Genomic DNA, 243,592 nt, shown 5'->3' on the forward strand with positions numbered 1-243,592 from the left:
CCGCGTTAGCCTCTGTTGGGAGTCTTGGAGCCATCCCTCCTGCCGGGGACCCCCACCGCAGTGGGGCTTCTGTGTCCGGCATCGCCCCGTGCCCGGCCACCGTCTACTGCACCTGCATCGTCCCGCCCTGCGACCCTCTGCTGCGTGCTGCGCTCACCCAGCCGCAGCTGTCACTTCACCTGCCACAGGCCTTAACTCGCTCCGCGTCCCAGCCTTGCATTACACACACCAGCCCTGAGTTTTAACCTGCTCCACTTCCCAGCCTTGCGTTCTCTCCATTCCCCACCTACACACATACCAGCCCTGAGTTTCCACCTGTACCACTTCCCAGCCTCGTCTGTACCCTACCAACGTGCTTTGCGCTTTAACCACCCTCCCCACTCTAACTTGCCTTGGCTATGGTTTACATTAAACCTAAAAGTTGGATGATCTAACCACATTTATTTAGAGGGCAAAAAAAAGAATAGTTCTGCGAAGTTTGATGAAAAGTCTCCAAACTGTTCTCTTATCACAGCTCTTTCAACAGCAACACTGAGTTAAAAAGTTGGCTTTCATCCAACTTTCCTTTGTTCCCCCTAGCTCAAAATCAGTTGGTTATTAATTATCCCTTTTAGTGCATGTAGAGCTCTTTTAAAAATTCACATTACTAGGTCTATTTCAAGGAATAGGATTTAGTTAAGGAAAGGTGTTAAAATTCTGACTGTGAATAGTTTTGAGCCTGAAGCTGATCCCACTGATCTCTGTGGTGTTTATGGGCCCAGTCCTGCTTCTCCTGATATTAATGTGCATCATTTGCCATTGCTTTAAACAGAAATACATTTAATAGCAAACATTACACATTCACAGGTATGAGATAGGCAAGGAATCTTTATGATAACATTTCAGATATGTGAGATTATGTTCTCAGTGTTCTGCTACCTGGTCAGAGACCACAGAAATTTGTACCCTGACCTTCTGCTGATAGACTCGTCTGTTGCCCAATCTTGTCACGGTGTATGCTAGGAATGCCTTGTAGTTGTGCCTTTATCTGGATAGTAACTACACAAGCCACCTCTTCAAGTTGTAGGAGCTGTGCCACCTTTATAACAGGGCCATAGCTCTCTCCTTTTACCTTCAAATTGATGGCTATAGTCCCCAGCTGTGACAGGTCTACCTGGCCCTTCACCTCCCAGTCTGGCTCCACTGATGCAGAGATTTTCTGGGAATAGAGACCAAGTACCACTTCCTGATGGAAAGGATACCATCTTCATGAGGTCATTTGCCTCTGAACCTGGAGCATTTGATTTCATCTTCCATCAATCACCTTGCCAGTCATCTCCACTGTCTTCACTGGTCCTCACCTCATGTCCTGGCCCTGGCCTTTGATACTGCTATACTTCCTGCAGCTGCCCTAGGGGCTGTTGTAATTCTGCTTTGCCTGTCATGCTCAACATCTCTCTGAACTTCATCCCTTATTTTTCAGAGCATTGTGAGAGCACAGATGTCATTATCATATGGGAGCAGTAATTTACATACTATTTCCCCATTTCTGAGCAGTAGTGGTTTTTTAGGGCCTTGTAAGTCAGTTTTTCATTTGGAATGGAAATCAGTGACATTGAGTGGGCTTATTCTTGGTGTCATTTATTTAACTACTACATATACTCGGGTCCTGTTTTCTTGATCAAGGGTAATAAGAAACAGCACACACATACCCTTCATGAAGAAACCTCAGATAAAGTACTTTTCCCCTGTAGCCAGAGACAGCTGACTTGTGCTTTTGTCTTTCTAGGATCTCACATCACTCTCCACACTTTATGAACAGACTCCTCTTTCCAACACAGTCCTTTAGTTTTACACCTGGGAAAGCTGTAACTCAAGTCAATTCACTGGGACCACATGGCCTGGAAAGGTAGTTCTGGTCTCCCTCAGCCCCACACTGAAGGGCCTTCTCCAGTTTACCCAGCTGCAAAATGAGCATCCGATCCATTGGGTTAGGGCAGTCAAAGACAGTCACGTGATGCTGGACGTATTACTTTGTTTACCCTTGACTGTGAAACTGGAGTGCCTTAAATATGACAGACTGAGGCTTGTTGAAACTTTTACACAACTGAAAAGGTGAGCCTTCAAAACTACTTACTTTTACAAAGCTGCTGTGCCACAGAAAGGAAACTCAGAACTTCAACTGCCAAAGGAGAGTATATTAACTGATATACTGAATTCCTCTCTAGTACAATTACTGCAGAGCATCCTTAGCTCTTCCTATGGGGTCTTTCATCCTGAATGCTTACATATCAGTGATCCTTATCAGGTAAGTTCTTAGCATCTTTTGCCACAAAAATATACAGGAGGATCTTAGGGGTCACACACATTTGGGCCTTGGGAAATAAAGAGGTATGTCCATCACAACACATTGACCTTAAGACTTGATCTACAAGTGCTTATGTTGATTTTGCTTTTTCCTGAATGGGAAATGGAATAAAGTGCTTTTATACCAGTAACTACATCCATAATAGAGGGGTTGTAGCACTGTAATTATATTAGTATAGTTAAAGTGGTATAACTTTGCATATGCACACAATTGAAATATATACTATTTTTCAATATAAGAGTGTAAGAGGATACATACTGATCACATTCAAATAGAAGTTTATAGAAAAACAGATGTTCCATGAATTGATGATGCATATTTTTTATATTAAACAGTCCACATAACATTATTTTCAGGTGCCATGGCAGAAATGAGCAAAACAGGTAATCATTAAGTGATCTGCCCACTGTCAACCATTCTCAGCTTCTGAGAGACATAGGCTAGGGACACCAACTGGTTTTTTTCTTTTTTGATTGGTTGGTTGTTTTGTTTTTTTTTTTTTTTGCAAGCCAAGGCTATTTTTGAACTGCTGTCAGGCAGCATGGAAAAAATGCTGCTGTGTCCCATTATTAATACAAACAGGCTGCACCATATATATTGGTAGTTATAGCATGGCATATCTTTGGACGAGCTTGGAGACAGGCGTAGCAATGCCATGTTGATACAGGTCTTCAAGGAAAAAAATGACAATCAGCTTCTGCAAGAAGTTTTCTGGACTAGCTGCCTCATGTGATAGTGGCTTACTATGTTTTGCACAACATGTGTGACAGCAAGAGAGATATCTTCACCAGTGGTTGGGGCACAAAGGTGGAGAGATTTGAAATAAAGCCAGAGATTACGGTGTAGTGGACGGAAAATAATAATGTATTAGATCCAAGGAAATGAATGTAATGCGATTCTCGAAACATCTTTTGTAACTGGTCTTACTGAGGTTCAATGAAATTGCTCAGCCTAGCTTTTTCATAATGAAGATTGATTCACCGTTATCATGCAAAATAATAACCAGTGCAGCTGTAGAAGAACATACCAAAACTGTTGAGTGCTCACATGTGTGTACCCAAAAATCATAAATGTGCATAGATTGGGGTTGACTTCATTCTGCTTGTAGTGGAAGGTAAAGTGACATGGTGATAGAATGACATTTGGGGGAAGCGGGGCAGAAATGGGCTTCCCCTGAAATATGGAGCTTGAAAGAGGGGTTTCAATGTCCTGTGCTCTCCACAATGTCAGGGCATGGCAAGGCCGGGGGCTAGTTGTGAACATAGTGTCACAATCTTCTCCAGCAGAGCTGTTTGTGTCTGCTTCATTTCCAGTCTTTTCTGTGTCCAGTTTCTCCCTGGAAAGCCTCTTTGACTGCTGCAGGAATCTTTCCCTCCATCATTCTGCTTTCTTGAGTCACTCCTGTGATACACGGACAAGTTCAGTGAACATTTTCCCTCACCTTCTTTCCCCTGACAGATTTTTTAAGTTTGTCAGTTGATAAAGACCCTGGCCATAATAGTTGTGATCAAATATGAAAAATAAGTTTGTTCATTAGTTAGCCACGTTATCTTGATTTTGTAATGAATGAGTTTACACCACCAAGCCGATTCTGCTAACCTTAAGGGCTTTTAAAGTCAACTTTGATACTCCATGTTGATGAGAGGAATATTTCCAATCTCAAATTTCTGGGGTCAAATCTGAGGTAGTACAGAGTGATCACTGTTCAATTTTATGTTCTTGGACTCTGGGAGGCATTTGGCAGTGCCCCAATGTGACCACTCTGGCCAGCACTTTCAACTCTGCTGTGCTTCCAGATACACAGGAAAAGCCATGGGAATGTTTGAATTTCATGTTCTGTTTGGCCAGCATGAAAAGCCCAGCGGTATACCTGAGCATGAATGCCCAGGGTCACAAATGAGCACCTGTATCTGCACAGGCAGAACTGTGAAACAGCAGGTGAAACCCTGGTATCTATGCCGAAATCACACATGGCATGGTGGAAAAGGAATACAGCAGGAATACCTAGAAGTGCCACATGAAAATAAAGCTCAGGCAAGTGCACCAGAAGACAAAAGAGGCAAAGAATTGGTCTGGGACATCCTCAGACATGCAGCTTCTATGAGCATCTTCTTGGGGTGAGATACAACTACTGGGATTCTGGGGCGGGGGACACAACTACTCACCCACAACTGCCCATGGGAATCTCCCAAGTGACTCTTCAAGCAGTCTTTGGCAACAATGGGGAGGGCATTGTAGAAGAGGAGGAGAAGGACAGTGCTCAGCAGGCAAGCAGAGGATCTGATCTCACAGACAGCAAGGGCCTTTTTCTAACTTTGGAGCCAGTCTCCTCTGAACACCTGTTGTTGCCAGATCCTGATGGTGGGGAGGGCACCTCTGGTGAGTTCACATTTGTAAACACACTACAGTGGAAAAATATAATTGGGTTTAATCTTTTTAATCAGCCTGGAGCAATTGAAATATAGTGGCGGACAGTCCTACACAGCAGGAGCTCCCTAGGAAAGTTTGTTAGAGTGTCTGGAGCTGGAGTAGGAATCTTCCCTACACACCTCTAAAAAGCTCTCATCAAGATACTCCTTAATCCTTCTAAGAATGTTTCTCGGGAGGGCTGCCTTATCCCATGGTAGGACACCTTACTACTCCAAGCCAGCAGTAGGTGATCTGGCACCACAACAGCACAAAACACTGCAGCATAAAGTCCAGGTTTCTGGACGCATTCATACAGCATCTGCTCCCTATCATGCTCTGTTATACAAAGACTGAGGTCGCACATACTGAACTGGGTGAAATGGAGGAGGTTCTGCAATTGATAGTACTGTGGCAATCCATCTTTGTTTATTCATCACCAACAAATTATGACCCCAGGTTTCCTGCCTTGTTTACAGTGGAGTTGGAGGGATCAACCTGGAGAACGGCCAATGTGGCAAAGTAGGCCTGCAGTCTGCAAGCATGCAGTGCGGTGGCAAGTTGTATGAGGGGGGGCCTTGCAAACGTGATGCCCTTTGCAAATGCAAACACATGAACAAAGAGAGATGTAGTTTGCAAGCACCCTTTCCCACATGTTTTCAAAGCAAAGGAAAAAGAGCCCTCCTAGGATACGTCTCCACTAGGGTGATCTGTCAAAAGAAGTTTTTGTTGGAAGAGATTTTCCCACAAAAAGTCTGTTGAGAGAATATGTCCACGCACAAAAGTGAATTGAAAAAGTGACCCACTCTGTTGACAGAGAGCAGCCACACAGCCCAGCCACTCTCTCAACAGAACAGACCCTGAAACCTTGTCAGACAGGGTCACATAGCCAGCAAGCCCTTCCAGGAGCCCAGGTCAGGCATGCCCTTAAAAGGACTCCCTCGCCCACCCACGTTCCCTTCCCATGCTGAGGCTTGTCTACCTCACTGAGGGACAGCAAAGCTAGTGCAGGGCTTGCACGCTTTCTGTGAGTGTTTGCACTTTCCAGATAGCCATGGTGCCAGAGAAGCCCCCTGGGCACTTCCAGTTGCTCGACCTACTAATCACCCTGATCACATCCATCCTCCACCTCCTCTGGGGGATGCATCTGCCACTGGTATCAAGCAGCACACCCTCAGTGCCCCAGGCCCCTCCCCCACTCACCTCCCTGGGTGACCAGGTGGGTCTGGAGGCACAGCACCAGTTCCAACTGATGGGATCAGCTGGTCATGGGGCAGTGGGACGACCAGCAGTGGCTCCAGAACTTCCACGTGAGGAAGGACACCTTCCTGGAGCTCTGTGCCTGGCCCACTCTCCACAGACCAGACAGCTGAATGTGGCCCACCATCACCCTAGAGAAATGGGTCACCATCGCCCTTTGGAAGCTCGTCACCCCTGACAGCTCCTGCTCCATCGGGAACCAGTTCAGCACCCACAGGGAGGAGGTGACAGTTCAGCAGGACCTCTCTACCATCATTCCCCTCCCGGAGCTCTGTGCCTGGCCCACACTCCACAGACCAGACAGCTGAATGTGGCCCACCATCACCCTAGAGAAATGGGTCACCATCGCCCTTTGGAAGCTCATCACCCCCTCATGCTGTCCTTAAAAAGGAGTTTACCTCCCTGTGGACAAGGATATAAAGAGGACTCTGAGAATCACCATTTTGTCTGAAGTCTCCAGTCTTTATGAACTGAGCCTATGCGAACTGAGGTCCCACCTCTCCTGGGGTGTGCTTTCAGAGACTTTCAAGAAATCAGCATATCACACCACTGGCCTGCATCATAGCTTTAATTGGCATATGTAATGTATCACTTTAACAATTTTTCTCTCTCACCCTGTTCTTTTTTTGTCAATAAACCTTTAGATTTTAGATTCTAAAGAATTGGCACAGTGTGCTGTTTTGGGTAAGATCTAAGTATATATTGACCTGGGACTGTGGCTGGACCCATTAGAGCATGGAAGAATCTGTGTAGATTTGGTGAAATAGTTTTCAAAAACCTCTCACCTGAGTAAAGGGAATTGCTGTCTCTGGGCATTAGGAGCAGCTGTAGAATCTGTGGGTTTTCTTGTGTGGCTTCTGGCTAGCCAGTGGGGACTGGCAGAGGTACTTTTGTGGCTGGTTTGGTTTGCCACAGTGAGAAGGAAATTACAGCCTGGGCTGTAAGTGGCCCAGTTTTAAGCAAATTTACCCAGGATATTCCACAGAGACTTTAACAATCTGCACCCCACCATCAACTTATGCCTAGATTACTCCACATGAGGGATACATTTCCTGGACACTACAGTACAAATCAAGGATGGCCTGATTGGTACTACACTCTACCGGAAACCCACTGATCGTTATACTTACTTACACGCTTCTAGTTTCCATCCTGCACACATAACTAGATCCATTTTTTACAGTCAAGACCTTAGGTACAATTGCATTTGCTCTGATCCCACTGACAGAGACCAAAAACTACAAGATGTTTACCAAATATTCATAAACCTGAATTACCCTCCAGGAGAAATAAAAAAACAAATCAACAGGGCCAGATGAATACCCAGAGACCAGCTACTCCAAGATAGGCCCAAAAAAGCCAAGAACAGACCACCACTGATCATTACCTACAGCCACCAACTCAAACCACTGCAACGCATTATTAAAGACCTACAACCTATCCTCAATCAGGACATCACACTCCAGAAGGCCCTAGGTGACAAGTGTGTTCTCTCCCACACACAACCTCCCAACCTTATGAAGATTCTCACCAACAGCCACAGTCTATACCACAGGAACACCAGTCCTAGGATTTTTCCTTGCAACAAAGCCTGCTGCCAGCTCTGTCCACATATCTATTCTGGGGATACCATCACTGGACCTAACCAGGTTAGTCACAGAATCACAAGCACATTCTCATGTTCCTCAACTAACATCATATGGACCATCATGTGCCAACAATGCCCAGATGCTTTGTATATTGGACAGACTTCAAACTCTCTCAGACAAAGAGTTAATGGGCACAAAACAGACATAAAAACACTCCTGATCCACAAACGGGTCAGCCAACATTTTAATGGAGTGGGCCATTCTGTTAATGATTTAAGAGTCTGAGTCTTACTGAAGAAGAATTTTCACACTACTTTGGAAAGAGAAGCTGCTGAACTTTTTTTGTATTCTAATTCGACACATTAACATGTGGTTTGAACCAGGAGGCAAATTTTCTGGGTCATTATAGGGGCTCTTTTGCATACTTGGCTTAATCTAATTCTTGACTCCCTGCCCCCCCCGGCCCCTCTACACTCTGATTTGCTCACCTTGATAATTTTCTTTTTTCTGATTTGTCAACCTTGATTACTATTTTTGGTTCTCTATGCCTAAAACATTGAGTCTGTTCTGGCATGGCTATGGTCTGAAGAAGTGGGTCTGTCCCATGTAGTAGGCATCCTTCAGTCTGCATAGACTATGGATCGCGCCCTTTATAGTTTCAATTGAGGGCTTCATTTACAGCGTCTACTGTGACTATGAAGACCCACACGAGAGTGACAGTCCTTGCTGCATCTCTTGCAGATGTGGTGGGTGTCTGGCAAGTCCTTAGTGTGCTTTCTGTGCGCTCGCTTCTCCTCTGCTAGCTGTCTGATCCTCATCTCGCCCTTCTGAAGGCCCTTGTGTAACCCCTGCCTCCATCTGCCGCGGTCGTCTGCTAGTTGTTCCCAGTTGTCCAGCTCGATGTCTCTACCTCTCTGAGGTCTCTCTTGCAGACATCTTTGTAGCGCAACTGGGGGCATCCGGGAGGTCTTTTGCCAGACACTAGCTCACCATACAGGATGTCTTTTGGAATCCTTCTGTCATTCATCCTGTGGACGTGGCCAAGCCAGCGGAGCTGACGCTGCCTGAGGAGGGTGTGCATGGTTGGGATTCCAGCTTGCTCGAGGACGGCAGTGTTGGTCACTCTGTCCTTCCATGATATTCCAAGGATGCGCCTGAGGCAGCGCAAGTGGAAGACATTCAGCCTCTTTTCCTGGCGGGCATACAGGGTCCAAGTCTCACTGCCATAAAGGAGGGTGCTGAGGATGCAGGCTCTGTAGACTTGCATTTTGGTGTGAGTGTACAGCTTGTTGTTATTCCACACTCTCTTGCTGAGTCTGGACAGAGTTGTGGCCACTTTTACGATCCTCCTATTTAGCTCAGTGTCCAACGACAGGGTGTCAGTGATGGTGGACCCAAGGTAAACGAACTCGTGGACGACCTCTAACGTATAGTTGTCAATGCTGATTGATGGGGATTCAGCAACATCCTGACCAAGTACGTTTGTCTTCTTTAGGCTGATGGTAAGCCCAAAGTCCTTGCACGCTTTGGAGAACTGATCCAGCAGTTTTTGAAGCTGGTCTTCTGTGTGAGACACTACAGCAGCATCGTCTGCGAACAGCATGTCTCTGATGAGGACTTCCCACACCTTAGACTTAGCTTTCAGCCTTGCAAGATTAAACAGTTTCCAATCAGATCCTGTGTGCAGCAAGATGCCCTCTGTTGAAGATCCAAAGGCATGCTTCAGGAGGAGTGCGAAGATGATCCCGAACAATGTCGGAGCAAGCACGCATCCTTGTTTGATGCCGCTCCTGATTCTGAAAGCATCTGATAAAGCGCCGTCATATTGGATGGTTCCTCTCATGTCTTCGTGGAACGACTGGATCATCTTGAGTAACCGTGGAGGACAGCCTATCTTGTGGAGCAGTTTGAACAGACCATCCCTGCTGACCAAGTCAAAGGCCTTGGTCAGGTCAATGAAGGCTATGTAGAGTGGCTTCCTCTGCTCCCTGCATTTCTCCTGCAGCTGCCTTAGAGAGAAGACCATGTCAACGGTAGACCTCTCTGCGCGGAATCCACACTGCGATTTGGGGTACACCCTCTCAGCAACCTTCTGGAGTCTGCCAAGGATGATGCGAGCGAACAGTTTACCAGTGACGCTTAGGAGGGAGATTCCACAGTAGTTGTTGCAGTCGCTTCTGTCTCCTTTGTTCTTATACAATGTGACAATGTTAGCGTCGCATATATCCTGTGGAACCTCACCCTCTTTCCAGCACAGGCACAGTAGCTCATGTAGGGGTTCCAGGAGTGTGTCCGCGGCACATTTGATTACCTCTGGTGGTATACCATCCTGGCCAGGGGCATTTCCTGCTGCAATGCTGTCGATGGCTCTCTTCAGTTCATCCACAGTCAGTTCCTGATCCAGTTCATCCATTACTGGTAGGAGCTCGACGGCATCGAGGGCTGCGTCAACCACAACGTTCTCACGTTAGTACAGCTCGGAGTAGTGCTCAACCCAGCGCTCCATCTGTTTGGCTTTGTCAGCGATGACTTCACCAGATTTGGATTTCAGAGGTGCCATCTTGTTCTGGGTGGGTCCTAATGCCTTCCTCATACCCTCGTACATTCCTCTGAGATTACCAAAGTCAGCACAGGTCTGGATGCTGCTGCATAGCTGCAGCCAGTGGTTGTTGGCACAGCGCCTGGCTGTCTGCTGTACTGTTCTTCTGGCCACTCTAAGTGCTTGCTGGGTACTCTGGCTCGGTGAGCGTTTGTACTCCAGGAGTGCAGCGCGCTTCTTTTCAATGACTGGAATCATCTCATCAGAGTTAGCTTCGAACCAGTCGTTCGTGTTTCTAGCTCTTCTTCCAAACACCGACAAGGCTGTGTTGTAAACTGTATCCCTCAGATGTTGCCATTTGGATGTCACATCGGCACCCCCAGGGCCTCTGCGCAGATTTTCCTGGAGGGTCTCTCTGAACTTTTCAGCTTTCTCCGAGTTTGCCGTCTTTCTGGTGTCAATGCGGGGCCCTCCAGCAGGTTTAGAGCGGTACAGCTTCTTGGGTCCCAGCTTGAGCTCGGAGCAAACTAGTGAGTGATCTGTATCACAGTCAGCACTATGATAGCTGCGTGTCAGAAGGACGTTTTTGAGGTTATTACGCCTAGTGATGACCACGTCTAGTTGATGCCAGTGCTTCGAGCATGGGTGCCTCCACGACACTCTGTGCTGTGGCTTCGTTTGGCAGAATGTGTTTGTGATGCACAGATTGTGGTACATGCACAGTTCAAGAAGATGCTGTCCATTGTCATTCATTTTTCCCACACCGAAGTGGCCTAAGCAGGAAGGCCATGAGGCCCAATCAGCTCCAACTCTTGCACTGAAGTCACCCAAGATGTACAGTTGTTCACGAGCAGGTATTTGCGCTACAGCAGCACTAAGCACGTCATAGAACTTGTCTTTTACTTCTGGTGTGGCGTACAGGGTTGGAGCATAAGCGCTGATCAGGTGGACGGGACCAGCGCAAGTTTGAAGCGTCATCCGAAGAAGTCTTTCTGATCCGCCCATGACTAATTCCACCATTTGTAGAAGGGTGTTTCTGACAGCAAAGCCAACACCATGCTCTCTGGGTTCTTCTTGGGCTTTACCCTGCCAGAAAAAGGTGTAATCCTTTTCCTTTAGAGATCCCGAATCTGCGAGTCGCGTCTCTTGCAGTGCAGCGATATCAGCTCAGAGCCTCTTCAGTTCCTCGTTGATGACAGAGGTCTTTCGGGTGTCACTGATGGCCTGAAGATCTTCAGTCAAGCTGGTCAGCATGGTCCGCACATTCCAGCAAGCAAGCTTAAATTGTTGATGTTTCTCATGTCTTGTTGATTTTCTTATTGGTTTGCCTGGTGCCCAAATTTCAGTCACTTGTCAGATTCAGGAACCTTAAGCCTCATGCACCCAGTGAGGCAAGTGAACTGTGGCGGGACAGTACCCTATTGGCTGGGGGCTGCCCAGCTTGAGGCGGGCGGTGACTGTCCAGTGAGATGCAAGGATCTCTCCCACCGTTGAAGGCAACCCCTGGCGCTCGCTCTCTACGCCAATCGAGCAAGAGCTTATGACTGGTATCTGTTGCCTCCCGTGTTGATGCAATGCTGTTCAGCGATGCCGGAGTACCTCTCCGGGTGCGAGCCTGGGCACTTATTATGGAGACTCTGGGCTGCCCAGACACCAGTGTCCCCCTCTCAGCTCTACTGATATAGTCCAAAGGAGAGGATAACCTCCACGTCTGGTACCAGCTCAGCTGCAGGAGTTGCCGGGACAGTGCCAGAAGTTGACACCGAACCGCCTTCGGACTCCACTCCAGATTTTCTGTCAGGGTTTACTCCCTTAGCCTTGCTCCTTCCCAGGATAACCCACAAGGCAGTGGGGTGTGGAGTCTGTCCCATGAAAGCTCACCTGATAAATTATTTTGTTAGTCTTTAAAGTGCTACTTTACTGTTTTTTTGTTTTGATAGCATATAGGGTAGCACAGCTCCCTCTCTGTTACCCAGGATTAGTTTTCTCAGCTGTGCCCAGAACCCCCATCATATTACAACACTTCTGCTCCGGAGGAGTCGTCAGAAACACAGATATAGATGCAGTTGTGGCAGGCTTCACTGCCTAAGGGTTCCCCAACTGTTTTGGGGTGATTGACAGAATCCACAGCCCCATTCATGCCCCAGACCATAGCATGGCATGGTACATCAACCACAAGGGATACCACTCCATTGTGCTGCAGGCCCTGGTAGACCACTGGCGACTGTTCCTTGACCTGTACTTCAGCTGGTCAGGCTAGGCACATGACACCCATTTGTTCTGCAACTCTGGCCTGTGCTGGAGGATGGAGGCAGGCACCTATATGCCCCACTGGAAAGCAGAGGTCAGGGATGTGGACATATTGTTGTGCATGGTGGGGGACGCTGCCTCTCCCTCATGCCCCGGCTCGTGAGACCCTACACCAGCTGCCTGGATCAAACCCAGGACCTGCTTAATGCCCACCTGAACGGAGCATGGAACCAGGTGGAGTGTGTCTTTGGCTGTCCAAAGGCACTGTTTAGGTGCCTTCTGACCCGGCTGGAAGTGGGGGAACACAACATCCCTCAAGCTGTGGCTTCATGTAGTGCCCTCCACAACATCGTGGAGGACAAAGGGGGGCTGACGCTGGCCACAGCTAAGAACAGCCAGGCACAGCACCCATCCACCAAGCCTGGGAGGCCCTGATGGAGAGCTTCTCTCCCTCATCCATCCCTGACCCCTCCCCAGTAAAAAGGGATGCAGGGGTGGTGAACATATAACTTTCTACTGAACCACAGAAAATCTGTAAAAGAAACATTGTCACAATAAACCATTTACAAAGTGCATAAAAGGTAAACTATATAGGAGGGCTTGGAACAAGGGGAGAGGGACATCAATCCAAGGAGAGGGTGGGGGGCTGTGACCCCGCAGGAGATCCATTATCTCATAGCTATGTAACTTTGTGGTCCCACTAGTCTGGCATTCCCAGGGTCAGAACTGGCATTCCATTGTGGCAGCATGCCTGATTGCTGACAGCATAAGCCAATTGGTCCATTCAATGGGTTCCTGCACATCTGTGTGCATGGCCACCTCACATTCTTCCTTGTGATGGCTACCCACAATGCCTCACTGTTAGATAGATATTAGCTCTGGTAGCAGGGATGCACTGCATTAACCACATATGCTTAGTGAGGAAATGAGCCTTCAACTTTATAAAATCAGACGCTAAAACTGAACTCAATAAATTCAAACTAATATGCAGACAGCCCGCCAATTGCCACAGGTTGACTGTGTTGTGTGAAGAAGTACTTCCTTTGTGTTAAACCTGCTGCCTACTAATATAATTGGGTGACCCCTAGTTTTGTGTTATGTGAAGGGGTACTTTCTCCACATCATTCACGATTTTATAGATCTCTATGACGTTCCCTCTTATTTGTTTCATTTCTGAGCTGACCTGTCCCAGTTATTTTAATCTTGACTGATTTCCGATGCTTTTCCATACCCCCTAATAATTTTTGCACTTCTCCTCTGTAACTTTTACAATTCTAATATATTGTGTTTGAGATGAAGTGATCAGACCTGCAGAGAGTTTTCAAGGTATGAACATGGTAAATGTTTATATGGTGGTATTACGATATTTTCCACATTATTATCTACTTCCTTCCTAATTGTTACTAACTTTCTAGTAGCTTTTTAAACAGCCACTGCACGATGGGAATGTGCTTTCAGAGAACTCTCTATAGTGACTCCAAGATCTCTCTCTTTTAAATTATAACATTTAATTGAGACCCAATAATTTTGTACAGTAAACCCTCGAGTTACCCAGGGGATGCATTTCTGCAACCCCCCATAACTCAAATTTTTGTGTAAGTTGAGGGGAGAAGCGAACCAGGCTGCAGCCTATTTCCCGGCTCTCCTGGGCTTGCAGGAGCTGTGAAACTGCTGGTCAGTTTGAACCAGAGGGCAGCCTGGTTTCCATCTCCCCACCACTTGTGGGACCCAGGAAACTGACCAGCTTGTCAGTTTCTCAGCTCCTGCAAGCAGAAGGGAGCTGGGAACCAGGCAGCAGCCTAGCTCCTGGCTCCCCTTTGCTTGTAGAGAGGGGAAACTGAGCAGGAAACTGAGAGGGCAAACTCTACTTCTAGGAGCCAGCAAACTAACCAGAGCTGCTTCCCTGCTGAGTTTCCTGTCTCTGCAAAAGGAGGGGACCTGGTAGCCAGGCTGCCACCTGGTTCCCAGCTCCCCACCATTCTGGGGCCTGGGAAACCGTTCCTATCAGGGGTGGCAGCCTGACTTCCAGATGCTGCCCCTGATAGCAGTGGTTTCCTGTCAGGAGCAGCAGTCGTGTTAACTGAGACACGTGCAACTCGATTGTGTATATCGCGAGGATTTACTGTACACAGAGTTAGAATTATGTTTTCCAATGTGCATTACTTTGCATTTATCAGTATGAATTTCACCTGCCATTTTGTTGCAGTCACCCAGTTCTGTGAGATCCCTTTGTAACTCTTTGGTGCCCGTTTGTATTTAACTATCCTGAATAATTTTGTATTGTCTGAAAACTTTGCCATTTCATAGATCATCCCTTTTTTCAAGCTCATATATTCATACATTGAACAGGGGATCAAATAAAAAAAATCTTCTTTATACCTCTTTCCATTATGAAAACTGTCCATTTATTCCTATCCTTTGCTTCCTATCTTTTAATCAGTTACAAATCTTTGAGCAGAGGACTTTCCCTCTTATCCCCTGATTGCTTTCTTTGCCTAAGAGCCCTTGGTGTTAGCATATGTTAGAAGCTTTCTGAAAGTCCAAGTACACCATAACAACCAGATCACATTTGTTCATGTGGGAGCACGAGCACCTTGTGGCCAGGCCTCACTTGCAAGGCAGAATGACCATACACTCCATCCTGGAACGCTACCATATAACGGTGGGGTGGCCTGAAACCAGGCCAGGGAAGAGAAATCAGAAAGTTGATAAGTAGTTGGACAGTCCCAAAGAAAAACATCCTGACAAGTAGATAGTAAGTCCCCAAACAAAACATCTGGGACAAGTAGCTGGAAGCCCCCCAAAGAGAACATCCTGGTTGTGCGATATCAGAGGGTCCCGGGGGGAGGTTCGGAAATTTACCAAGGACAGAGGAAATCTTATAACATGTTCTGACAAGCTGGGAGGACAGAAAGCCCAAATTGGGTAACAAACGCTTTAATTGGCCAGGTATTGAACCCCCAAGTGAGAAACAATATAAAAGGTGATTTAGCAGGGACAAGGGGGTGGGCTCCTGGACAGCAGGTGGAGGCTAGCAACTTCCAGTCCAGACAGAAGACCCCGGCCTGATCACCCAGACGTCACCACCACGAAAGGTCCCAACCAAGCCGTATCTCTGACTTGAAGGGCTGCTGTAACGTAGTTGTTGTTAAGATGTGGGAGCATTGGATGTTATTGGTAAGTCACATGTAATTGTATATAGCTATATGTAACCTAGTGTTTAGCCTATGCTAAATAAATAAATATATTTAAGACAAGCGTTAAGTAGTTGTAGTTACGAATAGATGAATCGGTCATTATCAGTAAATACCACTAGCTGGACTAGCTGGGGCTGTCTAGAGAATTATTGGGACTTAGAACAGCCACAGGGCATTGTGGTGTTCACAATCAGAGTGTTATTGTTCCTGGTACTCATAATACTGTGGAAACCCAGGTTGTAAAGTAGATACACTGTACCACATATTGCTGCTATACTATATAAGGCTGACATAGAGATGGGGTGGTCAGTCCCGGGCCATCCACCCACCCCGCTGTATCAACCCCCATGCGCACCAGCGGGACCTGAAATAGGTCAGCACATCGTCAGTTCACAGGCTCATTGATCCCCTGAAAGAATTTTAGTAGGTTGGTAAAGCATGATTTTGTATCACAAAAGCTGTGAAGACTCTTCTCCAACATGTTGTGTTAACCCATGTCTGATAATTCTGTACTTTGTTATAGATTTAACCAATTTGCCTGGTACTTAAACTAGGCACTGATCAAGCACTGAGTCAAAATACAGAAAGTGGAAAAGCAATATAAAAAGTATCTATTGTTACAATAAACAAGCCTCCTATATATTGTGTTCAATTTTTAACACCAGCAGTTATGTGATCCACTGGTTTGGGGAGGGGGCGGGGAAGGAAGAGAGAGAGAGAGAGAGAGAGAGAGAGAGAGAGAGAAAAGGGAAGAAATGAGCAATACAGGAAGGAGATGAGAAGGGCAGAATATTTGGTCAGTAGCTGAGGGATGCCATTTTGAGCATGCTAATGGTGGGGAGCCAAGGAGGTGATAAAAGTCTGATAGTTCATGTCCAGCCAGTATCCAGACGGAATCCAGAACACAGCTGTTAAAATCTCCTTAGACAGTTGTAATACAGTACAAAACCCTACTAGTAGTGCTCCCTTCTGCAGCATTTTCAGGCTGGCTTGCTGTCTATGTTCCAGAGGCCACGTGAACCTATGGCTTAGAGTGAGGTGTGCTGATGGGATTTTGGCTGCCTGGAAGAATCTTCTCCTGGTTAAGGTTCATGGTCACACTGGTGCCTCCCAGTCTCTCCGTCCCACACTATCTGGAACCCCGTGCCATGTTTCAGTAGTGGTCTCCACCGCAAAAACCTAGTCCAGCTCCCAACAGAAGTGGGAGTATTGAGTGCCTGGGTGTTGCTGTAGTTCTGCTGGAGATACTTTTGATATACCATTAGTCCATCTCCCAGGAGTACCTTTGCTTCTGCGTTTGCTCTTCCAGGTGTTTGTAGATCTTGTCTTTCCAGTGACCACGGTTTGGATGGACATGTTCTTCTCACCAGAGAACAAGGTAATCCAGGATCTCCTGAGAGGTCCACTCAGAAGCAAATGTCATGGCTGCAAAAAAGGTTATGTGATTCTGGATGTGTGAACTTGCCACAAGATGGCATCACAAAGCGATGCATCTGGCAATGCACTACTATTTAAATAGGGAGGTCACTTCTGGTCAAGATGATCCTGAAGCAATACTAGGCACACAGACCAAGCCAGTGCAGATAAGAAGCAATGTATTATGAATAGCAGCAGGAGAACTGCCAGAAGCAGAATAGTTAATCCAAAAGGTGACAACTGCCACATGCATCCACATAAGCTTTATTCTGGAGAAAAAATATTTCAGTTCCATGATGGATTAATTAATATGGAATAAGAAACCAGATAGTTCAAACCGAATATTGGCTATTGTTTTTGATGAGCCTTTTTAAAGAGTTGAAAATACAAGCATTATGTAGTATTTTATTAGTTAAGTACATTATTTATTTTTATAGTCAAAGAAATAATTTTTTCTCCACTGCCCTGTGTTGGCATTCAACAGAATTTAGTACTCCCTCCATATCATCATCATAGTAGCTCTCTTGTAAAAATGCTTCAGATGAAAGGGATCTGCTGGGACTAATTTTAAAGTGCATGGGCTGGGAAAGTGAATTACAGGTTGCATCTCCCTGATCTGGCCTGGTCAGGACCTAACGAATCCCAAGCAAGAGAATTTGCTGGACCAGGGGAGGTCCAGGTCTTCTGCTACCAGGCAGCCCCATGCTCCTGGGGGCTACTGTGGATCCAACCTTACAATCTCTGGGGACTCTGACCCCAACCCAGGCTCCCAGGGCTGCCGTGGGGCTCCAGCCTACCCAGCACTGCCATGGGACAGGCAGGGGTCTTTGGTTCCAGCCCCACACTGCCATGGGTCAGGTGGCAGCTCAAGTTCTGGCCCCTGTGCTGCAGCAGGGTATGCGGGGGGCTCTGGCTCTGGACGGGCTACTGTCTGCAGCTGTGGCCTAGCTGGGCTGCTGGACACCACTTCAGCCGGGGCCTGGTAGGTGCTGGCTCTGGTTGATCTACCAAACACCAGCCTGCAGATGCTGGTATTAGCCCAAGCCCTGGGAGTCTCTGGTCATGGAACATTCTTGGTCCTGCCAGACCACATTTGTTGCTGGATGAGAGACTCCCGGAGTTGAGAGGTGCAACCCGTACTTTGCTCAGTGTTTTGATTCTATAGCCACTGTGGAAATAGAACACTTTGGTTAAACGAGAATTTCCATTAACTCTAAGCATTAAGGCTTATGTTCCCCATGTGAAGAAGTTATGACAATGCATTCACTGAAGGATGGTGATGTACAAATACACTATCAAATATATCACACCACGCAAGCTCCAGATATAATTTGCAATTTTCCAGGCCTAATCTTTTCTTTGGCAGAGAAATGTTAGATAACACAACTGATTTATGCCAGCCAGACTGACAAGGTAAAACAGTAGATTAAATAGAGAGCCAAAGTATTTGTTAAATAGAATGTGAAGATGTTCCGCCAGAGTTGGTAGAAACACATTACAATGAGGACAGATTAGAAAAACTAGAATAATAAGATTAGTCTTGCACGTAGACAGAGCCTTAATCAAAACTCCACGGCATACAAATTTGGTTGTTGTACAAAGGAGCCAAAGCTCTGTACTCTCATATAAGCATTTCCTCCTTTTTACAGCCTGAGTTTGACATGTTGACAGACTCCAGGTTATGTTATGTGCTGCTTTCTGGTCTTGCGACTTTAAAGTCCCTTGGTGTCATTTGGCATTACAGGGGAAGATTGCTACTGAAGGTGTCGGAAGGGCATATATCCAGAGGAGAACAGATGCCAAAGTGAAACCATGATCAACAGGCATTTAAAAGTTTCTGTTCTAGAGGAGGATTTTAAAATATATTAAACAGAGAATCTAATGGAATGTATTATGGGAAAGTGTTTTTGTTCTACAGAATGTTTAAAATATTTACTATGTTATGTGATAAATATAATTTAGTGTGACAGGACCAACTGTATGCTTGAAATGTTGACTAGATCTAATTAATATTACTCTAATTTGAATAAAACATTGACTGAAAACCCTCAGTTATGAATCTAAATAGACAATTTTGAATTGTAGCAGGCCAGTCCACAAGAGAAGGCTGTGTTTTACCAGAGTGTATAATTTGGTTATGAAATGCTGGTGGTTTTTATTTGCATTCTGCAATTTGTTTGTGGCGGTAAGTCATATCTTACAAGCCAAACTCAAATTACTTGTGCAAAATACACACACAATTTTATTATAATCAGATAAATGTTTCAGTTGTAAACAAGGCTGATAACTCATTTCACGATAGCAGCTCTTGCACCACTAAAGTTAAACTTGTGGATCAGCACTTTCATGGTACTGTGTGGCACTTTTCTGAGATGTTGATAAGGGGTTTGTGTGATGCTGGTAGACCACGTACCAACTCCTGCCAAGGAACCTGGTCAATACATAGCTTGAAACCAGTCTGGCTCACCCGTGTGTTAGCATTGTTAAGCTTATAAGGATGTGTTTAGACTACCAAATGCTTATAAGTTCCTATTTGAATTAATATCTATATCCCATGTTATAAGGTAATGTTTAAGTGTTTGCTCTGTAACTATAAATATGTTTGCCCTGAAACTGTGAACCGCCCGGAAAGAGAAAAATATTACCATCCATAAAATACTAGTTTCTCAAAGGAGGTGGATCTCCAGCCCAATAAAACGAGGCCCATAGACACCAGACCAATCATTGTGGAACATGAGTACAACAAATTCACACACCCCAACACAGAAAAGACATGAATGTGAACTTGTTCCATCAGTTTGAACTCTGGAACTCTGGAAGAAGGGAATAAAAATCCTAGACAAGAAGAAGCTATAACTTTCGTACTGCTTGGACTCTTAGGGGCAAGGATTACTAAGCATTAGCAAAGATTCCCTGTGCTTGGCCTAAGTTAGCCCTAAAAGTACATATAGACCCTAGGGTTACCAGATTTGAAATTTCGAAAAAGAGGACACCCCTGAGAGGGAGTGTATCTGTATCAGTATCTATCAACTTGTATTTTATTAATGTGTTACAGTATGTATAGTATGTATGGTAGATACTGATTACAGACACACTCCTTCTCGGGGTGTCCTCTTTTTTGAAAATTCATGTAAGGTAACCCTAATAGCGCTAGCTTATTATAGAAGCTCCTACCACCTTTTGGCACCTGACACCATAATTAATTTGTATACATATGTTTATCTACTTTATTTTTGTAAATAACTCATTTCTTTTTCTTAATTAATAAATATTTAGATAGTTTATTATGAGATTTACTACAAGTATTGTCTTTTGTGGGGGATCTGATGTGCTGTTAACCTGGCATGAGTGACTGGCCTTGAAGCAAGCTGTATGTTGTTGTGATTTTCAGTGTATGAGACCATCTATCACAAAGGCAAGGTTGTCTGAGTGTGACAACAGACCAGACTACCCAAAGGGATTGGCTGCCTGCATGGTGTCATAATGCTTAGAGTTCACACTTGGTGCTTGGTTGGTGAGATCTAAGCATAGAACTCTCATCCAGCCTGGGGTTTGTGCCCTGCCTTGTAGCAGCCTGCCCTGAGGTTGGTACTCACACCTGAGCCACTCTAGGCAGTGTGAGAGTTTGCACAAACTCCATTTGTGCCAGACCTAGGAAAGGTAGTGCACCCTGGCTGATTGTGCAGTAAGTAAGTTTCTATAGCAGAGATTTTTTTTCAATTACACAAATGCCCTTCATCAAGGTTATGTCTACACTACAGAGATCTTTCAAAAGAAGCTCTTCCAGAAGATCTCTTCTGAAAGAACTTCTTTAGAAAGAGAGCATCCACACACAGAAAAGTGGATCAAAAGAGTGATCTGCTCTTTTGAAAGAGAGCGTCCACACAGCCCCCACTCTTTCTAGAGAATAGGCCAGGGATCAAAAGAGAAGACTGTTCTTTTGAAAGAATGGCCCTGCAACGCATCTACGCATTTTCTTTCTAAAGAAGCTTTCGAAAGGGGGCGCTCTTCCTGAAACCGGAAAGGAAGAGCGATTTCGAAAGGAGCACTAACATTCTTTCAATTTACTTTTGAAAGAACGCTTTTTGTGTGTAGATACTCTGTGGGTTCTTTCAAAAGAGCCCCCTTCTTTTGAAAAATCTTTCAAAAGAACTTGCTAGTGTAGACACAACCAATTAGTAAATCAATGTATTTTGTATAACAGCTATAAACCAAAATTTTCCAATGACCATGCCTAATGTGCACATAAAACCTACTTTAGGCACCCAAAAAGAGCCTTATTTTTAAATGTGTGGAACCTCAGCAGCTTCCAGTGATATCAGGGATAGCTCAGAACCTCTGAAATTCATTCCACTTATACAGGTTCCCTACAACAGTGGATGTATGTGCTGAACGTTACGCACCCTCATCCAAAAATTTTGCCTGTAATGTCTAAGTACTGGGATACGAACAATAAACCATGTTATATACATATCTAGTAGCAGTTTAGCATGCTTAATTTTTGTGGTCAAATCAATTTTAGAAATAGTTTAGGTTAAAAAGATCACATTGAGAGAATTCTAGGGAATTTATAAAACCTGCTGAAATAATTAAGTATTAAGAATTAACAAGACAGCAAGATACAAAAGGGGATATGCACCAACAGCTTCTGATGCAGAGAGACTGTTAACAGCTCTGCTCTCCTTCAGAGAAACACAGATGGGTTGTAGTGGGAGATCACTGGGTCTATTCCTCTCCTTGCTATGACCCTGATTCAAAGCCATAGAAATCAATTAAAAGAGCCTTAGGTCTTGCTTTTGCATGGATGAAACCTGTATTCTTACCATGGGCTAGCAAAACCATAGTAGCATGAGATAAAATCCTAGAGAAGGAAGCAAGGTTGGTCATTGGAATCTAACCTCTTAAGCACACGAGTGAAGAAGCTGCCACCAGCAGTCTGCCTTCACTGGAGATGAGCCTGGGTTTTATCTCAACCTGAAAACACATGTGAAAAAGACAACTGAGTCTGGTTCTTAGGATTTACCTTGAGTTAATTACTGTGTGAGGAGAACATACTGAACACTTTGGGATGGTTAGCTAATGAAAACAATCCCATGTTGGTTTCCTTGGGCTTTGGTTTATTTTTCAGGACCGTTAAGCCTTGTTTTCAATTAAATTAGTTAAACTACACTCATCCCTTGTTAAACAAGTACTTTACTTACGAGTACTCGCTAAAACAAGGGACACATAAATGTACTTTTGTTCACTAGATGAGTGAACTACTCCCCCTGCTAATATCAGCCTTACTGCTCCACACCACAGACCCAACCTGCCACAGCCTGAAGCTCCCACTGACCCCGCAGACCCAACCTGCTGTAGCCTGATCCCCCCACCAGCCCTGCAGACCCAACCTGCTGCAGCCTGACCCTCCCACCCTCCCCCTGGACCCAATCCACAGCAGCCTGAACCACCGCCACTGGCTCCACAGCCCCAACCCACTTCAACCTGAACCCCCTACCCTCCCCATGGACCCAACCTGCTGCAGGCTTAACCTCCCTCGCCTGCCCCATGGACCCAACCTTCCACCAGGTTTTTAACCCTCCATCCCGCTCATGGCCCCCTCTCCAACACCCCCCCCGCCCCCGCCCCCCAAACCCAAAATTCACTTACCTTTCAAAAGCAGGACCATATGCTACCACTCATTCACCGCATTAGGAGCAATTGTATTTTAATGGGAATTTAGTGTCCCTCTTACAAGTTTTCACTCATAAGCAGAAAGTTGGGAACCAACTGTGCTCGTATAGTGAGGTATGAGCGTACAGTAATAAATAATAAATAAAAAGATTGTTCTATCAAGTATTTAGGGGAAGTTCTATGGCTTATGGTGTATCAGAGGTCAGACTACATAGTCAGAGTGGTCCATTCTGGCCCTGGAATCAGTGAAGAACTAATACATATAAAAGAAAAATGTTTCTTTTTTCAGGTTTCTCATTCACTGCTGGCTTAAGTGTTCAGATACTATTGCATCAGCCACAGCATAAAGACAGCTGTATATTGCTGCATGAATCTTTTTATTTTCCCGAAAGGTGCAACACCATCAATTGTTCTTCATGAGTCATGTTATTGAAATAGAACCACTGAGAGGGTAACAATGTTTCTGTTACACTATTGTTCAGAGACACAGATGGCTTGATACAGATTTATTATACCTTAAATTATAATTGTTAATGTAAATGAACAGTTAAAAATTAACAAATGTGATTATTTTATGCGTAATTTCTCTCAGAAAGCTCTTCTGTCATATTGTATGTAGTTTGAATAGGAACTTTCCATATTTGATGATTGAGGCACAGAGGTGACATATAACTTTCCTAAGTAGGGACACCTTCTGAAGCTTGTTACTGCATTACATTTGTTTCAACATTTATTGTGCTGATCTGGTAGCATTTTATACCCTCTTTTCAAAAGTATAAGTGACTCTATCAGGGGCAAAGTTATGATGAATCCAACAGCAAAAAACTGGTGACACAGAGTTAAGGTCATATGGTAGTACACCATCCCCTTTGCCGAACACAAAGTTGAATACTCAAACTTCTGAAAGCCAGAAAATGCAGAGTTAAGGTTGCCCATGCAAATTTAACTCCGCTCTATTTCAGTAATACCCCAGTAATGTGCATATCTTTACTCTGCCAACCCCTCAGTTTCAGAAACGTACAAACTCTTCACCTCCTTTTACAACCCATTTACTCTCACCCATGGGCTTCCAAGTAACACCATTAAAGGACCAAAAAAAAAAACAAAAAAGGAGGGAAGAGGGTGATGCAGTCATAGGTAAGTTTAACTGGATGTGTATTTCTCCTCAGTGGTTCAGCAAGGGCCAGGCCTGCCAAAGGAAGGGCAAAGTGGGTAACCGCCCTGAGTCCCAGAAATTCAAAAGGGCCCCTAGCTCCCCATCACCACTAGTGGTACAGCAGCAGCTGGAGCTCCAGGCCCTTTAAACCACAGCGTACCTATAGGGCAGCACACTCCAGGCAGCGCTGAAGAGCTGGCAGTGGGAAGCCAGTCCCAGTCCTCCCCACTTCTGCCCAAGGCCCTGACCCTTCTGGGAGTGCAGAGCAAGAGCAATTCTGTTGGCCCCTGGCAAGAGTACTTGGACTCCAGCTTCCAGCTCTTGACTCTCATGGGCAGGAACATGTACCTCTCTCCTTTCTGACCATGACATTCTTGGGCTGAAAGGTTCCCTGTCTTCACTGTGACATCCCCAGCATAGACAGGCTGCCCTGCTTGCTTGCATTCCAGAGACTGATTACAGTGTAATTTGTACAAATGACAGTTATCACACAATTTTCTAAGAAAGCCTACTTTATTCTTAAGGTACAAAGCATTACAGAAAAAATATTTTAAAAAACAAAAGAACTTAAATGAATGCTCATAATAAATACCCCATCCTAAGGGCAGCCTAGAGGTTACAGGTTCAAATCTTTCCCTCAGAACAAACTCCTTCATAACGTTCAATTTCCTTTTCATAATATTCATGAGTTTTTGAACTGGAGTTTTCAGAAGCAGGCAGTTCATATACGAAGGGTCTCTTGCCCTAGGATGTTGCTTCAGAAGGCTGATTTTGGAAGGGAAGAATCTGTGTTCCCTTCAAGGTATGTCCTTCACATATATTAGTCCAGTCCTTTGAACTCCCCAATACCTTCCAGAGATTGCACTAGTCTGATCTTCCTGCTAAAGGAGTGCCATGCAGTCTCAGAATAGTACATGAACATTTGTGTTTGTCATACAATGAGTTCCAAAGGTGTTAACACAAATTCACTATGGTTTAACTTCATTCAGAAGTTTATCTTTACTACATAAGTTTTGTTCAGGATACTAGATCAAATTACAAAAGATGAATAGAAACAAACACCGCAAATATGTCTGGACAAAATTAGAAAGGCAAGGCACAAAACATGATCAAACTAGTTAAAGACAAAGGCCACGTCTACACTAGCCCCTTCTTTTCGAAACAGGCATGGTAATGAGCAAGGTCAGAAGATGCTAATGAGGCACTGTCATGAATATGCAGCACCTCATTAGCATAATGGCAGCTGCAGCAATTTGAAAGTGCCGCTTTCGAATCGCACACCACCTGTGTAAATGGGGTCCTTTTGAAAGGCAGGATTTAAGTGATTGCAAGTGGAAATAGACAGATCAAAGCAGGTTCATGAGCCAAAATAAATAAAATATGCCTTCTAATTCTAATATATTAAGAAACTTGTGACATGCAAATTCTTACGCTAAACAGTTGTTCTAATAATCTCTTTCAGAAGCCAATCAGCCTTCTGTCTCAGGCATGATCCTTCCCTCTGTTCAGTGTAAAATGCTTCCAGCAGACATTTTAGGTGGTAAGAGGGTGTGGCAATTCCCACTGTTGTTTGGTTGCTTACTTTACATGCCTTTAGCCCAAGGTGGGAATTTGTTATGCTCAGTTCAAATTTTTCTCACCTTGAGTACAACAGTAGCAGATCCAGCGTCTAGTGGTCTGCCCTCATGCCATGATAGGACCAACCGCAGTTCCGGCTTACTGGAAAAACAAAACCATTAGCAGGTCATTGACTTGATCACCAAGCCATCAAGTTCCTAAAGTATCACTAACAGCTTTTAGCAGAGTACCTGGACTAATAAAACAGATTCTACTTAATATTTCTACCTTGATTTACAAGAAAGAGACAGGCTCGGAAATAGAACATATAGATTCAGTGGATTACAACTATTAAAATGACATATTGCATCACTGATTTTGCATAAAACATCTTTGAGTTATCCTATTCATAAACCAATTTCCATAAAGCATGAGGGGTCCCCAGGACAGTGGAGTCCCCATTATTGGAGATTCCAAAGAACATGTTAGACAAACACCTGTCAGGGATGGTGCTTAGTCCTGTTGTCAGGGCAGAGAATGGACATGGTATCCTCTCGAGGTCCCCTTCAGCCCTATGATTCTAGGCTTGACGATCCTTGGCAATTAACAACTTCCTTCAGTTCCCCTGGGTCTGGCAGCAGCCAGTGGGAATTATTTGAATACACCCTAGGTTCAGTCAGCATCTTATGTGTTCAGTGCATTTGCACTAGATGGAGGAGGCAGTAGCTGGGTCTGCTCATAAAGGTATGTTGTGGTATGAGGATGTTCATGGGCTCCTTTGAGGTATGTGACAGAGCTGTGATTACGATATGAGAAGGACTATGCTGTGCTCCCAAAACACCTTCCATTGCAAGGCTTGTGAAGTAAGGCTCCAAAGAGAACCAGGGCCTGTGGCTGTCTCTCTCAGAACTTGCCTCTGGGACTTTCTTCCCTAACTGGATCCAGGGCATGTATAGCCCTTTTACACTGCTCCAGCCCTTTTACCAGCCATCAAGAGGCTGGAGCAAGTCTAAAGATCTCACCCTCAGCACCTAAAGTTAATCCTCCATAGTGGGTCAAAGGCAAGGGAGTTTTAGAGGGTGATTTTACTAAGAAAATTAAAGCTTGAAGACTTAATATTAAAGAAAATCTGTCAAGAGAAAGCACTGTGTTTCCTAGCTCCACTGGTTGACAGAGACATTATTAATAGAATTGAGATTAAAAAAAGTGAGAACATTGCTCTTATTAAAATCATAGGCCAGACCAGCAGCAGTTATTCAAATAAAAATACTAAAATTGAGCCATGACTATTTTAGTGGGAGACAAATAATGTAAGACTAATGGCTACAGTGTATTGGCTAGCAGGTAAAACAGAGCAAGGTGTGACACACTGGAGCACTGATAAAGCCAAAACTGTATTTCCCAGCTTAAAGAACCTGACATGGCTTAAGTTTACAAAAAAGTTAAGTGCCTCTGGCACATGACACATCCATATTTGTTACGCCTAGTGTCAACTGTAACAAGAGTTATCAGAGTTGTAATCCTTAACAGGGACAGAGAGATAGCCGTGCTAGTCTATCAAAACAAAAAAGCAGTCATGTAGCACCTAATAAATTATTTTGTTAGTCTTTAAAGTGCTATATGACTGCTTTTTTGTTTTGATTCCTTAACAGGGTGTTTAATGGGGAGGCACGTGCATATACATCTGAGCACTGCCAGTGGAGGATGAATTAGTCTGGAGATGTGGTTCTCAACTTGTCTGGTGGGGCCTTTTAATTCTGTGTACCAGCAAAAAGCGAAATAGTTAGAAAACCAAAAAATGGGGAATGGAGTTCTTGGAAAGTTCCTTCTGGCATGAGATTGTTCTTGGAAGGAAACCCTGGAAAATCCCCAGAACAGAGATCAGAACATTGTACCCACAGAGCACTGTAACCCAGATAAAGGGCACACACTAAAGGAAACACAAACCCATTCTGACGGCTTAGTCTCCATTCCCCCTCCTTTCCCCAAAGTGGTTGCTCGTTTTGAGTGGGCATAAAGCAAGCCTCATCCCCAATGTAGTACAATGAATCAGTAACTCAAGAATCCCCAAGCTCTACTCCACCCTGGCCTTTAGACTGCACACAGCCCTGTTGTATATTAAATAATGCTAAAACTAGGACACTTAAAAAGCTATGCAAGGATGCAATGAATGAGATCATGTCACTTAGGGACGCAATGCAGTGATGTTCACTGTGTGCTTAGAAAAGTCACGTCAGGCAGCTATTGATTATGCTCTGTAAAGAGAACAGAAAAAGATTTACGATCATCATACTACTGAAGCTGCTGCTATCACAATATTAAAAGATAATTGGTGTGATGTCTCTGTGCAGAGACAGCCCAGGCTTAGAGTGGGTCAAGAGATAATGTATGATTTCTTGAGCTCTGAAACTTTGCTTCTCAAACCACTATTATATATATACATTTGTATTTGTTGTTATCACCACTATAAGATCCCAGAATTGCTTCCCGTGTAAGTTTCATCCTCCTTTTTGCTTTTCCTAAGCTTCATTCTCAATGACATTTATTATTACCTGGGTTGCAGAAGAGCATAGCAGTTCTAATCAGTGATTGGCGTGCCAATGTGCTTGTCACTTTGCAAACATACTTTTTGTGAATATTTTTGTATTAATTTTAATTGAGGAGCAAAATAAAAAATACGAAGGGATAAGTAACTTGTACCTTAAATATATTAACAACACATATTGCACAGGACAGCTAATAATCATAGCAATTATGCAAAATGCAACATGGCAAAGACCAGGACATGAAAAAATATCAAACAATACTGCACACAAAGAACACATTAGCATAGGAAGGAAGGAGAGAGCTGCTGGGGGGCTATGAACAAGTAGTAAAAAAGCAGAGATCGGATGGTATGGCATTATTTGAAGCACTGCAACGTTCTTCGTCCAAATGTATCAAGAAACAGAGTCCACATTTCTTCAAATTCATATAACTGATGAACCATTTCTTCTTTCACCACTAATTTAGATGTATACATTTATCACAGAAAATTCAAGCTTCTTTAATGGCTGATGCTCATTTTATTTTTGAGTTCAGTTTAGTCATCGACTGTTTTCAGGCCCAAATTTTGAGGGCAGAGATTTAGAGTCCCTGAGCCAGCCTGTTTTAGTCTCAAGGTGGGAAGTAGTAGAGAGGGTCACAGTCATGTATTTTGAGCCCCCTAACCAACATTATTCACAGGAGATTTATGAGTTATCAGTGCCAAGCAGCTCAGAAACTTCCACTTTGGAAAAATGTTTTTCCCTACACCATTTATAAGCAGTTCAGCAACTGGATGAGCGTGTACCATAAACTTGAGCCTTCATCACCCAGGCACATTATGTAGTTTAGTGTACTATGTTCTCCACATCTAAAGTGTCACCTCACTAGGAATTATTGAGTCTCAGGCCCTTATGCAGGAATTTCTGTTGGTGTATGTGTGTTTTTTTCCAGTAAATATGGATGGCAATTTTTTTAAAATATAAAGGAGTTCAAAATAGTCATGAGTGTGCATAATAGAGGTTAATGAAAAATCTGAGTGGAAACATTGATTGGTAAAATGATTTTGTTATCACATACAAAAAATTATGCAGTAAAAAAGTTTTATAGAAATTGCTGTTTGTGATCTTGCTGTAATATTATAGGTGATATTATAATTTTTTTATATTTCTATCAAGAGCACTTCATCTCAATACCTTTTCTGTTGCTAATGGCCAAGGGCATGCTGGAAAATGTACTCCTTTTCCTACTCCAGGGCCAGTTTTCTGGGAGCTAGCCAAGGAACTACATCTTCTAGGGTGCCTTAGGTTCCCCCATCGTGCCTTGCAGGTGCTTCCCTGCACACCACAGCAGGGAGGAAGGGAGAGAAACTGGACATGAGTGGGACTGCCTTTGCACCCTTCACACCACCCCTGGGTACAGGCCTGGCTTGGGCTGTGTCTACACGTGCCCCAAACTTCGAAATGTCCATGCAAATGGCCATTTCGAAGTTTACTAATGAAGCGCTGAAATGCATATTCAGCGCTTCATTAGCATGCGGGCGGCAGCAGCGCTTCGAAATTGCCGCGCCTTGCCGCCACGCGGCGCATCCAGACGGGGCTCCTTTTCGAAAGGGCCCCGCCTATTTCGAAGTCCCCTTATTCCCATGAGCTCATGGGAATAAGGGGACTTCGAAGTAGGTGGCTTCCTTTCGAAAAGGAGCCCCGTCTGGATGCGCCGCGCGGCGGCAAGGCGCGGCAATTTCGAAGCGCTGCTGCCGCCCGCATGCTAATGAAGCGCTGAATATGCATTTCAGCGCTTCATTAGTAAACTTCGAAATGGCCATTTGCATGGCCATTTCGAAGTTTGGGGCACGTGTAGACGTAGCCCCGTAGTCTCACCAATACCTCCACTGTAGCTCAGACTGCTTCTTGTTGTTTTTCCATGCATAGACCATGTGACAAGGAAGGAGGGAACTATAACAGATGTGCGGTTTGCAATTCTATGCTTTATTAACTAGATAATGCAGTGTTGTTGTGGTCATGTTGTTAACTGGAGGTCAGACCCTAGAATAGACTGAGCTAGTAGACTTGTCCCATAAGTGGCTAGATTTAGTGCCTGTGTGTCCTTCCAATGATTGCTGCCAAAGCATGACAAAGACCCTTGTGGTCTGTAGACAGCTCCTGGGAAACAGAAATGGAGCATACCTGTAGACAAGCCAGTAGGTGCCAAACATCTATACAGAAACCTACTCCTGCCATTTACAGTTTCCTACTCTTGTACTGTTTGGCTGCATCTGCACTACCCCTCCCTTTCAGAAGGGGCATGTAGATGCCGCTGATCAAAAACACAAACGAGGTGCTACTTTACATATTCAGTGCCTCATTAGCATAATGACAGCCACTCACCAGTCCAGAAGAATTTCTTTTGAAGTGCACAACAGCCATGTAGATGGGGTTCCTTCGAAAGGAAGCCCCACTTTTGAAAGCACCCTTCTTCCTGGAAAAAAAGAGGAAGAAAGGTGCTTTAGGTTATAGGTACTCTTTTTTACACCCCATTACCTTCTCATCATATCCTCAGGACTACTATGCAATCCCCTTACCTTTATGAGGAGTCACAAATCCATTTCACCAAGTGAATAATTTGGAATCAATGAAATTACAAAACATAACTTAGGGCATAGCTTAATCTGCAGAATCTCTATAACCAGTGCAAAATGATATGCAAGACAGAAAGAATCTGGCTCAGCTGTCCCAAGCCAGACTGAGTTTGTGGAGCTGTCAGTGAGAAGAAACATCTACTGCCTGCAAATTAGATATGGAGATTGCTAAACGCAATGGATATTGATAAGGTAGTTAATGTTCTGGCACTGCAACTGATTATACTGAACATAGATTCTAAGGCCAGAAGAAACCATTGTGATAATTTTGTCTGACCTCCTACACAACACAGGCCAGAGAACATCCCTGCAACAGTTCCTACATTATATCTTTTAGAAAAAAACATCCAATCTTATCTTGATTCAAAAATCGTCAGTGATGGTGAAACTACAGCAACTCTTGCTAAGTAGTTCCAGCCACTGCATTGTCTTACATTTTCTCTGCTAGATTGAACAGCTCATTATTAAAACATGCTTCCCATGTTGATATTTATAGATTGTAATAAAGTCACCCCTTATCCTTTTTTGTTAAACTAGAGTGAACTTTTTGTGTCTATCGTGAGCAAGCGTGTTTTTAATCATTGAATCATTCTCCTGACTCTTCTGTGAACCCTTTCCAATTTAGTCAACATTCTTTTTTAATTGTGAGCATGAGAATTAGACATAGGATTCCAGTGGCAGTCACACCAGTACCAAACACAGAGGTGAAATACACCCTACCCCTACTTGAGATTCCAGTTAATGCATCTCATATCAATTAGCTCTTTTGGCCACAGTGTCACATGGCGAGATCATGCTTAGCTATTTTTTTCCAAATCTTTTTAGCATCACTGCTTCCTAGGATAAAGCTCCCCAGCTTGTAAGTATGGCCTAACTTATTTGTTCCTAGATTTGTGCATTTATATTTAGCTATATTAAAACACATCATTTACCTATGCCCAATATACCAACCCATTGAGATTGCTGTGAATCAGAGGCCTATCCTCTTAATTATTTACCTCACTCCCAGTTTTTGGGACATTTGCACATTTTATCCAAGATTTTATGGTTTCTTCCAAGGCACTGAAAAAGCTACTAAATAGCGTAGAACCAAGAAATGATCCTTGCAGACCCACTTAATGAAAATTCCCCATTTGCAGTTAGAAACTTACCAGTTCATAGAACCATAGAATCACAGAGATGGAAGGGAACTCAAGAGATCATCGAGTCCAGCCCCCTACCCCAAGCAGGATCAACTCCAACTAAGTCATCCCAGCTATGACTATGTCAAACCGGGACTTAAAAACTTATAGGGATGGAGATTCCACCACCTCCCTAGGCAACGCTTTCCAGTGCTTCACCACCCTCCTGGTGAAGTAGTTTTTCCTAATATCCAACCTACCCCTCTCTTTCTGTAACTTCAGACCATTACCCTTTGTTCTGCTGTCTGTCACCACTGAAAACAGTTTCTCTCCATCCTCCTTAAAGCTCCCCTTCAGGAAGTTGAAGGCTTCTATTAAATCACCCCTCAGTCTTCTCTTTTGCAAACTAAATAAGCCCAGATCCCTTAGCCTATCCTCATAGGTCATGTGCTCCAGCTTTTTAATCATTTTCATTGCCCTCCGCTGAACCTGCTCCAGCAAATCCACATCCTTTCTATACTGGGGGGCCCAAAACTGGATGCAATACTCCCAATGTGGCCTCAACAGTGCCGAATAGAAGGAAACAAGAACCTCTCTAGATCTCCTCAAAATGCTCCTTCTAACGCTCCCCAATATGTTATTGGCTTTCTTGGCTACAAGAGCACACTGTTTGCTCATATCCAGCCTTTCATCCACTATAATCCCTAGGTACCTTTCAGTTGGTCAGCTTTAATCTATTTTATGTGTGCCATGTTACTTTCATACTCTTCTAGTGTTTTTAATCAAAGTGTTGTGTGGTACAAAGTCAAACACCTTGCAGAAATCTAAGAAATCTAATGTCACTCCACTACATTGCATCTGACGAAGCGGATCTTTGCCCATGAAAGCTTATGCTCCAAAATATCTGTTAGTCTATAAGGTGCCACAGGACTTCTCATTGTTTTTGTGGATACCCACTAAGGCAGATACCCCTCTAATACTATGTCAGTCCTATTACCTTTATCAGACAGACTTGTAATCTCAAAGACAGATACAAGTTAAGGTGCTAGGATATGTTTTCCATAAACCCATGTTGATTTGGATTAATTTTATTGTCCTCTTTTACTTTTTAATGAATCAAAACTCAGATCAGCTGTTTTATTACCTCACTCAGGATAAATGCCAGGCTAACGTAATTATTAAGAAGATATTTAAATGATACTAAATATACTCAGTATCTACAGAAAAAACAAGGAAATGGGAATGCAAGGATGGGCTCAGCTTAAGCTCTCTTCTTTAAAGATCCTGAATTATTCACACAGCCTGTCAAAGAAACCAATTAGCTCTTCATTTATAAAAGTTCCTAATCTCATCTTCCAATTTTAGCTCCAAGAGGACTGTGGAATCATCTGTTACACAGACATCTGCAGTTTGACTTCTGAAAAGTCACACAGAGAATCCTTTTCTTCCACAGTTTGCACCTCTCTAGTCCAGTGTTCTGTGGTCCAGCAACATCTGTGGTCTGGCATGATTTTAGTTAGCTGGATGTCCACTTATCTTGCGTATGGCCAAGCTTCCTGCTGTCTCACAAAGTTTGTCTACAGCCACCAGTCCTGGCTTTCAGTGTTCTCTGCTGTTAATTAGCTCTAATTTGCCCCTAAACACCTTCTAAAAGCCCAGTAAGCAGTGAAGTGTTGGTAATGCTGCTAGACAATATGGACTTCCCATAGTTTGGCAAATTCTCTGTTTCAGCAACAATCACATTCCGAGGGTGACGGACTAGAGAATATCAACCTGTACAACAGTCATGCCAACTTTAGAAGAAAACAAACCAAAGACTAACAAAATAATTTATTTGGTGATGAGCTTTCATGGGGCAGACCCACTTCTTCCAATCTGGAGATATACATTTTCTGCACAGCACTGACGGTTTTATAATACAGAGATCCAAAAAAAAAATCTGAAATAAAAACTGACAAATCAGATACATCGAACAGAAGGGGGGTGGGGGTAAGGGGTGTGAAATACTAAACGTTGGTGCTGTACTGGAAATGTACCTATGGATCTGAAGAAGTGGGTCTGCCCCATGAAATCTCATCACCTAATAAATTATCTTATAGTCTTTAAAGCACTACATAACTGCTGGCTTGTTTTGCTGGAATACAGACTAACATGGCTATATCTCTGTTCCTATTCAACTTTAGAAGGAAGGTCAAGCAGACAAGGCAAAGATTCTCCTTGCTGCTTGCAATATATCACTTTTTCCAAGTCACTTCACCAGGTTCAAGCCTCTGCACAATCCCACTTGTCTACACTTCCTCTCCTTATTCTAAGAGTTACATATTCTAATAAATATGAATTCATGATTGCCAGCTAAAACATACAGCCAAACTTATAGTAGTGGGGAAATTTTGGTATCTTTCTCAATTTACCATTATTTCTTTCCCAGGCTTAACTTATAATGTCCTTGTTATTACCTGCAGCTTAGTAGGCTAGAGTGAAAATTAAAAGCATTTCTGCATTTTAGCAGACAAAGATGGCTTCCTAAAGATATGCTCCTTTAAATAAATACAGTACACTCTTTTAAATAGAATCATAGAATACTAGAACTGGAAGGCACCACAAGAGGCCATCAAGTCTAGTGCTCTGCAGTCATGGCAGGACCAAGCACTATCTAGATCAGTGGTTCCCAACCTTTTCAGTAGCGTGGCACACTCCAATGAGACAAACAATCCCATGTCACACCCAATTTTTTTCAGCTGAATTGATTGCCCATAAATGTCAAATTTACTTATATTAACTGTAGTTACAGTCTTTCTAGAGAGGTTGGCAACCAAGCAGCACATCTGACAAACTAAATAAGGATCAGATGCTTTAATATTGCAAAGCCACCACAGAATACACCCTCTTAGACAGCCAGCACAGACACACCTTCAAAATCTGCTCAATGCTATGTTGAGTAAAAGCAGGGTCTCCTCTCTGCCAGCCCATTAGAGCTGGGATGCAGCATTTAAACCATGTCCCAGCTCCGACAGGCTTCCACCTTCCCTCCCCACCCCTTGCCACAGCAGAAAATGGGGGCAGACTGTCAGCCAGACTGTTCACGCTGAGAAGCACCATTTCAGCTGCCTCCAGGCACAAACACGGTCCTGTGGTGTCAGTATTTACCTTCACGGTGGCTCTGCAAATAGCTACCACAGCAGGGAAATTGATTAACCCTGCACCAGCTGGGATTTAGGCAGCCTTGAGGCTTGAGCTCCAGCTGAGGCAGCATTGTCAATTTCTCCCCCCCCCCATTCTTCCCCTGACTCTGCAAGGAGCCACAGCAAGGTGAAATAGACAGAATTTCACAGCACACTTGGCCAGTTCTCACAGCACACCAGTGTGTCACAGCTCACTGGTTGAAAACCACTGATCTAGATCATCCCTGACAGATGTTTATCTAACCTGCTCTTACATAGGTACAACAGTGGAGATTTCACCACTTCCTTAGGCAACTTATTACAGTATTCAACCACCCTGACACTTAGGAAGCACTTCCTAATGTCCAGCCTCCCTAGCTGCAATTTAAGCCGATTGTTTTTTATCCTGTTGTCAGAACCCAAGGAGAATAATGTTTGTTCCTCCCTTTTGTAATACCCTTGTAGCTACTTGAAAGATATCATGTTCCCTCTCAGTTTTCTCATTTCCAAACTAAACAAACCTAATTCTTTCAATCATCCTTCCTTGATCATGTTTTCTAAACCTTTAATCATTTTTGTTGCAGTTCTCTGGACCTTCTCCAATTTCTTCACATCTTTCCTGAAATGTGGTGTCCAGAACTGGACACAATACTCCAGTTGAGGCCTAATCAGCGCAGAGTAGAGCAGAAGAATTATTCCTTGTCAATTATCTGCTACTTTAAACAATGGAACTGAAGTTGGTTGTGTCAGGGTTGGGACATTATCAGAAGCTGTGTAATTTATGATAGGAACAGGCACCTTGAGAATTGTTCCCACAGATGCTGAGCCCAGTTTAGATGCCTGAGTCCAGTATGGACTAGAGAGATTGATTTCATGTCACTGTGTATCATGTCTGCTAGAGCTGGCCCAGACAAAAACTGACCTCGATTCCTGCAAGATGGATGGGTATTTGGTTGCCACCGTGCAGAAGGTTCCTCGTTTGGCTCACCGTTCCCAGTGACGCCTCCCTGCACTATGTTTTCTGCATCTTCCCTGGAAGTACCATTCCCAAAAGTGCTAAGTGTACATCCATTTCTGCTCTATCAGAGTAGATACATGACAGTCACAGAATGCCCTACATAGTGCAAACTTGCCCCTGCTGGAAAGTTTTGTAATAAAGAGTCTTTCTACAGTGCATGACCAGTAAAGGTCATCAGTGAAGAACTGCAGCCCCCTTCCCAGCTGGATAAAGTTTATCCCTGTGACATTATTGGATTTTAGGATGAATGGGCAAAACATTATTGCAACCACCATGCTACGTTTGCTCCAAATCTTCTGCCAAGTAGGCCAAGTGAGGTGTCTATTGAAAGCTGTTGATTTGCCTAATCTATTTCTACTGCTCATGTTTGTACCATTTTTATATGTGGAGTTACATATATTGGCTCTGTGTTTGTGTTTGAAATTTTAATTTCTGGGAGACCACAATAGGAGGTGTGGCAATCTATTATGAAAGGGTTCCACTTATGTAGCTAAAATTGACTTATCAGTGGTCAACTTCAATGACTGTCTAAACAGAAGAAGGTCAATGGGAGCATTTCTCCTGTTAACTTTCTTTAATCCTTGTTGCTTGCAAGGAGTTCCAGGGTTGACTTTGACACCAGAAAGTGGCATTTCGCACACGCACAAAACAAAACTCTGGAAGATCAACCCTGAGCAGGTCTATCTTCCACAGTAGTATAGACCTACAAAGATACGTGATGGTAGATTGCCTTAAAAGGACATGGACCTGCTCATGTGACAGGCTCCATCTTGGAAGTTCTTTCACGCATGGAGGAAAAATGGAATTCCCTCCACATGGACATGGGTGTAAGAGGACCATGAGAGTTTCTCCGTCTGGTTCTTCAATCTAGCTCATCACTTCAGGAGCATCTCTGCTATGAACTGAGCCTGTCAGGGTTGCTGACCCATCCTAGTAAAGGATGTACTCCAGATACTTTTAAAATAGCAGTTTATTCCACCATTGCTGCAAGCCTGCATCAAGAACATTGTGATTATTGTAAGTAATATGATTGTTTTAACAATTTTACTCTCATCATATTCTTTCTTTCTTTCTTTCTATTAACAAACCTTTAGATTTTATATTCTAAAGGATTGGCACCACATGCTCTTGTGGGTAAGATCTGAGGTCTATATTGACCTGGCAATGTGGCTGGTCCTTTGGGACTGGAAGAATCTGTTTGGATTTGGTGAGATTGGTTTTCATAACCTCTCATCTGTGTAAGGAGGGGACTGGTTGTGGTCCAAGAGAAGCTGGAGTGTCTGAGGTAAGTGCTTGTGTGACTTCTTGCTGGCCAGTGTGGCAACAGAAGAGCTCTGCGTGACTGGTTTTGTGTCTTATAGTGGAGGATCCCCAGTCTTGGGCTGTAAGTAGCTCTGTTTTAAGCAATTTGCCCTGATTTGGCCCTCTCAGCTGTGCTTGGAAAAGCCTCCAATGTTACACTTGTCCAATTCAAAATGTACATTTCTTCACACTTGTCATTCAAACTTGATTCATTCAGGTTCCATCACAGGCCATTAGGACTGGAACAAGAGCAGGGTTTCCTCTAATTTTTTATTTCCATGTGTGGAATGAACCTTGGTATGTGCAACAATAAGGAAATGATGTGAGACTCATCACCTCCATAGTGGTGCACACAACAAAATTCATTTTGCACATGGGCAATCTGTTGAGATGGGGCCTAGGAGTTCAGAGTGTGGAAAGGAGCTCAGGGTTTGGGGGTTGCATTCTCTGGGGTAGGGGCTGAGGATCAGGGGTTTGGGGTACAGGCTCCCCTGGGAAAGAAGTCTCCCTCCACTTTTCTGTCATTGCAGCAGCTCCAGACCATAGGAGAGGGGCCACATCTACACTAGAAGCATCTGTCAGCAGTAATGTCTGGTGGCAGTGTTGCGTTGACAAAACCTCTGTTGACAGAGTGTAGCTACACACAAAAGAAGATTGACAGAGAGTAGCCAGACTGCCCTGCCCTCTATCAACAGAGTGGCTGACGAGAAGCTCTGCAAATGGGGCTGCCCAGTGAACCCGAAGCCCTCTTTGTTGACAGAAGTGTCTACACTTCACCTCTGTCGACAGAAGTATTATTGCTCAAATTTTCAAGGGATAACACTGTTGAGACAAATGCAGAGTTCTGTCAATACTCCATTGACAGAATGCTTTGTGTGTGTAGATGCTCCCTGAGTTATGTTGACAAAAGGGGCCTTCTGTTGACAAAACTCTGCAGTGTAGACACAGCCCGTGTGTGTGGGGGGGAGGCAGCTCTAGAGAGCAGGCTCCTCTTCCCTCCAGCCTGTTGGAACTGGAATGCAGCATGAATAGGCTCCTGCAGTGTCAGCCTTTCACCTCACAGCAGCTCTGCAAATAGCCACAACAGAGGGAGGGAAATTGACCAGCCCTGCAGCAGTTGGGACTCAGGCAGCCTTGCTACTTGAGTCTGAGCTGACAGGGTTGTCAGTTTCCCCTCCAGGCAGCTCTTTGTAGAGCCAGGGCTAGGGGAAATTGGTGAAATTTCATGGCACACTTGGACAGTTCTCATGGTACACCAGCGTGTCACAGTGTATCAGTTGAAAACTATTGCTGTGCCTAATAGTGAAATGAATGCATTCACACACTTTTCTGAAGGCACACAATTCAAGCATATTTTCTCACAGTGATGGCTAAAAAGGGAGGGGTATAATTGAGGGATATATTTTATCCCTCAATTTTTTTCTCCCTTCCTTTGTCAGATCCTGATGAAGGAAGTGCCTTCAATTTAATGTTAATTATGAGAACCGGGAGTTATAAAACATAGAATCTGATTAGATAAACTAGGTAAATGAGGTATTGTAATATGTTTTTCTGGACCAACCTCAGACCTGAAGAAGAGCTTGGTGTAAACTCAAAAGCTTGTCTCTCATATGACCAGAACGTAGTCCAAAAATAGGTATTATCTCATCCACTTACACCGATAGAACAGTATTGAATGCATAGAATTTGACTGCCTCATAAAAATTTCATTTGTGGTCCAGATCCAGGTACATGTGCCTAATTTTATTAGTGAAGAGTCTCATTGAAAAATGTTTTAGTAAAAGTAAAACACAGCATTACAAGGAAACCATTAATCCAAAATATATAATAATAAGGAAACAAGCACAGCAACACTTCCAAATGATTTCTATTATTAAATCTATAATTGTTATAGAACTCACTTCACAGACCATAATATAAATTAAATTGCACATAGTTAATATTTGTTTTTATTACAATTGTGTCATTTTTGTACACATAAACCCCTGGCTTTCGGTAGCCAAACTAGGAATCAGGGGACATTATGTTAGTTTTTCTGCCTGATAGTGATCTGTAACATTGATTGTTGCAATACTGTGTAAATCACCAAACCTTCCTGTTTTGTCACTTTAAAAAGTGTTTTGAGGTAATTGCAAGAAAGATGCAGTCTGTTGTTTTTACATTGTAGTCCAGTTGCTTATTAATATACTTCTTGGTAAAAAACAAAAACAAAAGCAAAAAAATATTTTCTGTTAAAATATAGAGTCAAAATGGTTTAGAGTAGGAAAGGCTGATCAGTGTGAATACTTAAGTAGGTTGTATTAATACAATCTTTGGAAACTGCAGGGTTTTTAAAAGCTAATTTCTTTTGTAAACAGAACAGCATAAAATAACACATTCTTTGCCCATTCAGTAACAGAGAGGAAGCCGTGCTAGTCTATACACTATCAGAACAAAAAGCAGTCAAGTAGCACTTTAAAGACTAGCAAAATATTTATTAGGTGAGCTTTCGTGGGACAGACCCACTTCTTCAGACCATAGCCATACCGGAACAGACTCAATATTTAAGGCACAGAGAACCAAAAAGAGTAAGCAAGGAGGACAAATCAGAAAAAGATAATCAAGGTGAGCAAATCAGAGAGTGGAGGGGTGGAGGGAGGAGGTCAAGAATTTGATTAAGCGAAGTATGCAGATGAGCCCCTATAGTAACTCAGAAAGTTCCCCTTCCAGTTTAAATCACGTGTTAATGTGCTGAATTTGAATATAAAAGCCAGCTCGGCCATTTCTCTTTGAAGAACAGTGTGAAAGGTCTTTTTCAGTAACACACATACCTTTAAGTCATTAATAGAATGCCCCATTCCATTAAAATGTTGACTAACAGGTTTGTGGATCTGGAGTGTTTTGATGTCTGTTTTGTTCCCATTAACCATTTGTCTAAGGGAGTTAGAAGTCTGTCCAATATACAAAGCATCTGGGCATTGTTCGCACATGATGGCATATATGATGTTAGTGGAGGAGCATGAGAAAGTGCCCGTGATTCTGTGAGTAACCTGGTTAGGTCCAGTGATGGTATTTCCAGAGAAGATATGTGGACAAAGCTGGCAGTGGGCTTTGTTGCAAGGAAAGGTTCCAGGACTGGTATTCCTGGGGTATAGACTGTGGTTGTTAGTGAGGATCCTCATAAGGTTGGGAGGTTGTCTGTAGGAGAGAACAGGCATGTCACCCAGGGCCATCTGGAGTGTGGCATCCTGATTAAGGATAGGTTGTAGGTCTTTAATAATTCGTTGCAGTGGTCTGAGTTGGGGACTGTAGGTGATGATCAGTGGTATTCTGTTCTTGGCTTTTTTGGGCCTATCTTGGAGTAGCTGGTCTCTGGGTATTTGTCTGGACCTGTCGATTTGTTTTTTTACTTCTCCTGGTGGGTAAGTCAGGTTTATGAATATTTGGAGAAGATCTTGTAGTTTTTGGTCTCAGTCAGTGGGATCAGAGCAAATGCGATTGTACCTAAGGACTTGACTGTAAAAAATGAATCTAGTTATGTGTGAAGTTGGAAACTAGAAGCATGTAAGTAAGTAAAGCGATCAGTGGGTTTCCGGTAGAGTGTAGTACCGATCAGGCCATCCCTGATTTGTACTGTAGCGTCCAGGAAATGTATCCCTCGTGTGGAGTAATCGAGGCATAAGTTGATGGTGGGGTGCAGATTGTTAAAGTCTCTGTGGAATATCCTGGGTAAATTTGCTTAAAACTGGGCCACTTACAGCCCAGGCTGTAATTTCCTTCTCACTGTGGCAAACCAAACCAGCCACAAAAGTACCTTGATTAGTACTGTAGTGTCCAGGAAATATATCTCCTGCATGTTGTAATTGAGGCATAAATTGATGGTGGGGTGTAGATTGTTAAAGTCTCTGTGGAATTCTTCTAGAGCCTCTGTACCATGGGTCCAAATCATAAAGATCTCATCAATGTATCTTAAGTAGAGGAGGGGTAATAGGGGATGAGAGCTGAGGAATCGTTGTTCCAGGTCATCCATAAACATATTAGCATATTGTGGGGCCATGTGGGTGCCCATAGCAGTTCCACTAATCTGGAGGTATAAATTGTCCCCAAATCGGAAATGATTGTGTGTGAGAACAAAGTTACAGAGGTCAGACACCAGACAGGCTGTGGTGGCATCAGGAATAGTATTCCTGATTGCTTGAAATCTGTCTTTATGTGGAATATTAGTGTACAGAGCCTCTACATCCATTGTGGCAAGGATGGCGTTATCAGGAACTTTTCCAATGTTTTGTAATTTCTTCAGGACTTCGGTGGTATCTCTGATATAGCTGGGAGTGTTGGTGGCACAGGATTTGAGGAGGGAGTCCATGTAACTGGATAGTCCGGTGGTAAGGGTGCCAACACCTGAAATGATAGGGTGTCCAGGGTTTCCAGGTTTGTGGATTTTGGGAAGTAAATAGAATAACCCAGGCTGCGGCTCAGATGGTGTGTTTGAGTGAATGAGGTCCTGAGTAGCAGCAGGGAGTTCCTTCAGTAATTGTTGTAATTTCCTTTGGAATTCCAAAGTGGGATCAGCGGAGAGAGGTCTGTAAAATAAGGTGTTGGAGAGTTGTCTGGCTGCCTCCTGTTCGTAGTCTGACTTATTCAGGATGACAACAGCACCCCCTTTGTCAGCTGGTTTGGTTATAATGTCTGGGTTATTTTTGAGACTGTGGACAGCATGGCATTCAGGATAGTTGAGATTGTATCTCATTTGGCATTGTTTGTGTATAACGTCAGCCTGAGCACAGTTGCGGAAGCATTGTACGTAGAAATCCAGACTTTCACTACGACCCTCAGTTTGCCCATTCAGGTGTGAGTGGATGAAGTTTATACCTGGTGCATAAGCTTTCGTGGGCAAAGACCAGCTTCGGCATCTGACAAAGCGGATCTTTGCCCACGAAAGCTTATGCTCCAAAATTAAATGTTGAATCTGTTCTGGTATGGCTGTGGGCTGAAAAAGAGGGTCTGTCCCTCGAAAGCTCATCACCTAATAAATTATTTTGTTAGTCTTTAAAGTGCTACTTGACTTCTTTTTTGCTCCAAAAGAGGTTAATCTAATAGGTGTCACAGGACTTCTTGATGTTTCTGAAGATACACACTGACTTGGCTACCCCTCTGACACTTAATACCTGTTGCAGCCGTGTGCATGCAGATTTTTAATAGGCTGTGCAATGGTAATGGGGTCACTATTGATATGGTTTTATAATGAGCAAAATAAAGGTCCTGCACACATCCCATTAAGTTTCAACCGGAATAAAGAGCAGAGAAGGGCTACCTGGGAATTTTAGTTCAGTTCTTTGCGTAACTTTCCAGACTTCAGAAATGAACTACAATTCCCAGAATGCATTGCTACCCGCAAAGACCCCAATTTTGCCAGTCAGCCCTGCCTGTCTCAAGGGGCCCCAATACCAGCGGTTGGAGTGAATGTATAATTTATCAATATAATAGGGATCGTCGTACTACGGGTATGCGGGGGAGTAGCGTCCCCTTCAAGTGGAGAGGAAAAGCGGTATTTCTAGGCAGGCAGCGCGTCCGGCGCCTCTAGTTCTTTCTGGGCCTCTCCGCGGAGGCGCCTGTTCATGGATTTCCAAGATGGCGGCGCTGTTGGCGGTAAATTCAGGTAACGGGCCCGAACGCGAGGTCGGTATTAGGGGGTGGCGCGGCACTGTCCCGGCTCGCGCTGCCCCTGCCCCGCCCGGGCCCTGGAGCTGAGGTCAGGGTCGCGGGCGCGATGTGTGGCCCCGTCCAGTCTCCCAGTGGGCCTGGCCGGTAAAGAGGCGGCGCCAGCAGCCCTTCTCCCCCGGCAGTCTAATACATGGGCCGCGGGGGGCAGTCCTTTGCTTTGTGGTTTCTGAGCCTCTACCCCCGGGGGGGGGGCGTTGGTGGGGCCCCCCCCCCCCCGAACCCCTCCCTGATGCGGCCCCCACCTGAGCAGCGCTACCATATTTGACCCTTCGGAAAAGAGGCCACTCTGGAGACGGAGCTTAGGGGTATCGGTCTCCAGCAGCGCACCGTGCGTGAATGGACGCGGGTTGGTGGATACTGATACAGACACACTCGCTCAGGAGTGGTCTCTTATTTTATATGGGAACCCTGTGGCTCAGACACCTCACTTCCCTCCGTGTTTCAGTCCCATGGGCGGGGACGAGGGGTGGTGGCATCGGGATTCACAGCTTTCCCTCAGGCTAGATTAGCTCTTGTGGGAACCTGGGGGCTAGTAGATTTTGGGGTTTCCCTAAGTTATGGGGTGGGACCAAAAATGTGGGGATTCAGTTTGTGGGAGGGGGCTGTTGTGGGGGGTCTGGTGGGAGGAAGGGTTCAGAAGTGGGTTGAGGTTGCAGGGTTTGGGGGCAGGGCAGTGAGTGGGTGGGGTGGGGTGGGGTGGGGGTGCACACACTCCCTTTGCTTGCCCCACTCTGAGGCAGTGTTTTTATGTTGTTTCCATTGGCCAGAATTGTGGCCATTGAGAGCAGCAGATGAAAAGCCTCCAACCAGCATTTCCTTCTGCTGCTCTTCCACAGCTGGGGGTAGGGATAGCTGCAACCCAGGTAACATGAAGAAGCTAATGCTTCATGGGCAGAACCTCCTGCCCTGTAGTTCCATGTGTTTGTGTCCTGCATGATGGGTGCAGGGACTTTCTCTCCAGCCCCTGTATTACCAAGATCTGAATCCAAATCTTTCTGAAAAAGTTGTATTTGTAAATTGGAAATAGTTAAACTAGATTTTGCCCTCACCCTACAAAAATGTGATGCCAGTGGCAGTACTACCACACTTAAATTGAAATGTGCATGTTTTGCAAATTGAACCATACCATGCAGCTTATTCTTCATGAGGAAGAATCTTTGCAATGGGTTGAAATAAATAACTAAAACACTTAGGCAAATTATGGAAGAGGATGATGGGGCTACAGCAGAGCCAAAGGTACTCTTTGTAACGGAACACTACATGCACATGAACATGAATGTACACCACCATCCTCAGTCCAGCTAGGGGGAAGTTCTGTTTTTGAACCCTGCTGGAAGAATCCATACTTAGCTAATACATCATGGAAACGTGCTCTGTCATTTTTTTGTCTCTCTCATCTTTTGGATGAAGTAGAGTGGAAAATGCTTCACTCCCTGAAAGTTTTTTGTTCCTTTTCCTTTTTTTTTGGTCTCCCCTCTTTTTGAACTCTCTTTTTTGTCTTTCCTAGTTTCTTTCCCACCTCTACAAGTTTTGGTGTCTTCCTCCAGCTGTAATGGAGTAAAATAGACATGATTCCACTCTATTTGCTGCTATTTCCAAGACAGTTTAGAAACAGGGAAACAGATCAGAATTGTCAGTTTCACTCTGCTAGTACTTTCACTTGTTGGCTAGGGTGAATTACTAGTTGCCTTAAACTAGGTTGACATAGGCATCATGTAAACTGTTTTGCGAGCTTGTATGTAGTGATTGCATTAGGTTTAACTAAATCTGTGTCTTCACTGCAAAAAAGTTTAACTATCTCTGTGTAAACTAGTAGTGGAAATAAGGGATGGACAGTTTGTTTCTCACGTAGTTTGTTGAGATATATCCCTCATTACTAACATAGAATCATCCGGTTGGAAGAGACTCCAAGAGGTCATGGAGTCCAGCCACCTGCTAAATGCAGGACTAACCCCAAATAAATCATCTTGGACAGGACTTTGTCAAGCTAAGACTTAAAAAAGACCTCTAGGGATAGAGATTTTCCCCACCTCCCTAGGTCACCCATTTCAGTGCTTCACTACCATCCTAGTGAAATCATTTTTCCTAATGTCCAACTTAGAGCTCCCCTTACTGCAACTTCAGACCATTGCTCTTCATTCTGTCATATCAATACAGAGAACAGCTTCTCTCTATCCTTTTTGGAAGCCCCTTTCAGGTTGCTATCATCAAATAAGCTGGACTTCTAGTAGTCACATTGAGGTTAAAAACTATCTGTGCTTTGTCTCTGCCATGAGTTTACACTGACATATTTATTTTTTTGCAATGAAAACTAGCCCAATTCAGTTTTAGTTAAAGTATTTCAAGTTTTGTATGCAGACAAGATTATAAATTGAAAGCTTTTTGGGGAAGCGACCATCTTAGTGATGTGCAATACATAGCTTAGTGGTGCCCTAATCCATGATTTGGTGGCCTCTAAGCATACTGACGTAAAAATAATAATACAGTTGATACTCTTGATGGTGATTTGTTTTGGGAAGAACTTGAAAGTTGTTTCAGGAATATGAACGATATCCAGCAAACAAAAGTTTGGCATTTCATTGTTAAGTTGGTGGATGATTATTTGGAGAGCTTTTTTGGAAACCATCACTCTAGTAGGGAGACAGGAAACCCTCAAACTGTAGGAAGGAATTATTTAATATGCATATCATGCCTTCATACTGTTGCTGGTTTGACTGTCTAGTTTGAAGAATGATTCTGCATTGTGGTATCAATGTTTGTATATTAAGTTTGATGTTGATAGATACTAACATAGGATGCTGCTTTTGTGCATGTGCTGTTGAAAGAAAGTTTTAGTGTAAGCTTCCAACCTTCCTCCCTATGCAAAGAAATTTTAATTCAGGATATCCTTTCTAATGTGGAGAGATCACTCATCCAAATTAAAATTTAGCATTTCCAGCAAAACTTGTGCCATTGGTAACAGGTGAAAGAGGAGAGTAGAATTTGAGATTTGGCCTGACTAACAATTGGTAAGACTTCACAATAACACACATTTTAAAGATACCGTGGCTTCCAAATATAATACTTGGGAAAAGCATATTAGTATGTTAAGATAATGCTACTTCATTAATTTTTTTGGATTGTAAAACAAATTCATACTTTTATAAATATGTTTATTGCTGTAGAGGATAAATGCGTTATTTATATGGAGATACACATCTCATAGAACTGGAAGGGATCTCGGGAGGTCATCGAGTCCAGTCTCCTGCCCCCTGGGCAGGGACAAGCACCATTCTTCCCGCTGCCCCCTGCTTTATTTTTTTTCCTGTTTGCTCCAGATGTCTAAATAGCCTCCTCAATGAGTGAACTCACAACCCTGGGTTATTTACATCTAAGGATCTATCTGTAAAATATTAACAGTCAAAATTTTACACTTCTGTCAGATGTTTATCAGTTCAGTGCTATATTTGGTATTCTTTGTTTTGTTTACTCTATTTCTTACTCTCCTATCATTACATGGTATGACAGCCACAAATGTGGGAAAAATCTTATTAGTATAGTACTATCTGGTGAATCAAAATCCCCTTTCAGACTGTACTTCTGTTAAAATCAGAAAAAGGATGATTGCATTTACGGTATGCAGAACATCGTTCATTTATATTTTCTGATATTGCTAATTGTGCTCCATTTTGGTCAGCCGTCATTTTCATCTCTGTTCCACTCCCTGCCCCCTCCTTACCCAATCCAAGGAGATTTCTACCTCCCAAAATGTCTTTATTCAGTGGCATATTGCCTTCTTGAATGTAAAAAGTCCTTGTGCATAACTTATTAATTTTCATGTTGAGCCATACAGTAAATGTAAATAATAATTTGTTTCTAGAATGTTCTGTGTGGAGAAATAATCTTTCCTCTACTCTTCCCACTTTCAATATGATTGTGTTTTTTCAAACTTTTATTCTTAGCTGCCAGTTTGTGGGGTCCATACAAAGATATTTGGCAAACAGTGGTAAATGCCATCTGGAAAAGGCAACCTGAAGCTATCCATCTCCTGGACCAGGTTTTAAAGAAACATAAACCTGACTTTATCTCACTGTACAGAAATCCGGTAATTAAAATAACTTTATTTTGTTAGGATGTGATTAGAGTACTTTGTTTGTCTTGACTTCAAAAAAAAATTACTCTTTCGGGTGGAAACTATCCAGTGCCTAGCAAAAATAGAGTCCCAGTTCTGGTTGGGACCCACAGGTGCTGTAAGAATAAAAATAACTTGAAAGATTATTATTTATCTCACTTCTTTAGCATTTGAACACTTAAATAATTTCATGTTGAGCATACGTTTTTCTTCATTGGTTTTCAGACTGTTCCAAGAGAAATAATTTATTTATCCACCCCAATCTCCTCAGCTCAGTCAATCAAGCAGCAATGTGTTTTTGTACTTACTCCATGCTTTGAGACTGAGCACACAGTTATTTCTGTGTGGTTTGTTTTCTTCCTTATCATGCAATTACTTCAGTATTCCAGCAGGCAAATCAGGTGCCCATCTGAAAATAATACGTAGGATGCTCCTTTTGAAGATTGTGGCATGAAATGGAGAAACCTATTTAGTTTTTGCCTGATGGAGGAGAATGTATCTGTTTAGAAAAAAAACATTACAGTAGACCCCCCACCAAGTTACACATAGGTTGCACTCCTGGGCAATCATGTGTAACTCAAATTTTGTGCAAGTTGTGAGGAGTTGAGAACAAGGCGGCAGACTGTTTCCCGGCTCTGCAAGTGGAGGGGAGCCAGGAGCCAGGCAGCCCCCTGGTTCCCAGCTCGCCATCACTCATAATTTCGACTCACGTTAATGCAAGTAACGTGTAAGTCGAAATTGTGTATGTTGGGGGTCTACTGTATGGTAAGGAAAAAAAAAAAACTGTCCTGCAACATTTGTAATAGACGCTTAATTTTTATCTGTAAAGCTGATAGCTTGAAGGCTTTAACAATAACACATTACAGGGTCTTGTTTCTCTACATTTTAGCATTTGATCAACATCCAAAAAAGGAATAATATATTATTTGTAAAAATTATTCTTTTTAACAGTTTATCATCAGCATTCACAATGCCTTTCATTGAGGTAAAATTGTTTTCTTACGGGGAAAATATGTCAAAAGCTACTTTGTATGTTCACATAATTCTCAATGAAGTAAGCACTAGAACTTATGCTATAAGATTGTTTTTGCTTATAGCCTCATGAAAATCCATTTTCTACATTATGCTGTGAAGACACCTTTACTCTCTGAATGTAAAAAATGTAGTCAGTGCTTGTGATGAAAGCCTAACCTGTCAGAGTGGTAGTTGTAAAGAAGTATTAATGTAACAATCTCCACTTGCTCTCAGATCAGCTCTGACAGCAATGAATAATTGTTCAGCATATTGCCATTTTGGGAACTTGTTTACTTTTTTTTAAGCCAAAGAATGTGCAACAGCATGAGAAGATTCAGAAAGCAAGTACTGAAGGGGTCGCCATCCAGGGACAGCAGGGTACCAGACTTTTGCCAGAGCAGCTCATCAGAGAAGCCTTTATCCTGAGTGACCTCTTTGATATCGGAGAGCTTGCAGCTGTTGAACTTCTTTTAGCTGGTAAGGAGTCACTGAACTGAGGGGGACAAAAATTTCGTTGAACATTAACTGCATTTTGAGAGTTAGGGAAATTCAGTGCTTGTAGGCTTCTTGCTTAAACTACTTGTTTACTTCAAGAAACACATGCTTAAGTGCACTTTTGGACTAGGCTTTAGCATCCACTCTAAGATGTTCATAAAAATCTAAAATTATTCCTTGCATTGCAATGCAGTAGAAAAATATTTTGAATTTATTGAATTTTTTTATTTAGTCATTGTGAAAGAAGAAATAATCTGTAGAGAGCTGGCAATTCCTTAAGTACAGTTACATTTTTGTTTACTTACACTTGTGCAGACTAAGAGGGTAAGCTGAACAATTGCATGCAAACATAATTTGGACTCAGAACTTGGTTATAGGATTGTTGTACTTCTCTTCTTTTAAATAAGATAATATTTCCTCTGCTAGCCTAATTTGGGTTTTAAGAGCAAAAGCCCAAAATCAGATTTAGAGCAAATGGAATGATGATGCCTAAAATACAGCTGTGTACTTCACTTTTAGGGTAGTTTGCTGGATTTGTAATTTAAATATAGTTACAGATCCAAAGATGTGGTTGCTTACGTAAATTGAGAGGTTTGGATTTTTTTATTTGTTTTGTGGCTCTGTATTTTTCATTCTGCAGGGGAGCACCAGCAACCTCATTTTCCTGGACTTACAAGGGGTTTAGTGGCTGTTCTTTTGTACTGGGATGGAAAGAGATGTATTGCCAATTCATTGCGAGCCCTCATCCAGTCACGACGAGGCAAGACCTGGACATTGGAGCTCAGGTCTGTCTTCTAGTTATATTTGGAGACTTGGCTGTGAGTCACATTAAAAGGCTCTTTGTGTTGGCCACTGGTGATGTCTAGGCTGGTTGGGTTTTGAGGATGTAAGAATTTTCGGATTTGGTCACTTTAATGTGAGGGTAGCAGAAATGTAGCATTATAAAGACTAACAAAATGATTTATTTGATGATGAGCTTTCATGGGAGAGACCCACTTCATCAGATTCATTAGTGGGTCTGTCCCATGAAAGCTCATCACTGAATAAATCATTTTGTTAGTCTTTAAAGTGGTACATCTCTGCTGCTTTGGTTTGTTGGAGTACAGACTAACACAGCTACCTCTCTGTTACTTTAATATGAGGGTGTTGCTCTATCTTTTTCAGCCCAGTATTCTTCTGTAACCAATTAAAAAGTATTTATCTTGGAGAACCCTTTACTTCTGGTCCTATATACTCGTTCACCTCCGGCTCTGTGTTGTGGCAGATGCCATTCCTTGCAAAGCCAGTTATTGCTACTCAAAGCGCTGACAAGTGGTAGTCACTCAAACATGATGTGAAGTGTTTATGTCCACTACAGAGATTGAGTACTTTGCCTTTGGAAGCCTCTTGCCAAATGGGAAGCAGAGAATAATTTTTATTTAAATGTAATTTTTACTGCAGAAATTAATATGTGTATATAAGGTACTCTTGGTAAAATACAAAACACACTCAGACTACGTCTATACTAGAGCGTAAAGTCGATTTTAAGGCACTTTACTCAATTTTACAATGTGACTGTCTCACTGCAAATATGATGAGGTTGATTTTAAGGGGTGCTAAGGTTGACTTTTTTGTGCTGCGCCTCCGACGCGGCATAATGCCAAGTTTGAATTTAAAAGATTGAATTAATGCTAGTGTGGAAACAGCGTTACTTTTAATTGATTTTGTTGTCCTCTGCGGGTGGCCCGCAGGTATCCCACAGTGCCCTACAGGTGTCCGTTCTAGCCACTTTCACCTGTGTTGCTGTCCAAGTGTGCAGGAAGTAGGTAACAGGAAGCTGGGGAATTTGAATTTGTTTTCTTTCTGACCAGTGTGGATAGCACACCTAGGAGCCATCCATTGCATTTAGCCATCACATCAGGCCGCCTAACTATCATGACATCTTAGGGTTCTCCTCAGGATTTGAGTTCTCAGGGTCACAAAAGAGCATGGAGCCGTAATGTGATCCTGGATCTCATTTCTGTGTGGGGTGAAGAATCAGTGATGAGCAGACTGCAAGTCACAAGTGAAATATGGACATTTATGAGAAGATTTTGTGGGTCATGACTGCGAAAAGGTATACCCAAGATGCTCAGCAATGCCGGGTTAAAGTAAAGGAACTCAAGCAGAACTATCTCAAAATGGGAGCAGCCAATGGGTGATCTGGGTCATCTTCCAAGACGTGCTGCTACTATGAGCAGCTGGACACCATTCTTGGGAGGGACTAAACCATGGTCCCCGAAGCTAACAAGGACTCTTCGGGAGACTGCCCTCAGGACTCTGGTGGGAGCAGAGAGCGGGAGCAGGAGACCAGGGAAGAGGATGATGCTGATGTTCAGCAGGCGCCCAAGGAAACTGATCCTGACAGCCCAGAGCTCTTCACGCTCAACCTGGAGCCAGTCCCCTCCTCATCAGCATCTGAAGCTCTGGTGTACAGCAATGGTGCAGAGTACTCTTCTGGTGAGTATTTTTTTAGAATGCTACAAGAGGGTTGGGGTATAGGTTTACTTCCATGGAGCACATTTTATAAACTGCTACAAGTGCGTCATGGCTCAGGCTCAATGGATCTGTTAATATTTCTAGGGATGGTGCACTTTCCTTTTTGGTGATCTCTGTAAAGGTCTCAGTCACGTACTCTCTTTATTTTTTGCACGAGATTTTTGGGGAGACCTGACTTATTGCGGCTTCCACAATAGGACACCTTGCCCCAGCAGGCTACCAGTCTGTAATCTGGTATCATGGCACCACACAGCATTCTGGCAAATTTTCCACAGTGTGAGCATATTTTCTTTTTCACTGTATTATTTTTAGGAGGCCTATGTCTCTTTTTGCAACCTACAAGAAGCATGGGACTTTTGATCAGAATTTTTTACACTGCTCCCCGGCCATTTAAATTTTTAAGGATTGCCCTGCTGCACCACATGGCTGGAAGGCTCTGCGTCTCTCTGCTCTGCATGGCTAGCAGGCTCTCCTGGCCTTCTCCCCTTCCACCACACTGCTGGCTTTTTATCCCTGCACAGGATTTGAAGGGAGCCGCCAAGAAATCTTTTTTCTACACTTTACAGGGATGACCTCCTGCACTCCTCTCCCCTCCTGCAGCCGGCCAAGTGTCCAGTGAACTCAAACCCACCCCCAGCTAGGAGGCTGCTAGGCTCTGCCAATCCTTCTCCTGGACACCAGCATGAGGTTTACCTGCTTTAAATGGGTTTTCCCCAGCACAGGATTGAAGAGGAGCCACTGAGAAACATTTTTTCAGCAGTTTACAGGGATGACAGTCCTCCCCTCCTCTCTCCCAGCCTGCATGGCTGCCGAGCTGTGCTGACCCTGCCCTTCACATCCATGAGCTAACAAGATCCTACCATGTCTGTAGTGAAATGGGCTGGATAACTAATAGCTGCTGTTCTGCTCTGATTGATTCATTGTCATCTTTAAGAAGCCAAAAGTGGCCTTGGACAACAAAAGTTGCAGTAATTGTCAAACAGAGACCCATTAATTCAATGGATAAGGGCTTTGTGTCACATTTTAAAAACTGTATCTACATTTTGACCTTCGCTGTCTTCAAGAGGCCATGCGTGGGGGGGGAGACAGGAGTGCTGCGATGGGGCAAAAAAAAGAGATCCAAAGAGGACATCGTCCTGCAACAACTTGTAAAGGCTGATGGAGCGAGACACAGCCGCTGCTAACCAGAAATGGACACAGCAGTGACAGCAAACTATGTTCCAGTGCAGAAACAAGGACTCAGCAGAGCTCCTGACAGCTGTCAGGGAGCAAACTGAAATCCTACATTCCATGCTGGAGCTGCTGAGGGACACCCGGTTCAACTCATTATGTGACTTCCACACTCTCTTGCCTGGTCTCCCCTCAATATGGCTTGATGACACCCCCCGCCATGGGGGTTCCTGAATGTGTGTGTTTTGTGGGGGGAACGGACAAGAGGGCATGCCCACGCCCTCTCCAATTTGCAAAAGGCTCACGTTCCACTGCACATGATGCCAGGATTCCCTTCACCCTTCCACTTGTAAATAAAAAGAATGTTTTTGTGAAAACCACCGTGGTGGTGGTTGGTTCACAGGGGATGGGGTGCAGTTGGAGGTGCTGTCAGACAGGTCAAGCACACATCATTTTGGGTTGGAGTGGTGTCACAATAGTTAAATGCAGTAGATTCATTTGGCTGTCATTAATAAAGCTATTTTTCAAAGTCTCCCTGATTGCAGTTACTTCTGTATGTGCATTGGTGAATGCCCTTCTGTGTAGCTGTGCATAAGCCCAGCTCATGGCATCTGCCTCTGCAACCTAGGCTGGCATGAAGTTTTTCCCCCCTTTCATTCATTCGCAAATGTTATGGAGAGTACAACACACAGATTGCATTGGCTGCCTGGGTCACAGTGGCCCCCACTGTAGATCTGCCCACCCTGAATTGATTTACCATTGACCAGTAGCTGTTGGGCATTACAAACTTTGACAGAGCAGTTGCTACTTGCTGCAAATCACAAAATTCCGTGAAAGTGGCTTTGCTTAGGAAGAAATTCTGCAGCTAGTGCTGATCATTCCAGACCTCAAAAACAATGCGGTCCCATCAGTTTCTGCTGGTGTCACGTCTCCAGAACTGGCACTCCAGTGTAAGCAACGCATTCAGGGCAGTCAGCAGCTCTGCATTCTTGGTCTCCAGTCCTTCAATGTCATCATCCGAATCATCTGCATCCACCTCATCCTCACACTGGCTTGCTTTCGTAAAATACTTCAGGAAGTGGCCATAACACACTGTGCACCAGCAATAAGCTGTTCAGGATCCATGGTATTGCTGTTCAGTGGTGTGAGCTAGGGGGCAGGCTTTTGGAAAATTCCTAAAAAAATTCCTTGGTCCAGCCCTTTGTTTGACAACAGCAAGGACTTGGGGGCATAATCATTCACCATGTCATGGCTCCTTCCCCACTCTAGCAAGACAAATGCAGAAGTGGGGGGCAGCAAAAGTACCCTCAAAACCTTATCTACCAGGTATTGGTATAAACTTCCCCCCCAAAATCCTAAAAAAAGCTTTAGATTTTGGGGATAAAATTCACTGCCAGCACCCAAGTAATAATAAGGAAACCAGGGAGAGACTACTTGGGAAATCTCAGCCCCAAAAGTAAAAACCAGGACACAAACATTAATCAATACCAGGTTAATAAAAAGAAAAAGAGAGAACTTTTTTATTATTACAACAATATTCGTGTTGCAAGCCTCATGACTAGATGGAAGAGTCACAAAGTAAAACACATGGGGAGTCTCCACCATGGGCCTCGAACTTAGTTACAAGGAGAGTAAAAGAACATTTCTAAAAAGTGCACAGACATCTGATCCCACTTCCTAAACCATAAAACAATAAAGCCTAAGGGATTTATCTAAACTTTGAAGGGCATGCTCTTAGAGGGAGATATTCTGTCTCTCTCTCCCTCATGGCTGGAAAGAAGAAGAAAGACCAGAGGACAGAAAAGGGAGGAGCCAAAAACTTCCTTTGTCCCAGTTTGAAATTCTTACCTACATTCCTATAGGCCAACCCCACCTGGCTAAGGAGGTTAACCCTTTTACTCCCAGGCTGCTGGCTAACCCTCATGATCATGACAACATCAGACACCCACAAGCACTCGTAGCATATTTTTTTCACATAAGACACTGGCATAAAACCCCAGAATGCGGTGCAAGACACTATGGGATAGGTACCCACAATACATTGCTGATACAATGGAGACAAACTATGTTGTCTTTTGGGCATTTATGGACACTCATCTTTATAAAATCCAGTGGTAAAAAGTTGAATTCAATAAAATTGACTTTATTTTGTAGTGTAGACTTAGCCTGAGTATTCAGAAAAGCAGATCTTGGCTGGTTGCTTCTGTGGAGCTAGGTGATACTAATATAGTTTGTACTGAGTTGAGATATAGTGTAATCACAAATACCTTAGTATAAAACAGTTAATCAGTTTATGAATATCCTAGATGGTGTGGTAAGGCTGTGGAAATTCGTTCACTTGCAAGAATTATTGAGGATTATTGTGGCTCTGTCTGCTCTGACCCAGCTGCAACCAGACAGGAAGGGCAAATTGTTTGTTTGATTTAGACTAGGTCTACACTGGTTGTGGAAGACTGAGTGCTTAGGTTCCATCTTTTGGAACGCCATTTTGCGCATGCACGAAACAGCGCGTTCCAGGGTCAATGTTTACCCCAGAACTCCTTGTGAACCGCAAGGATTAAGGAAGGTCGGTGGGAGGAGCACTTCTGCCAACATTCTGCAGTGAGGACAGGGACCAACGTCAATGGCTGCAAAATCGATTTTAGGTACACAATTGGTATATCAAAAATTGCACAGCAGCTGTTGACAGTCCTGGAAAGTATAGTTGTAGCCTCTGTTTTTTAGAAATCTGCTATTTGAGAAGATTGTACTAGTATAGATATATGCGATAATTTTGTGTGTATGTTGTTATTCCTCTAGAGTATACTTCATGCATAGTCTTAGCTACTTTGTGTCTTGGAGTTCTTTGTGTTTCCCGTGCAACAGTGTTCAAAAGCACAGTTTAGATAGTCAAATGGAAGACGTTTCTGATCAAATGATGTTACACTTAGTTGAGCTCTTGATTGAGAAATGGCAAGTAAGATCTTTCTGATGATCTTTCTGGTTTTAACTTGGATTACAAGTTGTTCTGGAGAAAGAATTTGACTAGATACCTGGTATATATCTGTGGTGCTGTACAACTAACAATAATATTGTACCACCCCTTCTCTCTGCTTCACATTTTTATAAATGCTTTTAGACAGGGACCAAATTTTGCACTGCTCCTTTGGTGTTAGTGTAGTTGTGCTTGCTTGCTTATACCAGAGCTGAATTTGTTAATTATCTTCTTAATGACCAAAATAAGTGTTCAATAAGAGTGAGTTTCATCTCAAAAGAATTAGATTATAGTTGTATAAATTATAATTTACAAAGTTTAAAATACACGTGCAAGTACCTTTGCATTGTGTTGTGGTTTGAACATGCATGTTTTAAAAATTACAGTATTGACGTGTTTTTTACAGCCTATAGGTTACTTGTGCTTCTATCTTTTTGCAAAAAACTTCACTAGTTGATCTTTTAAATAGTGTCCTGAATCACACATGCTGGAATTGCATGACCTCAAGAGTTTGTGTCTGTTCATCATAACACTTTGAGATAACTTGGTTTACTGGTTAGTGTTCAGTGCTCTTTTAGTTAGTTTCTGTGCAGAATTTATTGTTTATTTTCTCTCAGGTATGAAGTAATTTTGGTATATTTATATTAATTGCATTTTTTCTACTGTGATCAGGAATAGCATTATTTGTTGTTTCAGTTGCTAATATATTGTCTGTTTGTTATAGCACAGAGTTGGTGTCCATGACAACACGCTTTACAGATGAGCTGATGGAGCAGGGGTTGACTCACAAGATCCTAACTCTGGTATCTCATATCGATGTGAATAATGAGTTTGAGAAGCTACAGAAAGAGCGAGGTCTGGGTAGTGAGAAACATCGCAAAGAGGTAAGGGAATCACTTTGCCAAGTTATTGCAGAGATTAAAGTGCTGAATATTTTGTTTTAAATTTGTGGGTCTTCTCTGGAATAAAATCTTAGTGGTTTATTCATTTCTGTAAGAGGTACTGTGGTTTTAGATCATTTTCTCTTCATCTGCTGTTCATTCCATTTACTGATTGATGGCAGGATCTAGGACAACCAAAATAGTGAGAAGAGCCATTTTTTTTTTCAAATTTAGTTGCAAAATCAATACTTCAGGAGCTGCAGTGCATGTGAATACGAGACAGTCCTTAATAAGTACGGTCAAACTGTACTTTGTCACCCCATTTTAAGAATAGCGTGCACACACAATGATTTGTACCAGTTAGAAATTTGTTTCTTTCACCCTTGGATTGGACAGCATATGAGGAAAAGGAAAATGCTGCACCTGGGGATAGGCTCGTAAGCAGAAAGAAGCAATGTTTGCATCAGCCCTCCACACCACTGTTTTTCTACTCCTCCCCGCCCCTTTTTAAATTAAGTACCCCTTTAAAAAAATACCCTCAGCCCCCCCCTCCTTCTTTAACCCAATCACCCCTCCCCTCCTCCAGAGTCAGGCACGCCCAGCCCCCTCCACACAGCTGTAATCCAGTGCCGTGAATCACTGGAGCTGTTGCCGCCACACTCTTCTCCCTCAGAGTGCTGGGCCCAGGACACGTTCGCACAGCGGCACGCAGCGCTCCCACGGTTCTGAGCATTTTATTGCTGAAAGAGCTGTGTGTACCTCCCAGATTTCTCTCGTGTCCTGGGATTGGTAGCCTGCCAGCGGAGCGGGGAACCCACCTGTGCAAGCTTTGTGGCCAGGTCTTGTCCGGTGGGCTCTTGTTAGGGGCTGTGTAGAGAGCCACATAGGAGTCAGTGGCAGCAGTATCTGGAGCCTCAAATGACTATTTAAAAAGCTGCAGGTTGCTTACCCCGGTCTAGGACATTCTAGAGATCAGATAGTGAGCAGAAATAGATCAGTCAGACTGTTCCAGCTTTTAGCGTAGGGCACTACATCAAGTAAAGGATTCAGTCTGAGGAAGCAGGAACCTGTGCCTATCATAGTTTTTGGATGGTGAGAAGAAAACCAATGAAAATTGTGTGATGCAAAACAAACAAGCAGTCATGTACCACTTTCAAGACTAACAAAATAATTTATTAGGTCATGAGCTTTCATGGGGCAGACCCACTTCATCAGATCTGGAAAAAGCCTGAGAATATGCATCTTAAAACAGAGAGGCTTTAACACCAGATAACAAAGGGAAACATCTGAACTAGAGTTTATGCTCAAATTCTATTCTTTGCTACTTGCCCTCAGTAGAGATAGGAATTACCTTATGCATTACAAAGACAGCATCCCCATCTTTGATATTCGTAGTGATCTCAGGCAAGTCACTCAACAGACACTTACAGTAAGTAATTTACCCCCTTCTGTCCTATATACGTGATTTGTCAGTTCTCATTTCAATTTTTTTGTTTGTGTCTCTGTTATGGAATTGTCATGCCAATTCACTTTTAACATTATTTCCAGTACAGGACTGTCTCCAGATCTGAAGAAGTGGGTCTGCCCTGGGAAAGCTCATCACCTAATAAATTATTTTGTTAGTCTTAAAATTGCTATGTGACTGCTTTTTTGTTTTATTATTTAACAAGTTATTGATGCATGAAAGGACCTTCTCTCCTATTCTGTAATCACTTACTTTGCTTAACAGCTTTTTGTGAGGGGACTGTTGTCTCAAAGGCTTTTTGAAAAGTCCAGGTTCACTATATCCATTGAATCACCCTTGTTCTTATGCTTGTTGACACCTTAATGCCTCACCAGTCCATTAGAATTCTTTAATTTCCCTTCACAAAGCCATGCTTAATACTTCCTTAACATATTGTGTTCATCTATGTATCTGATAATTTCTGTTCTTTATAACTAATTTGCCTGGTATTAAAGCATACCAGCCTGCAATTGCCAGGATTGCCTTTGTACCCTTTTTAAAAAAATCAGTCTGCCAGTCATTTGGTACAGAATCGATGTAAGCACAAAGTTACGCACCATAGTTATTAGTTGTGCAGTTTTGTATTTGAGTTCTGTCAGGACTCTAGGTGAATACAGTCTGGTCCTGGTGACTTTCTACTATTTAATTTATCATTTTTTCCTGGAAGAACCACTTTCGACACTTCAATCTGACACAGTTGCTCAGATTCATTACCAAACAAGAACAGCTCCAGTATAGAAAATTCCCTCACATTATGAGCAATGGAAGTGGTTTACTTATCTTCTCCACAACAGCCTTGAGTTCTTCTTCAGCAGTTTGATTGTCCTGTGGCCATGCTGATGTTTTTGGAAGGATTCCTGCCTTGAATGTGATTTAAAAAAAAGTCTCTTTAGTTTTTGAGTCTTTTACCAGTTGCTCTTCAAATTCCTTTTTGGCCTGCCTGATTATATTTTTACCCTGATGTGCCAAAATTTGCACTATTTTCCTCAGTAGAATTTAAACTCCTGGGGGAATTGTGCATCACTGTGCATGCACAGAATTCATGGTGTCTCTGGGTTTATTTCTTCCCCCAAAAAATTGCTTCCCTGTCAGAAGTCGAGGGAAGTCACAAGAGTATTCAGGCATCCTACCCCAGCAGTGCTGAGAGGTTGATTTTTGTGTGCTCAGAACAGCCCTTACAGATGTAAATAACTGTGGTAGGTGGGGAGGAGCAGTGGGACAGTCGTGCATTTGTGTGTGAGAGAGAGAGATATTTTCACTCTTGCTTGCTATTGTAGACACACTGATTGCATAGGAGCAGGCCTTCGGGGTGTTTCCATAGAGGTAGTGGCTGTGGCCCCTCAAGCAGAGCTGAATGTAGCAGTCTAAACTGTTCCCACTGACTTTGTGAATTCCCTCAGGACCATAAAACAGGTGTAAGAGTTTTAATGTTTCTTTACATTGCCAGAGTGGTGTAACAAACAGTATGGCCTTATAAATGCTTACGATGCTTTAGTGATTAGTCTGCATTTTTGGACTGAAGTATATTCTGGAGACGGTAGCCAATACAAATCATGAGTTTGGTTCCCTAGTCTTCACTTACTCTTCAGTTGCCAATGATGTAACATATAGCATATGACTGCAAATATTTGTTGACTAATAACTAGAAGAAATGTATGAATAGTAGGCACATGGTAGAGTCTCAACATTCGTGAAGGTTCCATGTTCAGAACCCTCATGAATGTTGATTTTTATGAATACAGGGGGCGCTCAGAGCCTCAGTGAAACAGTGGCTGCTGGTGCTCCCCACCCAGAGCCCTGGGGAAGCGGTGGCCGTGGGCGCCCTTCCTCCGGAGCCCAGGGAAGCAGCTATCTCAAGCTGCCACTCATGAATAATTGAATTCACAAATATTAAGTTCTTGAACGTGGGGACCTTACAGCATTACTATTAGAAGGAGTTTGGGGATTTCCTCCAGTGCTCCTCACTTCTATTCTCTCTGTCCATTGTATTGTAGTATATATCAGTTGTCAAAATTATTGAAATTTGCATGATTATTTTGTATTATTATGACAACATGCAGAAATGTGCACAATTTAAAAATATTGTGTGCAGAATTTTGAATTTTTGATGCAGTTAGTTTGGCACAGATTTTCCCCCTGTAATAATAGTATCATTCTGTACGTGCTTTTGGTTAACCTTGATAAAAAAACAAATGATCTGATGCTTGTCAGAAAATAAGTGTAACGAACTACTTTCCAAAAAATGCAAGAAACTGAAAATCATGCCATTGGCATGGAAATGCATGGGCAACCTTTATATAGACCATGCCGCTTCATCTGTAATGTGTTAAAATGGATTTATGACAAATAGCAACCTTTTTAGATATCTTGGGTCAGTGAGCAATCTTATTTAAGTTTAATATTAAATTGAGGCATTAACTTTGTGAGAGAAGTCTTTTTTGTCAGAAATCTTACCAAGGCTTTGAATATTAATACAGATTTAGAACACGCTGAGAGGAAAAAGTGAATTATACATCTTGTACTGTGCATTAGTGAAGACTTAAAAGAAGTACACATTCAGACTGAGTTGTATATGAAGGGCCTCACCAAATTCAAACCGTGAAACATGTTATGGACTGTGCCATCTAATCTTCCCTGTGCAATCTGGTGCCCAGCCAGCGGCTCCTACCCTGCTTGGGATTTCAGCTGCTAGTCCTGGCCAGGGATGGGAAGGGACAAGATTTATTCTTCCCCTGCAGGGGCTGCTTCAGGGGCAAGTCAGACCTACTGCCAAGATCTCCTCCAGCTGCAGGAAGCTCCTCAATGCCATCTGTCACCTTCCTGCATGGGGAGGCTGTGGCACCAGCTGTTAACTCTCTATGCAGGCAAAAAAAAGACTGTTGGGAAAATTGGACATATGGGAACCCATCCCTCATGTGCCATGACCATCGCTTCTGCACTGGTGGTGGTGGTGAGGCTTGCTTTAGAGCTGGGTGCCCAGCCGGAATCCTTCCTCCCTGGCTGCCCAACTGTGAAGACAGAGCCTCTGCCAGTGACAAGGCACAAGTGAGGGTAGTAATCTCCAGCACCTCCCCCCACACAATAGTTTTACAACCCTCCCACGTTGTCTGCCATTTGGGTTGGGACCCCAGTTTCGCAAAATTGAAGGAGTAAAGATCTGAAAACATGAATTTGACTAATTTTAAAACTCCTGGCTATGAAATTGTCCAAATTGGGCCATAAATTTTAGTAGGGTCCTCTCTATGCGCATATATAAACCCCATTCATGTTAAAGGTGATGGTATGTATATATCAAAAGATAAATGCTAATTGATTCAACAATATTTTAAAGAATAGCAATTTCACGAATTCATTTGGGATTCCAAATAAACTTACATAATTGGACCTGAATGTATTGACTGACCAAGCTTGGACAATTTCAAGATAATTATATGAAAATAACTGTAAATTTGAATTTTTTTTTAAATAGGTTTCTGACCTTATCAAAGAGTGCCGACAGTCATTGGCTGAAAGCCTATTTGTCTGGACCTGCCAGTCTCCACTGAGCAAGGATGATACTTTAATCCTTATTAGTTATCTGGAGAAAGTGACAGTAGAAGCTGATGGCTCATTGGATGGTGTGAACTTGTCTCTTTTCATGGCTCTTCTGTACTGCTTTGATGTCAGTTTTCTGGAACAGAGCACAGAGGATCGGGAAGGTAATGGTTTTCTTAGATTGTGGAAATAGGTACTTCATTATTTCACAAAAATTATTAGTGATAGTAACAATGAAAGCTAACATTCTAATAATTATTTACTATAATAAAGTATCATGCTTGAGTGGGGTATGCTTTTTGGCTGGGTCTACACTACAGAGTGTTTTTGACAGAAGTTACTGTTAGGACATATTTCCTGACAGAATCGCTGTGGACAGAACGTGCCCACAACTAATAGGTGCTCCCCTGATGACGGCCTCTGTCGACAGAGAGCAGCCAGACTGCCCAGCCCTCTGTCAACAGAACGACTAACTGGAAGCTCTGCAAACAGGGCTGCCTGGTGAACCGGAAGCCCTTTCTGTTGACAGAGGGCTCCCTGGAGCGTATACACAGTTTTGTTGTCAACAGAGGTGTTATGCCTTGTATTGGAGTGACTTAACTCTCCCAAGAAAACTGCTGCATTCTTTTGACAGTTTCCTCACAGAATGCATTTGTATTGTGGATGCTCCATGAGTTTTGTCCCTGTAGTGTAGATGCAGCCCTGAAGTAGAAATGTAAAGGTTGTCTAGAATCCTAGTTGTAGTCCTGTGCTTGAAACTAGATGCAAAAAAAATGGATTCAATTATGTGAGTAGGAAAGGGAGGGCCTGATCTGAGTATTGTGCTGGAGATTTAATCTTGAACAGTCTTCATTTATAATCCTGAATTTTTACACTCATTTCCTCTGTGGCTTTGGGTAAGTCAATCAAATGATTTATGACTTAATTTGCTCACATAAAATGAGTCTGAGAATGCTCTGATAGGGATGTTGAGGCTTAATTCATTCATATTTAAACGATTTTGAAGATGAACAGCTATAATGTTCTAAGATCCATTGTGTTGTTTACATTTATACCTTTATATGTATACCCAACATGGTGCAGTTACATGAACAACTATTTTGATGTGTTCTTGTAAATTCTAACTTCTAACAGTGCAGAAAAGTAACTTTATGGATTTTTTTTTAAATACAGGAGGAACAAGCAAGTTAAGTAATTTCACATTAATGCAATTGTTTCAATGTGCAATTATGGACAATCCCCTTCTTAGTTGGGGAAAGTGTGACATTCCATTTCCCTTTTGGATTGATGGAGTTCAACCTTTATACCTTTCAGAGTTAGTTGCAAGGCCTATTGATTTTTGTGGGTTTCTGCTTGAGGAACATACATTGTTAGAGTCAAGTTTTGGTTTTTGGGAGTCATTTAGTTTGACTTAGTGTGGTGGTTGTCTTATTTCATAGCTTTGTACATGCATCCACAGACTACCTGTTTTTTCTATTACCTAGAAAGAGAAATATTGTAAAATATATGGTAAAAGTAACAAAACTTTTAAATGAATGCCTATTGTATACTGTTTGGATTTCAGACTGCTTGAAAAACTCAACTAATCGGTTTAAAGAGATGAAAAAAGTAAGAATTATTGTTTTAACTGCTAACTGGAGAATGAAGCTACAATTGTTCTCCAAGGCTCTATGTTTCAAGATTTGCTCATATGTGTTTTAATGGAAATGGGAATTTACTGATTCATTTTTTTAATTTAATGAGTCACTTTGGTTTTCCAGATTTGATGCTCCAGCTCCCCTTATTAACAGAGAGACAGTACATAGCAACAATCCACACTCGTCTTCAGGAATCTCAACCATGGAAGCTACCGGGACTCCAAGCTACTGTTAGATTAGCATGGGCGCTAACACTGAGAGGAATATCCCAACTGTCTGATGTGACAGGTACATGAATCTGTAGTGGAACTGCTGTAGCTAAATCTTCAGAGCCCCTTAATACTACAAGTTAGAGCAGCTGTGACTGCCCTGCATCATAGAACTGTGGCACTGGTATTTGAGATTTTGACTGAAAATTATATTAATCTGAAATATATACAGGTTTGGAAATTCTTACTGGTTTATGATGTAAACTTCATAAAATCTGTTTAATAGCAAATTAATATTGTGAGGAAAATAAAATTTCATAATAGTTGTTGCGCTATATTGGTAACTGTACAAATAAAAAATAAAAATAGATTCCAGTTTGTGTTATAGCCTTTATGAATTAAGGACATCTCCATTGTAGCAGGAAATTGTAACACCCATCATCTGCCAAAAGGATATTTGAGAGCAGTGGATAGTATTTTGTCTAAAAGAAGTGGACTTATTAAATGCTGGAGGAGATCAGAATTTGATCAGTTCCAGAATATCCTTTTTGTGAAGTTGTCATAATTAAATTTCACAATACTCAGGGTCTTTAAAGGATAGTTTTTGATTGTTATAAATAATAGGGTCCTACAGTCCAGCTAAATGAATTTGGTTCCACTTATTCAGAGACCTAAGTGGGTCATTCACTTTTGTCTTTGATCAGAGTTCAAGTATTGGCAGTGACATTGAATTGGCATGACAGTTCACTGTTGTTTTGAACATCCAGAGACTTACATGGTAAACATTTATGTTGATTTGCAAGTTAGCCAGGAACTTTGAAACATGCGTACTTTGATAAGTGATATATTATATTCTTTCATCCTTTCCACCTTCTTAATTCTTTCTAGCTCTTTCAGAATTCACTGAGGCAGATGAGGCAATGGCAGAGCTAGCAATTGCTGATAATGTCTTCTTGTTCCTTACTGAATCTGTGGTGGGATCTGAAAATTTCTACCAGGAAGAATTTTACATCCGCAAAATCCATAACCTTGTCACAGACTTCCTTGCACTCATGCCAATGAAAGTAAGTTATTTGTATGTGGACAGGAAGTTGATGAGCATTTTGAACGTGTAACCCAAAGGTCAAGTGCAAGACCAAATAGCAATTTTTTGTAATCTGAAGATAGAAATTTTTTATAATCTATCCCTATGGTTTTAAAGTACTGGGATTCAGAAAACTGGGAATTAAGTATTTGATTTATGGAATTAATATAGTTTTTAGTTGAATTTCCAAACAGTGTTCTAAAACATAGAGAAATTTTAAAAGCCAACTGTTCAGGTGATAGTATTTACAATTTTTAGTAAATGCCTCCCCCCACCGTGTCCCATATAGACATAATGTCACAGCTGAAGTCATTTGTGAATGGGAAAAGATCAGTGACCCCCACCACACTCTGTCAATGCTTTTCAATTTTTTGCTAGGAAGAGATATGTTTTGGATATGTGTATGGGAGAGGTGCGATCCATCCTTGCGGCAGAATACTGTTCCTATGGAAATCACAACAGTTTGATTCAACAAGAGTTGAAACCCTTGTGCTGCAAAGATGAGAAGGATGTGTTTGTAGCAGTGTGAGCTGTTTCATTTAAGACCTTTTAGAAATGCACTGAAAGCAGGAACTCAGAGAAAGTGTAATGTGTTTTTAAGTAATAGTGAAAACTTTATTTTGTGTCCATTATGTCAAAGGTGTGCATCCAGTTGAGTTAACAAATGATGGCTGCACATTTTTTTTCATTTTAAATCTTTATGTGCATACCCTAAAGTTGTCTCTAGTAATTTTAGACTGGCATGAGAATGTCTGAGGGGAAAAAAAGGTCATTTCTTGACCTTTAAAATTCCTGTTGAGTGCACGTATGCCATATTGTAAACTGTTAAATTTAAATTCTCACTTATTTATTGTTCATAGTTTGTGTTAATTGGTCAACTGTTTTAAAGGTCTTTCTTAATTCACAGCAGGTACAACACTGGGAGTGTCAATGTAAGCATCCTGTGTACACAGTCTCATCTCTGTTCCTCAGCTCACATCTGCAAGGACTTTGTATAAACACTTAGGCTGTGTCTACACTGGAGAGTTCTGTTGACAGAAGGGACCTTTTGTTGACAGAATTCAGGGAGCCTCTATGCTCATAAAACCTTCTCTCAATGGAGGCTCGCCAGAACTCTGCTTTTGCCTCGACAGTTATCCCTCAAAAATTTGAGGCATAACATTCTCTTAACAGAGTTCTGTCAACACAAGTTTAGTCTAGACATTTCTGTCGACAGGGAGGACTTCTGGTTTACTAGGCATCCCTGTTTGCAGAGCTTCCAGTCAGTTGTTCTGTCGACAGGGGGCTGGGCAATCTGGCTGTCCTCTGTTGATGAGTGGATTGCTCTGTTGATCTGCTTTTGTGTGTAGATGCACTCTGTCGACAGAGTTTCTGTTGACACAACTCTGTTGACAGATGCTTCTGGTGTAGACATAGCATTAGAGAGGAGTAAAGTGCTTCAACAAGCTTTGGGCTTCTAAGGCTGTAAACAAAGGTCATTTGTCTGATGCAGATGTTTCCCTTCGGAGAGAGTCTCATTTTATGCAATCCATTGAATAGTTGCAATATAATAATGTCTTTTGGCTACAGCCCTGGGCTGGCTTAAAGCTATAGCTTAAAGGTGCAAAGGGATTCTAATTAGTAACAGAACACTGCTATGTATAGAGTACCAGAATAGATAAACAGCCACTATTCTGAAATCCTGTTTTTCTCAGTGGCCAGTAACAGTTACTTCTGAGTTAGACAGTTAAAGAATATTTGCATGTAAGAGAATCCCTTCCAGTCCCCGTTAACTTAGTTATTGATTTATGGAATATATATGCTTTATTACATTATAGAACTTTGAACATTCTCATTATCCATATAAGTGCTTCACCTGCTAAAATCTTTTCCTCAATGATATATTTTGGCAGAGAGTTCTGCAGGTTAATTATGTCTTAGGCCCAGTGTACTCATAACAGTGGTACTCCCTAGTGAGGTACTTTTGTTAGAAGCTTTTAAAAAAAAGCCTCATGTCAGTTTTCTTTTATTCAGTAATTTGTTAACGCTTTCGGAGAATTCTAATGGATTAGAGAAGCACAATTTGCCATTAGAGGAGATTTTTTTTCTCTCTCCCATCATACTGCAGTTATTCTCGAGTCTGTTCATATGTCTTCTGTAATGCTCTGTCTGTTTTCTCTCTCTATACTCCATGTACACGAATGTATTAATATAATTAAGTTTTTGAGAATGGGTTCAGAAGTTAACTTAATCATAGAATCATAGAACACTAGGACTGGAAGGGACCTCAAGTACTATCTAAACCATCTATCTAACCTGTTCTTAAATATCTCCAGCGATGGAGATTCCACAACCTCCTATCTAGATTTCCAGATGGAAAATGTTAGAGGATGTTGTTTTGGGGCCCGATCCAAATCAGACTTAGGTCCAATGAAAAACTCCTATTGATTTGGATCAGATTCTTGTTGCAGATGCTAAGTACATTGAGAGACAGGAAGTAAGATATTTCTGTTAGTTATTGGCTCCACAGATATTATTGGTGTTTTTTTAAATATTTGTCCACATGGATCCCCCTATTGGTGCACATGCTCTCCATGCCAAAAAGATGGAATTCTTTTGTATGGCGCTTTATGGAATCATGCTTGAACCTCAGACACCTGAACTACGTCCCCTTAATGGAGGGCGTAATGGGTGGAGCAAGTCCAACTAACTCTCGGTTCCTTCACCACTACCGAATCTTAGTGCAGTGGCTCTCGATCTTTCCAGACTATCGTACAACTTTCAGAAGTCTGATTTCTCTTGTGTATCTCCAAGTTGCACCTTCCTTAAAACAGAATTATAATAATACAAAGGTGTCGCAGCACACTAATACTGAAAAATTGCTTTCTCATTTTTACCATGTAATTGTAAAATAAATCAATTGGAATATACATTTTGTACTTCTGTTTGAGTGTATAATATATACAAGTAATTGAACATAGCAGGAAACTTCAGTTTGTACTCACTGTATTTGTGCTTTTTATAAAACTAAGCAAGTATCTAGGGCTGTGTCTACACTACAAAAATAACTTAAAAGTTGCTTACTTCGAAGTACAACTTCAAAGTAAGCAACTTCGAAGTAGAGCGTCTACATACACCCTACTTCAAAGTTAAACTTTGAAGTTGGGCACTGCTCCTTTCCTGGGAATGGAGTAAGAACTTTGAAGTTGGGCTCCCTACTTCAAAATTAACTTCAAAGTAAAGGAAGATGCATGTAGACTCTCTGCTGGGTACTTCGATGTAGTGCCTAATGTCAAAGTTAGTTTCAAGTGTAGACGCACCCTAGATGAGTTAATGTAAGGCCTCTCTGTACCCCTACTGGTATGCATACCGATGGTTCTGACCCCTGTCTTAGAGGATCAAAACTCCATAGCAGCTGTGAAGGGGAGGAATCCATATGGACATAACATTGTGATTATCATATTATTGGTCATTACTCATCTAATTTATATTGTAAACTGCTGAGAATTTCTTCCTACAATTGGACGATATGGTAATAATTTAAACAGAAAATTAAAGGAAAAACTCTGCAATTTGATAATGGAATTCAGTCTGTTATAATAGCATTTTTCTTAAGGACAGGCTAAGGAGTGTTAAAATCTGTTTTATTTGTTTTTATAAAACTATGCTGGTATTTGTAAACTTGAAGATAATTTTGGTTTGCTAAAAATAAACAAATATTCTCCACTTCATAAATTGTGTAGGTGAAACAGTTGAGAAACCGTGCAGATGAAGACGCTCGTATGATCCACATGAGTATGCAGATGGGTAATGAGCCACCTATTTCTCTTCGACGGGATCTGGAACATCTTATGCTTTTAGTAAGCCCTGCTTCTTAATTATGTTGCTATAAAAGGATTGCTTGGGGATGGGGAGGGGAGTTCCTATTGAAAACTTCTGATACTTTAGCAGCAAAACACATTATTAGAATAAAAAGACTTTGTGGTATACCTTACCTATTTTTCATAGAAAGTGCAAATGTTCAATTTTTTAATTGGGTGTAGACATTTGTATCAGCTGGTCATGTAACTGAATTAATTTGCTGACCTGACTTCCCCTTGCTAATAGATGTCAGTTTATTTTGGTCAACATATAAACATTGTACTGTTGCATTTAAAGTATGGTAAGAATCTCTGTTACCTGGCTAGTTGAGGAAGGGAACGGGAAGAGTGTGCTGGTTAATGGAATAGTCTGGTTAATTGAGAGTTATACTTATCAATGGAATACCAATTTTCAAAGTAATAGAATACAATAAAGTGAATCAAATATAAAATAGCATACAGATACTTACTAATATAGTAGAAGGACTGCACTGCATAGTGGTTTTCTTGAAGCATTTGAGTGTATGCAAATAAAGCGTTCTATACAATAGGTTATCTTATGATACTACATACCACTATGGGCAGCTCATGGCTCACACCTAGATCACTAAAAATACGCTTACCACTAGAACTATACTGAGTATAATTTAATATTTGGTGATTGAGAAGGCACTTAAGGATTTTGCAGTGCCTCAGGGTCGTCAATATCAACTGCAGTTACTGTAGCTGTTGAAGGTGTAAGAGATTGGACTGAATCTGTAATGACAATGACACCATGGAAACTGCTGTCAAAAATAAACTACCTGATACCAACTTGCTTGCTTGTCTTGTGCTTTTCTTGCATAAAAGTAGAGTATAGAATGGTTACTTTTTCAATTCAGTTTCTTATTTTAAAAGGAAATAAATTTGGTCTTATGTATTTATTTCAGTTAGTGAACATATTCAGATATTGTGTGTGGGTAATGTACATTTTGTAGTCATTATTTAGAAATAAATGTTAAAAATAAAACAATGTGGTAAAGCATATACATTCCTCCTTAAATACAGTGTGCATGTGACGTGTGAAGTGTTTTAATTGTAACCATTTTAAAGATAGAGACTTGTTAAAATCATTTTTATTTTTTCAATCTGCAAAACAATTAGTTTTATAAGCCACTGAAAAGAGGCTTAAAAAGAAAATACCTTCTTAACCAGCACTTGCTATAAGTCAGGTACAAAAGTATAAGATGAACTTGAAACAGAAATTATTCTGAAAGAAATATGAGCAAAGAACAGTTAAAAGCTGTTAAGCACAATATTGGCTCATTTATTTTAAGCTAATTGCAGCACAAATACCAAAATGCTAATTAAAAAGAAATACCAGTGTTTTGATATCAAGGATTTTATAGACAACAGCGGGAAAATACCATTGAACTATAAAAGTAAAATTATTAAAAAAAAATTGGAAATTATACGGGCTTTTAGCTATGGATTGTTCTTACATTGCTGCTTAAAAGCTACCATTTTTCAGGAAGGAAAGACCTAAAAATTCATGTGTTAATCATGAGATGATTTTTCTTCCTCTCTTTGCAGCTTGTGCTGAAGTAGTCCTCATGGTTAAAATCTTGGCCTTTTTATTTGCACTGATATTTATTCTCTTTAGAAACTTATTTTTTTGTTGATGTTCCCCTACAGATTGCTGAGTTGTACAGGAAGGATCCCTTTAATCTGGAACTTGCTCTTGAGTACTGGTGTCCTTCAGAACCTCTCCAAAGCTCCACTATTATGGGTTCTTACCTTGGAGTAGCCCATCAGAGACCACCTCAGCGCCAGGTTAGCAAAATTTAACTTTTTCCTTGATTGTTTTTGGTGGAAAATGTTTTTTTCCCCCAAGGCGGTGTGATGGCACTAAAAGCTGCAGACTGGAATCAGCAATAGCTCCTGGAATAGAGAGGAGTAAACATATTTTTTGAGGAACTGGTAAAACCACCTTCAGAAGGTCTTAAGAACCTGTTATACATCGCCAAGATATTAGTGTAGTGTTCTCACTGGCTATCTCTACACTATTGACAAAGCTCAGCACTTCTGCTGACAGCGTTCTGCCTCTCCACAATGAGGATTAATGCCTTTGTTGACAGTTCCTGTCAACAAAAAAACTGTGTAGATGCTCCGGAGGGCCCTCTGTTGACACACAGGGCTTCCGGTTGACTGGGTGGCCCGATTTGCTGAGCTTTTGGTTGGCTGTTCTTTCGAGATTGCAGCCAGGCAGTCTGGCCTCTCTCTGTCGATCTGCTTTTGCGTGTGGCCGTAATCTCTTCCAACAGAAACTTCTGCTGACAGATTGCTGTAGTTCAGACATAGCCACTGTGTGTTGTATCAGCACTACTGGCATGCTGTATAGGAAACCTTAGCGAATTTCTTTGACTGTAGACTGTTTTTTGGCGTGTTGGTGGGCATTAATGGGAAATAATCTAACGTCTTTCACAACTCTTGTTTATGCTTGACGTGAAGACTTCTACACAAGCCGCTAATTTTCTCAGTGAACATTACTAATAATACTTCACACTGATATCACATCTTCTGTCTGATTATTGCCAGGTGTTTTATTGATATTCCCAGAGGAAAAAGTCTGTTAAGGTCTCTTAAGGGTAGAAAACATAAGAATGTTGTAATTATCTAAAATCCAAGGATATAAGATTAGGATTCAAAGCAATTCAGATATGTTAAGGTAAGAAATGCACAGTTGAGGCAGCTAAACAACATGAGCTCTGACCTGTAGTAACAATTAACTAGCATGCAATTATGCAGAGTTCATTTTCTCAGAATAGATTTATTTTTAAAGGCATGTATTTTCTTGTTAATTTTTCACTTTAGGCATCATCACAGTAATGTTATGAAAGATAATTGTATTCCTATTGATTAACATGTGTTCCTTTGCAATATTGTGATTATTATGTGTAACCCTTTTCACTTAAAAATGTGGATATTTCCTGTTCAGTGAAACTGAACAAGCAGTTCCCAAGTATATTTGTTTTGGAGTTATGGTGGAAGTTTTGTGTTTTTTGTTTTTAGTTCAAACCAGAGTATGCTTTATGATTTTGCTGTCTGTTTTTACCCCCAAAATAAGTTTAGATTTCTTTTTAAACATATAAACTTTTTGTTCTAGGTTGTCTTGTCAAAGTTTGTTAGGCAAATGGGAGACCTACTTCCATCCACAATTTACATCCCATATTTGAAAATGCTGCGGGGATTGGCCAGTGGGCCCCAGTGTGCACATTATTGCTTCAGCTTGCTGAAGGTCAATGGCAGCAGTCATGGTAAGAAAGGCGTAGATGTAGGGTTCATCTCCCAAGTCTTTTCCTAGACAAGCATGCGTATCTAGATGAGATTGTTTGTAGTTTCTTACTTAGTTAGCTACTTTCAATCTTAAACCTTTAGAACAGTTTTCACTTTCAGTTGTTGTCTGCATAAAATGCTAGTTCATGTATGTTAATTAAATGTTTGAGTGCCCTGATTATAGGAGTTCCCAAATTCCTAATATGTTTAACAGACATCTATAAAATATTTTCAAGTCAGCAAGAGCTTCAGTATATCACTTTTGCTCAGGCCAGCATGTTGAAGAGTCACTTTGTAGCATAAAATAGGCTATCTATTTGCAAAGATCATTTCAAATGATGTCTGAAGTGTCTGAGCTTTGCTTTAGAGGCATCCTGAGAAAGTGCCATCATTTGTGACGCAGATAACATGAGAGACTAGTTTCTGTCTTACTGACATACTAGCTTGTTGGGGGGAAAATGTCAGACTAACATTGTCACTATTCATTCAGCATTAGAAAGGCTCTGAATCATAAACCCATATAAAAATTGTAGAACTGTAGGGTTGGAAGAGACCTTAGGATTTCATTGAGTCCAGTCCCCTGCTGCAAGCAGGACTGATCCCAACTAAATCATCCCTGCCAGGGCTATGCCAAGCCAGGACTTGATAGCATGATTAAAACAGCAAACCTGTTTTACACTTGATTGTCATAAGTAATGTCATAGCTCTTTAAAAAGACCATAAGAACACAAAGCTCACCAATACCAGGATTTTATCATAAAGTTTTCCTTCTTTGGAAGAAGGTTGAAATCACTAAAATTCTCACTTCAGTTCTGATGGGGAGGGTATATAGGGCTCAGCAAGAGGTTGGTGGGAGGAGTTTTCCATATCCCAACAGGCAGGGGTTTTTTTGTTTTTTTTTTAACCTCTCAGTGAGAATGTTTTGAATGTTTGGAAACCAGCTTGCATGTTGTGGGTATTAACATAAGTGGTAAATAATAATAAAATTGCAAAACCTCTCATACCTAGTGAGAAGATTTCTTATTACTTGTGCTTCCAACAAATACTGTGCTGAGTACAAGTTAGGACACTTTAATTATGCTTAATAGCACTTTGTAAAAGAGCAGAATTATTTTATAAGCAGTTTGAACATTTTTCTTTTCTAGCTGAGAACATTCAAGGAACAGGTGGCAGCCCTGTCTCCTGGGAACATTTCTTCCGTTCCTTGATGCTCTATCATGAGCACTTAAGGAAGGATTTGCCAAGTGCAGATAGCGTCCAATATCGTCATCTCCCTCTCCGAGGAATCACCCAGAAAGAACAGGATGGATTGATTGCCTTTTTACAGCTAACAACTACTATAGTGAAGTGGGTAGGTAACCTCTTTCACGTGTCTCTAATACATTTCTATAACTCTTGCAAGATGACAGTGGATGTCATCTTGCAGTGGAACTGACTTACAGATTTTAGTTTTTACGTAACTGAGAAGTGGTGACCTCTGCTGTCACATTTGCCCAAAATGGCAGGCTGGGCAGAGTCAGCCAAACATTGCGGTGATTTGATTTCTGGACTTCATAAGTACAGGTGATAGCGGGAATGACTCATTTGGACATGAACATGATAAACCAAGAAGGAGCAGAGTCTGTTATTGGTACTGCAATTATTGCTGATATTTAATTTGCATGACTTTCTTTCTTCTCTGTTGTGGAATTGTCTGGTTTTTTACCGCAGCTAAGACAAGTTTAAAAGAAGTCAGGTCAGAGCTGAGGAACTCGGAGTATTTACATTTAATATTTTGTGAGCAGGGGAAGCCACAAGATGTAAACTTAAACAAAAGTGAGAAAATTGTCAGGGGAAATTAACTTATCAGTAAAACTTACCTCTGGCTGGATTTAAGTGGTTTGCAGACCTGTTTCTGAAAAGGCACTTTGAGTTAGAGTATTGGGAACCCTAAGCAGTGGTTAAGAAAATAATGCTTAACTGCGGGCTGTACATAGGTAGTACAGGTTTAGTTCCATTGCTGAATTCTCACATAAAGGAGAGGGTAATTCTGTATTCAGTATTTTTAGACCTATCAAGCTATACTTGAACCTGTATGCCAGTTGAATAGCTTAGCAAAAAGTCTCATATACTTTAACTAGGCCTACCGAGCTTTTAGATCTTAACAGAGTTAATTTCAACTTAGTGAATATTAAAAATAGATAATACAGGCTTGGAATAGACATAGTGACAGAAACCTCATCTATTTTGGTGAGAAGGTTTGTTGCGGTATAAGCTCATGATTTCGCTAGAGACAGTTGTGTGAATGAGTTTGTGCTAGCATATATTTTGGAGTTACAGAAGAGACTTCTGCTGTGTTATTTTTGTGTTTCCATCATATATTTGCACAGTTTTTTAATACATGTTGACTGAAGGCGTGTGTGTGTGAGGGGGGGGAGAGAGAGAAAGAGAGGGAAATTATTTGGTAAAGTATTCAGTTATTTTTAAAAATAAGCTATTTAATCAAAAATGTTTTAATCAATTAAAAGTGATGCTCTGAGTTTGAGAAGTTTTTCATTCTTCCCATCTCTAAGGTGCTGGATCAGAAAATGACATTACCATTGCTTAGACTTTGAATCATTTCTGTTAGGATTTGCAAAACTTTCGCAGTGACAATGTTTACTCACCCCACCTTTTCATTTTGTGTATCATTTTGCAGAGTGAGAATGCTCGTTTAGCTCTCTGTGAGCACCCCCAGTGGACTCCAGTGATAGTCATTTTGGGACTCTTGCAATGTAGCATCCCTCCCATTTTGAAAGCAGAGTTATTAGAGACTCTTACTGCCTTTGGAAAATCTCCCGAGATTGCTGCTTCACTCTGGCAGTCACTGGAATATGCACAGGTATTTTAGGATATTGTATACTGTTTAGAACTATAGTACCTGAGTCCTTGCTGCATTGTAATTTATTTTAACACTTCATACTTAAATCTTAGTGGTAATATGATGTACTTCTTTTAAATTTTGTTTTAATCATTTTTTTCCATCGCTGTTTATCAAATTTATCAAATTCACCTCCTTTCTCACTCTAGAAAGAGCTGATGCATTGATAATAGTTTTGTGTTCCTGCTGCTCACAGAATTTTTTGCATATATACTAAGGGTGGTACAAAGATCTGCAAATTCTTAAGTAAAGCCCCTGTAAGAGATCACAGGATAGTCTTATCTCTCTGGAAAGTATAGGAGTGACAGAATTCTGGTGGAAGGAATTCTTTCAGTCTTCGGCTGAAATGAACAAGCAGCATGGTGCCGTTGGATGGTTGGGGTGTAAAAGTGAAAGTGGAATATTTGTACAGCTCTTGCAGATGTGCAGTACATTCTTCTGTTAGCGAATTAGGGTTTTTTTTTTTAAATTTAAAAAAAAAAGCTCTTGTTCTGTCTACAAGAAGCGATTGGTAGGGAATACAGGAAGCATTTTAGTACAATGTAATCATCAATTTCTGTTTGCGGTTACGTAGAAATATGTTGTTTCCCTTTCTGTTTTTAAGATACTGCAGACTGTCAGAGCTCCAGGTCAGAGGCAAGCAACTGGCATTGAGGTAAGGGTTCTTTTCCTATAGGAAGCCACTCTGATTTATATACAGAAGATGTATGCAAAAGAGAAAATCCAGAAGCCACGCCTGCCATTGAGTCTTGAAATAAAATACTCTTTCCTTTGCATTTGTTATTCCCATACCTGCTCATGACTCCCAGAAGTTTATCTTGCTTTGTAAATCTAATGGAGTTTTTAAAAATTGTTTGGTCACGTCTAGCAGCTTTCTACAATGTATGGAACAGACGTTCATGCCTTTTTTCTCCTCACCACTTGCTTGTTACATACCTTTTTTTGTAGGATTCTCTGATTGCTTGTTTCTTGTATTTCATTTTTTTTCTTCATTATCATTCAGCTTTGTTGTGTAAAATTTATTTTAATTCAACTAGAAAAGGGAGTCTTGTTAATTTTTGTTTAACAGGGTGTCTTTGTATATCAGACTATCAGATTTTTCCAGGTACAGTAAACCCTGGACTTTATGGACCCCAATTTAGCAAACAACAGAAATCCACCAGCCCCCGCCCGTTGTTCCCAAAGTCCGCTTAATCATGGCCTGTAAAATCCTGAATCCACTCCCGCCCCCACAAAATATATATGTGTGTATGTATGTACAGTGACTTACTGCTGCTGCAGCTGGAGGGGCTGTGGCTTCCACCTGCCTGAGCTGCCTCATGCTCCTCCTTCCAGGGGAGGGGTGCATATGTGAATGCTGGCCTGGCGGAGGTGTACTAGGTGGTTCCTTCAGGCCCTGATGGAGCCTCCAGTGGCAGCAGCGGCTTCTGCTGCCGCGGTGGGGGCCCCAGCTGCAGCAGCAGTTCTGGCTCCAGGACCAGTGAGTCACGGGCATTTCTGTGGGGGGAGGGGAGGGACTGGCAGAGGGATAGGATGGGCAGTAAACCCTCCAATTTAACAGACTTTCGGGTTTAACAGATGCCCCCCCCATTAGTCTGTTAAATTGAGGGTTTACTGTATTCTGTCTTGTTTTCAGACACTTTACTCCTGCTACCCCCACTTAAACAAAACACATGTAAGGGTTACTCTCTACTCAGACAGACAATGAATGTCATGATAATAGGGCAGTAGTTATGCTATAGTTAAGTTTAAACTAGTTTACTGTTTAACAGGTGGTTTAAAAACAAATCCGCATTATCCCGCTACATTGGCACACATGCACTGATGAATCTGCCCTGGTATAGCCATCTGATGTTAGATACACTATACAGTAAACCCCTGATATACGTGATTTTGACTCGCGCTTAACTTGCTGGTGGAAGTGCAGCTCCTCTGCCAGCTCCCCACTCCAGCCCCGGTTCCCCTAGCTGGGGGAAGCCAGGGAGAAGCCACTCTGCCACTTCTGTCTGCCCACCTGGCTTCCCGAGCTGGGGGGACAGACAGCTGCAGTGGCACAGCTTATCCCTGGCTTGCCCCAGCTGGGAGAGTAGGGGGACAGACACCTGTACCACCGTGATTTCTCCCTGGCTCCCCCAGTGCACCAGCACAGTTCAGTTTTCTGCCTTCTGCCAGCAGAGGGGAGCCGGGAGCCAGGCTGCCACCTGGTTCCCAGCTCCCCCCGACTTCTGCAAAATTTGAGTTATGCGAGGTTGCCCAGGAAAGCAACCCTTGCCAAACAGTTGAGTTTAATTAGAGTAAGAACTGTCACCGCCTTATGCTAATTGGATTTCAAATAATGAAGTGTCAAAGTAGGTAAATTCTTTCATTAAAGATATTGGGCCCAGTTCTAATTTCCCTCTGCACTCCAATTCCCGCTTAGTCAATGAGAATTAATTTGTCATGTCAGCCTTCAATCACCATTCCCTTCCCTTTTTTTGACTGTGTTTCAGCCATGTAATTGAATGCATTCTGATTTTAATTACAGATCTGCAGAGGTGAAATCTTGTTGCTATTGTCTCTTTATTGAGGGATATTTCTTAAAGTTATGTCTTTGATGGTGGGTGTTTTTGTTTTGTTTTCTCCTCAACTTTTGGGAAGGTTGAACTGAATGAGGTTGAATCTCGGTGTGAGGAATACCCTTTAACCCGCTCCTTCTGTCGGCTCATCAGCACACTGGTGGAAAGTTCATTCCCTTCTAACTTGGGAGCAGGACTGCGGCCACCAGGCTTTGACCCCTATCTGCAATTCCTCAGAGACACTGTGTTTCTCCGATTTCGCACCCGAGCTTACCGGAGAGCTGCTGAAAAGGTAATATTTAGCTGTGGAGGTGAATCTTTGGGATATATCAGCTGGCATCTGAGTTTCTTATTGTTAAACTGAACTGATGCTGCAAAAGCACTTTAGTTCCTGGCCTTGGAGGAGCTGTGATGTGCAGGTTTGATTCAGCTGTTCTACCCTGAGCAGTAATTCCAGGGGTTCTTTAAGCCAAAGTTGTAGCCACATGGCATCCTTCAATCTTGAGAAACAGATTGTGAGAGATTTACAGTATATATTTTCATTGTTCAAGACACACTTGGGTGTCTTAAGGGGGGGCTAGAAGCACTGAGATTGTTGATACAAACTCATTAAATGAACAAGGTGGTAGCCTTTCAACCACCATCAAGGAGAAACAGAAGTTTGCCACTTGTGTATATGTGCACCTCCACATTCAAAATATGGAGCACAGAATGTAGACTGGAAAGAACATTTTTAAACACTACTGTTTGCATAGTTAAAGGCAGGCTAAAATTAGTAAAACAATAGAGGTATGAATTATATTGGATTTCCATATTCCTCTGGCATGATGAGAACTCTGTGTCTGATGACAAAGAATCTCCAGCCTCGTGAGAAATATATGCAGCTATCTATCTGCAATTGTTACATTATGATATTTTATAAAGTTCTTGGTTACTGTAGTTTTGCCTGTTTGGCTACTTGCTGAACCTAACTAGCTTTCATAGGCCTGAGTAATTAGAACCTTCATCCACCAGTAGCATTCTTTCATCATGGCCATTTCACAAGAATATTTAACCAAATCGTGTTAATGTAGTATATTAACTTCTTGAAGCATAGAATCTGAATTTCCCTTTATGTTTCTTTTTAAACGAAAATCTGTTTACGTTAAATGTTTAGTGACCCATGCAGGGCAAACAGACAATTTTACTTTGTATTAATGCTTTTATATATTTCTTTTATACATTTATACTTGTTTGCATTTGGTTTTGAATATTACATAAAATACACTATTGTTAAGTCTGCTGACCTTTTTTTTTAATTTTTTTGTTAGTTCAAAAAAAGTGTATTGGTAATATTTCAAATTCTCTAACTTATCATTTCATAGTGTTAGGAAATTGTTCGGTTTAAAAGCAGACGTGTTTCTCCTGCAGTCTTGCCCAATCTATTGCTCAACTACTTCACTTTCCCTTCTAGCTACATTGTTCCATCATCCTGATCTTGTATTACAGTATTAGTAATATACTGTGTGTGTTTTTTTTATTTGTGTGTGTGTGTTTTTTTTTGTAATTGTCCACAGTGGGAGGTAGCTGAGGTCGTTCTGGAGGTTTTTTATAAGCTGCTGAGAGACTATGAACCTCAACTTGAAGACTTTGTGGACCAATATGTGGAGTTACAAGGTTAATTTCATTTACTTACTGTCAAACAAGATTATTTCATTCTGCTTCTGCACCTCTAAGTTGGGATCTTAAAACGTTTAACAAGGAAGCTGGTTCAGTGTTTATATAAGAAGTATCCAAGGAACTCCAATATGCTCCTGATTCAGTAGGCTACATTTTTTTCCTGAATCGATACCCCAGCATGGGATAAGCCAGGCTACACTGTGCTTCTGAAGGTGCTGTCTTTAGGGCAAGATATAAAACTGTCATCCTGCTATTTGTGGACATCAAAGATCCCAGACAACAGTCAGAAGATAAGGAATATACTGGCCAAAATCGACGTAGGAAGTTACATGTTGTTGGCCAGAGTTTGTCCTGCGGTTTCATTTAGATATTGCAGTGTGAATGCACTGTATTGTTAAACAGCTGCTGCCTTCACTTCGGATGGTGGGTGAATTGATTTTATTTTGCATATGTGTAATTCTGGCCGTGTCTACACTAGCCCCAAACTTCGAAATGGCCACACAAATGGCCATTTCGAAGTTTACTAATGAAGCGCTGAAATGCATATTCAGCGCTTCATTAGCATGTGGGCACCTGTGGCACTTTGAAATTGATACGCCTCGCCGCCGCATGGCTCGTGCCAACGGGGCTCCTTTTCGATAGGACCCTGCCTGCTTCAAAGTCCCCTTATTCCCATGAGCTGAGTACGCCTGGTGAAAGCTAAACTTCTGGTTTTAGATTTCAAAGGCTGTGGGAGTCACCACCACTACTCCTCCCTAGCATCTGTGAGCTGCTGTCTGCTTAAGTTCTTTTTATCTGGAGAGTGCTCCAAGAGATTTTGCTGTGATACCTCACACTGCATTGAGGTGTTGCTTGCTTGCAGTAGCTGTTGTTGAGAGGTATTCTGGTACGGAATAATGGAGTAAGAGGATGTCTCTGGCAAACAGAAATATTAGTAATTTCCATTTTTTTTTAAAGGAGAAGAAATAATAGCGCATAAACCTCCGGGATTCAGTCTGATGTATCATTTATTGAATGAGTCACCAATGTTGGAACTGTCCCTTAGTCTGCTGGAAGAAGGGGTTAAACAGCTTGATACATATGCCCCCTTTCCTGGTATGTGCTGCAGCTTATTTTTAAGATGTTAGTGAGAAGGTTACATACAGTGATTTGACACTGATATTTCTATATATCTTATCTATTGCTTTTGTTTCTCCAATATGTAAAGTTAAGTTTTGAGGGCAAAAATAGAAAACAAAAATGCAATTTTTCTGTCAGAATATTTTGATAAATGAATTGTTCAAATGTTTACTTTATATAGAGGCACCAGGAATTCTGGCTTGCTTTATAACTGTTGTATGTTTGCTTTTTTGCTTATGTACTGTAGGTAAGACACATTTGGAGAAAGCAGTGCAATATTGCCTTGCACTTCTTAATCTGACCCTCCAGAAAGAGAACCTCTTTATGGACCTTTTGCGTGAGAGCCACCTTTCCCTGATTGTCACGCCTCTGGAACAGCTGCTCCAAGGAATCAACCCCCGCACTAAAAAGGCAGACAATGTGGTGAACATTGCCAGGTGGGCACAGATTACAAATTAGGACAGGCACTTTGGCTGTGTTGGCAAGTGAAGAGAGACCATTGTGGCGGTGATAATTGTCCTGTGTGGGTCCAACTGATCCTTTTGTGTGCTCAGAGCCTTACTGAACAGTGACTTCTGCACAGCCTGAAGGGCCCACCTGAATACATCTGATTGCAAGAGTGGGGCCTATGTTTGTATTTTCCATTCTGAGGAATTCTTCTCGGTTTCAGATACGTGAAATTCAGAACTTTGAAATTCATTACTCACCTGTGCATAACCTTCATTTCTCCAGCCTGGACTTTTTTAGATAGCCATAGACTGGGCCAGTGAAAATTCATTTGACCCAATCTGCCCCTCTGAAGCACTGCTCATTAATTATTCCCATTAAAGGGACACTCTCAACTTAATTTTCATAGAGCAATGCAGTTTCAAGTATCACATTTACATTGAGTCCCTCTGCCATTTGTGGTTTACAATGATATTTTACTATAGGGAAGGCAATGCAAACAACTGAAAAACTGACCACAAAGGAGAAATAGTGACACCATTACACACACAGCCCTTGAAAAACAAAGCTTTTGTGTATTGTTTCTCTATTTTTTGTTATTATAATCTCAGATGTTACATATAACATTAGTAACTATACAGTTTTCAGGTAAAGATATTCAAAGCATGGATCTTTATCCATCTGAAGGTGTTTCCAAATGCCTTTTTTCATTTATGTTGACCTTTTAAGGTGGCTATTGGGTAGAGGAAACAGCAGAAAAAAGGCTGGGAGTGATCTCTCTCCTGGTCAGTTTTTATTACTGGTGGTGAGAGAGAGTTTCACTGCCAGGTACTTCCAGTAGGAGAAAATCTCAATAATTTAAAAAAGTTTACTAGATTTTATTTTCAGTTGTTTCAGTAAACAAATATTCTTTTTTTTCTACTGGGTGTTATTCTTTTTGAACTCTGAAGTGACCAATAATTTAATTACATTATTCTTGCAATTTTTAAAGGTATCTTTATCATGGCAACAGCAACCCTGAACTAGCTTTTGAAAGTGCCAAAATCCTCTGTTGTATTTCTTGTAACTCCAACATTCAGATAAAGCTAGTAGGAGATTTCACACATGATCAGGTAATCACCATTCTGTTTGAATTTGGGGAGAAGGTAGTGATGGAAAAACAGTATCTTTACTACTTAAAAACCCAGAGTAGATCATATTTGGTAAGGCTCCATAGTGCCTTGTCTCTACAAAAGAAAAGATTATTTTGTCTCAGCACTGTAACGATTGGCTACCTGTGCATGGCACTAGTTTTTAATGAAGCATTTTCCATGATAAGAGGACTATTTTGGGTGACATGCTAACCCCTTTCTTTGGCTACACTGTGGATTAAGAGAGTTTTTTTTGCTACATGACCTATGATTACAACACTTAAAGCCCCAAAAATTCTAACTGGCTTGATCACATTTTTATCAATGAAATTTACACTTGTGCATGAAACTGTAACATTTCATTTTTAAAAAAATCATCTTGTACTTAAATCACTATTTTGTCATCACACTTCTCTCTGTTTTTTTTCCTTCCCAACATTCCGTTTCTTAATCCAGAGTATAAGCCAAAAGTTGATGGCTGGGTTTGTAGAGTGTTTGGACAATGAAGATGCAGAGGAATTAATTAATCCAGAAGATGGTATGTGATTGGTCACATTTTATTTACATGATTAGCTTTTGTATAGATTCAAACTGCTGAAAGTGAGCTAAGGAAATACATGCGAGTACGGTTTGCAAATTACTGAGCAAGCAAACCCTGAGACCGGTATGGTTTTGGCAAATCAGTTGCACAGAGTGCTTCACAGTTGGATAAGGAGTATTCTTTACTTACTATATATTAAAGATGGTCAGAACAACCTATTCAAAATTGAGCTAATTCTTAAGAGAACATACAGTAAACCCTTGATATAATGGACTAAGGGGGGAAGGAGTGTTCGTTAATGCCAAAAGTCCGTTATATCTTAATGGTGATACTGTGTGGTGATGCACTGACCTTCCCAGCCCATCAGTCTCTTCTGTTCTCTGCTCCATTTCTTCTCTTCCCCCAGCCTGTCCCACCTCTTCCCCTCACACCTCCATCTCCATCTCCCAGTTACCCGGAGAGGAGCTGAATGCCAGCATGGCTCCTTCCACCTCTTGCAGCTCTCAGCGCTGCACCTCCTCCAGCTCCTGGCTCTGAGCCGCTCGTGCGAAGGTAGAGCGTGGCCGCCCCCAGCCTGCCAGCAGGCAGCAGCCTCCGACTCCATGGCTGTTGCTCAGTACCATTGCAGGCAGCAGTGACTGGGTGCTGACATGCTCCACACACATGGTGCTGAGGGAGGAGAGCTCCAGCTACCCCCTTCTGTGGAGGCCTCTCTGGCTCTAGCTGCTGCAGTGGCCCCTCCAGCTTTGGCAGCCCCAGCCATTCCAGTAGATCTTCCAGCCCCGGTGGCAGCTCTGGTGAGTTTCCAGCATTTATTTTGGTTGGGGGAGAGAGATGGGCTGGCAGACGGTGTCTGTTATTTCCGAAGTCTGTTGTATCGGGATCCATTAAATCAAGGGTTTACTGTATTACAAATTGCTCTGAACAAATTATCTGGGATTATATTCGAGAATTATTTGAAATGAATTCCTGGAAATTTCTAGGGTGATCTGAATTTTACCTGTATCTTTCGTTTGTTTGGTTTGTATATGGTGGCTGGGGTGGCCATGCAGTACTTACATTACCTTCACTTCAGTTTTCATCTGACCTTTTTTCACTTTCTTATAAGAACTGGAATCGGAAAAGAGGCAGTCTCAGATCCATCATGAAACAAAAATCCACATCCTGAATCTTCTCATCACCTCTCTTGAGTGCAGTCCACCCAACCTGGCCCTGTATTTTTTGGGGTATGAACTGAAGAAGCCTGTCAGCACCACAAATCTTCAAGACCCAGGTATGTGGATGTAAAAGGGATCTGTTGTTCATGTAGTCTTTGTACCAGTGTTGAGACAATGTATTGGAAAGCTCATTGGGAGAAATCCTGATCCCTCATTTATGGCATCACAGGCAATAGCCTTAACCTTCCAGAACTGGATTTAAAAAGTATATTGATACTCAAATTAAAAGTGTAAGCTACTACAGGACACATTCTTTTACACAGTAAGGAGAATCTGTGAATATACAAATGCTAATCTGTTTTGAACCAGTTATGTCACTTAAGAGTTGGCCTTTATTTCTTCAAGGTAATCTGTGAAAGAAGAAAGTGAATTTTTCTTTGTAAGATGTATAAAGGTGGCCTGTAAAGTTGTTTGTTCACGGGTGGATTTTCTTTTGTCTTTAAAAAAACCCCCCCTTTACAAGTATTAGGAACGGCAAGTGCCTAGTGTTCCCTGAACTTGCTGGAAAATTGCAGGGGAGAGGGTTAGTCTGAATTTATAGCTTTCTCAGCCCTTAATTGAAAGGGTTGTGAGATATATTATTAGTCATTTTCTTTCACGGAATGTTTTCAATTAATAGGTGTTAATGAAAACTACTAAAAACCGTTTTGGAGCTATTTGCAATAGGATAATACCTATCACATTGAAAAGTAAGATCTACACCTGTAGTTTTCAACCAGCGTGCAGTGGCAAACCAATGTGCTGTGAGACCTGTCTAAGTGTGCTGTGGAAATTTCATCAATTTCCCCTCCTCCCAGCTCTTTGCAAGGGGTGGGAGGGAGAGAGTTGGTGAAAATTTATGGCACACTTAGATGAGACCGCACCAGCTGAGGGCTCAAGCAGCAAGTCCCAGCTAGTGAGGGGTCATCAATTTTTCTCCCACAGCCCCTTTGCCAAACCTCTTTGAGGGGAAATGAACCAATCCTGCACCAGTTGGGAAGGCAGTCTTACTGCTTGAGTCTCCAGCTGGCATGTTGTCCTCGATGCACCTCCCTCTCCCCACCCTGTTGCTCTGCAAAACGCTGAGGGGAGGAGAAATTGACCAGCCTGGCTGGGGGCTCAAGCAGTAAGTCTTCCTGATTGCCAGCTGGCATGGGGTTGGTCAGTTTCCCAGCTCAGAGGCTTTGCAAAGTGGCTTTGGGAGGGAAATTGATGATGTGCCAGCTGGGACGCTGGCAGCCTTGCTGCTTGAGCTCCCAATTGGCGAAGTGTCATCAATTCCCCCTCCCTCCTGCCATGGCTCTGCAAAGAGTCGGGAGGGAAAACTGGCCAACTTGGGTTGGCAAACAAATGGCCAGCAAAGGGGCTGGCAGGGAGATGAACCTGCTCTCTGGAGCTACTTCCTCCCTCACAAGTAATCAAGTAACCACTGAAATTTTCTGCTGTTACTCGTATCGTGGCAGGCCTTCATGCAAAGGAAAAAGCGGGTGTGCCATGGAATTGGTCGTGCTGTTGAAATGTGAGCTAACAATAACTAGACCTGTACTTTTGTATGGCACTAATTTCTGGGCACTGAAGACGACACGGGAGCAAATCTTGAATTACAGTGAAAATGAAAATGTCAAGCTAGATGACTGGCACTTTAAGGATGGCTTATTTATGGAATGAATGCATGGGGAGAAGTGTTGCAGTACCTTCAATAGAAAGCTGAAGGAATTCAGGTTTAAGTGGTTTGGGTGTGTGAAAAGAAGAGCACAAGTATTTATAGGAAGCAGTGTTTTTCCCTCCACTTCTAAGTTTAAGAGAAGCATTCAAAGACCCAAAACTAGATAGATAGCATACAAAAGTATTTGATTAGCTTTGAAGTTTACAAGGAACTTCTTGAAGACAGACTGGAATAAGGAAAGATTTGAAGAGTCAATCCCATATTGATGGCACAAAGCCTAGAAGAAACTAATATAAGGTCCTGTTTTAAATATTCTGAGGAAAACCAGGCACCCTCCCAATCACTTTGTAGTTGTTTGATGTTGCATACAATTCTAGCAAATTTCAATTGTCTATATCCTACCTGGAAGAGTAAGATCGATAGGACCTCAATTTATAATATGAAAATAACAAAAAATTCCAGCTGGCTTTATGCATCAAAAATACCCACTAAAGGAAACAAGTCTTTTTCTCCCCACTTACAGGGTACTTTTTTACTTACTGAAAGTGGCTTGGCAGTTTCAAAATACAGTAGACTCTCCTTAGTAGCAACTTTTTGGTGTCCTTTTTGTTTTGTAGCTCCTAGCTGGGTGTTGCTGTTACTGTGATTGTTGACAATATAAAGAAGGGAGAATATTCTCAGGGAAAATGTTGCTGTTAAGCAGTGGTGGCTCTTACAAAGTGTTGCTGCAAAAAAGTACCTACTGTATAATAGAATACCAGTGACCTGTTACATGAACTCCTTTTTCTTAGCCACAGGTTGCCTTAACAGGAAATGTAGAGGCACTTAATTTAGCAGAGTAAACCCTTGAAATGCACGATTTTGTGCTGTGGTTAACTCACATTAACATGAATTAAGCCCAGCTCAAAATCCCACTCTCCCTGACCCTCCGTGGCCCCAGTACAACACCCCCCCTCCAGCCCCACTCACCACCCGTGACCGGCTCCAGCTCACCCCCAACCCCTGGCTCCTGTTCAAACCCCTGTGGCCCAGCTCACCACACTGTGCGTGGCTCTAGCTCAACCCTCCCGCTTGCCCCGGTTCAGTCACCCCCCCTCCCCCGACCTCCCACATGCAGCTCCAGCTCAACTCCACAACCACCTCACCCCAGGCTTATCCCCCCTGCCCCCTTCCCATGGCCCCAATCCACCGCCAGGCTTAACCCCGCCCCAACCAGGACTTACCTTTCAAAAGGATCTCCAGGTGCTCCCCTGCTTCCCTGGCTGCAGAACATGCGTGCCACCTAGGAAAAAGCCGACTTTTGACTTAGGCGAAATTCAGGTTACATGAGGGTGCGTGGGAACGGAACCCTCACATAACTTGGGGGACTGCTGTAACCTTGAAAGTCTTCATTCTCGGCTAGGGGCAAAGTATTTTTATGTCATGATGATTTTAAGTAGCTCTTCAATTTATTATGTGGGGGGGGGCTGGGGAGTTTATGATGACCCTTTATTTACAAATTTGACTTGCTAATACTCATTTAGTATTGAAAACAAGTATGTAAATTTCAGTCCAGCTGAACATTTATATTTCTAGTTTAATGATTAAAATAAATTGTATTGAATGTGACTAATATCAGAAACAATTTTGCATGTATATTCTTCTGATGAACAGTGTTCAGCAGTTAAAACAAGCATTTCACATTGGGATGCTCTCATGACTTATATTGGCATGTGAAATCCTTGCAGGAATTAATTTTATATCTCACTACAGACTTATTTTTCCAACACTCTTCATAGTTTTACAAGTTGGTTGATCATCACACCATAGATGAGCAACTATGGGCATGTCTACACTACCACCTTCCCTCAAAGGGAGCATGGTAATTAGGGTGTTGGGAGTTTACTAATGAAGCGCTGCGGTGCATAGGCAGCACTTCATTAAGGAAATTCCCCCCCGCCCCCACAGCAACTTCGAAGTTTTAAACTTCTAAGTACTGGCTTGTGTGTAGCCGCGGCTCACCTGCCGGTAGAAGTGCTGGGACAACCTCAAAGTCCCCTTACTCCTCAAAATTTGCAGAACTTCGAAGTACCGGTGGGTGAGCCACGGCTGGACGCAAGCCCGTACTTCGAAGTTTAAAATTTCGAAGTTGATGTGAGGGGGAATTTGCTTAATGAAGTGCTGCCTATGCACCACAGCGCTTCATTAGTAAACTTCCAACACCTTAACTACCAACCTTCCTTCGAAGGAAGGTGGTCGTGTGGACAAGGTCTGTGAGTAGTTATGATTCCTCTCTATCCAACTCTTCAACCAGGTTCTGAATTCTTACATGAAAGAACTTGTTCAGTTCATCTTTTGAAGGAGATAGTGATTAAAAAAGAGTTGAAAAGGAAGTGTTCCATTTTTACACTGAATCATTTTTGTTGGTTATATTGCAGATTTAACCATGTAAATGTCATAGGATCATTAGTGGAAGTCAAGAGTATTAATCTTCGTCTTTTCAATGGAGTATTGAGCTGTAATTTGAAAGCTGGGTAGAGAGAGCAGGGATCCCGAATTGTTATAAAATTTATCATAAATATTAAAATCTACTTGAACTCATTGTTCTTCAATAGAACCGAAGGAAAAAAGTGTCCTAAGTAAACTGTTCACCAATGCAAAAAAACGTCAAACAATTCATATGACTTTTAATAAGTTGCAGTTCCCACTTCTGTTTACATCACATACTAAAATGTCTGCCAGATTTTGTGAGTCTTGTACGTGAAACAGAGTGGTGTGCTGTGCAAGGCCTGTCTGGAGAATCTAGTTTCTATAATTGTGTAGAAAATATCACTATGCCTGTGAGTGATATTTATGTAAGTCAACCAATGTGCAAAAAAAAAAAAAAAAATGAATCCTCTGTTTTAAGGTGTCTTGGGTTGCCCGCGAACTTGCCTTCATGCTATTTTGAATATACTGGAGAAGGGTACTGAAACAAGGATGGGCCCTACAGCAGTACAGGAATCTCCCCATCTTGCAGAACTGTGTTATCAGGTACTGTACACAGAATATTTCCTGTTGGCAGAAGCTGAAACTAGGTTTATCATGCCTTGATTAGTAATGAGGACAGACATTGTTTTGATTTCGTAACATTTTGTTCAAAAATGCTTTTGCTGGATGTTTTTGCATACTAGAACTTTTATTCCTCCACCCATCACTATGTAAAAATGTATTACTGCACATTTACAGTATATACGGAATCTGCAATCATGCCAAAATTAATAAATGGATACTCATAAAAAAGCAAACTTAGCTTTGTATTCTCCTACTAATGTGTGACTTCCTAAGTAAACAGGATATGTTATCCTATACTTGCATTATCAATTGTTTGCATAAAGAATAAAAATAACAAATAATTCCTACTTGTAAAGAACTCACAAAATGTAGTGTGGCGTGTCTCCCCATAGCTTTGCAGTAGTAACAAATAATTGTATTCTACATGGAAATAAATTAATTTGGCATGTATACATCATTGATGAGCTAGATGCCTTGCACTTAAAAACAAATCACATAAAAATGTAAGTCAATATTCCGTGCTCAAAGCCTTTGAAATTAAAAATGACTTCAAATGGAATTCATTCACATTTGTTCTAAAGTCAGGAAGGAAGATATGTCACAAAATGAAAGAGTCATGGAATGTATTTCCTTTCTTTGGTGGAACTAAGGATCGAGAAACCTCCAGACTTTCCCAGCTTAAATGACAGGGTGGTGCTTATGTGGTACCATGGCATGTATTAATAGATGTTAATCATCTATCTGTTCTTCTAGTTTAATGGTTCCCAAACTTTTTGGCATCACACCCGCCCCTTTGATTTTTGAGAAACCATCATGCCACCCACACCTCTTCTTTGCCATCATCCAACCTGCCTTTAACAAAAAATTAAATTCCTAATTTAAAATAAACACAAAAACTTCATATAAAATGTTATTCAAAATTAAAAAATAAGCACAAATAGTTTTTACTGACCCCTTGCAGGTGCCTGGTGCAGCCCCAGCTGGCCAGGTGCCTGGTGCAGCCCCAGCTGGCCAGGTGCCTGAGCCCATACCAGCTGCCAGAGCTTCCCGCACAAACCATCTGCCTGCCTCAGACCTGCACTGTCAGCTCTGCCCGCCTGAGCCCTGCACTGCCGGGGTCAGTTGCCCTCCCAGCTGCCAGGGCCAGCTGCCAGCCTGCCCGCCTACTGGCCACCCAAGCCCTGTGCTTCCAGGACCAGCTGCTCGCCCACCAACTGCCCGCTCTAGCCGTGGGCCAGCCTCCTGAGCTGCCTGCTGAAACCCCACGCTATCAGGGCCAACCACCCGCCTGCCATCCTGAGGCACTTGAGCCCCGCACTGCTGGCGCCAGCGGCTCGAGCCACACGTTGCTGGGACCAGACGTCCACCTGCCAACCCAAGCCACCTGAGCCCCACGCTGCCAGGTCCAGCTGCCTGCCCGCTAGCCCGAGCCTTGCACTGCTGAGGCCTGCTGCCCACCTGCCAGCCCAAGCCCTGGGCTGCCGGGGCCAGCCAGCCACCCGCCAGCTCAAGTTGCTGCAGGTGCCAGCCACCAGCCCCAGCCCCACCTGAGCCCCGCAAGCCCACCAGCTGCCCAAGCTCCACAAGCCCCAAGAGCTGCCCGCCTGAGCCCCTCCTCTCCCACAAAGCCAGGCATCACAAGCCTCTCCACTCTTACCTCATCCCCTGCCCCGAGCCAAGCACCCCCAACCCTCCACCTACCCCCATCCTCCTCCTTCTCCTCCCCTGCCAACCCACACTCACGCACCTTTGCAGAAGGCAGCTATCTCCAGGTGGGTCTTTGCCAGCTGCTTGCTTTTTATAGCAGCTGTACTGGGTCACCCATGTAAAATGGCATGGGCTGAGAGCTGGAAGCAAAGGTCGGGTATTTCTTGGGGAATGATGGGGGACTGGGTTGCCTTCTGCCCCCCTGGAATTTCTTCATGCCCCTGGGGGCACACCCCCGAGTTTGGGAAACCATGCTCTAGTTCTTCAATGATATGACAGTCTAGTGTCTGAGATAAGTGAATTTGTTCACCATGAGTGTAGACCAACGGGATGTTTATTTTAAATACAGGTACAGTACTAGTTGTCATATTTTTGCATATATCTTATTTTGCATTTAGTATCTTTTAAAAAATTTGGCGCAGAACTTAGTATCTTACTTCTGTTCCAATTATCAGGTGATATATCGGTTATGTGCATGCTCAGATACCTCAGGTCCAACTATGAGATATTTGAGGACGAGCCAGGATTTCTTATTCTCTCAGTTGCAGCATTTGCCATTTTCTATCAAAGGTAAAACTTTTTATTTTTTTAAGAAATTCAGCTTATTTTATAGTGGTTTATCCTTTTGATAGTGGGGGAGGAGTCAAGATTTAAGGTGCCTCCTTAAGTGAAATGATTTAAGCCAGCTTGTCTGCTGATTTGTTCATTTAGCAAAGTAACCTCTTTATTTACTAGTCTAAAGTCTAAACTGTAGTTCCGAAGCTGTTGTATGCTATCATATCAAATTTGAAGACTGAATAGAGATGTAATATAAAGGAGGAACATGGACACATTTCAAAAATAAATTCTTTTGTCAAAATCTTTTATTAATGAGTTTTTAATGAATCCCTGTTTGCTTTGAGAATCCAGCAAATGTCTAGAGTACAGTAGAAGCTTGATTATCCAACATCCCTGTGGAAAAGTGTTTTCTGGATAATAAAATTTTCAAATTATGTGAGCAGTATCACTGGCCCTGCTCAGCTGAAGGGGAACAGTGAACAAAGCGTGCTAGTTATGCCAGTGCCAGATAACAAGGCATTTAGTATATTTGTAAGTTTCAATTTCCTTACAAATTTGTTTGATCTTGCTATGGAATCTTACTTTTTGAAAAGTAGGGGGAGGGTTTTGGAGAACCACATAGAGGGAAGGAAGTGACAAATTATTGGTTTCACTGTGCCAGTTATATATGCTGTGATTGTTATGAAATCTTATGAAGGACTTCCTTGTTTTGAATAGTTGGCTGAGATTATTTCTGATGCTGTTGTTATTTTTTTATTGAGTGGTAGATGTGTTTTAATGTTTCTACCCATTATGTCTTAGATATAATAATGAGAATAAGCTTAAAAATTAATTGGATGTATCCAAGATAGTCTAGTTGATGCAATGCATTAATTTACATCTTTTGCTATTTGTTAGTAAATGCATGTATAGTGCCATAATCCTTTCCAGAGTTTGAAAAACACTACCACTAAAATTTTACAATCCTAAATTAGAGTAACATAGAACTTGAAGATTTCTAGAGACCATTGAAGCCTGGTTAAGTTTGACTAATGGCAGCATGTAGAGTAGAGGCATGTGTGTAGCTAAATGCCACAACAAAAGGTTCCAGCAGCAGGGAGTTTGTGAGGTAAGGCTCCAATGGCTTGTAGAGTGCATAATCTGTGGGGTTCAGGTATATAGGGGCCTCTGCTCTCCTCCTCCCTTCTTATCTAGGCTGCTGCTCAACATCTGCTCTGCTGTTTATACCCTTGCTAGCTGAGCATGCAGTGTCTATTGCACACGTTGCTATAAGTGTACAGTTCGGCTGAATATATTCTGTTTCAGTTGACTATTTATCTGATATTCATCTAGATCATAAGGACACCGTAATTGGTCTAAACTGACATCTGCTCAGAAAAGGCAGAGTATTGTGCAGTGGAAGACAGTGCTGCATATTAAGGTTGCTGTAAATTCTTTGTGCATACATGTATGACTACCATGTACTGCAACTACTCCTGGCTTTGGACAATTCTTAGTCCTTAGGTTTCATATGCAAGAAGTAGGGAAAAAGTTCAGTCAGATTTTCAGTGGCTGTTAGCCAGGATGGATGGGGATGGAGTCCCCAGCTTCTGTTAGACAGAAATTGCAAATAGGTGATAAGGGATGGATCATATGATGATCTGTTTATTCCCTGAAGGGCACCTATCATTGGCCACTGTCAGAATATGGGATATTGAGATACTTTGGTTTGACCCAATGTAGACGTTTTTATAAACTTATGTTCAGATTCATTTCAGTTGGCGCACCCTCCAAAAATCCCACTCAGATAAACAATTTTCTTGCAATATGGAGTATTATTTTTACTCAGCTAAGTGATTCTTTCCATACATTCCTTACCTAGAACATGAGATTTCAGCACTAAACCAGATGTCTTGGCTGATGAAGACAGCGTCTATAGAACTGCGTGTGACGTCACTGAACCGCCAACGTTCCCACACACAGAGACTCCTGCATTTGCTGCTGGATGACATGCCTGTAAAACTTTACCTAGGTAAAATGGGGGTATGTTTTGGGAGAAAATAGGGAGACCAAGACTTGAAGTAGTGAGGAAGTCCTCTTCCCTTTCTCAGATCATACACATTTTAGTTCTTGTCCAACATTTGAAAGCCTTTCCAGTATTTGGTTTGGTACTGGCACTTTGAGAGTGAGGAATGTAGATTGCATAGTATGGAACACAGGGTTACTCTCTTTCTCCCTTCGATTCTTTTTGGTTTGGCTGTTGGTTTGTTGAAATAGCTCTGTTCATTCTTCTGTATAAATCTAGACACTTGTTTATAGAGGCCAGTAGATTAAATCAGTATGGATTTTTGGTAAAATCATATCCTGTATAAAAGTAAGATGATGCCTCATAGTTCTTGGTTGTTTTTATTTCCCAGAAGGTAGACAATCTTCCTTGCTGGCTGGTTTATATAAGGTGGTTGCCCATGCTGAAAGTCAGACAGTTTCACTCTTTCAGAAGTCTCCTGCAGCAGAGTCAAGTCCCATATTTCCCTCAGGCTTTGATGTTCTACCATTCTGATACAATATTGTACCATGACACCACTCACTGATTTAATGTTGCAACTCAAAGGCACAGATGTCACCACACTACACATTTACTTTGTTCTGCAAAACAAATGTAGAAAGGTGGCAGCAGAAAGATTCACATGATTCAAACAAATAGCATAGCTGAAGCACTGCAGAGGAAGGGCCCCATCCAGGCTAAGTTTCTCACCCATATGCCTTCACGGGTCTCAGCCCAGATGTGTTTTTTGTGATGTGGGTGTGTGATTGTTAGGAACTTGATTGAGAGCACCTGTTCATTTTACATTGGCCACCAAACAGTAATATCAATACGTAACATTCCTGTTGTATTTAACTCTTCAAAACTCTCTGTGAACATCTCTCTAAGCTGGATGGAATCTTTAGATAATACAGTCAGATGATACCTGTTTTCAGCTTTTATCATCCTGGTCTGGATTTGAACCAGTGATTGAAAAATTGACCCATCTACAGTCATGTCATGTGCCCTTTCAGGAGTAGTCAGAATGTTTACATATTTTCTCCACCTTAATTTTCTGGTTGATTGTATTTCAATATCCTTAGCTGATGGTGAAGGAGGAATGGAAGATGAAAGTCGATCAGTCAGTGCGTTTCTTCACGTTGACACTGCCTCCAAAGGTAAATGCTTTGGAGTGTCATTTCTTAGGAAGGGCTTCCCCTAGAATAGGGGGTGGGCAATAATTTTTGATGGGGGGGACACTCACAAGATTTTTTGTAAGTGGTGAAGCGCTGTGTTTTTGTGTGGAGTGGGTGCGGGGACTGGGGTGGAGGTTGGGTGCAGAAGAGAGCTCAGGGTAAGGGTATGGTACAGGAGAAGATGTGGGGTTTGAGAGATTTTGGGTGAAGGAGGGAATTGGGGCTCAGAGATGTTGCACGGGTTGTAGGTAGCAATGAAAGACCTCTCCCCTCTGCAGCCACAGGGGCCAGCCATGAGCCAGATTAAAAGACTTGGTCGGCCAGATCCAGCCTGCCGGGCATATCTAGTCTGCCCTTGATCTAGAAGATCTACTTCCAAATGAAATACGACAGACATAAGCAACAGCAACAACTGCAATATGCAGAACACTATTCTATATGAAGTAATGGATTTTAGAAAACAATTGTAATGGAGAAAATACTGGAATGGGAGAGAGGACAAGTGTAGGAGAGCAAAAAGAAGGAAGAGACAGTCCATAAGTGAACTGGAACAGTAACTATTTTGAAACTTACTGTAACACATCCCTAAGTAGTATCATTAAGTTTCTGACCGAAAATATTTGCATTTGTGTTTTTAAAAAAAAAAAAAAAAAAATTGAAAACCTAGGTGACTCAAGCTGGACTCCAAAATCAATGTGAGGCACCCAAAAACAGCTGCTAGTTCTCTGCATCTGTGAAAATCCAGCTGTTTTTATTTAACTGATGAACATTAGACACCTGGAAATTTTGGTGCATGTGTGTATATAAAATAAGAAATAACATGCTATAGAAATGAGTTAATACTGTAAGTCATAACAGACAAAAATCTGTTCTGTTAACATTGTTCCTAGTCATGGCTGCTCAGAAAGCTGTTACTGTGAGACCTGTTAAAGTGAAGAATTGCTTACACAAAGATAAGTTCAATTTCTGGTATTTCTGAACAGGTTATTAATTCATTTTTTTCCACAGTGCGAAGGAAGATCTTGAGTATCCTGGATTCAATTGACTTCAGCCAGGAGATCCCTGAACCCTTGCAGCTGGATTTTTTTGACCGTGCTCAGATTGAACAGGTCATTGCTAACTGTGAGCATAAGAATGCACGTGGGCAGGTTATCTGCAATGTCAAGGTAAGCAGTGTTTGACGGGCGCTGTCTCAGGATGTCTGTGCTGTCTTAAAAGTGATTTGGTAATTCATCAAAAGTGGCTGATGGGTTTGGGTTTCTGTTTTTATTGGTCATTTTAAACACTAACAGGATCCCTGACCCCCATGTTGGGATTTACTTTCCTAATATGATTCAGATAGTTTATTTCTTAAACTGAAAATATCTTTTAAGTTCAAAGGCTAATTTCAGTACGTGAATGCAGTTATTTTGACTGATTTTTTCACTGGCTAGATTAAAATTGATTTGGCCTTATCTGCTTAAGAATTACTGGTCTTCCGTCTGTTATTCTAATGATGGATGCTGTCAGGAGAGGTTTTTATGATCTGCAGTGTTTTTCCACTGTAAACTTCTTTTCTCCCCAATGTTAATACTGTGACATATGTTGTCATTTGTTCATATTCGTATATATTGGAGAAGCATGCAAAGACTGCATTCAGAATAATGGCTTCATTGTGCTGGGTGTTAAGCATAGAAGATGACTCAATATCTGACTTCAGTACTCTAAAGTCTGTAACATAGAGCAGATAAGGGTCAGAGAAATAGTACAGTATATATGTAAGACTAATACGTTGTCATGGCTATTTTAGTAAAATTCATGGACAGATCACAAGCAATTAACAAAAAAACCAACCAACCAAAAAAAAAAAAGGCTACTGTGACCTGTCCCTCACAAAATGGAGATGGAAGAGGGTCCTGCAGTAGCTGGGAAGTGCAGGGACCCCATTGCCCGGTAGCTGGGAGGGGTCCTCTCACTGCTATGCAGAGCTGGGAATCCATGTTCTCAGGGTAGTTGCAGGGGATCCCTGCCAGTGGCAGTAATTGAGCAGCTCAGGAGTCTCTGGTAGCTGGTCAATTTCAGAGGACTCCTGCAACTGCTGGCGTGTCCCTGCCACACATGAAGTCTGGGCTGCTGCAGGGTCCCCTGTGCTAGCAGCAGCTGGTCAGCTGCAGGGCTCCAAGCATCACAGAGGTCGCTGGAAGTCAGGGTTTCTTCAGCCTCTGTGTCATAATCTTGGCTTTACTTATAAGTGGGGCTATATGGGTGATGGTAAGAACTAGACCAAGTTGGTACCAGGTTGTTCTATGGCTTTAAAACTATAATTGTATCAGAAATCTTTGGGGCTTGTTTGGAGTAGGGAACAGTTGAAATTGAAGTGAGAAGAGGAGAAGACCATGGGAGTAAAAGAGGAGGTGGATAAAGGAAGGGGAAAAAGTTGAGAGTGAAATGAGGAATGGAGAGAGTGAGGACAACTGTTGGAGAGAGTGAATTTGAATAGTTGCTGAGTTAATAGGAGAGGGATGGGATGATGGACATGCAAAATCAAAGCAGTAAGTCTAGAACTGACTCCTAAGATGTCTCCAGTGTGCCTGCACTGTGCAGCAAATATTTCCAAACAGCTGGTATGTTTGCAATCTAGACACAGCGGTGTTTAGGTAAACCCACTTTCATTTTATTAGTTTGATTTTTTTCCACCCCCCTTCTCTTTCAATTCCAGTATCTTCACAGAGTTCTGGTTGCAGAAGTTAATGCCCTTCCAGGAATGGCAGCCATAGGACAAAGACCTTTACTTATGGAGGTAAATCTAATCAAAATAACTTAGGGCACATCTTGATAATGAGTTGATATGTTGCAGACTAGGATGTAAATCTACAGCACGCTAAATTGTTGTGCACCCACTGTTAATGTGGAACCTGCTACTGTGCACCTGTTTGCTTTGACTGTTTGAAACAGGAGAAGGTCATAGCACAGTAGGGGACTTTTAATGTCTGGTAGCAGAGTCCAGATAGCCTGTCAGTGCACAGCGCTCTAGAGCATCATAGATTTACACCCTGCTTGCAGTACACTAATTCTCCAGTTAGTGACATTCCTAATCCCATTGAATGGAATGAATAATCCTGTCGCTTTTTGTGACAAACTAAAGATATATAAGTGGTCTGTTTTTCTAAAAATTATTAACAAAAAAGTAAGACAAGCCATCTTGCAATTTGTCTCATTTTCTTTTGCTATGTAATCTAACTAAAATTTCCTTTTCGGGGGGAATCCAGGAGATCAACACAATTCTGCAGTATGTGGTGGAGCGGAATAAGCTGTTGCAGTGTCTCCATGCAAAGCGGCATGCGCTAGAGTCTTGGAGACAGCTGGTGGAAATCATACTGACTGCCTGCCCACAAGACCTCATACAGGTTGAAGACAGACAGCTGATTATCCGGGACCTCTTACAAGATGTGCACGACAAGGTAATGATCTTTTGCGGTCTACTGGGCTGTATGCATATTCAAGTTTTTCTCTTGTCACTCTGCTAGCAAAATTTCCATGTGCTGTGAAGAGAGGGAGTGCTTTGTTCATTCATTAGCAACCAAGATGACTATAGTGCAGGATGTTGACAAATGACAAAGAGGGTTCAGTCTGACTGTGAAAGCTGGAAAGACAGTCACTAGTGGGAATGTGAGTAAGAGAAATGTAATGTTTTGTGAAGTGGAGAATCCTGAGGGACAGTGGACCCCCAGATGGGGGGGATAAAAAACACTTGAGATGTTAGTTCATTCCATTTGGATGATTAGGTGTAGGTTCCATTTTTTATTTCTCTCAGACAAAAAATATGTTCCACATACAAATGCAAAAATTTGATTCTGTGGTAGGGAGGGACTTTTAAAAATGTAATGAATCATTTTGTAGCTAAAATCTCTTGGGATATTTTATCACTGAATTATTACAGTGATAGTCAAAGCACACTGAATTCCCAGAGTTTTTGGAGATGAGCAGCTAAATCATCTGCTTCTTTCAAACGTGTGTGTTGTTTATTATGTTTAAAATTGATTTTTTTTTTAACTAAAACTTTATTAATTTGGCAACTCAATAATTTTGCAAGAGAACAAAGAAATAATTGTGCCAAATAATTGTATATGTATCAAAAGGCAAGATAGGAAAAGAATTTGGTGGCAAAGGATTTTTTTGTAAATGGGTAGTTGAGAAGGTAATGTTATTATTTAAAGAGACAAATGAAGGACTGGCTTTGTCCCCTTCCCAAGGAGTTCTTGGGGCTGCTCTCAGATGGAGGCCAAGTTTTTCTGAATTGTCTTGTTGGAGCTTTTTTGTAATATAACATGGCTGAATTGTTTGTTCTTATGTGAAATAGTTTATAATCAGGCTTTAATCTATCCCCCTTATGCCTCTCCCTTCTGTTTCCCTGCCCAAGTATAAAAGTTATGTTTGTAGTTCAGGAGAATGAGACCTAAAGGCTAATAGTCTGATACACACATTATATAATTATGCTTTTTCTGAAAAACGACACCGTGTTCTGTTTGATTTATTTTGTGTAAAAAATCTTTCATTTCTAATTTAGTAAAATAGAAAGATATGTCCCTTTTGCCTGCGGAAATTTATGTAGATGTGGGCAGCTGAGTAAGTGGTCTAATATCAAGGTTCCCGCTAATATTATCTGTTCATGGTGTGGATTTTTTCCATGTGCAAAATAAATTGTGTGCACTGAGACACATGTGAGTGCACATGACATGTAAAACCTAGCCGTGTACTATCAGCTGGGCAGCACTTGAATTTCTGTGCGGCTGGCTATGCACACGTGCAGCTTACAGGGAACATTGTCTAATCCCTCCTGAAATCATGCATGTGCTTTTTTCTCCCCTGCCCAACTTCTTTCTTCTTAAGATCCTGGATGATGATGCAGCTCAGGAATTAATGCCCGTGGTGGCAGGAGCTGTGTTCACCCTTACTGCCCACTTGAGCCAGTCTGTGCGCACAGAGCAAAAGCGGCCACTGGTAGTCCCAGTGCCTGGACACTCCCAGTATGTATTGATGCTGGATGGTTCTCTCGCCTCGTCTCCTGGTTCAGAGGGCATATCTGCAGGTTTCACTTCCATTGGTGACTCCTCCCTCCATATCATCTTAAAAAAACTGCTAGATTTCATTTTGAAAACAGGTATGTTAAAGCACAAAACAATTCCACTGTTGGTAGATTCTAACAACCAAGACTGCACAGATGTACTATGAACCCCCTTATATCATTGGCTTGAACTTTTTTGTGCCACTAACAGAGATGCCTCTTTCAGAGTTACATGTATAGACCTCTTGCAAGCTGTATTGCTGTGAGGAGAGAGTTATTGAACATCTATCTTCAAACTTAGAATTATTGAGTAGAGAGCTGTGTGCGTGTGGAGGCGTGTATATAAGGGGGCTGAATGTAGCAGTGGGTATAACTAAGACTATAACTAACTCTGCAACTAAGGCTCATATTTTTGTTATGGATAATTTTAGCAAAGGTCATGACTGGTAATGAAAAATTCAGAGAAGCCTGTGACCTGTGCCTGACATTTATGAAAAAGATCCATGACGAAAGGGGACCCTGGGTAGTTACTAGTGGGCTGGGAGCTCAGAGCTCCATGCCCCCCACTCCTCTGCTGCCCATGGATGCAGAGACCTCCAGAAGTCCCTCCCTGCCTCTCTCTGCACAGGAGAGTGTCAGGGTTCCCCCTTTACCACCTGCAGCAACCAGGAGCCGGGGGGGTGGGGGTCGGGGTCTGCCCTGTGGCACTCAGTGGCTGAGAGATGTGGGAATTCCCTACTGCTCATGTACCCCACGGCTCCCTGCCTTTGTGGGTAGCAGGGGATCCGGCAGCTCCTAGCTGGTGTTGGCTGAAGTCACTGGAGTCTTTTGAGGTTCCAGATTTCGTAACTTCTGTGATTTCCATGACAAAGTTGCAGGCTTCATTATAACTTATGGGACAAGATCTTGCTTTGCTAAATTCATTCTCAAAATTTGTATCAGTACGGGAGTGGAAGGCTCTTATATAAGAAAACATAATTTTTCATTTGTTTTGCTACTTCCAGCACTAACTTTTTGGAACTAAATTAAGGGGAGGGACACAGGTGGTATTAATAGAATAATTACTCAGTTTTTACCAATTTGTTTCCTGTTACAAATAACTCTTTCCTGTGAGCAGGTGGTGGATTCCAACGAGTAAGAACACACTTGTACGGGTCACTGCTTTATTACTTACAGATTGCCCAGAGACCAGATGAACCAGACACCTTAGAAGCAGGTAGGGTACAATGGTCTTTTTAGAAAAATATGACCAATTGTGTATCAAATCCAGTGTTGGTTGTTATCCCACCATGTTAGAATTAAATCAGGGCATAGTATCATCAAATGCTGTTTCTAAGTGCTCACTCAGCCTATTATGTGCCATGATTTTAGGATTTCACGACATCAAACACTAAAATGGGATCTGTTATTCAATATCAATGTAACAGTCGTGGACCATCATTACAAATGTGTTAAATGGCTCAGGACCCATTGGTTAAAATTATTGGAAGCTGTTGAAAAACTTCCTTTGCGCTTCTGCCAATGCACACTCTCAATGTTTTGTTTGGAAATACAGGAATCTCTTGATGCTGTTGGTAGTGTTATTGTGCTTCTAGCTGAAGATGACTGGAAGGGAATTCATTTTCAACGTCAGTTGAGACTGCCCTGCGTCTGCAAACCACACACTTTTTCTGTCTAGGGGCTGAATTCTTTGCTTCTTCAGCATTCCTAGCCACTGCTGAGTCTCAAAGCAAGAATTCAAACTTGAATCTCTTGCAAGGACGTTCATACTACCGCTGCCATGATTTTATTGATGCTGGGAATTGCAGTGATTGAATTGTCAGTAAACCAGATAGAATTACTTTACAGTTTATCAGTTGCTTTGACCATAACACTTTTCCACTGGATGCACCTTGTTTGCTTGCCTTAAGTTTGATTGCATTGATTTCAGCAGATATTTGTTAAGTTTAGTCAAAAGAGTTTGCATGTATGTGTATTTTATCCTATTGTTAAGTCTTTCTGACTAGACTATCCAAGGAGAGGGGAGATATAAATCACGCGCGCGCGCACACATACACACACTCTGTGTGTGTGTGTGTGTATTTTCTGGCCACAGTAATGGCTTTTAGGGCAGAATATATTTATACAGGAATCTTTTTACTTGAACATAAACCTCCTCCCCCATTACTGAGATTTTATATAGCTTGCATTTTTTATGTGTATGGAGGAATGTGCACCACCCTAGAAACAAAACCTAGTTGTGGGCTATCTGCTAATCAGCTGGGCGGCTTTTGAATTTCTCCTGAGCAGCTGCACAAGTGCGCAGCTTTCTTTAATGTCATGAAAGAAGTGGTTACAACTTTGCTGCCTATAGGTTGATGTTTTGCTGCATCTAAACCCTTCCACCCTTCTGCAGCTCCTTTAATTCTGTTTTTATAGCCAAGAAAACAATGTGGGAACGTCTTACAGCTCCAGAGGATGCATTCAGTAAACTGCAGAGAGAAAACATGGCAATTATTGAAAGCTACGGTGCTGCCCTCATGGAGGTGGTCTGCAGAGATGCCTGTGATGGTCATGAGATAGGCCGGGTACACAAATATTTCTTTGTAGCCTAAGTTTGTTTTTTTAAAGGGATGCTCTTTAGCTATATAAGTACACATTTGATGATAACTTTGAAATTGTTATTTAGTGAATATTACAAATATCTGTGGAAATAAAATCATATGACAGTGTAGATTAAAAAAACTCGTTATTTTGATATAGTCCATGCACGGCAATGTGAGAGGTCATGCTGCTAGCTCATGCCGTTGTAGAGATAGTATGGCCAAGAGGACGGAGCATCAGAATGGAAGCTAAGACTTGTTGAAGCCAATGTCCGGATCTGATAATGACCTACTGTTTGAATTGGGCAGACTTCTTGAGGTGGGAGGGATAGCTCAGTGGTTAGAGCATTGACTTTGTAAACCCAGGGAAATGAATTCAGTCCTGGAGCGGGGGCCATTTAGGGGTCTGGGGCAAATAGATGTAAAAAAAAAAAAATTGTCAGGATGGTGAGCTAGGTCCTGCTGTGAGTGCAGGGGACTCGACTCCATAAGCTCTCAAGGTGCCTTCCAGCTCTATGAGATAAGTATATCTCTGCATATTTGGTTTCCTTGTGTCTGTTTCCTTACTTACAAAATGTGAATAAAATCCTCACAGGGGCATCATCATTTTCAAAAACTGTGTTTAAAGATAGTTTCAGGTGTTTCACTGGCTTAACTTTCATGTTTTATTTTATACCATCATATTTTCAGTTTTTAAACATGATCCTTTCTTCTCCTACTGTATGAAAGGTCCATTCACCCAAGGAAAGGAGTGAAATTGCTGAGACAGGTAGTTTTGTCATATGAGCAAGTAAACAAACTGAAGAGGGAGAATGTTTACCCTATTTTTTAGTTGTAGTTAGGTTAGATAATACTTGTAATATGAGTAGGTTAAAAAAAATCAAATATAAATATTTTCGATAGATAAGTGTCCCTGTAATGTTTGTAATCATTTTGAAGGTATTCCATCTATCGAGTAATACACAACAAAGGGAGTAAAGTTGGCTTCCTCTGTATACTAAACCACAGGAACTAGACGATGCAGTAACTTCCAAATAAAATCCCATGTTAATATGGCAGAAAAATAGATTCGGTTTTGTTAATAGGTTATTACAAACAATGGACCAATAAATTCACTGCTTGTTTCTAGACAAGTATTAGAAATCTCAGCATTCTGGCTAATTGATATAATTTTTTGTTTTGTTTTGTTGTTTTTAGATGCTAGCACTGGCTTTACTTGATCGCATTGTCTCAGTAGACAAGCAGCAGCAATGGCTCTTGTATCTCTCCAACAGTGGCTATTTGAAGGTGCTTGTGGATAGCCTAGCGGATGATGACCTCACTCTTCAGAGCTTACTCACACCTCAGCCTCCTTTACTGAAAGCTCTGTACACGTATGAGTCCAAAATGGTAAGAGCTCACTAGGGGCTGTTTTCTTCTCAAATGAAAGCTGCTTTCCTGGGCTTCACATTCTTGATAAGCATACATGTCCAGTTAACAAATTACACATTAAAAATTATATGAGCTTTTCTTTTTTAACATGATCTGCATTCAACATGTGGTATTTTCAACATCAGCAAAAGCTCTTCTGCAGAGAGTAGATGTATTTTGGGATAGTGGTGAAAGTGAGGGGGGCGAGAACATTAATGTAAATGGAGTCTCACTGTAAGTCCATGTGACTTTTTTTTTTCCCCCTGTTCCCTTTTATACTCTAGGCATTCTTGACCAGAGTGGCTAAAATTCCACAGGGTGCATTAGAGTTGCTGAGGTCTGGAGTGATTGTGAGGCTTGCACAGTGTCAGGTGTATGACATGCGGCCAGAGACAGATCATCAGGGGTAGGTGTCAAAACATTTGATCCTTTGAGTGCTAAAGCATAAAATCCGTTTGTGGGGGAGGCAAAAATCACCAACTTTTGTAGTATTTCATCCTTCTTTCAAAAAAAACCTCCTGGTTATTTCTCAGTAGCTAAATCCAAGCTATCCTGTGTTGGCCTGAGAAATCCTGGTTTACCAGGCATAAAGGGTAAATTATGGCACTTTCCAGTTGGCACCAGGATCTGAAGCCCTCTAACTTATCTGATTCTGTGGAAAGCAGTCCAAAAGTTTTTAAATGTAAGTTAAGTTCTGCTAGTTTAGAGGTGTAGTTGCTGAAAGCTACAGCAGTGAAAATTAGTATTGTTTTAAAGCAGGGGTGGCCAAACTTTTTTCATCAGGGGCCAGTTGGCAATTTTTTATATGTTCTGGGGGTTGAACACAGACTAGCCCCAAAACGCCCTCCCACCCACGCCCCCTGGCTTAACCCCTCTCAGCCCCAAACTGCCTCCCCATCTCCAGGCTTAACTACATAAAATATCAAAGTCACTTTGTAATCACATGGGTGGATCTAATTTTCTCCACATGCACATTTTTCAAGAATCATTTTTCAATTAATGTTTCATATTGTAAAAAAAGTAACACAAGAATTTTAAACTGCCCCCAGGCTTAACCCCTCTCAGCCCCAAATTGCCCCCCCCCCCAACCTACCTCACACAGGAGCTCCACATGCTGCTGCTGCTCCCTGTTGCACCTTCACGAGGCTGCTGCCGTGGCTGTATGACTCTGCCCCAGCCCTCCTACTCCCTTCTACCATGTACAGCGCGGGTGGTTCCCTGTCCTGCTGTGCTGAAATAATGGGACTTAATTTAATTGGTTGAACAGCCAGATCCCTCCTACCGGCTGTTCAACCAATTAAATTGAGTCCCATTATTTTAGTGCGGCAGGGCAGGGAACTAGAGGAGGAGTCAGAGGTGGCAGCATCTGGAGCTGTTAAAGAGCTACATGCGGTTCTGGAGCTGCAGGTTGCCAACCACTCGCCCTACATCTGGCTGTAAAAATGGCATCACTGCCAGCTCTGTGGGCTGGATGGAAACGCTCTGTGGGCTGCATTCTGGCCCATGGGCCATGTGTTGGCCACCCCTGGTTTAAACCATTTTTCTATATTTACTTATTTTATTTAATTTTTGAGCGATCTGAAGTAGTTTGAAGGTTGTGTTTAGAGCCTATATTTGATGCCTTCTCTTCTTTCCTCACTGTAGTAAAACACTGTACACTAAACATATACTATTGAAATAAATTTAATTTCCAAGTTGCTTCATGTATTTGTAATTATAAGTGATCATGGAGTTCCTGTGAGTTGTACAGTGTTGTTGAATTAGTTAATAAGAGTCACTTAGGTACTGCCTAACTTTCCTGGCAAAGGGTTTGTATGTCTAATTATTTTTAAGGTGCTAGCAATTAAGAGCAGAAGCTCAGGTGGACAACGTCTGTTGTTGTGGAGACACAGTGTGCAACTTTTGGTTGTAAGATGGGTGGGTGAATAATTTGTGGGTTTAGGGGAAAATCACCTTGCCTAATTTCCAAACCTAATACTCGCTTTAGATTTCAAAGGCAATCTTTGCAACAAAAAGAGTCAGAAACCTTTTAAAGAAAGGCACTTCGATAAACACTGAGGTCTAAATATGTCAGTGGGAGTGTACAAACTCTATTGGAATCTGAAAGGAATGTTGTAGAAGCATTTGTTTTCATTGAGGACGATGGAGGAAAACAATTTTGGTATTATAGACCAAGTCCATCTGATTAATTTAGATGTTTTTAAAGAAACAGTGTCTTCTAATTAAGACAAAGCAGCATTCTGAGGGCGTTAAAAAGGACTGTGTGTCAAATTGACCTTATACTGAAACACAAACTAGTCGTTACTAAGGAGCTGTTATTGGGAATTGTTTCCATGCCCTGTGGGGTACTTGCAAGCTGCCTGTGTGTGCGGTCTCCAGTCTCATTCAACTATTCATACCTTTCGTCTTAAACCTCAACAGAATGTTTGGAATGAGAGATCCCCCTGTCTTCATTCCCGCTCCTGTGGAGCGCTATCGCCAGATTCTTCTCCCAGCTCTCCAGCTGTGTCAGGTGATCCTTACCTCCAGCATGGCACAGCATCTGCAGGCAGCTGGACAGGTAAGCTGAGAGGTCTAGAATTATCTTTCAGTGTCCAACATTGGCTGATGGTGGTAGAACCATGGATGTTACTGAACCAGAGAGCCCGAGATTGGGAGGCTACTAGTGGGAGAGCTGGGTGGAACCTGGTGATAGGGGAGCCCAGTGGCTGCGTGCAGGGAAGCTCGGCACTTGCATGGCATGCAGCCAAGGGGTCCCCAGGGCTGGAGTGGGGGACCAGCGGGGCAAAGTGGAGCTGGCAGCAAGGAGGGGCAGCAGGTTGGGGGGCCGGAGGCAGGGGACCTCCCCTTATCCAACCAGTTTCCTCATTTGGGACCAGTGAAATCCCAAGGGTGCCTGATGAGGGAGGTGCCACCTGTATTTGTTTTGCAGTTACATTTTGTTTATAATGACTTCATCCATATGAAACATTGCGTTTAAGTTCTGATTTTATTCATTAGATTATTATTCAATTTGTTTCATCACTCACGTTTTCCTTCCTCATTTCTGTGGTTCAGGTTTTGCAGTTTCTAATATCCCATTCAGATACTATCCAGGCGATCCTCCGGTGTCAAGATATCAGTGCAGGCTCGCTTCAGGAACTAGCCCTTCTGACGGGAATAATCAGCAATGCAGCTCTGCCTGGTAGGACCACATCTTAGATTGCAAAAACTCCAACGTTGTCACAATTGTGTGACGTAGAAATAATCAAACTTTTGTGACTGATGTACTGTCAAAGGACTAAGGTGCACCATGGAAAATCTGTTTAAAATTGTATCTAGACTTGTAGGCTCGACTTGCCTGCTGTATTTGCATAATAATACCTAATATTTGCACAATGCTTTCAGTCTTCTAATACTCATCTTCACAATGCAACCAGTAGGTAGATACAAGGAGATTGTTCAGTCAGTCCACTTTACAACTGAGGAAACTGAAGCATGGGAAACAATTTGCGTAGAATAATTTAGCTTATATCTTAGTTGGAAATATTTACTAAATTTTTATTTATTAAAAGGGTTTTGGGGTTTTCTTTGGTTGACAGGGAGGTACTGTAGGTTAGTGCACTGACCTCCTCTCTCTGGGGATCTGCCTTCGTGAAAGTAACTGGTCATTGTTGTGCTGGGTTTGGTCCTCCATCTTTTTCTTTGAGTGCCCCTTTGTGTGCTATAAAAACTCCACAGTCCACCTGTGCCACAGCTACTGATTTTCTGCATAAAAAAGCCAGCGCCAACATTAAGGGGTGGCAAAGCAGGACAATTGCCTGGGGCCTCATGTCCAGTGGAGCTAAGCTGCTCAGTCTTCTGCTTTAGCCCCAGGTGGCAGGCTTGGGTACCTGGCCCTGCGTGGTTGGCATTAAGCTTTCTGCCCTAGGCCCCAGTGAGTCTAGTACTGGTCCTGCTTCATGGACTCTTATGAAATCTGCTCAGGACCCCAGATGGGCCTCTGATTGACTACCACAGCTCTTGAGCTTTGTGGACATAGTTGGGCTCTTCCTAAATTCACCATGCTATGTTTTGTCATGATTGGCAATGTTTTCCTCACAGGGGGCCTATGACTAGAATAACAAGGCTGCATAGTGCCAGAGTTCGTTGGGTTAGCTGTATGAAAGACTTGCACAACTGCCAATTCTTCGCAAAGGCCTCATTTTTTCATAAGAGCAAAAATTCACTCTGAAACTTTATTTAAAAAATGTATATAGTACTACTCAATAAATATTGTAATTATGTAATCACGCATTTCTTTCTAGCTACAGCTAGACAGCAAAACATTTTTCACAAAAATGTGGAAAAGTTTTGTTTTGATGGAGATTTTCTGGCCAGCTCTATTAGTTAAATATAAAATACTAAACCATAAATGTTTTTAATTGGAACAAACCCCTCACACCCTGTATTCTGTCATATCTGTTTTGTTAGGTGTGTTAGGTGAATTTGACATTGATGTTAATGAAGGGACACAAATGGAGCTACAGGGGCACATAGGACGATTTCAGGTAACTAAATTTTATGTTTCAGTCCCATGTTTGTTTGCAATTTCATATTTAAATGAAAATTGCATCTTAATTTTATACCAGTCCTCATAGAACATTATATATGTTACTCTCTAACCAAGAATTTAGAATGTTTGGCAAAAGGTAAGAAACTCTCCTTTTAGTGCTGAGCCTGCAGAGACCTGTAGAATTCATCTATTAAATGAGAAGAACTGGGGGGCAGGGGAGGTGAGAGGGAATTAGAGGCCAACATTAAAATGAATAAATTCAGAAGTGTTGCACTACCTCTTTTACTACAAGGACGTGCTCACTCCACTTGTCATGTGTCTGGTATATGCAGTGTCTTATTTCTTTCTTTGTCCCTTTTAAGGAGGAACCAGATATATTGTGTAGGGCAGTAGGTCTTGATTAGAATGCATAACAGAGTCCCATATCTGGAAGTCATGCCCTGCTTTCTGCTCTGAAGCCTTGCTGTTGCACCATTTTCTCCCACTAGTAGGAGCTATTTCTTTCTAACCAAATTGTACAAAGGGACTGCTACACCAAATACTTTTGGATGGGAGAGCAAGATATTGTGCTCTCTTGAATCCCTGATTTGTTGCTACTCCATACATGAGCCAAAATTGGCTTTTCGAGCAGTAAGCAGCTGCTGGTGTTCTGATGGGACTGAGTACTTGGCTTCTGCATCCCTCAGCAGGAGTTCCCATGGGAAACCACGGGAGGAGTTTCTGTTTTGGCCAATTTAATTTCTTTACTAATTTTATAATTGGGTAACCTAAATAGTTTTGTAACAAAATAAGTGAAAAGCCAGCAAGTATTCTAGCCACTATGGTCACCAAGTAAAAAAGAGAAAAACAAGAAGTCTTGTGGCACCTTATAGACTAATATATTTTGGAGCATAAGCTTTCATGGGCAAAGACCTGCTTCATCTTTCTCTCTGCACTTTCTCCCATCAGTAAGTATTTCTAAGGTGTATTTTAACAATTGCCATGTAGATTTGGTGATCATAATAATCCTACTCAAACTAAGACCACAATCAGCTTGGTGTAGGGAGTTATTACTGCTGTCCTATCAAACCATACAATATACAGTGTTTTTAACTGGGACTTGTTTGTTTGCTTGGTTCAAATTTATATGGTTTAATATCTTTTCATTTGATCTTACTTCTAGAATTTTAAAATGATTTATGCTAATCACAATCCATTGCTGACTATTTCTTGTTTTCGGATGACATACTGGGTATAAGGCAGTGATTTCTCAGCATTTAAGATTGAATCCCATTGGGTTTCTTTAAAAGTACCAATTGCTTTCAAACAAATTTAAGGACAGACAGAGGTAAACGTGTGTCCATTGTGACGTAAAGATATTAAGGTAAATAGTTTAGCTTACAAAATTACTTCTATATGATATGAAATGCTTCATTTGTATTACTGCTTATTGTGTTCATGATAGAGTGAATAGCAAAGGGTTAGTGAGATCTTCAGGATTATTATTAATGCATATTTATAATTTTCCTGCTTGTAAGTATCAAAGGGCTTTATTTAACAGTTTGGCTGAGACACTAACCAAAACTTGTTTCCTGTCACAGCGCCAGTGCTTAGGACTTCTAAGTCGGTTTGGTGGTTCAGACAGGCTCCGTCAGTTTAAACTGCAAGATGATAATGCCGAAGGAGACAGAGTGAGCAAGAGGGATGAAATTGAGTTGGCCATGCAACAGGTGAGGAAATAGGGGAACAAAGTTACATTTTCCCAGCATTGTGAATATCCTCAGCTGAGACTTCTGAGATCCCTGGTATGGTTGATTTGTAGGAATTCCTGGTTGTTGTACTGATGTATGCAGTTTGAAAAGTTCTGAAAATAGTATTTCATCATCCTCACTTGAATTGACTTGCTGTGATTCTTCTTCTGTAGATCTGTGCAAATGTAATGGAATACTGCCAGTCTCTTATGTTACAGTTTGCACCCACCTTTCAGCACACAGTTTGCCTGTTCACTCCTAGTCTGTCAGAGTCAACCAACCGAGATGGACCCCGTCAAGGTGGGTTTGTGGGTTACTTGTTCCTTGTGTATCCAAAACTGAATTGTGAAAGTTGGCGTAATAGCAGGAAATGAACTTCATTCATGATGTGAGCCTCATGGCTTTTCTAACTTAGTAGAATGTTAATTATGACAAATTGCAACAAATTAGGATATGGACTGATGTTGCACTAAATTTTCGCTACTCTTTGAAACAATACATCACCACTCCCAAAAATGAAAATTTAAGTTTTTCTTTACAGTAAACATTTACAATGCTATTACGAATAGATGGTGCTGTTACCTCTGAGTTTTCATTGTGATACAAATGCCTTGACCCAACCAGTGACTTTTATTTTCCATTTGTTTATCTTTTACATGTAAGAACATATTTTTCAAGAATTCTCCTCTTCTGCTGATACAGCAGTCATCTTAAAAGGTGTAAAATACTACTATGAATGTAAAAAAATAGCTTTTTTGAGAGCTTTGAAGCTTGAGTTAGTTCAGAGCAAAATTATAGGTAGCATGTTTATTATGAAGAATGATCTAGGTTGGAAGTCTGAGTATTACATGGATTGGGTTTGTCTAAAGTCGTTTTTTATTCTTTCAGCACCCCAGAATAACGATCAGAGAACAATCACAATGCTAGGGTTTAATAACCCTGAGCTGCTGTGCAAAGCATGGAGGTAATCTTTTTGTGGCTAACATATAGCCGCAGTACTCCTGCTGTGACTTGGAATAATGATCTGCACCGCAGTTGGACTTTTCTCTTGTACAGCAGTAGCATATAGTGTTAGCTTTTTTTGTAGCCAGTGATTATCAGGGAGGGAGATTGGATGTGAACTCTGCACAAAGCAGAAATAAGGTTTTGTTACAAAATAAAATAGGGGGATATTGAATGCTAACAGCTGTCTCCTTGCTTGCCACATGTCAACAGAAGATGAGACCACAGAGTTTTGTCCTGGAATCTCCTCTGTAATAAGTGTGGCCCACACATCCAAAATGAAATTTAGCTGTACTTCCACATCCTTGATACTACAGTGGTGATAAATGGTAGAGAATAAACTGGCTTCAGAGAACTCGTTTTAATGTTGGTGGTTGTCTCCCCTAGATACACAAGCACCTGTGATCCCGTATTGGCGCCTGCCTGGCTTGGGCATCATTGTGTATCTGCTGAAACAGAATGCTAATGATTTCTTCAGTTACTATGACAGCCACCGTCAGAGTGTTAACAAGCTACAGAATGTGGAGCAGCTCCCACCAGATGAGATAAAGGAGGTACCAGATTATGTAGGCTTTATCATCAACAGTCAAAAGTATCTGTTGCCTGTAAATGAACTAAATGTAGAAACAGCTGTAGTATTTAGCTGGGACAAACATACACCTTTTTTCTTTTTGATATCAGGGAGCGTGGTAGTGTTGGAGTTGACAAAATGGGAACTTAAATGGCCAAGGAAGTGGTTATTTATATTAGGATCAAAAATGTTGGAGTAAGTTTTTTGTGTAGGGAGTTGGGTGGATATTAATGAATTATGTTGGAAACTAGTAGTACAGGTATTCTTAAAAGTCAGCATGACATATTCATTGAGACTGGCCACTGCTGATATCTCATGACTGGCTGGCTATCCAGACAAAATAAGTAGACGTTAAACAGATATGACTTTCATATCAATCTGTGCAGCAGTGATTGGGTTAACAGGGGAAGGATAATTGATCTGAAGATTAGTGACTCTTGTTCCGACAACATGAACTGATAAAATAGTTCTGATCCTGATTGAGCACTTAAAATTTTTCTGGGAAAGTGTGAGGTTGGACTTGGTTTCTTTTTTCTTTTTCTTTTCTTCTTGTTTTGTTAAGGGTATTATTTTGACTTTTAATACTTTGTTTTGGCTTGCTACATAATGTTGAATCTTTTTGCATCTTTTCTTCGTGCCATAGCTGTGTCAGTCGGTGATGCCAGCTGGGGTAGACAAAATTTCTACTTCCCAAAAATATGTTTTGGCAAGACGGCGTCTGGTGAAGCTGATAAACAATCGGGCCAAGTTGCTTTCCCTGTGTTCCTGTATCCTTTTGGAATTATGACAGCTCTAATGGTTGCAATCAGAAACCCTGAAAAAGTATGCTGAGAAATGGGATTAGTTTGTTTTATAGCCTAGCCATTAACTGGGGTTCAGACCACTAAAACCAATGACAATCCGAGGAAAGATATTAATAATTAAATCAGTTGATAAGAGGAAAGTGACCCTCTACGTTCAGCGTTTAAACATTTTATTTTCTATTTGTGGTACCAGCTCTGAAAGAAAGTCAGTAGTAACATAATGTTATTGCCACAGAAGTCAACAATAAATGAAGTTCATGGATTTGATTAGGGTGCTGATTCTCTGCCATTGGGTGAAGCAGAAATACAGCTAAACAACAAAGCCTTTAGAGCTGGAACCTGGTAACAGTACAAAGAATCAAGCGTATAGGTCCATAAAATGTGCTATGCAAGCCATATGTGTAACTGGAATCATGATTGTGTCAAAAAAATGGAGGGCCATGGCGAGTAGGGCTTACATATCGGAGTCATTTAGGTCCCCAAGAAACAGACCCTTCAGTCCTCAGTCTTGCAAACACGTTTAATTTTACTTATATGAGTATTCCCATTGCAATTACTGCTCATATGCAGAGTTAAAGATGCATGGAACTTTTTTGCAGGCTCAGGCTTTCTTTTGAAACTCCTAATAAGGCTATTATCTCAAACCAACGTAAACAAATTTTCATCTCCTTCACTGGGCATGTGTACAGATATCATAGAAACATGCCTCTTTATCCTTTGGCGTCACTTGGAATACTATCTATTGCATTGCACCCCTACTGATTCCCAAGATTCACTTCTGGCTTCCAGGACTTCATTTAAAAGCAGAAGGCTACAAGGTAACATTTCTCAAACCTCAAGGTGTCTTTGCATTTGTTTATATATTTGACATAAAAATATCTGGCAGTATCAAGAGACTGCATGTCAAAATTTAGGTTTTCTAAAATAGATTTTTTTACACAACTTAACAAGACTTACATTTTACTAATTAGTATATAATAAAAGGCTTTTGTTTGGATTTAAATATGGGTGCATTGTAGTAGTGGATGACGGGTAAAAAGTGAGTTTACAGAAATAAGTGAAGCTGTGACTAGTCTCATTTCTATTGGTCAAACTGAGTCAAACTGAAAGTGAACAAGTATAAATGGTGAAAAGTAAACTATATATTTTAAAAAATGTTTTTATGTGTAATAATTGAAGATGATGTTAAAAACAGATGTAAGGGCATTTATTTTCTAAAAGCATTTTTAACTTGCTATAATATTAATTCATCAGTGGATTTGGTGAGGAAAAGGGAAAAGTCAGGGAAGGAAAGGTAACATGGTGGATTATTGTTCCTGATCATGCCATATTATGTAATCCAGTGCTGTTTGAAATTAATACATTAATGCTTGAGAGATAATTCATCAGTAGTTCAGGAAAGATCAGTTGTGATTTCCTCTTCATCCTTGTTTAACTTTCTGTTATGTACACAATTGGCATTTGGTGTGGTAAACGTGCTTCATACCTGCATATATATGGTACTCTCCAGTAGGCAGAAAGAGGAATTTAAATTTATGACTTTTATTCCAAGATTCCTTCAGTTCAGAGCCTAACTTGGATTTCAGGAATGGGAAGAATCGAGTGAATCAGCATGACATAGATCAGGTGAGATGCAGCAGCTGAAATAATTCTTAATTATATCATACTTGATGTGGTTCTAATGTGTAGTTACTGTCAATAGTCTATAGTTTCCATGTTTAGGAGTGATCTGTGATACTTCGCTTCTAAATACTTAGTTGAACTAAAAATAGGGAGTAACAGAAATTTTCAAAAGGTATTTGGCAGCAATAAAGATATCAAGTGCACAGCTATACATGTATTTTTGAATCATGCACACAGATTGGACAAAATCTAGCATATGGCAAATGAGGGGCCAAAGTACTCATTTTTTTTCTAATTCTCTAATAAGATGAAGTGTTTTAATAATTTGCTTCTAAAATAAGAAATTATCAGTTGCCCTTGAAAGATGGCTGTTTGTGTATTGAAGATGAGGTTCTTAGTTTTGTGTGATACTTCAGCTGGTCATTTTTGGGCAACTGCAGATGGACCTTAGTCAAGAGTGGGGATAGTAAAATGGCAGCTGACTATGATGTAGCTAACCAATTGCCACTGCTTAAAATAATGTGTGCTGTTTGGAGGTACAGCCAGCAAAACCAGCACAGGTATACTTATGATCTGTTTTCAGAACTATGCCAATGTAAACTGTTGTTCACCAGTAAGAAATTTTTTTTCATTTCAATCACAATTAACAGTATACAGAGTTGTAAAATGAGGTGCATACACTTCTGTGATTCTAATCCATCACTCAAGAGAACATATACAATAAATGTCCTACAACAATATGTAGAATTCAGCTTTTTTTATGGTTTTTTCCATCAGTAATAACAAAAAATGTTGTTCAATACATGGATTTTTTTTGTTAGCCTGCGACATATAGGTTGCACCTTCTAAAACCAGCACTCTCTGGTCCAGAAGCATCCCTGGTCTGCTAGGACAAAGGAAGCACTTGGACCAGAGAGCTGTGGCAGCCTGTTGAGGGCTGGGGTTGGAGTTGGTGTCCCCTAGCACCCCTTTGGGAGACTGAAGCCAGAGCACCAGGGAGCTGTATGGGCTGGGGCTCCTGTGCTGGCATCTGGTTTCCCCTGACTACCACAGGAGGCAGGGGCCTGGGAGCTGGTGACTGGGACCATTAACCTCCCCTGGCTCAACAAAATCCCTCATTCAGGACCACTCAGGTCCTAGGGGGGTTGGACCCTGCAACCTGTATTGAGAATTCTGTCTCTAAGTGCAACTCTCTACTATGATTTCTTAATTTAGAAGTCAAGTTATATAACACTCGAGTCATGTTTGCCAAACATATGTATGTTTAAATTGCAGAACACATGTAGCGTTTTTAAAGTCAAAGCATAAGTGTGTTTAAAATGTTAAGTACACCCATCCCTTGTTTAACGAGTCCTTTACTTACGAGTCCTTGCTAAAACGAGGGACACACATACTTACCATTGTTCACTATGCGAGTGAACTTCTCCCACTTATATGAGCCAGCTGCCGGGTCCCTGGCCGGGGCATGGGGAGACCCGCAGCGCCATGGCTGGCTCAGCTCCAGCCGTGGGGTCCCTGGCTGAGGGGGCGGGGAGATCTCCAGCCTCACGGCTGGAGTGGAGCCAGCTGCAGGGTCCCTGGCTGTGGGGGGGCAGGGAGCTCCACAGCCCCGCCTGGCCCACTCCCAACACTTTCCCTGTGGCAACTCCCTGCACACCCCCCCAGTCACATCATTTCCCCAGACCACAGCTCCCCACGCAACCCCCCACCCCGCTCCCAACACAACCCCCACCCCATCCTGTTCCAAGCCCTCCGGCTCACTGCACAAGCCCCCCCATACCTCTGCTGCAGCCGGGAGGAACAAACTGCCACCTCCTCTACCTGAGCTGCCTGCAGGTTTTAACACTCCCTCCCTCTCATGGCCCCAAACTGCCCCCAGCCTTTAACCCCCTCCCAGCCCCAGGTTCACTCACCTTTCAAAAGCAGCGCCATCTGCTGCCACTCCGAGCACTTGGAACCAATCAGAGACTTTTACATGTATTTTAATGGTAATTTAATGTCCCTCATGAGTTTTCACCTACGAGCAGAAAGTTGGGAACCAATTGTGCTCATATAGCGAGGGATGAGTGTACTTCACAGAATCACAGGGCTGGAAGGGACCTCAGCAGGTCATCTAGTCCAGCCCCCTGCTTCAAGCAGGATCAAACCCCACTAAGTCATCCCAGCCAGGACCTTGTCCAGATGGGACTTAAAAACCTCAAGGGATGGAGAATCCACCACCTCTCTAGGCAACACATTCCAATGCTTCAGCACCCTCCTGGTGAAGTAGTTTTTCCTAATATCTAACGTACACCTTTCCCTCTTCAACTTCAGACCATTACTCCTTGTTCTGCCATCTGACACCACTGAGAACAGTTCCACACTATCCTCTTTAGAGCTCCCCTTCAGGAAGTTGAAGGCTGCTATTAAATCACCTCTAAGTCTTCTCTTCTGTAAACTAAACAAGCCCAAATCCCTCAGCCTATCCTCATAGGTCTTGTGCTCCAGACCTTTAATCATTTGTTGCCCTTTGCCCTTCACCATAAAACCTTCCAAAGAAAATATTTTCCAGTGTGTGATTTAGACTGATAAACCTAAGGATCTGTTAAATATTGACGAATTAGATCCTCTCTCCCAAAATTCTCCCAAATATTTATATTCTTCTAAGAGAGATTAAAGCAGTAGAAGATGTGATGTGATGTTGGGAAGAGTAATTGGTGGTGCTTAATGGGGAAAAAGCCTCCTTCAATGAAAGGACAAGATACCACTGTCCATTTCAACAGATTTCTTCTCTTCCTCAGCTTCAAGCTGAAGCCATCAACAGCTTTGGTGAATCTCTGCAGAAGAAGCTCCTTGATATTGAAGGGTTATACTCAAAAGTCCGGTCACGCTATACTTTCATTCAAGCACTTGTCAGACGTATCCGTGGTCTACTAAGGATATCAAGAACCTAAAGGACTCTTCCCATGCTGCCTGTCTCCACAAGTAATGAACCAGGGCACACTGCCTTAAACTCACATTTTATAGAATCTACCTTTTCTAAATTATGGCCAAAAATATTTTGTTACTTTTTTTCTTAGAATTAATTAATCAGTTTTGTGTATTTTGTTGTCTACTGCCATCATCATCACAGGAAAAATAAAGGATTTTTTTTAAGTGGTGTTTATGATTACTGTAAGAAAATAGACAGAAAACACTGGAATTACAACAGAAAATTCAACAAGAATCTTGAACTTTTCATTGGGAAATATGCACATGTCCATGTGATGATTTGAAAGAAGTGCAGAACTGCCAGGCTGCAATTATGGTGTTCTGCCTGATGCTGTATTGACGTGTGGATCACTCCCGAAATGGAAATGTGGATTCCTTGATCCAGTCGTTGAGGTCAAGATGTGGCTCTTCTTCTCAGAATGGATTGGTTGGTGGAAGAGCATTATTCCATCCAGTGGCTACCCCACTTCTTTTCCCTTCCAACAGACTTGAATGCATATACCTGTGTTTGTAGGAGTCCAGGTGCTGAGGAAATGGTGAAATATGTGGGGGAGTCTGACTCATGCTGGGGAAATATGATATGTACAGCTGAGCTCTGCTCACCTGCTTTTCCTATGTGGCCTCTTCCGCATCTAGGCTTCCTTTTGGGTACATTCCTGTTTGCTAGTGTGCCAGGCATAATGGCAAGCATGAAATTTGTGACAAAAGAGGAAACATGCATTCTTTTACACACAGAAGAATGGTAAATGAACTCTGGTATACATTGCCATATAGCGTCTTTAATGGAGACTGTTCATATTAGTAGGTAAGTACTCTCTTTTCTAAATTTACATTGCATAATATGTTGTTGTTCACAATTAATATTTTCTGAGTTTCTCATGACTTCATATTGTGCAGTAGAGTGCCATATTTGGTTCGCTGAGATTATTTTATGATCCCGCCTTTCAATTTGTGGTTATGGTTTGAAAGAATATTGTTAGATACAAATTGTTCTTTAGTCTTGGTGAGTCTCAGCCAATTTCCCTTCTCTTCCTCATTTACACATTTATCCTACCCTCCATAAAATGAAGAAAGTAAGTGGGCAGGACTCCCTATGAAGAGAATGTAAAACTGTAATTCTAGAGATCTGCTGTTTTAATGTAATTTATTGCCCCTTGGAAAGCTGTGATACGATAACTGGTATTAGTTCAGTACTTCAACAACACGTTGAGAGAATACTTTAATTTTTGCTAATAATTCCCACCTCGTCAGGACTTGTGAATGCCAAGGAAAATAGCTTACTCTGTACTACACCAGCACAAATGGGGATGCTATAACTTAGCAAATTCTGGTTTACTCTTTGGATATTAAATTTTATAATAATCCAGCTAAACTTTGATGTGTTTTTATAAAATAGTAGGCCCTAGGATCTATAATATACATTATTTGTAACCATTCCTCTTTGTTCTCTCAATTAAAAAAAGCAGCATGTATCCATTTTTCCTGTTTTATATCTGGCCACCCTGCATGTAACTCACAGTTCTGATAAGTACACTCATATTATTAACAGAGAGGGAGCTGTGCTAGTCTATATACTATCAAAACAAAAAAGCAGTCAAGTAGTACTTTAAAGACTAACAAAATAATTTATTAGGTGAGCTATTGTGGGACAGACCCACTTCTTTAGGCCATAGCCATACCAGAACAGACTCAATATTTAAGGCACAGAGAACCAAAAACAGTAATCAAGGAGGACAAATCAGAAAAAAATGATCAAGGTGAGCAAATTAGAGTAGAGGGGTAGAAGGAGGGGGAAGGTCAAGAATTAGATTAAGCCAAGCATGCAGATGAGCCCGGTAGTGACTCAGAAAATTCCCATCCTGGTTCAAACCATGTGTTAATGTGCCGAATTTGAATATAAAAGACAGCTCAGCTGTCTCCCTTTCCGTAGCGGTGTGAAAATTCGTCTTCAATAACATGCAAACTCTTAAGTCATGAACAGAATGGCCCACTCCATTAAAATGTTGATTACTGTTTGTGGTTCTCTGTGCCTTCAATATTGAGTCTGTTCTTGTATGACTATGGTCTGAAGAAATGGGTCTGTCCCACGAAAGCTCATCACCTAATAAATTATTTTTTTAGTCTTTTAGAGTGCTACTTGACTGCTTTTTCATATTAACATTTTTATATACCCAATCAATGGTAATTGCTGTTTTATATGAGAAACTCCTTAGGTCAGGGAACCATATCTTCCTGTTTGTAGAGCACCTAGCACATTGTCAGTGTTGTATAAATATATAGCATTGTTCTCTGGGCTGCAAGCCTAACACTACACAGACCAATAGTACTGATTTCAGGAATGACAAATGAACAGTTCATTATAATTTTCCTCCATAATTATTTAATTAAACTTCCAGGCTGACACAACAAACATCTTGAGATGTAATTTTTTAAAAAACGGAGAGACAAAAAAGCAGTGGCTTTTCTTCTACTTTGTGTTTGATATATGCTTTAGATTAATCCTTTTAAAAAATAATATGAATAGCTATGGAAAAAATAGAGCTTGCAGTTATCACCTCGGCTTTTCTATGATATTTAGTAAGCTGCAAATGTATTTTTATATACTCCAGTACAATAAAAATTTCAGTTAAACTGGAATTCTTGCTAATAAGTGTAATAGATATAAGAAGCAATAATTGCTATTAATAACCTAATTTTAGTTTTAGATTAGTGGTTCAATGCTTCTTTAAAGATATCGTTCATGTTTAAATGGGTTGCCCTGTATTCTTTAGATGTTATTCTTTTAAAGGATAATTTGTTGAATAAATATATAGCAGCATTCTCTGGGCTGCAAGCCTAACACTACACAGACCAATAATACCTGTTTTGCAATTTTTGTTATACTCAACTAGGTTGATATAAATCCCCTGAAAAATAACTACGGTACCACTAGGTTATAAATTCTTGCTGACATGGATGCTTATGTATAGAGGAAAATGTGCTCTGTAGGAAATCAACAAGAAGGGTGAATCTGTCTTTGAAAATGTTGATTTAATTGGGTAGTGGACTGCTACCACTAGCCCAGTAGTGTGTGCTCAGGAGCAATGCACCTGCTGTTACCAGCTGACAGGTAGCAGAAAACCTTTTCTTTCCCTCTGCAGCGATCAGACATGCACCCTGGATGATAGAACAACAGTCCTGACAAGATACGGTGCAGTAACTAGTTTGCAAACAGAACAAGAAGTCTTGTGGCACTTTATAGGCTAACAGATATTTTTGAACATAAGCTTTCATGGGCAAAGACCTGCTTCATCAGATGCATGAGTCGGGGGTGGGGGTGGGGTTTCAGAGGCGTATTTAAAGAATGGGGTTCCAGAAAAAGGGAGGGCCCCAGCTGACAACCGAGTATTGAAAACATCAGCCCAAGTTCGCGTGCTCCAGGGGTATGGAAGGCCTGACACCAAATTCAGAGGGGATCCTTTGCTCCTTCAGGTTCTGTCCTTCAAGCCTTTTGGCCCTTTGCTCTGTTTGTAAGAAAACAAACAAGTAGTCCTGTAGCATTTTAAAGACTAACAAAATGATGTATTATGTGATGAGCTTTTGTGAGACAGACCCACTTCCCCAGATCCGCGTGGAGGAAGGGACGCATCAGTAAAAGGCCCTGGCCCTGCTCCCAGTTGTCCTGGGTAAACAGTGGGAGCTGGAGGCAGGGCGCTCTGAACGCTGCCCGAAGCTGGACGCGCCAAGCCCTGGCTAGCGGGAGCCCCAGCAGCGAAGGCAGCCATTCCGCTGGTCTCCCTCCAGGCACGGGGCAGCGCCCGGGGGCGGACAGCTCCTTGATGACTGCAACCCGCAGCCCTGAGAGCACCCTCCCCCGCGGGCCGCACAAACACGTGGGCACGGAACGCAAATAGCCCCTCCCCTTTTTCGTGCCGCGTCACGCCGCGGTCGGCTCTTCGGCATTTGCCCCTCCCGCTGCCTGTCAACGGCTCTGGCGCCTAGTTCCGCGTCCGCAGATTCGTCGCTTCACGTTGGTGGGAAGAAGCCCCGCGGGATTGGAAAACCCTGTGCGCGCGGGTGGTACTTGCATGCGGCCGCGCGACCCTCGCCACCTCCGCCTCCTGCAACGGGCTAAGTCCGGCTCTGCCGAAAGTGGCGGTCTCCAGGCGGCGCCTCATTTACCTCCCGCGGCAGAAGCAGCAGAGCCGACGTGGAAGCTGCTGGCGGCGGCCTAGGGCGGCGGCGGCGGCACCATGGGTGAGGCGCGGGCGGCGGCTGTGGCGGGAGGGGAGGTCCCGGCCTGGGTGAGGCGGGACCGAGGCACTTCGTACCATTGCCGCTGTTGTGGGCCCGGCTGACTCGGGGCGCCCCCGCCTCAGCGCGAAGTGGCGGAAAGACGCCGCGAAGGCAAAGCCGGGCCCGCGACTGCCCCTGCTTCCAGGTTGCTGAGGAGGCGCGGGGGCGGGGGCGCGGGGTTCGATTCCCAGCCATGTCACTGCCGTGTAGCGTGTCCCAGCCGCGTCCCGTCCGCTAACGGGGAAACCCCACCGAGCTCCCTGGTAAAACGCCGCCTAAGAGCTGGGCCTTGTCGTGCTGCAGTCCCTCCGGAGCTCCCGAGCCGCTGCAGCTGAGGCGTTCCCTTAGAGTGACAGTGTTTTCCTGCAAGCAGCTACTGTCTTGTATTAGGCAAATGGCTGAGTTAAATCCCCCCCTCCCATATAGAATTATTGAATCTTAGGGCTGGAAGGGACTTCAGGAGGTCATCTAGCCCAGCCCCGTGCCCAAAGCAGGATCAATTCCAACTAAATCATCCCAGCCAGGACTATGTCAAGCTGGGACGGGATGGAGATTCCACCACCTCTCTAGGCAACGCATTCCAGTGCTTCACCACCCTCCTGCGAAATAGTTTTTCTTAATATCCAATGTACACCTCCCATCTGTAATTTCAGACCGTTGCTCCTTGTTTTTCCACCCATCACCACTGAGAACAGTTTCTCGCCATCCTCCTGAGAGCATCTCTATAGGGAGTTGAAGGCTGCTATTAAATCATCCCTAAATCTTATTTTCTGTAAACTAAATATGCCCAAATCTCTCAGTCTCTCCTCATAGGTCATGTGCTCCAGACCCTCAGTCATTTTCATTGCCCTCTGCTGACCATGTTCCAGCACATCCACTTCCTTTCTATACTGGGGGTCCAAAACTGGACACAGTATTCCAGATGTGGCTTCACCAGTGCAGAATAGAGGGGAACAGTATGTTCTGATCGGTATTGCTAACCACTAGGCATGAGCTTCAAAGTGCTGATGACTTTTTGTGCTGTCAACTCAGTACTTGATACTGAGCATAAAAATACAAGGAGAAGCTGTGATGGGTCTATTGGACTGAAGTAGAATACGGCAGGGTTTGTGATTATTGATTGCTGTTGCTCTGGTTGTGAAGTAGTTTCTGATCAGTCTTGCTTTTCTGTTGTTCAGACTTTCTCAAATCGGAAAAGATTACAAAATGTGCTTTATAGTGAGAGTCTAGGAGTTCAATCTATTTAACAAAGAAAAGTTAAGTGCTAAGTTGATGGTGTGTGTTAGTACCTTCCTGGGGAACCAGTATTTGATTATTTTATAATGTGATCTTCAGTCTACCAGAGAAAGCAATAGCTAGAAAAGCTGGAAAGTGAAGCTAGATAAATTGAGACTGGGAAGTGTGGATCTTTTAACAAGTAGGGACCACTGGAAGAATTCACTAAAAGCTGTGGCACATTCTCCATCACTCAATTTTTTTAAATACAGATTGGGTGGTGAAAGATTTGCTCTAGGTACTATTTTGAGGTGAGTTCTGTGGCCTGTGCTGCCCAAGGGGTAAGATGATGATGATGAATGTTAAAGGGGCCGTTGATCTGACATAATCAACAATCATGGGCTCAGTGCCTTATGGTGTTTGATGCCTCACTATTTCCTTCCATCTTTCCCCGTCCAGTGCGGAGTGGTGCAGAGCTAGTCTACAGAAACTAAGCCAATCTACTATATCATCCTTTGGCACTGGAGTACATTAAATTATTTTTGGGCTGGACACACAGCTCTCAAATAGAACAGTGTCTGAGTTGGTGCTGTTCCTTTATGTACCACAGTTAAAATATTGTACATAATTATGGTCTCTTTATAGGCAGAATATTTGCAAATTTATTGACAGTTGAGGTTTCAGGAAGACATGACCCATCCACCCAAAACTTTAAAAGCCTGTCAATAAAAAGTTAGGGAATTAATATCCCCATTTTAGTATTGTGTTGTCTTCCTCAACTGTCTTCATGTCCACTGTAGAACCATAACAATCTGTTCGGCTACCCTCTTTCTATTCCTATCTCAGCCCAGATGAGCTGTTCTGAAAGTAGGTTAGACATTTAAGTACATCTGTACTCAGTACTATTTCATAATCTCTAACATTAAAAGCATGCATAAACTTAAAATGCTGCAGCAGTGCAGGTGCATTGCCTCAGTGAAGATGCTGACAGGAGAGCTGCTGCTGTAGATGTGTTGCTTACCTCTGTAAGAGGTGGTACTTATGTTCCATCAACAACACTCTTTGCCTGTTGAGCTTCTTCCGTTAGCATAATGCTGTCTACATCAGGATGGGGGTTGGGCTGATTGAACTGCATTGGTAGGGTGTGGATTTTTTTACACCCCTCAGTCACGTGGTTGTACCTCAGTAAGTTTATTGAGTACACCTGACCTGAGTTAGCACGCCAGTCTATACAGCATATGTATGTGGGTCACACTGAGGGAGAACTTAATTTCCTTTCTAATATTAGCAGGTTTTGAGCGTGCCTATGTAATTTAATGCATCAGAAGTAGAGAACGGAATTAGTTCTCCATCTTCTGGTAGAGAAGCAAATGCAAACAGCAGGAAGGTTTACTTCTGCCACTTAACCTTGCTGACTGGGGTTAAACTTCTGTGGAACAGGAATGGGTAGGTGTGGTTGAGCAGCAGGTATCTAACTAATCAAAAGATTGGGTTGTTTTCAGTTACACTTAAGGAAACAATCCATTACTTCCAACTAGCTGGGATATTTTTAAAGCAGATATACTTCCTGCTGTTCAGTAGGCCACATTGTCAACCCTCTCTGACTTCTTTGTTTTAACCCTACTGCACCATCTTACTGAAGTGTTTGTTTGTTTTTAGGTGGCTTTTTTTCCACTATTTTTTCCAGTTTGTTTGGCACACGGGAGATGAGAATCTTAATCCTGGGACTAGATGGAGCAGGAAAAACAACAATTTTGTACAGGTTACAAGTTGGTGAAGTTGTTACAACCATCCCCAGTAAGTGCTTCTGTAAAAAAAATAACTGATCCAGTGAAGATCTGATACACAGACTTTGTTTATGAAGTGTGCATGCACAAAGTGTATTTCAATCTGTTGCCTTTAGAAGTTGCTGGAACCTTCTGTATCCTGTCTTCCCAGATGCATTTATTATACTGTGCTGTAAAAGTACAGGGAAAGACACACCGTGCTGCTAAGTAAACATGGACGGTGTTTAGCCACACACTTGGATTTTGTGTCATGAGTTTGGTATTATTAGGGCATTAATATCCACTACATGATGGCAGTCCTGCAGAGTCAGGATGTCAGATGTGTCTTTCACATGAACTTTGGAGGCTCTGTGTGTCTCCACATCAAACTCTAGGCAGGAAAGAGCAAGCTGGTGCTAAATTCATTTTTGCTAATTCTCAGAGGGGAAATCCTGGTCTCTAGGATTTTTTGTTTTTAGATACACAACACTCATATTTGGAACTTAATTTTGTCTTTTAAAACATTTCATATTTGTTTTTTATTCCAAATATAGTGCATTTATTTGATCATCAAAAAAGCAACATGACCCATGGAGAAATTTGGTCTTTAATCCTCATAAGTGTAATTAGCTCTGTAGACTTTAAAATTAGAAACCCTGTTCCGTGGTCCACATCCAGACCCCAGGCTCAGGGCTCCCCACTATGGCATCTGGCCCACAGCCAGGGAGGAGGGGGCTCCAGGCTCCTTTGCTGGTTGCTCTTCTCCCAGCTGGGGGAAGGATGGGAAAGCAGCAGCCTGCCCTGAGGCTTCTTACTGTGGCTCTGATTGATCAGTCAGAGCAGTGGAGGGTGGTGCCTGAGGGTGGGGTTGTGTGCAGAGCCATGTGCATCCAGGGGTGCTGCAAAGGTAAGCTGTATCCCCTTTGCACAGGCACCATGCCCCCAGGCCACTTCTGCACCCTCTCCCCCTTAGACTCCTCACCCCCAAAATCTCCTGCTCCTTCCTCTCACCTAGACCTGAACCCCCTCCTGTCCAGACCCTATCAGTGAGGGTTTTTTCCCCTTCCCTTTGCTTCTCATTTCTGTGGCCCCTGACTGATTTGTCAGTGGCCCCCATCCCAAAAAAAAGGTTCCTCACTTTCTGCTTTAAGATAATAGTTGAAGTTAGACCACATCACAGTCTCCAACAGCAGCACTAAAGTAGTCTCTGTATTTCAGCAATTGGCTTCAATGTTGAGACAGTAACATACAAGAATCTGAAGTTTCAAGTCTGGGACTTGGGTGGACAGACAAGTATCAGGTAACGAATATGAGATTACTGATACAGCAGTATGAAATGACCACTTGAGCTTGATAGTCAGTACTGACCATGTAGAGAGCGCTTTGGTGCTCTGTACTTCAAAACATCAGTGCCATAGTATTGCAGTTAGAAGCATTTGGATTAACAAAAGGGATAGTGGTCATATGGAATGTTAACCTTTTGGGTTGGTTAAATACGTCAAACTTTGCAGTCTAATTTTCGGTTACAAAATGCCATTAGAAACTATCGGTATGTAAATAAAAATGTTATGTATTTTGCCTTATTTCCTAAACTACCAGTTTATGTAGTGTTGAAGTAACAGAAGCTGATTATGCCTACCATTCATTTTGAAAGTACAGTAGGGTCTCAACATTTGTGAGGGTTCTGTGTTCAGAACCCTTGCGAATATGGGGGGGCGGGGGTGGGAGCCCTGGGGAAATGGCAGCTGCTGCCGCTCCCTGCTTGGAGCCCCAGGGAAGCAGCAACCTCAAGCAGCCACTTGCAAATAACTGAATTCGTGAACATTAAGTTTGTGAATGTGGAGACCTTACTGTATCGAGCATGTTAGGCTAAAATATTAAAAGGGGAACACTCCTTTATTATAGGTACTGCTGGAAAATGTTAATAAGTAATGATATAGTATAATAGTAAGAGCTGGTAACCTCTTTCTTCTTGTGGAATTTCATTTGCCAGGTTTCTTTCAAGAATAGGCTTGTACAAACTTTAGTTGCTGAAGATCAAGAAATACTTTCCTCAGATGCAACTTTGCTTGTGATCCTGAATAAAATTCTTCAGCAGGTGCAGTTTTTTCCACAGATGAAGATTGAACTGGGCACCTATATAGTTACTATTCCAAAGAATCAAATAAGAGCAAGCAAACCAATTTTTTCCTCAATAGCAAAATCCATGGCAGGTGCTTTTCATGCAACTAGTGCTGTGAAACTTCATTAAGCTTAATTCAGTTATCAGGTTTAAAGACTGGGCTTACAAACAGATCTGCTGTATTGCCCTTTAAGACCATCTTCTTTTCACCTCAGTAAACTTTTAGAGAGTCCCTTTTTGCTCAAGCAGGAGTGTTTGGACTGGTCTGCTCCTTTCCTCCTCCTCCTTTTTTTTTTTTTAAGGCCACTCACGCAGGTGGGGAACTCTACTCTCTTTCAGCAAATGTCTTTTCTCAGGCACTGGTTATCTTATTGTTATAATTGCCATTGTGGGGGGCTCCTTTCACTTAGTAAAACTAAACTAGCCTGTTTTTCTTCTCTAGGCCATATTGGCGGTGTTACTATTCAAATACAGATGCAGTTATTTATGTAGTAGACAGCTGTGATCGAGACAGAATTGGCATTTCAAAATCAGAACTTGTTGCTATGTTGGAGGTAAGAAAACAAAAGTAATATTGAAATGATATAAAATACTAATTACAAATATATTTCCTCACACACAGAGAGAGAATCCAAAACAAACTAGCATTACAATGATATCACTGCTTGGAATCTAGCTGTCTTCCCCTTCCTAAGGAAGTAGGATATTACAAAGCTGTTTGCTGCAGAATGTTTGCACTCCACTAAATGCTTCGGTTCATCTTCCATGTTTTATGTCAGTTCAGATAAGCCTTTGTGTGGGGAACCAGACTGAATAGAATCTGTTAACTAGCATAGCTTCTTAGTACTTTGTCATTGATCACGGCCCAACTCTTCCAGCCTTGAGTCACATCACTGATTTAATAGGATTACTTAAAGTTCAGTAGCTTATGATGCAAGGGTGGCAGAACTCTAAGTAGTTGAATTTAATAAGCTTTGAATACCTTTAATGGGCCAGCAAATGCTAATATATACTTGGGAGTTCAACTACTCTGTAAAACAGTCTGAAATTGCTGCTTAAGTAAAACTAACAGGAGCAAAGAGAACTCGTATCACACTTCAGTTATCAATAAACCTGGATCTTTCTGTGGATAAAATGAAAACCAGTGCTTTCTCTATGTAAACAAATCTGTAGCTTGCTTTACGTTCTCTTCAGGTTAGGGGAAGATTATTTGCATGGATTTTGTTTTTAGGAAGAAGAGCTGAAAAAAGCCATTTTAGTGGTGTTTGCAAACAAACAGGACATGGAGCAGGCCATGACTCCCACAGAAATGGCAAACTCACTTGGCCTACCAGCTTTGAAGGACAGAAAGTGGCAGATTTTCAAAACCTCTGCAACCAAAGGCACAGGGCTTGATGAGGCAATGGAATGGTAAGTGATTGTTTATCACAGGTCTTTAACTAATCATGCTGTTCCTCAGAAGGTGAGTTATTTATTTTTGTTCATTTGGAAAAAGTTAAAATTAGCACCGACGCATGAGCTCTAAGGCTGTCTGATTATTCCCCTGTGTCAAGCACAACCTCTCTGCATACTGGAAATAGACTCTTCAGTAAATAAGCTTGCTTATTTTTTCCTTTAGGCTGGTGGAGGCTTTGAAGAGCAGACAGTAAAACGTATCTGCCACTTTATGATGGACAAACACATCCAAGCATCCTTTTTGGTGCAGTCAAGCAAGTTAATGCCATACACTGTAAATAGGACGAATAGAATTGACTCCTGTAAAGGGGGCTGACTTGTCTTGATTTGTAAACATACACTGAATCAATACTGTCTATATATTATAGTAAAATACTCCTCTTTGCTCTCGTGTGACAAGGTATTTACATATGTTAATTTGTATGGAGACTTACTAGAAAGTAGACAGACTAGTTGGAATAAATCTTTTGTTTTGAATTTTAGGGGCATCATCTGTCTTATTCATGTAAACACTAATAAATATCTTTTGAAGGGTCACTTGTCTGACTACTACTGTAATATGTGCACCCCCAGGCCTTTTTCTGCTACTTTTGAGTATTTTAGGGCTCATTCTTACAGCCCATGCCAGCTTTTCAAATGAGTTGAAAAACCATACTGTAGACAAGGACATTCCTGTATGGGGGTGTTCAGGACTGAAGTCTCAGATATGCTGTGCAGCTCAGTCTGCCAGCGTTGGTTTCTTTGTGCTCAAAAAACTCTGCCAGAGGCATGAGTTAAAATACAAGGTATTTTGCATACATACTTTCCCACAACTGTCTGCCAGAGAAGCCAGGACTGAATGTGTACATTGAGTAATGGATGTGCTCATCACTCTGTTCTGTACCATTTCAAGTTGGGGAGGGGTAGAACAGCTTCCTTCTCTTCCTTGTGCTCAGAAGTTCTCCCTGGCTCCTTGATATTGTCACATTCTAAAGTTAATTGATTTATCAAATGCAGTTGTAACCACCACATTTCACTTACAGCCTTGTCCTGTGCTGAAGCTGAACATTCTCACAAGAGAACAGAAAGTTACAGAAAAATACAAGTAGCAGAGTTATTCAAAGGATTTGCACAGCTTTTTAGGGTAGATTTCATGTGCTCAGAACAGCTTTAAGATCAGGCAGTAGACCTTTAACAGACCTTTTGTGAAAGGGAGAGAAACACTGATCATTGTGCTTTCAAGGACATTTAATTAGAAAAATGCAAAGTTTAAGTACATTAAACTGTACATACATGTGTTCCATAATTAACTAATGCCCAGCAAGCCAGTCTGTTACTCTTTACATGAAAGGAGAGCAAACAGCTTGATGGTTTTACATGCAATCTTAAGTGACTGATGCCATCTCTGCAGACTTTAAAATTACAAATAAATACATTAAAATAGTATCTAAATATTTCCTCTTTTACATAATGAATTCAGGCTACTCCATCAGCAGTGAACTATGCAGCTCTTCAGCCTGCATTAGGCATTGGAAACAAATTCAGTGCTCTGAATATCTTCCACAAGTAGAGTTTTCTTGACCATCCAGTACTGCACAACCAGGCTTGTGTATCAGATATATACCTGACCAGACAGCTGTTTCATTCCACAATTGCTAAGTCTTTTAGTCCATGGTTCCTTGGTTTCTTGGCTTTGTAGCCAGGGCGCAGGAATTCTATTTTTCTCTTCTTTGCTTCTATTTTATTCTTATGTTTCTTCAACTTCTTCCTAGCAGCAATATCAGGGTTTGCTACAGTCTAATAAAAAGCAGAAAAATATTGGTGGTGTCTAAAGGGACAATATCAGCTTTAATTAAAAACAAACAAAAAAAAACCCTTAAACACCTCTGAAGCAATGGATCCTACTTTTTATTTTTTGCTATTGAAAGGACAATCAGTTGAGAATAAAGCCTTACCTGCAGTGCTCTCTGTTTTTTCCTGATGACCCGCTTCTGAGTAGCTTGTTTCTGCACAGAAGCAAAGGCAAGTGAAAAGGTTTCCAAGCCAACTAATTTCTTCAGCAGTTCTATGATTTCTTGGGATAGGTTCTTCAATGTTGGATCTGTAAATAAAGAGCAGAGATGACTTCGTAAGTCCTCACTCTAAAACGGTCCACTTCAGAGGGCTCTGTCTGAACATGACTGATTTCTCTTCCATGTGCATGAAAGCACAATGTTTTAAAAGCAAAGACTCTGGCACTTCTCTTCCACTAGCCACACCAGCATGTAACTGTGGAACTTACTCACAGACAGCAATGTTTCCTGTAGAAATGAATTGCACACTGCACACTGACACCCTCTTGAACACATTTTGAACAGGAGTCTCTCTAATGTCTTTACTTAGCCACTGTTAATGGGCCACAATGGACAATGTTCGTTCAGGAGTGTCAGAGGGAGAAAGAGGTCACGAGTATCATTAACTAAGGAACATTTCATACACTTGCAAGGCATGTACTGCTATCTCGCTTGAGCTCAGTGCTCCATGCTTGGAACAAGCTTGCCATTTCTTTGCCCTGCACATGCATGGTCTCAGCACTGTGGTAAGGCCTTCATGCTGTCTCAGTCGTGTGTGTATGTTCTCCCTGATTCTAGCCAGCACTCTGCCGATGCTCAACACTGCACAGCCAGCCATTTGAGAGACAGACGTTTGTTACATCCCAGCTGAAAAACCTTATTTCAAGTCAATGCAGGCAGAGGGGTGGGTGTTAGAGTACTCTGCATTAAAAGCAGACTTTTTGGGTGGGTGGTGACCACTGTATCTCAAGAACTCCTGGATAAAGTGACTCCAACTCAGCACCACTCAGTAGCACAGGTCCTCCAACTGACCGTTTAACAGCATTAGGTTCTGCCTCTGAATCCCAGGGCACTGAAAAGTTACCTTTAAACAACAGTGCTACAAAAGCCAGACCATCTCTACCTCAGCTCCAATGGGTCCGCTATGCGCTGCACATAGCACCTCGATGCTTTGCTCCATGGGAACAGCCTGACCTTGCTAGGGCTGTGAGCGCTCTCAAGTGCTTGATGAGTACCAGTGTTAGTGAAGGTAATACAGCTTTCAGGCCAGAATGTTTGCCTGAAACAGAATGGGGGGTGGGATTGCCCATTTGACTTTTGATAGTTTTATTCTTACTAAAGAGTGAGCATTGCACAAAGTCGGGGTGATGCTGCTGCCTAGCCAGGTGAGGTATTAAGTACAAAGAGAAAAGATACCTAGCTGAAGTGTTTGCTGGTTTTGATTAATAGATGACTGCGTTGATTCCTATCTCAGTGAATGTGATATACCTTGACTTCAGCAAAGCTTTTGATACGGTCTCCCACAACATTCTTGTCCACAAGTTAAGGAAATATGGTTTGGCTCCCGGGACTATAAGATGGATAGGAAGCTAGCTTGATGGTCAGTCCCAACAGGTAGTGGTCGATGGCGGTCCGTTTCAAGCGGAGTGCTGCAAGGCTTGGTTCTGCGGCCGGTGTTATTCAACATCTTTATTAATGACCTGGATGAGGGACTGGACTGCACCCTCAGCAAGTTCGCAGATGACACAAAACTAGGGGGAGAGGTAGATACGTTGGAGGGTAGAGAGAGAATCCAGAGTGACCTGGATAAATTGGAGGACTGGGCCAAAAGAAATCTGATGCGGTTCAATAAGGAGAAGCATAGAGTCCTGCACCTGGGGCGGAAGAATCCCAAGCATTGTAATAGGCTGGGGATTGACTGGCTCAGCAGCAGAACAATGGAAAGGGACCTAGGGGTTTGGTGGATGAAAGGCTGGATATGAGTAAACAGTGTGCCCTTGTAACCAAGAAGGCTAATAGCATACTAGGGTGCATTAGGAGGAGAATTTTGAGCAGATCTAGAGAAGTAGTTATTCCTCTTTATTTGGCACTAGTGAGGCCACATCTTGAATATTGTGTCCAGTTTTGGGCCCCCCAGTATAAAAAGGATGTGGATTTGCTGGAGCAGGTTCAGCGGAGAGCAACAAAAATGATTAGGGGGCTGGAGCACAAGACCTATGAGGATAGTCTGAGGGATTTGGGCTTGTTTAGTTTACAGAAGAGAAGACTTAGGGGTGATTTAATAGCAGCCTTCAACTTCCTGAAGGGGAGCTCTACGGAGGATGGAGAAAAACTGTTCTCAGTGGTGATGGGTGGCAGAACAAGGAGCAACGGTCTGAAGTTACAGAGGGGAGGTGTCGGTTGGATATTAGGAAAAACTATTTCACCAGGAGGGGGGTGAAGAACTGGAATGTGTTGCCTAGAGAGGTGGTGGAATCTCCATCCCTAGAGGTTTTTAAGTCCCAGCTTGACATAGTCCTGGCTGGGATGATTAGCTGGAATTGATCCTGCTTTGGGCAGGGGACTGGACTAGATGACTTCCTGAGGCCTCTTCCAGCCCTATGATTCTGTCAAGCAATCAGTCAGGAAGGGCAAAGGGGGTTGGGCATAAAAACACTAAAAAGCCAAAGAAACAGTGAGTCTGGCTAGACCACCACCTTGCTCCCTACCACTTCCACAGGGTACCAAAGAGGTGGTACCAAAAGCCCCAGACTCACAAGCCTCCATAAGGGAACATGATCATAAATTGCCAGGGGTGGAACCTAGGGTGTGCACCACAGGTATAATTAAGCCTGCTAAGAAAGAGACAGAAAAACAGGAAACAGATAAAGGCTGCCCTGGTGCACGGAGCTGTGGATTATGCTGGCATGGTAACCCCAATAACAGCACATTGCCTGCCCTTTGGACTCTGGCCTTCTGCATTCTGTCTATGTGACCAGCAGAGGGTATGGGGAAGCCCTAACAACCATCACTTTGCAACAGAGGTCTACAGATCCCATTTCCCAGCACCTCCCTTTCACAGCTCAATGCCTTTCCAGCTCCCACTGCGCTTGCAGACAAACATCCCTGCCATTCCACCATGCTTGCTTCCCCAAGTGAGGCAGGAGCCGGGGCACAAATGCCTGCCAGGCCCTGGGCAACCTGGGGTTGCCTGCAGTAGCTGGGGCAAGGGCTATAGCTTGGGAATGCCAATACCCAAGAACCCTGATTTGTGCTACTAGCACACCCCCAGGCCCTAGCACTGCCTGCCAATGCCAAGGGCAACCTGACCTTGCTCAAAATGAGTGTTACAGAGAAACTGCAAGGCAGCTGTAACAAGATGGTGCCTCCTGCTGCCTGTAATCCCCACCACCTGATCTGCCATCCAGGAGTCTCGTCCTCTTCAACTGCCTCACTCTAGCCTGCCTCACACCCGCTGCTGTACTCCTCCAGTCGGCACACAATGCAGCCTGCCTTACTGGTCAGTCTGGTTGTACAGATTGCACTTCCCTAGGCCCAAGCTAGGCATTTTGCCAGATTAGGGGAGGGAACCAGGGATTTTGCCATTGCCCCCAGTTTCCCTGCCACAGTCCCTGCTCCCTGGCTGCAGCTCCTCACTTGCAGGCTCTCCAGCCACAGGCTCACTGTTGCTAGCACTTGGGCCCTCCAGCTGCAACTCTTCACCATTACTGCCAGCTCCCCAACCCTCTAACCACAGGACTCCCAGCAGGCCCCTGCTTCCAGTCACTGGGGCTCTCTGGTCCAGTAACATCTGTAGTCTGATGCTGCCAGACCAAAGCGTGCCAGATTTCAGAGGTTCAACCTGTGCCACCTTTCCCCCTGCATCAGTCACCAGGCTTCCCTTCCTCCACATCACCCTCAAGCATCATGGTCCAGCCTTCAAAGGCCTACATCAATGCCCTGCTTACCTGCACATTTCTGCTGATGTCACTGATTTCCTCCTCTAAATCCCCTCTGCTCCACCATGGAGACAAGAGCCATGTCTGCTGATTATATTTTATTTAGCTACTCCTCCCGAACGAAGGCATCAGGGTGAGAGGAGAAAAAGGGAATGACGCATGGTGTTGGGCCTGTGGCTGTCTGCCTGGATAGTGCAAAGCAGAACAGACTCTGCCAAACCCCATTGAGGAAATGGTGCTGTTACCTTGTTCTGCATAGGTGCTGCTCAGCTCTCTGTGGAGAGGGGCGAGGATTGTTGGAAGGTACAGCTTGATCCTGTCTTTCCCAAGATCCACTGCTACAGCTCCAAGGAACTTAAAGATGCAGGTTCTCTGAACACACAAACATGACAGGAATGAAAGAGAGAGAGACTGGAAGGGGAAAAAACCCTACAGCATTGTCACCATGAGCTCCATGGCAGGACTGGTGGGTGATATAAAGCTGGAGACACTTGCTATGGCAGAGAGGGTTGGTTCTGGTGCCTCATGCGAGTGGTGAATGGGTGAGAGATGGAACTTCTCCCAACAGGCCTGTCAGGACACTCAATGAGCGCTTGTCCCAGGCACATCTGGCTCCTAGTGTAAAGAACTAACATTTGTGGGGTATCCGGATGGATCTGTTCGTTCTCTCAAGGTTAAAAGCATGACTAGAGAGAGGGTGGAAGCCGGGGCCTAAAGCAGAAGGGGGAGTGAAAAGCAGGGCAGAGAAACAGGCTAGGACTCTGGAGCAGCAAGCTCCATCACTTCTCCCAATCAGACACTTATTCCTCCACAGTGTAAAACCAACCTCCACCTCCAGCACCTGCCTCTCAGAATGCACCACAATGCTGATTCCAGAGGGGCCAAAGGACACCAGGCGTAGGCTTTCCTGTTGTGCTCCCAATGTTGTCAAGTGGAGGAAGGGACTACATAGTTCTTACCTTCACAGGGCTTTTAGGGGAATATGCTGCTTCTCGCTTTGCCATCAAAGACAGTCTTTTCATCATCCACAGCAATGTGGCTGGTCTGCTTTTCTCTTCGGCTTCCCCATCTCCCTTCTCTTCCTGAGCAGGTGCTGCCTGGTCACCTTCGTCTTCAGAAGCACCCTCCTGTCCTCCCATTGCACAATCCTCCCCCTCCTCTGAAGCTGGGACCAGAAGGTAGAGAACTCTGGCCACAAACAACAAGTTCTTTATAACCTGCAAGAGTGGAAAGAAAAACCAGCTGAGCTGCCAGGGGAGACCTGGGGGCACAATGGAGGCAGGCAAGAGATTTTCAACATGCCGTCAAACCCAAGGGAGTACAAGTCACCTAGACTCACACAGGGCACCTCTGGGCCCTGTCTGAAGTTCATTGAAGTCCATGGGAGTTTTCCATTGGCTTTGGGATCAGGCCCTTGGAGAAAATGATGTGTTAAGGCCAAACAGTTTGGAATTATGCCACAGAACATACCAGAGAATTAACTCTGGCACCTCACAGGCTGCCCTGTGCCCTGGCAGGGATGCTATGGTCATGCCTGTGTCCTTCCCCTATAGCAGTGCTTGGAAGGGAACAGGATCTATGTCTGTCCAGAGCCTGCAATGCAGTGCTCCTGTGGCCAGCCCCACCTGGAACAGAATATGGCTCCCAGTGGGTGGATCTAAGGCAATTCCAACTGACAGGAGAACTCCAGCCCAGCAAGATGACCTATGCCGAGTGCAGAAGCATCAGCTCACACCAAGCAGCCTGGCTTGAATTCTGCACCCTGAACTGCACTCCGGGGGTGGGGGGAGGAAAGGGGAGAGTGAGCAAAGCCAGCTGCAGGGAGGCTGGTTGTGCCTCCATAATTCAAAGCTGTCCAGCTCACCACACGAGATCTGCACAGGACAACCCTGGGAGCTCCAGGAACCCTCAAGCCTAGGAACAATCTGGTATCATGGAGCCCCCGTTCAAGTGCACAACCTCCGTTCCCTGCCAGTCCCTCTTCTGCCTCTCACACTAGCTGTGACAGGGCAGCTTGGGTGGGTGGTGGCAGAGCTACCCGACGGCAGGTTTACACTGAGAAAAAGTCCACCCTACAGACAGGATGTGCCACTAGGCCATTTGCACAGGCACTGATTTCAGATGACCAGAGAGTTGGGTCTCTGGCTATACTTTAACGACACATTTTTACACCTCAGTTTTCACCATTTCCACAGTACTTGCCGCGTGTTCCAATTTCTACCCCAGAAAACTTAATCTCCCTCTGCAGCAATAGGGAATTAACCCATCACTCGGTCTATAGCCCCAGCAGTTTGACACCTTCTCGGATTCATACCTGCTCTCCCAGAGACTGATCCAGGAACTTGGACTGCAGCTGGTGGCAGAACGCTAATGCAAGTTCCTTCATCTGGGGAGAGAAAAAGGAGCTGGAATTCTCACACCACAGGTAACATGCAGGGTGATGCTGTGGCCCAAGGGGGTATTTTTCTGATGGCTAAAGGGAGGCACAAAAACTCAGGTAGCAGCTAGAAATCTTGCTTGGAGATACTGATCTTTATAAGATCCTTGGGGAGCCTTTTTGCTGATGAGGGTGAGACCAAGGAAGGCACTCAGCAATCCAAGGAGAGAAGCCTGCCAACACTCACTACAGAGCAGTGGAGAGCATCAGAACATTTGAGGCAAATGGATCAAGATGCTGCGACAACCTGAAACCCCAGCAAGGTGACAGACACAGGCATGGGTGGTGGAGGTGGGAGAGTCACCAGGACCATCCTTACCTTTCTGTCCAGCTCATCTGTGAAGAACCTGGTTGCTGCTGGCTCCAACGTGGTCTTTTTGCTCTTTCCTGCCTTGCTCTCATTCCACTTGCTAACAAGGTCCTCTGGCTTATGAGAAGCAAACAACAGGCCAAAAATCTGAGCAGCTGTCAGCCACACCCAGCTGTGAGGGTACCACAGATGGGACTGAACATGACCTTCAGGGGGAAAGAAAAAGTTTTTCAACCAACATAACCCTTTCCACACCTCAGCAAGGCGGTTCATGTGCCCACCAGGTACAGTTCTAGCGCTGGGAGTCAGCACTGCTCTCCAGTCAGGAGGGGAGTACAGGAAACCAAGTTGATTGGTTTAGCATTTGACTGCAGATTTCCAGGCCACCAGCCAGGCCAATGCAGCCCACTTTGGCAGGGAGCCAAAGCTGTGGCCACCTCAGACCCCTCCCCCGTTCCCCCGCATAAAAACGGCACTCCAAGAAGCTACAGTGACTCAATGCTCAGGTTTGGACCACTGCTATTGAGGAGCAGTTCAGTGACGTCTCCTGTGAGCTAGAAAGGTCTTAGTCCAGCTCTGAGTGGACAGCTGACCACATTCTATGATCCAACCCCCTGGCAACCTTACAGAGAAGCTCAGCAAAGAAGCCAGCGATTGCCCTCTCTTCCCTAGAGCTTGTACTTCCTGCTCTGCTGGGGGAAGTTCACTTTTGCCTGTGCTGCATCCGTTCCAAGGATGACTTCAGGACCTCCAGTCCTGTCAATCTGACGCCTGCTGGGATTTCTAAAAAGACACTGGGCAGTCTGCTGTTCTTTAAAGGCACAATCAGTCAGCTGCAAGCCCTTTGCAGTTTAAGAAGAAACAACCCACCAACACCACACACCCAGACAAATAAGCCTCATGTGTCAGTGCATCACTTTCAGCCAATCAATTTCACAAAAGGGCGCTGAGGGTCTAACACCTTCCAAACAGGGGGACTGACAGACTTCATGCTCCTGGAAGGGGCGGGGCCTCAGGCAAAAGGGGTAATGCTAGGGGCAGCCAACTCTCAGTCTGGCCAAGAGCCTGCCATTCTCTCTCCAACCCCTCCCCCGAGAGCTCACTCCAGAGGCAGTTTAAAGGGCTTTGGGCTCCAGCTGTCTATGCTCTCTCCTTTTTGAATCACCAGGCGCCTGGGCAACTGCCTCCTTTGTGCCCTCACAGGCCATGGGCCTGCTTCCAAACAAGCACCCATGTAAGGGCTGCTATGCCACATGCCACCTGTTCACTCAGAAAACCACTGGAAGCTGTAATCTAAGGAGTATAAATACATGAACAGAGCCAAACAGGCACCAGTTTGCAGGCTCTGCACTATCCAAAACAGTTCCCAGCAACCAGAAATGCAGGGAGGTCATTTCTGCTGGTGGTCTAACCTTTTCTTTTAGCACCCCTTCTCTCAGGAGTAACTGCCAGATATTACAGATGCCTCTTCAAAGTATAAATCTTACCACACAGATCTTCCACTGTTTGCATTAGGGCAATCCAGAATTACCAATCATCTCAGAACTAAGAGAGTAGAAAATGCTAGTCATACTTACACCAGATACCACTCAGAATCTCGTGATGTTTGGTTAACTGAATGATGTTGCATTCTTTGATTAATTTAGTTATCAAAGTAAGAAAACTGAACAACAGTCTGTCTGCGGCCTTCTCGTCAGCCTCTTCGGTTATCTAAAGAGAAGCGTAAATCAACAGAGAGACAGGTGCCATGGCCGGCTAAAATGGTACATAAGGGCTTGTATTGTAATTTTAATATGTAGTTGATAGCTGAAGTCTGATACATCAACCCTATGTCTGCTTTGTATTTGCTATATTAATGTAGTCCATTAAAATGGTTTCGTGCTGATTCATAGTTTCCAAAGGAAAAGGAATATTGCCATGTCACTTGTCTCTGGATGCATGTACGTGCAGGCATTTGTACACACACACACTACAGGCTGCACACCTCTCTAACCCAGCTCTTTGTCATTTGGCAACATCCCTAACCCAGTATGATTTTAGTGAGCCAGGCAACCACTTATCATGGGTGTGACCAAGATTCCCACAGTCCCATAAAGTTCATTTACAGCCACCGGTCCTGACTCTCAGTGCTCTGTGCTGTAATTTACCCCTACATGTCTTCTAAGAGCCCAGCAGAGAAAGTGATGGAAATGCTGCTGCTCAAAACTGACCTCCCATAATCTGGCAAATTCTCTCGTTCAGCACGGGTCAGGTCCCAAGGATGCCAGACTAGAGAGGTTCAACCTGTATTTAATTCAAAACTAGTACTTAAAGGCACACCAATTTCAGGAGATTTATCAGTAACAGCTGTGAAGCACGGCGTTACTGTTAGAGTGGCACAGCATAAACTGCACAGTACCACACTGCCCCCTACATTTGATCAGCTTAGCAGCTACCAGCTTGGCTGTAGCCAGCCTGCTTATCCACATGATCATTAGGAGGTACATGTAGCAATTACAGCATCAGCAACCATGTCAGAATAATGCCAGCTGTTGTCATCTCCCATCACATGGACCTTCCTTGTACTCGTCTATCATGTTTAGCAATCTTGCATTTCTCATTAAATACACGGCAGCTTCTTTGTGACCAGTAACTGATATCCTGGTGTGATATTCTTAGCTAAAAACACACCCTCTATTAGATACTTAATCTGTTTTAGATACATGGATCACAAGGAGGGTCAGATGTGACATCTGCCTGCTGCCCGTTCTGTGGTTTGACAATCCCTGTTCCTTTTAAAGAAATGGGTCCTCTCTCCTGTCCTGGTGGAAAGGGCTCACGCAGACAGGGAGAGCTGACATGCTCTCACCAAGTGCTGTCAAATGCACAAAGTCAACAAACTGGAAAAAGAGAAGATTGTCTGCCTTTTCTTTACTCTCTTTTGGTTCCAGTCACTTAACTCCCACTATTTTATAGTGCCCAAGAGCTGGACGGGTACCTGGCAGGAGACTTGTCCAAGTCTGGGCTAGCTTACAAGAGGAATTGCAGACGTGACAACAATCAAGAGCAACGACAGTGGAAAAGAGGCTGCGGCAAGGAGAGCTGATGTTTACAGCGGATTCTGTGGTCACTTAGCACTGGTGTGCATAGTCTGGGGATTGTATTTGAGCCCCGCCCCGCAACACACACACAGTGCCCAACCCCATGTGGGCTGTGCTGTATTGCAAGACGAGGTTTTCGTTCTAGACACAGGTCTCATTTAACTTGAATGTGTCCCTGTAAGAATTTATGTATTGGGCACACGTCTCCTCAGTCATTCAGGTCAAGTTACAGGACCAGAGTTTACTCTTTCCTCGTTTTATTCTCACCCCCCATTCTCCTTTTCCCCACGTCTTTACCCCAGTTTCCCCAGCCAACCCTGTCTCTTCCCCCAGGTTTCATCCTTGGTCTGATTACTTACATTTTCAAACTTCTGAGGATCAATTTCTTTTTCAATCAGGGGGAGAATGGCTCCAAGTTGTCTTTCAAACTCCACTCCCTCAGCTTCGACAAACAAACCACAGGCCTGGGCGGCTAGCCTCTTGTGTGAGCTCTGCCAACGGGCAGGAAGAATCATGAAGTCTTGTTTTAACACCCAGAAACCACCACTCTAACACAGCCCAGTGAATAAGGCACTCGCTACATGTTCAGTAGTTAGTAGTGATTTGGAGTGGCTCTGTTCTGCACATGCAAACTAGGACAACCTTAAAAGAAACGGCTTTCCAGAGTGGGGAATAAATCATGTTCTGAAAATCAGGCCTCTTTATGGTGTCTCAGACTGGGATCCTAAAACATGAAATATCCACAGCTGTGTAGGAAAATGTAAGCTCACATCATAGAGCTGAACTTGGAAGAATGCTAATTTTTAGCAAGTACAGTAAACCCCTGAGATATGCACAGGTTAACGCAACTGCCACTCCAACAGAAGCAGTGAAACAGGCTGACTCCTGCCACCCCTGACAAGAACGGTCTCCCAGTCCCCAGGAATGGTGACAAGCTGGGAACCCTGGCTCCCTTTCAGTGGTGGGACCTGGGAAATTGACCAGCACATCGCTGGTCTATTTCTCAGGTTCCGCTAGAGGAGGGTAGGGATAACCTGGTTCCCAGCTCCCCACTGCTCATGACTAACTCCCCAAGTTACCCAAAAATTCATCTTATGTGGGGTTGCGAAGGATGCAACCTCCAGGTAAGTCAGGGGTCTACTGTATCCAAACCTACAGGGTACTGAAGCAGCTTGTTCACAGCTTCAGACTATTTATTTGGTTAGCCTATTGTAGATAAAAGAGCTCAGATGGAGATTCCACTTTGCCTATGCTGGTGAGAAGCCAGCAGAACCACTCAAATCAGGACTGGAGCCAAAAGGGCTCTAATCTGCTACATAGAGAAGATGAACAAAATTAACACCAACCACCAGTTACCAGGCTCAAATTCAAAGATTAGGATTTTGCTCAAATTTCACCACCAAAATAGCGGTAGGCAAACACTAAACAAGGAGAGTTGTTCAACCCAAATGGTGAACACTAAGAAAGCCATAAGCACGTAAAACAAGGCAGGTTCCAATGGCAATTCTTCCATAACCTTACTTATGGCAGCCACTCCACTGAACCTACTGAAGACTGCATCTACATCGCTTTTGCTCTCCTTGCCTGCCAGGACTGGGCAGGACAGTGGAGTTTCACACGCTGTTACTCTGGGACTGGTGTACTCCACTGCCTCTTTCCTGAACCATCACACAAGTTTAACAGATCACACCAGCTACCCTCAGAAATTAAACATTTACAAACCCTTCATTTGCTCCAAGCCTGTTCTCCCAATGAAAAGAGCTGGGATGCTTGGAAAAAAATCAATACCTTCTTGCTGTTAAACCAGGTGGTGACTAGCGAGAACATCAGATCTCGGTTTGCAGAGTTTACTTTAACAAGCAGAGATTTGTTTGCCATGGCAGCCATCTTCTTGCACTTGGCCGAATCGTCATTTACCATCATCATACAGAGAGGCACAAAGAACAGCCCACAGTACTGATGAAGCAATCCCTGAAAGGAAACAAAATCAATTCATTACTGCCCACCTCCAGCAAGCTTTCCACGTTTAAACCATTTTATTTTGCCCACACCCACAAACAAGAGGATTCCTGACACCCAAGTCGAAGCCCAAAGAGCGAAAGCCCAGCAGAAAGTTCCTTCAGGAGTTGGAGCACAAGGCTTAGACTTTGAAGCCCTGTGCCTGCAGGTCTGCCACAGACGTCTTGTGAAACCTTCAGCAAGCCTTATTTTTCAGAGTTAAACGCCAGCAGGAGCCATCCAATCAACCCGTCTGCCCTCCTGTACAGGCCATTCGTCTCCACTCAGAAACCTGTGTATCGCTTTTTTCCCAGCCTGGCCCTTTTTAAATGGAGTCTTCCTTGCAGGACAGCACGGAGGACACAATTTTGAACAGCCAAATGGCATCCGCCGCACAGTGCGACCTCATACACATGGGGTGTGGGAGGTCACGCTGAGTGAAGGATGCCTTTTTGTGGAGTGAAACAGAATCCCTGTGTGGAGCAGTCTGGGGTGCTGTGTCCTTGCCGCAACCCCACCTGCTGGGGTTCTCAACCCAGTTCAGGAACTTCTACATTAAACACAAAACTAGCTGGACTAAAGCTTTTCCGTCCTCAGGAGACTAAAATGCGGCATGCCACAGGCAGAGAGCCGAAGAGACCGAGGTGCCGCTAATACCCAAGGCTCTTGTCAAGGCAGGGAATCAGTCAGCCTCTCTGTGCATCCAGTCAGTCCCTATCTCACAGGAATATAGGGGTGGGGGAGATAAATACGTGAAAGACTGTCAGGTGCTTGAGCATCGTTGGAATGGGGGCCAGCCACATACAGTCCAGGTGTCCAAACTGTGGTCCCGAAACCTAGGGGGCTCAGAGGAACATTGGGAGGGGAGAGGCATGGCAGGCGCAAGGCCAGCTCCGGTGGGGGGTGAGGAGGGAGCACCACCCAGCCCTAGTCTGCCTGCAGCCAAAGCTTCCCTCCACCCCCGGCTCTGCCGGCAGCCAAGCTCCACACCTCATCCCCTCTCTGCCCCAGCACAGCTCCAGCTGTCGGCCCAGCTCCTCCCCCATCCCCAGTTCTGACCACAGCGTAGTAATGGAGGGGCTGGGGGTGTGGGCAGTAAGGGGATGGACAGGTTCCACGACTGGTAGATTGGGGCCTGAGAGGAAAAGTTTGGGCATGAGAGGGAAGGATGGCATTGGTTTGCTGCATGATGTCCCTTTCTTCCCATTGCCCCTCCTGCCTAGCTGCATTCTTCCCCAATCTCGCCAGTCCAGCTGTGTTTCATTTCTCACTTTTAGCATTTCTCGTTAACTCTGGCTACATCTCCACTACGACAGACGTTCGATTTTTATTAAAATCGATTTTGTAATGCTGGGTTTTATAGAAGTATCCTCGCCTCCCCATGAAGTCAACTTACTGCTGCCACACTGAATCACCAAACATCGACTGTTGCAGCAATGCTTTGTGGGAACCTGTCCCACAGTTCTCAGCCCCATAGCATTCTGGGTATTTTCGCTGGTGCAGTATGGGAAACAAATGCCCCTCAAGTGGTTGTGGGCATGTGACGTTATCTTCCCACATTGCTTTCCATAGGAGGGGAATGAGGGCAATGCAAACGGCCATTTTTTTCAGAAACTACGTCAGGCAGGGGACTGTCATACTGCCCTGGGATCACCCAGCTGACTGTGCCATCTCAACTGGCCCTCCAGCCACTCTGCCCCATCTTGAAGCCAGAAACATCCTCCCTGAAAACATTACAGGAACAGATTACTGCTTGAAGAAAGAGAAGAATAGTAAACTTGAGGAAAGTGCAACTTTCTAACAACTAAAGCCAACTCCCTCAGGCAGGGGAAAGAAGACAATCTATGGTGCACTGAGTTAGAAAGGATTTTTGGCTCCCCACTTCACTACACCCACGTGTTCAATGGTGGGCATGGAGTACACCAAATTTCCCCGTGCCAGAATAACTCCGTGCCTTAGGATCACCCAGGTGTCTGCGCCATCTCAATTGGCTCTCCAGCCACTTTTCTGCCCTTGAAAGCACCGCCACCTGGGCAGAATGGTACAGCTTCCACCTGATAAGCCAACTAGCACTCCAGGCAGGGGAATGCCATATCGCCCTAAGATCAACCAGGTGACTGTGTCATGTCAAATGGGCCTCCAGCCACTTTTCTCCCCTTGAAAACCAGAAACATCCTCCCTGAAAATATTGCAGGAACAGATTACTGCTTGCGATATCCGCCTCCCGGACAGTCTATAAGGGGTGTTGTGCGGTGGGTGGGGAAGTGGTTGAAGGGCCAGTTGACAGGGTCCCTTCAGCAGGTTGCTGTCGAGGAGGGCCAGCCCCAAATGCCTCTGACTGTCAGGGCTGGCCCTCCGACTGGCTGTAAGGGCTGTCATGGGAGTGCTGGATATCACAAGCTGTAATCTGATACCCATCAACAGCCAGCCCCCTGAAATCTCTGCCGTGGGAAGAGATGTCCCCCGCGGCGACGGCCAGCCCCCAGAAACCTTTGCTGCTGTGGGGACCTCCCCCCGGCAACAGACAGCCCTTGAAAATCTTTCCCGCCTTTGGAGCCTTCACTGCGCACAAGCGGTGGGCTTATTGGGTCAGGCGCCAATGTGGTTTGGCACAGGATAGACCCTGACTGCATGGCACCTGTAGGGAGGGGAGGCTGCCCTGTACAAATGCGAACTGCAGAGAAGAATTTCTGGGCCTCTCATACAAGCACAACCCCCACAGCTGAGCCGCCACATGGTACAGTGGGGAAAGAGCTGGTGCCAGCGCTGAAAAATAATCTTGGCCTCTCCTGCTATACCCTGTGCAGGGAAGAAGCCACCACTCTGTGTTGGGGCTATTTTTTTCATGGGTTGATGCGACTGACGCGCTGATAATAAATAAATAAGTTTCTCAGCCTCTCATACAAGCATGACTCCCCACAGCCCACCCACCGGGGGCGTCCTGGTACTGAATTCAAATGCACAGGCTTCCTGTTACCTAATTCCTGTGCATGTGGAGAGCAGTGGAGATGGAAGTGGCCAGAGCAGACAAGCATGGGGAATTGTGGGATACATACGGGACACCTCTGGAGACTAATAAAGTCGATTTAAAGACATGGCATTTCCACACTAGCCTCAATTCAAACTTTTAAATTCAAACTTTACGCTACGCCCAGTCGCTTTCAACAGTGTGATATCATCAACCTTAGCTCTCCCTAAAATCGACCTAATGGTATTTACAATGAACATTGTAAAATTGAGCTAACTGCCTTAAAATTGACTTTATCATATAGTGTAGACATAGCCTCAAACATCTCCAAGTCAGTTTAAGCAAGTTCTAGTGCATGCACAGGCACCATTTTGCATGTACAATGAGCAAATCTGACATGGAACCACTGAAAGACAATCAGTGTGAAACTCCAGGGTATCATTTCAGTGATCACTTTTTAGAGTGGAACCAACACTAATGCTCTGAGAACGGTCATCACTATGTGCTAGGAGAGGCTGTGAACAGCCAAGTGCATCCAGTCCTAACGCATCTACAAACCAAGCTGCTGGAGAGAATTGAAAAGCACTGGTTGTTTGATGCTTGAAACAGACACGTTACCTGAGGGAACATTTCAAAGAGGTAAGCAATCATCTCCAATGCAGACTCCCTTCCTGTCTCATAGTCATAACTGGAAGAAAATAATTAACAAAATAGAGCAGGTCAATATCTTCCAAAATCGAAAGAAATTCAGAAAACTGCAAATATTTTGGGTGTCTCCAAGATATTTGAGCAAACAGCTCTTGGTAATCAAGGTATGTTCCACAGTGAAGACAGAAGTTGTTCAGCTGGCTCAACTGAAGACTCATGCATTTGAAGTGAGATAATAAAAAGCCAGCCTTATTTCCCCCAGAGAAGTACCTCTCTGGCACCCCAAGGACACCACTGGGAAAGTAAGGTACTTCTCGGTGGGGGAACGGTACCAGAAGCCAGCCTGTCTTATTACGGGTTCCACTGGCAGAATTCACCACACCCAAGAGGACACGCTGATGAAGATCGCAGCCGCAGAGACTGGGTGCGCACCCTGAAGAGAGCACCTGCCCACGCGACCACTGCCCAAGCGGACAGGTGAGTAGGATCTTACCAAATACACACCATTGGGGATTCGAATGCCATGTGTTACCTACTTATGTGAGGGAGGGAAGGGGACAAAGACTTCCCTGGGCACCTACTGCGGGCTATCTGGGACTTGAGTTGGGGCACTTGGGAGTAAGCAACCCCAGTGACCACTTACTAAATCTCCCAGAGCTCACATACAGGGATGGGAACGGGCAGTCTGTCAGCGCTGCTCTCCCACCCCTCGTTTAGTGGCCAACACCACTGAGTCAGCCTGGCAGGTATTGGAATATGTTCCTGGCACCAGGAGTAAATCAGGATCTCCTCCAGCAAGGAGGAAGCTGAGGAGGAACGGTGGCTCATCTGCGCTAATCCCAAAGCGGTGCAGTGTACGCACTACCCCATACCCAGGTCTGCGCCGTCAGCCGTGGGCTAGTCCCTTGTCACTAGTTAACAGTCAGGCAAATCCACTTGCCCTTGTCCACTCTGGGCCTCTCCTAATCCAGCAAGATCAAAATTGCAGCAGTGTTTACACTGAGCTGCGGTTCAGACTAGGGCGACGTTTGCAGAATGCGGCGTAACAGCCCTGTATGGATGCTGCTGTGCTGAACTAAAACGTTTGTAAGTCTGTATTAGCGCAGTCCCCTGAACAAGGCTGCACTCAGCTGAATTTGCAGTATCCATACAGGCAGTTAGCACACAGCACTGTGGTGCCCACCACAAGCCGCTGCCACAGCGCTGACCATGGTGGCGTGCAGGCAAGCCTGCAGTGCAGCTGACCGACCCTTAACAGTAAACAAAGCCGGACTTTGGTTGTAGAACAGCAACAGGCAACACCAGTCCAGACCTTAAGGAAAGAACGGTGGGTGAAAGGACCTATTTGCCACAAATGGTCTTTAACTTGTTTCCAACAAAGGGAATATTCTACTTCTACACCCAGAAAAACGAGGCCCCCACCCTGCCTCCCTCACGCTCAGGAGCGGCATCACTGGAATCAATACTTGCACAAGAAAGCCCTTCTCAAAAATGCACAACAACTCACTTCAGCTGAGCAAATATAAACTCCAAATTGGGTTTCAGCTGGTCACCCAAGGGATAGTCCAGAATGTATTTTAGGTAAATCTGAAAAAAAACAGACAGGCAGATAAGGGAGAATGACAAGAAACACAGGGATAAACTTGTGAAAACAATGACGAGAGCAAAGCTGTTGGCAACAAACCATTAACACCACACACAGCCCTCCCTTTCATGGATAAGATAGGGGCTCATTCTGCAATGCATCACACCATCTCACCTTCCACTGATGTGGATGGAGTTTCAGGCACTCAGCACCTTGCAAGATCAGTCCCATAAAAACTTAGGTGACATAGCAACATCACAGGAGCACTATCACTTATGCCAACCTAACCCCCTCTGTGCAGGCAGTGGGTCAACGGACATATGCTCCCAGTGACCTAGCTACTGTCTGTGCCCTGGGGAGAAGGAGTTTCTAGAAGACCAAAAAAAAAAAAAGAAACCACCAAACCACCCTCTGCTGCTGCAGAGTGCATCTACAGTATGTGGTTATGATGGCACAGCGATGTCGTCACAGGTACACTGCTATGGACCCTGCAGTGCAGACAGCCTCAATAATGATGATGCAGCCAGCACTTACCAATTTATGATGTCTATTAAAAATGACAGACTCAACAACCTCCGTTTAATTTAAATGTTGAACTAAAACCCACTTGGGTACATCTCTGATGTTCAGATCATCAGCTGCCTCCATGACACATCTGCCCATTTATAGTAACAGATGCATAGTTCTTTTCAAGCCAGAAGGGATCACCACTGTGATCATTTAGCTTCACCGCCCGCCTAACACAGGCCTTTGAATGTTACACAGAAGCTGCTGTACAGTAGTCCCCCGAGTTATGCGAGGGTTGTGTTCCCACACACTCTCACATAACGCTAATTTCGCGTAAGTCGGGGGGTGGCTTTTTCCCCCAGCAGAATGCACATTCTGCAGCCGGGGAAGCAGCAGGAGCACCTGGAGCTCCTTTTGAAAGGTACATCCTGGGGTGGGAGGGGGCAGGTGGGGAAGGTTACGCCTGGCGGGGGGTCGGGGCCAGGGGAGAGTGACGGGGGGGTTAAGCCTGAGGTGGGTTAGGGCTGCAGGGGACTGGAGTTGAGCTGGGGCCATGCAGCCCTGCAGGGGGTTGAGGTGGAGCTGCATGAGGGAGGGAGAGAGGAAGGGAGGGAGCCATAGCCATGTGGGGTTTGAACCGGGGCCGCGTGTGGCCGAGGGGCTGAGCCAGGGCCGAGGGGAGCAGGATTCTGAGTTGCTGTTAACTCGCATTAATGCAAGTTAAGCGCAACTCGAAACTGCGCATTTCGGGGGATTACTGTACCAGCTACAGAAGCAATTTTTGCAACTCATCCACTCTTGATGTAAAGACTTCACGTGACAGGATCCACCACACGCCATGAAGACTGCTCCAAAGGTTAATTACTCTGACAGTTAAAAAAGACACTATAGCGCTAGCTTAAATTTACATGGAAGATGTTTTAAAGTCACACTTGTCATCACAATGCAGGGAAAAAAAAAAGTCCCAGTGGTCATCTTGGCTTCAAATTCTTTCATAAGAAAACATTTTCCTTTCTTGAGAGCCAAATACAGCAAGGCAAAAACTGGTCTTCCCAGCTGGCAAATTTCTTTGCTGTGTCCTGATGCTCCTCCCTTGGCAGTGGGAAGGCCGGGCCTCCTCAGATAGTTGTGTGTGGCCTTGTCCTGGCCAGGGTGCTTTCCACAGGGACTTGGAACACAGTGCTGGGTCATCTTGCCTGCCTGATGCTCCAGGGCTGGCCACCCAAATAGTGGTGCTGGGGTCCAACCAGAGTCCGGGGGCTGGGGATGCAGCGACCGCACTGCCTGAGCTTCAAGGCTAGAGCTTCAAAACACCCCACATCTGACTGGCTGGTGCTGGAGCCAGGGGTTGTGGGCTTTGAGCACGAGGGGTCGGTCTGAGGGGCAGGGGGGCGAGTCTTCCCAAGTGGTCAGGACCTCAGATGCCCAGGGGGCCGAGTGATCTCAAAAAGGTTCATGTACAGAGGATTTTTTTTTTTTTAAATTCCACTTTCAGCCTCCCAATCTGGAACCACATTCCTCTGTTCTACTACTTAAATACTACCCCTTCCCTTTCCAAACGCAACCTGAGACTCCATCCAGGGTACTGCAGAGCCAACCAGTTAGCACGGAGAAAGAAAGTCAGATTCAGCTCATACTACAATATTTATCCCTTTGTCCTCCTACAACTCAGGTCCTAATTGAGCAAAGCAGTGACGTAGGCACTGGTCTTTAAGCATGGGAGAAACAACATCCTAAGACAGTTCTGGTTCTTTAGATTAAGTACATATTTGAGTGTCACGCTGAGTCAGGGCTGTGATGCTGCTCCTTATCAGACAGCAAATTATTATCCGAAATGTAAGAAGTTGTTCAGAGAAGGGAAACAAACACAACAGAGATGGCACTTGTTTGTCCTACAGAGGTGCGGGAAGGAGATGAATAAGGGACAAGTTCATAAAATAATGAATGGTTTACAGAGGGTAGGTTGGATGCTTCTGCTTTCCCCATCTCATACAGCAAAAACAAGAAAAAGTGGGGAATGCAGCAAAATTAAATGTAGGAAAAACAAAAGGAAATATTTTTCATTCATGCAATGAGTGTCTAGAACTCACTGCCGCATGGAGTGATCAAGGTGGAGAAACTATAAATTCAAAAAGGGATTCAGCAGAGTTAGGACATGTCTACACAGCAGTCTTATTTCAAAACAAGTTATTCTGGAAGAGCTGTTCTGGAAGAGCTCATTTCAAAATAGCACTGTGGCACACAAAATGCATTTTGAAATAGCACTTAGCTATTTCAAAATACAGTGTCTGCACGGAGCCTATTTCGAAATAGAGCCATTAGGTGCACTATGGCTTATTTCGAAGTAGGCGCTATTTCTCATGGAATGAGGTTTACCTGTTTCAAAATAAGGTTGTGTTGTGTAGACCCTAGGGCCATGTCTACTCTAGCCAAAAACTTTGAAATGGCCATGCAAATGGCCATGTCAAAGTTTACTAATGAAGCGCTGAAATACATATTCAGCGCCTCACTGGCATGCGGGTGGACGCGGCACTTCGAAATTGACGCGGCTCGCCGCCACGCGGCTCATCCCGACGGGGCTCCTTTTCGAAAGGACCCCGGCTACTTCGAAGTCCCCTTATTCCTATGAGCAGATGGGAATAAGGAGACTTTGGAGGTGCTGGCGTCCTTTCGAAAAGGAGCCCCGTCTGGACGAGCCGGGTCAATTTCGAAGTGCCGCGGCTGCCCGCATGCTAATGAGGTGCTGAATATGTATTTCAGTGCTTCATTAGTAAACTTCGAAATGGCCATTTGCATGGCAAATTCGAAGTTTTTGGCTAGTGTAGACGTAGCCTAGGATACTTATTTCAAAATAACAGCTGTTATTTGAATTAACTTTGCTGTGTAGGCCTATCCCTTGAGCAGGAGTGGTCAACCCACAGCAATTTGAGCAATCAAATGTGGCTCCTGCTGGGAGCTGCGTGCTGGGAGTGCCATCCGCGGCTCTGTGCACGTGCCCCAGTGCCTGACGGGAGAAGCATGTGGCAGCAGCGGCTCTGGTGAGTCACCAGCACTGAGTTAGAGCAGGGGGTAGGGATGCTGGGGGTGCCTGGCCCTGGGGGAGGGGGAAGACACTGAGTTAGAGCACGGGGGTGCCTGGCTCTGGAGGAGGGATGAGGGACTGAGTTATAGCAAGGAGCTGAGGGTGCCTGGCTCTGGAGGAGGGGAAGGGGATTGGTTTAGAGTTATATGTTCCTCTGAAGCATCTAGCGTGGACAGAACACCACAGAAGATCTAATCTGGCAGCTCCTCGGACATGAGGCCAGTTTTGGGCTGCGGGCTAGAAGCTGAGCGGTTACCCATCCTTAGCACCATCCATAGGAGAGACTCCGTTAATGGGGTTTTATTAAAATAGCATGCAAAGCTTCAGGAAAGAAACTGCCTTCTACCAACCTGCCGGCACTGGACACGCACTGGCTCGCTCTGGCCTGTAATGGCAAACTTGGCCACCTTCTGCATGACGGCATCGATTTCAGGAACAATCAGCTTTCTGGATAAAATTGCCTTTAAAAAAAGTGTGAAAGTGCAGGGTGAGTGAGTCCCGGATGCAACTAGGGGCAAACATTTTGGTGTTTTTTTTAACTTCTGCTTTTGAGTATCGTTATTGGCAGAGCAATGCTTTTTAAAGGTGGTAGCCTGCAAAGTCAGGTCTGCTTTTGCTGGAGGACCTGGAGCATGTTCATTGTGAGCTCACTTGAAGGAACTGGAATTGTCAAATCTTTAAACACAGGCATCTTTTATCCAAAAATGTTCATGAGTCATTGAAGTTGAATGTGTTAACAAAACAGCTCCAAGAAATAGTTTTAAACTCCACGTTGTTCTACTTTTACTCTAACAACTCTTGTGAGTATATCATTTTACTAATTCTCTGATCATAGCAGATTTGTCTTATCTAGAAAGAACCTGCATTTCTAATGTTAAAGTCAAGCAGAAAAACTTCCTGGCATTCTTGATAACAAAGGCACTTTAAACAGGCATTCTAGAATCATCCACCCGATGTGCGTTAACATGTAGAAAAAGCAAGCACTTTCCTGTATACAATTCACCAATTGTAAACCAAACCCACATCTATTACAATACCTTTAGAAGACCAAAGGCGGTGGCTTGACGAGAAGAATCATAGATATCTTCTTCAGCATAGCCAAGAAGCACCTGGAGCTGTTTCTCTGTTACATGACTCTTTGTATTCCTCACAAGTATAGTTACACACTGCAAATTCAAATCAGATATTGTAAGATGAGTAACCAAGGTGGGAGATCAAATACACGCCAACATATTCTACAGAACATCAGCCCCTGAATCTAATAGGGCTAGTCACAGGAATTAAAAGCCTGTGGAATAGGGAGCAGCTTGAGGAAAAAAATCATTCCTCACTTCTGCTTAGAGTTATTTGTCCTGTAACTACCTCCTGGATAATATAATTCAGTAAGGCGTTTTTGAGATAACATATCTCAGAAGGATGCTACACAAACAAAAGATTACTGCTATTAATTGCACTCTTTTACGCTCATTTCATGTGCAGGCTTTTAAATACAATTAAATTAAAAATGATCAAGCAGAAGTGACATCTATCAAAAAGCTGTTTCAGTGAAACAAAAGTGTCCAGGTAACAAGCTTCCATAACACTTTGCTAACACAAAAAACTCAAGCCCTTTTTATTAGATTTTCAGTGAACACAGACAATTTCTTCCTGCCCTGATCCATGCAGCCGGCCATACACAGACTCCAAGATTGAGGGAGCCACAGTTGGACCAGTCCATGAAATTAACATTAACTTTCTACTTGGGCCCACTTACTTTGAAACAGTTCACCACCAAATGGAAGTTCTGGCCCTTGGCTGCTCCTGACTTTGCAAAATCCTTCAGCAAGAGGAAAAGCTGCTTGGTAAGTTGCTCTATGTTCTTTTCAATAGAAGGCAAAGGGAACTTTAAAATCCACAACAAAGATTGCAGAGCACCAGTGGTCACCTGAATGTGGGAGCAAAAGAATGACAACACATGCGATTAGCAGCAGTTAAAGAGCATCCCCCAGTCTGTAATTACTAGCAGGCTCACATGACCATCAAGAGCTGAATTAGCATGTAGGCTAAGCTCTACAAAGCCTTTTAAAATGGAGGTGGCTAGTCAACCTGACAGGAAAGGTAATATACTGCACACAGCAATCTGCGGCCACCATTTTCAGATGTGGTTGGTGATTTTTGCTGCCTAGCTTGAGCCCCTCCTTAGGGTCTGGTTTTCAGAGGGCGGCTGCTCAGCTTTTTCTGAAAATCAGGCTCCGTTCACGAGTCTCATTTTGATCTCCCAAAAATCACAAGTGACAGGAAAAGCTCGGCCCCAGCGCTTGTTGGTAAACTAGTCGAGCCAGCAGTCACTGTCTCATGTGCCTTTATGTTCTGGTGAAAACAGAGTGCTAAGGTCCAACTCTGCCTTCCTGAGCACATCAAAATCTGCAGAGGGAAGGGTTTCTTTGGTCACTAGGAGACAACACTCATTTGGAGAAGGTACTAATGGACTGATGAGAAGGCAACAATTAGCACAACGTCTGCCCCATATACCAGCACACAAATGACAACGTCAGAGATCTCACCTCACGTAGAACCTACCCACTGTCAAGCACCACGTGCAGGTACTTTGCTAAGAAACCTTTCTGCTTCTGCAGCTTTCTTCCTCTTCCAAAAAATACAATTTAAATATCCAACTGCGCCTGTTCCCATCAGACATGCTGGGATTTACTGAGACAGGCACACCCAGCACTTGACAGGATTAAGCCAGTTATGAAGCACTGCAACTGATTTTTGTCAGACTATCTACTCAGTCAGCACTGGGTTAAAGCGCAGATTGATCCCCTGGCACTCAGAATCCAGGAGATTATACCTAAGGCTGCGAGTTTTGTCACGGGGGTCACTGATTACATGGCTGTCTATGATCTCTGACTTCTGTGGCGGCTGTCATGACCGGCTCCAGGGCTGCTCCAGAAGCTCAGGCAGGCCCAGGGCCTCATCTGCTGCTGGAGCAGTCACAGGCCACCACCCCGTTCCCACCTCAGCAGCAGGAGGCATTTGGGTGGGGGGCAGAGAAGGGGCTGAGGGCTCTGGGTACTGCTTACCTTGGAGTTCCCCAAAAGCAGCCACGTCATCCTCCCTTTCAACTCCCAGCTCTACCCGCTGCCTCAGCCTGCGGGCACCGTCCCAGCCGCTCCCACTGGCCGCAGTTCCCAGCCAATGGGAGGTGCCAAACTGGCAGAGCATGGAGCTAGGAGCTTAGGGAGGGACATGTTACTGCTGCCAAGAAGCCGGGTAAGGAAGCCTGTCAGACCTGCCAAATCCTCCTGTCAAACACCAGAAGTCTTGGGCTGCTCCCACCCGAGCAGTTGCAGTGCCCCCTCCACTGCCTCCAGCACTGCAGCCCACTCTTGTGCACCTGCCGTGTTCCCAGGCTGGCCCCACAAACACCTGCAACACCTCCTGCCCTGCCCTGCCCTGCCCGTGGTGCCCCCGGGCTGTCCTCCCCCAGCAGCATCTCTGCCTCCCGCCTCAGGCACCTGCAGCACTCCCTCGGTTCACCCAGGTGCACAGCATCAGTCGCGGGCAGGTCACCGGGCTGTGAATTTTTGTTCACTGCCCATGACCTGTCCAAGACTTTTACCACAAATACCCGTGATTAAAACGTACGCTATTTACCCCTGCGCACTACAGAGGGAAAAGGGCATGTGGGGCTGACAGGGGAGAAGTCGAGCTAAGGAGTTAGGGAAACCCTGGGAGCCCCAAGTTTAGCTAACTGGGGTGGCTGCAAGGCAGACAAAAGAACCTGTGGGAGGCTGCCTCCCAAGGCAGGTAAGCCGGTACTGAGAGCGGCTGCCCTACAGACAGACGAGTGCAACTGTAGCAGCCTTAAGACCAGGTCCTGCTCCTGGGCAGTTTCTATCACAGTAACAGAACAAAGGGCGCGGGGTGGAGAGAGGAATGTGAAAGGAAGTTTGTCTGCTGGGAAGGGGGGTGGGAATTTTGGGTTTCCTGTTTTATTATCAGTGTAAGTGAATTACACATGCAGAGATGCCAGAGTAGAGTAACACCCCGCAACACAGACAACCTCATCTGCAGAAGCCGCAGCACAAGACGTGCAGAGACAACGTCAGCTGCCCTTCGTCTCTGACCTGAAAGGAATACTTTTTTGGGAGCAACTGGGCAGAGGCCGTCTCTCGGCCTGTTCGACCCTTTGACTCTGCTGAGCCTTTCCAGCAAGGAAGCTAGTTATGACAATGGTGACAATTGCTAGACCCAGATCAAGAGCAGCACCGTATTTTGCAGACATCTAGCAGTACTTGCATGGTCAAAACAGCTCAGTGCTGACTTTGGCCATGTACAAACCAGCAACTCCAAGGCAAAATATTCAGCATCCCCTGGATTACAAACCTCCCAAGGTACCACAGCCTCCAATTATTTACCTTAACCTCTAAAAAATCAGGTTTGAAAACTGTGTTTTGTAGGTCAGGGACAATGTAGGGGAGTCTTTGAAATTGGTGGCTAGCCTGTATTCCGTACTGGAACTGATTAGAAGAGGCAAGAATACATTGGGCTTAAGCCCCTTACCTTTACATCTGTGGACTGCAGGCAATCTATAAGCAGCTGAACAAAAGGATCCAACATTTCTAAAACATGCTCCTCCGAGGAATTTATTTTGGACCTTTTGAGGCTCATGTGCAGCAACTATAGTGTTGAAAACACATTTTTCATTCATCACAAAGAGAGAACAAAGGGCTTAAAAAAATCCCAAAACACAAACTTTAGAACGAAGTAGAAACCATGCCACAGCACGTTAAGTCTTTGGCAAATAAATGCTCTTAGCAACACCCTAGAGCCCTTCACTGAAGTTACTTTGTGCAGCCAGCTCTGTTGTGCGCCCCCTCCCCGCACCAAAGGATCAGTGATTGTCGTTAGTACCAGAGCCAGACAGCGAGTATTTCTTCTTTTAAAGGAAAGCAATTGACCACCCAGCACTTGTTTCACCTCCGGGGGGACCCTTACCCTAAGTCCTGACTCAACCAAGATATGCTTGTTAGTCTTGCTGCTAACAGGAGCTTTCTGCCCTCCTCGAGCAGGGACTGGTTGAAGTAACAGGCAGCTTTCTGGTTGCAGACGAGGATCTGGCGGAGCTGGGGCTTTTGTTCTGCAAATTACCATGAGATGAAAGGTACTTTTAGTCTTTGATACCACTGGCAAGACTGCGAGCAGTGGAGAGAATTTCACTGCCTCTACTGAGGACAACAGACACCAAACAGAGCAAATTCAGGTCATGGCAGTGAAAGAATTGATGGAACAAACCACAGAGCACGTTTGTATCGATGAGGACTTATGAGTGTGTTTTTCTTGATGTAACATTTCTATTGTTTTTCTCATGTTTACTTTTCTTATTGATAAAAACTTCCTACACAGGCAAAATCTAACAGAGTTAGCATAATGCAAATTCAAAACTTCTCTTCAGAGACTGCCCAATCTGAGAGGCATTTATTTCAATTTCCAAACCTGATCCACAAGAACCAAACCTCACTTGTAATTTTTCAACTCGCCTTCCCTGTATCTGAGGCCACATGTACGTTACCTGGAAGATCGACCCACTCAGGATCAACCTGCTGGGGTTTGATTTCCCATGCCTCGTGGAGATGTGCAAAATCGACCTATCAGGGGCTGGCAGTTGACCCCTGTTCTCCTATCGCAAGGAGTAAGGGAGGTCAGTGAGAATGGCCAGGTAAGTTGAGTGCAGATAAGTTGATTGTAGCTACACAATTTCTATAGCTAGAATTATGTATCTGCAACTGACTTACCTTTCTAGTCTAGACCAGGCCTGAGAAACTTCTAGCTAAACTGAGAAAACTAAAACTTGAAACAAAAACTTGAGCAATGAAGCACCAAAATCAAACACTGTTCCAACAGGACAGCAGCATACAGGATAAAAGGACAAACTTCTAAGAACAGTCCTGTTTCTACCCTCTCCTAACCCTTGCACTTTCGGACGTTGACAGCCTTTGCTTTCAGAGGCCAATATAATTTGTCCAAACCAGGGATGAAGTGTAAATTTAAGGCTAAGAGAAGCATGAGGGAGAAACCCTCATATGTTTCGGGAAACTCGCAGACTTTAAGGTCAGAAGAGACCGTCATGATCCTTTAGTCTGACCTTCTGCACATTGCAGGCCACAGAACCTCAAACACGCCTGTAGAAGACCCCGACCACTGGCTGAGTTACTGAAATCTTCAAATCATGCTTTAGACTTCATGTTACAGAGACTCCATAAGTTACACTAGTTGAAACCTGCAAGTGAGCTGTGGCTCCTTCCTGATCCCAAAACCAGCAATTAGTTAGATCCTGAGGATGTGCAATAAACCCACCAGCCTGAGGAAAATTCCTTCTTGACTTCAAACATGGCAACTAATCAGACCCTGAGTGTGGGGACTGGACCCACCAGCCCTATACACAGGAAGGATTCACTGTAGTAACTCAGAGCCCTCCCCTGCCAGTGTCACACCACTGGCCACTGGAGATTTGCTGCTAGCAGTTGCAGATCAGCTCCTTGGCCTTGTAGGCAGCCTTGTTGTCCATCCCCTCCATAAAACTCACCACGCTCAGTCATGAAGCCAGTTAGGTTGCTGCCCCTCCCCACTGCTCCCTTCGGAAGGCTGTGCCAGGACTTCACTTTTCTAATGGTGAGGAACCTTTGTCTGATTTCAGAGTTAAGGTTACTGATGGCCAGTTTATGTCCTTTGTTCTTGTCTCCACCTTGGCGCTCATCTTAAAATAACCCCTCTTCCTCCTTCTAGGTATCGGTACAGAGCAGTACTCTCTCCCATCAGCTTTCTTTTGGTTAGGCTCAACAAGCCAAGCTCTTGGGGTCTCCTTTCAGAAGGCAGGATCTCCATTCCTTGAATCACCCTAGAAGCCCTTCCATGCCCCTTGTTCCAGTTTGAAATAATTTTTTCTAAACATGGGAGACCTCCCTCCAGTCTTAGTAGGACCTGCTATCGTTGGCCCAGCTTTCACAGAATCACACCAAGGGCAAAATCTCTTGACACCGGATTGCAGGACTGGCTGACAGCCAAGACAGGTCACTAGCAGGGGGACCGTGTCATTTTCTGTAACTTACCTGGCTTTTTCAGTTAGCAGTGGCAGATTTTCGCTGACCAGGCCGTGGCTGAGCACAAGAATAGATTCCGCACTCATTTCCGGATTTAGGATCAGCCCTGACATGATGCGACGCAGCGTTTCATGCACCTTGCGGGATATTTTCAGGCTCGTAGTACTCTCTAAAATCTAGACCGCACAACAGTCACATTAAGCTGTGACACAGGAGAGCTGTTCTGGGTGGGCAGCAGCGCGAAGTTACAAGAAAGGCCAATCCAAATTGCCTCCAGTACGAGCCGAATCCTGCTGCCCACCCTCCTCATATTCCTCCCACCCACCTCCACACTGATCTGCAAATCCCACAGGTGTAAAAGCAGTGGCACTCTAGCACCCGCAAGGGCAGGGATGGGCATCCCCCCCGTCTGGGGCTCCCAGTGACTTCTGCAGGGTTCTAGCAACACAGAGGCTTCCAGCCAGGCAGAACTGCTTGCAGGATTGGAGCCTTTATGATCTCTGGTGTAAATAATGTCATTGGAGGCAAATCACACACGAGAGGTGGGGCAGATAACACCCACAGGGGTTACTTCCTTTGCACAGGGCGGGGAGAAGAACAGGGAAGCGCTACCCCTTGCAATAGGTATAAATAGTAAATCCCTCATTTATCCTCTATGAGACCACGGATTTCCAGTGGGGGAAAATGAACAACCAGATCCCACCTGTGCAGTTATCCCACATTATGCTCTGAGCACTCTCAGATTCTTCTTTCACACGGCCGATTTGAGCACATTCAGTGTTGTGAGCAGGGCTCCCCATCCATGTTCCCACTCATGTGAAATAAATGTTTCACATGCACCGAGGGACGTGCTAATGTGTACAACCAGGACAAACACAAATCTAGCTGTGGGCATGCTGCTATTCAATTAGGGGGCCTTGGAGCCTCTCTGGATCGGCTGCACAAGCGCACAGACTACAGAAACACTGCACTCTGACCGGGTTTGCTTACCTCTTTCAAGGGAAGAATGAGCTTTGTCACTTGGTCCTTCCCTACGTACTGGGCAAGAATTTCATATGAATCATAACTCTTGCTTCTGCGAGCCTCCATAACTTTGGAGACTATTCCCTTCACTTCCTTTTCCTCTGCAACATCCCCAAACAGCTCCTGATTGAAAATCTTTTGAAATACAATGGAGAGAAATGAATGAGAGCAGAACAATCAAAAGGGACTTGAGCCTTGCAGTAACCACAGAAAACAGTATTCTCTTGGCAACCACAATAAAAAGTTGCACAAGTTCAGAGCAGACCCTGCCCTCTCCCCCTGTTGCAGGCACAAAAAACACCATATTGCATCAGGTGAGGCAGTGGGGAAGAGGGCACTGGGAACTCAGACGGGTAGTCCTTACGCCAGTTTCCTGTGGAACATAACTCCATGGGTGTTCTCTGCATCCTCTGTGGAAAGTTCCTGGTGACAAGGGGAAGGAATCTGTGGATGTGCCGTGGATGGCAGGCCAGACCTTCAATCACTTGCCCCATGGGAGGAAGAGGTGATTGTGGAGGTCACAGCGGCACCAATAGCCATGAGGCAGTAGTAAAAGAGCACAAGTCACACACAGTTACTTACTCATGCTAAGAACAGGGTCTTGCAGTCAACATATACTGAAGTCAAAGGCCCTCCCTTACACAAGGCTGGGGTTGCCAGTGGTGTCACCTGTTGCAACCCATCTCTGTACCTAAGCCCTCTCCCTTGGCACCTGACAAGTGTCTGGACTTCCATTTCAATTCATTCCTACCTCAGTCATAATGTCTAGGCAGGCATCCAAATCGCCCGGGTTAAGGCTGCTGGTAAGGCCTTTCAGTAACAGGTGCACAGTAAAAGTCAGCACATGGACCTGGAGACAAAACACAGCAACACATTTACCACCACCAGGCTGGGAGTTTTTGGCGGTGGGTTGTTCCTGAAAGAATCAGACTTGAGCATTCCCGCAGGTGAGCTCTCCTGGCTCTCAAACCATCCACGCCAGAACTCGCAGCAGGGAAACCACTGAGAACTGTCCCAACCCTATGGCGGGAAAGGGTTCACCGACTCATCCAAAACTCCACTCCAAAGGAACCAGTCACTTCTTTTAAAATTTCTCTCTTTTACCCATTTCTGCACATCCCCAAATGCCAGCTTGGCCAAGTGGAAGGTACGTAAGCACCTCCAGAGCCAGACCAGCACTGCTCAGAGAGAGACTGTGCCAAACCAGTGGCTTTCATCTGCTAGACTCCAGTAGCAGAAAGCCAGCCTCTCCCCGCTGGCAGAGCTTCTCTTTATAGTTTACAGTGAGAGGACGGATGACTGTGCGGATGAGGCACTAGACTAGGATTCAGGAGACAGGGTTTCTATTTCCAGCACTGTCACACACTCACTGTGTGACCTTGGGCAAGTCATTGAAGGTGAAATCCTGGCCCTACTGAGGTCAGTGCGAAAAGTTCAGCTGGGTCAGGACCTCACCCTTAATCCTTCTGTAAATTGGAGACAATATGCCACTTTCTTTAACTATCCCACCTACTAGGGTAAACTCTTCCAGGTCAGGACTTTCTTTGTGTCTGTGCAGAATATGCCTAGCAAAATGAGCCTGATTCCAAGTTAGGGTCTGAAGCCACGACTATACTACAAATTAATACGTATGAGAGAGGTAGCCGTGTTAGTCTGTAGCTTCGAGAACAACAAGAAGTCTTGTGGCATCTTACAGACTAACAGATATTTTGGAGCATAAGCTTTCGTGGCCCATGGAAGCTTATGCTCCAAAATATCTGTCAGTCTGCAAGGTGCCACAAGACTTCTTGTTGTTCAACAAATTAATAAGTCATTTTTCCACAGCATGAAGCAAAATGAATCACCCCTTGCGGTCTGCTCCCAGCAATTATAAAAAACTACAGGGAGGAAGAACCACCATGGGGTTACCTGGTAGCCATGGACAAGAGTTGACTGCATCTCTCTTAAGATGTACTGCAGATACCGTGCTCCCAAAGCCTCCATTATCTTGGTGAGGGTATTCCGTGCGATGTCTCGGATCTCCTGCGCCCGGTTCCTCAGAAGTGAGCAGACTTTCAGGAGAATGCTGGAACCAGAGATCATCAGCTCAGCAGAGTACCCAACACTGAGGCAACGGCCCCGGCTGCAATCCAGGGTGATTTCATGGGTTTTCTCTCACAGCTTTCCACCAGAAACAGTTGAGTCACTCTCAAAACCAGGCACTGCGGCCCCCTTGTTTTCATGTAGGCCTTTAAGGCCTTGTGTATGTGATACACTAAATGTACCAGCCTCACATGGTGCTACTACACAGAAAGGAAACATGGTTCAATTGCAGGACCAAGAGTCTGGATTCTAATCCTAGCTCTGCTGCCTCCATCTCTCAGCACTTCACCCTGCAGTTCTGACTACTAGTTAAGGATTTACCATCAAGCCCCTTTCATGTGTAGCTGGACTCTATACAAGAAAAAAAAGTCAAGGACAAAATCTAAAGACACTGTGATGGTATGTCTGCAAAATAACTGCAAGGTGTTTTAAAGGCCTTATCCTCCAGCCTGGCTTTTAGCCAGATGCAAAAAAGCAGGCTCTTAGAAATCTGGCCCTGAAACTTTTAGTGTAAGAAACGACATACGAGGAGTTGCTGCCCTCATACCTTGGGAGGTTTGCTTCCATGACCTCTTGTGGGAGAGACTGCATCAGCTTGACCATGGCAAATGCTAATGGAACCCGAACCACCTCTTCGTCATTCACAGCCTTGGATTTCACAAGCTTGTGTTCCTCATCCCTCTTCACCTGCAACGGGGGCAGACGCAAATCCCTGGTCACACCACACTGGTGACGTGAATGAACAACTTCTTGAACAGTTTTGGACTTCCTGTTCTTAACCCCATCAGACACAGTGCTGGCGCCCTCAGCCAACTGCCCACATTTTAAAGTGAACGGGACAGTCCAGTAACTGCCGTTAACTAATTTGGTACATGTGTCTAGCGCCTTCCAGATCCTGAAAGACCCCAGCGCACTTCACAGACCAGCGGTGTACAAAAGCAAGACACCCCATCACCACCCCTCCCCCATTTGCAGCCAGGCACCCTACCCTTCTCCCACCCCCTCAGCCAGGCAACCCTACCCCCAGTTACTGGGCAGCATGGTGCCCGAGCCCCCCCGAGGAGCCACCGCACTACCACACAGACCCCAAGCCAGCTGCGCGGTGCCTGAGGAACTGCCGCACCACTGCTCAAGCCACCGCACCAGCCCACCAACCTGCATTCACCACAATACGCTTCCCCGTTCGCCACATGGGGAGCATATTGGACACAGCAGCCTTCAACTATATCCTTTGGAAGCCACTGACCAGGGGAACCTGTTGCAGTGACACACTGCTTAGAGTGGAACTGATTCAGGGCATTTGGATGAACTTGTGCTCCTTTCCCTGTGCTACCACTGGGAAGAATCCTGGGCTCCCTCCCTGCCCCCTGCGTTCCCAAATGAAGCAGAGTGGGACAGCAGGGAAACAGAAAGAATACGCACATGGAGAGCGAATGCTGTACAAGTTCACACTAGAGAACTGGATACTTCAGGCTTAAACATTAGAACTATTTTTTCAATAAAACCTAGTGTTTAGCTAAACCCATTTTTCTAGGTTCCTAGGGAGTCCCCTTTGCCAAGCACCTCACCAGTATGTAACATACGTATCCTTCAAACACTCCAGTGAGGAAGGGAACTGCCATTTTCCCAGCTGAGGCATGGAGAAACAAAGTGACTTTCCCAAGGCCACACTAGAAGTCTGGCAGAGCAGGGAAGTGAACCCACACCTCCAGCTAGCACCCTGAGCACGGGACCATCTTTTTCCTGCATTTCTAATGCTCAAATTAAAGTGATGTTTATAAGTAGCCAAGTGCCATCGGGGCCTGTATGATATTCATGGCTTTAAATGTAAGTATATGAGGCAGGCGAATGGGTCACAAGTGAGGTAACGTGGAAGGGCTTGTCAGCAACGCCAATGACATGCAAACTCCCTCTCACACTTAGCAGTGGTCTCTCTATGGGTCAGGATGAAGTAATGAGTGGAGGCTCCTCTGCCTCGCTCTTGGCACCTGCACCAGGGTCACTTGCAGCCATGTACATTTACAAACAAACAATCTTGTCCATGCTGAACGCTCACCTTTGCAGCGAGGCACCTATGTAACTTGGGCAAGATGCTGCCAGTTACTGTTTCACGAATGTGTTCAATCAGACACTCCAGCTCCTCCTTTGTTCGGGGAAGGGAAGACAGCCATTTTGTGGTTTTCTGGGTCTCTTCAGATTCTCCGGTGCCGGCCTGGTCATGCTGAGTCAGTGAAGGCTCCCTCTGCTTTTCACGGTCTTCAAGCAGGTTTTTGCTCTTCTCCCCCTCAGCTTCCTCCTCCCCCTCACTCTGCTCCAACTCCATGGCTTCATTTTCTGCTACTTCCTCAACATCCATGGCCTCTGCATCTGTCAGGAGAAATCAAATCAGAGCTCAAATGAAGGCAACATTGTGAGAGTACCACACATATCTTCCAGAAGAGCCATGCGAATATGTCACAGAAACAAGTTCCCTCATTGCAGCTGCAGCAGAGGCAGGGTGGAGCACGTAGCACTCTGTCCAATCCTTATCCAGCAAAGCAATCCCTGCAAGACCACTGCTCCAGCCAGCGTAACCTAGAGCAACCCTCAGACCAATCTAAATTACGAACAGGCTATTTTGGCCCAGGATCAGTACGAATTATGAAGACAGACAAAGAGTGTAGATTAGTCAAAACAGGTCTTCTAATCAGGACACCTTAAATGCCTGAAAGCGCTGACTTGAGGTATAATGCAATGGAAAATTGGACTAGACTGTGAGCAACTCACACATGTGGTTTCATCATTAGGAATCTGAAAACTCACCTTCATTCTGAACAGTCTTAAGTTGCTTTTCAAGGGTGTCATGGTCAAAATGAAAAGCTTCTAGCACAGTCACTAACAAGCTGTCAGACAACAGATGGAATAAAAGGTCAGTTCTTTTCATATCCAGAAAAAGATACATAGTCTGCTCAGGTGCCAGAAAAAACTCCAAGTGGCTATTTTGGGGGATTTATTTTGTTTTTTATTTTTTTTTCAATTACAGAATTACAAAACTCCAACTTAGAGGAATAATGACACCAAAACAGTGACAATATTAAAATCCTAAAACCATCCACTAACATGCTGAGTATTTTATTGGTAGCATTAATACTAAAATGACAGTGAGCATCAAAAACAAGCATTACTCTACCTGACAGCCAGTTTTTGGTTGATCTGCCCAGTTTGCAAAACATGTATGAAATGTTTTAAGTGGTACATATATGCTGACCAAGAAAGATGCCTGCAAACAGCGCCTATAACTTCAACGGAAGCTGTGATCATATTTTCATGCTGCCAAAACACAAGTAAACAATCCCACTATTAATATAATTTGTATACTGGGGATTTCTTGTTAACTCTTTCACATCATCCCAAGTCTCTGAAAATGAACAAGAAAGTCACAGAATGGATTAAGAAATTGACTTCTAAGGCACCAATCCTGCAAATACTTATCCATATGTTTAACAGTGCTCAGGTGAATAATTCCATCAAAGTCAATGGAACCACTTGTGAAAAGATAAACACGTGAGCATTTTCAGCATCAGGCATAAGAGGATTTCTCACATTACGCAACGTGAACAGATCCTATTTGTTTGGTGTGATTCCGTGTTGGATCCTTTCCTGCTTATCTCTAGAGCACTGAATTTCTCAGGCAGGACAGAACAGCTCTCAAAAACAATAACAGCAACAAGAAAAAAAAACAGCAACTCACCTCTGGCTTTCTAAATACCAGCTAGGCATACTGTTTTGAGTTTAAGTAACCCTGTCCCTAAAGATATGTTGTATACAAAAATATATGAAACAGAACTAATCTTTTAAATAGTAACAGAGAGGAAGCCGTGCTAGTCTATACACCATCAAAACAAAAAGCAGTCAAGTAGCACTTTAAAGACTAGCAAAATAGTTTATTAGGTGAGCTTTCGTGGGACAGACCCACTTCTTCAGACCATAGCCAGACCAGAACAGACTCAATATTTATGAGGCACAGATATTGAGTCTGTTTCTGGTCTGGCTATGGTCTGAAGAAGTGGGTCTGTCCCACGAAAGCTCACCTAATAAACTATTTTGCTAGTCTTGAAAGTGCTACTTGACTGCTTTTTGTTTTGATAATGTTTTAAAGAATGACAGATTAGATGTCATCATCCTTCAAGCTGTCTACGTCAATTACCAAGTGACTACCGACTTTGGAAGATTTGAGTTTCTTGTTGTTGTCATACCCACTGGTCTGTACAAACTCCTTACCAGTTGTATACTAGTTGCACACTATCTCCTTGAGAAACTAATGTGACAAGCTCTGTGCAATGGAGCTTCTGTGAATTCTGGAGACAAAGGGAAAATTTTCAGCCCAAGCCACTCTGTCAATTAATTGTGTGTATGACGGAAAATTAGCAGAGCAGAAAGTAAGGAAAGCTATAAAAGCACCGAATTCTGTAAGATGCAGGAAGTGCTTAGCCTCTTACAGGACTGGATCCAAGCTGCTTCTTAATCCCTCCTTCTCCAATAGCAAGAGGCACAGTATTGCCATCTCAAAAGCAAAATATTTCACAGCTGTCACACTTATAAGGTGACATACATGGTAGAAAGAATGACCTGACAATGATGGATACATTCGTATTGAATCAGCGATATATTTAAAATCTACCTTTAGCATTTTCTCATCAAAAACGGTAGTAGTTGCATAAGGCATGATGTAGTTCTGGAGAGATTTGGAGGACAGTATAATTCTGTCTTCAGTCAGCTGTTTAGCCAATTTCTTTAGGGCTCGAGCTCTTCTGTGGATCTGGAAGAGATTGGCAAATTAGCAACCATTCAGCAACAGAACTTTGGTGTTTAATAATTTTTAATACAGCAATTGTAAGTGTGCCCAAAGCTTAAACACGATGAAATAAATATGTGTCCCTATTTCTAGTGACCAGTCATATTTTCCCCCCTCTATCTCTGAAATTTCTCCAGCTTTGTTCCTCTATAAACGTTGCAATTCATGGTGTTTTATTCACTAATAAATCACAAACAGTGGAATATTGCATCTTCAGTGCATGAGACAGGAGGCTAACCAGGGAAAAACAATGGATAAGAAATTAAATGAGAAGAAATTTTAAAAACACAGGCAGCATGTAGCTACAGAGCTAACAAATGCTCTCTTTGAACCTCTTTCTGGAAAAAAAAGAAAAAATGACGGAAGGCTGTATTTACTCTACGCAAAAAGAGGTCATTGAATCATCTGGATAGGTATATTTAAAAACAACGAAAAGACATAACAAAGATTAGGAAATTCACAGTCTGATCCAATGCCCTTTGAAATCAGGCCCTAGATGTTTGCTAAAATAGATTTAAAAGCTATTCATCAATGTATTCAATACAAACATTAGTGTACAGTGTTTCTACAACACACCTCTGTTTTGATTCGTATTGTTAAGAAGTAATAAAGCTAGACCACGATACAGTGAGGAGCATGGGGCTACCAAGAAATAAGAACATTAGAACTGCATGGTTAATAATCTAGGACATTTTACTAACGGATATAGAAGATATCACACTTTTAAGATGCATAATGGGGAAAATATACATGTATGTATAATGTATAGCTCAGGGGTCTGCAACCTGCAGCTCTGGAGCTAAATCTGGCTCTATAAGGACTTCTGTGTGGCTCCCAACACTATAATTGCAAAGTAGAGAAGGAAGAAAATAAAAAACACCCACCCTTCTGACTGTTTTTAATAAATGGTGAATGTCTAAAAGCTTCAAAATAAACAACTCACATCTAAATACTAAATGATACATGATCTCAAAACTTTGGTTAAATCCCCCTATAATGTGTGTGTTGTGGGATATGATCCTGTATCTGTGTTTTGATCGTGTTGCTAATAAAATCTTGATTCTGACAAGGAAAAGAAAACTTGCAGCATTCTTGCTGTGAAGGGCAACGCATTTTAAGAAAGAAAACTGAAATTAAACATGAAATAAAATTAGCATAATTAAAGTAGGACTGAAATGGCTTCAAAAAAGGAGGACAACAGAAGCTGAAAACAGAATTTCAAACAGAATGGACCCAATCCTTTGCATTTATACCGAGTTTGGCTGGCTCCCTTTGGGTCTGTCTACACTAGGAACTAACTTTGAAGTTAACTTCGAAGTTAGGCACTACATCCAAGCAGCCAGCACGTTTTCCCTTACTTCCCATTTTCCCTGAATTCGAAGTTAACTCCTACTCCCAAGTAGGGAGCCCAACTCTGAAGTCCTTACTCCATTCCCGGGAATGGAGTAGTGCCCTACGCTGAAGTTTAACTTCGAAGTAGGGTGTGTGTAGACATTCTACTTCGAAGTTGTAAGCAACTTTGAAGTTATTTTTGTAGTGCAGACACAGCCCTTGTGTCTCATTTGCAATGAGAAACTCACCACCAACAAAAAATGCAACTTGGAGAAAATATGTAAAAAATTTGTGTACGTCCTACAGTAAACATGTATCACATTACATATCATTGTGTGTGCTGGTCTTCAAGGTTCATAAGGACCATCTTGTACTCAGATGCATTGTAGCGCTTCAGTTATTGGTTTGTTTTTTTTTTTAAACTGAATTTGAAAAAATGGCTCTTCTTGCTATTTTGATGGCTGACCCCTGGTACAGCTAACACCAGATACTGTAACTGAAGTAGGAACAATTTCCTATAAATACAAACTTCACTTAGACTGTAAAAAGAAAGCGCAGATAACAGTGAAATGCCTAAATAACAAAGACACCTCAATCCCATTTAGTTCAAAGAGTCTTACAAGCTCAATTTTACTTCTGATGAAATGTTAATGTTTTACGATAGAAAAAAAGGACACTGAGCTTTACCTGAATATGTTTCATGTTCTCAAAGAAATCCATCTCTGGGTCATGCCAGTCAGTTAGTTGGACCAAATCTTGGAACTCTGGGTGCTTTGGAAAAGTTCGAATCAAGCAGGAAAGTAACGAAGTATAGTCTTGTTGAATGCTCTACAAACAGTGAGTGAGTGACGGTTAGTGTTTACAGGGGATGCATCAATTCCTGAGGCAGAACTGCTAACCACCTAGTGTAAAACATGTTTGGCACAACCTTCCCTTTTATTTTTGTTTTAAGTACCGGTTGTTTTCATTTACATTGCACAAAACTGAACAATGTACAAAAAAAAACTAAGAAAATCCCTGCCCTAAGAGTTTTCCTAGTGGAAAGTTGAGCTGTGCAGGGAAATGCAGAAGGGAGGGATTGGTCTTGTTTTTTAAAGATTTAAACCAAGAATAATTTTTCTGTGCATTAAACCATATAAGTTCGCCATTACATTGCTAAAGAGGATTAAAGGACTCATGGATCCTAATATTGTTAGTAGGGTCCCACCAATTTCACAGCTGTGAAAAGCATGCCACAGACTCTGAAAAAAGCCCTTCCTTGTGAAATCTGATCTCCTCCCTTGCAGGTGGAGCACCCCAGTTGGGGGAGATCCTAGCTGCATATCCCCATGGAGCTGGGGAGGGACAGGACTTGTCTGTCCCCTGCACGGCTGCTTGTGGAAGGAGATCAGACCCACCTTGGAATGCCCCTCCCTACCACTGGAAGTCCTGGGCTGGACAGCAATCCTGGGGATTCCAGCAGCTAGAGGTGGTGAGTCTGATCTGGTGCCACAGTTACAACAAACATTTCAGGCGTAAACAGCTGAAAACATGAAACTGATCAGTTAAACTTCCTGGCCATGAAAGTGATCAAAATGGGTTGTGAATTCGGTAAGGCCCTAACCATCAGGATAACCAGGTGATAAGCAGTGAGCCCTCAAGTTCCTACCTCTGTTTTGCTCTTCAGCCCCTTTCTCAAAGACACCAGCAGAGTGTGGTGGATTATTTCTTTGTATTCGTCTTCTGTGTGGCTGATTTCTGCTAGCCGGTGGACAATACTGGTCAGACACAGGCTGGCAGTGTCACTTAGAGACATCTCCCCTAACTGAGATGGTAAAAAGATCATTTCACATAAGTCTGGGAACAGCACCAAAAGGAATGACAAAAATCTCCATATTTCACAGCTCCAAAACTGAGATTACCACTGCCCCCACACATCCAGACCAAACACACTCGTTTCAGAGAGCTGTAACAGAGGGAACATTCACTCTCCACAAATCTGGACTGGGCAAAACCATTTGAAGTATTATAAACAAAGTCCACCAGGGATCCATTATACAAATTATACAAAACTATCTATGCCCTTCCCAAGAAACACAGTTGGACAAATCCACTGGCCCATGGAGCTCAATGAAAAGACTCTCAACTGCACTTCTCTGGGTGTTAGAATTGGGTCCTTTGAGGAAAAACCAGCTTTTCAAGATTCCCAGTGAGCTTCTGTAGCTATGCAGCCCAGATTCATTACAGAGGTTGCTCTGTGCTGTAGACGCACCCTGAGCCAGTGTTAGGCCCATCCTATTCCTCTTCTTGCACTGTGCTTGCATGTCACAACACTCACAGAAAACACGGTGCAGACATTGCTAGGAAAGTCATATCTTGGCTGTTGTGAAAAGTAAACAATTTTTGCAGACACTATTTCTTGGCACCAAAAGAACTGGAAAGTAACATTAATTACACAAACCCCCTGCAATTCCCCAAAAGGAGACACTTTCCACTAACCTGGATGGTGTAGAAGCAGTTATGCATAACTGGAATAAGAAAGCTGACATCCACTGTTTGCATTTCTTTGATCTGAGAAGTGATTGCTTGGAATGCTGAGAGGCGAACGTCAAAATCAATATCATCAAGGTGCCGTTGATCAAAGGCATTCAGCTAACAAACATCATTAAATTAAAAAGAATGTTTAAAAATTATCCAACACAAGACTGAATACATAAGTAAACAAAAAAACGTACATACCTTAACTACCTCAGTAATGTATTTCAATTCACTTTCCAGATCAGATAAAGTCTGAAGGAAAAAAAAAAAGAAAAAAAAAAGAAAACTTAAAACTAAAGCAAGTTAAGTCACACGCAGCAAACAAATATTAGGACTTTGCAGCAGGAAAAAGCTCTAATTTGAATCAGGCTTAAATTTTGGCCACTTTAGAGAAAATTGCAGGAGAGGGGAGAGTGAAAGAGAGTAACTGATATTGTATCATTATAACATGAGCACCTCTCCTGGGATACTACAGATGAACATTTTTAATTTCTGGATCTTGCTGTATCTTTCATACATCTCCTGATGAAAACAAACTTAAGGGTATATCTACACTCACCAGAAGATGGACACGTGGACGATCAGTCTTCCAGGGTTCAAGTTAGCATGCTGAGTGGGGCCACGCTAAATCAAACAATCAGGGTTCTGCTATTGACCCCAGTACTCCTCACAGGCACGAGGAGTCAGGGAAGTCGACCAGAGAATTTCTCCCGTCAACCTCCCACTGTGCGTGATGGTGCCAAAAATCTATTTAAGATCTGTTGACTCCGGTTACACAATTCTCGTAACTGGAATGACACATCTTAATCGATTTGTTCCCCTAGTGCAGATCAGGCCTAAGAGGTACAATTCAAGGGAAGCACAAAACAGCTGGGCTGATTTCTATCACAAAAAGGAGGAGTAAACAAGCTGGGGTCTGTGAAGGGTATTGCAAGGGCGGGGGGAGTTGTGGAAAAACAAATAAAAATGATAATAGCAAATAAGTTTTAAATAAAATTGCAAAGTTAGAATCAATTATTATTTTTAAATTAAATATCTTCCAATAGTGTCACATCGGAAATGAGCATGCATCGTTTTAAATGTTAATTATGTGCATTTCCTTTTTCATTTAATGAAGCATACAGAGCAGCTAGAACTTGCTTTGATGGGGGCGTGCAAACAGTTTGGGGGAGGTGACTGAGGGCAAGAACTAGTGAAAAGGTTGGGAACCACTGATGAAGAGGATTATGGCTAAAAGGTATTTTGGTTTAAAATACAATCGATCTGAACAAATTCACCCAATCAGAATGCAGTGACAGGCCAAAAAAGGAGTATGTTGATATCTGTCTTTCTACTTCGCTGACAGCTATCAGTTGCAAAGATTTTTATTATACCAAATATCTTGAAGGAGATTTAAAGATCTAGGAGTCCACATGGCATAACTGCAGATGAAACTAATTATTACTGTCCCTTATCTGTCAGAAAGAGTAGGATAAGGAAACCACAGAAAGGTACTTAAACGTAGTACCTGAAAAACCACACAGAGTGTCTGTCGAGATAATTTGTTCTGGATAACCGAGAACAGTTTTGCCAGAGGCTTGAGGAAGCTTGTTGGGTTTAAGCAGTGCCTTAGCAAGTTCTGCACTGTTGTCAGGATGTCCAGCTCCGTATCCTGAAAGAAACAGACAGTTGTTTGTTCACGAATCATAACAACACCGTTAGCTCATAAGAATCACAACATCATTCAGTTTCTTTGAGAAGTGTCTCCTGCCACAGTGTAACGTTAAGATTTTGATTTGATTTATGCACATTACAGATGTGAAATGAGAATTAGTGAATGATTTCCCATAAGCTCTTGGAAAAATAACTCTGTTTTAATCAGCTATTAATCACACAGTCTGAACAGGTAAGACTAAATCATACCTACAGTGATTTCTTTTGGATCCTCTGTCTGAGGTACTAGTAGTAGCTAAGCACTGATTTCATTGTTAATCTGCTAGTCAAACAGTAGCACATAGTTGATTTTCGGGCCGGAGTGACTCTAGCCTGACCTCCTGTACAGCACAGGCCATTTCACCAAGTGATTTCCATATCAATCCCATAAGTTCTAAATAAGCTCCAGCACACCCTTTAGAAAGGCATTCAACTCCTGACTGAATACTCGAGCCTTCAAGCTGATGATCTGTGGACTCCCCTGGGGATTAATCTTGCTCTGGAAAAAGAAGCTTGGCAAACAAAGAAACAGGAATTCCAGAACTGAAGGAGCCTGTCAAAATCCTTTGCTTCTTGTTTCCTTTAATGATTTGTCAAAGCCTCAGACGTTCTTTGACACTGCAATCCACTGGCTGGGCAGGGCTAGGGATTTTCTTTTTAAAAGAAAGCCCAGATTTTTGAAGCATGGCTCTGGCATCCAGGGTCGGATTTCGTCTGCAGCCACAGACCCACAGAATGCCACCATCAGTGGCTACCTCATGGAGTGTCAGATCAACCGGGGAAATAACTGATGGATCACAGAAGCTTCAATACTATCACAATAAGCAGTGTGAATGTTTCATGAGCTCCTGCTACTTAATGAATCAACAGCATCTCCATGGCGTGAATGGTCAAAGCATTAGAAGCCACATACGTATTTCTGCAATGCCCTCCTTCGCAAACAAGGGGGCCACAACCACCCCAGCTATGACTCTTCTTGCAAGACAACCACCAAGACTGATTCTATTGGGGAAGGCAGCTTAACATGACAGAAGATCGTGTGTGGGGAACAGAAGAGGGGAGAATTAAACAGGTGTTATCATAGTCTTGTACATGGCACCAAGAGTTGCATTTTAGAAATTCCCTAGAGCTGTCATGATTACAAGAGCTTAAGAATGAAAGCAGTAACTCACAAGTGATTATGAGATTTTTAATGGCATCAAAAATAATCAAACTTACTAAAGAAAATGCACGGTTTCTGAGAAAGAAAGAATACCTACCTGCATAATGTTGTTCTGGTGAAGGAAAGGTAGGAGGAGGCTGATGAGGACAGAACTCTGACCTTTGTCCTGTATAAACTTGCTGATCCTATATTTATTAAAAAAAGGTTAATCTTGTATCCATACACTTGCTGATACAAAGAGAACAGAGGGTTCATGGGCTGCAATAAAAGTGATGAAACTTGGTGCTGGAACAGAAAGTTATGTCAGCACATCCATTCTGAACCTGTATTTTTAAGGTTTACAGACTCAAGCCCCTTGTGCTGCTGTTGGGCCCATGTGAATAGACCCTTGAACTCACAGAGAGCCACTGACTTCAAAAGGACTATGGACATAAGCTCAAGGCCTCAAACCTTTACAGTAATACTAAGAGGCAATTTAGCATTTGAGGAATCACCCGAAGATTTTTTTTTTAAAAGAATATTCATATAAAATCAGACCCAGCCACTTTAAATTGCACAAAGGGCAATTTCAAAACTAATGCCTAGCACGTGACAGAGGGCCAAGTTCCATCTTCAGTCAGGTGGGAGTTGCCAGTAGTGGGAATAAGAAGGCAGACTATGTCTCCCGTAAAATAGCCCTTTGTATTTTATATTTAAAAAAACAACTAAACAATATGGATACGTTGAGCAATTTTTCACATATTTTTTTCTGTGAATTTTAACATATTTAAGCTATCTCCCTGTATTAAAACGTCCAAGACTCACTGAGATGAATCTAGAGTCATTCATAAATACATTTAAACCTAACAACTGAGGCACAAGTTGGTAAAAGGCAAGAAATTCAAAGCCAAGGCTGACACTGGCATGCTGGGAACATGATCTTGAATCTTCTGAGTCTGGTAAATAAAGGTCTTGATCCAGCAGGTGGGCCCACTCGGTGCATCTATGCACCTTGGAGTTCTCCTTTTTCTGGAAACGCAGTGCACTGTATAACTGTCTGCTTTGTGAATTTAGGATTTGTCTCTTACTTCAGAAAGTGAGTTACAAAGAATCCAATGTATAAGTTTAGTGTATCCATGCAAGCCAGACTGTACCAACTTTTGACCACTTCAGTATTTGTACAGCCCCCAAAGGGAGCAGTCTCAGTTGCTCACTGTATTAATACACATATCAGAGAGGCAGCCGTGTTAGTCTGTATCTTTGAGAATGACAAGAAGTCCTGTGGCACCTTATAGACTAACAGATATTTTGGAGCATAAGCTTTCGTGGGCAAAGACCCGCTTCAGCAGATACATGTACATCCATATCCTCCTTCCCACACCACTCGTGCATCTGACAAAGCGGGTCTTTGCCCACGAAAGCTCATGCTCCAAAATATCTGTTAGTCTATAAGGTGCCACAGGACTGCTTGTTGTATTAATACAGTAAATTCTTTTCTTCCAGCAGCCCCAGGACTGGGAGGTTGCTGGATATTCAAATATTCTGGATAATAGAGATGTATACCTAGCAACATAACACTAAAGAAAAACAAGATCAGATATTAAGAAACAAACCAAAATACTCTATGTACCAATAGCAGTATTGTACATGGTAAACTTGTACTGTACTTACTGTATTTATTTGTGTTTACTTTCACTGCGCTGTACTTATGGTTAAAATACAAATGAAATATGGTTATTTGAGAGTTCTGGACAATAGAAGGCCAGATATGAAAGAGTTTACTGTATCTATGGTACCTGTCATAGGAGCAGGTTCCCTGACCTTGAATTCTGACCGCACACCATCTTCATGCAAACCAGCTGCAAGTTGAATGCCAACTGCTTTACCTACAGTGTGCTATGTGAGTACTTGTTTCCCTACAATATAAGGCCTTTGCATTTCCCCTGGCGAACAGCAAGAGTGGGGAGAGATGTCGCCACTTGGGGTACGTCTACACAGCAGTGACAACCATGGCTGGCCTATGCCTGCTGACTTGAGCTCAGCTAAGAGACTGTTTACGTGTAGACATCTGGGTTCAGGCTGCAGTCTCAGCTCTGGACCCTCCCACCTCTTAGACTCCTATAGCCTGGGCCCCAACCCAAGCTCCATTGTCTACACAGCAACTAAACAGCCCTGCAAGCCTGAATCTGCTGGCTCAAGACAGTCTGGTTTTTTAAAGGCAGTGTCGACAGCTTCCGAGCTCCTGGGCTTCACTGGCCTGGCCTTCCTGACCTTCCCCCTCCCCCACCCCCCACTTTTTTCTGTCTCTCTTTTTTGCTGTCCTCAGCAAAGCAGCAGACTCACTTTAACTAGATAACCAATTATCTCGTCAACTAGGCCCATGTGGGGACACTTGCCAACATGCAGCAGGGTGAGTCAGCCTCCAGTTACTTACACTGCATTACAGAGCCAATTTCACTAAAGGAGGCTTTTACAATTCAGCCAGCAGTGATGGGAGCTGACCACTGGAAGCCGAGTGACATGTAAGTTAACACTTTTTAAATGGTTTTAAATGTAACAGGAGCTGTGACCAGGTAACTGATTCTGTATTTGCAGCCTGTTCTAAGGAACCACGGTTTTAAAGCTTCGCATGGGAAAGAATCACTTACTTGGAAAGAATGTTGAGCTCTTTGCTGACCTGTGCTCTAAATTTTTTCTTTTTCACCTTTTCCACATTTAACATGGTTTTGCTGAGATACTGAAGGATTGCAGGAACATGAGGCAGAATTAATCGTGCACCCAAACTGAGGGACTCTGTAAAAGGGATACAAGGCGGGTTACCAGTGATTTCACAGCAAAAAAAAAAAAAAAAGGAGGGCTCTGATTCTGCACAAACATGGAGACAACAGTGAACTGGAAGGCTGGGTGGTCGGAAGCGCAGAATACCCTCCACCCCAAATGAGGTCAGTAGGAGCTGTGAGTGCACAGTGCCTCTGAAAATCAACCCTACTCTATGGGACTGAAGCTGTGCCAAAAAAACAACTTCAGGAGTTCTTTTCCTCCTAGTTCACTAATCAATGTGTGATGCTTGGTTCGATGGGTAGAGCTCTAGACTGGGGAGTCTACAGGCCGGGTTTCTTGTGATGGTTGTGTCACTGACCTGTTGCGTGCCTGTTGCAAATCAACCCCCCACTCTGACCCTCCATCTCCCCCTCTATACAAAGGGGATAATGGCTTGGAGACCAACAGCTGAAAAGGAGCTAACTAATGGTAAAGGACATGCACGGTCACCTTCTGCATCTTACTTGCAGGTTACAGGTAAAGGAGATAAACTGCAGGTCTTTATTACAAGGAGGCCAAATTAAAGTACATTTTGATTAATACATGGTTGAGTGAACTTATTTTTCAAGAAAAGCATTAAGTGGACTTGTGTGCAAACCACTCACCAAGACTGCCCTCAGGGTACAACCTGAACCAGAGGCATGTGCTAACAATACAATAGCCCATTGCTGTGAACATTCTCCCCTTCCCCTGGATGGCTTACTGGCGACTACCACACAAGACTGGAATTTGTCAGCAGAGAGATGAATGAAGATGCTAAGGGAAGAGAAGCCTTCTCCTTTAAAAAAAACCACACATTCTTGCCAAAGGCAGAGAATATCCCCTCATGATCGAAACCATCCACCCATGTTTACAGACAAGTTCCTTGTCACACTAATTGCTACTCATCCATACCTTCTGTCATTCCATCAGCGTCTGCCTCTATAAAAACACAGCCAGCCACCGTCAAGCTGGAAACCAGATCTGTGGATTCAAAATCTGGACTGTTGAGGAGGTTGTCAGCCACATCCATTACAACACCAGCTGTTGCCTCACAGAGACTCTTGGAAGACAGCAGAGCAAAAACATTTAACAGCATATCGTATTGTGGGTGGCCGGGTCTCTGCTTCGCCAGCAATGGGAAATATCTGAGTAACAGGAACAAAACAAGAGAAAAAAAACAGTTGTGTCTTTTTAATTAAAATTTTTACAAAGCATTTTCTCCATAAAGTGACAGACAAAAAGATTGAGAGTAAGGATATGTTCTTCCATCTGCTGGAGAAGACCATTAAAACAAAAGTATTTTAATGACCCAAGATCAATTTTGTACAAACAGAAAATACATTCTTCATTTCTGACAAGGGTAAGTCTTGAGGTAAGCACTGAAATATTATAGTGCTGGGACCAAAGGAGAGTACACGGAAGACTTAAAATTCAGGGGTGAAATACAGGCCCTATTGGCTTCAGTAGAGCCACGGTTCCACCCCAGATGTTTAGTGATCAACTCCTTCATATTTGTTCCATAGTTATTCTTTATGAGCTGTGTCCAATGGAGATGTTGTTCTGCAAATGAATAGTAAACAGAGATCCAGTGGGCACTACAGAACATTAACAAAACCAATGATTCAAAGTGGAAGGACAAGATTTTTATTTGAAGCTGGACTGATGATCACTTTACACTAATTCATCCCTCTCCCATTATGATCTGAGCCAGATGTTGGCTACAAACCTGCCTGGCTAGCCTTGTGTGGGAAAAATGGCCTGATATTACAGAGGATAATCCCCCAAAACTGGAAAAGCCCAGGAGTTGCATTTGGATTGTTAGTAGGGATCATCAGTAGGCACAGATGGATCTTGACACAACGTAACTATAGTTATTTTATACCCTATTTACTCCTTGGGAGAAATACTCACGTTAAAACCTCAGCCTTGCAATCACTTTGACAAATCTTTAACTTTAAGCATGCAAACATTACTTTTGATAAGTCAACTGGTAACAGAAGCACTCATTTCAAATTAAGCACATGCCAACATGCCTGCAGGGCTGAGATCTAGTTTTCTACTTACATTTTCAAGAAATCTAACTGAAAGTCAAGTGTACCCCTTAAAATAGAGCACCTAGAACTTGCATATTTATACACTTCCTCCTCGTCAGGCTCAGTACCCTCCCAAAACAGCGGTAAGTAATAACAAAATATAGCACTACACTCCTTATTTAAACAAAAAGGCAAGTGCAGCTGCTTGGGCCAGTGGACGCAGCCCTAGACTGGTGAGCCTGTAAACCAGGATGTTAGTTCTGGTGCTTTCACTGATCTGTTGTGAGACCTGGTGTAAATCAGTTCCTCACTCGGAGCCTATGTTTTCCCATCTGTACCAAGTGGATAACAATACCTTCCTTTGTCATGGCCTTGTGAGGTACAAGGGAAAAGAGTTAAACAGCATTTCATGAAGGGCATGATCACCTTTAATGGGGAGAGTTAACTGCCCTATGGAACAATTTACAGAGGATGGTGATGGGTTCTTCATCACAGACTGTTCTTCAATCAAGACTGGTTGTTTTTCTAAAAACCAAGCGCTAGCAATTATTGTGGGACAGTTCTTGGGCCTGGGTTATACAGGTGGTCAGAGGCAATGAGCACAATGTTCCTTTTTGGCCTTGGAATCCGTAACATTTATATGCTGATAAAAATACTGCTCTTAGCAGCCATTTTTTACCCAATAACCAACAAACTCTTTCAGCTCGCAACAAGGAATAAGGTGTGACTTTCTTTCTTTCTTCCTGTGTGTGTTTGTTTACGGCAGATGCTATCCATTCATCTAGCTCTAACAAAGTAAAATTTTACCTGGGATTGTTGCTCCAGATATGAATGAGTTTGAGTAACATAGTAGGAGAATACTGGCTCTCAAAAGCAAGCCTGCTGATCTAGAAGACAAAGAGAAGATGAATTACAAACAAAAATGGAGTGTCCAAATATAGCTATTTAAAGCTTCAAACTTGGGGAAAAAAAGTTTAAAAAAGTTCCCTGTGAACAATAAATTATTTTTTAAAAAACCCCAACATTCACTCTCTAATCCCTTTGATACCGCTAACAGCTTTTAATGGAGAATCTTTTGTTCCACCTTAAAAAAATGAAAATAAAATTATTCCACCTGCTATTTTTGTCCTCCACTTGGGAGTCATTTTCTCTCTTCCTGTGCTTTGCACAAGTGACAGCTGAAGACACTGTCTCACACTTACATTCCTGTCTGCAGCAAGAATATCTCTGAGGTTAAAAACAATGGCTGAAATTCCCCTAGAGGGAGCTGCTGAATTGTTTCTGGAGCCAGTATTCTAGGGCTATACCAAACTCACAAGCTTCAAATTTGGCCTTTTGTGCGCTTTTAGCCTATTACATACAGGCGAGGGGAGTAGACCAGCATTTCTGAAATTCTTGTCCTGACACAACAGACAATTGCAGGAGAGGTATGAAGGTTATTTTAGGGAGGTTGTGGTTTGGCCACCCTTACTTCTGCGCTGCCTCCAGAGCTAGTTGACAAGAGAGCAGGGACTGTTGGCCAGGCGCTCAGCTTTGAAGGCAGCACCGTGCAAGCACTGCAAAAGGGTGAAAATACCATACTAAGCAACCCTTGTTTCTGCACTGCTGACTTCAGAACTGGGTGGCTGGAAAATGACAGCCTCAGGCAACAGCTCGGTAGAGCGGCAATAGCATACCACGCCATCCTCTCTTCTGTGCTGCTGGTGGTAGCAGCTCTGCCTTCAGAACTGGGCTCCTGGCCAGCAGCTGCTATTCTCCAGCTGCACGGATTTGAAGACAGTGTCGCTGACCACAATAGTTCAAAAAGAGTAGCAATACTGCAATCCCCACTAGAATAACCTTACCCCCCCTCCTCGATTCACCAGGCCACCCACACAAAACTCGTTTTTGTGTCAGGTCCCTACGATTACAACATCCTGACATTTCATGTTTAAATAGTGGAAATAATGACATTTTCAATTTTTAGAATCCTCTGACTATGAAATTTACCAAAATGAACCGTGAATTTGGTGGTGTCCCACCTAACATATAATGCTATTCTCTGGAGGTAGGTCTACGTTGCAGTTAGACACACGTCAGCTGACATGGGCCTGCAGGATTCAGGCTAAGGGGCTTTTAATTGTGGTGCAGACATTCAGGCTCAGTCCAAGGCTCTCCCACCTCCCAGAGGGCAGGCTTCAGCCCAAACATAAATGTCTGCTTTTCAGTTAAACAGCCTCCTAACCTAAAACCCATGAGCCCAAGTCAGCTAGCACTGCCCAGATCTGGGTTTTTTATTGCAGCATAGACACAGCCTGAGATACACTAAACCACACAGAAAATGAGCATTATTTCTTTAAGCAAGTTACCTTCCCAGTTACAGAAATAGAATACGGTCAAATAGGACCAATCATAGCCAACATATTCTTTGATCAGGAAAAAGGAGTAAATAGTGAGGTTGCAAAATTTGCAGCTGATGAAAACCCACTCAAGATGGTTGAGTCCAAAGCAGATTGAAAATAGTTACAAAGGAATCTCACAAAACTGGGTGACAGAACAACAAAACGGCAGGTGAAATCTATGCTGATAATTGAAAAGTAATGTACATTGGAAAACATAAATCTAACAATACATAGCTCAGTGGTCTGAGCATTGGCCTTGCAAACCCAGGGTTGTGAGTTCAGTCAAAAATGGTGAGGTCTAAATTAGCTGTTACCACTTGGGAAAGATCTTGGAGTCATTGTGAATAGTTTTCTGAAGACATCTATACACAGCAGCAGTCAAAAAAGCCACCAAAAGGAAGCAGAATGTTGGCAATCATTAAGAAAGGGATAGAGAGTAAGACAGAAGATATCACATTGTCTCTATATAAATCCATGGTACACCCACATCTTGAGCACTGTGAACAGACATGGTAGCCCCATCTAAAGAAAAATACAGCACACCCTCAGCTTACATGGGGGTTACATTCTGGCAACCCTGAGTAAGTCAAATTTTGCACGCAACTTGGGGGAGCCAGAAAACTGATGGGGAGAGCAGCCCTGATCAGTTTCCTGACTCCAGCCAGCAGAGGGGAGCTGGGGACCAGGCATCAGACTGGCTCCTGGCTCCCCTCCCTTTGCAGAGCCCGGAAACTGACCAACGCAGCTGTCCTCGTCAGTTTCCCCACTCCTGTCAGTGGCGGGGGCTGAGAGCCTGACTCTGGGCTGCCTTCACAGACAGGAGCAGCTGCTGCCCCTGCCAAGAGCGCTGGTCAGTTTCCCTGCCACTCAGAGTCACACTAACCCGAGATATGTGCAGCTTGAGTGTGCGCATCTCGAGGGTCTGCTGTATAATGGAATTGGGAAAGGTATAGCAAAGGGCAACAAAAATTATCAGGGGTATGGAACAGCTGCCATATGAGATCTTAGTAAGACTAGAACTTTTCAGCTTGGAAAAGAAACGTCTAAGAGGGGATATGATAGAGGTCTATTTAAACGTCTAAGAGGGGATATGATAGAGGTCTATTTAAACGTCTAAGAGGGGATATGATAGAGGTCTGTCATAGAAAAAGCAACTAAGGATGAATTATTTACAAATTCTCCTAACGGGGGGTTGGGGATCTGTTACAAATGAAATTAAAAGGCACAGTCAACCTGTGGAACTCTTTGCCAGAAGATGTTGTGAAGTCCAAGACTCTAACAGGGTACAAAAAAGAACAAGATAAATTCATGGAGGATAGGCCTAATAAGACAAGCAGGGGTGCCTTTGCTTGCCAGATGCTAGCCCTGGGCAACAGGGATGGATCATTTGATAACTATTTGTTCTCTTCGTTCCCTCTGGGGCACCAGGTACATGTCATTATCAGAATACAGGCTACTAGGATAGAGGGATTTTTGGTCTGACCCAATATGGCCGTTCTTATCTACGCAGTGCTCTCCAAACACATGAATTTATGTGCTCTCCATACGAACTTAGGCATGCGCTTTGACTTCTATGGGACTCTGCTGAATTGAAGTCTTAGTTTCCCAATGCTGGGGACAGCTGAGCACATAGAAAGAGACAGATGAATGGCTAAGAGGAACAGTAGATCAAAATTCTCTTTAATCAACTGATGTGCAAAATTATGTGCTCTGCATTTAGCTTGTTCATCTGTCATTTGACCATAGGTAAGGTGCCACACTGGGTAGATGCAAGACTCATGGGAGGACTAAAGTAAATTGAACAAAAATGGATAAATGGGGCATCTTATAGTTTAAGACTGATCAAAACAGAAACAGCTAGCCTATCAAGGTATTATCTGATACTGTTTAGATGTTTTTCAAGTGTAAATACTGAAGCATGTTAGATTAGACAGAGTACGTGTAACATACCAACAGTACAATTTTGGTCCCCAAGAAGCTGGAGCAAGTGTCTACTCAGTTGTTAAATGAAAGAGCTGCAGATTAAAGTTTATTCATATTAATCTGTAAGTATTTTTGATTATGGCTTGAATGCAGAAGCAGCCTGAGAGTTAACTCAGATGCATGGCCCTTCTATTAAAACCCAAAACCAAATCTTTGCACACACAATACAGGCAAATCACACCAAGAAATTTCTAGAGAAAGTCTCTGTACACACGGATATGCTTAAATTATCTAAAAGAAGAACAAGTGGTTTTAAGAGTCACACAATACATACAGTACACTATCTGCAGTATCCCAAAGTAAGGTTAGTAATTTTAACAATATGATTTAAATACCAGCGTCCAAATATTTGGATTCATCACTCATAAAAAGTTACTCTAAGGCCATGTCTACACCAGCCCAAAACTTTGAAATGGCCATGCAAATGGCCATTTCGAAGATTACTAATGAAGCTCTGAAATACATATTCAGTGCCTCATTAGTATGCGGGTGGCCGACACACTTTGAAATTTTTGTGGCTCACTGCCGCACGGCTCATCCAGATGGGGGTCCTTTTCGAAAGGATGCCGGAAACTTCGAAATCTCCTTATTCCTATCTGCTGATAGGCCATTTGCATGGCCATTTCAAGTTTTGGGCTAATGTAGACATAGCCTAAGAGTAGCTTTTGTAAACTCAGTATAGCAATGACTGTAGACTGTTCCTCAGCAACTGAGAATTTAAGACACCTCACTACAAGCCATCAGAGAAGCATGCCAGTGTCTTTCTGGACTTGGCTAATCCTTTCAAACTCAGTGAAATGTTACATTTTATGCTGGGTTATCATAATTACCTGGGGCCATATGACTGCCTCAAAAATGGCATCAGTCTCATCCACAGTAAAGCTGTAGGTCTCAAAATCAGAAAAAAACTCCACCACAAGTTTAATCCCAAGACGCCTCAAATTTTTCAGTGGGTTAATAAACCTGAGTTGGATCTGGAAAAAAAAACAAAAAACAAAAAAACAAAAATACTCAGCACTTTTCTATCTGCAATACACCTGATATACATCAGAAGCCAGTCGCCCTGCAATGAAATACCGTATTTAATCAGCTGTGAATATGAGTGACTCTTTCCTGGAGTACTGTACTGCTTCCTCCTGTGTTACTGAGAACAAGTTACCTGTATTTTGTAAAGATGACTTTGCCTTTAGGATTAAGGTCCCAATCCTGTACCAAGTCACAATGCTTACCGAGATTCTGCATGGGCACAAAAGCCCACTTGTGCACAACCTGTTGAAAGTCTGGGGCCAAAAGCACTGTGAGTGAATAGTACAGCTCTTTTAGCGCTGCCCTTAAAAGATCTACTAACCACTCCCAATATTCAAACAGTGCCATTTTACACATCTGCAAGAGTACCACCAACACAAGGCAGTGGCATTTGGGCCTGTTTGAGTCAGAAGTCAAATGCAGAATAATGTATTGCTGCAGAAAGCAATTATATGAAGCCAGAGAAATGTGAACCCCATTCCTAGATACGTTTGAATTTAAAAATGTTGAGATGGCTCCAGGAGTGCCAGAAAATGTCTCCTCCTATTCCCTCCCACCCACATCCCCTCTATCTCTCCTGTTCCATTATTGTTACTCCACCACAGCATGCTATATCTACGTAGGGTTATCTGGTCTTGCAGCTTTGACAAACTGTAAAATCTCACACTTGCATAATTCTGTTGGCACTCGCATTCACTTTTATACTTTTGCCTGTTTCTGTATGAAAATATGTTTTAAAAATTGACACCCCCCCCCAAAAAAAAAAAGAGCACAACAAAACCAGTGACTAAACGTAACCAGAGGAAAGAAGAACGCAGCAGAGCCAGAGTGAGCATGCGCCTTTCCACAAAGAAGGAAGAGGGCCAGAATGTGGCACACTGCCCCTGCACTTCACATTAATGAGGTCACATCCTATGTAGCAGTCCTTAGGGGAGCTATTATACACTGAGACAGAGTATGCTAATCAGGGCAGATGGTGAGGTCAGGCTTAGGTGAGTGAAGTACGAACATACCAGAACCCAGCAGGTACACACCCCGACACTGCTCTCTTCATGCCTACACTGTGCCCCACCCTCGACAGGGCTATTTTTACTTGTCCAGCATCCCTCTGCTTTCTCCACCAGAGCCTTTCATGGTCACACATGGCTACACGTTGCAGTGAGTGTGGATGCAGCCTGCCGCTGGCAGCAGCGTGTAGCTGCACGCACCCACCTGCCTGAAAGTGCAGACCAGGTCTATGCGTAATGCTTTCAAAAGCTCCTACGTAACTCAGAAACGACTACTTCTTCCCCTTATCCCATTATCTAGAGTTGGGTCTCTGTGCAAACATCCGCCACCTGTCTGTCTGAGGCAGCACTAAGGTCCATTTGCTTGGCATCTTCTTTGATACAATACACTGTCGCTTCCTCTGGGTCTATCTCCTACAGCCATCTCCTGTCATCTCCCCGAATCCTCTCCATTCACTCTCCACACCTCCGAACCACAGAAGTTGTGCTTCATGATTTTTGCTGGTCAGACCGGACTGTGATGTCCACCCTAATGCTTTCCTGTCATAATCCAGCCTTTGTGGGACTTTTTTGTTTGCGCTCAAGAACACTGTATTTCACCATCTTCAGGCACTGAAGTTGCTGTCTCTTTCCTGCCCTGGCTTCTGCATGATACACCACTGCAGGGTACACAGCTGTTACACAGAGCTGGGCTTTCAGCATCACTGAGATATTATTCCACTGTCTTCCAGAACTCCCCGGTCTGGACTATATTTCATATTCACGCTCACTGTCCTCTGTAACTCAGCTGTTCCAGATACCTGAACTGCACAGTCACACGTCATTAATCTCTAGATTCAACTTCTCTGAGGCACTTTTACTGACCCACATTACCTCAGTCTTAGTCAGCCAATTTCTTCCTACGCCAACTTACCTGGCCCTACCACGGAATCGCACTTTGCTCTAGATTTCTTCTGATCCTATGACATGCATAGAGCAGCTGCTCACCCTTCCACGGAGCTCTTGCATCCACATGATAAGCAGAAGCAGCCTATGTGCAGTTGGACTTTTGCATCAGAGGGGCTCATCATCCCAAAACACATTCAAATGGCTGGTTAAGGTGACATTAAATCTTCTGACGTGCCATATATTTCCTCACCCCTAGGTGTGAGCAATCACCTGTGCACTTTACACAATGCCTTTTCTAACCCCAGAAGCAAGCCTGTTGTGCTTCTTCTCGCTGGCCTGACAAATTACAAACATGGCACCTGAGGTTCCTCAGCCTTTCCTAAAGCTGACCTGTTCTTGTCTGAGGAGCAGTCCCAGCATTCTCTGAACTGCAGCATCCAAGGTGTGCTCCAGAACCTTCATTCTACACAGCAGTAACTTTATGCCACAATACTTTCCACATCTGCGGAGGCTCTCCTGCTTATGTAATGGGACCAAAATAGACTTGCACCAATCTCTGGATAGTCTCTGATCTCATCACATGGCTTTAGTCACTCTGCTCATCCTCTGTGCCCCTCTCATAGAAGCCTTTCAACATGCCTTTATCCATCCCACCAGCTTACTGTTTTTCATTATCCACACGGCATTTCTCACCTTGTCTTCCATTATGTTAGACTCAGGCACCTGTATTAGAATATTGCCAATTCTGCCAGAAAGGGGCCTGCCTTATTAGAAGACTCAAAGTATATTTTCCACCTCACCTTTTTCAGGTGTTACTAGCGGTCTCTCCTGGTCAGCATTTCCAAATGGTGTTGCAATGCCACCCTCCCTCCCATTACATTCGGTTTTTGCAATGCAATATAGACCTTTTTGCCAGAAAGATGTGGACAGTTTACAAGCTTAGTATGCAGGCTATCAATGCACTTCCTCTGGCCTTTTTCACTGCCTGTTTAGCAGTTCCTGTCGCTTCTTTCTATTCACTTTCATTCACACTCGACAGGCTTGCGTCTTTTTCTTTATGCACTGTTCTCTTATTTCAGATTGCCATCTGCACTTCATCAGGCCACCACAATTCTCCTCTTTCACTTGATTGTGCCCACATCTCTTCTGTTGCTGCTGCATTCCATACTGTTGCTGTGACTCCAATCATGCTCAGCTGACATAAAATCTTTTTCCAGACACTTATACCATACAAACTTTTCTGCTGTCCCTCCCCTCTAACATCCCATACTTCAATCTTGTTTCTTTTCAGCTTAGCTCCTTCCTTATCCAACATTCAACTGCATTTGTTATCACAAGAGGCATTTTTGTGACTGAAAATGAGAATGACGGATGATAATTTTTTATATTAAATAAACCAAATCTGAATTCCCATCTAGTCAAGTGAGAGGAAGAAGCTGCTAGGCCTTTTCTCCAGGAATATGCTCTATGGAAGGACATGGATATGTTCATATTGAAAGCGAACAGCTGAAAAGAGTAAAACTGTAACCGAGCTCAGAAATACAAAAGTAGATATTTAACTTTTTGGGCAACATCATCCTGCAATAAATGACGCTCAAACCCCAGAAATGTCTTCTAATTTTTACCTAGGTAAATGGATTTCTCCTACCCTTCTCAGCACTCTTAACACCTCACTAGCTAATGAAGTGTTAAATTAAGTTTAACAAGTGACAGCAGGGCACTACAAATACCTCTCCAAGAGTTATTCAGTCACAACTGATGATGAGAGACAGCATTACTGAATAACTTTAAACTACAACAGTGATTACTCCAGAGACAAATAAAATTAATTCCTGATCAGATGTTTATGCACATGTAATGCACAGTGTAGATCAGATTATGGAATGTAACCATCCAAAAATTACCCACTCTCTTGTTGTTGGCTACAGGTACAGGTCTTAAAGCAGCATTACGGAAACCATAATATTAGAGCCAAACAAAAAATAAAGTATTCTTCTTTACCTGTTCTATTCTAGTCCAGAAAGGACTCTTTTTACCCCAAGCAAACTCGCATTTAATTAAATGCAGCGTTGTAAAAGATGTATTTAAGATTCAAATTTTTGTTTGTATGAATCATTACACACAAGGTTTTAAAATGCATATTCTATTAAATAAATTCAACACCTAGACTGACTGAAATGCCTACAATTTAACAGCATTTTAAAACACTGTTTAACAATAATATACTCTACCAGAACACCGTATCTTTTTAAGACTAATCTTGCTAGCTTACCCTTGTACCTATCTTTCTATTACAGATTGAACCTCTCTAGCCTAGCCCCCTCAGGACCTGACCGGTGCTGAATGAATTTGCCAGACCACGGGAGATCAGTATTTTCTAGCAACATCATCACACTTCCACAGCTTACTGGGCTCTGAAAAGACATTTAGGGTAAATTAGAGCTATATAACAGCACAGAACTCAGAGTCAGCACTGGTAGCTGGAAACAAACTTTAAGGGATCAAAGAAACCTTGACCACACCCATAAGTAGATTTCTGGCAAACCAAAATTATGATGGACTACAGCTGCTGCCAGAGAAGAGTGTGCTGAATTAGGGAGGTTCAACCTGTATTCACTGGTATCTGAAGCTTTACTCTTTTTTGGAACCCTTATGAGTAATTTGAAACACCGGAGGTGAGAGAAAAAACACACAGAGTTATCACGTGCCTCACCTTCTCTCTTTGTTGAAGGATGTGGGATACTGTTGCTGTCATACAAAGTAAAATCTGTAAAATCTCAGGTAAGTACTGACTGATCAGATGGCCCATGTTTTTCAGCACAACTTCAAGGCTGTTGAACAGACTGTGTTGGCGACCAAGAGGCAGGACTTTAGATAAATCCAGCTGTGATATTGTTTGTAGTACTGCAACCTGGCAAGGTCCTACAGAAGGGAGACATACAGTGAATACCAGTTCATCTTTATCTTGGTAAGTAAGGATCCAATTTCAACGGGCCAAATGTCAATATATGAGGTTCGCATCTCAATGTGAGAAAGGACAGCCCAATTACAAGCTTTTTAAAATGCTCTCAAATCAGCTTCTTAAGCAAAATCCAGAAACAGCTCCAGCTGTCTGTCAGGGTTCTTGTATGGCCCTCATTGCTATAGTGCCTCACCACCAATGTACGCACTTACCCCTTTAACACTGTGTTCACCAACCCTTCAGAGAAGAAGGGCAACACAGTAGTTAGGATGCCAGCACAGACCTCCTGGGTGACCTGGGTAAGTCACTCAGTCTTTCTTAACATTTTAATGGAATTGGGCATTCTGTCAATGACCTCAAGGTATGTGTGTTACTGAAGAGACATCATCGCACCATTTTAGAGAGAGAAGTGGACGAGCTGACTTTTATATTCAAATTCGGCACATTAACACATGGTTTAAATCGTGATGGGAACTTTCTGAGTCACTATAGGGGCTTGTCTGCATACTTGGCTCAATCTAATTCTTGACCTTCCCCCCTACCCCTCCACTCTCTGATTTGCTCACCTTGATTGTCTTTTTCTGATTTGTCCTCCTTGCTTTCTGTTTTTGGTTCTCTGTGTCTTAAATATTGAGTCTGTTCTGGTTTGGCTATGGTCTGAAGAAGTGGGTCTGTCCCACGAAAGCTCACCTAATAAACTATTTTGCTAGTCTTTAAAGTGCTACTTGACTGCTTTTTGTTTCTATGCCTATGTTCTGTAATAACAGTGTAGGAACAACAGCACATTGTACAGCAGGGACAGGAAATTGTAGCCAAGGGCTCAGGAGAAACCTTGGTTCTTATTTAAAACAAACAAGCAAACAGTGCTGTGGGTTCTATAATTTAAACCCGGCATACATGTGGCCCCCATTAATACAGCACCTAAGCCCCTCAGCATCCTTAATGCATCTATTCCCCCACACACACCCATGAAGTAGGGAAGAGCTGTTATCTCCAGTTTCTAATGGCTGAAGCATACCGGCAGTGAAGTGCTTCACAGGTTCAAAAAGTAGGTCCAGAAACATTCTAATCTCTTCAGGCAGCGAGCCAGCCAGGAACCTCAGGACAATTGACATACGAGTGCTCGCAGCAGATTTGCCCTGAGTTTTGCTCCCAGTTTTGTTTCTCATCCTCCCATACAGAATTCTTCAAAAGCCAAAAAGAAACAGCGTTAGCATGTTTTCCACTTGCTGCCTGCTCCTGAACATTGCAGGCAGCTTTTGTTTAAAAAGCACGTAACCTGAACTTCACGTCTTAACTAATTCTCCCCATTATTATCTCTTCTGCTGCTCGGCACCCAGAAACACCACCAGAAAGGGCAGGCGCTGGCTTCCAACACGACATTGGAAATGTTGCTAGTGGGAGCACAGCTGAAGCATGAATGAGCTAGCATCAAGAGAGAGCTGTAGCTGAGGAAGCACTTTCATTGTAAATCACTATTTCCATGTATTCACCGAATAGATATAATAACCAGAGGGTGAAAATGTCTCAAGTTTCTTCTTATGAATTTAAGATGACTTTTTCTGCAAATCATGGGCTTAACTAACACATTCAATGATACTACATCCCCCCAAACTCTTAAAGGGACTACCATGTGCAGTAATGAATGAGGAAGCCACGTCAGCTGCCGGGAGAGCTGTAAGTTTGTATTGTCTCTTTAAAATATCAACCGAAGTGTGCGTTATGTTTCTCCTATAGCCATCATTTTATTTTAACATGCAAAGTTTATGCAGTGTTTCACTCACGTACCTCATAAGAACAGGAATAAGATCCTGTCGGTGTTGGATTTTAACTATAGTGTTCTCCTCAGATATGCTGAAATGAACTATTTCTTCTTTAAAACTCTTATCTTCCAGTAACCTCTGCAAGTTCTCTCTGCAAGTATTACACACAGCTATTTAAAAAAAATCTCTGTGCAATTAAAGCATTGCATCCTTATCCTTACAACAAAAGGGTAAGTAAACCAACCAGTTCATTACACAGACCAATACCTTTCATAGAAGGTTCTGTAAGGGCTATCCAAGAGGGAGCAATAGTGTTGTGCTGACAAGTTTTACCTAATGATTATAAAGAACTACAAAAGCCCTTTACTGAAAAGAACACAGCTACACCCTACGTTGGTGGGCCTGGATATGGAAAAAAAATTGGTTTGCTGGTAGAAAGAGTTCAAATTGGATAGATGAAAGATTTCAGGCTTCCCATTTCTGAATGAACATGATCTCCCTGCACTCACTTCTCTGAAATAGCAATTCCTCTTCCTGGATATCTGCTTTTCCAAGACTCCTCCAGGTTACCTTCCGTGACTGTATTCTGATATCAGTTACAACATCATGGAGGCGACAACCTCTTTACTTATTTATAGACCACAAAAGCTTTTTTCCATTTACATTTCAATATAAACAGGAAAAGCTTTTTTAACCTGGCCCATTTCCAAATTCAGATTTGGAACAGAAAAAGTATTTTCCCTTGAGTTTGGAAAGTTGTGGATATCTCTCTTAGAAACTGATGGTGCCAACTATCAAATACACATTTTGATGTGATGCACAGTGTGTTCTCTCTATTGGAAGAATTATAAAGCTCTTACTTGTACGGCAGTAGGTGTGGATGCTTGTAAGTCATGATGCAGTCAAGGGCTATTTTTTGGACATTCTGGTCTTGATGGCATAACAGCTGAAGGTAACATTTTACAAGAAAAGAAAGTTAGGAGCAGTCCAAATAATATATACTTCTCCTTATACCATCAAATCAAGATGATTCACTCACAGCAGAATTCTGCCCTTAGATTGGGAGGTGGGGGGAAGGGAGAGTAATTATCTAACCTACAGGGATCCACAAATAAGGGGAGTTTCTGTTTAGAATGTTCATTTAAAAGAAACAAAGCTGCAAATATTTCCTACTGTTATACATGCCAATTAGATCATTCCAGAACACAACAGTTATTTATTTAAAAAAAAACCCACAAAGAGGACAATATTGCTGCATATGATGGCAAAGATGCTGGGAATAGGGGTGCTGCTTATGCTTGAAATGGTTTCAATTCTATATAAGGTTTATAGTTTGGTTCAAGGGCTCTCAGCACCCTCCCACAATAGAAATTGTTCCAGCATCCCTGTTTGATGAGGGCAGCAATTACATAAACCAAACATAAACTTATGTTCACAAGTTATTTTTAATGTCTTTCACAAGAACACTTTCAGACAGCATTGGCTCACACTGAATTTGTGTCAGCTAGGCAAAAATTGGATTAGCTAACTCATCCCAAAATGTGTGTGTCACATATCCAAGTTAAGAAAATACACATGGAACATTAGACTTGTTAGGAAGAGAAATACAAGGGGAATAATCAAAGCCACATCAACAATAGCATTAAGGGGTGAATGTCCTCAATGGCCACGCTAAGAGAAATACAGACCATTATCAAAAACCTAGTTCTTCCATCACCTACTTCTGTTTCACAATAAACAGTGCCTTTTGGAATCCACTTTTTGATGTCATATTCTAAGACCTCAGCATTCTGAAGGCATAGTACCACTCCAGCATTTGCTCTAGATCACAGAGCCAGCAAACAGTGGACCAGAACCATGCCTGTTTTGATTGTTCTGGATGCTTTACAAATGTTGCTTAAGTAAAATCAGGTCAGTGTTTCCCTAAGAAACACAGACAAGAAATCAAACCCACAGGGAGAGGCTATTTCCTAAGCAAAGCTTAGAGGTTTAAAGGAGCACAATGAACACTGAAGCATTAAAAAGAGAAGCTGGAAATCAGAGAGAAGCTGACAAAGGAGAACTAAAGCAGTAACACAGAATGAATGGTTAGCTCATAGATATATGCTGTCTGATCATTCGACATGTAAGTGTTAAAGACAACAATCTTTTGGAAACTCCTTTTGCAGTACACTTCTACAAGGATTTATTTCAACAAAATTCAAGTTGACAAACTCTGCTTTTCCAAAGGAGCGCTCTTTAAAAAGCATAGCCTGAATTTATAACTAATTCCCTTTAAAATGACTTGTTCCCTTTTCCTTGTTCCCATTTATGTTTAGCAGGAACATTCTGGCAGAGACAAACTACACATGCTCCTCTTTTCTCCCTCTTCACACCTCAGGCTATTGCTTGCTGCCTGTTTACTCTCAGTTTCAGCTTTGCGGCCGACTGTTCCCAGTAAAACTCTCTTGCAGAGTCTGTGAAAGGATAGACACTACCAAACAGAAACTGAAACAGAGAAAGGCATTTTTCTCTCCAATCGCTTTCAGCTATCCAGCATGACTTCTCAGGGCACGCGTACATTCTAGGTTCTACAGTACACTAACAGATGCTTCCCTATGTCAATGGAAGAGATTTTTCCTGTCACTTACCACAAAGCAGTAAGGCTGGCTTAATTACAGCACTCAATGGGTGCGAGGTTCTCACACTTCTTAGCAACATAGCTAGGTTGGTCTGAATTTTAAGTGTAGACCACAGCTTAGACTGCTGGTCATGACCAAGTTTTCTTTCTCCAGGGCTAGACAGAAAGGGCATCTTGAAGCTTTCTTTTACACCATGGGGCTGCAACCCAGAAAAGGTCAAGAACTGCTGAGCTACGGTAATGGTAACAGTTACTTTTTAGAAGATGCAAAAATTCTAATGATGATATTCAAGCTGCCGCCAGCGTCTCTTTAAGACAAATCTGTTGTACCCTGCACTGCAACTGTCATTCACTTTCCAAAGAATGACCCTGTGACTTGGTGTTCCGATAAGTGAGAAATATATTTGCTTATTAAGCAATACAAAAATGTTAACCATCATCACCTGGTTGTACAACTCCCGTAACTTTGGTTCCAGATACAGTGCACGTGGGTTCGAAAACTTGGAGAAAACTTGCAAATGGGCTATTAGCTGCCTGAAACCAAAACAAAACATGCTTTTAACAACAAAATTGATACACACCCTATGTTATTACCAGCAGGTAGAGGAATGGCACCAAGTTTCAGAGTTTCTGAAAGTTAGCATATAGGGTGAACGTTTACCAACAGGCTCTAATGGCAGTGGAAGAATTTGATTTATAACAGTATAAAAGAGCAGTAAATGTAAACTGGTGCTGGGGAGGAGAGCGCATCACCCAAGAATGACAAGAAGTCCTGTGGCACCTTATAGACTAACGAAAGCTTATGCTCCAAAATATCTGTTAGTCTACAAAGTTACACAGCACTTCTTGTTGTTTTTGAAGATACAGACTAACTCGGCTACCCCTCTGATACTTGTCACCCAAGAACAGCCACTTCTCCATTTGCTGGGAAAATAGGACCAAAAATGGAAAGGTCTGGTCAAAAAGGGGCCCAGGCAGGACTGCAAGAATCATCTATTCACAGAAGAATCACACCAAAAATTTCTACTGAATCTGCCATGTGATTTTAATTGCCCCAGGAAAGGGAGGTGCCGCAACCATTACCCCACCTCCACAGCCAGCACTGTTGTCCCCACTGAACAAGTAATTATGATGGAGTTTTGCACTCTACACATTACTGGGCATACACCTTCAATCTAGTCTCCCGCTTCATGTTTAACTCTTGTTTTTTCATCATTTTCAGGGAGGATTTTCTAACATTCATTTTGGAAGAGCCTACGCTGCAATGGTACAAATCTTAAAGTACAATGAAGCGTCCAGGGTCAAGCAAAAAAGTATTCACTGACGAACTCATTAACAACTAGTCAATAAAACTTCTACGTTAGTTATTGCTACCATCATTTTAAAAGTATCCATACAGGAACAAGAACATTTTGAAGAAGAAGTTCAAATCTGGTGACAATCTGATTTTCATAATTATCATTAATTCACAGATCTGAACCACTCAGCTTAAGGAACAGATCAAAATAACAGGACCGACAAAACACCTACAACTAAGTCAGAATATGGACTAAAATTCATGCCTCTAAATGTGCAAGAAGACATTTTAAAGTTCTTTGTTGCTACAAATGGCATTCTCAGACAAGCAAAACAGTTCATGTCAATCACCTTAAATGTGTATTTGACAGACATCAGCAAAGTAAAAAGGCCATAGTCAAGAAGTTTTAAAACCGTGTTTTAAGAAACAACCATAGACTATTCACTCATTAAATAATTTGGTATCGTGGAACACGGATGTCACAAAATCATACATTTTTAGGAAGAAACACCCCAAACGCTGGTCCAGAAGGACATCAGGGATTTTCAAAAATGGGTGTCTAAAGCTAGACTATGGAATCCACAACTGGGTGCCTATACTCATCAGTTCCCATTGACTTTTCTCTGAAAGTAGACAGAAACAGAGGTAACAGATATTCCCCACTCCCTCCAAACACTCACTTGGGTCGCCAAACCTCCAGGATTGTACTTGAGTCTCCAGGAATTAAAGGTTGATCTTTAATTAAAGTTTATGCTATGTAATGAAAAGTCTAGGAATATATTCAACCTAAACCAATACCCCTAGATCCTGCACAATTTTTTGCTTCTAATTAGGCAAAGCTGTGGCCTATTACCCATCAAACAGAAGTAACCAGAAGCTTCCGTCAGGGCCTCCTACCAGAGTTTGGGGTTTCACGGGGACTGGACCCCGCCCTCAGAGAGGTCACCATTTCACAAACGACTAGAGCAGACAAAGGAAGGGGAAAGGGATGCACGTAGCCCAGTGATCGTCACAAAGTCAATGATCCCATTCTTATGGGACATTTTCAGATGCTGAATAATTACCATTTGCACGTCACTTGCTCTTTGCCCAGTCAAACAAAGCAAAACTCACTTTGCTGCAGCTCTTCTCGTTTTCTTTTTTTGCAACTCTTCGACTATTGGCTCTTCCACATTCTCCACCTCCTCCTCTTTTGTAGCTTGGTGAAGCTCTTCAGTGGCTTTTTCTTCTTCTTCTCCTGCACCTTTGCTTTTCTTTCTAAGATCCTGGGTTGGAGCCACCAGAGAATCTGCTGGGTAATACTCGTTGCTATATTAAAAATATATCAATAAATAGAACAGTATTTGCCGGCATGAGATTTATTCAATGTTGTTCACAACTGAAGTTCCAATTATCATTAGAGTGGTGCCTGCTAATAATGTCCTATTAAAGATCCCCCAAAAGAGTTCATTTTAGCATGCAGATGGGCATTCTTTTCCAGGGAGTAGCAGAAATATAAAAGGAAATGAGCAAATGTCGAGGAAAAAGACAATGAAACGGAAAAAATAAAGGACCAAGAGCAGAAAAATGTTGTTGGGAAAAAGGAGACCAAATGAATCATTACAGGTCTCTAAACTGAATGGGAGAATTTTTTTTTTTTTCAGTTGGTGGGGATGTGTGAAAACACAAATGAGGAAGTGTAGGAATCAGTGCTGTATTACGTATCGGAAGCCCTCTCACTTGAAAACAGTTAAAAGCAGTCCAGACAAAGCACTAGGAAATACATTTAAAAGAACAGTTAGGAACCGGCAAGAGGAATAAAGGGAGCGCCTAATTCAAAGCCTACTGGAGTGAATAGAAGGACTCCCATTGAGTTCAGTGGGCACTAAACCAGGCCCTAGATACACGATAAGATATTTTCCCATCTTTCATAACTCTGAATAAAGATAAATGCTTTCACTTTGCAAACAGGGTAGACAAGGAAGAGCCACATCTTCATGTCCATTTCCAAGACACCTGACGTCGATTATAACTATGCCCTCCACAGCAGAAGTGAGGCTGCTACCAGAACTTCTGAGTAAACTGGAGCTCAACACAGCCGCCAGTCTGACAGCTTACCTTCCAGAGTACTTTTCTTTTTCCCACTCTTGCTAGCATGAGCCACATTTAAACAAAAAAGCCCAGCTTCAATATAAAAATCATATCGTTCTATGGATTCAGAGGTCTAAGCAAATGAAATACATTAAAAAAACCCAAACACCCATCATTTGTCTCATAAAGCCGCTAGTAACTCTGACTTCCTTTAAGGTATTTCCAAGAAACGTGTCATTACTGAACATGGTCACTTACCCAATGAACCTCAAGAGAAGTGGGGAAAGCTCCCTCGACCTGGGCTCCGCTCTGTCTGGAAACTTGGTCAATGCCTTCCAAAGCAAGAACCGGAAGTTTGTGTGATCTATTCGCTCACTGCAATTCGTTCGAAACCTCAGCTGCTCCAGATAAAGGCTTCCCACATTTCCTGCTTGGACTTTCTCACTCTCAGCATCTATGGTGCCTTCTGGTTCTTCACTCGGCTCATCTTGCAGCTCTCTCTCTATTCAGGAAACAAACCATGGCCGTCGTTATTTCCAGAAAAACTTCCAAAAGTTAATTCGGTTTCTGTGAGTGGTGGGGTCAGTGCCCTGGGATAAAGAATAGCAAGAGTTTATACTAATATTTGCAATCTACCTAGCAAATTCTGCTTAATATTGATCTGAAACTGCAACACAGGTGTCAGAATTTCAGCAAGGGGCCTAACTATGAGCACACGCAGCCCCAATAAATGTAGCTGTCCTGGTGCCATACAATGAAATCTAGTATTCATGTTTGTGAGCCGGGTCAAGAAAGACAGGTAAGTTTGGCAGAAATTCTACTGATTTCATGTTCAACAGGGTGGGGAAAGAAAAGTCTTAGAAACTAGACATTACTGAAAATCCTCACTCGCCCACTGAGCCTGCAGGGCAGAGACAGTTCCGGCACACAGCAAGCACTGCCTGGTGCCCCATATACTAGGAGGGCTCTGCAACCCATGGACTGTCCCTATTTACCACATGGCAAGCACGAGACAAGAAGGGGAATCAACTATTCTGACAGATCTCTATTCACTTCATCAGGAAATGAGGCCAGAGGGAAGAGGAAAAACTTATATCCTGATTTTTCCCTTGTCAGTTCGGAGCACACCAGAGCATAAAGCCAGCCCTGTCCATGAACCAACCAGATCATAGCTAAGTTAGTATCTAAATGTCTACAAGATATGAATTACCAGCATAGACAGCTGCTTTCTCCAAGTGCTCATAATAGACTTTCCAGAACTGTTTATTCTCCATTTCGTTTGCATGAGACCTAACAATAAACAAGACAGCAATTTAGTGAAAGAAAATTCCATGTGATACGAGCCAATTATACTACAGTACTATGGCCCCTTCTCGTCTTGAGAGATGGTGGTTAGCAGTGGTGGTGAGGATCCACGGGCAGTGTAAGTCTGCAGCTTCTCTCATGGCTTATCTGTCCAATATTGTATTTGCATGGAGCGATGGAGTTCAGGGGTCCCCTCACTCAGCAGGTAGAACGGGAAGTATATTAGTAGACAGAGGCACAGCTCAGCACAGAGATGTCAGTACAGCAGGCAGAGACAGTCATGCCAACCCATCTCGGGGAGAGGAGCCCAAGGGGTGCCCCATTTGGGGTCTAGCGTCCCCCCTAGCCAGGCTGGCTGCCTTCCAACTTTCTCTCCCCTCAGCTTCTAACTGCTGCCTCGGATTCAAACCCTGCTCGGTTCCCCCCTGCTCTTTGTTCAGGCCCCCTTCTCTTTGTTCAGGTCAGAGGTGTTACCTGCCAGCTTAGGTTACAGCTGCAGGGGATCATTTTTAGCCACTGTGAGCTGCTCTGCCTGTCACACACACATATCCAGCCTGACTCTCTCAAACACATCTCCCAACTCCATCACACACGGTCGACTGCAAAAACCGCAAGTCAGTCTATTTCTGAGTCTGTACTACAGTATACCCTCAAGTTACATAGGGATTGTGTTTCAGCAACACACACACACCACCCTCACATAACTCAAATTTTCGTGCAAGTCGAGGGGAGACAGGAAACAGGCTTCAACCTGGTTCCTGGTTCCCAGAGTGGCAGGGAACCAGGGGGACTGCCGTTTGTGGGACCTGGGAAACTGACCAGCAGGAAATTGCTCCTGTTAGGGGCGGCTAGTGTCAGGCTGCTACCCCTGACAAGAGCTGTTTCCCCCCTACCATCACGGATGGCAGCCTGAATTGCAGCTGCCACCCCAACAGGACAGTTTCCCACTCCTGTTGGGGTGACAGTCATGTAAACCCAAGATACTCGCAACTTGATTGTGCATATCTCGAGGGTTTACTGTACTAGTATGTTCAGAAGGTTGGTGTTTAGTCCTGATCACCATGTATGAAGGCAAGACATTTGATATGTGGCTGTAATTCTTCTTTGCCTTGCTCTGAAGATCCCAAACCTTCACTGTTATCAGACTAGCCTGATCATAGTCTTTGAATACAAATATAGACCCTTTGGTACAGATGTTTTCAAGTCTTTCAGTACAGCCTATTCAGCAGCATAGCACTTGAAACCAACACAAGGAATCAGTGAGGATTTACCCCCTGAAGCAGTAGTTTAACATTTTCATTACTTCACGTCTTTGATGGGGAAAGAGACACATATCAGAGTGTACAGAGAAAAAGCTACGTAGTCAAAAGACTGGCAATTCACACTGAAAGCTAACACTCACAGCTTAGGGCTCAAGCCAGTGCCCATGCAAATCAATGGGACCTTTTCCATTGACTTAGATTTTGTATCGGGGAGAGAGGGAGGGAGAGAGACACACACACGCACACAGACTCATTTATTATTCATATAACACTAAGATGCGATGGACATAACAACGTGAGATAAACAGCTGGCTTTGTTGGACTGAAGTACTTTTGTGTCCCAACCCTAGATGTACTTTGACAAAACTGTTTGAACCTCTCTAGTCCGGCAACCTTGGGACCTGACTGGTGCTGAACGAGAGAATTTGCTGAACCATGGGAGGTCAATATTGTCTAGCAGCATTGCCAACCCCTCCACTACTTACCAGGTTCTTAGAAGACATTTAGGGGTAAATTACAGCTAAATAACAGCACAGAACAAAGGGCTGAGAGCCAGGACTGGTGGCTGTAAACAAACTTTATGGGACCACAGGAAACTTGGCCACACCCATGATACGGGGTTATCCAGGTAACTAAAAATCACATCAGATTACAGACGTTGCCAGATGAGACCATGCCAAACTAGACAAGTTCAACCTGTACTTCTGACTGTGACTTGTCTAATATATGTGTACCATAAAAAACGATTCAAAATAACAGTCTATAAAGTGCAAGATTGTCTTCACAGATCAGAGGCGTTTCTGTGGTACCTCATGGAAATACATGTCATGCTGGGCTGTATTTGCCTTTATCTTTTAGAGATGACGTGTTTATTTATTTATTTTTCAAGTACGGGGCAGCTGCAACACCACAACTGAGGTTCCCACCATTCACTGCCATGTACTTACGCTATGAGCTCAACAACAGGATCCCAGAGAGGGCTGAAGTTAATATAAAACATTCCCAGTAAATACTGAAGAGGCACCTAAAATGGCAGACAAGAAAACTTTGTTTTAAAATGCTAACACGGATATTTAAAGGTGGTATCGAAACAGCTTCACTGACTGAGTGGCAAGAAAAAAAAAGCACTAAAGTCAAGTTGAAACATCTCAGAATCAACATCGATAATTTAGATTATTATCTGTGCTCTGGTAGATTTAGATTATTATCTGTGCTCCAAATTGGTGTAAGCCAGGGACTGGCAACCAAGCCAGCAAGGAGAGCCATTTTTTTCCCCGAATTCAATTAAAAACAAAAATTAATACTTCCAGAGCTGCAATGAATGTGAATGGTGCTGAATAAAATGTCAAATAATAATGTAAAACCATAAATTTTGTAACCACTATTTTAAGAACGGCACACACAATGATTTGCAATGTGATACATGTTTACTGCAGGACGTTCACAAACTTTTTACATATTGTATTTCCTCACACTTTATGAATGTCTGTCTGTACCACTGTCTTCCTGACTTTCACTCCTGAACTTGCTTTAATTATGTCGATTTTACTTCATGTTTAATTTCAATTTTCTTTTATAAAATGCATGTGGCCCTTCACAGCAGGAATGCCGCAAGCTTCTTTTTCCTTTTCCTTTTCAAAATCAAATTTTACTAGGAACATGAGCAAAACACAGAAACAGTATCATATCCCACTGCACATATTAAAAGGGGAGTCATCCAACGTTACAAGATCTCATATCATTTGCTATTGAGATATGAGTTGTTCACTGTGGGCTTTTAGATGTTCACTATTTATCGAAAATAGCCAGGAGGGGTTGGTTGGTTGGTTGGTTTGTTTTCACTTTGCAATTTTCGTGTCAGGAGCCACAAAGATGTCCTCAAAGAGATGCATGTGGCTCCAGAGCCACAGGTTGCAGCCCCCATGCTAGGCACTACAGAAGTATATTGCTATATATAACTCTATTTTCTACACCCAAGCAATACTATCATACTGACATAATTTTTTAGCGCTCAGTCCCATGTCTGGAGAAGGCAGGTGCGTATATTATGCAATGTGCAGATTCAAGTGGATCATATTTCCTACGGGAGCAAAAAGCCATGGAGTTCAGTGCTTGATGAGGTGTTTGTTCAGAATGTTGCTGTCTTTCTATCTTGGTCACCACTGATACTCACGGGAAAGCCCCACACTTTTGAGCTCTGGTGCTGCAAACCAAAGGTTATTGGGAGCAAAGTCCCAGTGACTAGCAGTGAGAGTTGAACTCTTAACGCCCTCAGGAAGACTAGTTTGTTTCCAGCCTCCATTTATGGAAGCCTTCACAAGTCACTGAAAATACACAGTATGAAGTAAACTGCAAACTTTTCTTGCCTTATAAAAAGGAAACAATCCAGTGTACCTCTTGGCAATAACTTCTCACCTCATGTAAAGGTCCATCTGGCACGGCAGACTGCACCACATCATGCCTCAGTTTCCTTAAATGAAGAAGTTTTTCTCTATAATCATTCACACTAGCTGGCACCAGTTCAGCTTGAAGTAATATAGCAAACACAGATTGAAGCTCGCCTGTTCCACCATCCTGTAAAAAAAAAAAAATCAATGAAATGCCTTTTGTTAGAGGATTCCACTAGACAACTGTTTTGTCATAATTTACTATATAAAGGTAGGGCCTCAGCTGCTATATACTGGCATAGCTCCACAGAATTTCATAGAGTTACAGAGATTTCTACTAGCTGAGGATTGGCTCCATAAAGTTATGGTCTGAAAAATAAGTACAGAGGGAGTTCACTTTGGCAAAAGAACTGATACTAGTTCATGTAACTGGCAAATAAAGTCAGTGTCAAGGAAACCACTTTTACTATGCAGACCACTCGCATGGTTTTAGAATGTTAAAGCAGCCATTGCAACACTACCTTGTTTGATGTAGGAAGCCGAGCCTCAAAATGATGTAAAATCCTTATTGTCAAGAGTCGAATCTATTAAAAGTGAAAGCATGTTTTACTGTAAGTTGTGAAAAGCCACTGGAAACCAGCACAATTTGAAGGAGATGAGGGGCATTCATTCCTGCATAAAACTGCACATTTCACCTTTAGCCCTGCCTTATTTAGCTTATTTCAAATGCTGCAAGAACAAGTTGCCACTAGCTGAGAATTCATTTTTCCATTAAAACACAAATCAGCTTGCAAATATTGGAAACCATTAGCAAAAAGAAAGATTACCTTGGACATGCCAGAGGAAATATTTGTTTTCAGTTTATCAAACAAGTCCATTAAGTTCTCATGGGAAAGAGGATCCTGGCAACCACACAAAGCCAACCTTGTAAAATAGAGGTCAGCCAGCAGCAAGGCTGATGGGTCTGAAGGGAAGGCGCTGAAACAAAATACTGGTTTATTATCGTACAAGGCAAACCACAACACATATAATTTAAAAAAAAAAAATCTATGGGGAAATCCCCTTCCTCAAAAATCAGGATTCTGCTAGGATGATACACCAGTGAGCAGGTAGAGTCAAATGCTATGTTTACAGTCACAGGTCCCAAGTTATGCAGGGACATGTGAAGGTCTTGCATTTCTCTGTGCCTCTAACTCGGCCTGCAGCACATTGGCAGGAAGGTTGAGCATACAAAGGTACAGACTCTGAATGAACTGGAGTGCTGTCAGAATAAAATCCTTAATGATTTTCAGGTGCACAAATACAACTGGATGGCAGGGGCTCATATAAGTATCAGATCAACCCACCCTTCAGGAAATGCTGCAAGTCCCACGTTTTCTCTAGCTGGATGGGGAGACAGATGCTGGCAGAGCACACAGATCTTAAGCATACCTTTAGCTGCTCAGTTATTATGTTACCTGAAGGGGTTAATAGCACAGACAGTTTTCATATGTGTTCACTAAAATATGGTGAGGGAGTATACAAAATAATGCCCAAAATCAACAGCTATGGGGTCTGGGGGATTAGAACCCCCCCAAATACTGTCGGTGAACTTGCTAGACCACAAACAAGAATTTCAATGTGATATTTATATTTAACTGAGATTATCTTCATTTTTTTTTTGGTAGGTAAAACAAAATGCTGGATTCCTGCTTGCAGTCCCACAAGATAAAATCAGCTTTCTTGCAGTCACACATTCAACAACAACAAAAGGCTAATCTGCAGCTTTCGCACAGATCAAATAGCAGATTGACATTATGGAGCTAGCGGCATAAAGCATTCACCACACAGTATGGTAAACTGGCAGATGGCTAAAAACCTGAAGAAACAAGCTGGTATGAGACAGGAGGAAACAGCTAAATCAAATGTTTTTATTTTATTTAATAGTCCTTAAATGAAGACAAAGTTCTCTCTTCGGAACATTAAGTGGAACACCAGAAAGTAAACAGAGTTCACTTACCTCACCAAGTTCTTCACATGTTCCAAAGGGAACAAGTGGAGAATTTCGGAAGAGTCTGTTAAACTAAGTAGCGTGCTCACAGCTTGGCAGACCACAAACAAGCCTCCTGGGCGCAGGGGGGAATGGGAACAAACTGTAATTATTTATCCACATCGAATTCCTATTCATAAGAGTGCTTTGGGATTGTCAAATGAGAGGTGGCACAGACATATACAGGATTATAATGTAATTTTACACACAGCAGCCCACAAATGACGTTTTCTTTTTATTTTCTAAGTGCAATAATTCCACATTTATCACCACCCATGATGGAAGTCTGAAGCAGAATTCTGCTCTGATCATTACAGCAGATCTCCATCTCGAACCACTGCTGTCCCTCAGCATGCAGAACACCCAGCTCATGCCTACACGAGGAGACCACAGTACCGAAATTAAGCTCTGCTCTGTGGATCACAGAGAATTTTGCTCAACAAATGGTGCTTGAGAAAACAGGAAGTGCTGTGAAATGTATTTCTGAAAAGAAAGGGGGAAGGCGCCTGACCAATGGGAGCTGCAAATCCAGCAGTTTTGGGCAGGGCAGAGGCTGTGTGCAGAGCCACCGAACCACGCTTCTGAGAGTGGCAGCAAGGACAGGATGATGCCCAAGGTGAGCGCCCCTCCCACTCCTGCCCAAGTCAGCACCCCAAATTTCTCCCAACTCGCTCCCAGAACCTGCATCCCCAACCAAACAACAGTCAAACCCTCATGGTTATTTCTCTGCATAGGAATAGCAGGGACACGTCACTACTCAGAAGAATCACAGATCTGGAAGGGACCACAAGAAGTCATCAAACCCAGTCCACTGCAGGATCTCTCACCCTCTCCAACAGATATTTACCTAATCTGCCCCAATCGTAACTGAACTCCCAACCCCTGGCTTACCAGCCAATGCTCTAATCACAGAGCTATTCTCTGACTCCCCAAAGAGCCAAGGCGGAGCCACATGCCAACTGGACTTTCTGTGAAGATGATCAGACATGCTGGTTTATAGACATTTTTAGCAGGCACAGGGCCAGATAACACAGCTTTAACTGTGCACTACTTTGGATACTTCTATGCAGACTGATAGCAGTAATGACAGATTTAATAGTCAGTAAGAATACGTACCTCTTACATAGCCCTTTTCATCCATAAACCTCAGTGCACTTTACTTATTAAGGGAACTTTTTCATACTTCTCTAAGGAGCTGAATTTTTTTAACCGCCACCCCCCCCAAAAAAAAAATTCTCTCTCTATATATAGAATTTTCATGCATACTTCCAATTAAATTGTAAGTTTTCTCTGGGCAATAGTTATAGAAAGGGCTCCAAATTTGTTAGTATGTGAAGCTATACATGCAAGCAAGCTATTTAGCTTTAGAATCACTGACACCACCACTGAGGCTGACAGGAAAATTCCAGACCTGGAGACAAAAAACGGTGAACACCACAGTAAAAGAATGCATGTAAAAATGTTATCACTCTCTTTTTGCTATAAGCTTGACTTTGAAAGCTCAGCTTAGCTCAGTTTTAATTTCTTTTACTCCCACATGCTTTCTTTTCTTCACCATCTGCCTCTCAAATTCTATCTCCCTAAATTCCTTGGTCAACCTCAGATTTTGAGGACTTCTGGTCCAATCACCTATGCCTGTCATGATATTTACTTCACCATTACATTATTACTTTGGATGGCATATGGTGTATTATTTCCTGTATATTTTTTTTTTCAACTTGCCTTTCATATTTCATTGTTCAACTTATTAAATCAAGGTACAATGAATGTATTAGTCATGGTTATGCCTTGTCTCTCTAGCATAATTGTCGTGTTACATCTTTTTTGTGACAATAAAAAGTTAACAAAAAACACAAGAGGGTTATAACTGACCTTTGTGGAGCCTTCCTCCATCAATAGCCCGGAAGAGTGATTCTACAAAACTTGTAACTGGTAACAGGATTTTTTCCTTGTCTATTGGTCTACCAAAACAAAGGTACAAATGTTGATGTGATTGCCCAAGTCAGACACTTGATGACACTGGGCCCTCTCTCACTTTTCTGCTATGTTAAATAGAGATTTCAAACAAATTGATTATTAGTAAACTATTTTGGTAAGACAATTCCACATTCTAAACCCCCTATCAATGATCACTTTCTAAGTCTCCCTTCCATGAAATGTTACTGCACAGACTGAGCATGCTCTTCTCCTTAGGGACTGACCCACCACCCTAAAGCCTCCATTTAATGCCAGCCAACATGACCTTCCGAACAGGAAGGAAAGCAATCTGGCGTTCGTAACCAGATCCGCTACAGACCTGCCAGAAAACCATGGGCAAGTCACAGTATGACTCTGTGCCTCTGTTTCCCTATCCATATAATGAGAGTAACAATACTTTCCCTCTCCTTTGCCAAGCACTTTGAGCTCTATATGTGAAAAACTTCAGGCATGCACTAAGTAGCATTATCATCAGATACAAGAAAACAAAAGCGTTAACACCTTCACCTAATATGAGGAAGTACAACAAGGGCAGCCCAGGGCTGTGAAAGATCAGTAACCTCTTCATTTTCTGGTAAGTGTATTAGAGATAGAATATGATCCAACACTGGCATTTGCTTCCTTTCTCCTTTTCTCTTACTCATCTGCTGTCTTGTATTGGATCTAAAAATAAAATCAAGCTTAATCAGTAACCTTTAAAAACAGCAGCTGAACCTTTCTATGGCATTTAAAATTACAGCAGCCCCTGCTAAGAAAAGGCTAAGCTTCACACTGACTTGGACAGTACACATTTTAATGGGATCTTTATGGTGCAAAGAATCACACAGTCATATCTAAAATGGAAAGCAGGAAATGATCCATAAAAGGTCACGTCAGTATTCAGAATTCCAGCAGAATTTGGGGCTTGCGCCTGTGTTGTAAAAACATGATTAGTCCATTGATTTTCAAGCATAAAAGAATGGTGTCTTTTTTGATACTGCTGTGTGTGTTAAAGGGATTGCTCCACATTTCCAACATGGCTGTCTGACCAGCCTTGCAGCAAATGTTTCCCAAGCAATCTGATTCTGTTCCTCAAAAACAAACCAGCTGCCCTCCAAGACCACTGCTTTTACGTTTGCCATAGATTACAAATCCCTCCAACTCCCAAGATGACGTTAAGAAAAGTCCTCCTTTTGATACCTAAGGGCCCTACCAGTTGCCCTGTTTAAACAGCAGTAGGTAGCTGTACTATCCCACATGGAGAGCTGGGACTGAACCGAGTAACCGCTCCTTGCTCACTCAAGGGAAGTGACTGCAGCAGTCTGCTTTCAGGTGTAAACTACTACCCTCATTTGCAGGCTCAGCTCCACTGTTAGTGCATTGGGATGGGGAGGGCAGTGACCCTTGGTTCCTCCCACTTCCCACCACTCTGCACCAGACAAGGAAGTAGTGTTGTGACCTCGTGGGTGGTGTACTCCTCTTACCCACTCTATGGTCAGATGAAGTATGGGTAGCCCATGCAGGGGAGCATACTCATAGCTGCTTACTGATCACAAGGGCCAAAGGAGAAAGAGCACACTGGAACTGCAGAGAATATGTTTTTATGAAATTTCAGTGAAATAAGACTGGAGTTGATAAGGGGGACTAATTTCTCCATCACAGGTAAAAAAATCAGCACTCCCTGGCAGAATGTATTATGAGAAATGATGAACTGTACAAAAATAGCTCCAGAATGGGAGAATCCTACTAATACTTACATACCACCTAAATGGTAACAAAAGAAGAATAGACCATAGGAGCGCATAGAATTCATCCCAGGAGAATATTTATTGTGACTGTGGCTACAGGTGCTTCATAATCATTTTTGGATATTTATATTATAGTGCCACCAGACATCCAAATCAGGATTTGGGACTTCCTGTGCTAAATAAAATGTTAAAGAAGATGTAGTCCCGATGCCCAAAGAGCTTAAAGTTCAAAAGACTAAGGAACATATGAAAGTCAGACTGGGGGAAGATTTACAAACAAACATACAATTTGATTTGTCTCTGCCTATTCTCTTGCTCCCGGTGTCTGAAGCAAAGAATACTAGGAAGACAACGTATTTCTACCTTTTTCTGAAGTGAGACAAAATCCTAAATGGAACAAAATAATCACACATCTACGTGTCAGAAATGTAGTAAGTATTTAAATGCCCAACTCTGCAGATTATTTCAAGTCCTCAATAAAAGGATGAAGACTAGGTGAATTGGCAGGACTAACACCCTTCTGTTTAGCAACACTACGTTTGTAACGAGAGCTCCCACGTAACAGTGTCTGTGCAGCATGAGGAGACTTACCCTACTGGTGGTTCTGTAAAAACAAGGGGATACTTTTCAAAAGCCATTGAGCCAACAGTGGGAGGTTCTGCTTTCTCCAGAATGAGTTTTGCCAAAATTGCCATGGCCTCATCTTTAGCTAGAGCGTCTTCTCCAGAGAAGCAGTCCTCAATGTATTCTAGAAAGCATGGAAGAAAATGCTGAAAGGAAACAAAACAAAACAAAACTAGATTAAATGAGCCTCTTCAATTCTGACCATGCAAACTGTAATATGAGACACTGGTGCCAGAGAAGCTAAGCTCTTTGGGATGAGTTGTCACAGTACCAAGGTCTCCTCTAGCACTGATGTGTCAGGTCACCAAGACACCGAGGCACCAATACCAGGGAACCCTTGATATGATGCAAAGACACTGGCCTATCCCAACTCCAGCCTCCCCGCACAGCTCAGCAACTCCAAGTTCAGCCCCCAATGCCTTGCAATGAACCATGCTCCCCTCAACAACATGCCCCTCCTCAGAGCCCCGGGCCACCATGATCAAGCCCTGCCCGCTAGACATCCCCAGTTCTCCATCTCAGCCTTTGATACTCCCCACCCCCTCCAGACAAATCCCAACCCCACAGCCTTGCACACATTCCCTTTCCCTACTTTCTCTCCATGAACACAAAGATCTGCTGCCTGTCACAGCTTCTGTTCCTTACTCATGGCAACAGAGACCAGACCTCAGCTAGGGAAACTAGCTGGCAGCTTTCGGGAGGGCTCTACAACTTGTCATAATAGGAACCCTATTTTATCTTCTCATTTACTGTCTCTTATGTTGAAAAGGGGGGATTGCCTTAAACCAGGAGCTCCTCTCTACACTCCTTGCAATTTTTCCATTTCCTTGTATGTAAAAAGGATCTGGAAAAGAGGTGAAAGATACCTGACATCCCCAGATTACTAATACCTCCATTTAGAAACCTCCCCCAATAACCAATTAGATATGAAAGAGTCACAAATTTCATCAATAAAATGCACGTTTGACGTAGGGATTGAAAATGTGCAGCCACAATGGACTTTCAGCTCCTCTCAAATGCAAAGCCATACAGTCCTGACTAGAGCCTGCCGTCGCCTTGACTGCTGTCCCACATCCTTCCTGCACCTTCACTAACCCAGCAGGTATCCCAACTTGTGTTATGTGGGCATTCAAATTTGCTAATTACAGCAATCCCATCCGGCTCTGAAAGTCTAGGAAACTATAAAGAAAAGACATATTTTTGCATTTTCTTTCTTCTGATAGTGACTCACACCCTCATTCACTCCCATCAGTCACATCAAAGTAACAGAAGAGATGGATAGTTCAAATATACATCAAATAAAAGTGACCTATCTCAAGAAAACATAAATACTGTGACTTAGCCAAGTGGAATAGTGTTTCTATGTTCTGCAGGCAAAACAACTCTACAGCAGACTTATTTTCCCCACCCAGAATCACAACCCCTTCTTTGCTCATCTGGCTACAAAATAAACAAATGAACGAAAACTTCACCTACCCGCTCAAACTGATTCATTGAAAATACTGTTTTGGAGAAATCCAAAAGGAGGCTTCTTTCAAACCCACTTCCAAATACCTGTCAAATGCAAATGAAGGGTTAGAAGAGGCATACAAGCAACCAGTGCTTAATTTGTTCATGAAGGGACTCAAGAAGTATGGCCTATGTTCCCCTAGTGTACAGTGTTTCTTAGTGCTGAAAGGAGTTACATATAAATATCTACCCCTTCCTGATCCTGCCATCACTTACACACATAAGTAACTCCAATGAGCATGAGTAGCCCCACTGAATTTCATGAGATTATTCACGCACAGGAGGCAGGATCAGGTCTTATGGGAAGAACTTGGCACAGTTGCCACTGTAGATAGGTAGAGAAATAATCCTACTAAGCCAGAAACCAACAAACATCAAAAACTGGACGCACTGAAAAACTCCACCCTTATTTCATTTCTGTTAAAGCCTTTTTGGGTTTCATCCTATTCAAGAAATCCAAGAGATGTATCACCATTGCTTTGTTTAGTGCTACAAAGCTATTTTTCCTACTGCACAACTAGTTGCTCGTAGTAATTGCATTATGTGCACGGTAGCTCATTCGAACCCAAATGTCCAGCTTAGATACTGAAACCTCATGTATGCTTCCACCAACAAAACAGATTAAAAATAAGCCAACCCTAGCAAAGCAGCACTGTGTTTGGGTCGAGTGGTGGCAGCAAGAGTGTTCAAATATACCTCTGACTTGCTTTAGAAAATATTGCCATGGTTGCTAAAGGGCCTGATAAAAAAGTCACTGAGGTCAAAAAAGACAGCACAGTTTAGGGGACAGGTCACCACACCAGACTGGGAGTCAGGGGACCTAGGCTCTAATTCCAGCCTTACCACCAACCTGCTGTACAAACTCAAGCAAATCACTTCACCTGTTTCCTTTTCTACTTAGACAGGGACTGTTGCTCACAACAGGGTCTGGCATAACAGGACTTCAATCTCAGCTGGTGCCTGTAGGCACTACTGTTGTACAAACAAACAACAACAGATTCAGGCTTTGGATCAGTCCCTGTGCAGGCCATGTGCATTGATTAAGGCTGGGAGTGGCTTGTACCACATTTGTGCAAAATGGGTGAGAGTAGCCCCTGGTGTGGTAATCAGATCATTCAGAGAGCAGTCTGTCATTCTTCTGTAGACACATGCACTGTTACCTTCTCAATGGCTTCCTTGGTCACAGCATCTGGTAGGAGAATATTCTTGGCAAGCAGTAAGACAGATACCACTCTGAGCAGCGTTGTACAGCAAGGGAGTGAGAGATGAGGGGTCTGTAACATTTTTGCTAATGTCTACAGAAAGAGAAAAGGACAATATCTCACACACACACTGCAAGACGGTGTCTCCCCACAGTAGTGCCACAGGGGGCGAGGACTTCTGTGAACATGCTCTTCCACAGCTGGCTCTGATTGCTGCCGTCCCTGCAGCAGCTGTTCATGACCACTTCTTCCCCTGCTCCCTCCCTTGCTCTCAGTGGAGGATTCATTCAGAGACGGACACCCATAAGGCCACAGTGAGATGGTCAGCATTAAGTTACACAGAGGAATTCCCATGGATTTTTCAGGGATGTCTCCCAAAGGTTGCCCAACCGACTTTGCCCCAACCTAGGGCCTGAACCTCGGCACACCCACAACACTGCGGGAGCAGGTGAGCATGCTTCAGCTGCTCTCGTTTCTCACCACCCCCCTCCGTGCACAGTTACCAAAAGGATGGGCTGACCCACCTTACAAACTGCTTCGGGTTGAGAGATTTTGGACCCACTTGTATGTTCTGCTAGGATCAAATACACTTGCAATATCCTTTCAATCTGTTCTGAGCTTTCACAGCAGTTGGCTTCGGTTATTTTCTCCTGCAATTCTAAGACTGATTCCTGCAAGAGTTTCACATGACTAATCAGATCTTGTCCTGGATAACACTGACATGAAGCAATTCTGGTAATTGCATGTTCCACTGCACCGACAAACTATTGCTAGCTTTCTTATTCTGAACCAACAAATTAACCTTTCTGGGAAAGGAAAAATATAGCAGAACAATTCCAATAATTAACATCTCACATCTCATGGATGGAAAAAACGTATCTCATTAGGTGAAGTGCTCCTTCCCAGAAAACGTATAGATGGCATAGCAAAAAGACAGAAGAAACAAATACCTTGTGATTAGCTACAGGTGAATGCTTGGAGCCAGATTCTGACCACAACTAATCATAACTTCACTGATTCCTGTGGCAAAATTATGGCCGTACTGAATTCAGTGGGAGTTTTGCTCTTGATTTCAATTGGGCCATGACTTCGCCCTTGTTGTATACGAATGAGAAATCAGATTCTGGTCCAGGGAATGCAAAAAAACTAATTATGTAAAACAACTCCTAAATGGGGAAGGTGAAGAAATGCTACTATGCTGATTGAGCTGGTAAGATAGGATAGGAAGGACTTTGAGTGGCTGCTAAAACCATGGCAGGGAAGCAGCTGTTACCTTTCCCAAATCCCACGCCATACAACACAGAATAACTGTCTTAGTTCAGTAACCATTGGGCTCACTGCCCTCACAGCTGAGGGGAGAGGCTTCTTTCCTTAGCCATCATTTATTTTAATGTTCCCTCTGCACCACCCACACCACACACCCTTCCTTTCACCTGCACAAAATGTTATACTTGGGGAGATCAAATCTATGGTCTGAAGTTAAAGAGGGAGAGATGTAGATTAGATATTAGGAAAAACTACTTCACCAGGAGGGTGGTGAAGCACTGGAATGTGTTGCCTAGAGAGGTGGTGGATTCTCCATCCCTCAAAGTTTTAAAGTCCCAGCTTGACAAGTCCTGGCTGGAATGACATAGTGGGGGTTGATCCTGCTTGAAGCAGGGGGCTGGACTAGATGACCTGCTGAGGTCCCTTCCAGCCCTATGATTCTGTGATCATCTTTTTTTCCAGCTTCTTAACAAAGAAAACTTACCTCCAGACACTTGAAAAGAACCTCAAAATGCTCCTTGTGGATATGCACTGCAGCCGATTTTACCATATGTTTGAAAGCTTCCCCAATAATAGCCCATGGGAGTTTAGCTTCCTTCTCTGTAACTGGTCCCAGTTTTAGCAGAATTGACTTTATAGCCTGAGGAAAGAAAACGCCAGTTGTGTCTTCATGCTTAGGAAAGAGATCAAAAAATTCTAAAATCCTTTAGCTTTAGCATATTTTTTTAATTGATAACATGATTTTTAAAAATATTATGGGGGATTTGGATCCTCTATAAAACTTGGGGTTTTTTTCCCACTCAATAGTAAATACAGTAAAAGATGCCAGGCATCTGCTCCACTGTTGGCCTCCCAGCTGGGGCCATAAGAGCAGGGCTGGTGGCATTGGCCCCACTCCAATATCCAAAACCCCCAGCTCCCTGGGGTGCTGGATAATAATGTTTCTACTGTATTTAAACCCAAAATGGTTTTACAACTTCTAAATCGATGCACACAAATGCACATCATCCAAAAAAAAATCATTTCAAAACAATAAATACTGCCCAGGATCGGCTAAAAGCAAAAATCTGAAAAGCCATCTTTAAAGGGATATCATTACATGTATTACATTATAATAAACAGCACAATTTACTCCTAAAATCCACTGAAGCAAACAGAAAGATGCATTGCTTTAAAGATGTATAAGATCAGGTTTGTGATGTCCTGTATCAGGACCTTTAAAATTTTGTCACTTTCCACTTGGCTTGCATGCTTAGGTTGTTTACCTGTTCCGCACAGGAATGAAACATGCTCCTGACTCCCTTGCACATCTCAAAGAGTAATTGTCCCACACCTTCTACTTTTTCTGGGTGCTCGCCCAAGTCAAGAAACATTAAATTGAAGAGTGCATTTTTATCAGAAACCTACAAAACAAAAGCCAGAGAGAAAAAAAATCACCTTAATCAAACCCGTCAAATGGAAAGAGATAATTTCATGACTCCTGACAGTACCATCTTACTCCTGTACACCACTCTCCAACTCAGACTCATTATCTCTAGAATTACATAACGTAAATTGAAAGGAGAGGAAGGGACAGATCCTCAGCTGCTGTCGCTCTGTGTATGGTAAACCCTTGATTTTTACGGACCTCAATTTAGCAGGCTTTGGGAACAACGGACCCTGAAGTCTGCTTAACTGGGGCCTGTAAAATGCGAAATTCCCCCCCACCTTCCCCGCCAATGGACTTACTGTTGCACAGCCACATTCTCCTCCCACCAGGCTTTTGCTGCTGTGCGCAGCAGGGCCACCAGGCGTTGTGTGCCATGTGCAGCAGGACCTTTCCCAAACTGCGGGGCCACCAGCAGCAGCGGTGGGCTCTGGCAGCTCCTCCTGGGGCAGTGAGTAGTAGGCAGTTTTTGTGGGGGGAAGGAGCTGGGGGAGCCTGGCGGGGGCAGGTCACAGTAAATCCTCTGATTTAACAAGCGTCCGGGTTTAACGGACACCCCTGCCCCCACTAGTATGTTAAAATTGAGGGTTTACTGTATTTCCATTAACAACGTCCATTCAAGTCAATGGGATTTAAGTGTATGCTAGAGATTTGATGAACAAGGACAGGATTACTCACATGCTTAATGTTTAGAACCTGACAAATATTTCGCTGAATTGAGATCATAATGAGATGTCATATTGGGTAAGTGGTAGTAAATTAGTCACTGTAACACTAAGGCAGCCATGTCCAATAGGAATTCAAAGCTGGCCACACTTCTTTCCATATTTGCCACCATTATATTATAGAAAACTTCATTAAATAATATTAGAAAAATAAATACTTTCTGGCCTTTGCATCCACACAACACTGAGATGATGTAATAATATCAGACACAAGTACGGCAACACAACTCATTGCAGCACAGAAAGGCTAACAATGGAAAGGCTTTGAACCACCCATAGCCTGTAACGACCACCCCCGGCGCAGCTGGGAATGATGCAGCTCCTGCTGTTCCCTGTGAGTAGTGCACAGACAGCGGTGCTGCCAGCATGTGTTAGAGGGTGTAATATCAAACCCCCCTCCTTGCCAGGCCCTAAAGTGCTCCCCTTCAGTGAGGGCAGTGTCAGTGCCCACAGGGTTTCCCCACTGGCTGCCAGGCTGCCTTGCCTAGGTGAGCGCAGGGATGAATCAGGCGGCGTCTGGGCTGGGGAAATGTAAGAGCGTGCGTCAGTGCCTGCAAACGCACACAGGTATGTGCGGCAGCATGTAAGAGTTGGCTGCACCTCTGCTAATTGTCTTGAGCACATGTGACAAATTCAAAGAATTATTATTTCTTATGAGTTAGGTACGCGGGCATTCGCCACAATGCAGTGTCCTACCCACCCTATGTGGTGAGTGGCGAATGTACTGAACACTGCAGCACTAAGGACTATGCTTGGTTCTAAGAAAAGGACTGGATCGTTGTAAGTCAGAATTCAGTAATGAAGTATCAGCTTGATGCTGCAGACACACCGAACATTGCTTGAATTTCTGCACAAGATTTTCAAAATCCTCAGTTTTGGTTGTCCAAAATATGGCTCCTTAAAAGGGGCTGAATTTTAGGGATGAGGGATCAGGTCTTTCTGCAAAATCAGGCTCCGTTAAGGTGTCTCAAGTTGGGCATCCAAAATTCAAGATAACCAAATTCACCAGTCACTTTAGAGAACCCTGGCTTTTGCAGATATTGGCTTAGTCAACACCAAATGACTACAAATCTATTCCCTACTCACCAAAATGATGGCAGTCTAATGTTAACTTAGCTAGAAAAATTATATACGCAGATTTTCTGTGCTCAGATGAAGATTCATGGAATCTGTAAATACTGCAGCAAAAAGTCACAAGCCATCATTTTTGAAAAAGCCATCATTTTTCATCAACACGACATACAAAAATCTTTGGGCCCTATCCTACCACACCCACCAGAGATCCTCTCTCCTTATCAGGGATTCTATGCAAATGCTGGAAAGGTGACCATGAGCATTTCAGATACACGTTTCTTTAAAAAAAAAAAAATCAACCACCATATATACAGTCAGGGCCTGCTCCTGTGAGGAGGTGGACACGTTCAGTTCCCGCTATGTTAGCTATAAATGAAGACTTTTGTCACTGAATAAAACAAAACAAACCCCTCAAATGAGAAGAATGCTAGCTCGTGGCTTCTTAGCCCTTTTGTTCTTCAGGGGTCACCCACGCTCACTGCGTTACAGCTTTGCTCAGCATTGGTTAGCTTGAAGCCAAAGGCCGCTGTGCCAAACAGTTAGTCATGTTAGTAACCCATCACCTACCTTCCTCATTAGAAAGGTGAAGCTTTCTGCAGCAAAGTTTCTGATGTGTGATTTGTTGTGTGCCAACAAGGTGCTGTATAAACTACAAAGACAACAGGCAATTAAAACCATTTAACTCACACTCAGCCAGGGAGAACTCAACAATAACTATCTGTTAAACAGACAATTAATTCTAAAGAGTCAGAGAGACATCTGCATCAAAATTAATCTAGTGACAGTAAACCAGTGAAACTTACCTATATATATTGGTCATATCCTTCACCATCAGTCTCCACAGGTATTTGTAAAGGTAGGAAAGAGCAGTAAATGCCCATTCTAACAGCTCTGTGTCCTGGGTATCCAACAACATGGTGATGGCCAGAAAAAAGTCTTGAAAGTGAGGGTAGAAGTCTGTCTGGAGATCTCTAGCCAGTTGTACCACTAGGCTAGATTTCAAATGAAAGTCAGTGTTAGCATGTGTAAAACGCTACATAAGCTACAGCTCACTGCCTGTGTGTGCAAGTATACTGCAAATTCACAAGGCTCTAGCAGGTGTACAGTATGCAGATTCTTTGGAAGAACAATTGTCCCTGTCTCTTATGGGAACACCACACAAATTACCTTGAATGAAAGGCAGGGTGGGGGAGTTGAACTGAAAACCAACCAACCAGCCAACCTCAAAGAATTTTACGTTTAGGTGGCTGTAAGAAAGAGACTCAAACCCAAGAGCAGCCATGAAGATGCCAGTGACATAATATGCACTCACACTAGCATGCTTCTTGAGTTACTGCAGACGTGCATTTAGTTATAGCCTAGGAATATTTTTGAAAGTAAATCTTAGAATGCCATTATAAGAGACACAGAAATATCACTGGTATGTCTCTCTCTCTCTCTCACTAATGTGCACAGTGCAATTTCTCTCTCAATGATAACAAGGACACGTACACCACATTTTGGATGTGATTTACACACTTTTCTTTCTGACACAAAGACAGTGAATTTATTTTACAGTGTGTACTTACTCCAAAAGGGGCTGATACGCAAGACTGTTTTTCACTTGCAAATGAGTCTTCAAGCTCTGCACTATGGCACCCTGATAATATACCAGCTGGTTGAATGACTGGCATTTGCTGGCCACTTCTTTGTAGAATTTCACTGGGCAGAATACAAAGGAACACTTAAGAACTGTCCCCTAGTTAGTGGTAAACATAAAAAACCTTAAAGAGAAAAACGATTCCTCTACAGACCCATCCAAAACCTACTGGCATTGATGGAGAGACTCCTAGTGATACCAGTGAGCTCTGAATCAGGACCCTAATTCCCACGTGTTAAACAACAGATATTCTAGGTAAACAAATTCCACCTTGTAAAGCATGATGTCATCACGCAACAAGTGCCTGTGATAGGGCGCTGGGAAAAGGGCTGCAGATCCAGCCCTTGGCCATGCCTGCTTCTCATTAGAAGAGCAAATTAGAGCAAGCAGGAGAGAACCTGGCCTAATTGGGGTTGTGGGGACAGCTGCTACCATATTAGCCTGGGCCTGCATAAAAGCCTCAGGGGAAAGAAGCAAACAGACAGCTCCCCTTAGCTGGTGGAGGGGTACACGTAAGGTGACATGGTAGTGGGAACTTGCTTGTAAGTCAACTGCAACAGCAATAACTGAATCCAGGGTGTGTGAATGACTCTGTGGATCGAGACACAGCCACAGCAGCCCCATTACAGTGTGAATGAATTATAAACAATTTACTATGAAGAGATACCAGAGTGCTCTGTGAGGTTCAGGTCTCTCCATTTCTGCAGCCCTCCATAAAAGTAGGTTTCAACCTCCTGCCAGAAACCAAGATCATGAATTAGCTAAATAGCCCCAAATAAAAACTGCACAGAAGGCTCAATAGATTAAGCCCGATCAAATGTCTCAAGCATCTGAGATATTTCTAAAGAAGTGCTGATGACCTGGCTTCAAAATATCATCAATTGCCAAAGCATATTTAACGTTTAAAATACATGGCCAGATAATGCACAGGCCAATAAGCTCCACAGCGTTTTATTACAAGAGACTGTAAAAGTAATGCTATTGATGTGCACAGAATAGACTTCAAGATTTTGCTGCTATTTCACAGCATATTTATTAAATCCCTGTAAGTGCTTACAGGTAAGCACGGTGAGTTCATCCCATTAATATCAATGGGGTTATCCATTGTGCATACATCTTTACAGGATTTGGACTTTACTTGATCCATTACTTTTTGTTCCCCAACATACAAATACACTCATCCCTTGTTAAACGAGTACTTTATTTATGAGGGACACATTTACTGACTTTTTTTCATTGGACAAGTGAACTCTCCCTGCTAATACGAGACTTAGCCCTTCCCAACGGCTCCAACCTGTCGCAGCTTGACCCCCCCACAGGCCCCGCAGACCCAACATGCTGCAACCCCCCACCGACCCCCACGCACACAAACCACTGAAGCCTAAACCCCCGCATTCCTGAACCACTGCAACTTAAACCCCCCACCAGCCCCCACGCACCCAAAACGCTGCAGCCTAACCTTGCCGGCCTCTCAGACCAAAACTGTTGCAGACTTAACCCCCGCCCGGCCAGCCTCACAGACCCAACCTGCAGCAGCTTGAAACCTGCTCCCCCACCCCACCCCACCCACGCCAACCCGCCACCAACTTTTAACCCTCCCTCCTACTAATGTCCCCAAATTGCCCCCAGCCTTTAAACCACCACAACCCCAGGCTCACTTGCCTTTCAAAAGCAGTGCCATCTGCTGCCACTCTGAGCACTTGGGACTAATCAGAGACTGTTACACATATCTTAATGGGAATTTAGTGTCCCTCTTACGAGTTTTCCCCTACGAGCAAAAAGTTAGGAACCAATTGTGCTCGTACAGCGAAGGATGAGTGTATGAAACATGGGCTATGTCTACACTAGCCCCGAACTTCGAAATGGCCATGCAAATGACCATTTTGAAGTTTACTAATGAAGCGCTGAAATACATATTCCGTGCCTCATTAGCATGTGGGCGGCCGCAGCACTTCGAAATTGACGCGGCTCGCTGCCGCACAGCTCATCCAGACGGGGCTCCTTTTCGAAAGGACCCTGCCTACTTTGAAGTCCCCTTATTCCTATCTGCTCATAGGAATAAGGGGACTTCAAAGTAGGAGAGGTCCTTTCGAAAAGGAGCCCCGTCTGAATGAGCCGCGTCAATTTCGAAGTGCTGCGGCTGCCCGCATGCTAATGAGGCGCTGAATATGTATTTCAGCGCTTCATTAGCAAACTTCGAAATGGCCATTTCGAAGTTTGGGGCTAGTGTAGACACGGCCATGGACTTGCAAAAGTTCCTAAATGCTTAAGTCTCTTCTGAAAATGGGGCTTAGTTGTCTATACGGAGCAATGCCTACATATCTTGAGAAAATCTGAACCTCGGGAAATATTCATTTCTGAAGTGCTCTGAGATCCTCAATTTTATTATAAAATTGCCAAATTATTATATTCTTCTCACCTCAGCATAGCTCCCCGTCCTGTCAATCCGATGAATAATATCAATATTAACATTGCCTAAGCGCTCAGAGAAGGTGAGAAACTGTAAAACAAGAACAAAAGTTAAATGTTTCCTTTGCTCTGTTTATGTTAGAATTGCCCCTTTTAAATTAGTTCCAGTGACACGCACAAAAATGAAACTGTTTGTAATAGTCCTATAAAACCTGGGTAGACGCATTCAGAATATTATTTATTTATATTTGTAATTTATATTTGTAATTCAAATTATATTGTAATATGTACCCTTGTAAACCAAAACCTGACTCCATATTGTAACTAAGGTTCCATTTTGATAAGATACTCCATTTTATAAGGCTCTGGTGAAACTAAAACTTTACTGTATGAGATGTGTCAATGGGGTATGAATTGTATAGATTTCTGAATGGGGTATGTGTGATGGGATTGAGCCTCAACACCAGCCTGTCCTGATGATCAAACACCAGTTCTCCCTCAGTGGCTGAACAGTGCAGACAAAACCCTGAAGGTGAGAAAAAGATCCCCCCTGAAGAGAAAAGAACAAAGTCTCATTAAGGAGAAGAGGAAGGTCATGTCGAAACACTGAGGCAGCATGACACAGCAGGACCCACAGGCTTCAATCTAAGTTGAAGCCTATAAAAAGAAGGGGTGAGATGGGAAGACCTTTGGGTGACGCTCTGCTTATAACATTGAAGAGCACTGGTGCGCGCCCAACAGAGACCCAGCCCTTCTTCGTGCCCGGCTTTCCTTGCCAGTTAGCAGCCACAAGCTGCAAACTCAAGCCACGGAATCAAGCTACGCTCAGAACTGGTAACTATACAGCAGCTGCAGAACAGAGAGAGAGAGAGAAAGTGTATGTGTGTGGGGGGGGGTGTATGTGAGAGAGAGAGAGAGACTGAAGACACTGCTTTCAGGGGAAATTGTCAAATAGAAATAAGCTAAAAATCCAGTTTACGTAAATAAACCTGTTATGTATATATACACAAACACAGAAAAAGACAGAGTCTGGTTTTATGTCAATGAAATCAGTCTTTTTATTTATTTAACTGGGAGAGTGGACAGAAATATTTGCCTGAGGTGTTTATAGCCAAACTCTGCAGCACCTGTTAATGCAGGAGAACAAAAACAAAGCCCCAAAGCAGACAACTGTTTCATTTTCTAAGTGGGTTAGCGCACACTTCAGCAAGCTAAGAGGATAAATGGAGGGTGGGAAGGAAAGTAAACATTAGATTTTTTTTAAACGAGTATAGTTTTCCGTACTCGGCTCTTCTAACACCTAAGTACCATAGGGCAACAGGGCCAAGCCACAGCTCTGGAGCTGCATGCTGCTCCTTTACAGTTAAAGTGCAGTTCACAAGGCCCACATCTTTCCACCTTCTCCACCTACCAGATCAGGGGGAAAGGAGCTTGGGCTACAGCAGGTGTTAGGGGCATCTGCCCAGCAGGGGAGGAGAGAAGAGAGTAGGAAATCTAAGTGCATCAGCAGGCTTCATCCTTGCCATCACTGAAGGCCCAAACCCCAGCAGTCATCTATTGGAGCATAGAAGCCTGTAGCCCAGTAGTTCCCAAATTTTCAGCATCACCCCCTGCCTTTAATATATATATAGATATAGATATAGATATAGTTGAAGATACACATCTCTTAGAGCTAGAAGGGACCTCAGGAGGTCATCTAGTCCAGTTCCCTGCTCTCTTGACAGGACCAAGCACCATCCCTGGCATCTATTTGCCCCAATCCCTAAATGGCCTCCTCAAGGATTGAACTCACAACTCCAGGTTTACCAGGCCAATGCTCAAACCACTGAACTATCCCCTTTGATTTCTGAGACACCCTTCTGCCCGCCCACCTTTTCTTTAACATCATCCAACCCCCCCCTTCTAAAAAATTTAATTTGTAATTTAAAATAAACACAAACATTTGATATAAAAATGTTAATTAAAATAAAAAATAAGCACAAATAGTTTTTCTTGGCCCCTTGCAGATGCCCTGTGCCAGTCGCCAGAGCTGCTCATTCCAGAGCCCTCCTGAGACCTGTGCTGCCAACCTGTGCTGCCAGAGCCACCTGCCCAAGCTCTGTGCCACCGGGGCCAGCTGCCAGCCCACTGGCCAACCAAGCCTCACGCTGCCAGGATGAGCCACCCGCCCCAGCTGCAGGCCAGCTGCCTGAGCTCCATGCTGCCAGGGCCAGCCACCAGCCCGAACCACCCAAGCCCTACAATGCCTGGGCCGGCTGCCCTCCCACAAGCCTGAGTCACCTGAGCCCCGGCCAGCTGCCAGCCTGAACTGCTTTAGCCCTCCAATGCTAGGGCCAGCTGCCCAAGCCTCAACAAGTCCCACAAGCCAGCCGTCCGCTTGAGCCCCACAAGCCTGGCAAGCCACCCACCCAAGCCCATTCCTTCCCACAACCCAGGTACCACCAGCCCCCCGTCTGAGCCCATCCTCCTCCCACACTCACTCACCTTTGCAGGAGGCAGCTAGCTCCATGTGGGTCTTTGCCAGCTGCCTGCTTTTTACAGCGGCTGTGCCAGGTCACCCACATAAAATGGCAAGGCCTGAGAGCTGGAAGCAAAGGCCGGCTCTTCCTTTGGGTGGGAGGAAATAATGGGGGGGGTCGGGTTGCCTCATGCCCCCCCCGAAGTTCTGCACACCCACCAGTTTGGGAAACCCTGCTGTAGCCCCACAACCCTGCTGTGGGGCAAACACCCCGAGTCCTGACAGCTGTACCCAGCTCTTAAATTTCTGAAGATTATCATATGTGGCTAAGAGTATGTTTGGCCATCCCAGCCATAGAGCACAGTCCTGACTTAAGTAATGTCCACACAGAATCCCAATGTCTTCAATGGATGGGATAGGGTAATGGACAGGTAGGGGAACAGAGGACGTGCCAATTAGCTTGCATGATCCCAATTAATAGTAACACTGTCTATAATTTTATAAGTAACACACAAACTTTTAAAAGATTATCATGTTCATAATTTTCTTCAGTTATCAAAACATGATTCCTCTACCTGTGTTTATAAAAATACTAATGACTAGTTGTATTTCAGTGTAAGGTGTCTTTCCAAAACAAAGAATTAAAGCAGATATTTTGCATCTTTCAATTAAACATTGTTTTAAACAGACACTATTTGTATTTATTTTAAAATAATTTCTGACCAAGTAGTCTTTAACTTTTTTTAATTTTTTTTTCTGTTGGGGGTAGAGGGGTAAATATCCTTCTAAAATACTCTATTGAGGGTTTTCTCATCCTACTCTGTACACAGGTATTCTTGGCTTTTTTTCCAGCAAGGGACACACACTGACTGACTTGGGGAATGGTGAAAATGACTGTTTGAAATGTTGTCAAATACACAAAGTAAACAAACTAAACTATTAGCAAAACTTTTTTTTGTTTTGTTTTGATATCTCTTTTTACTTAGACCAACAGTAAGAATTAAACCTTCAGACAAAAAAAATGAGTTAATATTGTCTCTTTACACATCAGTTACATCACTTAGAAATCCTTTTTTAGACTATTTACATTAAAGAGAGTATAAGGGCTGTTATATATTCCTGCAAAACCCTCAACAAAATACAAGGTTTGTGAAATCAACTCAGAAAGATGAATCCGAAAGGTTTCCTGGGGTCAAATCGTGCCATATAGCAGACTACCATAAAAGAAAAATATGCTAATAGCACACGTAGAGTGTTCTATATGTTAGCATGTACAATATTCTAATCATGTAGACACCCCAAAACCCTGGAAGAAACCTTTTTAGACTCAGGCTATGTCTAAACTAGCCCGGCAAATTAAAAGGCTGAGGGTGGATCTTGCAGGGTTTGATTCTGCGTGTCTGGCAGAGATGTGTGAAACTGACCTTTCGGGGTAGCAGTCAACCCCTGTATTCCTTATGAAAGGCAAGGAGTAAGGGAGGTTGACAGGAGAAACTCTTCCGTTGACCTTCTTTAGTAAGGACAGCCAAGTAATCCAAGCGCGATTCTAGCTACGTAACTGCTGTAGCTAGAATTGCATATCTGCAGTTGACTTACTTTGCCTAGTGTACACACAGCCTCAGAACATGAGTGGACAGGGACGTGTATGCCACCTCTTTACCACTTTCATCTTTACCCCCCACAAAAGGAACAATATTAAGCTCTTATGATTTTGTGGAGATGGGGCCCACACTAAATCATGTAGAAGTTCCCCTTTAGGTGTGCCAAAAGGATGTTGTCTCCAGCCACACCTTCAAAATAATAAGGTTTTTCTACACTAGAAAAGTTTGGAAAAAAATTGCTCACCTCAGTTGTGCTCCACCAATGGTGATAACATTAGACGCCCAAGCACAAAGATGCTCAAAGCATCAGCCTGACTGACCCTCACACAAAACACATAGGTTGCCATGACAGTCCTCCAGGAATTAAAAATTAAACTTGCAGGAATTCATCCAGCCAAAGCTGGCAACCCCAAAATGTCACCATGATTATAAAACTAAAGCTCCCAGTGGCCATCTACACTAGACCAGCATTTCCCAACTTTTTTTTTTTTTAAAACAAAGTGCCCCTTTTTCAGAAAAAATGGCCCCGGTGCCCAGTACCCACAATTTTCAGTCAGACAAATTTTGTTCTACCATTGCAACCCCAATGATTTGTTCTAATTATGCAGACACCCCAAAACCCTGAAAGAAACCTTTTTAGACTCAGGCTATGTCTAAACTAGCCTGGCAGATTAGAAGGCTGAGGGTAGATCTTGCAGAGTTCGATTCTGCATGTCTGGTACAGATGTGTGATGTGTTTAAACAACTGAATCATAACTGGTTCATTGGAAGAAATTGCCTCTAGGCAATAAATTTGCTGTCCTACATATGTCTGTGCAAAAAGGATAAATAAAAAAGATGAACTCAAAAATAAATACAATTTTTATTCATTAAAAAAGGTTGAGAAATACTGATTTAATGTACCCTCTGGAAGAGCTCCGTATGCCCCCAGGGATACACACATCCCTGGTTGGAACCACTGCACTAGGCAACCTTCAGAAAAGTTACCCAAAAAGTGACTTGAGTCACAGTGCAGCTGCTTCCCCTTCTGGCTACTTGAATACAATAAAGATAGAATGCTTATGTGTGCACATGCATACTTCTACTCAAGTAGTTTCCCAATGGACACTGGTGACTTGTACTTAAGTACAAACCCCTCCTCCCGCAGCAAGTGTACGTAAGTGACTTTTTGGGTACTTTTCCCACCTCTGCCAATCTTACTAGCGCTAGCAGAGCTGAACAGCTATTTCCAATGGCCCCTTTAAAAAAAAAAAAAAGTCCCTAACATGGATGAATATGCAGATTCCTTATAGTGTCTATGCTAGGAAAAATGGTACCCGCTTTCCCCCAGTGCAGGCAAAGCTGTGCTCAAATGAAGGCGCAGCCAGGCACTCAGAGCCAAGGAGGCAGCTACTACATTCGCTCTCCTGTGCTCTGAGAGCCTGAGGACCCCTGCAGGGCTGTTGCTTTGGGTTCCCCGCAGCCTGCGCCCGGGGCCGTAGGGACGGGAAGGAAGAACGGAGAGGAAGAAGCCCAACGCGGCCTGTGGTGAACAGCCGAGTCCAGTGACGTGCGCCTCGCTCCGCGGTTCCTGCCCATGGGGCGGGGTCGGGGCACGCGCCGGAGAGAAGAGGCCGCCCAGCAGCGCGCTTACAGGAGACCCGCTTCACAGCCAGAGCCCGGCCCGTCCCGTCCCGGCCGCGCACGTGGGCTTCACCACAAGAGACAACCCCAGACTGCCATGGCGGCGGCGGCTGCTGGGGGAAGAGCGGGCGCCTCCCCCGGGGAGCAGCTCCTTAACCCGCCCCGTGCTGCACCCCTCGGCCCACTCCGGGCCCCCCACGCGTGTCGGAAGAGCGGGCGTGGCCGCCACTCACCCGGTGCGTGTTCTCGGCCTTGTGCGAGGGGGGTTTGGGCTTCATGGTTCCGAATCCGGGCGCGGCAGCCGGAGGGCTCCGGGACTCTGGCACACGTGCGGGCCTAGCTGCTGGGCGCCGCCATCAGCCGAGCCAAGGCCGGGGCGGGGGAATGGGCGGGGCTGCCTGGCGATCCGCCTCTCCCGCGACGCGACGCGACGCGCCCCCCGGCAGGGCCCTGCCTGCCCAGCGCGCTCTGCGCCTCGCCTTAAGTTCAGATGTGCTCGAGCTGCCACTTCCCTGTCTTGCGCCAGCAGCCTCTGGTTCGGCCTCCCTCTTGCCGAGCTCTGGTGCCTGGGTGCTCGGGGCAGTCCTGGAGGGCGCCAGTGAGGGGTCTGGGCAAATAGACTGAAAAAAAAAATTCGGTCTGGGATGATGATTGGCCCTGCTTTGAGTGCAGGGGACTGGACTGGCTGAGCTCTCAAGGTCCCTTGCAGCTCTGTGAGCGAGGTGGAGGTACGGCAGCTCCCAACTCCATCAGCCTCTAGCTTGCAGCCACCTGGTCCTGCCAGTTCTTTAACAGCTGCCCTGTAAACTGGCCACCTATCCAAGAGGTGTTAGTACCATCAACTTGCCTGTGGACAAGTGGTCGTCCAGCTCTGTACCTGGGGCAGCAGAGTTGCCCGGCAGCATCCCAGGCTTCTGAGCAGTCCTCTTTAGGACAGCGCTGCTCACCCTAGTAAGGGAGGGGCCTAGAAAAGGTGGCCTAAAAATTACCTGCCCTACAACAATAACTGGCCAGCAAGCTGCGGCTGGCAGTTCAACCCTACTTGCGGTCGAAACCACAAGAAAAATTTGAGAAAACTTACCATTGGTGTATGGAATGTTCGTACTCTCATGGATCAAGAAGTTGTTGCAAGACCTGAGAGAAGGACAGCTCTCATTGCTTGTGAACTAGCCCGCTATAACATTGATATAGCAGCATGAAGTGAAACAAGATTGGCTGGGAAAGGTTTCTTGAGTGAACCAGGAAGTGATTATACCTTCTTCTGGAAGGGTAAGACTGAGGCAGAGGATAGAATACATGGAGTCGGCCTGGCAATAAAAACCTCATTGATGCGTGAACTCCCAGACCTTCCAGTGGGTATCAATGAAAGATTGCTGAAACTACGCTTCCCGCTAAACGCCAAACATCATGCCACCATCATCAGTGCATATGCACCCGCTCTAACATGCCCTGACAACTCGAACAATTCTATGAAGATCTCGACAGACTGATCAAGGCCACACTTGCAACACTCAAACTACTCCTACTTGGAGATTTCAATGCCCGAGTCGGGGCTGACAACGAGAACTGGAAAGGAGTAACCAGGCCACATGGTGTAAGCAAAATGAACAACAATGGACTACTCCTTTTGAGCCTTTGTTCTGAAAATGACCTGACTATCACCAACACACTGTTCCGACAAGCGGATAAATACAAAACGACATGGATGCACCCTAGGTCTAAACAGTGGCATCTGATAGATTATGCCATTGTCAGAAGGCAAGACATCCGAGACGTACTGATCACCAGAGTAACGCGAGGTGCAGAGCGCTGCACAGATCACAGATTAGTCAGGATGTCTCTTCTACTTTACATCGCTCCCTCTCGGCACAAATGCCTTAAGCATGTGCAACGTGCTTTTAACTTAGCCAAACTGAAGGATGCCCAATGTTTAAACAATTTTCAGAAGAGTCTCGATGACAAATTAACATCCCATGGTCAACTGGTCAGTAGTGTAGCTGAAAAGTGGGATCAGTTCAAGCAGATAGTGACTGACATAGCAATAACATCGCTTGGACCAAGGAAAAGAATACATCAGGATTGGTTCGATGAGAACCAAGAACAAATATGTTCAGCACTGGAAGTAAAGAGAAAAGCCTTTATTGAATGGCAGAATGACCCCTGCTCAGCCTCCAAATGGGACCATTTCAAGCACCTTCAGAGCAAAACACAGAAAGACCTCTGTCAGATACAAGACAGCTGGTGGAAGAGCAAAGCCAAAGAAATTGAGCACTATGCTGAGACCCACAACTCAAAGATGTTCTTTAGTGCTATTAAGACTATCTATGGACCTTCTAAACGAAGGACTACCCCATTGCTCTCATCAGAGTACACAACGCTAGTCAAAGACAAAGAGGGCATCAACAAAAGATGGCGAGAACACTTTAGCAACCTCCTTAACAGACCATCGACCATGAATAATAATGTCCTCAGTGAAATTCCACAACAACCCATCCTGACAGATCTTGACTTTCCGCCCACTATAGATGAGATTAAGAAAGCTGTTAGCCAGATGAGTTCAGGAAAAGCTCCTGGAAAAGATGGGATACCAGCAGATAAATATAAAGCGGCAAGTCCAGCAGCACTAGCAGCGTTCCATAGCGTGATCATCAGCATCTAGGAGGATGAAAACATACCACAGAACCTCCGCGACGCTATTATTGTCTCCCTTTTCAAGAATAAAGGCAGCAAAGCAGAATGTGGAAATTACAGACACATATCCCTCCTCTCCGTTGGAGGGAAGATCATCGCCTGCATCATCTTGAACCGCCTAATAGTCAGTATTTCCGAGGCAAATCTACCTGAAAGTCAATGCGGTTTTTGACCTGGCCGGAGCGCAGCCAATATGGTGTTTGCTGTCAGACAAATACAAGAGAAGTGTATTGAACAGAACATGCACCTGTATGCTATCTTCATAGATCTGACAAAGGCGTTTGATACCGTCAACAGGGAAGCCCTTTGGACCATTCTAATACGACTCGGCTGCCCAAGAAGATTTGTCCAGATTATATGCCTTTTCCATGACGACATGACAAGTGAAGTACTGTCTGAGGGAGCCACATCAGCCCCCTTCAACATCACCAGCGGCGTGAAACAAGGATGTGTTCTCGCTCCTGTCTTATTTAACCTGTTCTTTGCATGCGTCCTTAACCATGCAATGAAAGATCTGGACCGAGGTATATACTTGAAATACCGGCATGATGGTTCACATTTTGACCTCCGTCGCCTGAATGCAAAGACTAAGACAGTGCAGAAACTCCTTTCTCAGGCACTCTTAGCTGATGACTGTGCCCTTATGGCTCACACTGAAAATGATCTTCAGCACATTGTCAACAAGTTTGCTGAGGCCTCACAACTTTTTGGGCTGTCAGCCTCGGAAAGACAGAAGTTCTCCATCAACCTGCACCTGGATCAAATGCTCCTGTCCCGAGTATCTCCATTGATGGCACTCAGCTTAAAGGAGTGGAGAACTTTAAATACCTGGGTAGTGTCATATCCAGTGATGGATCACTGGATAATGAGATCAGCGTGCGAATATCCAAAGCGACCCAGGCACTTGGCTGTCTGCGTGTCAAAGTTCTAAACCACCATAACATCCAGATATCAACAAAACCGTTTGTGTACAGAGCTGTTGTTCTCTCATCTCTTTTGTACGGGTGTGAAACATGGACACTATATAGGCGTCACATCAAGCAGCTCAAAGCATTCCACATGCGCTGCCTCCATAACATCATGAAGATCCGCTGGCAAGACAAAGTGCCCAATCTTGAGGTCCTCGAGAGAGCCTAGATGACAAGCATCGAAATGATAATTATGAAGTCACAACTACGTTGGACCGGTCATGTCAGCTGCATGGATGCCAACAGAATCCCTCGCCAGCTTCTGTATGGTGAACTCTCCCAGGGCATCCAGTGTATAGGTCATCCACGGAAACGCTACAAGGATACCATCAAAGCCAATCTGCAGTACAGCAGTATCAAACCTAGGGACCTTGAGGATGCCGCCAGTGACAGAACACAGTGGCGTGCAACAGTCAGAAATACCTGCCTTGCCTTTGAGGAAGACCGCTGCCGGCATCTACAAGAGGCACGCGAATGACGTCACAGAACATCAGCAATGCACAACCCACAGATTGCAAACTTCCCATGCACCATCTGCGGCAAAATGTGCACCTCTAGAATTGGCTTATACAGTCACCAGAGGGCACGCCAGATTTGTCATCATCGGATCGATGGACTACCATTAATGCATATTGGAAAACTTCTAGATATGTGTATAAAATAATGGAGTAGCCATTACTATTCAAAAGAGTGTTCTCCAAGTCATTATCTGAAAACATCCATTCAATGTGCAGCAGCAGTCAAAAAAGCAAACAGAATGTTGGGAATCATTTAGAAAGGGATCAAGAATAAGAGAATATTGTATTGCCTAATTGTAAATCCATGGGGGGGACACACATCTTGAATACAGGATGTTCTATAACACAAAACAAAAAAGCAGTCATGTAGCACTTTAAAGACTAACAAAATAATTTAAGTGATGAGCTTCCCTGGGACAGACCTGCTTCTTCAGATCTAATTTAAAGACCTCAAGTTACAGAGACTATCATTTATGCTTGTTTAAATCTGCTAGTTACTCTATCCCATTCGGTAGAAGAAGACAATCTCCCCTTCTAAAATAAACAAACAAACATGTCTCTTCCAATCTAAGCCAGGGGAAATTCCTTCCTGACCCCAGATATGGCAATAAGTCAGATCCTGGGCATGTGGGTCAACAATGATTTTCCTTTTAGGTCTTTGCTTCAGGTTGCGGGGCCAACTACACTTCTGTCTCCTTTCTCAGTGCTTCCCACCCAGGTCTTAGGCCTGGTGCTTTATCTTACCTGGAGTGGAATCACACAGTTCCCACAGTTAGAGCAGGCCCTGGTTTGGAGTACCCTGTGTTTCAATCGTGCTTACACTGCCTGTCCAATTGCATTCAGGACACACAGATCTTACCTTCAGGAGTCTGTGACCACTGATAAACAGAGTAACAAACTGCCTTCTTAAACTGAACAAGTGTTTAATTTTGACAATGGGAATAAGCACTTAAAAAACAGGATTTTAAAGCAACTGCCTATTGGCCTGTCTATCTCATGTAGAGCCCTACCATCTGTGATGATGGCCCAGGCAGACCTAACATTCTCACCCATACTGCAGCAGTATCTGGGTACAGCCTCAGCAGCCCCCAACAATTGTCACCATTTCTTTATAGAGTCTTTTTTATCCTGCCTGAGTTCCTTTATCTTCTCAGTTTTTGCACTTTTGGGCTCCACTGTCCAAAACCAGTTTGTTGGGCTTTGTGGACAGGCAGGTCAGTCTCCTCAGGTCTAACAGCTCTCACACAGTTCTGTGTTCAAATGTGTGTTTGCTGAGGGGGAAATATTCCTCTGAGTCACTGTTTCACCTTCCCATTTGTTTCCCAACCGTTCTGATTCAAATATAATCATACAGTAAACTTTCCAGTATTACACCAGTACAGTCACACTTCACTGCTCAGTTACCAGGTTCACACACAATATTTGAAGTATTTCAGAGCAGACCCACTTCTGTCATGCAACAAGTCAGATCCTGGGCATGTGGGTCAACAATGATTTTCCTTTTAGGTCTTTGCTTCAGGTTGCAGGGCCAACTACACTTCTGTCTCCTTTCTCAGTGCTTCCCACCCAGGTCTTAGGCCTGGTGCTTTCTTACCTGAAGTGGAATCCTACCGTATTAAAAGCTCCTTTGTCTTATTATTTATTTCATGTTGGTCACTAACAGAGTATGTGCTGAAGACATCGTCCCACTCACAATGAGTTTATAGTCTAAAGGACGGGACAATCCAAAACAAGTCACTATGTAATGATTGGCCTTATTTGAAGTAAAGGCATTTTTTAAAAATTAATACCTGTAGATTGTACATAGATAAATGGATTTTAAGGCCAGGCAAGTATTCATCTAGTCTGACTTTCATTTATTAATATATGTGTCTGTTAGGATAATGTTCCTAGGCAGAAGTTTAGGCATAATTTCAGTGTAAGAAAATCCTTAGTTCTTTAAAACCAAGTATAATAGAGAAAAATCTGTTGATTTGCCAAATGTATTTAGAAAACATTTATTAAACTCAGGTTCCCAAATACCCATATTTAGCCTTAAATAAATAGCCCATGTTTCAAAAACACTGAGCACCCAAAACTCAGTGGTATGCAAAGTTATTTGTGTAGGCCCCAACCCCTCAAAGAGTTGAATGTGTGCTTAGCTTTACACATTCTGAGATATTCCATTGAAGGCAATGGCGCTCCTCATAGTGTGTAAAGTTAAAGATACACCAAGGCCGTGTCTACATGTGCCCCAAATTTCGAAATGGCCATGCAAATGGCCATTTCGAAGTTTACTAATGAAGCGCTGAAATGCATATTCAGCGCTTCATTAGAATGCGGGCTGCCGCGTCACTTCAAAATTGACGCGGCTTGCTGCCGCGCGTCTCGTCCAGACGGGGCTCCTTTTTGAAAGGACTCCGGCTACTTCGAAGTCCCCTTATTCCTATGAGCTCATGGGAATAAGGGGACTTCAAAGTAGGCGGGGTCCTTTCGAAAAGGAGCCCCGTCTGGATGAGACGCGCGGCGGCAAGCCGCGTCAATTTCGAAGTGCCGCGGCAGCCCGCATTCTAATGAAGCGCTGAATGGCCATTTGCGTGGCCATTTCGAAGTTTGGGGCATATGTAGACGTAGCCCAAGTGTATTATTTGGACTCTGGTCATATCAGAAGAACACTTCCTATCATAGGTGGTGACTTTCTGCTATAGGCCTTCCCCCTTCCCCCAGCCCCTCACACCTGCTCTATCCCCCTCAGCTTTTTCCCTTTCTCCTCCCTCAGGCGTGCCCTGTGCCCCATCCTTTCTTTCCTTCCCAGAACTTGAACACTGCAAATCAGATGTTTGTGGCACTTCAAAAGTGCTGGGAAGTAGGGGGAGGAGTTGGTCAGCTGGGTTACAGGGGCGTGGTGGGGAGGTTTAACAGGGGGAGCATCCTCAGAGTTGGTGTCTATGCTTCCCACCACATCTGAAAGCAGCAGTGAAGTGGTTAAACTACAACAGATCTGAGGTTACCTTACCCAGGGTCCAGGATGTTATCTTGATAGAATGTTATCTTGATAAGCTGTTTCAACATTTCACCTGAAGGCAAATGACTTTTTTTCACTCGAGTGGTGAGTCCCCTTAGAGACAATAAAAAAATATTTTTCTTGCCAGTTTCCGCCTGAGCATTTAGCTGGCTCTTTGCCCTGTCTCCTGGGTAGAAACCCTGCAGGAATACAGAGCCATAGTGCTCAGCCAAAAATATTTGTGGAAAAACAAAATAGCAACCCCTCTATTTGGCACTGGTGAGGCCACATCTGGAATATTGTGTCCAATTTTGGGCCCCCCAGTACAAAAAGGATGTGGATGTGTTTAAGCAGGTTCAGTGGAGGGCAACAAAAATGATTAAGGGGCTGGAGCACAAGACCTATGAGGATAGCCTGAGGGATTGGGGCTTGTTTAGTTTACAGAAGAGAAGACTTAGGGGTGATTTAAAAGCCGCCTTCAACTTCCTGAAGGGGACCTCTAAAGAGGAGGGTGAGAAACTGTTCTCAGTGGTGTCAGATGGCAGAACAAGGAGTAATGGTCTGAAGCTGAAGAGGGAGAGGTGTAGGTCAGATATTAAGAAAAACTACTTCACCAGGAGGGTGGTGAAGCATTGGAATGCGTTGCCTAGAGAGGTGGTGGATTCTCCATCCCTCAAAGTTTTTAAGTCCCAGCTTGACAAGGTCCTGGCTGGGATGAATTAGTGGGGGCTGATCCTGCTTGAAGCAGGGGGCTGGGCTAGATGACCTCCTGAGGTCCCTTCCAGCTCTATGAGTCTATGAAAATAGTAGAATTGTCTCCCTGAGCTAGCATTTCTACTGTGCATGACATACAGAGATTTACAAAGGCACTCAGCCCAAGAATGAGGTGCAATGCAGGCACCAGGTGGTGAAGCACTGGAATGTGTTACGTGGAAAGGTAGTGGAATCTCTACTCCTAGAGGTTTTTAAATCCCGGCTTGACAAAGTCCTGGTTGGGATGATTTAGTTAGGGTTGATCCTGGTTTGGGCAGGGGGCTGGACTTGATAGCCCCTGAGGTCCCTTCCAGCCCTAGGATTCTATGAGTCTATGGTTCCTCTTGGCAGATCCCTCTATTGATGGTGTCTTTCCTAAACAGAGCTAAGTCTTTAACTCTTTAAATCAAGCTGGTGTATAGAAGCTAAGGTTTCAGCAGCAATGAAAGGTTTTTCATCTCAGAAATATTCAGAAGATGAGGTTGAGTCACAGCAATCCACCCTCTCATGACCTCTGTCTACAGATTGCATCTATACACAACTTGCTCTGCCGACAGAGAACTGCCAGGCTGCACTGTCCTCTGATGCCAGAAAGCAGAATGGCAGCTCTGCAAAAAGGGCTGCCCCGCAACCAGAAGTCCTCTCTGTCGACAGAATTGGCCACACTGCACTTTTGTCGACATTAATCTGTCCGGATAACCCCTCTGTCGACAAAACTCTCTAGGGTAGACCCAGCCATTATGATCAATAAAAAAACCTATATCCAGACATCATCCCAACTCTACCAGGGGTTCTGGCAGGATAAATCCTTCACCCCGTGCCCCTCCTAAGGGAGTCTAGCTCAGAACAAGCTCACTCATGACTTGTTCAGTCCACTCGTTAAAACAGATCAGAGGGTGGCACTGGAGATTGCAGAAGCAGACCTCTGTCCTCTGTGCACTTTTGAAAGGTTGGCTTCAGAAGGAGAGAATTTGCTTTCCACTCCCCTCAAGGTATTTCCTAAGGAAATCCACTTGGGGAATGAGAGGAGGAAGAAATCCTTCATACCTGCCAGAGGAGTGCATTGCTCTTGCCTACCAGAGAAGTTCCATTCAGTTTCACAGTAATCCTCAAACATCTGCATTTGTAATAAGATAAATTCCAAAGATGTTATCCCTAATTCAATAAAGTTTATTTTTATTTAAACTCTGAAAACTTTGTGCATGTCATCATAAGTTATTGTCAGTCTATCACCATACCCAGCTACTGGAGTAAGTCTTGAGGCTACTCTAAATTTCCCCCATCTAAATAGGTCTCTGAGTAGTTCCAAGATTATATATGTGTGTAAAAGAGGCCACACAGAAGCTGGATCCTGGCGTACATCGAGCATGAGAGGCATATGCTAACAGACCCAAATGAGCAGTTCAGTAGATGGAAGGAACACTTTGAAGAGCTACAGAACTGCCCTCCCCGCATGGAACCTCCTGAGTTACCTCCTGCAAATGCATGTATGCAAATCAACAGCAACAGACCTACAAAAGAAGAAATCAGAAAAGCCACTACCCATCTGAAAAGGAGAAAAGCACCTGGTCCAGACAACATCCCCACAGAAGCAATCAAGACAGGTAGTGAGATATCAGTAGATGTAACAGGATGTATAATCTATATTCTGTGATGTCTAATCTATTTGGGAAAGTTTGGGACACTGAAGAGATCCCCCAAGACTGGAAACATGGCTACCTTATCAAGCTTCCAAAGAAAGGCAACCTGAAGGAATGCAAGAACTGGAGGGGAATCGTGTTACTGTCTATTCCAGGAAGAGTGTTCATCAGGGCTCTCTTGGAGAGAATGAAGACAGAAATTGATAGACAGCTCAGGGAAGAACCGGCTGGCTTCTGAAGTGAGAGATCTTGTTCTGACCAAATAGCAACTTTCAGAGTGATCATAGAACAGTAGCTTGAGTAGAACGCCTCCCTGTACCTAACCTTCAAAGATTTTGAAAAAGCCTTTACAGTGTTGATAGAGATATTTTGTGGAAACTGCTGCAACACCATGGCATCCCATCTAAAATTATTAACCTGATCTGTTCAATGTACAAACCTTCAACATGCCAAATTGTTCACAATGGTGTCTTGATACTCTCTTGGTGTCAGCATACTCTCAGGACTGTGAAAAGGGTGCCTAGTGTCACCTTTCCTGTTCTTGATCACAATGGATTGGATTATGAGCAGGACAACAGATGTCCATCAATGAGGAGTTCAGTGGACACTTTCCAAACAGCTAGAGGACGTTGATTTTGCTGACGATGTCGCCTTCCTTTCACACAAATGAAAGCATGGAAGAAAAGATCACTACACTAGACAAAACTGCCTCAATGACTGGCCTGAGCATTAAAAAGGGAAAGATCAAGACGAAGAGGATCACCCAACCCGACAGCACCACCATCACACTGGGAGGGGATGACCTGGAAGATGTGGAGCAGTTCACCTACTTGGGGAGTATTGTGGGCAAAGACAGAGGAACAGAGAGGGATATCACTGCCAGGATAGGGAAAGCAACAGATGCATTCAAGACCCTTAGTCCTATATGGAGCTCACAAATACTATTTGCGAAGACGAAACTGTGAATCTATAACACAAATATGCAGAGTGTGCTCTTGAATGGATGTGAGACCTGGCTTACTAAAGCATCTTCAAATTGCAAGCTACAGATATTAATAAACAGATGCCTGAAGTACATCCTTCATATGTAATGGCAAGACTTTGTCACAAATGAGGAGCTTTGGAACAGAGCAGGACAAGCTCTTTGGTGTTCAAATCAAGAGAAGAAAGGGGATGGCTAGGCCACATTCTCAGAAAACCATCATCCAGCATTGCCTGTCAAGCTCTCAAATGGAACCTGCAAGGAAAATGCAAAAGAGGAGGACCTCAGACAACGTGAAGAAGATCTACTGAGACTGAAGTACAACAACTGGGGTTCTCTGGAGCTAGCTGTAAGATTTATCCCAAGACAGAGTGAAGTGGAGGAGACGTGTAGACGACCTATGCTCCACTCAAAGTACCAGGGTTTAAGTATCAGAGGGGTAGCTGTGTTAGTCTCTATCCGCAAAAATGAGAAGTCCTGTGGCATCTTATAGAATAACAGATATATTGGAGCATAAACTTTCATGGCAAAGACCCACTTCTTTGCCCACAAAAGTTTATGCTCCAATTTATCTGTTAGTCTATAAGGTGCCACATGTGTTCTTGTTGTTTTTAAGGGTTTATAAAGAAGAGCACTAAAGAAAAGGTTATGGATCCTACCACCTTTCTTACGACTCCTTTGGAAGTGTTAGAAGGAAGGGGCTCTGATTCGTTCCTGGACAGTGTGGATACACCTGTAATAATTAGAGGCTTGGTGTAAGGCTGAAGGCCGAGAACAAGAGTCAATGCTGTGTTAACATACAGCAAAGCTACAGGCCACAAGTCTGAACAACAGTAGGTTAAAGCAAAAACCGTGCTAGGTAGATTCTGCCCACAGGAATGCAGCAAGAGACAGAGCTGATAAGTCACAGGGCCTAAAAGCACATTAAAATACCTAAAAGCACCCAGAGCCAGACACTTAGTGATACACATAAACACATCCTGCTTAGGACCATGCACTTCCTATACCCTCCCCATAGATAACCGCTTAGCACCAGGTACATTCCCACCCAAGTTCAGGAACAGGTCATAATGATGGATAGTGTTGTTTTGATGGTACCACCATTATCCCCCAAGTTAACGGGTAGATCTAGTTACACTAAGGGGTATCAATGTATTACAATGAGGGGGTTGTACCTGGATACGTAACTTGTTTATATCTGTGTATAAAAGGGTGTGTAACACGGGCTGTGTCGAGCGACCTAGGGGATGATGGAGCTCCCTTGCCATCAACTGAGTCGCATCCATTGTCACGGCGTATGCAGGTACCAATGTAAACTGTTGAGTAATATTGGAGACTCATGAGGGTGTTGGAGACCATACATCAATGACAATAAACCTGGCTCCAGTGCCTTCGTACCTTGCTTGATTTGTGGTTCTTGGAGGTCTGCACTGTCGGCTAACTGCAGGCTTTACACTGTTGTCCAAAAAGAGCACACCCACGCATCCAAAGTGATTAACATCAAAGGGAGCAGATTGGATGTCCGAGCACCATTCTGGTGGAGACACCTGCCCACATTGGTGACCCCGACGGGGCCGTTAACTCCACCATCATAAAAAATCACAATGTGAGGGAATATGTACAGGTAACATCTAAAATGTGAGTTTAGTCACCGAGTGAGCTTGTTTACTGTAAAGAAACAATTACTCTCATGCATATGAGCAATAGATAATCAAAGCCATCTCATGGTATCAAATGCATTTACCCCACATTGTGGTTATGGTCCCGGGTGTAACATTCCCAGGCCCACCTTAAGGGACTAATCAAAACTGGCAAATACAATCTGTCTGCCAGGCATACAAGGGAATGTGCAAACTTTGGGACGTGTGGGGCATGAGTGCGTGAACGGGAGAGAAAAGATGTCCTGATAACAGTGTTTAGCCCACTGGGTCACCTTTCAGTCTATGCATTGTGCTTTTCCAGGATGATGGGTAAACGTCCTCCCCATAAAAATACAAAAATGGGGGAATGTAGTAATGAGAGGCTTGGTGTAAGGCTAAAGGCCAAGAATAACAGTCAATGCTTTGTTAATATACAGCAAAGCTAAAGGCCTCAAGCCTGAACAACCGTAGGTTAAAGGAAAAACTGTGCTTCGTATATTCTGCCGACAGGAATGCAGCAAGAGACAGAGCTGATAAGTCACAGGGCCTAAAAGCACATAAAAACACCTAAATGCACCCAGAGCCAGGCACTTAGTGCTACACATAAACACATCCTGCTTAATACTATGCACTCCTCATACCCTCCCCATAGATAACAGCTTAGCACCAGGTACATTCCCACCCAAGTTCAGGAACAGGTCGTAATGACAGCATGATGGATAGTGTTCTTTTGATGGTACCACCATTATCCCCCAAGTTAATGGGTAGATCTAGTTACATTAAGGGGTGTCAATGTATTACAATGAGGGGGTTGTACCTGGATATGTAACTTGTTTATACCTGTGTATAAAAGTGTGTGTAACGGGTCTGTGTTGAACGACCTAGGGGATGACGGAGCCCCCTTGACATCAACTGAGTTGTGTCCATTGTCACGGCATATGCAGGTGCCTGTGTAAACTGTTCAGTCATGTTGGAGACTCATGAGGGTGTTGGAGACCATACATCAACGACAATAAAGCTGGCTCCAGTGCATTCGTACCTTGCTTGATTTATGGTTCTTGGGGGCTCTCAGGTCTGCAGTGTTGGCTAACTGCAGGGTCTACACTGTTGTCCAAAGAGAGCACACGCACGCATCCAAAGTGATTAACATCAAAGGGAGCAGATTGGATGTCCGAGCACCGTTCCGGTAGAGATGCCCGATCACAACACCTACATAGACAAAAGATTTCCAAATACTTGATCTCCTGTTCACATCTACACTTTCTCAAGTGTAGGAGTCCTGGGACGCCCAGCCCTTGGCCTAGGGCGGGTGGCAACCAAAGAGGGGTATAACACCGGCCCAGCCCTCAGTTCGGGGCGGGACAGCAGTTCGCCATTGCAATACAATACAGGCCCAGCCCTCAGTCTAGGGCGGGGCAGCAGTTCACAATAGTAACACAGTCCAGGCCCAGCCCTCAGTCTAGGGTGGGGCAGTAGTTCACAATTGCAACACAGTACAGGCCCAGCCCTCAGTTCAGGGCGGGGCAGCAGCACAAGGGTTCGAGCACAGACCCAGCCCTCAGTTTGGGGCGGGGCAACAGCACAAGGGTTTGAGCACAGGCCCAGCACGGGCTGGCCCTGTCGAGGGGGTAGGGGGTCGCAGGCCCTCCCACTCCACTGCGACCCGGCCCGGGGCCCTGTGGTCACTCACACACAACCACGGCAGTAGGGACCCAGGACGCAACACACTGCCATGGGTTCGGGAGCGTCGTTCCCCAGGCCACTTCCTATCTCTACCTCCACCGGGGGAAGGTCCCAGTCCATCTGGTCAGGGGGTCCCGCAGGGTTGGTCTCCTCCAAATTGTCCACCTTCGGGGGCTCCGGCCAGTCGCTCATGTCGATGTCATTGGGATAGTCTGGTGGCGGTAGCACGGTGGGCCCGAGGCGATCCTGGGCCTGGGGGCTGCAGCAGTCCGCCGGGACTCTGGGGCAGGCCGCTCCCGGAGCCTTGTGGTCGCTCACCCTCGCTAGTCTGGCCGCGTCCGGGGCTTCCTCCAAGGCGGGGGCTGTCCACCGGCATGAGGGTCCTGGCAGGTCTGGGAAGTCCAGGTAGTCCCCCTGGGGCATCTGGATCCGTGGTTGTTCGGGGCCGCTGGGGGCTTGCTCCTCTGGCCTGGCCGGGCGGCGACAGGCCCTCTGCCCTTGGCATCGGGGAGCTTGTGCAGGTGCCTCCTCCCTGCCCGGAGGCCCAGGCTTTAATGGGTCCCGAGCCCTGCCCTTGGCCCTTCTAGCCCTGGGCCCCGCCCTCTGAGGGGTGGGCCACTGGTGTTCTGGCTCCAGGCCCGCCCACCAGGGCCTCTGCACAGCCTCCTCTGCCTCCAAGTCAGCAGGAGGCCATACTGACTCACCACACAAGCAATATGCATCCATGGATACCTGCCGGCATTGCCCTTGGGAAGGAGGCGGTTTGATGGAGAGCAGCAGAGTGATAAGGATCAAGAATTTGGGTTAGGAGAGAGGAAACATAGCAAGTGGGAATGGACAGCTCAGGGTATGTCTACACTTACTACAATGTAGGTGCTGTGGAGATCAATCTTCTGGGGTTCAATTTAGTGTGTCCAGTAGGGACATGATTAATTGAATGCTGAGAGCATTTTCATAAGGGAAGTCAGTAGGAGAGTTTCTCCTGTCTACCCTCCACTGGGGGGATGGCGGAGGAAGTCAGCCTAAAGTACATCAACTCCAACTGCACTGTTCTCATAGCTGGAGTTCTGTATCTCAGGTTGACTTTCTCCCCTAGTATAGACCTGCCCTCACTAAGACCGTTTCTACACAGGCCACTTCCTTTGGAAGTGGCATGCTAATACACGGAGTGAAAGATGCTAATGAGGCACAGATGCAAATCTCCCGTGCCTCATTAGCATAACATCACGTGATTTTTGGAGTCCAGAAGACCATTCTTGCGGACTCCAAAACGCCATGTAGAAGCGCAGCCTTGAGGGGGGAGGGCTTCTGGAGGGAAGTCCTTCTTCTGGAGACCCCTTCTTCTCAAAAATTTTTGGGAAAAAGGGGCCTCCGGAAGGAGGACTTCCTTCTGGAAGCCCCCCCCAGGGCCACGCTTCTACACAGCATTTTGGAGTCCAGAAGAACGGTCTTCCAGACTCCAAATCATGTGACGTTATGCTAATGAGGCATGGGGAATCTGCATCCATGCCTCATTAGCATCTTTCGCTCTGTGTATTAGCATGCCACTTCTGAAGGAAGTGGCCTGTGTAGAAATGGCCTAGAAGATTTTGGAAATGAAAGGACGAAGTGCTGGTAGATTAGCCACTGCGCCGGTGGGGTCTGTGCCCAGGAGTCCTGACTGATTGGGGTGCCGTACACCATCCCACCCACCTGGTACTCCTGCTGGGGTGCAGGGTGAGGGCATAGGAACTTCCTTCACTAAGTCCCCTTCCTCTGACCCCATTTCCTTGGCAGGAGTACTGTGGGAAGAGAGGTGCAGATGAGGCAGCAGGAGGAAAGGGTGGGGAAGAGCCCCCTCTAGATCCTGACCAGGGCCCCTCAAACACCTATTCTGCCTCTGGAAGGAAGGGTGGGGGAGTTAGAAAGGAAAAGTATGTCTGAAAGAATGTTTTTCAAGATGAGTGTTGGGAATGAGTTTGTTTAAGCAGAAAGGAAGGAGCCTGAGACAAGAGAGTGGTGAGAGCTAGTGCGGTGGGAGGAGATGGAAGAAAGTGAAGGAGGCCAAGAGCCACGTAGAGTGGGAATTACAGGGGCAGGTTCAGAGGTTAGAGTCAGATAACAGAAGGCAGACCACCAAGTTAGTGAAAGATACCTGCCCATGCTAATAAAAGGGTAAATCACACAAAATTGAAGAGTTAGGTCCCTGGGAACTATACAGGGGAGCACATTTTCCAGTGTCCCTGATCACAAAATTCCATGTAGATGGAGACAGATTCAATGATGACTGACAGGATAGCAAGAGAACAAAGGGAAAAACAGAAGAGGAAACCAAGAGCAATGTTACCTCAAGGCTCCCTTTTTCATTTATCTTTCTGGTGAACATTTGTCAGCTCTTCTCGTTCATTAACTCAGGTTAACACACTGGTTGAATTGTAAATCTGTTTCTATAAAATTAAAAACCTTAAATAAACAAGGGATCCTAAAGCCAAAAGGATAAAGTTCAAATGTGTAAGTAAGTCATTACCTCAGTGAAAGATCAGAGTGGTGCACATGGTCTGCATAGTCTGGTGAAAAATTTTGAAATTCTCATATATATTTGTTACTTTAAATAAATGACAGATTTCTCCAAAGAATCAATTTTGCTTTGCAGACCTTACATAAAAAGTTGATTACAAATATTCAACATTCAAGCTGTGTTACTGATTTAGGGTATGTCTACGCAGCAAAGTATTTCAAAATAACAGCCATTATTTTGAAATAACTTTACTAGCATCTACACAATGCAGCTGCTATTTTGAAATAATTTTGAAATAGCAGATGGTTTATTTTGAAATAGGTAAACCTCATTTCATGAGGAATAGTGCCTATTTTGCTATCTTGCTCTAATAGCTATTTTGTAATAGGGGCTGTGTAGACAGGGAATAGTGGCTTTTTCAAAATAAGCCATAGTGTGTCCAATGCTGAGGGCTATTTCAAAATGCATTTTGTGTGTAGCAGTGTTATTTTGAAATAAGCTATTCAAGAAAATCTCTTCTGGAATGACACTTTAAAAAATAATGGTGCTGTGTAGACATACCCTTAGGCTGTGGCCACACTTGGCCAAAACTTTGAAATGGCCATGCTAATGGCCAAATTGAAGAATACTAATGAGGCGCTGAATTGAATATTCAGCGCCTCATTAGCATTCACACGCTTCTGGCCATGGAGTTTCGAAAGCACTGCTTTCAAATGCGCAGGGCTCAGCATGGCTACACGGGGGTCCTTTTCGAAAGGACCCTGCACATTTTGAAATCCCCTTATTCTTTTCCTTATTTGAAAAGAACCCCTGTGTAGCTGCTCCGAGCCGCACACATTCAAAAGTGGTGCTTTTGAAGCACCAGGGCTGGAAACATGCAAATGCTAATGAGTCACTGAATATTCAATTCAGCACCTCATTAGTATTCTTCGATCTGGCCATTAGCATGGCCATTTCAAAATTTTGGCCAAGTATGGCCACAGCCTTACATACATCATGTAGCACTATATCTGTTCCCTGATTGTACGATTTACTTAACTAACCAACGAAAGGGGACATTTTGATTGTAGATTATGCATTTTTGTTGGCTGATTATACAATTTTAAATATATTTGCTTAGTCTATTTAAGCAACTGACCTTGAAATCAGTTTGTTAACAAAACTTATTTGTCAGAATATCTGTGGAAAACAAAACAGAAGAGCAAACAGAGTGAATTATTTAAAAATGTTAATTTAATATTTGATTTCCACTCCCTTTCCTGTAGTATTTCTTAGTTCTAGTACTAATTTCTCTTCTGTGGTTCTGTACAAATCAATCCAGGCAATATCCATAAAGGTATTTAAGCTCCTAACATGCAACCCATCAAGATACATAGCTACCTAAGTCCTGTTCTCCAACACCTCCTCCTCCTGAGTAGAGAAGGAATTTGAACAGGGATCATTCCATTAGAATAGGGAATATTCCTCATCTCCACCTCTCCCCACTCCACCATAGCTGTTTTGTATGAATTTACCCGAGGCATCCAATCCAGTAGACATGCTCAAGGTCACCTACAGAATTGGAATCCTACATACAAACTAGGCAGCCAATCACCCATCTTCCCTCACTTGGTGGGCACTAGCAGAGATAGGCGCTTCTTCCATCAAACCAACTTGTCTCTGAGAGACAGGCAGAGTTTAGCAGTCACCCATTAACCAACTGGCTAGCTTAGGTAGCTCCTTACCTTACAGGTGTCTGGATAACTGGATACTGTGTTTAGTCATTCAAAAAGAACAGTGTATGGTCAAACATAGCTAAGAGGGTAGATCAAAGGAGGACCAAACAGCAAATAATGTTCAGGGACACAAAACATGATCATCATTGACTCTCAGTGAGCTTCAGGTTCAACTAGACCTTAACTACATCAGAGCCAGGGTTGCTGCTGACAATGTGTAAGTAAAGTGATGTAGGAACCAGATTCTTTGATTCAACAGTAGTTTCATGATTTCAAAATTTCTACCAGAATAGAATAGAATAAAATGGAACCACCATATTTTGAAATCTTACATGAATCAAAATTCTGGAAAACAAATTCTTTCAGGTCCAAATGGGTTTGGACAAAAATCAAAATATTCATTCTGATTTTGACTATTTCACAGAGGCTGTGTCTACACTAGCCCCCTGTCTTTGAAGGGGGCATGGTAATCAGACTGAGTGGAGAATACCAATGAAGTGCTGCAATGAATATGCAGCACCACATTAGGCTAATTCTCCCTGCAGCAACTTTGAAGTTGCAAACTTCGAAGCGCTGGCATGCTGTGTAGCTGTGGGCACTCTGAAGTACCCATGCAACTTTGAAGTGCCCTTACTCCCACAGGGTGCTTTGAAGTTTGGAACTTCGAAGTTGCTGCAGGGAGAATTAGCCTAATGAGGTGCTGCATATTCATCACAGCACTTCATTAGTATTCTCCACTCAGGATGATTACCATGCCCCCTTCAAAGAAGGGGGCTAGTTTAGACACAGCCAGTGGTTTCCATTGCTCACCTAGTCCATTTTAAGGATTTTAGGACAGCAGCCTTTACCAATAACCTTTCCATTCTCAGTAAACTGAGGCGTATGTGGAATGTTGCCTTGATCTTGAAAAAAGTCTCAAGGAGATGACACACTATTTGCACAGCTTTCTGGCACATAGACAGCAATGCAGAATCTCCCTGAGTGCAGGGCTTGCCCTGATCATTTCTAATATTATTTGTACCGTGGAAGGAAAAGAGAAAATTCATGTCACTAATTCCACTGCTATCACCTCATTTACAAGACTAGGGAGGGGATGTCTAGGCCAGAGTTAGGCAACCAAAATATCAAGAAGAGCCATTTTTTCCAATGCGATAAAAAATCAATAATTCAAGAGCTGCAATGCATGTGAATATGAGACGGTCCATAATAAATAATGTCAAACCATACTTTGTGTAACCCCTATTTTAAGAACAGCACACACAAGGATTTGTAATGTGATACATGTTTAATGCATGACATTCACAGACAATTTACATATTCTATTTCCTCATACTTTATGTGTATGTTTGTACCATTCTTTTCCTGACTTTCACTCCTGGAACTTTCTCTAGAGAATGCTAGGGGGAGCTATCAAATATTTTGTGATCACGTATCATTTGCTATTTAGATACGAGTTGTTCATTTTTGAGCTTTTAGGCATTCACTGTTTATTCAAAATAATCAGGAGGATTTTTTTTCTTTGTTTTTTTTTTGTTTTGTTTTACTTTGCCATTGTAGTATCGGGAGCTACAAATAAGTCCTTATGCAACTCCAGAACTGCAGGTAGAAAACCCCTGGTCTAGGCAATGATTTTAGATATCATATCCATCACAATAGTTCCTGAAGATGGAAGTAAGCCCCGAATCTGAGGCAGGCATAGAGCTGCTTTGTAACCCCAAGGCTGACAAGGGAGCTATCCTGAAGGTTGCCTTAACTTGAGCCTAGGGAAATAAATGGGGAACAAGATTTAACACCCTTCCTCCCCTGATCCACCCTGGAATGGCCTTTATGCCATGGGCTCCTGCAAGAGGAGAAGTCACAGAGCCAAGTCACTGCAGCTGGTGTATCGTGGAGAGGGTGTGAAGGGCTATGCGGCTGCTTTGCACCACTGCAGGTGATGCCAAGTGATGATAGGACAACTATAAAATGGGCTCTGTCTGCTTGACCACCATTACATTTACATGGTAGCCATGGCCCCTCTTACACCATTGTAACTCCACTGACTCCCATGGAATTCCTCTCAGTTTGAATTAGTCTGTTAAAGAAAAGAAAAGAAAAAGCAGTGCTATCAAATTCAGTAGTGCTGCCCTGGTTGTCTTACTATGAGTTAGGATATTGGGATGATATCCATTTATTGCCAATATTTCAAAAAGCCTGAACTGACAAGAAGGAGGATTAGTAATTGCTTTTCTGTGCCTTTATGATGATATCTGAAAATCAGCCTGCATGAAACCCTCACAAAAATAAACCACACCTGTAACAGTTGAATGTGGTAAGAGATTTCATCACAGGCCACCTTGAATTTCACAACAATGGTTTAACTTACAATATTTATGTTGATATGACAGCATGCACTCAGCACAAGCAAAACTAATCGGATTTACAGTCAGGCATAAATATGACACAGCTGATGCTTTATCTGGACAATCATTTGTATAGCACATAACACACTCGCAAGAGCACTACAAACACAGCGCTATGAGCAGAGCACACAAAGGTATATTTGTGAGAAAGATGGTTGTTTATTCACTCCCCCTGCCAGCTAAGCAATAGGTTTCCCTGGCTCCCATCTTTGGTTGTTGTTGTTGTTTGTTTTATACAGACTGCTCAGAGACTAGTGCTTCATTCCACCATCTTTTACATACTAGTGTAGTCACAATATGTACAATATCAGCCAGGTGACTGCACTAGTATGACATTTACTACCCCTTCTCCAGAGGCCAGGTGCATGGCAAGGTGTCTCCTCCAAGAGAATTCCATTTTGTCATACGGGCAAGGCTGGAGCATAGGACAGATACCACTTCTCCCCTCCATCACTTCTTTCCTGTGCTTTTTTATCCACTCTCCTTGCTAATGGGCTAATGAACTCATTAGCTTCCCAACCCTGACCTGATGTGGTAATCAGGCGCGGCTCTCCTTACCCAAGCCCTCTCCTGAGGCATAACTCTTTAACCCAGTGACCAGATCTTGAGTTCAGCTGCTGATTCCCAGCTCTCTCTTACATGATGGTTGGGAAATTTCCAAGGAAATGCTCTTCCTTTTATTCGTTTGTTGTTTGTTTGTCATCTAAAAACAAGTTTACTGAAATTAAGGTTCCAAACAGTAATAGTTCTGACAGGTCTGGGATGTTCAGAAAGAGAGAGAAACCCCAGAACCATCTTTTGATCTTGCTCACCCTCCTACCCACTCGCAGCGGTTTCCCCTTTGTATAAATAATTAACTATTCATTGACTTGAGAGAGAAAGAGACTGACTGACACCTTTGCCTGGGGTTGAGGACATCCAGTGGGGATGTAAGAGACACAAATGCAAGACTTGCCCCAGATCAGGTAGAATGGAGTCACAGGGTGCCCACATCTCATTGTCTGAATCCCCTGGCTATTTGGAGGTCAGACTGCTTGTATGTGCTCATCTCTTCTCACAAAGAAAACACTAAATCACTGGTTTTGTTCCTATGCAAAATGAGAACCATTTCAAAACCTCACAATTTTTTGTGGAGTGAGACCCTTGTTTTCCAGCCTGCTCTGATCCTGAGTTTAGCTGACCTAACTCACTGCAAAGAGCACAGATAATTGTATTCAATCAGCCATTTCAGTGTCCTGCAAAAGGAGCAATAGGACGAGAGATGTCAGTATGTCACTCCATGGAGCGAGTGTTGATTTAGCAGGTCCAGTGAAGACAGGCTAAATTGATCAGAGAGCATTCCCATCAATTTGTGTACTCTGCCTCCCTGAGAGGTATAAGAAAAGTCAAAGGGAAATGCTCTCCTGTCAACACAGCACAGTGTTGCCACTGCTATAAGTGGATCTAACAATGTTACTTCAGTTACTCTATTCATATATTTGAAGTTGTGTAAATTAGATCAATTTACCACAGTAGTGTACCACAGCCCAGCCACAAGAAGAGGTCCTGTGTAAGCTCAAAAGTTTGTCTCTCTCACCCATAGAAGTTGTTCTAATAAAAGACACCACCTCATCCACCTTGTCTCTTTAGAATCCTACAGACTCATTGAAAATCAAATCCCAGTTCTTATATTCCACAGGTATTGTTGAAACTGTTACCCATTGATAAGACCTTCTAGCAGGGTGTGAAGTAGAAAGTTCTGTCTATTGCTGGTGAATCCTTTCCACAGGTGAGACACTTATTCATTTGAAGCCAGTATGTCCAAATACTTCAAAGGAAAAGACCTGGGCTGACACGAGCTATTAGAACACTCAGCCAACCACTTTGGGACTTCATACAGCCAAAAAGTAAGATTCTCATATAATCTGGTGATATTAAAGATTTAATTGCAGAACTGCAGTTATTAAAATTATTGAGTTTTCTTTTCTGAAGTGCTATACCAATATCTTTATCTGAAGATGGAGTACTAGAGAATAGCCTGGGAATGAA

The 243,592-nt window shown here is 43.3% G+C and overlaps 3 protein-coding genes across 3 annotated transcripts; 2 read left to right on the forward strand and 1 right to left on the reverse strand.

The window, feature by feature from the left end:
* The first annotated feature begins 42,763 nt into the window (after positions 1 to 42,763).
* NUP205 (nucleoporin 205) lies at positions 42,764 to 116,712 on the forward strand. Its single transcript, XM_075011241.1, has 43 exons — positions 42,764 to 42,791; positions 46,798 to 46,940; positions 48,287 to 48,458; positions 49,117 to 49,261; positions 55,862 to 56,021; positions 60,992 to 61,220; positions 62,817 to 62,981; positions 63,791 to 63,966; positions 67,709 to 67,825; positions 69,500 to 69,637; positions 70,971 to 71,121; positions 72,286 to 72,491; positions 73,818 to 74,000; positions 74,644 to 74,694; positions 76,677 to 76,886; positions 78,151 to 78,250; positions 79,211 to 79,348; positions 79,620 to 79,809; positions 80,811 to 80,931; positions 81,406 to 81,487; positions 82,599 to 82,763; positions 87,240 to 87,364; positions 89,548 to 89,662; positions 91,512 to 91,661; positions 92,756 to 92,830; positions 93,857 to 94,014; positions 95,547 to 95,627; positions 96,097 to 96,288; positions 97,718 to 97,988; positions 99,010 to 99,108; positions 100,311 to 100,459; positions 101,672 to 101,863; positions 102,169 to 102,290; positions 104,306 to 104,444; positions 104,942 to 105,068; positions 106,337 to 106,413; positions 107,999 to 108,127; positions 108,322 to 108,448; positions 109,538 to 109,704; positions 110,365 to 110,488; positions 111,214 to 111,342; positions 112,077 to 112,150; positions 114,928 to 116,712. Exons 1-43 carry the CDS (start codon positions 42,764 to 42,766, stop codon positions 115,078 to 115,080), a joined length of 6,045 nt encoding a protein of 2,014 aa, XP_074867342.1. The 3' UTR covers positions 115,081 to 116,712.
* Positions 116,713 to 119,179: 2,467 nt separating this feature from the next.
* On the forward strand, positions 119,180 to 126,487 carry ARL1 (ARF like GTPase 1). The gene is made up of 6 exons (XM_074983971.1): positions 119,180 to 119,353; positions 122,267 to 122,404; positions 123,592 to 123,673; positions 124,938 to 125,049; positions 125,727 to 125,905; positions 126,114 to 126,487. Exons 1-6 carry the CDS (start codon positions 119,350 to 119,352, stop codon positions 126,142 to 126,144), a joined length of 546 nt encoding a protein of 181 aa, XP_074840072.1. The 5' UTR covers positions 119,180 to 119,349; the 3' UTR covers positions 126,145 to 126,487.
* A 653-nt stretch (positions 126,488 to 127,140) lies between these two features.
* Positions 127,141 to 221,470, reverse strand: UTP20 (UTP20 small subunit processome component). Its single transcript, XM_075011254.1, has 62 exons — positions 221,326 to 221,470; positions 215,421 to 215,501; positions 213,669 to 213,735; positions 212,931 to 213,063; positions 212,166 to 212,354; positions 211,930 to 212,011; positions 209,403 to 209,540; positions 208,622 to 208,777; positions 207,396 to 207,542; positions 206,830 to 206,964; positions 205,637 to 205,714; positions 204,128 to 204,306; positions 202,317 to 202,472; positions 201,705 to 201,793; positions 199,803 to 199,908; positions 198,631 to 198,781; positions 198,325 to 198,387; positions 197,832 to 197,990; positions 196,364 to 196,440; positions 194,060 to 194,139; positions 193,108 to 193,351; positions 191,893 to 192,087; positions 189,926 to 190,016; positions 187,723 to 187,808; positions 186,888 to 187,013; positions 186,118 to 186,284; positions 184,851 to 185,059; positions 180,047 to 180,190; positions 175,660 to 175,739; positions 173,732 to 173,964; positions 172,666 to 172,810; positions 170,136 to 170,223; positions 168,692 to 168,835; positions 167,386 to 167,436; positions 167,146 to 167,298; positions 166,316 to 166,471; positions 165,355 to 165,495; positions 163,162 to 163,299; positions 161,671 to 161,810; positions 161,304 to 161,383; positions 160,558 to 160,868; positions 159,049 to 159,188; positions 158,328 to 158,484; positions 157,171 to 157,269; positions 156,387 to 156,554; positions 155,406 to 155,572; positions 153,295 to 153,436; positions 152,860 to 152,976; positions 150,068 to 150,238; positions 149,352 to 149,480; positions 148,665 to 148,775; positions 144,648 to 144,727; positions 143,111 to 143,180; positions 139,315 to 139,497; positions 137,886 to 138,017; positions 136,024 to 136,156; positions 134,456 to 134,652; positions 134,014 to 134,085; positions 132,659 to 132,916; positions 131,945 to 132,071; positions 127,885 to 128,030; positions 127,141 to 127,726 (listed from the first exon to the last, which is right to left on the reverse strand). Exons 1-62 carry the CDS (start codon positions 221,368 to 221,370, stop codon positions 127,571 to 127,573), a joined length of 8,388 nt encoding a protein of 2,795 aa, XP_074867355.1. The 5' UTR covers positions 221,371 to 221,470; the 3' UTR covers positions 127,141 to 127,570.
* Between the last annotated feature and the right edge of the window lie 22,122 nt (positions 221,471 to 243,592).

The sequence above is a fragment of the Carettochelys insculpta genome, chromosome 1 (genome assembly GCF_033958435.1).
Source record: "Carettochelys insculpta isolate YL-2023 chromosome 1, ASM3395843v1, whole genome shotgun sequence".
Lineage (NCBI taxonomy): Eukaryota > Metazoa > Chordata > Testudines > Carettochelyidae > Carettochelys > Carettochelys insculpta.

What these genes read in the sequence shown, in the direction of transcription:
- NUP205 (XM_075011241.1), top strand. Translation starts at nt 42,764, where the DNA reads ATGGCGGCGCTGTTGGCGGTAAATTCAG. An exon ending in CCAACTGTCTGATGTGACAG is followed by an intron (nt 62,982 to 63,790) that starts GTACATGAATCT and finishes AATTCTTTCTAG; the next exon opens with CTCTTTCAGAATTCACTGAG. An exon ending in GGCAAGCAACTGGCATTGAG is followed by an intron (nt 74,695 to 76,676) that starts GTAAGGGTTCTT and finishes ACTTTTGGGAAG; the next exon opens with GTTGAACTGAATGAGGTTGA.
- ARL1 (XM_074983971.1), top strand. An exon ending in AGTTGTTACAACCATCCCCA is followed by an intron (nt 122,405 to 123,591) that starts GTAAGTGCTTCT and finishes TCTGTATTTCAG; the next exon opens with CAATTGGCTTCAATGTTGAG. An exon ending in GGTGGACAGACAAGTATCAG is followed by an intron (nt 123,674 to 124,937) that starts GTAACGAATATG and finishes TTTCTTCTCTAG; the next exon opens with GCCATATTGGCGGTGTTACT.
- UTP20 (XM_075011254.1), bottom strand. Translation starts at nt 221,370, where the DNA reads ATGAAGCCCAAACCCCCCTCGCACAAGGCCGAGAACACGCACCGG. An exon ending in TTTACAGAACCACCAGTAGG is followed by an intron (nt 202,473 to 204,127) that starts GTAAGTCTCCTC and finishes TTTTATTTTTAG; the next exon opens with ATCCAATACAAGACAGCAGA. An exon ending in AGGCAGTCATATGGCCCCAG is followed by an intron (nt 175,740 to 180,046) that starts GTAATTATGATA and finishes TTTGTCTTCTAG; the next exon opens with ATCAGCAGGCTTGCTTTTGA.